The sequence below is a fragment of the Castor canadensis genome, chromosome 9 (assembly GCF_047511655.1).
Source record: "Castor canadensis chromosome 9, mCasCan1.hap1v2, whole genome shotgun sequence".
NCBI classification, from domain to species: Eukaryota; Metazoa; Chordata; class Mammalia; order Rodentia; family Castoridae; genus Castor; species Castor canadensis.
Genome location: NC_133394.1, coordinates 7284122 through 7572479, shown reverse-complemented (window position 1 = coordinate 7572479; position 288358 = coordinate 7284122). Strand labels below are relative to the sequence as shown.

The 288358-nt window shown below is 34.4% G+C and overlaps 1 long non-coding RNA gene and 1 pseudogene across 1 annotated transcript; both read right to left on the bottom strand.

The window, feature by feature from the left end:
• Positions 1-145174: 145174 nt before the first annotated feature.
• LOC141410710 (uncharacterized) lies at positions 145175-260396 on the bottom strand. The gene is made up of 3 exons (XR_012435498.1): positions 260231-260396; positions 205776-205811; positions 145175-146866 (listed from the first exon to the last, which is right to left on the bottom strand). It is a non-coding gene; the product is annotated as an uncharacterized lncRNA (long non-coding RNA).
• LOC141411083 (U2 spliceosomal RNA) lies at positions 178771-178945 on the bottom strand (annotated as a pseudogene).
• Positions 260397-288358: the final 27962 nt, after the last annotated feature.

The window sequence follows — 288358 nt, the reverse complement described above, 5'->3', positions numbered from 1 at the left end:
GGTTTTAGATTTATGATTTGGCATATATAAATTTGTTATTTGATATGTGAGCCAGAGCAAAAGAACTGTCAAGATAGGAAGATAACAGAGTGAACAGAGCTCAGTCAACCCCAACCTGAAGCTCATTGTTGCCTGGCTGAAAGGTGAGCTGTACAACAACTTGGCATTTCATTTTGTAATGACATTCTAACCTTTTTTTCACTATCCTAGTTCTACTATAAAGACTCTTTTTATACATCAAAATCAGTATTTCTTCGTTTTAAGAAACATACACGCTACCCCACGTCACATCTACCTTCTTTTTATGTGGAATCCATTTTTGATCAGTGCCCTGGTATCTTGTTTCTTCTCTCATCATTTTGGCTGTCCCGGTTTTGCTCTTCAATCAATTTAGCTACACATTCTCTACTTTTAATCCCAAATTGCACATGGAGATATAGTTATAGAAATCACAGTTTAATTTGTGATATTGCACCTGTACGGTATTCACATTAAGCTGAAACTTCAGCATTTTCAGCATTAATCCTCCTTGTGTATGTGGCTATGTTTAATCTCTCAGTTATTAATGATTTACTTCTTTCCTTAAGCCCTCTGTTTCTCTCCCCTCCCTTTCTCCCTCTGTTTCAGTCTATCTGTACTTGTCTTCAACAAATTTGCTGAGAAAGAAAGAAATTATGAAAATAATCACCCTCACAATAGCTACAAAAATGTTAGGATGAACTAAGGAAGTGAAAAATCTCATGGACTGGAAAAAATAGTATTGTTAAAATGTTGATGCTGACCAAAGCAATCTACAAATTCAATATAATTCTTATCCTAATGCAAATGACTTTCTTCATAGACCTAGAAAAAGCAAGCCTAAAATTCACATGAAAGCACAAAAGAGCTAAAGAAGCCAACATAATCTTGAGCAAAGAAGAACAAGCTGAAGTCATCATCACAATACCTGATTTGAAGACATACTGCAATAACCAAGACAGTATGGTATTCATATAAAAACAGACACATAGAGTAGTAAAACTCAATAGAGATCCTATAATGAAAACCACACATTTATAGCCAACTGAATTTTGAAAAAGTGCCAACAATATACCTTGGAGAAAGGAAAGCCCTTTTAAAAAATGGTGGTGGAGAGAAGACTGAACATATTCACATGCAGAGACACACTCAAGTCTTATGTGTTTCAATAATTTGTTCCATTTTATTACTGAGTAGAATTTTGTTGTTTGGTACATTGTTGTTTGTTTAACTACTCATCTTTTGAAGGATATCTGTGTTATTTTCAGGTTTGGGGTTACTACAAACAAAGCTACTATAAACATTCATTTCTCTGGGTATGCAATTGCTAGTTTATATGGTTTGACATGTTTAGTTTTATAAGAAACCAGCAAAATGTTTTTCAGAGTGACTATCATTTTATCTTTCATTCCCACCAGCAATGTGTTAGCAGTTAGGTTTCTCTGAATCTCTGTCAGAATTGGTACCACTGCTGCTGCTGCTGCTACTATTTTAATACACTTTGATCAATGTGTGCTGATAGTTTGCTGAGGTTTTACAATAATATTTTATTGTCAAAGAATGGAAAGTAAGGAGTAAGAATGGAAAAGAGAGGAAGGAAGGCATGGAAAAAAGAGAGCTATAAGGAACAAGGAAGGAATGAGGGAAAGAGGGAGGGCAGGGGAGAGGGAGAAAAGAAAGAAAATTGCTTCATTGATTGTAAATTACATCCTAAATTCAAAATGTTAAAATGTGACTGAAAAAGATATTCCATAGAATCAGTGATATTCCTTACTCTGTGTTCCTTTTTTGTAGTTCAGATAATAGGCTGCTTTCTCACAAAACTTTGCCTGATCCCACAAGCTTGATGACATCACTTACTTATTACCCCCACCCCTATTGGTTCTCCCCACAGTGCTAATGCACTGAAATCATATCACTGTGTATTTAATTGATAAGCTTTTCTCTCTCTCATTAGTCTCTAAGCCCCATGAAGACAGAGACTTCATCTACTTTGTTTAGCATGCTATTCAACACCTATTCCAGGTTCAGACATACAGATGATCAATAAATATTGTTCAATTAATGTAATAGTGCATTCTTCATAAAGTAATGTGTTTCATAAATTCCACTTCTTTGTAAGTAAGAAATTGATTCAGATCAGTTCTAAAATTCAACTTCAAGTTATAGATGCAGAGAAAAGTGACAAAAACATAGAGGATTTTTAATTTCAGACTCAATAATGCTAAAGAACTGAAATATCATTTAAAGTTGTCAAATATATCATCTAAACATAGCCCTCAAAACAAGGTTAAATATATTTTCCTTTTACAAAAATAATCCTTATTTCATCTTCAACACAGACAAACATGCAAAGTCATCTTCATTAAGTTGGTCTGTCTTTCCAGGAAACATCAGTCTGTATCTTGTGGAGGGAGACCATTATTCTGGCTATTTTTATATCCATTTAGAAGTTAAGATAACACTATAGCTATAAAGTAATACTCCATTACCTAATAAATATTTAGCTGGGTGGGATAATATAATAAGGGAAAACATCAAAGCAGATTCTGAATTTTATTAGCTTATTAGTTTCTTTTCTCTAGTTTTATTTCAGAATCACTCAAATACTGAGGTCAATACAAATTAATTCAGTGTTTTTATTGAAAACAGTTTCATGACACAAATTTATCACCAAATTTATGGCTAGTAGAATAAAAATTAAATTATGACCCATGGTCCAGGATAGCCAATGCATTAAAATCTGAAGTGCTTGAATGTCCCCAGTTTCAGAGAATGTAATAAATTGTACCCAACATTAAATATTCATAAATAACACATATGTACTCTTTAATAGAAAAGTAAAGTGATATCATTGTCAAAGGGTATGGGTCATGATGAAGATATTTTATATTTCAGATTCTTCAAATGAATTGCAATATGTTTAAATAATTTTTATCATTGTTTCTTCTTAAAGAGCAATAGAACACAATTTAATTTCTATAGAGAGAAAAACATAAGGAAAATAGAATTGTTTCTAGTTTATACAAGCAATGTAAAGAGTCTAGCTAGAAAATTCAGGATAAATTGTTTCAATTTATGTGCTTTTTACTTCTCATTTTTTGTTTGTTTTTTTGAGACAGGGTCTTGCTATGTATCCCATGCTGGCCTTGAACTCATGATCTTCCTGCTTGAGTCTCCTGAGCTCTGGGATTACAGTGAGCACAATTATGCCTGGTTCCCATTGTCCTCAATTTTGTCCTGGAAAGTGCTGATGAAGTTTGCTACCCTTGCAGGCAATTTCTTCTCCTTAATTTTTTTTCCTTCATTGTTGTTCTGGGCAGTGTAGCATTTACAAAGGTTCATATGATGTATCAAATATATCATATTTGAATTCACCCCACACACACTGCTCTCCTTTATCTCCCTTCCCTGATTCTTAGAACAGTTTCAACAGGTGTCACTTTTGCATTTACATACATGTGTATACATTGTTTGCATAATTCATTCTCCTAACCCTTTCCTTGCCACCTCCCCCCCGCACTGGTGCAAACCCCCTCTCCCCCACAGAACCTAATACATATATGCATGGGAACAACATAAAGAATCTCCCTGTGTAGCTATCTTTATCTCAAACCAGCAAAACTGTCATTTTTTATTACATTTTATGATTTTTCTTTTACAAAATCAGAGAACAGCAGGGCTGAACAGGTTCTCCCTGCTTTTTGTCACACACATAGAATGCTTCTCATGCCAGTCTACACCATTAACTTATTTTTATAGGGCTATGCTAGTACCCACTGGATACACACAGCTTCAAAACTGTAATTTTAAGGAAGGTTGTCTTTGAGTCTATTTATTTTCATTGTCAAGATGATATTTCATACTTTGTGAGAATGAATTGAATTAGATAACTCTCATAAAACAGAATAATATGGAATGTTATTAGTTATTTCATTGTTATCTATGTCTTATTGCTTTATTTATTTTTGTTCTTCTAAAATAATGTTATATTAAAATGTTAAACTGTCACATCAAGGAAAATGTAAGTAGAATGAGGCCAGAATTTCCTATGCACTGTGAAATGTATTTCAGATAGTCAAAACAAAATAAGAAAATGTGTTTAGTTCCACAATTTGCTGTATCTATGAGGAAGGAGCATTGTGTGTTAAGGAGGAAGATAAATTTTAAAGACTGATACTTTAATTTGTTTTGCGAATTTTTAATAAATGAATAATATACTCTGTACTTACTCTGTCCCTCTGTCAGTATGACTTGAGGTTAAACTTCCAAGTTCAGTGAGGTGAAATCAATTCTGCAGTGCCAAGGACAATGTGCAGGCAGCCTAAGCAGGTGCGAAAGGACAGAAACAGACTTCTGAACTGGCTTTGGCCTCACTGAAGTTCATTAGGCACTCACTTACCTCAAACTCATGTAGAGCCTTGGACTTTCTGGGAGGCTGGAAATTCAAATTCATTCAGAGGGAAAGAAAACATTAAAATGGGCTGAAGTTGTTTGTATCAGCTACTTGCATCATGCTAGCAGCCAAGAATTTCAGGAGTGTTGCAGAAACAAATTCCTCTTCAGAATAGCAAGCAAGTTTCTTGAGCCTGGAAACATCTTCAGAAATTATAGGTCTTTATAAGGAACTTTTGAAAGTTCCTTTTTAAATTTAAGAACATTCAGATTATTTCCCCAAACTTGCCATTGAATGATGCATGTGGATGCATTGTACCTGAACAGTTAGGGAGCTTCTGGTGAATATGTCAGACATGTCAACATGGTTTCACTCTAAACCGAATTGTCAATGATACCACAATACAACTAAAGGGTTAATTAAGTTTTTTCCCTTCAGGCCTAGTAGTATGGATTTTGCTGTAGTGGAGCCAAAAGAGATAAGTGGCTGAAGCTGGAAATGCGCCCAGCTTTTCCAATCCTAAGATCCTTGGGAAAATAACTTTTCTTTGTTCTCATTCCCCAAGGGTGTTTTTCTAGCCATGATACTTGCTTAGCTGTCTTAGGAAGGGAAAGTGTCTGTAACAAGGTGACATCTCTCCCCAGGCCTGGTCTTTACTTCTAGTGCTATTTCATTTCTTTAGTAAAATTTGTAGAGGAGGTGAAGTTATGTTGACTAAACAATGTTGAACAGGATGAAAATGATTGTATTGGTGAGAAATTACTCAAGAGAGTTATGCAAATGCCAAATCATTAAGAGCGCCTGACATTAGAACTGTCATCCATTAGCAGAACGAAGAACAAAGCATGGCCCAGAGTGCAGTATAGGAAACAGCTCTATCAACTGTTAAACTGTGTCAGACAAAATAAAAATCAAAACAGCATCATACTGATTCATAAATAGGAAAAAACATAAAAAGACTGAGCAAAAGTTTGCCTATAGACCCAGACATAGGGATTTGACATATAAATTGTGGTGGCTTAAGTTAGAGTGAAGGAATGCTATTTAAAAATTGCTTTGGGACATCTAGGTGGGTGTGAAGTGTGGTTATCATCTTACATGAGCCTCATGACAGTATATAAATGAAGATTTCAATATAAAAACAAAAGCATTACTTTTCTAGAAGAAATAATGATTCAATGCAAAAATGAGATAATTATACTACAAAGAAATATGTATATATTCATTAAAAACTTCAAGTTTAGAAGGTTTTTCCAATTATGCTTCAGTATTCAAGATCTTTAAGGAAAATATTGATGTCTGTCTATGCAAAAATCAAGTACTTCTGGCTGAAAAAATAAAAGGAAAAAAACACTATCAGTGAAATGAAGACAAACTGTAAAAAATATTTTCAACTCATGTCCCACAGGAAGACAGGCCAATTTTCTTAACTATGTAATGCTAAGGTTTAAACGTGTTCCCCCTAAATTCACGTGCTGAAATCTGAATTCCCAACGCCACAGTGTGGTAGCTGGTGATTTTTGGATGGTGTTTAGGTAATGAGGGCTCTGTCATCATGAGCGGACTAATACTCTTTCAAAGGGCCTGGTTGAGGGAGTTTCCCTTTCTTTTGTTCCCTTCCACCTTCTGCCATGTGTTTTTCTCATGTGGAGTGCTTCTTGTCCAAGGCACCATGTTGGAGGTGGAAAGCAATCATCACCAAACAGGAAACTTGATAACACCTGTTGTTAGAAAATCCATTTCTATTCTTTGTAATTTACCCAATGGCATTTTATTACAGCATTGTAAATGGACTAAGACAGAAATTGATACCAAAGAGGGGAATGTAAATATAATAAATATATAAAAAATGTGGAAGAAGTATTAGAACTGGGTAATCATTGGAACATATTTTTAATTTTTTTTGAAATTTTTAACTGACAAATATTTGCATATGTGCATGTGCCTGTGTGTGCCTGCATTTGTGTGTGTGTATGTGTGTATGGGTGTGGTGTAATGTTATATTTCACTACAGTATACATTGTGGAACGATCAAATCACGCTAATTAACATATCTATCACCTCAAATATTTATCTTTCTCTGTGATGAGAGCACATAAATTCTCTCTTTAAGTGTTTGAAATTTAAGTTATTATTAGGTGTAGTCACCATGCTGTTCAATAGAGTATCAGAACTTGTTCCACCTATCTAATTAAAACTTTGCCATTTGTAATCTACTTCTTCACTTCCCCTGCAACACCACACCATCTACTAACCACTATTTTACTGTCTACCTCCATGAGTTTGGGTTTTTAGAGTCCATAAAAGTGAGATCATGACACTTGTCAGACCATGCCTTGCTTACTTCACTTAGCATATCATCCAGTAGGTTCATCCATACTGTCAAAAATGACAGAATTTTCAGATTTTTGATGCTGAATATTATTCCATTTTACACGCAGAGCACATTTGTTTAATGTACTCATTCCTTCATAGGTGCTTTGGTTGTTTCCATATGTTGCCTACTGTGAATAATCCTATAAAGAACATGAGAATTCAGATGTCCCTTTGACATACTGATTTCAATTCTTTTGGGTATAAACCCAGAAGTGGTATTGCTGGATCATATAATAATCCAACTTTAGTCTTTTGAGGAAACTCCACTCTGTTTTCCAAAATGGCTGTTCTAATTAAAAAAAAAAAAAAGCAGGGCACAAGAGCTCCCTTTTCTCTGCATCATTGTCAACACTTGTTACCTTACTCTGATAACAGCCAATATAACAGGTGAGAGAGGTGATAAGTTATTATAGTTTAAATTTGCATTTCCCTGATGAATGCTTGGAGATGTGAGCATTTCCTTTGTATCTTTTTCTGCATTTGTATGTCTCCTTTTGAGAAATGAGAAATGTTTGTGTAGGTCTGTTGCCCATGTTTGAACAGATTTGTTTGGAGTAGATTTAGTTCCATATAAATTTTGGATATTAACTCCTTGTCAGATATATGATTTGAAATATATTCCCCCAGTCTGTGGGATGTCCTTTTACTGTATAAATTATTTCTTTTTCTGTATGGAAAATTTTTAGGTTAATGAAATTTCACTTGTTTATTTCTGTTTTATTGTCAGTGCTTTTGGGGACATATCCAAGAAATCATTGCTTAGATCAATCTCACAGAACTCCCCACCAACCTCCTCCTACTACACCCTCTTGTTTTCTTTTAGTCATTTCACAGTTTCAGGTCCTACATTTAAGTGTTGATACACTTCAAGTTGATTCTTAATTCCTATGTAATGTATTAGATACAGCCCCATTTTCATTCTTCTACATGTGGAAATACAATTTTCCCAATAGCATTCTTTGAAAACTGTTCTCTCTCCATTGTGAATCCTTGGCATGCTTTTGCTTTTCAAACCAAGTGACCAGAAATATATGGGCTTATTTCTGCACTTTCTCTCCTTTTCCATTGGTCTATATGTCTTGTTATGCCACTTTGACTACTGCGGTTTTGTGACATATTTTGAAGCATGTTAGCATGATGCTTCCAATGTTCTTCAGATTTCTTTGCGTATTTGACTTCTTTCCTGAGTATATGCAAATTTTGGTTATTTTCTATTGTGTGAAAATGGCATTAGAATTTTGACAATGATTGCATTAAACCTGCAGATTGGTTCCAGTAGTGTAGACACTCAGCTGTTTATTCTTCCAATCCAGGAGTATAGGATATCGTTCCATTTATTTGTGCCATCTTCAATTCCTTTCATCAATGTTTTATATCTTTTGACATACAGATCTTTCATTTCATTGGTTCATCTTACATTTTATTGTATTTTCTGGTGGTATTGTAAATGGATTGCTTTAGAGGCTGTGCAGGTGTTGAGGATAATGATGCAAGGTTCTGGAAGCCACCAGCACTGAGCCTTGACAGTGTCCATGTGGTGTTAATTTGCAGGTGTGCTGCGTGCAAGAGCTGCAGAACAACAGCTTCTTTTCCTTAGCTTTTAAAAGATGCCTGGATTAGATGAGTTAAGACATTTTGGGCTATTGAGATGAAATGAATGAATTTTGTATGGGAGGAGGAGATGAGTTGAGCAGGGGACTGACAGAATGAGATCATCCGAATTTGTCCTCCAAACACGTGTGAATGGAAACTTAACTCAAGTGTTGGAATGTGGGGAGCCTCCTGAGAGCGTTAGCTCATGAGTGCTCTGCCATCATATATGGATTAACGTATAGAGGGCTTGGCAGAGGAAGTACACCATTTCTTGTACTACTTTTACCACATGAGTACAATTTTCCTTTTCTCCAGTGAACACAGCATAAAACAGACCATCTTAGAAAGAGACAGCAGCCCTCACCAGGCACCCAATCTTCCAGCACCTTGGTGGTGAATATTTTAGCCTCCAGAATTGTGTGAAAATTACTTACTGTTCTTTATAAATTACCCAATTTCCTGTATTTTGTTCTAGTAGCATAAATGGACTGACATGTAAATCCCTCATCAACACATAAAAGACAAAGTAATGAATAGACAGATCACAGGAAAATAAACCTAAATGTGACTTAAAATAATCTTTTAAAATCAGGACTGGTTGTGCATGTCTATAATCCCAGCACTATGAGGTGACGAAGAGGGTTGTGTGTGCGAGGCCAACCTGGGTTACACAGTGAGTTCCAGGCAGTGTGGGCTGCATAGAAAGACACTGTCTCAAAAAACAATGAAACAAAAATCTCCACTCTTACTCATAAGAGAAATTAAAATTAAAATGGACCAAGACATTGCTTTTAATTCATAAGATTAATAAGAATTTAAGAGATGAGAATATGTTCTCTTGGGCAACCTAAGGAGTAAGAGGTATTTTCATCTGTTGCTGGTACAAGGACAGAATGTCACACTACCAATAACAAAAGATGTAGCAACATATCAAAAAATGCCTTTACCTTATGACCAAAAAAAATCTCTCTTTTGAGAATTTATCCTGCATGGTTTCTGCACAGATGGAACATCACAGCTAGATAAAAACTCACTGAAATATTGTCTATAACACTAAAAGTGTGGAAATCAAATGTTCATAATAGGGAACTTGTAAAATGAAGTATAACAGTATTATCATAAAGCAGGGGAAAAAGAATAAGGAAATTTTCTGCACAGTAAGCCTGCCTTATTCATGAATTTATAACATGTGGTTTTGACCATGACAGCAAAAAAAAAAGAAAAAAGAAAAAGATAAATTTGAAAAATAAAAAAATTTCAAGAATGAAAACATTAAACACCTTCATGAATTCAAGACCTTGTGTAATATGCTGAGCATTTTCCTGCCTTTCATTTTGTGAAAATGTGCCTCACCAAAAGCAAATTGTGCCCAAAGATCAAGGCAAAAGTGAATGTGCTTACCTGAAGGGGTAACGTGGAAACCTGAGATTTGTGGAAAAGAAGCATGGATGACAACGTGGGAAAATGGATCAAGCATCACAGTACAGAACAGAACTCTGTACCTACTCATGCATGACTTTCCCTCAATGGCGGCCTCCTTGGAACCACATCCATGCAGATACCAAGGCTCTACTGTGTATTGACGTTTAACAGCTCAAGATATAACACCAGATGCAAAAGCCAGGCGGCCAGGTTATCATGACAATCTGCCAAAATATATTTTCGAAAGAAAAAAGGAAAAATAAAGTGTATATATTTGTATTTGCATAGGGCAATTCTTACACTGACAATGTCTAACTCTTGTGATTCTTACTAAGACGTCTTGACAAGATCAGCCCTCATAAAGGAATTACAATGTCAGTGAAGTATGGCTTGGCAGGTGTAGAGTCACAATGAAAATGTGCTGGTCTTCTCTCTCTCAAAGCGTCCTTTGTAATGAATGCGACAGGTCAAAACAAAATCCTTAATGTTGCTCTACAAAACAAGATAAAAATAAAAACTAAAGGGGCATGTTACTTATGGAGATGTGTCTCCTGAATAACTGTGTGGACCTGTGAGTATGGAACTGTGAGTATGGACCTGTGAATATGGACCTGTGAGTGTGGACCTGTGAATGTGGACCTGTGAGTGTGGAGCTGTGAGTGTGGACCTGTGAGTGTGGACCTGTGAATGTGGACCTGTGAGTGTGGATCTGTGAATGTGGACCTGTGAATGTGGACCTGTGAATGTGGATCTGTGAATGTCGACCTGTGAATGTGGACCTGTGAGTATGGATCTGTGAATATGAACCTGTGAATGTGGACCTGTGAATGTGGATCTGTGAATGTGAACCTGTAAATGTGGACCTGTGCGTATGGATCTGTGAATATGGACCTGTGAATGTGGACCTGTGAATGTGGACCTGTGAATGTGGATCTGTGAGTATGGACCTATGAATATGGATCTGTGAGTGGAAACTAAACTCTACACTCCTAGGTGCACTTATGGAGATAGAAAATTGACAGCTGCAAGCCATTTGCGTGTGAAATGAGTGTGCTACTTTCTTAAGCACAGCAGAAAACTTGCAAGAAAATTGAACATCAGAAATCCAGTGAATGAATGTTTTCCTCACAAATCTATTAGAATCTAGAATTGCTGAGTCTTTAAAATTTTCATACCACATTTTAATATAAAACATTACTCACTTTTAAGAAGTTTTAAAGCCATCAGCTTAAAATCACTCTAGAATTTTATTGCAATTTTCAAATCAGGTATTTTTGTGTCATGAGCACCATAATGAGTTATGAATGTCTGCTACGTTTCTAGTTTATGAGTTTCATTGTTCTCACAACATTCTTAATCTTAATTAAACTAACCCTTTGTCCATTATACTGAGTGAACCAAGATTGAAAAAAAACTAATAAAAGCCAAATATCCTTTTTTTGTTTTACTTTAATTTATAAAATGTTATGTCTATGGAACAGCAGAATTTACAGGAATGTAGGTTGATATGTAAATCTTGAGACTGAATCTGTGTATAGCATTGCAGGAGTTTTAGGATCAATCAAGGAGTTTTGGTTTTTCTCTTTTACTCTCTATAATGTCATTTTTGTTTTATTTTGTTGTTGGAAAAGTTACTAAAAAACTAGAAACTAGAGCCTAAAAATAAAGCCATGGTTATCTAAAATGAAAGGTTAGGGAAATCACTTTATTCTGCCATTTCTTTGCATTGTGTTCCAGGATGTTTGATCACTTTTCTGTTCACCCCACTGGTGAAGGAATCCTCTACTTTTCTTAGTAAAAGGCCATAGACATGATAGCTCATACTGGACCAATGAGTTCAAACAGATTTTTTTTGGATGTTCATAGAATTTATTTTATTTTGTTGCTTTAGTTTTAATTATTGCTGTGCTAGGAGTACATTATAACATTTACAAAAGTTCTTACAATACATCACAGTGGAATTCACCCCTCCCATCATTCTCCTTTACCCCCCTTCCCCATTCCTGGAACAGTTTCAATGGGTCTCATTTTTCCATTTAAATGAATGCATAAGATTCCCCCACATCTACCTCCCACACCCTCTCCCTACGATGAGCTTTCAGCTTCCTCCTATATTGTGTCTAAGTTTGTACTTCTGAAAAATAGTTGCCCAGTTTATATGCATGTTTAATTTTAGTCCTGTTAAAAATGGCCCAAGGATAGTGAAATAGACTACTATCAGAATATAATGGCATGTGTGCTGATAACAAATGGGATAAAATACAAGGGCAGATGGCCTTACGATCACCTTGGTCATTATGTACTGCCTTATTCATGTTCATTATAGAATCATTGCAAGATCACACTAATTAATATGAAGTGTTTACAGACAGTTCAACCTAATAAATCTGTTTCCTATGCTCATTTTAGTAAAGGTCCAGATAAAGCATAATCATTGCTATTTCAGAGAATTTGGGCTATTATTAGGACACATTTTGAAGGGAAGTGTCCTTCCTTTTGTATGATATCCTTATTCTTCCCAAATTTATGGAATACTAGATTAAATAAAAATGGGTTAAGCACAAGAAAAAAATGAAAGAGAGACAACTGGTTTATTTTCTTTTCCTTTAATTCTTCTGGGAGTTGAAAACACATACATAAAAACTACCTTTGGGAGCAAAGCAAAGCAAAATAAAATAAAACTCAAAACTACGACAGCAAAAAAAAAAAAAAAAGTCAAGCCTGTGCATGTTCTTTTCCCTGTGTAGGTTTGGAATTTTTAAATTTAATTTAATTTTAATTTTTTTATTTTAGAATTTGGGTTCAGTGATTCAGTCAGATTGCTGTTGGTAGGCTCTTGAGGTTTCATGTAAGTCCCTCATATCTCCATTCTTTTCACTCACCTGTGTAAAATGGTTGTTTGGAAGTTAATTTTTGCTTTGAAATGTTGGAAGAAGCTGAGTGGGGTGTGGGTAGAATAGAAAAAGCTTAGTCTTGGCCTGAAGTTGTGTTGTGAGAAGTGATAAGGACTTTTCTTCTTTTTCTTTTTCTAAGCCATTCAACTACTTCTGTTGGAATGGAATGAATGGAAAGAAAGAGCAAGACTTTTCTGTCCATAAGTAACCGTCATGGGTTTGTCAGAAGCCTCCCTTTGTCATCTTCCTAGATATCAGTCATTGTGAACAGCAGTGAGTGGGTTTGGATGTAAAATTACATCAATTGTATGTAGAAATTCAATAATCCAAATAAGTAATGTTCATAAAATAGTCACACTGAGTATCTATCTGAGCATCAACTAAGGTTCTACCTAGACCATTTCATTCCCTCAAAAGTCTCATCAAATATTCCATACAAGTGATGTATATATACAGAGTTTTGCATACAACTGATGTTTTGACCTTTGTTCTGTTGCAAGTTTCTTGAGGTGTCTTATAAATGTTACTTGCTGTAGCATTTTATTTTAATGTTGATTACTAAAATCATAGTGTGCACATGTCACTAGCAATGAACAATTTGAAATCAGTGATCACTTTATTCACTTTTGTTTTTGTAATGTTGAAGAATGACAAAAGAGAAAAACCAGCAATATTAAGTTTCCTTCTGATGTCTCTCGGGGAAGAGAAGGAAGGAGGACATGGTCTCACTGTGCGTCACAGGCTGGCAATCTTCCTGCTTCTGCATCATCTTCCTGAGTGCTGGGCTTACAGGCATATGGCCCCATGCCTGGCTTTAATAAATTCCATTTTAATCCTTCTTTAGATTAGTTCTCATAGTGTCACACCTTTCTTTTGCACTTGTTAAGTTTTACCAACCCTTAAATTCTTACTTCTTATGCAATTTTCTATAAAACAGTTTTTACTTCCATCTTTACTTTTGAAGTTAATAGAAATTTATATGTTTCTTGTTCTGCTTATCTCACTCTTCCTAGAATTTAATTTCTGTGTGCCTGTATGTATGTGGGAATTCTTCATCACTGTTAACAAATCCAAATAATTCATTCTTTAAACCTAGTTGTTCACCTACTTGGGATCGATTTTAGACTATTGAAATATATCCTTGAACACAATGGACAAAATCCTTTGCTTTGGGGAGTTTTGTTGTACTTGATATAGAGAAATGTAATATGAATAAATGAATAGAATTTTAGAAAACAGTGTCATTGACATGAGTGAAAGTAAAATAGTATGAGAACAATAAATATGACAGAAGAGTGTGCTGCAGATTATACAAGATGATCAAGGTGGGACAAAACGAGGAAACATTTTCAGAAAGACTTGAGGTTGATCAGGGAGTTAGTGTACAGATTTTCTTGGATGAGGCTTTACGAGGATTGCCTAGGCAAAGGCAACAGGCAGTGAAAAGGCCCTAATCTGGACTGAGGCGGGCAAATTACAGTCTAGAAAGCAATAAACCCGGAGGTGGTCCTGTCTGAGTTACTGAGAGTGGTAGGAGATGATGTCAGGATGATAATGAGGGGTAGGTGATTGGGACCTTTCCAATTCCTTTGAAGGATCTCACATTTTCTCTGAGTGAAATATGGAAATATTGCTGGGTTTTCAGCAGAGGAATGGGATGATTTAGCTTGTTTTATTGAGAATAGTTATCAGCAGTGGGGGAGGAGAAGCAGGGAGTCAAGGTGAAAGGGTGTCGCAGAGAATAATAATACTGTCCTCATTCAGAGAGTAGCTGTGGCAGTAGTGAGAGGTGGGCAGAGGAGCATCGCAATGGCAGATTTAGAGGAGAAGATAAGATGCCTGCTTTAAGAGGGTTGATGTAATGTCTATCTGTGAGATGTTTTATGAATACACTGACCAGGCACACATATGTGCTAGATGTGGTTTATACACAGACATTTGTGATGCAGGACCTAGCTATGTAACATATACAAACATAACTCTTTTTTCATATAAAGGATATTAGATAATAAGAAAATATTGCATTCTATCCTAAAGTAATCACTTTAATACTTTGATGCTGAGAGTTAATATTTTTCCTTAATTCTAACTCTTTGATAAGGGTTTTACCAAAATCTATAATATATTAAATAATATGAATGAGAATATATTAATCAGTTGTTAATATATTAGTAAAACCATTACAACTACATGACTAGCATTTATGAAAATATGTAATAGTTTTCATAGTTTTAAGATATACCTACCATTTACTTCCTGGTAAAATGTTAGATGTCTTGAAAATTAGCACAACAAATGAATCAGACACACAGAGATAATGCTTTTGCCAGCCCAGAAAATATATACAACACTCATGTGCCTAAATTCCTTTTTATTCTTTTCATGATTTATCATGGAAATGTTGGCTGACAGTTTTATGTATGGAATGCAAATCTGGCTCACTTTATCAATCTCATGAATATTAATATGTATGCATGGTAATTTTTGTTGCTTGTGGAATGGCCTTTAGACACTATTGCAATTCTCTGCAATTTAGTAGGTGGAATGCTAGAATATATGCATTTCATGGTCTTGTTTTTATTAAGCCAGTAAAGTGTGGAAATCTGCTAAGCAATTGTCATTCTTTTATGATATTCTGATACATGATCAAAAACAACAGGTAAAATGAATTATCATATATATACAGATATAATATATTCACAACTGTAAATGTTATTTCTATTTGTGGAAACTCAGTAACTTTGTTGAAGCAAGAGACTCATTGGAGAAGAGTAACTGTTACAAAAGGAAGGCAGGCATTTTCATAAAGTTGCAGAAATTCTCTGAATTATGGTAATTATGATCCACCCAGTGATTCTTAACTTTCTAATGTAATTATGAGAGAAAATAAAACTTCACAATCTCTAATTATTCTTCCCACATGCCAAATATAATTATCAGCTAGACTTGGTAAGGAAGAAGGAAACAACTTACGTGCATCTTTTCCTTGTAGCTTTCCTCACTAGTGTCCTTCAAGCATCTGAGTGTGTGCTTTGCAGTCAAAGGAAACTTGTATTTGAATCCATGATCTGAGCACTTACTAGATGGATAGTCTTGGAGAAATGTTTCAAACTGTGTAAATTTCAGTTTCTTCAACTATGAATTGCAATTATAATTGCTTCATAGATTTTAATTCTATGACTAATTGAGAAAAGAGAACTATACCATTCTTTCTAACCTAGCATTAATGCAACATGATTTCTATACTATTTACTCCATTTCTCCTGGTCATAGACAGTAGTTCTGCCTAAACAGTGCATAGATTTTGTGTCTATTCGGAAGTATCATTTCTCCTTCACATACTTTCTGAAATTACACTAACCTATTTCCATATGAGTACAAACATGCTTAAATTTATTCTGTTAAAAACAATGATAAAAGTCTCTTTGGTGTCCTTCTCTTAACTTTTCAATATCATTCCCAGCTGTCATCTTCTTCTCCTTGTTGAAATTTCTTGAATCTGATGATGTCTGTATTTCCACTATCACCCTTATGCTTGGTTTATTTATTCTCCACCTCCCATTCATTTCTCAACCCTTTTTAATCTCTATTTTCCCTAAGCCCTCTCTTCAAATCCATCTGACAGAGTATTCTGTAATCTTAGTTTTATACATGCAATAAATACTTTGCTGGATTTTCCTTGCCCTGTTTTAGAAGTATTTGGTAGAATGGACTACTTCCATATCTTCAATGCTTCTTAAAATGACATCAGTGTCACAACTCTCAAGGTGTCCTTATAGAATTTGGGTTCTCCTTCATAGTCTCCCTGTTTGTACCTTCAAACCTTTACATTGGGTGTTCTGGGTTTTTAGGAACTCTTGGTAACTTCAACAAAGTTCATGTTGTTTTAGTTCTTCCAGCTGCTCAGTAAATTGTAGAGCACCACCATCAACAAACTCAAAGAAACATCAGCAACAAAACCACCCTATTGTTCTGGCTCATAATGCAGAAAACCTATTTGATTTTTTCCCTTACCGCTCACCTCCAATACATCCAAGAGTCTTTTCTCTTTGAGTTTGAAGCATATGTTGAAACTGGTGATGTCTGCATTTTCACTATCATCTTTCTCTGTACAGGACCCTGAAAAGTATCCAGTATTATCTCCTAAAATACCTGTGGGCTATATGACAATAGGGGAAACATGCAATATTAAGCTAAAATACTATTTTCAAATGAATCAAGTCTATATCCAAGTCTAAAAAGTCAACATACAGGAAGCCAGAGGTAGGTTTCCTAGGCAGTGTAATGTCAAATTGCCTTCTGAGAGAGAGAGCTGTACATTTACTGGCTGCCAGGCAGAGGCATTGATTTCTATATGCTGGAGGGGATACCAACAAAGCTTAGAGAGGCCTACAGGCAGTTTTCTCGAAAGAACCCTTTCCAAGAGGAGTGCCATTTAGGAAAAAGGCAACCAGCACTGGAAAGATTAGGAGTCTAGCACAGCCTGCAGCATCTGGGGCATTAATGATGATGGCATACACAGCCAGATGAGAAAAGAAACACTGCAAACCATTTTAGGAGCTCCAGAAAGCTACTTGACTCTGAAGGAAGCAGCACAAAATGGGCAAGAGGCATGACTCAAGTGGTAGAGTGCTGCCTAGCAAGTGCAAAGACCTGAGTTCAAACTCCATTAAAATCAAAAAAAAGAAAAAGAAAGAAAGAAAAAGAAAACATCACAAAAGAAGATAGCTTTTGGTATGACACTCAATCTGAATTGCTAGTTCCAACTGAAACTCTTTTGACTCTATTCCTACCCTCCCCCCTTCTCTTGTCCCAAACTTAGAAAGTCCCCAGCAGAGTCATAACATACGCAAAAAACCAAGAAAGACAGATCATGCCTTCCTGAAGAGGGAAAGCTTAAATTAGATAGGAATTTATATCATCTGAAAGGAACCAGAAATCTATAAGATTTTCCTGAGATTTCATTCAGAGGTAGGTAAGAAAATCTATACACTGAAAATGGAAATCATGAAGAATAAGATTTTTCTCTGATTGTATCTTACCACATCTGCTATTTCAACAGATTGACTATATGCAATTTTACAAATTTCATTAAATTCTTCATTGGGTTATAATTGATTCTTTTGGGAATATAGTTGATTAAATTCATTTGTTGTTTATCTAAAATTAGAGCTCAGTTCATTTAATAGGAACAATTTGGCAACTTATTCTCAATGATATTGTCAAAAATAATTGTGAAGGACTTTAAAATAGACAAAAAGATTATTGGGCATTCTGTCTAGTTTTCTAAACTGTAGATCACTTATAGTAATGGTAATTATTGTTCATCACAGGCAATGTAAAAAGAATTTCCTCTAGTCAAGGTACTATCAATTATTTTATCTTCTCTCTCCCCCAAAATACTTTTTTATATTTATTTAAATCAAGTTTTTCTCAACATTCCTGACTGCTTAATGTGTCTCGCTTTCAATTTTCTTTTGAATTGATTCATAATACATTTTTCTCATTAATTAATGAATTGAATAAAAGTTTTGACATGCCATTTTATGAATGTACACATTAACTTTTGAAAAAAATACTTGAGGTCTAGCAGGCCCCCTTGAGATGCTCAGGTGAGTGACATGGCAGAGTAAATGTCACGGAAATATAATTCGTGCTGCTGGTCTGCTCTTGGCTTTCAAAGAGAAATTCATGTGGCAAAAGAACTTCCATTATGTTGACTTTGTGCTTCTCTTATTTTCTACTTTCCATTGATTTTGTGTTTTGTTTTAGTTTCTCTTTCTCATTGTCTACGAGTTGTTCCCTATTGGTAGCAGCCATGATTGGGAATTTGGTTTTGTAATCTATTAGGTGATCACTGAAGATGAATTACAGAATCTCTTCTGTGTGTTGGGCGAGGTATGATAGGGAATAAAACTTGTTTTTCTTTTTTATTATATTTTGAAAATTTTGAACTTAGTTTGAGAAAGAGAAAAGAGCTCCTTAATGTATATCTCTATATTTACTCTTGAGCTGTGCCTGCTGTTAGAAATTGAAGCTGAAAGCATTCTCTGTATCACTGTCACTGTGTCTATAATTCACACTGGCCCTTATGTCTTATTGTGTGGATTTGAAGTGTTCAACCATTTCTAGGGGGTATTAATAACTGAATTACAAAGTATCTTAAATTATAGGAGCTGTGCTTTGATTGGTGTAGAGAGATTTTTAAAAAGCACTTATGTTATTGAATATTCCTAAAATTCTAAAAATTTAAAGAAATTAAATACTAATAGTTTTGAGGTCTCAAATGCAAAGAAATTTCTTATAGTAAATAACTCAGAAGAATTTGAAGATACAAGATTCACATAATTAGTTTAACCTTTGATGATATGGCTAATTAAGTAATATGTTTTGAAAATGCTAGTGATGTCTTTTCTATGATTTATCAGTGTTAAGTGTAATAAAGTACATACTTCATTATAATTGGATCTATTTCCCCAAATTTATGCAGGTTTACAGACAAAATAATCTAATGATTATTCCTGTTTATTATTTAAGATGAAGAATTTAAATCTGTTCAACTAAATTGAATCACTGTATTGTTAAGCTTTTCATTTCTATTGCAATTAAACTGGATGGTATGTCAGCTTGAAGATAATTTCTAATATCTTTAAATAATTTTAAACTTTAGTCTTAAATTACGTTAAGTTCCTTAAGGGACACTCTGAAGTACCTAATTTTCAGGTAAGATAGAACACCAAATCATGATTATTAAGCCTCATCTGACATGTCTTTTAATTTTGCATCTTAAAGAGAGGTTAAAGCATTGTGAATGAGATGTACACAACTTTGGAAAGTTTTGTTGCCTTGGAAATTGAAATTTTAAAAAATTGCTCATGGATTAATTCAAAGATGACAACAATGAAAGTCTTGCATTTTAACATGAATAACATCTTAGTATTATTATGAAAACTGTCTGACCTCATAGACCGCTGAGAGAACTACTGCTGGCTTCAGAAAATGAACAAGCTACATGAAAGATAACATTTGGAAAGGGAAGTTTAATTGCCCCGCTTATAATACATGTTTTCTGAAAAAAGCCTATGAACTTACAATAAAGTTTTAGCAATATTCACTCAACTGGTAGAGACTTGCTGCTTTGACTTCTAATTAGTGCTTTTAGCAACAAGGGAAAGGATCTGTAGTTCAGTGTCTGCATTGCAGGGATTTTTGTGTTTCATCAGATTAATTTCTGTGCTAATGCTGAATTTACAGTACTCTTCATTACTTAGACAGAACAAAAGACCAAAGTTTTCTAATTTATATGAGATGCAGTTCTTTGCAATTATGCTGTTTTCTATGGCTCTTTAAAATGTGTTGCTGTCAGTATGATTAAATATATAACCAATTATTGCTTCTCAGGCACCCATATGAGCTACCCTAACCAAGTACCCAAATTTTCTGATGACACTTTTGATTTTGCTTTTGTGAAACTGACATTAAGGTTGTTAAAAATTCACTCAGAATTTTCTTTAAGATTTTTCAGATGGATTTTAGAAAATCACACTTACTTTCTTTCTCTCTTTGTAGAAGGGGAGATGTTAGAAATAATCAGGTTTATTTGATGAATTACTATTCTTGATATAGAAATTTTTCAGATCAGAAGATATGGTTAGCCTTCTTAGTTAAGTTTGTGTAGGTAAAATGTTACTAAAATAAATATTTCAGAAATTGTATGTTTTGTGGGAAAACTCTGGAGACATGCCAGCTAGCTTACTTGCTATAATCCGAATTTATCCTCAGGGAAAGCACTGACCAAAACCTTATGGGATAATAATGTACTATCCATCCTGCAGTAGAGAATTTTACTGTCTTCTTTCCTGATATTATTGGTCACAGTAATAAACTAACCATAGCCAGAAATTAATCCTCTATCGTGTTGTTTTTAGTTTAATTTAAAACTTGCTTGAAGGCCTTAGTACAAGCTAGCATTTGTGTTTTCAATAAAGAGCAATGGTCTGAGGGTTTGTAGAAGAGTTTTTGTAACAGGCATTCAAACAATTTACCTTTCAAAGAGGAGACTCATGGGTACAGGTTTCTATACAGGTGTCACATAGGTAACTTCAGACCTACTATGGACTAAGTCAGGATTTCCAGGACTTGTTTTAATCTAGAAGCATACAGCTGGTTGGTAACTCAGGATCCAGCAGCACAGAACTAATTATATAGGACTGGGTGAAATGATAAGCAAAGGTACTCTATGATGATTTATTTGGAGTAGTGTTGATAATGCATTTTTTCAGATTCAAAACAAAGTTTTAAGCTATTTGCAATCCACAATGTGATGAATTCTGCTTTTGTACATTAAAATAAATCATTTTAAAATGGTATCTGGTTCTCCCAGACCTTCAAGAATGCATAAAATCCTACTGAAGTCTCCTTCTTTTTGCAGTGCATAATTGACAAATTGTGAAACCATGGGTACACCAAGAGTTTACAAGATCCTTTCAGTTCAAAGAACTCCATACTGCAGGTGTTATTACAATTGTATTATATCTAAGGAAATCAACTTTCATGATAGTAAGTGGGATATCATGATTTAAACTTGAATCTGTATCCAATGCTTATACCTTAGCACAAGGTGCTAACTTTTCAAAATGGTTAACGAAGCTTCAAAATGCAAATTATTGATATTGCCACTTATTAGCTACTTCAATACAATAGAATTTTTGCATACTTCTTTTGATTATCCAATTAGGGTCTAATCTATAAGAAAACATTGTTTCAGGAAAGTTCTTAGTGAGACAGAGGAAGAAGGCATCTAATGTGAACATTCTGTTGACAATGAAAATATAAATCACCTTGGAGAATTTGCTGGTGTATCATTCACAGTATACCTCTAAAAAATTGGCTGGCTTCCTCACTTCCAACCTCCCAGCAAGCTTATTAACCTTAGCTGGTATTGTTTTGAACATTTTTTAGAATCATCTATTTTATCACCAAAAGCCAGGAATTGCCTGTCCATTTTTATGTTGTTTCAGTTTTTTTTTATAAAAATAGAATCCCTGAGAGAGCTGGCATTCTTACATACCTCAGCAATAAGACTTGCCCAAACTTAGATATGAGGTAGCATTTTGAATGTCTTTCTATAAAAGTTTTTTCTCCACCTAAATTGCAGTGCCTTTGCACTTTGCTTTCTTTTTTTTTCTTTTTCCTGTTTTATTATAAAAGATATTACAAAAGATACGATGAAGAGTTGCATAGAATTTTTTTGATTCTCTAACCACAGGTTTTCAAGAACTATTTTAGTAAGAATAATGAAACATTACTCCTCCTTGTCCCAGAATTCTATTACCAAATACTTACTTGCCTTCAGACACACACCAATTTAGGATTTCCCTTAAATTAAAAATTCTAGAGCAAAAACTTCTTTGAGGCTCATGAGAGTTTTAAGTGGCTTAAATTTTTGGATTATTGTCTTATCTTTCACAATAAAGTTTTGGTAAGCCACATGTAACGTGTCTATTCCTGTCTCCTCTCCATTCTTACCTGTCCAACAATATAAGAGGATTTAGCTGTATTGGAAATTGTGGGGCCTTCAGTCAGTTGCGTAGCTGATGTTTACTTTATAAAATTGTTAGGATTAAATAAGGGTGCATAGTGGCTAAATCCCTTTTGAGAATGGAGTAAATGTCACTTTCCTTTCTTCCCTAATTTCATTTCATGTTTAGCATTGTCCTTACTATCCTACCACTCATTATCAATCACACCCCTATATTAAATTCTTATCAGTATTAATTCCTCTGCAAACTTGAAGAGTTGTGTGGCTCCTCTATTTGGATATTTCCTTGAAAATGCACTTATTCTTTCCTGATTCTTGGGGATTCTTCTTTCTCTCGTGTGTTTTTTGTTTATTTAATTGTTTTTCTGTTTGTTACCCTATGTTTATAATTCTTTTTTTCCATTTTTCAATTTTTAATTATAATTAGCATATAATAGTTATATGGAGGATACACTTCTCTCCCTTCTTAGTACAATTTCAACAGGTTTTATTTTTCTATTTTTATATATAAATACAATGTACATTCGCCACAGTCACTCTTTCCTTATGCCTGGACCTCACCCCAGAAAAGACCTGTGTTACCCTCTTGTCCTTCATTTTTCTAAAGTTTGTACTGATAGTCCAAGGGAATTTTACTTTTATATCTCAGACATGTATTAACTCCTTCATTACTTACTGCTTCTCTATTGCCGTGCTTACCTATTACTCGGTAGCTTACAATGCATTCATTAAATTACATCCAAATACAGATGGGATATTTCAATATTTTACATTCTCTAACATTTTCTTTCCCTCTCCAAACTCCCATAGTCCCCTCAGGAAGACCCATTAATACAATCTCTGTCTTATGCTCTCTCTGTGCTCTGTGTGTGTGTGTGTATGTAATTATGTATGTATTTGTATTTTTGTTTACATTTAACTCATATGTCTAGCTTCCACATAGGAAAAACATGTGATCTATGATTATTTGAGCCTGGCTTACTTTGCAATAACATGATGTTTTCTTGTCCCATCTGTTTACCTTCAAACAACACAATTTCATTCTTCTTTATGACTGAATAAAACTCCATTGTGCATATATATTACACTTTCTTAATCCATTGATCAGTTTTGGGGCATTTGGGCTGTTTTCAAAGCTTGGCTATTGTGAATAACGATCAATAAATATGGATGTGCAAGTGGTTGTATCATATCCTGGAACATGGTCCTTATGATATATGCCCAGGAATGGTATTAACCTTCAAACAATCAACAATGTAGGCTGTGGAATAAATAGGCAAATAAACTGAACAAATAATTCTCAGAAGAAGTACAAATGGCTAGTAAATATATAAAGAAATGATATATTCTTGGCAGTAAAGGAAACGCAAATCAAAAAACATTGACATTCCACCTCACTCCAGTGAAAATGGCTGTTATCAATAACAAAAACAACAACAAATGCTGGTGAGGGTGTGGAGAAAAAGGAATACTGCTACACTGCTGGTGGGAATGTAAATTAGTGCAGCAGTTATGAAAAGCCATTTGGAGGTCTCTTAATAAAATAAACATAGAACTCCCATGTTTAGTTATGGAATTGATGTTTGCTTTCCTCTCTAAACTGTTGTTTATAGCAATCAAACAACCAAATACTTTCAATATTTCAAATTTTGGAGCATTCAATTGCGCTCAGGATTTCTCCAACTTTATATATTAATTCTTCCTAAAAATTAATAAGTCAATATTGATTTTATTAGCTTCTCCGAGAAATATATCACTTGAATTTTTTTTAATTGTTGGGTTGGAGACACATCATAGCATTTACAAAAACTCTTACAATATATCAAATATACCACACTTGAATTTCCCCCTTCATCATTCTCCTTTCATCTAGCTGATTCCTGGAAGCATTTTAATGGATCTTGTTTTTCCATTTGCGTGCATGTGTACACAGTATTTGCACCATATCCACCCTCCTACACCCTTTCTCCACATCTTCACCCCTCCCATTGGTTGCCCCCACCAAGACAGAACTTATTCTGCCCTCCTTGTTTTGAATTTGTAAAAAAAAAGTATGATGTTGGCTATAAGTTTGTCATATATAGCCTTTATAATGTTGAGGTACTTTCCTTCTGTTCCTAGTTTTCTCAGAACTTCTATCATGAAGTGGTGTTAAACCTTATCAAAGGCTTTTTCTGCATCTATTAGATGATCAAGTGGTTTTGTCTTTGCTTTTATTAATGTGGTGTATTTCATTTATTGATTTTTGTATGTTGAACCACCCCTGCATTCCTGGGATGAAGCCAACTTGGTCATGGTGAATGATCTTTTTGATGTGTTGTTGAATTCGGTTTGCCATTATTTTTTGAGGATTTTTGCATCAATGTTCATTAAGGTGTTTGGCCTATAGTTCTCCTTTTTGGATGTGTCTTTGTCTGGTTTTGGAATGAGTGTGATACTGGCTTCATAGAGTGAATTTGGCAGTTTTTATTCCCATTGTATTTTGTGGAAAAGTTTAAGGAGAGTTGGTATTAGTTCTTCTTTCTAGGTCTGGTGGAATTCAGCAGAGACTCTGTCAGGTCCTGGACTTTTCTATTTTGGGAGACTTTATTGCTGCTTCAATTTCATTTCATGTTATAGATCTATTCAGGTGATTAATATCCTCTTGATTCAATTTTGGATGGTCATAAGTACCTAGAAATATGTCCATTTCAAGATATTCAAATTTATTTAAATTAAATTTCTCAAAGTAGTCTCTGGTGATTCCTTGGATTTCCTGGATGTTTGTTGTTATCTCCCCTTTTTTTGTTTCTGATTTGACTAATTTGGATCTTTTCCCTCCTTATTTTAGTCAGGTGTGCCAGGGGCTTGTCAATGTTATTTATTTTTTCAAAGAACCATTGTTTTGTTAATTCTTTGTATGGTTTTTTGATCTCTATTTCATTCATTTTAACCTTTGTTTTTACTATTTCTCCCCTTCTGCTTGTTTTGGGTTTTGTTTGTTCTTGTTTTTCTAGGAGTTTGAGATGTAACATAAGGTCATTTATTTGAGATCTTTCTGTCCTGTTATTATATGCACTCATGGCTATACACTTTGCTCTTAGGACTGCCTTTGCTGTGTCCCATAGGTTCTGGTAGATGGTTTTTTCATTTCCATTAACTTCCAGAAAACTTTTGATATCCTCTTATTTCTTCTCTGACCCACTGATCATTGAGCAATGTATTATTCAATCTTCAATTATTTGCATATTTTCTGCTGTTGGTTTTTTTGTTGAGTTCTAGTTTTAAGGCATTGTGATCAGATAGAATGCAGGGGGTTATTTCCATTTTCTTATATTTGCTGACACTTGCTTTGTGCCCTAAGATATGATCTATTTTGAAGAAAGTTCCATGGGCTGCTTAGAAGAATGTATATTGTACTGTTGTCAGATGAAATATTCTATAGACATGTTAGGTACATTTGATCTATGGTGTCATTTTGTTCAAGATTTCTTTGTTGATTTTTTTGTTTGGTGATACCCCTCTATTGGTGATAGAGGGGTATTAATGAGTAAAAATTTAAACCATTCCCCTTAAAGTCAGGAACAAGACTGGGATGCCCACTATCCCCACTTCTATTCAACATAGTCCTGGAATTCCTAGCCAGAACAATAAGTTAAGAAGAAAAAGTAAAAGGAAAACAAATAGGTAAAGAAATAGTCAAAATATCCTTATTTATATACATGATCCTATACCTCAAAGACCAAAGAACTTCACCCAAAAACTTCTAGACACCATAAACAGCTTCAGCAATGTAGCAGGATACAAAATCAACAGCCTTTCTATACACCAACAATGAACAAATTGAAAAGAATATAGGAAAACAATTCCACTTACAATAGCTTCAAAAAAAGTTCAAATACATAGGAATAAACTTAACAAAGGATGTGAATGACCTCTACAAGGAGATCCACAAACCACAAAGAGATTGAGGAAGAGTACAGAAGGTGAAAAGGTCTCCCATGCTCATGGATTGGCAGAATCAACATAGCAAAAATGGCTATACTACCCAAAGCAATCCACATGTTCAATGCAATTCCCATCAAAATCCCAAGGACATTCATCACAGAGATTAAAAACTCTACTCTAAAGTTCATTTGGAAACACAAAAGATCCTGAATAGCCAATGCAATAGTGAGCAAAAAGAACAATGCTGGAGGTATCACAATACCCAACCTGACTTCAAACTATCTACAGAGTCGCAGCAATAAAAACAGCATGTAGTGGCACAAAAACAGATATGAAGACCGCAGGAACAGAACAGAGGACACAGATATGGATCCACACATCTATGCCCACCTTGTTCTTGACAAAGGCACCAAAAATATACAATGGAGAAAAGACAGCCTCTTCAGCAAATGTTTCTGGGAAAAGTGATTATCTGCCTGCACACAACTAAAACTAGATCCATGCCTTTCACCCTGTACTAATATCAAATCAAAGTGGATTAAGGACCTTAATATCAGACCTGAAACCTTGCAGTTAGTACAGGAAAGTGCAGGTAATACAAGGACTTCCTTAGTAGAACTCAAGTGGCCCAACAGCTAAAAGAAAGGATGGACAAATGGGAAAACATGAAATTGAAAAGCTTCTGCACAACAAAAAAAATGGTTTATAAATTAAAGAGACAACCCACAGAGTGTGAGACAATATTTGATAACTATACATCAGACAAGGGACTGATAACCAGAATATACAGGGAACTCAAAAAACTAAACATCCCCCAAATCAGTGAACCAATAAAGAAATGGGCAACTGAACTAATCAGAACTTTCTCAAAGGGAGAATTACAAATGGCCAAAAATCCACATAAAAAATGCTCACCATCTCTGGCCATAAAGGAAGTGCAAATCAAAACCATGCTAAGATTCCACCTCATCCCTGTTAGAATTGCTACCATCAAGAACACCACCAACAACAAATGTTGGCGAGGACGCAGGAAAAAGGAACCTTCATACACTGCTGATGGAAATGTAAGCTAGTACAACCAGTATGGAAAACAATATGGAGTCTTCTTAAAAATCTAAACATAGATCTGCCTTAAGATCCAGAAATACCATGTCTAGGGATATAACTGAAGGAATTGTGACCCAGGTTATTACAAAGTCACCTGCACACACATGTTTACTGAAGCACTATTCACAATAGCCAAGCTACGTAAACAGCCAAGATGCCCCAGCTCCAACGAATGGATTAAGAAAATATGGTATTTATATATAATGGACTTTTATTCAGCCACAACAAAGAATGAAATTTGTTATTTGCAAGTAAATGGATGGAACTGGAGAACATCATCTTAAGCTAAGTTAGCCAGGCTCAGAAGGCCAAAAATCTCATGTTCTCCCTCATATGCTGATTATAGACCTAAAACAAATGCAGTAATATTATTGGACACAGGTCACACACTAAAGGGAGAATGCATATGAGAGCAATAGGGAAAGGGAAGGAAACTTAAAACTTGAATGTGGTTGATGTGCTCCCTATAGAGGAGCAAATATAAGAATCTTAAACTGGCAGCGGCCATTATGGGAAGGGAACTAGGAAATGGTAAAGAGGTCTGGTAGAGATGAACCAATGTGTGTTGCAATAAACAAGTGCATGGAGGCAATGCTAGGATCTTTGTATAGCTATCTTTATCACAAAATAGCAAAAATACTATGTCTTTCTTATTATTTCTTGTGTTCTCTTCAACAAAATTGGAGAACAAGAGGGCAGAACAGGTTTTATCCAGAAGAGTGTGTGTGTGTGGTGGGGGGGAGGTTGTTCAAATAATGTATGCACATATGGGTAAATGTAAAGATGATAAAATTTTAAAAAAGGTCATTGAGATTCTGAGAACTGTAAAATTTTTAAATACAAATATGTTATCTAGAAAAAGATATTTTTGTTTTTTTTTTTTTTTTTTTTTTTTTTTCATTTTTCTTTTATTATTCATATGTGCATACAAGGCTTGGTTCATTTCTCCCCCCTGCCCCCACCCCCTCCCTTACCACCCACTCCACCCCCTCCCGCTCCCCCCCTCAATACCCAGCAGAAACTATTTTGCCCTTATCTCTAATTTTGTTGTAGAGAGAGTATAAGCAATAATAGGAAGGAACAAGGGGTTTTGCTGGTTGAGATAAGGATAGCTATACAGGGCATTGACTCACATTGATTTCCTGTGTGTGGGTGTTACCTTCTAGGTTAATTCTTTTTGATCTAACCTTTTCTCTAGTTCCTGGTCCCCTTTTCCTATTGGCCTCAGTTGCTTTAAGGTATTTTTGTTTTTTTTAAGATAGCTATGCAGGCTGTTTCCCTGTGACACTTCCACGTATATGTGCATTATAAACTGAATTGGTTCATCTGCCCCATTTTTCTTCCCTCTGCCTTAGTTCCTCTCTTAAGGTGATTTAAACAGGCTTAAAAATTCCATATTTATTCCTGTGGAGAAATTACACCACATTTTCATCTTCTTAACTGCCTTCATTTGCTCTCCCTCACTTGTATGCAACTATCTTGATTTAGCATCATTCAGCTTTAGTACCAAGCTCTATTTAAAAGTGGAAGAGGCAGAAAACAATAATAAAACTATTGTAATTCACTTTCTCATTCACTTTCCATGTGTTCATATTACTATAAATATCTGCTTATTCTTTCTTAAATAAAGATGGTAATTTCATCTTTCCTTTCTGCTTAAACTGATACTGTGTTCATCAAAGCCTGCATGATGTATATTGGGTAAATTTAACAAAACTAATCTTGACATTTACTATTCTTACCTAAATGGAATCCAGCTACATTTTGAAATTTCATAAACTATTTCCCACATATCCTGTCCCATTTCTACTGTAGTACTTCTAAATTCTTAACTATTTAATGTAAAAGTCCTCTACATTTCAATATTAATTTATAGATTCAGCTTTTGAATTCTTTCCATTTTTCACCAATGCCCTCTTTGGTTGACTTATTAATTGTATTTTATATATTGTGTAAATAGTATATTAGATTACTCAGAGAAATCCAGCATCTTTTCTGTTTGGAGGGAGATAAGAGTTCTATTTTTCAAAATCAAATGGTGACCAGTTTATGCTTTATTTTTAACACAGATATGGCCAATTCTGACCAACCTGGTAATGAATGCAGTATTTATGTTCTTTGTAATATTATAAAGAGGTGCTTTGTCATACTTTTCTTTATTCATTTATTATTTATATTGTTCACTAAACTAAACATTTTTGGTCATAAAATCTGTAATAAATCTTTTAGAATGTGTCACACATATATAAATATATATATATTTATTTATATGTATGTATTGTATGCAACTGGGCAAGAGAATTAGTATATAATTAAAACTCACTGTCATTTATCTTTATATATCATGTATGACATATAGCTTATATAAATGGTATATACATATGCATGATATATTGTCTAAGAATATATGAGCATACATATCACAATGAAGGTATGTGAAGATGCTATGAGATAAAGAGCTTGTGAATTTTTGGAAGATTGCAAGGGGGAAAGAGAAGGTTGGATATTTTCTGGAGGGAAAGAAGGCCCTATCTAGGCAGAGGGAACATTGGTAAAATAGCAGGTAATTGGGGAAGCCGGGGTCAGACACAAGGGGGCCTTTGCTGAGACTCTGTATGAAATAATTGCCCTCAGTTTCTTTCTCAGTTCCTACCAGGCATTCACAGGAACTTTCCCCAGTCACTCTTATTGTTTGCAAAACTCTTTTGAAAGGGTTTAGTGCCAATGCTAATTTAAAGCTTTGCTTTCATGTAATGAGGGCAACTTTTAAAACTGAATTTACAGGCACCACTGTAACCTTGTAGAAGTATACATTTTCTTATTCTCTAAGACACAGCATTTGAGCTAGTATGTCACGGTAGCCACTGTTTATTAACTGGAATAGTCATGAAGGAAATTAGTGAGCATTTCAGTGTGTGCATTTCTGCACCTTTATCTAGACTTTCACATGGACAGCTCTAACTAGTTTGGCTCAGATTTGCTTCAGTTCATACACTCAAGAACACATTTATCAGGCCCTAGACAGCAAGGCTCCTTTCAACAGTCAATATACTGCAGGAGAAAAGCTGAAGAGTGAAATTCTAATTATTCTTGACATAGGGCATTCTAAGGGTGTCTTGTGCCAAAATAATGAAAGTTATTTTTCTTCAGGAAATTGAAAGGTGATACACGAGGTTTCTTCAGGTTTCCACGGAAATGGAGTTAAATGAGAAACACGTGGCACCTTCTGGTGGATACAGATCACTGAAATCACTTCACATCGCTGGCTAAATAGAGGAATAACTATAAATCTTTGCAAAAGCAAAAGAGAGAAAAATGTAGCAAATATATCAAGTAATACCTTTATGGATTTATTAGCATGACTTTATAAAGAAGGTAATTTATAATAGTAAAATTCTTTATCACACACCTTTTTTAAAAGGAAAATTAAAATTGTAGATGAACTACAATGTTTGAAACATGATCTTGTAAACATTAGATATTTAACCTTATTATACCAGTAGCATATAGAATCTTCACCAACATTTCAAAAAATTAAGAATCTATAAATTTTCAGCTCAGTATAAACTCAGATCATTTTGATATTTTATGCTTTGTGATTTTTTTAGAACAATCCTCAAGGAAACTTAATTCTTTATTTCTTCCTCACATGTACATATGTGTGAAAAGAATTATTTCCAAGGAGGGTAATGGTGGGTAATTTTTCATTGTGGAATTAATTCTTTGTAACTATGTGTTTATTTCATGAGAAATGCCATAATGTCCAAATTATGAATGTAGACTTCTTTCTCTCTCCAAAACCGGATCGGAATCACATCCATCTTCATCAATGCTCCACTCTCTATAACATCCATTTAAGAAGCCACATACAATTATATACGAACGCTCCGTTTTAAGCTGATTCATGAGGGTTCAAATGATGCACCTTCCCTAATAACTGGCCTCATGTTTATCAGTACATAACTTGTCTCTCATGTTTCACTCATTCTAAGGGTAAAATATTTCACCATTGTATAAATTTTCCTATGTGACAAATACATAATAATTCTTATATACATACACACGTGTGTGTAACGCACAAGAAGAGCATAACTGCAAAAATTCCTGTGTTGACGTTTTTCATCACAATCTGCATCCCTCTTTATCTTAACTCCTAGAAAAGAAGTATTGAATTTTCACAAGAATTAGGGAAGATAAAAGGGAGTAAAAGTGCTCCTCTCATTCCATTTGAGCCCTCCACAGAGCTCATCTGAGTTGCTGGTGTAGGAGGCAGGGTGCTCTGGGGTGCTTTCACCTAGCATCTTAGTCTCATAAATCAATAAATGCCCAATTTGCTTCATTGTGCTCTCCTTTGCTTCTCGATGGTACTGCCATAAAAAGGGAAGGCTTCAAATCAGACTGGGAGCTGAGAAAGGATGACCTACTGAGTTAAGCATCTGTCAAAAAAATTGATTCCTGTGTTGCATTAGAGAATAGATAGATATCTATATAAAGCTTTATTTTATTGTTTGATTCGACCAGTAAAATCTTTTTCCATATACCACGCTTTTTCCCCACACTAGAGACTGACCTGTATTGAGTATCAGCATCTGTGATAAAATTCTACTTTGGATGAATTTTCAAACAAAGAAAGGAAACTATTTCAGGAGACTGCTATACAAGGTACTGAAATTTAATGATATAATTTAAGTGTTATAACATTTTGAAAGAACATTGGGGGGTCAGAGTTAAACTCCCTCACTTCCAGAAGCAGAGACAGTAGAACAATAAGTTTTAATAACTTGTTCAAGGTCATTTTTAGCTTTTATTGGATATAAATTGCAAATTTTATTTCATTTCAAACTCGTATGTGAATAGTGGTGTTTCTCAAAAGTTTTCCACTCCAGTAAAATTATTCATAAATTGGGTAGGGAGTATGAAACATAGAGGTAGTCTTATCCCTCAGAGAAATAACGGAATGGTAATTAAGAAACGCAGCTGAGAGAGAGAGCTATTTAGAAGTCTCCCTTTCTCCTCTTCACGATTCAGATTAAAGGAATACTCTGTGAGAACCATTGTCGCAGAATAGGGTTTTAGTCGTGACATATTACACTGCAGTGGTAAGATTATCGGACCTAAAACACCCTTCATTCCTTTAAGGTGCTGAAGAGAAAGAAAAGGAGGGAGAAGGAGAGAGGAGAGCAAGAGAGACAGAGAGAGAGAGGGAGAAAGGGAGAGAGAGAGAAAAGACTGGAATATAAGGACTGATAAAGAGGCCAAGCAGTTGCACTCTGAGTGGTCGTGATTGTACGTGTAGGAGACTGGCACTCGGTATCAACTCCCTCCTGCACATCTCTGTCAGCACTGCACAGAATCAACCTCCCCACTTCATAGTGCAGAGAGGTGGAGTCCAGACGACCTTTTAGATAAACATTTTTATAACTTTGGTGGCCAAAGTAAGAGATTTGGAAAGAAATACCAAAAACCCACGGAAAGATGGGTCAAAGCAGCCTGTAAAGAAGCCTTTCCTTTCTACCAGTTTACAATGTTTAAAGCTGGTATTTTGTTACATAGTTGTGAAAAGTTTGGCTGAGTATGGTGGCTTGCCTGTGTTCCCAGCTACTTGGGAGGCAAAAGTAGGAGAAATAGCCCAGGCAAAAACCTGAGAACCTATGTGAAAAGTAAACTAAAAAAGCGAAAGGATTGGGGAATGACTCAATAGTGGAATGCTTAGCAAGTGTGAAGTCCTGAGCTCCCTGAGTTCAGTCTGAAGCAGTGCCTATGTCTTCATGCAAAGTTTAATCAGTGAAATAGAGGTTCATTGTATCAGGCTTAAGCAGGAAGGACATTCAGCTTTACTATCCACACCTCACAAGCAAGTGATCTGTTTACATTTGAGTAGAAACGGATAAATGGGGCAGAGCAGAGAAAGCAAACTGCTATTGTAATATGAATTCACTGGATATCAATATTTGTTGCCATCTCATAAAAACTGAAAGCCTTATCATTCGCTTTTCTATTTATTGTCTCATTACATTCTATGATTAAAAGAAAGGTGTCAAAGCTACTCTGACCTGAGGTCAAATTGGTATTTTCTTTTTCTTGTCAAACCATCTGAGTGTGGCTAATAACACATAATGGGACAGTCACATGAATGAGACTTGGGAAAATATGTTTGAGCCTCACAGATTTTAATTTGCTATTTCATTTCCTTTCAGTAGGGACTTAGTTTCTAGCTCAAAAGGAAAAGATCATGAAATATTTTACTACAGGATTTCTACACATGAAAAAGGCTACTGTGGCACAGCTATTCCTTATTTGAATACAGCTGCCAAAAGAAGAAAAAAATATAAACTTTGTGTATGGTTGTAGCAAAAAACCTACGTACTAAATATTAGCATTGCAAATTAGACTTAGATATTTCTAAGATAAAATGAAAGTAGGTGGCTGTTTGGATCTCTATGTAATATCATTAATAAAATATTTAGGAAATGCCAACATATATTTTGTTGTTGCTACCTTAAGATATAGCTCACTTTCTGACTCTATGCTAACAAAGTGTGATAGTGAAGGAAGGGAATCACTATTTATTCAGAATCTTCTCTCTGCCAGGTGCCATGGTCCATGTTTTCCTTTTATCTTTTATTTTCATTTAATACTTGCAGTATCTTGTGAGGTATGTGTTCATTTTTGAGACAAAATAAAAGTCCAGAAGTTGAAGAAATTGAACGTGTATCACTTCGTGGACAGGAAATATTTTTTAAGTCGTTAAGGCTCTTTATTTTTCTATTTATTATCTGTGACCAGTAGATCCTGTCTGGTATGTAGCTGTAATGGTAGACAGGAGTTTCTGATTAGTCTTTAGAATACCTGTAGTTCACGGAAACGAGAGGCAGAAGAAGAGGAGATGGATGCATTGGTCTCCAGTCCTCTGATGCTGAAGGCTGCAGCCTGAGAGGCTGGTCTCTGATTTCAAGTACACTGAAATAGAGATCACTGTTTATGGTGTAAGTGACAAGTACAGCTCTACATAATCAGAGAGCACAGGAGAGGAGTGAAGAAGAGACATAGCTGAATTGCTCTTCTTTCTCGCCAACTCTCTCACTCTGCAACAGCCACCTTTTCTTTCCTGGGCTATTGTGACCACCTTTACCTGGGTCTCCGATAACTTTACCCATGCTCCTTGAGTCAGTCTCCTTAGAATCAAAAAGATATTTCCCAAACTCAAATCCAGAAAGGTGACACACCTTCATTTCAACCTTTTGGTGACTTCTATTGTCATTAATATGAAATTCACCATTCCTATGTTGTCCTATAAGCCCTTGTATAACCTGCTCACTGTGAGCTAGACATAACAAAGAGTTTTTAGAAGAAAAGAGAATGAGCAGTGGGTATCATCAGATGCAAAAGTGAATTTTTATAGAAATATATCAAAATCCACAATAGCAATATTGTCATAAGGATGATAATCATGAAGATGATTACCAGCTCTTTAGAGGTTCTAGAGTTTTTTCTTTCCCTCTTCTTCAAATAGATACTCAAGTCCAAAGTTCAGAAAATAGTTTGTGTTAGCAAGTCTCAGGCTGTTCCTTTGAAACCACTTTTATATGATTCTGTCTGGCTAAAAAATTCAACCATCAAATATAATGGAGAAGTATGACGCATAAAACGCATCCTTTCTTGTTAGAAAATTAGGTGTCTGAGTGGAGACAATTGCCAAAACCAACGAACTGTCAAAGCAGACTTGGTTTTCAAAATCTAACAGAATTCTGGAATCACAATTCCAACTCATTGCTTTTCCAACCACTCTGTAACCACCTGCTTTCTATTTAAAAACCAATTTTAGAAAACATTCAGAAATAAGAATCATTTTTTCTCATCTTTGTTCTGCCAGCCAAACACATTGCATTTGAGAATATTTAAACAGTGTTTATTCAAATAAGCAGTGCCCCTCTGCCAGGTACTTTGGACAAATGATTAACAGAATCCAACTTTAAAACATGTATGAAGTCCTACATTGTGAAGCTAATATATATATATATATATATATATATATATATATATGTAATGAATGAAAAAACTAAAGCTCAAAATAGATATATCTATGTGAAACCATTATTGCCAAAAATGCTGACAAAATTTGAAATATCTATTATTTAGTGAACTAATACAAATACAAATTATCAAATCAATAGTGACACTATTCTTTCTGTATGCTCCAAAGTGGATCTTCCTAGTTTCTCATCACAGGAAAATCGGTATCTATTTTCAGAACAGAAACAGGATATATGATAACAAGCACACAAATTTTGTGTTCTTATTACATGTAAAAAGGGAAAAGTAAAGAAAAAATGTAGGGGGATTTACAAAATCACTCTATGGCCCTAATGGCTTTGCTCTATTTTTCAATCACTTTTCAGTTCAGGTTCTGCCTGTATTTCTCTGCTAATCTACATCAAAGTGACAGAATTAGACTCTGTGATTGGTGTGACTTTGATCCAGCACAGCAAGTACAAGCTAGTTTTGGGTTGGATAGGTGGATATTCAATTTTTCTTTTTTTCTGGAGATCATAGAATTATACTTCTCATGTGTAGTTTCTGTCTGTCTTAGTTAAATTAACACAATCAAAATATTCTTTGTTGTTTTTAAATAACAGCTTGGTCAGGCTATGTACCTGACAAACACTTATTTCACAAAATTTTATATGCCATAGAATTATGAAAATGAGGAATTTATATCTTCAGCTGCTACATAAAGGTAAGTCAGTCTTTTGTAAGAAGGCAAGTGGTTAGGCCACTGATTTCATGTGAGCACTAGCAAGAACAGTTCTCTGCAGTCAGAAACATAAGACTGAGATGTTGTACTGTTTAGTAACTGAATAACACATGCTATGTTGATAAAGTTTCAGCCTCAATTTCTCTAGCCATATAAAGAGGAATAAGAATTAGCTTCTAAAAATCTTAAAAGGATTATACAGATGCTTTATTTGAAAATACATTATACACAGAAAAGAGCTATTTTCATATTTGTAAAAATTGAAGTGTTCTAGTTAAATGATGATGAGCTGTAGACACAAGTGCACAGCAGCTGTGAGATAATGCAATTTTACTGTCATGAAAGAAAATTCATGTTGTCAGGCACCAGGGGCTCACGCCTATAATTCTAGCTACTCAAGAAGCAGAGATCAAGATTGCAGTTCAAAGCCAGCCTGGGCAAATTGTTTGCAAGACCCTATCTCAAAAAACACCATCACCAAAAAAGGGCTGGCGGAGTGGCTCAAGGTGTAGGCCCTGAGGGGGGAAAAATCATGCTGTGTGAGATTACTTAAAGACAATATGTGTTACAAAATTAAAAGCACAAATGATTCAAACCATAAATGTATGTGCAACGTACAAACCAAAAGGAAAAATTTATAAAAAGTAGTGGAAGAACTGTGAAAATACACAAATAGGCAATCCAGAAAGAAGAAATTATGGTAGTCAATATATTTTTGCAAATGTGAATACCATGTAAATTGCAGATTAAAAAGATAAATCAGATTTATAATAGACTGAAAATTAAATAATGTTCTTAAAATATTAAATATTATGAAGGACATGGAACAAAGAACACTTAGATTCTGGACTGGTAAACAATAAACTAAATAATTTTGAAAATTAATTACAAAAACTTAGTGAATATGAAGGTGTGCATAATCCAAATCACTAAATTTGCTCAAGTTTATTGAAAATGCTTTTGCATGCATAAAAACAGTTTTGAGTACAATGGTTGTAAGAATTAAATATTTTAAATAATCTAAAATGTCCAAATTTTAATTGCTATATGATTTTAACAAATTGTGTTTATTATGTTTTTAAAGTAGTTGAAGAAGCCTTCACATACCAATAAAGGCAAATTTTGCACACAAAAATAATACTATTGAAAAAAGCAAATTGCAAAATGGAACTTTTAATATTGTGAAATATTTTAAAATAAGTAAATATTCCAGATAATCAGATAGGTTTGAACTCATATGTTGGAATAAAATTATGAAATGTATAGAATAAAAAAATCACTATAATTCTTGGTAGTAGTTCTATACTATCTGAACAGAAGAAGAAAGTAATCCACAAAGGAGAACATGGGTATTTTAATTATATCTGTAATGTTTTTACTCAAAATTTTTGATGAGACTTTAATTTTAGTATTGGTACACTTGTAAATTTGAATTAACAACATGTTGAAAACTGATACTAGGCAAAGGATAAAGAAGTCTATTTTAAGTAATTGGCAAGTTTTCAGTGTAGTAAATATACTGGAAATGTAATTTAGAGGCTATGTGTCTGTTATTTAGTGTCTGCTTTAGCCTGTGGGGTATTAGCAAATTCAAAAAGGGGCAACTGAGAGATTGAAACCCATAGAAATACTTTGATTCTCTTCTAGGACTATGCAAACAAAAATTGGAGCCCAGAAATTTCCATGAGAAAGAGGTCCCTAGATAAACCTTTCTCTCTTGGTTAGAATCGTGAAGTATTGGAATTCAAGATCATATTTTACCTAGATTGAGACTGACTTTCTGAGGGACCGATACCCAACATCAATTAAGTTTGACCACATGTACTTGTTTTAGTTGATCTGTGATGGTTAATTCTGCCAGGTCCCCGTTAGAAATCATGGTGACTGTGGTTACTGTTGGAAGTAAGACAGCAGTCATAATTGAAGCAAATCAGAGAGGAACTTTGGGTTTGGCAAAGGTTTTACTTTTAGCTTAGGTACTGGTTACAAAGATAACAATTTTGCAATAAATTTGAGCTTCACTTTTTTTTTGTTTTCTATATTTATAGAACTGTTGAAATACTTCATATTAAGTGAGGCTAAATATATTTTCAAAAAATCAAATTAAACAACTATTAAAATTTGATAGAGTTTATAAGCTCATGAATGTTTGTTATTGATCACATTTTTGTGGGTATCATATGCTTCACAAGTTAAAAATAATGAAAGTTAAAAAATGTTAATCTGGGAAGGTCTCAGAAAATTATTGCTGTTCATTACAACTAGTTTTGTACCTGGTAGGTGATATGTATAACATGTGTGAATCTGTCCTGACATTGTTTGCCAGCTCCAGATTTCTCACTCTATCCAGTAAGATAGTCATTTCGCAGTGAAAATAAAATATAATATCACTGAGTCATTTCAAAAAGTTTGAGAATGGACACAAACAATGGCCATGGAAGCTCACTCAGTCAATTCCACTGCTGTTTAAAAAGTCAGCCAGAATCATACAGTGTTTGCTCTTTGAATTATCTAGAATATTGACAGTGGTTTAAATTTGGGAAAAGCTATTTGAATGGCAAATCACAATTTTGAAGCTTATAGTTTGATATGATTTTCTTTGTATTGCCAGAACATCTGATTTTCATATGTTGAACACTTTTCCTTTCGTAAGAGGTCAGTGAGGTTGAAATTTCTTTCTGTTACTGATTTTGGCAAGTCTAGGGTATTTCACAAGGGAATGTCTTTTTGTTAATTATAAGCAAGCACGAGTTTTTATTCTTATGCCACTTTGTATTAAAACATTTCCCGATAGAAAACATTTGCATCCTCTAGAACTTGGCTTCCATGTCAGTTGATATCTTCTACTATTTTTGTTTGTTTATCTCCCTGCCTCTAGGGATTAACATGAAGACACAAATCTTGACTTAAAAAGTGTTGTTTGCATCTTCTTTCAGTAGTAAGAATTCAGTAAGTACCAATCAGTGAACAAAAATGAATTCTTAGATAGACTTTGGGAAGATATCATTTCAATGTAAAAGAGAAAACAATGGTGAACTTGTTTGAAAAATTTTAAAAAGATCACTAGGGCACAGGTGGCTCATGCCTTTACTCCTAACTACTTGAGAGTCTGAGATCTGGAGGATCTCAGTTCAAGGCCAGCTCAGACTGAAAGACTCCCTCTCAATAGGAAAAAACCTTCTCATACCTGTCATTCAAGTTACAACTGGAAAAATAAAACAGGAGGATTGCGATTGACACTGGCCTGAGCAAACAGCGAGATCATACCTCCAAAATAACCAGAGCAAAAAAGGCAAGAGTTGTGGTTCAGACCATAGAGCATCTACCTAGCAAGTACAAAGCCATGAGTTCAAACACCAGAACCACCAAAACAACAAAAAAGTTATGTTTCTAACACACGAGGATCTATTTAAAGAGCAGCAATTATTGGACTACAAATTTTAGATATGGTACTTTTGTTTCAGTTTATGTTATACAGGAGAACATTCCCAATTTTGAATTCATCATGAAAGACGACACAAAAATTTCACCTCACAATCTCAGATTTTGTAGATCATTTTTTTTCAGGAAACTAGACTATATATATTTGACAATGTTCTTTGTGTTATTCTGTTTCTAAACAGATTACAGTGAAGAATTTTTCATGTTAGCGTCATCAGGTAGCAGGATCTTTGAACAATCTCTGTCAATTTTCCAGTGAAATACATTTGAAGTAAGGATGAAAACTGGAAAGTAAGACTCCTACACTGGATAAATTTTACACAATTATCAATGGTAGCTTCAGTTACTTAAGATTCCAGTTTTGGTTTATGAAAAACAGCCCTATGGAATAGAAAAAAAAACAAAGAAATGAAATGTGTGCATTTGCTTCTGTTTTAGACAGAGCAATGGCTTCTGAAGATGTCTGCCTGATTCACAAGGACATATAAATACGTCACCATCCCTGACAAAATGGACTTTGCAGCTGTGGTTGTATTACAGACCTTGAAATGGGGAGATTATTCTGGATTGTCTGCGTGTACTCAATCTAATTCCTTGGAGCCTTACAAGTGGAGAACCTTTCAGGTCAGGTCATGGTCAGGACCATTTAACCTGAGAGCTTGATCCATTGTTTATGGCTTTGAAGTTAAAGGAAGGAAGCCAAAAATCAATGAAAGGAAAGATGCTAAGAGAGTATATTCTTTCTTCAACCCTCTGGGAAAAAAAATGTCGACAAAAAACCCCACAATCTTGTCAAACCCTTAAGTTGATCCCAGTAATACCAGAAGTTTAGTCCTCAAATTTGTGATTATATGTTATAGTAACAAGAGAAAGCTAGTACAATTTCCCTCTGACTTTGGATTTGAAGACATAGTATCTATACCAACCAGAAAACTGAGGCATCTTTCCTTTATCCCCAAGGAGACTGTTTTAATTTATTTCCCTGTCCTCCCAAACTGCTAGAATAACTATCAGTCAAAGCAGCTCCCAGAAAAGTACGTGTGTGTGTGTGTGGTTGAGTTGGAGAATCAAAAGACAGTCTGCCAATTTACAAGGTCCCTGTCTCAGGTTGGCAGGTTTTTTTTTTGTGTGTGTGAAAACAATATACATATGTGTATGTATGTTTATAAAATGCTTCAAACAAGTCCATTAGGTAGCTGTTAAAAACTGTTTAGCTGATGAGGGAATTGGGCATGGAGATTAAGAGACAGAACACAGGATTTGAATTCTTGTCTCTCCAATACAAAGACTTACTAAATATTTATTTGCTGGTCAGACCCTGGAGCCATGATGAACTCCTCAAACCACTCGTATGCACACTTATTTCCTGTATCCCAGTTCCTGTGCTCTTGATTTTGTTAAAAATCTACTTCCTTATCACCAAAATTCTTCATCTGGTAGTGATAACTGTCCATTAGGAACAGGAAATATTTTATATACATTTAGTTAAACGAATTATTATTCTAATTCAAATAATTTTAAAAAGGAAATGTATCAGGGTAGGTAACTTAGAATTCTTGAGGTTGAGTAGAAATTAATTAAATCAGATTAGACAACTTGTGTTATCTACACATCTTACCAAACAGGCTTTCTTTTCTTTAATTTTTCTGCCCTGCTTGTTAAGCAGATAATTCCTTTCTTATATCTCCATAATGATTGCTCAGCAGTTTTGCAGATTGTATTACTCCTTGTCCGTGTTCTCAAGGGTTTCTTTGTCTCCAAATTACCATAAAATTCTGAGAATTATCTTGATAAAACCAACTTAATTGATTTGCTACCATAAAGTAATGATTACTTGGTGGAATATTGAGTTATTAGACTGGGTCTTCTATTATTAGTCTTGGAAATGGAGTGAGCTTTTCAGAATACAATAGATCTCCAGAGGGCTGTCAGTGAGGAGAGTGATACTGGCGAGATGAGCCAAGTAAGGCAAATATGTGTGGAATTAATATGAAGAAAAATATTGTGAATTTAATGTGCATGGGGAAGGGGCTTTGTCTATTTGTTATTTCCTATCACTGCTGATCATTGTGGAATTCATGGAATGATTTCAGTATCTTCTCAAAGATCTAAGTAAACCAAATAGTTATCAACAAAAATATAATGGTAATTATGGAAAACTTATGAGGATCTATGGTCAAATAATGATAATTAGTACATGAATATTGAACAAGTAATTTTGATGCGAAATTAATATTTAAAAAATAATATTTCTTGAATATCAACAACAAAAAATAGAAAATTTCAAAAATGTTAAATTTATAATTATTGGGAAATATAAATTTTGTTTGAAATGTGTACTAGGCTAAAGAGTTATAAAAATAAAATTTAGTCCTTACTTTATACAGCATTCAAATAATCTTTAGACAGATTAAAATCTTAAAGTAATAAACTTTATCAATAAATTTGAGCTTTTTTATTAGTGAGTGTAATGAAGGATTTCTTAAAGCATTAAAAGTGTATTCAACAAAGGAAATTATTAATAAATGTAACTATGGTAAAATTTAATATTTCTGTTTAATAAAGGATCTCTTAAAAAAAGACAAGCCACAGAAAGAAACATTTGCTATAAGTTATCTATCCATGATTAATATTATGGAGAATTTTGTTAAATCCATACAGGAAGATGGACAACACAGTTAGAAAATGGAAACTATACAGAACAGGACATTCACATAAGAGAGACTGTAAATTGACCTTCTAGTGATTAGGAAAATGCAACCTAAAATCAGGAGATAATTTTCCCCACCTGTTAGATTGGAAACCTGTTAAAGCCAGACAATACTAAATATTTTAGATGTGGAACGCCATGACAATCATTTTTTCATGAGAGTGTAAACAGATTTAATTATATTGGAAAACAGTTTGTAACATATTATAAAATTGAAGATGAGCAAATTGTAAGGTCTAAAATTTCCATCTCCTTGCCTTCATTCCAGAGAAATTTTTTAAAAATTTGTACACAAAGTAACAAATGAAGGACACTGATACTATTGTTTTAAAACAGGAAACTTAGAAACAACGTGATATCTGATAACGTGAAATTCAAAAAGCAGTGGCAAATTAGCCAGCTGCCATCACAGAGGGCCAGAGACTGGACAGTTTAAAAACAAGAAGGCTTTCTCCTAGTTCTTCAGTCTAAGATCAAGGTGTCAGGAGATTTGGTTTCTACTGATTCTCTCTCCTTGGCTTGCAGACAGGTACCTCCTGTCTCTGTCTCAATCTGAACTTGTCTCTTATGTACCCCTCTTTAAGAAGGACACCAGTCACACGGGATTAGAGACCCACCCTTTTATCCTCATTTGATTTTGATTACCTTATTTATTTATTTATTTATTTGGCAATACTGGGTCTTGAACCCAGGGCCTCACACTTGCTAAGCAAGTGCTCTACCACCACTTGAGCCACTCTAGCAGCTGATTACTTCTTTAGAGACCATTTTATGCCTTGCCATGTTGGCTCATTCCTGTAATCCTAGCAGCTCAGGAGGCAGAGACCGGGAGAATGCAGTTCAAAGCCAGCCAGGGCAAAAAATTTGGCAGACCCCATCTTGAAAAAAAAAAATCACAAAAAAGGGCTGGTAGAGAGGCTCAAGGTGTAGGCTCTGAGTTGAAACCAAAGACTTTTTCACAGTACAGTCATGCATGGTGTTAGGACTTCACCATCTGAACTTGACCAGCTACATGGCACATCAGTCCCTAACAGTGACATAGGGTTGATACCCCAGTGCCACACACACAAAAAAAACTCAACAAAGAATAGTAAACCTAACAGTGACATACTGTTAATCTATCACTGAAAGGCAGTGAAAATAGATAATCAAAAACCATGAATTTAACAAATAGAATGTTAAGTACAAAAAGCAAATATCATACAAAATTTTAAATGCAAATAATATATTTAATTGATTTGGAAGAAGATAATAATTTGTATTCAACTTGTGAGAAATGTATAAGAATAATTAACAAATTCAAGATCTCCTCTGCAGGAGAAGGAAGGAGATTCAATAGTACAGGCTGACACTGCAGGTCAACTGTGATGAATTTTTTTGTTGCTTTGTTTATTTTTTAGAATAGGTACTGCATCTGTTCTTGCTCATTTTCCCATTTTTTTAAATGTGTGGTAACGTTTGCCTGAAATTATCCGTTGTGCCTCCATTTGTGAGAAGCACTTTTGTATGACCCTGGAGCAATCTGGAGATCGCTGCCCTCGTGGAGTCACCTTCTGTTGCAGTAGAGAGAAAACAGCAGGCATGCCTGAACAGCAAAATGCACAGCCTTTTAGAAAAAAAAAAAAAAAAAACAACAACCTAGAGCATGTATTGTTCAAAAGACTTCTTTCCAGTATTTGTTTATGTCCAGAGAAACTTTTTTTCTCATTTTTTTGTTTGCAAATTTCCAATTTATTTTTTAATTTATTTTGTGGTGCTGTGAGTTGAACCCAGGGCCTTGCATGTGGCAGGTTAAGGGCTCTTTCACTGAGCTACAGCTTCAGCCCATAACCTCCTTCCAGAAGTTATGCTTTCATTTTCATAATCTGTCTTAGTACGGTCTGTAAAAGTCTTTAGATTATAAATAAATAAATAAAATAACGAAAAAAAAAATCAGGTAATTCTCACATTGTGATCAGATCGAATACAAAAAATGTATCTGTTATTTATTTCTTTGGAACATAACACATATTTTCTTTCTCAATAAAGTTGAAAATGCTGGTCAAGAACCAGTGGTCCAATTTAAAAGAAAAATAGAGAACTTGAGCAGCTAATAAAAAAAGAATGAAAATGCTGATAAATGATAAAAAATTTTGATTGCATTAGCTATTCAACAATTACAAGTTAAACTAATAATTTAATTTAAAATATTCACAAAGTTTTTTTATATCATTATACATATACACACTAAAATTAGAGAAATTTGTACTATATGTTAAATAAGATATGATATATATACATTTCATCAAAATTGAAAATGTTAAAGTACATTGAAACAACATATGAAAAGATCTCCTGAAAAGAGCTCTTTTCTGTGACAAATTCTTTGTGCCCTGTTATGTAATACACACATACACCCATGAAGTTATAAACAGTGGTTGACGTTTAATGAGTGCTTACTCCACGTCAGACACTGAGCTATGATTTTTATCAGGAGTATTTCACTAAATCCCCATAAAAACCCTATGATGCAGATACCAACAACATCTGCATTTGACATACCAGTGAGTTTCAGAGAGATTAAGTTCACAAGGCTAGTTATTGTGAAATTCAGGATATGAACCAAAGCAGTCAGACTCTCGAACCTATGCTTTTAATTACTACACCAACTAGAGGTCAACTGCAGTTACACATTATGGTAAAATATAACTAGCCAGAGATTAACGTCGTAATCCTGCTTCTAATGGTCAGGACAGTGCTGTCCCTGATACTGTGTGACTTCTCTGAGGCAAATATTGTTGTCTTCTTCTGATTGATGCAGGTGATACTTACTACAGCAACACCAGCTATGAATATGAGAAACCTCTGTTCTTACGAATCTGAGGTGATCCCGACACTGGAAACTTGTTATTTGTCACCTTTTGCTTGTTAACCTTGTTTTTCTAGTGCTTTCTTCCCATTTTCCCCTCTTCTGCTCTTTTGTCAATCTTTGTCCTCATCTGTGGCTCATCTTTTGGAATCATAATTTAGCCATCACTTGTTGCTTCCTTCTCAGCCAGGCTGCTGGAGGAATCTTCCCAAACATTTTGCTAAATGAAAACTGTATCCAAAAACAGTCAATGTCATTAATGCTTGTTTTTCTGCTACATTAAGTGGTCATGAAAATCTAATGGAATATGTATATACGTAATGGAATATATATAGTAGAGCATACACATTATGAGGGATAAACCTACACATATGTACAAGATACATAAGTATAAATATATAATATATATGAATCTATATTATATGCTATTGCAATATATAAATATGTATTGTATTATATAAATATATGCTATATATAAATATGTGAATATATAATTTATGTTAAAGATACATATAAACTCTCAGAAAGACAAATGAAAGACAAAGGACAAATATTCATTTGGGAAATTTTTCTTTTTCATCAGGAATTAATGAACTTCAAGTATAAACAGTCACAATTCCACGTTCATCTCAGAATGGGGGAAACATCTTTTAAAAATACAGCACAGTAGTCAAGGCTCTCTCTTTTGGCAGTAGTACTCACAGGTGTGAACTTTGTATCACTACTTCTGTCTGGTAATTGACTATTAAAAGAATATTAGTATTTACTAAATTCCTACAGTCAGACCCAAGAATTAGAAAGTCCAGAAAGTGATGGATGGTGTACATCCTTTAATTTTCATACATCACACCTAGTTTTAATTTGAGAACTTGAATCACCTATGGAGTGTTACACTGTCAGGAAGCATTTCACCATAACATCTAGAGACCACGTATTAGCACAGTGGATGATGAATTCCTTTAAATTCACGGTCACTGGCACAAACACATATTTCCCTTAATTCTCTACCTCCACCACCCACCATCATCACCACCAAGATGGTGACTCAGTGATAAGATGACCTTTCCTTCTAGCTGTGGACACACCCCTTGTTCTTGAGGTTGATAGTATTTCAGTTATCAGAGACTTGATCAGTAGTTGGCTTAACTGATCTCAGTCCAGATTCATCTCTCATATTTCTTTTAAAATATGATGGAACATCAATATGGATTGAAACAAAGTTTCTTCTATCCCTCAAGGGCATTTCAACTGATGATGTAAATTATCAGAAATAAATCCACACATCAGAAAAGGGAAATGTCTTTTTGCTATTATTTTTAAGCCTCAATCTTGAATACATACTGGACAAAGGATATGACCACTTCCAATATGAATACTGTTACATTTCAGACCTACTCAAAATGTCTTGTTTGTAATTTGTATACCTGTATATATTCCAAACCTTTGAATGTTTACTATCAAAAGTAGAGAAAACTACCGGCTAGCCAACTTCCATCACCATCTGATGGTAATTATTTTGAATTGCATCTAAAAAGCCTAGAGGACTTATCCTGTCTCTTCTGAGCTTATATTCCTTTAGGAATTCCTTATTAGGAATTTTAGAAAGGGAAAGGTCAATATCACAAAACTTGCTCAGTAATATTCTTGGAAAATGGAGACATTATTTGCAAATAAATAAATAAATAAGGAAGATTGTACAAGAAAGTGGCACATAAACCCTTGTGGTGTAGTTCTTATGAATCTTGTGAGTTTCTTCTATACTTGAAAAATTAATGATGAAATATTAGTTACTAATGGATGCTTTTCAATCACTGAATATTTATCTACAAGTACATTAAATGCAAGGAGGCATCTGTAAGTAGCTTATGGTTTATTTTTAAGATTCCAGGTGTTCAGTTCATCTGCATATAAATACGACATCCACACAAGCATGCAGGTTTATTTGCCAGAGTAAATGAGACCCCTCTAGCTATGTATCTTGTATTTGCTTCAGAGATCAATTCAGCACAAACCACATTATTTATTCAGGATGACATTAAGACGTTCACTCTTCACAAGAATAAACACATTGATGATGTTAATTCAGCACTTCATTTTCTGTGGAACACTTACACTTAAATACAGCAGAAGAGTACATGACATTTCCTTTACATTTTTCATTTCAATGTTTGATTATAGCTTTCTATTTGTGATAAGTTACTTCTGTAAGATTTCATTTAAAATTTTAAGTATTATGCATCTGGGTTTCCAAATAAGTAATCTCAGCATGATTTTTTCATTGCCACTCTTTGATGGAAGCAGATAGTAAGCATTTAAAATATATATGGCCACCAAATTCTATTTCTCTACAGGTAGTTGAAAGGGAAAATAAAAATGGAGAGCAATGAAAAACAGCAGAAAAGTCACTCTAGTTATGTAAAGCTCTGGGTAAACACAAGTTCTACAGAAGCAGATGGGTCTTTTTACTGAGCATTTTTATGGTCCATTGGAGCACATAAAGTACCAATGAGGAAAGGTAGATAAGTCTGTATGCCAAGAGTCTGTCTTCATAACAGGAAGGAAACAACTCAAAAGTGTAACCAAAAAAAAATGTTTTGCTATACAAGCAGCACATATAGAAAACATGTGGCTTAGCCAACTCCATCCTTTCTACTTTATACAAGCTGGAAGCTTGCTGTTGTCTATTGGGGTTAACATCATTGAATATTTAACTCCAGTGATCCTGAGCCCTGAATCTTTAGCCAATCATTAGATACTTTCTGAAAGAAAAGAATTTATTGTCTAATCCAAGAGTGGAGATTTCTTATAAGATATATTGGGACACCAGGAAAACTATCAGACAATTATTCCAGTGGAAAATTGTAAGGGAACTTTTGGACTAGAGAAAAAATATGAAGGATTCCTCACAGATCTGAGGAAAGGTCAGTAAAAGTCAAGAAGATGTAAAATGTGTCTCAGATCATTTAGAGGAAGAGCGATGTCATTTGCCAAGGTTGAATCCAACACTTAAGGACACTTCCAAAATACAGTCATAAAGGAATGGTTCAACACTAAATATTTTGTTTATCAAAATAGTAGTCAAATTAAACAATATAGTCCCACTTTCAGTAACTAAGCATAAAATTCAATTTCACACACTAAAATTATGGTTATGGAAAGAATATACAAAACACACTGTAAATTTATCTAAACTTTACAAAAGGGTGAAGAAGTAAAAGTAGTGATCATGTTCACAAAGATTAAGAAATATAAGTTCTACTTCTTTTCTCAGCATGTAAGAATAATTCATCTCAAACCTGGAAAATACTATTCCAATGAAAGTTGTTAAAGTGTACTTAAAATTGTCTGAAATACATATTTAATTATAAGAAGGTTAAAACTTGCAGTTAGAATAAATACCATAGTTGCAAAGAGTGTACCATGAAAACATGAATTTCCTTCACTAGTAAGCAAATCTCTCCCTTCCTAGACACAACAATGACAGGCCAAGTGTAAATCATGATTTTTAATCCATGTTCTTTGACATGTTTTCTTCATATTATAAGTGCTTCATTATATGTGTATAGTACAAGTTAGTTTCCAAAATTTGGTTTTTTATTTATCTTTACTGTTTATTCATTTGTTGTTTTTGTGGTACTGAGGATTAAACTCAGGGCCTCCCACTTGCCATTTGATCTATGCTTCCAGCCCTTTTGTTTTATTTTTTTTTTTAGGTAGGGTGTTGCTAATTGTACCCAGGTTGTCCTAAACTAGTGGTCCTCTTGCCTCCCCTTCCTGAGTAGCTGGGATTATAGGTGTGTGCTACCACAGTGACCTCAAAATTTTGATCTTATACTAATGCTGATAGTAATTTGTATTTGTGTGTATACAGACATACCTTGGGAATGCTGCAGGTTCAATTAATAAAGAGCAACATTGCAGTCAAGTAAATTACATTTTAAAAATTTCTATCACTATTAAAAGATAAGTTTACACTATATTATAATCTGCTTACTATACAGTAATATTATTTCTAAAAACCAACATGTATGACAGTTAAAACAAATCTCACTGCTGAAGAAAATCCTCTGAGCCTTCAGTATCTCTTTCCTTGCCTGTGGACACCCTGACTTCATCCTATAACTGCTGATTGACCAGGAGTGTGATTTCTGAAGGTTAGGATGGCTGTGGCAGTTTGTTAAAATAAGGTAACAATGAAGTCTACTGTATAGATTGATTCTTCCTTTCACACAAAACATTTCGCTGTACCATTCAGAGGTGTTTGATAGCAATTTCCCATAACAGAACTTCCAACAGTGGAGTCAGTTGTCTCAAACTCTACTACTGGTTTACTGACTAAGTTAATGTACTATTCTGCATCCTTTGTGGTCATTTCAGCCATGCTCATAGCATCTTCACCCAGAGTGGATTCCATCTCGAGAGACCATTTTCTTGCTTACCCACAAGAAGCAACTCTATAATCATTAAACTGTTATCATGAAGTTGCAGCCATCCAGTCCCATCTTCAAATTCCATGTGTAATTTTCTAGTTTACCTTGCTCTTCAACACCTGCAGTTGCTTCGTTTGCTGCTGTCTTAACTCACTCAAGGTCATCCATGAAGATTGGAATCAATTTCCAAACTCCTGCTAATGTTGTTGATATTTTGGCCTCCTCTTACAACTCATAGATATTTTTAACGACAGCAACAATGGTGAATCTTTTCCAGAAGGTTTTTCCATTTTCTTTGCCTAGATCCTTCAGAAGGATCACTATGTATAGAAGGTATGTCCTATGAAATAACCTTAATAGCAAGAACACTTGAAAGTTAAAATTATTCCTTCACCCTTGGGCTTCAGAAACCCATGCCAGGTTTTCATAACAAGTATGAAAACAATGTAAGTCTCATTGCACAACTCCAACAGAGCTCTTGGGTGGCCAGGTACGCTTCAATGAGCGTTTTTGTTTTGTTTCCTAAGTAGTAGTTCTCAACAGAAAATATTCAGTAACCCACATTGTAGCAAATGTGCTGTCATCCAGGCTTTGTTTTTCCATTTACAAATGGAAAGTAGAGTATGGGCAGAATAAATAGAATATAATTCAAAAGGGTCTTCCCCACATGAACCACAAAGCTGTTTCTCTTTCTTATCATCTGTGTTTTCATTGGGGTAGCAATATTAATTTCCTTCAAGAATTTCTCCCTTGCATCAGCAATATCTCTAACTTGTACAGGTTGTCTAACTTTCAGTGTGCAGCTTTCTCATTGAATCATTTTTAGCTTTTGCTTTAAAGTGAGAAAAGTGAGACTTCTCCTTTTGTTTGTATGCTTAGAGACTGTTGTGGGATATTAATTGGCCTAATCACATTACTTTTGTGTTTTAGGGAGCAGGAAGACCCAAGGAGAGGAGAGAGGTGTAGGAATGGAGGGTTGGTGAAGAAGTTGGACACTCACATTTATTTAGTTCACAATCTCATAGGAACACAATTTTGTAGCACTTTAAGATAATTGCAATTGAACATCAAACATCACTGAGCGCATATCACCTTCATAGATATAATAATAGTGAAAATTTGAAAATATTACAAGAACTAGCAAAGAGTGGCACAGAAACATGAAATGAGCACATAATGTTGGAAAAATGTTACCAACAGACTTGGCTGACACAGGTGTCACAAACCTTCAATTTGTAAAAACAAAAAAAATCTATTATCTCTCTGAAGTGTGATAAACTGAGGCATGCCTGTATGGATAAATATGTACAGATATAAATCACATTTCATGAAGTCTGTACACCAGCAGTGTACAAGAGTGTCTCTCCACATCCTTCCAACAGTTATAATTGTCTTTTGGACTATGGCCATTGCAATGGTATGAGCTCCAATATCATTATGTTGATTTTTTCCAGATGGGTAATGATGATCATTTTTTCATATACCTATACACTATTTATATGTCTTCTTTCTAGCTGTGTTGAGTTAGGTCATTTGTCCACATTTGTTTGTGTAACTTATTTTCTTGCTATTGAGTCATTTGAATGCTGTGTGTGTGTGTGTGTGTATTAGATATTAGTCCCTTATTAGCATATGGCTTAAAAATACTTTTCCCAATCTGAGGGTTGTCTGTTCACTCTGTTGTTTACCTTGCTATGCACAGCCTTTTAGTGTGATGAATCTTATTCATTTATTTTTTCCTTGTATTTTAGGGGTTATATCCAGAAAGTATTTGCTAGACATAATGTTGTTTAGCATTTCCTTTTGTTTTCTTCGGTACTTTTATTATTTCAGGTCTTACATTTAAGTCTTTCACACATTTTGAGTTGACTTTTGTATGCTGTATGAGATGAGTGTCCAATTTAATTCTTCTGCTTGTGGATATCCAGTTTCCCAACACTACTGAAGTCTGTGCTTTCTCCATTAGGTGTTCTTGGCACTGCGGAAAATCTATTGACCACACGTCCATGGTCACTTGGGCTTTCTAGTCTGTTTTGTTGATCAACATGTTCATTTTTGCTCCAGTATCATCATATTTTGTTTACTTTAGATATTTAATATAATTTGAAAATAGCTACCCTGATGTCTTTACCTTTGTTCTTTTTGTTCAGACTATTCAGGGTCTTTTTTAACATTTTGTAATATGTTAATATATTTTATTTTTTTACTTGATGGTAATTTTTAATCATTTTATTTTTATTTGCGTTTTTATAGTTGTGTTGGATGGGGATACTTTGTGGCATTTACCAAAGTTCTTACAATATATCAAATATATCATACTTGAATTCACCCCCTCCACCATTCTCCTTTATTCTCCTCCATTCCTAGAATGGTTTCAACAGGTACCATTTTTGCATTTACTTACATATGTGCACATTTTTGCACTATATTCATCCTCCTTCCATTTCAGTTCCATAGGAATTCTGTGAAAATTCTCATTTAAATTTTGACAGAGATTGCACTGAATTTGTGGATATGTTTAATGCTCCATGAATACTTAATTATTAATTATTCCATAAAAACTAGATATCTTCATTCATTGTATCTTTTTCAGTTTCTTTCATTTCTAGTTTTCTGGTGGAGATTTACTGGTTAAATTCATTCCTAGATATTTTATTTTTGTTTAAGTTTTTAATGGAGTTGATTTGTTAACTTCTGTTTCTGGTGGTTTGTTTTCGTATAAAAATGCACTATTGATATTTGTGCACTGAATTTGTAGCTTACAACTTTACTGAACTTATCAGTTCTACTGTTTTATTGGTAGAGTTTTTAGGGTTTTCCTATATGGAAAATAGCATCATTAATAGAGACAGATTTATTCTCCCTCTCCTCTTAGGGTACATTTCATTTTTATTTACTATTTAATTTCTCTAACTAGAATTTGTAGTATTATTTTAAATAGAAGTATTGAGGATGTATATCCTTGTCTTATTCTTGATCTTAAAGAAAATGCTTTCAACTTTTCACAATTAAGTATGACATTACCTGTGAGTTTTTCATACATGGAATGTATTTTGTTGAGTTATATTACTCCTATGACCAATTTGTTGAAAGTTTTATCATGAAGGGTATTGAATTTTGTAAAATGCTTTTCCCACATCTGTTGTCTTTAGGTGGTTGTTGTTCTTTCTGTTAATATAGATCATCACATTTTTTCATTTGCATATTTTGTACCATCTTGGCGTCCAAGGAACAAATCTGAATTGATGATGATATATGATTTTTTAATGTGCTGTTGAATTTTGTTTGCTATTATTGTGTTGAGGATTTTTTGGCAAGCACTAGGATTGATTAAAGGCCTTGTCCTTCCTACTCGTGGACATGTTTCTAGCTGTTGGTGCTTCAGGTTACTTTGTTGATAAGGTCTCACAGCTTTTGCCCAGAACTGGCTTCTAACTGAGATGCTCTTACTTTTTCACATCTGGGATAACAGCCATTTGTCACCATGCTCGTCATGTTTTTTGAGAAAAGTTATCAAAAGTTTTTAATAACTTATGTCCAGGTTGGACTGCAACTGTGATATTCTTCATACTTCTACAACAATTATCATTCCCCCAACTTTTAAAAATGTTTTCCCTTATGAAAAATTTATGTTGCATTGCTCATAACCACAAAATAAAACTAGGTGGCAAAATATGGGTACCCTTTCAGTGTTACTATGGCCTGCCCTTTTGATTTAGTCCATCCTTCCATATCCCCAATCCTATCCCTATATAATATGCCTACGTCAGAAAATAGTTAAATTTAACATGTAAGTAGATAAAATTTATTAATGGAACATTTTTTTCTTTTGACAAGGCAAAATAAATAATAAACCAATAGTCATAGAACAATTCGACTATTATTCTACTAATATAGAGAGTAGGATTAGATGATTATTTGATGAATTTAATATTGATGACAAGAAGAATGAAAGACAAACATGGGTCATGTTTGAGTCAGGGAGATTAGGGAGACAGCAAGGTCAGTATCTGAATTCAGGGAATATGCAAGGAGGAAGGTTAAGGCAAAGCTAATGTGTTTAGTTTGAAAATATGTTGGAGTGCTTGAAGGTCACCTTGGTGGATGCAACACAGCATAGTTGGAAGTGAGACTGTAAACATTCAGGAAAGGCATAGGCTTAGATATGTAGGTTGGAAGAAATTTATATTAGGATTAATCTCACAAAACCAAGTCACTGTGTCTTGTGTTCATTTACAAATTTACATTGTCTGTGTCTTGTACAAAATGTCTATCCATTGCTGTGACATATTTATGTAAATCACAAATTTCAGAAAAATCATGGAATTCCCCATTGTGATCCACCTTTTAGCCATGTACATACTTTTTCTTATACCAAACTCCTGTGCTAGAATTATAACAAATGCTCTTGTGTAAAAACAAAGTAAAGAGTAGATTTTTCTTATGTGAATCCAGACAAAGAATATCCCATAATGTAATAGATCCTTTTTGATATTCAAATACCCTTTGAATAGGATGTGCAGTATTGTGCCTCTTGGTTGTCATGGCAACTGTATCTGAAATTTACAGCATCAAATCTTTATTTTCGTTGAATTCCAAAAAGACAAGAATGTATAAAATACCAAGCTATACAATGGCTTCTATTTTTATTGGATACAGCAAATGTAAACACATGTTGTGTAGCATAAAATATAGATTAAAGAGATGACAAATCTGAATGGTGAGGCTTTGTAAAAGCAGAATTGTTTTTTTAACAACATAGTTGAAAAAACTGCATATTAGCTACTAAGAAATTTGTATCCTCTACTTAAGATCAGATATTTGTTCAATATTCAGCTGAGGTTTCTGTCGATGTAGCAATTATGATTATTTCTGGTTATAGTTTAGCTATAACCATAGCTTAAATTATGAGGCAATTTAATATCCACTTATTTTCGAGATTCCTCTTTGAACACTCAGATGCTTGATGTACCAAATAATTATTTGTTTCATATATTCTCCTCTGTGTAGCAATTAACTTCTGTACTGGAACAATTAATATGACTTATGGCCGTATTTTATTTATTACAAAAAACATAGACATATGTTTAAAATTTTCATTTGTAGCTGCAAGTGCATATGGAATTATCTTATTTTATCTTATTTTTTTTTATTTTGTTACTGGGGATTGACCCCAGGGCCTCATGCTTGCTAGGCAAGTGCTCTACCATTAAGCTATATCCTCAGGCCTTTCTAATTTTTTTGAGACAAGATTTTGTTAGGTTACACAGGATGAACTTTAACTTATGATCTTCCTGCCTCAGTCTCCAGAGTACCTAGTGATTATAGTCAGGCAGTTCCTCATCTGGGTATTGATTTCTTTTAGTGGTAATTTATAAGACTAATGAGAAGATGTTTGCTAAAAAAGGAAAGAATGGTTTCATTTCCATTGAAGGCTCTGCTTGCTACATAGGTAGAAACACATTAACTTACCTGGAGCCACCAAAGCTGAATTAAACTGAAATGATTTCCCAGAGAACTCATTGTTTAATATGTCGATGTTGAATCTTTACCCCAGTGAGCTATAATCCCTTGTTTTCCTTGGAAGCTTTGACAATTCCATAAAATTACTTGTTGTGTTACAGATTTATGATATGGAACTTGAGATATTTTGAGAACCAATACTGGTTAAAGTAATGTTTTATTATTAATGCTAATTTCATCCAGAAATAGTGCAATAATTTATATACAAGCAATTAGAATATACGATTTATACATTGAAATTGGCCTGCTCTAGAATAAATTTCTATGAATATTTAAGCAATGCTGGGGAAAACTTGGCAGCATTGCTTTCTTTGTCAGTAAGGAAGTAGGTACTGTACATAGGGAGTGACAACATGCAGCCTTGTGCTGACGGAGATACCCTTCTCTTCTATTTGCGATGGCATTCAGCTAGGGAATGAAGCATTTGGGATGAAATGATTGGTTTTGTTGCCTTTCTGATTTTGCTGAACTTGCTTTTTTTTAAGAAAAAATTCTGAATCAATAAGCTATTCAGGCAATTGTGCAGATATGACTTTTTATTCTTAAGTCAATTTGACATGTGGTGAATTTTAGCATGAATCTAATCAGAGGAGAGGCCCATTTCCAAGCAGTAAGCTTCAGGCTAAGATTTTTTTTACAACTAAGTCTAGAAATCCTTCTATGACAATATGACCCTTCTGTAACACAGGGGTAAATTATGTTGTTGAAAAGTACTCCCAAATTCGAGACTTCTGTAAGGAACTACTTATGATATCCAAGTACTGACCATCTAATACTAAAAACTTTGCAATTTATGATTTAAAAGTATTTTACCTTGAAGTCACTCTTATTTTAATAACAATTTTAAATATTCAGATGAATGTCTTATACATTCTGAAGAGCAAAAAGCTTGGATTAGCAGACCACTCAAAAATGCTTCCTGTAATATGTACTTGTATGATCATAGGTAATAGGTAAGTACATAAAGATAATTTTAAGATTAAAAATTACTATTAGCTGGGCACCAGTGGTTCACACCCATAATTCTAGCTACTCAAGAGACAGAGATCAGGAGGATCACAGTTCAAAGCCAGCCCAGGCAAATAGTTCCACAAGACCCTGTCTTGATAAAAAAAAAACAAACAAACTGGTGGAGTGGCTCAAGGTGTAGGCCCTGAGTTCAAACTCCAGTAGTAAAAATAAAAAGAAAAAACATCACAGTATTATAACTCAGGAAGCTGTTGTGAGGGGGGGGAGGGAAAGGAACATAATAAAACCCTTATCAGAGTACCTGGAAGAAAACAGTCATTTGTGATAAATACTAACTCCTTCATTTCTTCTTACTTCCACTCTGTCCTCAAAAGTGTATTTACTTTGAATTTTGCCTGGCATTAATGTGTTGAGCCTGCTATATTAGAAGGATCAAGCTAAAAAATGTGTTGGAAAAAGAAGCAAAATTTCTTAAAGCAAGCATTTCAAGTAGGTTATAAATATCATAAAGAAACATATGTAATGATAGTTTTTTGGAACATCTGCACAAACAACATCACTAAGTAAACACAAGAGTACAGAATGTGATTGTTTTTTTCTGCAGATATTTGGCTAGAGCAGCTACCCTTTGATTTATGTAATTTTATCATTATGATGCAACTGCTTTCATCTGAATTTTTCATTCAACATGAGCTAGCAATAACAGCAATGCCTTTCTTCAACTAAAACTTCTGACATTAAGGAAGTGATTTAAATGAACCACAGCATTTTTTCCCCTCCACTTTATGGGCTGAATATAAGTTTTTCTTAGACAAGCCACATTTTGGGGCAATGCATCACAGTTTCAAGATAAGCTACATACACACTAATAGAATAGAATTGTCTCTGAGTCATGATCCTTGAATGGCCACTAGTTTCTTTTCTTGGGTCCCTGTTTGGGGAGATTTTCACTGAAAGATCTGCAATGGAAATACCAGAACAATTATTGGCTTCTGTTGCTAATGCTGCTCCAGATGGCTACATTTTTCTGGAAAATGCAAGTGCACATATGATTAGTTTATTCACGCTATGCTTCCATAAGTGAAATTAAGGAGTAATGAATCATTAATGCAATGATTTGGGTTTTATCAATAAAGTTCCTATTATTCTATATAGAAATCTTACCAATTTCTTTTTTTTCATATTTTAAATATTTTAAACATTTGTAGGTATGGCATATATGTGATATAAACACAAGACATCATGCAAATCATGCATATTTGTATAGGATAGACAATGGTTGATACTGCATTGAAATTATGTGAACTCTGTTATTTAGTAATTTTTACTCTTGAATGTTCTTAGAAACACAGTTATCTATAAGTTCACATTCCTTCCCTGTACAAAGATATATATAGCAATTTTCTATTTTCTTTTAGTATTCGATCTTTCAATCTGTCATTTAAATATTAAAGATTATCTCAACTTTGATTTTGTTTAAGCACAGCTGACATGGTATTTGGAGCAGGTTCATGGTTCTCTATTGAATGACTTAATTATATGAGCCTCTTGTACACTGAAGCATATTAGATATTGCTGAAAAGTATAGAAGATGACATAAATAAATGGGAATCAAATTTTTCTAGATTGGAAGACTTTATGCTGTCAAAATATTCCTACTGTCTGAAGTGTTTTACAGATTCATCATCAAAACACCAATGTCATTTTGTATAGACTGAAAAAGACCCCAGATAACCAAAGCAATATTGAGAGAGAAAAATTAAGCTGGAGATTTCACACTGACTGCAAACTATATTACAAAGCTATGAAATTAAAGCATTATGTTTCTATGGATTTAAAGACATGGCTCAATTGGGAGAGTGACCATCAAGCAAGCTCAAGGCCCTGAATTCAAGCTCCAATACCAACAAAAAGAGAAAAAATAAAATAGTATGTTTCTGGTATAAAAACTGGTATATAAATTGATGGAAAACAGTAGAAAGTCCTGAAATAAACCTACACATAAACAATCAACCATTATTTTTTGTAATGGAGCCAAGAATACACATATTGTATTCTTAGGTATTCTAGTGGCATATACCTATAATCCCAGCTACTGAAGAGGCAAGGTCAGCCTAAGCAAAGTTAGTGTGAGACCTTGTCTGAAGTACAAACAAAAGGCAGAAAGGACTGATGGTGTGGCCAAGTCTACCACTTAAGTGGTAGAACCTTTGCTTAGAAAGCACGAAGCCACAAGTTCAATACCCATTACTGCAAAATGATAATAATAATAATAATGATGTTTGAAAAAAATCCACTTTAATAAAAGATGATCTTACCCATAAATGGAAATGGGCAAACCAGATATCCATAGTCAGAAGAATAAGATTGGATCCTTATGACATGTCATACGGGAAAATCAACTCGAAGTGCAGAGAACACTTAAACAGAAGACCCGAAACTGTTTAGAGGAAAACTCATAGAAAACGCTTCGTGACACTGGTGCAGACAATGACTTGGACATGACCTCCAACATCCAGGAAGAAGCAAAAGTAGACAAGTGAGACTGCATCAAAAGAAAGCGTTAAAGGAAACAACATTGAAAACTGAATGGAGTGGGAGAGAAATATTTGCAAATTAATAACAGATTAATTTCTAAAATATGTAAAGAATTCCTATAACACCATAGTAAGAAAAATCAAATAACCTGATTAAATTAGGCAAAGGACTTGAATGTACATTTCAATGAAGACATACAAATGTTCAACATCGGAAAATATACTTAGCAATAATGATCATTAGAGAAACAGTAATGTAGGGAATAATTAAAGTTTCCTAATTACATAGATTTCAGTTAAATGGCCTCATTACAATATTACCTAACACCTTGATGAATGGCTAATGTAAAAATACAAACAAAAATAAAACATAAAAAGTGTTGCTAAGGTGGTGGAGAAAGTTGCATAGTCTTGATAGAAGTATAAAATGATACAGCCTCAATGGACAACACTAATGGAAGTTCCTCAAAATACTAAAAGAGGGCGCTATTGTATTATGTAGCAATTTGCTTCTGGACATGTATACAGAAGGACTAAAATCAAGATCTTGTAGAGATATTTGCAGTCACATGTTCATAATAGTATTAGGAGTCACAATAGCTGAGAGATGAAAGCATAAATGCCCATTGACGTATGAAAGGACTAAAAATGTGCATGTATATTTAAAGGCATATTATTCCAACTTAAAAAAAAAGAAGAAAATACTACTATATGCACCAGAATGAACAAACCTGGAGGACATTATGCCAAGTGAAATAAGGCAGTCAGAGACCAACAGATACAGCATCAGGGGTCTGAAACTATCAAGCTTATAGAAGCAGAGAGAGAATAATGGCTTGCTCAATGGGTACAAACTGTTACTTTTGCAAAACAAATGAGAATGTTAACAAACAGTTAACGAGCATGTATTGCATACTTAAAATGTATTAATTTGGTAGCTCTCAAGTTAAATGCTCTCACCACAAAAAAGGGAGGAGGGTAAGGCAGAAGGAAATCTTTGAAGGTGAATGATATGTTTGTTACTTTAATTGTGGTGATAGTTGCATTGGTGTATGAATATGTTAAATATATGCAATTTTTATAAAAAGTATGAGCCTCAGAGATATAAATCATATTTGTAAAGCATGATGTGATGAATTATATAAATTAAGTACTACTCAAGACCACATGGCAAGTATTAAATGCATACCTGGCATATAGCAAGCACTCAAGTAAATGCTCATAAATGCTCTTCTTGGTCTTATAAAGTTCCTGTTCATCCAAAATGTGATAGCTATAAATATGTCATTTATTACTCATTTGTTACGTGGTAAACACTGGGGTACAGATTTTACATTTAAACATAATCTAATCACAACTTTATGTTTATTCTTTAAAGTAAGGAAACTCTATTTCAGAAGGTGAAGTAGCTTGACCAACAATCACAGAATCAGATCAGATTCAACTCCCCTTCAGCCACTCTTAGGTTAAGGTTCTTTTTTAAGATTTGAGGAAGCACATTATATTCATTCTCAGATTCCCAATATTTAGTAGTATAAATCACGCATTTGTTCTGTTCACAGAATTTGAGGATAATGGTTATAGTTAGGGAACCACCCAGAGTTATGACTCCAAGATGTCTGGGGCTTCACCCAGACACCTGAGGAGAAAGCTGAGAAAACTGAGGACTGGAGCCAGCTGACATTTTACTCGTTCACTTTTCTGTTGTCTGACACTGGCTGCTGACTAAAACTTAAATGTGGCGACTCTATGTACCTAAGTGTCCATCCCCACAGTAAGTAAATAGTTGAGTTCCAGGGCCAGTATATTAAGCAAAAGAGAGGGTCAAGCTGAAACCTGCCCTTCTGAGGATCTGGTCTCAAAAGTCACAGAGCTTCACTTGCTTTTTAGTCTATTTATCTGAGCCGTCTCAAGCACACAGGCTTAAGAGAAAAAATAAACTGTACCTCTTGAAGGGAGCCTGAAAAAGCATTTAGGTTCAGAAATAATCTTATGGAATTTTTAGAAAATATCATTTGCCATCGTTCTCTATAGTCATTATTTTAATCAAAAATAAGATTATGTGTAACTAAAGTGGAAACCCAGTGATTTCAGTGTGCTAACATATATGATTGTCCAAGGAAAATAAATGCCTGAAAGGTCTTGTACAATATATTAGATCAGTATTACCAACAGTATTCCCATGGTGATGGACTTATTCTATATGTGCTCTGTCCAAGGATACCCACTAGGCATCATTTGCCACTAATGAGAAACTAAGTTTTTAACTTTATCTAATTTTCACTCATGTACGTTTTAAATGTTCACAGCATTATGTAGTATTTGCCTTTTTTCTCATGTGAGGATATGATAGCATTAAAATGCTGTCACATACACAGGCAACTCATAAAGCATAGACTCCCAAATACAATGAAAGTTGTACATAAAGATTAACTAACTGTATTCTGTACATGCATGATTGATAGAGTTTTTCCAGTGTTATGTTAAATATGTATAATGTGGACCTAATTCTTTTTAAAATTGTGGTACTGGAGTTTGAACTCAGGGCTTCACATTGGTAAGAAGGTGCTCCATGGCATAAGCTATGCTCATGTTTGTTCTGGTTTTTTGATGATAAGGTCTCATTTTTTGTCCAGGTTAGTCTGGACCACAATCCTCCCATTTTATATATCTGGAGCAGCTGGGATGACAAGAGTTTTGTCACCACAACAGATTTTTCTTATTAAGAAGGGGTCTTGCAAAACTTTTTTGCCTGGATTGCCCTGGAACCATGATCCTCCAGTGTCACCCTCCTAAGTAGTTAGGATTACCTGTGTGAGACACTGGCATGTGGAGCTAATTTCTGCTATGAACTAGAAATGGCCCACTTAAATTCTAGGACTTGAAATTAAAAATACCTTAAATGGTAATAGAATACTAATATTGGGGAGATTGGTATCTTGATTGTTTTAATCTCCAATGTTGATGCTCTTATTGCTGCTTTAGACAATCTTTGAAAATCTTTATATTTTATAAAACAAAAGCACAGAATGTGCCCACAAAATGATAGAAACACTGATTTACTGGGTCCAGAGAGAAGCAAGTAACTGTGTAATAAAGATCATTTCATGGCAGTCTCTTGTTCTGTGATCCTAAAATGGCTGTCATTCAAATGCCATTGAGACTTTTGAAAAATATCAATGCCTTGGTCTCTTCCTCATAGATTCTATGTAATTTTCTTGGGAGGAGCATTGTATTTTGTAAAGTAGCTCAAAAAATGTGAGTACATAGCCTAGATAGATAATCATGGCTACAGATAAGACTCTTATCAAGAGTATATGTACATATACAAACACACGTATACATATATAATATATATATAAATACACACACACTATTGTTGTGCTGGGTGTGGGTACACTGTAGCATTTACAAGGATTCTTACAATGTATCAACTATATCATACTTGAATTCACCCCCCCACTTGAACACATGTGTTGGCAATAATGGCACCGATGGGTTTCGGTTCTTATTGTACCCTTAAGCTTCTGTTTCCCAGGGTCACAGTCCTGCCTCAAGTCTAGCTTGAATCCTCCTTCTGCCCCAACCTCCAATCAGCACGAACCATAAGATCCTAACCAATCAGATCATGCTGAGTCTCACTGAGGGGTATTTAAGCCCCTGCCCCTCTTGCTTCTCTCTCTCTCTCTCTCTCTCTCTCTCTCTCTCTCTCTCTGTCTCTGTCTTTCTCTCTCGGCTCTCTCCCTCTCCCACCCGGCAATAAAGAATCTCTTGGCCAGATCACTCCTCTCCGCATGGTCAATTTGGGGCTTATAACATGTGTGATTATAGCAATACAAATTTATAATGAATATATAATTTTACTTAAAACAGATAACTCACTGATACTAACAATGATACTATCCTATTTTAGAAAGTACCTGTCATACTCTTATTAAAAAATAATTACTTTAACAAAAGAATTAAGACATGAATGTAAACCTAAATTTCAATTTTAGTTTTATATATCAAATGATCCTATGTCCGCTGAGAACATATGTATAATAAAACATTCAATCATCCTTTTTATCTGTGGGTTGTGAATTGATAATTCAACCAATTGTAGATCAAAATATTAATAAAAATTCAGCTATTCTAATTGCACATGTAAAGACTCCTATTTTCCTTTCATTATTCCCTAAGGAATAGGTTATAGCAACTACTTACATAGCAGTTACATTGTAACAGCTCTTATAAGTAACCTAAAGATGATTTAAAGTATACTAGAGGATGTGTGGGTTATTTGTAAATCCCGCCATTTTACATAAAGGACTTGATCATTCTTATAATCAAGAGGGATTACATAAGGGATCTTTATAATCTTGATACCATTGAGGGCCTTTGGACCCAACACATTGTGGATACCATGGATGACTGAACATTTAATTAAAACGTGTTCCTAGTGAGGTATGATGTTCAGCAGTGTAAGGCCCTATCTTTGTCTTAAATTGAGCTTCTCTCAAATGATTATCAGAAGATGTCAAATGTGACAATAATTAAGCTATGAACTATTGAAACAAGTCATTAAAAAGTAAGCATTTACTCAATCAAAGCTAATATCCAAATTTGGCTACTGTGTTGCTCTCTTATCCAAGTGAACAGAATAGAGACTAGAAAACAAAGATAACCTTAAATAGCAGCAAAATCCACTTTGGGAAATTCAATTATATTCTTATTTCAATTATAATCCAGCAAGAAAATCTGGCATGAAGAATACCCTTCTTTTGGGAACATCTCAACAGCCATCTGTAATTCACTAGTACAAATCCACACAAATTATCCCATTTGTAGTTCGAGAACATGATGATTTAAGACAAATCATGTGAGTAGCCTCGCTATTGATGTGAACAATTGTTATGTTTATGTATCTGTTAGGATAAGTCATAGAGAACCCCATTGTAGAGGGTCAATAAGAGAGGGCTCATTACCTCATTAACAAGAATGCTGGGAACTGAAGTGTTCCTGGGCCAGATAAAGAACTCCAGCTCTCGCTTACAGACTCTCAGCCTCCCTGCTTCTCCTTTGTCCTCCCACAGCCCGGAGAGGCTCTTGTTGTCTCAAATATTGGTTGCAGAAAGAAAATATCCTGAGCAAAGAGGAGTCAAGCCTTCGTTTTGTGTTGCCTTTTTAAGAGTAGCAATATTTTTTCCATAAGCACCCAAAGTGTATCCTGTGGCACTTTGTTTAGGGTTCCATCACATGCTTCTGCTTAAATAGTTAGAGGCAAGAGAAATTAAATTACCATGCTTGGCTTAGTCTAATCAACTTTTGTCCCCGGGGCTGGGAAGGGATCATAATTAACACGACCACCCAAAATGTGAACAGAATACTGGTTTTGTTAGCAAAGAGGAAGACTGAAGAAAATAACCGCATAGTCTAGACCAGGGCCTCTCAAATTTCAGTGGTCATACACGCACCTCAGGAACTTGCTAAAATGAAGATTCTGATTTGAATATGCTCCCAGGTGAGGCTGGTGCTATATATTCGTGAGGCACGTATTAAAAAGAATGGAAACAAAATACCAGGTGAATTGCCTCAGATATTAATCTTATGATGATATTTCTCCTTTTATTAGTGACGGACGATGTTGACATAAGAAAATAAAAACTGCCATATAATTTTTGAAGGCTTAGTTAAAATTCATGCATAAACAAAACAAGTGGGTATTTTTCAATATGTATTATTATTTTATAACTAAATGGGATGTGTTTTTATTATACACAAAGGTACATAAACTTAGTTTTCCTTTGAGCAACAGAATGTAATGAATGAAGAAGAGAAGAATACATGAACAAAAAGACTTAACAACTTTGGCTCAAAAGTTTCTACTGCATGCAATAATTATATACCAAGACCCAGTTTAACTCATGTTTATCATGAGTTAAATAGAAATTATATCTTTAAATCAACCAGTCTTCCAATTATTAAGTATTTACTGGGGTCCCTATGTTACTGACTTTAAAAAACAACTCTCTCACATTTTTATTAAAAAATAACTCATTTTCAAATTCACAAGTAATTGTAAACTATGACCAAAATATTTGTACTGCATGCTTCAAACAGCTAATTTTACTCTATAGAGACATGATAGTCTCTATAGTGACTATCTCTATATAGAGAGACTATCTCTATAGAGTCTCTATAGAGACTTTCTTATGTCTCTATGGAGGGGGAGCATGGCCCAAACAATGTATGCACATATAAATAAATGAATAAATTTTAAAAACTAAATAAAAAAATAAAATTGGTACATGTAGTGAAAAAAAAAATGGAGAACAAAGTTGGAGAACAGGCTCTGTCTGGAAGAGGGGAGGGGGAGGAGAGGTGGCCCAAACCATGTATACAGGTGAGTAAATGAAAAAACGATAAAATAAAAAAAGTAAATTTCTTCAAAGAAAACATAATTTTAAACTATATGTTTCACAGTTGGTAAATTCTCAGAAATGAAAGCCTTGTGCTGGCCTCCAATCTTTTAAAAGTGCACGATTAGTATTTCTCAAAGCTACAATCCTACAGAAGCATAGCTCCTTGCATTCAAGGACTTTCTCTGAGTCTGTCCCACAAATCTTCATCATCGCCCTCTGCTGGCTCTGCTCTGTACTGACAGGGACGGCCCCACCACTCTTGGATCATCACTGTGTTATGTTCATTTCTAATGAGTGTTGTGTACCTGCATGTTTATTCCACAGCTGTCCAAAGTTCTGATGCTCAAACTGAGCAAGCCATACAAATGTACTCCTCAATGGTAATTCCTTATTGTGTGGGATATTGTTTGTGGTAACTGCTGCTTAAATAGAGTTCCAGGCTTCTAAAGCAGGCAAGCAAGGAACTCATGTATTTTATTTCCTGCTGGCTCTCTAGTGTGCCTGTTACATTGGTGGTTGAATGAAAACACATTCTGTCTACATAATGCAATATACCTTCTTCATTTATTAAAGCAGGATTTAATAACTTGTTTAGGGTATGATAGATACAATAATGAGATACCAATAATTGAATCATTTGCATAAGTATTTTTCTACCATAGTATATTCTTTAAATATCTTCCCATGTTTTGGAAGAGCTGAGTGATATTTTTATACCATAAAGCTTTATTTTACAACATCTCCAGTAATACAGTGTAGATGCAAAGACCTTCAAATATATACTTAAGAAAATTCTGGAGCAAGTTTTGCAAAGGCAGCTTTCAAAACTTTTAGTGCCCTCCATTTAGACTGTGCTCTGCAGTTACACTGTAGCTCCAGTAGCACAGGCAGCTCCCATTTTCCCACTCTTTATTCTGCAGGTGGTGTAAGCAGAATAATGCTTTTCATTATCATGATCTATGCAACCTGATGCTAAATTCCTAAATGGAGTCCCAGCACTAAAATCATAGATCTTCTTACTAATGTCATATTTTATGATAATTCTTTAATACTAAATAATCACTTGAAATAGGAAAATGAAATTCTTAGACTATAATTAAGTATAAATATATTCCCAGCATTACTACTTCACTGCTACAATCATCTACCATGTTCTCCTTTCATACTGTTCACAATTTCAATAAAATTCCAGCCATTATGCTACAAAGTAGCATTAGATCAAGAAAAGACCACGGGAAAGCAATATATATCTCTGTTGGAACAGCAACCTGTAGGTCTTCAGTCTTTCTATTTTGTGAAAGATGAGTGTGTTGGGCTAATGTAGCAAAAACAAGCAGTGATAAACCAAAATTTTTCCACCAACTGGAGATCAGTTTCTATTGAAACACAGCTACTTTGTCAGAGCTATTTCTCTGTCCCTTTCACTTCCATTTGTGGACATGTGGGATGGAGCAGAAACGATTGTCATTTTCTCAATAGTGCATTTGAAGAACAGATAAGGCATCTCCACAGTTTCTATTTCTGCTGTCTGGAGGCAGAGAACTCCAAAGTCTTTGAGTCTGGCAATCACAAGATTCACAAGATGTTAAATTTCTTGATCACCATGTCGGGGGAAAGCCACTCATGAACCCGCAACATCTTCATTAAGATCTTTCACAAGTGAAAATAAAGTGCACTCATGCATCCTGCTATAATATGTACATCAATGACAAACCAAATATCTGACCTTGGTCCCATAAGATCATAATGGAGCTGAAAAATCCTATTGTCTAATGACATCATATTTGCCCTAATGTCAGATAACAAAGTATTACCCATGTGTTGTGGTGATGGTGGTGAAAACAGATCTGCCACTCTTCTAAAAGTATAACACAATTATGTACAAACTCTTGTAAGCATGTAAAATTATTCAGGATTAGTAATACTTGATAATGAAAATAAACAACTGTGTTACTGATTTATGTGCTTATTGTACTACACTTTTCATCATTATTTTAGTGTATTCCTTCTATTTAAAAACACAGATTACTCTAAAACAGTGTGCCATGTTACACTGGCAGAAGCCTTATACATCTCATGTTTCTCACGTATTTCTTGTGTCAAATTTCACTTTAGTAGATTCTTTTTTTATTTTTGTACCTGGTAGAGTACATTGTGGAATGTACAAAATATCTTAAAGTGTGTCAAATATATCATACTTGAATTCACCCTCTCCACCACTCTCCTTTATCCCCCATTCCTGGAATGGTTTCAAAAGGTATCATTTTTGCATTTACATACATGTGTACACAGTTTTTGTACCCTATTAACTCTCCTACCTGCTTGTCCCTACCAATGCCTCCCGGAACTGGTACCAATAACCCCCTCAACAGGACCTGTTCTGCCCTCCTGTTCTCTGATATTGTAGAAGAAAAAAGAAACAAAATGATATTTTTGGAAAGTGATAACATGGAATGAAGAAAAATAGAGGATACATGGTAATACCACAAAGAAACTCCCTGTGTAGCTACCTTTATTTTAAGCAAGCTAAAGGACCATATTGAGTGATTGACCTGTAGGATCTAGGTTTGTGTATGGGCATTCTTTGATGTTTGCTCAATTACAAAATGACCCAGCACCACATCTCAGAACTCATATGCCCTGTCTTTAAGTGACACATGGCTGCATTATGGGATGCATTATGGGATATTTGAGGGTTTGCTTGTTTTAGCAGCTAGGTAATGAAATCAACATTGTGAGTCTACAACATAGAACTCAAAATATTAAATTATGTAAAACAATAGTAAAATTAAGCCCAATTATGACACATGTAAATTTAGAGAATTAATAGCCTAAGCAGATCATAGGCTATTGTTTTGAAATCATGATTAATTATTAAATAATTATAAATGTCATAAATTGTATATTATAGACCAGACCAAGAACTAAACACTGAAACATTACAAATATCCTGTGATTTACTCTCCATTTTTCAAATGTGGCAGCTGAAGCTCAAAGAACTTACTGTCCTCAAAGATACAGAATTAGTTAAGTGGGATACTCTAGAATCCAAAAGAAGTCAACATAATAAGTTGTTGAAATTAGTCAATTCAAGTTTTGTTTTAGAGCAAGATGAATGTAAGTGGAAACAAACAATCACAGTGATAGTTACAAATCTCTTTAAAATCAAAACACAGGATAATATGTTTTATGCAACATATTATCTATATACCTATTTACTTTTGGGTAAAAGTTAAAATAGGTATAACAATACCTATGTAAACACACATAGGACGTATATGGAAAACTATGTATATCAGAACCTGGTGACTGGTTCTCTGACTTGAGATATAAGGGAGAGTTGCATTTCATGATGTCTTTTGTAACTTTTAACTTTTAAAAATTTAACTTAAAAATAAGATAAAATGCACAATTTTCTCAAACTCATCATTCAAGTTGCTGCTGTCTTAGACACTCATGACTAAGTTTCTTTCTGCACAATTTCCTTTGTTCGTGCTCATACTGATTCTTTCCATATAATGTCTGTTTTCTGCCAAAATCCTACTTATCTTTCAAGGTCATTTAACATTTATGTAAAGTTTTCCTGATTACCTCCACATGAAAAGAAAAGAAAATCATACTCAAATGTGTTGGTTTTGATCTGTTTATCTTTTAGAGTAGTTTACTATTTATTTTGTTATAATCTGTACATATGTATTATAATGCACATAAACTATTAGAAATTGTGTATTATCTTGTGTTCATCTAGCCTTTTCTTGGATAAACACAATAAATTATTGAGCCTGATTGGGTCAGTTCTGGTAACATATGAAGTAATGTCTTTTAATTTACCCAGTGACAATTTTGATCTAAAAGACATTCATATGTTTGTCTTCCCCTTTAAAGCATGTATCATATGTCTTTTTCCAAGACACAAACTATATAACTTTTCTAAGTGTGATCTTTACTTCATAATTGTTGGAGAGAATTAGTAGTTTGCACCTTTCTAGTATTCTCACAGCAAAGAAAGAATAAAATCCAAGATATTTTGGGAGAAGATACATTTGTCTCTGAAGATAGTCTTGTTTTTAATAAAATTTTTAAAAATCTTCAAACCTATTTGAAGTTATTTCAGTGTTATTTCTTCATAGTGATTACTAGAGACTTTTGAGAATAGTAAATTTAAATTGCAAAAAGATGACAAAGTAAAAAAAATTTGATGCAAATGCACCACAGTAAAATTCTGAATATATTTCTTTTTCAATGAAATTAATAATTGTCCTGTACAACACTAAATACCTATGCTTAGATCTACCTTAAGTCAATCTGTCAGTATTTAGATTCTATTCTAAGTAATGTAATAAAAGCAATTTGTGAATGAAAGGTACATTGTAAATGCTTCTATTTTCTGGTGGGCATATGTATATATATATATATACATATATATATTCCTTGGAAAATGAGGAAAAGTCATAAAGTATAGTAATCAATAGTAATAGTTTATAGAATTTCATAGAATTTATGGTAAAAATGTACAGAATTCATAAAATTTTATAGACTATTAACAATTTATAGAAGGCAAAATCATAAGACAACATAATTTTATCAAGAACATTTATTCAATTGCATAATTTTTATAAATTGATTTGGCAATTCTGAATCATGAAAACAAGCATAAAATAAAAAATTAAGACTATTGAAAATTCCTAAAGTCACAGCTTAATGTCATTGCATAGATTTTTGTTACGACAGATTTCAAAGCGATAGGCAAGTTGAGTGACTGATATAAGTGTCTAATGCAGATGACTTAGGTCATAGCTTAGAAATCTGTTAGTGATAATGGAGGAGAAACTATGGTTAAAACAACTTTCCAGAGTAAACTTGTGAGGTGTAGAAAAGATTGAGAGCCACATACAACAGCAGTACTTGAGCAATAAATCTTCCACCTCCTTCCAGATGGTCGTGTTGCCCAGTGTAAAATTTGTATGATGGATTCATGAACCCGCCTCATTGCCGTGTTTACAGAACCTGTTTACCTGGGTACACAGGGCACACCATTAATCTTCAGCGATTTCTTTCTCTTAATCATTCTTCACAACATTTAAGGAGGAAAGTCTGTATTACTGTTCAACTTACACTAAAAATAAAGAGACTAACGTAGGCCCAGGTGCGGATGTGATAGGTCACGTAAATAAGAACTGTTTTGTACTCCAGCTCACCTTTTCAACATATTTAATAAAATTGGCATTTTCTACTTTTTCATTCTAAACATCTATGAAAATAAGTTATAGATCACGGATATTCTCTATACCATATTTTGCAATATTTTGTTCTCTTCTGTAGTTCTTGAGATTAAGGTAGGAAAAATGAAGTACAATGAACATGACAGAATCCTGGTATTTTACACTGTGGATAGAGAACCATGTAAAAACTGCTTCCTGAGATTCAGATGCATTTTCTGAAACTGATCTCATCTTGCATTCTTTTTTCTTTTTGTAAATATATCTATATTTGAAACACTTAGCATATGTAATACTTCCTTTAAATAAGAACTTAGTGCATTATTTTTCTCTGTCATTTAATCACAATACTTGGCCTGATCTTTTGGAGGAAATTAGCTTTGGCACTTGTAGTATACATCTAATAAATACAAAATGTTATCTGCTTCACTTAGGGTTTATTGCACACAGCAGAAATCACAGTCCGTATTTTAAGCTTAAAAGTGTTTAGTGTCAACTATTTGCTTTTTCATAAAATTCCTGGAAAGCCAGAATAGTGACCACCCATGCCTCCACCAATAGCTTTCAAACTCTCAAATCTTTCTTTCGCTGAAGAAGGTGAAAGCTTTCTTTATGCTGCAGAAGTGTAAGAGATCTTCTAACAAGCTGACAGAAGAACACCACCTGTACAGGTATCCATTCTAGCAAATGGATGTTTTGTAACGTTTCTTAACACTTACCTGTATTCCACAACCAAGAGTCTCTATGAAATGATCTGTGGAATCTGAATTCCCCCATTCAGAAACCTGGGTACATGGAGATCTTAGAAGTTTCACATGTTGTTTAAGTGAGTCATTCCAAGGTATATGACCCACTACCAAGTTGTCAAACAACAGAAATGACAGCAGTGACATGTTTGTAAATAATGCAACTATCTTTTCCTATCAGGATTAAGAAGATTCACATTCTGCTCACAAAAGAGTTCATTCATACTTTTGGGGATGATCGTTCTTTCTGTAGCCCTGGTGCAATCCCAGATTGACATTTTTTAGCTGATAAATTTAATTTTCATTACCAACATGAAGGTATATTCAGGATATAGAATAAGGAATGATGTGTGTCACTTTTTCAAAGTCTTTCTTATTTAAGAAATCATAGTTCACGGTACTACAATACAAAAATTTAGGGTTATATTTATAGCATATATTATATCTTACATACACAATACATTATGCATTATATATAGATATAGCCACTGTTGTACCCTTGGGTGAGAACATTATTCCCTTGAGAACTAGGTCTTTAAATGAATTGAAAGTATAAAAAAAAAACAGACAGAGAAAATACAAATGTGAGATGCCCTTAAAAAAATACAGGTACAAGGAACTGAATTCTATCCCATCCACGGGTTCCCAGACCTGTATATTCTAACTATAGGGGACATAGTATCAAATGTTATTGGAAGGTTCAGAGTAATATGTGCTGTGTCTTGTAGGGCAGGTCCCCACCTCTCTGAGGTACTATTACTTAATTGGTGCCATGATTAATGGAGTGCTGAAATTGAGTCTTCACTAAAAATTATAGTTTTAAGCAGTAAACAGCCAGATGGAAAAGAGAAAATTCTGTGTATTCTTCACCAAAATCTGTCAAGGTAAATTTCAAATGGGTCAGAGTTTAAAATGTAAATGTACATTTGATAAAACTAGTAATAGTGAACTTAACCTAAAATCACAAAGACAGTTCTTGCCAAATTTGACAATATAGAAAGGATTCACATACATAATTAAATAAAAACAAAAGTTATTTGGCAAACTGGGAATATATTTTCAAATTATCAATAAAAGATTAGTATTCCTAATGGATAGATAGAGACTATAAATTAAGAATAACCCAATTCAAAAATGAACAAAGGAAAATCCAGCTACAAATGAAAGAAAGAAATGTCAAGTGTTATGGTGTCTCTGGTAGCTGAAACTGGGACATTTATGGCAAAATAAAAATGATTACGGAAATTGATTTCAGAAGATTGTATTAAAATGCCCATTTTATATTTGCATAAAACAACAAAACTACATTGGTCACAATGGGTCTTTCTAGTGAACATTATTTATTAAAGGAACATGACTAATTATTTTGTCTTACTATATGAAATGGACTACCTTGTGTACCACTCACCACAAATTCAAATGTTGAAAAGGTAAACCCCATATGGCACAACTGTTTTCTTTGGTGGGGACAGTACTGGGGTTTGAACTCAGGGTCTTGTGTTTGCAAGGTGGACACTCTACCCCTTGAACCATGTTCTCAGCCCTTTTTTGTTTAGTTAAGTTTTAGACAGAATCTTGTGGGGGTTTTCTGCCAGGAACCTGCCAGGTACCTCTATGTTGGTTGAAATGAGGTCTTGGTAACATTTGCCTAAGCTGGTTTGGAAGGATGATCCCCTGAATCTCCACCTCCTGAGTAGCTGTGATCACAGGTGTGCAGTACCACACCTGTACTGTTGTTTGGAGATAAGACTTTGAAAGAGGTAATGATGGTTAAATGAGATCAAAGGCATTGAAAGCTCATCATATATGACTGATGTCCTGATAAGAGAGAAACCACACAGATATCTGGAAACAGAAAAAGATAGATCCGTGTAAGGACACAGTGAGAAGGACCTCCATCTCCAAGCCAAAGAGAGATGCCTCAGAATAAACCAACCACGCTGATCCTTGTCTTGGACTTCCCGCCTCCATTTTAAATAAACATGTCTGTTGTATAAACTACCTAGTCTGTGGTAATTTGTTATGACAGACCTAGGAAAAGTAACACATACAAATTACATTTTACCAAAACAAAACTCTTCATGTGGAACAATGTTTCCTTATTTGAAACTTATATCTAGTTTCAACTTGTAAAGATATCTCATTTTATAACTCTGGATTCAAAGAGTGATGGAAATATTTGTAAAGAATATTTGAGTTTGATAGCTCCTGATCTCATTGGTTGTGAGGAGTGCCCCTAAAAATTAAATGTGTAGATTACATACTCTATTATGCAATAAAATAGAAAGTACTCATAAAATGTCCTTGCTTACATTAGGGTGAACATGGGGCACCACATTAGGACCTCCCCCTCACAGATTGCTTACAAGAAACTCTCTACCCAGCCCTAAAAAATAACAAACATCCACCTTTTAGCCTTTCACTAGAAATTCCCCACCTGGCCTCTAAAACTGACCTGCTCTTAAGCCATTATCAGAGAGGCAACTGAGGATTATCCCACTCAGAGACCTTCTTAGTACTTTTCCACCAAACTCCTATGCCTACTTTGTCTATAGGTGGCAATGGGCTCTAACTCTCTTTCTGGGGCCTGGTCTGCAGGTTTCTTCTCCCCAATAAAGTCAGTACTGATGTATTGAGCCATCTTCTACCTATCTTCCATGCCATTTTTCAGTCTGACATCTGCTGCTGAAACTCAGGAGAGGGCTTCATCTCCTCACCCATCTCTCCATCATTTCAGTTTAAAATGACTTTTTACAGTTCTAACAGCTTACACAAATTAAATATGCATCTGATCAAATACCACTTTACAAGAAATACAAGTGTTATATGAACAGGTACTCACCACCATGAAAAATCCGACTAATACCAGAATATAGGACATATCTCAGAATAAAAAAAATTATAACAATAATAAACAATGGCACAGGGAGAGAAAAAGGAAAAAGAGAAAAGAAGCAGTAAAAAAACAAATGTATTTAGACATCTAATGTGTGGCTCTTTCTTGGATATCTTTTTGGAAAAAAAGTAGACTATGTAAAACATATTTTAGCTAGAATTGGGGAAATTTTATTCTTGAGGAGAAATTACTGTTGTATCATACACATGGTAGTAACATGGTGATTGTGTTAAACATAAGTCATTATCTGGATATCAGTGCTTCCTAATATTTAGAAGTGGTATAATATGTTTTTTAGTATTTGCTTTGAAATAACATATGCAAAAATAAAAACAGGAATGGCAATTGAATTAAATAATGTTATATGTTTGACTAAATATTAGTAAAATTTGAAGCTGGGCAATAAGTAAATATAATTATTTATACTCATGACTAGTTTTCTTGTTTGTTTGTTTTTGGTTATATTTGAAATTTTCCATTTAGGATCATTCAAAAAGGATTTCCAGAAAGTGGACATTTATAATTTCTAGTTTTGTCTCATGTTAAAAAGTCTTTTAATTTTAGTATTTCAGAGATGAAAAGGGAATTGAATGATAATTTTCACATCTAGAGTGTGGTTACTTCTGAGAAGGATACCTTCTCAGAAGGTACCTAAACTAGGAATCCTGTGCCATACCTAGTGATGAAGGAAGCTGACAGAGCACAATTTTAAAAAGTACCTACTTCCTAGGATATCCTGACTAGAGCAAAGGCCTCAAAAATGTAATTGACAATTTAATTCATTCTCTGAACATGTAAGTGCATTATATTCTTAAGATCCACCTTTTGACTTGTTTAGCCTAGTCCTGCAGGTGTACATCAGAAGATACCACATTTGTCCTTAGCCACCTCTCACAAAACCATTGTATTTCAGGTTTTTTTTCCCTGGGTTCAATGCAACTAAAGGTAAACTCAAATTGTTAGATGCAGTTATCATAGGGCTCAATGACTTTATCTTCCAGTAAGGCTAAAATTATTCTTCGCTCAGTTCTCAAAGAGAAAACTTATTTTTGATACATAGAATAAAATGTATCCAATTTTTTATGTGAGGTATGGTTAGGATGGAATACCATGTTTTTGTCTTTAAAATGAGACAAATAACTTAATGTGTTTTTTCCCCCTCTTTCTTATTTTGCTTGTTGAAATGATCTCTAAGAATCCTTTAAGAAATCCCCTATGGAACAAAGAACTCAGGGGTAGAACTTGGTTTGGAGAAAACAGTTAAGAACAAAGGGCTCTTGAGAATGCCAGGTGTAGACACACCAAAACACAACAGGAAACATGAGGCTGAGTTTCCCAGTTATAAAAAGAATTTCCATTTTAAAAGTAACTACATGAAACATTTAAAATTTAGTGCTAAGAAAAGCTTTTTATTTCTTCTGGGAAACTGGTATTTTTAATTTTCAAGTAATATAAAGAATTACTGTAATTCTTTATAAAGTTTACATCTAGTGGGAAGGAACAATAAGTAAATAATATTTACAAGTTAATATTTACAAGTTTGCTAAAAGTGTATCCTTATTTATGCTCATGTTAAAACAGAAGAAGAATGAGACTGTGAGTATTAAGTAACACAGTGATCAAGTGTCATAGCCATCATTTCAACTCATTGACTAGAGTCTGTGCCTTTAATCACGATGGTTTAGAGCCACAACTAATGTTCATTTTCATATTGGTTTCTATGAATTTCAAAGACCAATTTGCAACTTAAACTTAGCAACTCATCTCTCCTTGTCTTCAATTTATTACTTCATTTTATAAGTTTTTGTAATTTATAACACATACCCACATATTGCCATCTATGCCTTTTCCTTTATGGAAGAAGATCACACCTAATAAAATAATTTTCTCATTACATATGAAATATATACTCAGTAATATAAGAATAATAATGAGAAGTTGGATAGACAGCATTTCCAAAGAAAAAAGGTCCTTCCTATATTTAGCTTGTCGTGGTGGTACAGATTAATAGATAGAAGTGAAGAGTAAGGAAAGACAAATGACAGGTCTGTTTCAGAAGCTGCAAACTTTATTTTGTATTAGTACCCAATGGTGATTTGGTATAATGAAAGTGGCTTGTATGAGACACTCTTTCATGAAGCGTAGAATTGGAGAAGGAATGAGTGAATGTTACTAGATATAAAAAGGAGGTAAGAAGAAATAAATAACTTAGTATCACACTTAGTAGAGAGGTAACATTGTATTATTCTCTCAAAATTTTGAGATTTAATCAACATTTTCTCTCATACACACACATACAAACACACACGCACACACACTCTTTCAGTGCTGTAGGAATTACCTACAATTTTTAAAACTTTTCATAATGGCAGATAAATCAGAAAAGGGTAATAAGAACAGCTATTGTTTTCAGAGAAGCACTATACAAACTATTGGGAAGTATCAAAGGAGTTAATGTCTGTAGATGTAGATAAACATATGTTGTGAGAAAATAAAACCTATAAAAATTATAGAAGATAAAGGTTAATCTGTAAGGAAATGAGGTCTGTGGCTTTCATAAAGAGCATTTCTTTACAATACAAGTCTAGGAAAGGAGGTGTAACAAATACAGAAGGTTAAAATAGTTCTGGAACTTTAGAGAAAAGCAAAGAAATAAACAGTGATTTCAATGCACAAAGCCCAACTGTGCTTTCTCAAAATTATTGTAGAAGTGGAGATGTAAAGAGGGCTCTAAAATTGTTTATAGGAGATGCAGATGCACAAGAGGGAAGAGATGGATAAAGTGAATGCCTCTTATCGTGTACTCAATCATCTGTTTAATCTCAATCCCATATGCCCCATTTGATTATGCTGATGAGGGAAGAGCACATTCATCTAAATTTTAAAGCATGTGAACATTAACCGATATAATAGGAATTATCTGAATTTTGCATTGCAAATAAAAATTAGTTCAACCATTAAAGTTGAGGCAATAAGAGATGACATTAAATTATTCAATGACAACTCTATCCAGTTAAATGTCATACACATTCTAAAGGAATTTACTTGTCAGAAAGATAGCAACTGCTGAAATGATAAATAATATGGTAAAGCAGAAAAAAGGTCAATTAGTAATCTGCTATTTTTGAAAGCAATGTCTTTTGGCATTTATTCTATTATAGTTGTATCATTCTTTTTTATTTATAGAATGTAGATGGGTAACTTTCCTGACATATGTACCTCTCTATCAGAGTAAATAGAAATTATGTTTAAAGCTTACATTTAAAGACATCATAACATAGCACTAATCGAATGCTTTCCTTTTCAATGTTTGCCTGGACAGAAGTGCTCACAGGGATACATTTGGAAGGAAAGCATAGCCTAGCAACTGTCATATTTGTGAACCAGAATTTAAATTAGCAAAAATGAACTTGCTCAAGTAATGTGTGGTCAAGCCTGACTTGAACGTATTTTACAAGTGTCAAACTCTTTTTAAATTCACTCAAATGAGTTGAAGTTGGAACTAGGACAACTAATACAAAAGTTAGTTAAAAGATACAAGAATAACTATGATAAGATGTAGAGTGAACTGGAGTTGCTATGAGTGATGATGATTTTGTTTGTTTGTTGCTGTGAGAAGAACCTCCAGGCTCCTATTCTGTGGTTCTTAGGTTCTTAGGCTCCTCCTCAAAAGAGGTTCACCCCATAATCTCTGGAACCTGTTAAGGTGTGAATACAAGTCAAAGAGACTTTGCAAATGTGATATAAATTTTGAAATCTGGGATGGGCTGATAACCATGAGTTGTCTGGGTGCACCCACTCTAATCACAGGAGTCCTTAGAAGTCAGAGCTTTACTGAAGTTAGAGAGAAACGTGGCAGACAGATAAGAGGCAGAAGACACACAGCTATATAAGAGATATTCCACTTTCTGTTCCTAGGTCTGACACGTAAGGAGCCATGAACAGCAGAGTCCTCTTTCTGTGGTTGCAGTTGTCTGCAGACATCTACAGTCTGAGAATATTCATGCTTGTCTTCACTCTTTCAGCAGAAATACCACAGTCATTGAACTTTTATTACAGTTTATTTTATAATTGTTTAAGTGCTTAATTTACAAATAAACTTGAGCATAGGTATGCTAGCATATAGTACAAATTTGATACTGTCTAAGGTTTCATAGAAGGTTCTCCTGTTGATTAGGGAAGGAGGGGACTTCCATACAAATACCAGAAGTGAGGCTACTGGGAGATCAGGGTGGGACATGCCAGGCAGCCAGCAAGGAAATATGAAGTAAGTTTCATGGCACTGCATGAGTCAGTTTGGAGACAGATTTTCTTTTAAAGTCTCCAGAGAGGAACATAGCTCTGCTGAATGTTGGATCTTCACTTATGAGTCAAGAGCAGAGAAAGGAACCTGGAACAATGGATCTTACCCACAGAACTGTGAGAAATAAATTGTGTTGTTTTAAACCGTGATATGTGTAGCAATTTGTTGCGGTACTACCAGAAAATGGAAACGGTTTCTTTAGCTTTTCTTCCATAAATTCATAGTTTTCTTCTGACTAGAGTTTCAGAGGGTGTTGGTGCACAGATTGATCCGGAATTATTTGGTGTAAAATGACTTGTTTTACTGTCCCTATAACATGGTTTCATGGGACTGAAAGATAGCATGCTAGAATAAAAATACAAATTTGAAATTATGGAAGACCAGATATGAATGAATGTTCTATGAGTCATTAGCTTTAATTCAATTCTGTCACACAAATTTCACTCTTTAATTTATGCATGAATTAATTGGTGAAAATAACTGAAGAAAATTAAGAGTATCTACACTAAAGTATTTAAAATCCTACTTGAAACATACATGCTATTAAGTATTAAAAATCAATTTCCTTATCATCTGTCTTCTTTGGCCAAAACCCCACAACCCAAACATAATTTCTTGTGGTTTTTTTTTTTTAGTAAAGAGAGCTTACTTTTATTTGTTAACTTATTTAATGCTTATGACTTGTTTTCTTCTCACAATAGAGATGGCCCTTTAACAAAAGAAGTGTACAAACAGGAATCATATTGACGTTGTGTGCATTGTTGTGAATCCTTATGAGAAGCTGGGAATTTTCCCCCTTGTGTTTTGATTTGTAAATATAGGAAGTCAACAATGGCTGGCTGCAGGGAAGTAATGCCTAACACAGCTGCACTATATCCTCTTGGACAACGAGTTATGATTCTGGAGAATTTAGGATGCTGAGGGACGAAGGGAGGTATGTGTTCATTAGGGGGAAAACAAAAAATGATGATGTCAGGATAAACTTTGTTTAGTTAGTGAAGTTTTTTTCCAAGATTAAGCCTTCCTGAAATGATAGATTAATTGTATACTTTTTGTACTTACTTTACCTTCTTAATAAAGTCAGAACTATAAAATTTAAGATTTTTTTAAACTTCAACAATATTATGTTTCTTTCATATTTGTTCACTTATTAAATGAAAACTTTAATACTTTATATTTCCTTTGTGTATACAGTACTCTTACAACATGGTAGGATAATTTATTAATAGGAAATTCATAAATAAATGTACTACTTAGTCTAAACAGCAAAGAAATAGAAGCAGAAATGTCTGGATTTGGTTAAATGTAGTAATTATTTTTATCTAGTACTATATGAGCTACGAAGTATATACATTTCTTATTTGGGGGCTTCAATATTTTTTCTCTTTGTAAATTTTTTAAAAATTTTATTATCATATTATTGTTGTATTAGGAGTACACTGTGACACAAAAGTTCTTATAATATATCACTGTTGAATTCACACCCTCCATCATTCTTCTTTACATTATCCTCTCCACATTCCTGGAATAGTTTCGACATGACTTGTTTTTCCATTTTCATACAGGAGTACATAGTATTTTCACCACATTCATCCTCCTACATCCCTTCCTATATCTTCACCCTCTTACTGGTACCAAGTCCCAGACAGGCTATTTTACCTTCCTATTCTCCATGTTTGAAAGAAGGCATTTTTATTTGTTTAAGATAGTTATACAGGGAGTTTCACTGTGACCTTTCCTTGTATATATGTACTATAACTGAATTGGTTCATCCCCTCTATTTTCTTTTCTTTCTTCTTTAGTCCCCTTCTTATGATGATTTCAACAAGTTTAAAAATTCTATATTCAGATGGGTGCCAGTGACTCACGCCTATAATCCAACCTGCTCAGGAGGCAGAAATCAGGAGGCTTGAGGTGCAAAGCCAGCCCAGAAAACAGTTCCTAAGACCCTATCTTGAAAACACTCATCACAAAAAGGGCTGATAGAGTGGCTTAAAGTTTAGGTCCTGAGTTCAAGCCCCAGTAGCACAAAAAAAAAGTTGACTTTTGATATTTTTTTACTTTTATTTATTTTTTTAATTTTTTTATTATTGTTGTGCTGAGTGGGGGTACATTGTAGCATTTACAAAGGTTCTTACAATGTATCAAATATATCGTACTTGAATTCACCCCTTCTACTGCTCTTCTTTAACCTCCTTCCCTCAATTCCTGGAACAGTTTCAAGAGGTACCATTTTTGCACACAGTACACAGTATTGGTACTATAATCGTCTTCTTACCCCTTCTCTGTCACCTACCCCCTGAGCCAACCCCCCTCCCCTGAAGAACCTGTTCTAACCTCCTGATTTCCAATTTTGTAGAAAATACATAAAAGATAGTAAGAAGAACATGGCATTTTTGCTAGTTTGAGATAAAGATAGTTATAAGGGAGATTCCTTGTGTTGTTTCTATGTACATGTGTATTACAACTCAAACTGGTTCATCTCTACCAGACCTCTTCACTCTTCCCTAGTCCCCTTCCCATAGTGGCCTCAGCCAATTTAAGATTACAATATTTGCTCATCTCCAGTGAGTACATCAACCACATTCAAGTTTTTGCTTTCCTTCCCTTGCCCTGTCCTTCCCGGGCTAGGTCTCCCTTTAGTGTGACCAGTGTCCAATAATATTGCTGCATTTGTTTTTGGTTTATAATCCACACATGAGGGACAGCATGTGATTTTTGGCCTTCTGACCCTGGCTAACTTCACTTACGATGTTGTTCTCCAGTTCCACCCAACTACCTGTGAAAAATAAAATTTCATTCTCCTTTGTGACTGAGTAAAAGTCCATTGTGAATAAATACTACATTTTCTTTTCTTAAAATTTTTTAAATTTATTTTTATTTTTACTTTTTTTTATTCATATGTGCATACAGTGTTAGGGTCATTTCTCCCCCCTTCCCCCATTCCCTCCCTATTCCCCCCCACCCCCTTGATACTCAGCAGAAATTATTTTGCCCTTATCTCTAATTTTGTTGTAGAGAGAGTATAAGCAATAATAGGAAGGAACAAGGGTTTTTGCTGGTTGAGATAAGGATAGCTACACAGGCAGTTGACTTGCATTGATTTCCTGTGCATGTGTGTTACCTTCTAGTTCTAACCTTTTCTCTAGTACCTGTTCCCCTTCTCCTATTGGCCTCAATTGCTTTAAAGTATCTGCCTTAGTTTCTCTGCTTTGAGGGCAACAAATGCTAGCTAATTTTTTAGGTGTCTTACCTATCCTCACCCCTCCCTTGTGTGCTCTCGCTTTTATCTTGTGATCAAAGTCCAGTCCCCTTGTTGTGTTTGCCCTTGATCTAATGTCCATACAGGAGGGAGAACATACAATGTTTGGTCTTTTGGGCCAGGCTAACCTCACTCAGAATGATGTTCTCCAGTTCCATCCATTTACCAGCAAATGATAACATTTCATTCTTCTTCATGGCTGAGTAAACTTCCATTGTGTATAGATACCACATTTTCTTGATCCATTCGTCAGTAGTGGGGCGTCTTGGCTGTTTCCATAACTTGGCTATTGTGAATAGTGCCACAATAAACATGGACATGCAGGTGCTTTTGTAATAACTTGAGTCATATTCCTTTAGGTATATCCCTAGTAGTGGTATTGCTGGATCATATGGCAGATCTATTTTTAGTTTTTTAAGGAGCCTCCATATTGTTTCCTATAGTGGTTGTGCTATAACCACTATATAGCACAACAGTGTATGAGGGTTCCTTTTTCCCCTGCATCCTCGCCAATGTTTGTTGTTCGTGGTGTTCTTTTTTTTTTTTAAATTTTTTATTATACATTTATTCACATGTGCATACATTGTTTGGGTCATTTCTCCTCCCTGCCCCCCTCCCCCACCTTCTTCTCCCTTCCTCCCTCACTTTCAGGCAGAACCTGCTCTGCCCTTATCTCTAGTTTTGTTGAAGAGAAGACATAAGCATAATAAGGAAGACAAAGTGTTTTTGCTAGTTAAGGATAGCTATACAGAGAGATTCCTACCATTGCTTTTATATGCAAGTGTGTTACAACCCAAGTTGATTCATCTCTAACTGATCTTCACACTGGTTCCTGATCCCCTGCTCATGTTAACCTCTAACCTCGGTTGCTTTAAGGTTTCTGTATTAGTTCCTCTGGTGTAGGGACATCAAAGGCTTTCATGTTTTGGGTTTACTACCTATACCCATACCTCCCGTATGTGCTCTCCCTTTGTCATGTGACCCAAGTCCAAACACATTGCTGTGTTTGCCCTAGATCTAAAGTCTGCATATGAGGGAGAACATATGACTTTTGGTCTTCTGAGCCTGGCTAACCTCACTCAGAATGACGTTCTCCAGTTCCATCCATTTGGTAAATGGAATGATAAGGTAAAAGAATGATAAGGATTTCATTCTTCTTCATGGCTGAGTAAAATTCCATTGTGTATAGATACCACATTTTCCTGATCCATTCATTAGCAGTGGGGCATCTTGGCTGTTTCCATAAGTTGGCTATTATGAATAATGCTGCAATAAACATGGGTGTGCAGATGCCTTCAGTGTAACCTGTGTTGCATTCCTTTGGGTATATCCCAGGAGTGGGATTTCTGAATCATATGGCAGGTCTATGTTTAGATTTTTAAGAAGTCTCCAAATTTTTTTTTTCAGAGTGGTTGCACCAGCTTGCATTCCCACTATCAGTTTACGAGGGTTCCTTTTTCCCCACATCCTTGCCAACACCTGTTGTTAGTGGTGTTTTTTAATGGTGGCTGTTCTAATAGGGGTGAGGTGGAATCTTAGTGTGGTTTTGATTTTGACCAGGGATGATGAACATTTTTTCATGTGTTTTTTAGCCTTTTGGACTTCTTCCTTTGAAAATGTCCTGTTTAGTTCAGTTGCCCATTTCTTTTTTCAGTCACTGATTTGGGAGAGTTTAGTTTTTTGAGCTCCCTGTATGTTCTGGTTGTCAGTACTTTGTCTGATGTATAGCTAGCAAAGATTTTTCTCCCATTTTGTGGATGGCCTCTTCAATTTAGAGGCTGTTTACTTTTTTGTGAAGAAGCTTTTTAATTTCATGTAGTTCCATTCATCAATCCTTTGTCTTAGTTGCTGAATTACTTGAGTTCTACTGAGGAAGTCCTTGCCTATACCTATTGCTTCCAGTGTATTCTCTGTGCTTTCCTGTACTAACTGGAAGGTTTTGGGTCTGATATTAAGGTCCTTTATCCACTTTGAGTTGATACTAGTACAGGATGAGAGGCATGGATCTAATTTCAGTTTTTTTGCAGGCAGATAGGCAGTTTCCCAGCAACATTTGTTGAAGAAAGAGGCTGTCTTTTCTCCATTGCATATTTTTGGTGCCTTTGTCAAAAGCAAGGTGGCATAGCTGTGTGGACTCATAACTGTGTGTTCTATTCTGGTCCTCTGGTCTTCATATCTGATTTTGTGCCACTACCATGCTGTTTTTGCTGCAGCTCTGTAGTACAGTTTGAAGTCGGGTATTCTGATACCTCCTGCATTGCTCTTTTCTTTCACTATTGCCTTGGCTATTCACAGTTTTTTTCCCCAAATGAACTTTAGGGTAGATTTTTCAATCTCTGTGATGAATGTCATTGGGATTTTGATGGGAATTGCACTGAACATGTAGATTGCTCTTGGTAGTATAACCATTTTTACTGTGTTGATTCTACCAATCCATGAGCACGGGAGATCTTGCCATCTTCTGTGGTCTTCCTCAATGTCTTTATTCAGGGATTTGTAGTTCTCCTTGTAGAGGTCATTCACATCCTTTGTTTACTCCTAGGTATTTGAGTTTCTTTGAGGCTATTGTAAATGGAATTGTTTCCTATATTCTTTCTTAATCTGCTCATTGTTGGTGTACAGAATGGCTACTGATTTTTGTAAGTTGATTTTGTATCCTGGTACTTTTCTGAAGCTCTTTATTGTGTCTAGATATTTTTTATTAGAGTTTCTTGGGTCTTTAAGGTATATGATCATGTTATCTGCAAATAGGAATAGTTTGACTTTTTTCTTACCTATTTGTATTCCTTTTATTTCTTCTTCCTGCTTATTTCTCTGGCTAGGAATTCCAGTACTATGTTGAATAGGAGTGGGGAGAGCAGGCATCCTTGTTTCATTCTGACTTTAGGTGAAATGGTTTCAGTTTTTCCCCACTAAGTATGATGTTGACTATAGGTTTGTCATATATAACCTTTATAATGTTGAGATACATTCCTTTGATTTCCAGTTTCCTTAGAACTTTTATCATGAAATGGTGTTGGATCTTGTCGAGGGCTTTTTCTGCATCTATTGAGATGATCAAGTGGTTTTTGTCTTTGCTTCTGTGAATGTGCTGTATTACATTTAATGATTTGTGTATGTTGAACCATCCTTGCATCCCTGGGATGAAGCCAACTTGGTCATGGTATATGATCTTTCCTATATGTTATTGGGTTCAGTTTGCCATTATTTTATTGAGGATTTTTGTACCAATTTTCATTAAAGAGATTGGCCTATATTTCTCCTTTTTGGATGTGTCCTTGTCCAGTTTTGGGATAAGTGTAATACTGGCTTTATAAAATGAGTTAGGCAGTGTTCCTTCCCTTTCTATTTCATGGAAAAGTTTAAGGAGTGTTGGTATTTATTCTTCTTTAAATGTATAGTAGAATTCAGTGGAGAATCCATCAGGTCCTGGACTTTTCTATTTAGGGAAACTATTGCTGCTTCAATTTTATTGCATGTTATATATCTGTTTAAGTGATTAATATTCTCTTGGTTCAGGTTTGGATGGTCATATTTATCTAGAAATTTGTCTATTTCTTCTGTATTGTCCAGTTTATTTGAATACAGTTTCTCAAAGTAGTTCCTGATGATTCCCTGGATTTCCTTGGTGTTTGTTCTTATCTCCCCCTTTTCATTTCTGAACTGAGGTTTAAGAAATTGAAAAGAAGTGGAAAATATAATTTAATTCTGCAATAAGATAAAACACACACTTCAAGAACCAAAGCCAGATGCTTTGGCTGGAGAGTGGCAGAGCAGCCATCAGCCTTAGTCCATGGGGGTTTTGGGAAGAGAGCCTTACCTCACTCTTATTTGTCATGTGGTTTGCACAGGAAATAGATGATTTCTTTGCTATTGCTAAGTCACTGAAATTTATGACTTTTAAAAATCATACCATGTGGTAGTTTATCTTGACTGATATGACATTAAGTAGAAAATTATGGTCCTTCCCTGACCACCATTGGAAACATGTGGCATCACTTTAGTGGTTGAGAAGTGGTGACTAGAAAAGTAGGGACAAGGTTGCATAGTAGCAAAATGTTTCATAAAACTGTGTGATAACAATCTAGGAAGCATGCTATGTATTCAATGAACATTGGGAATGCTGGATGCTGCTGGCTGCTTTTATTGAGATTTTATACAAAAAAGATAATTGCAAAGAATTGACTAGAGACAAAGAGAATAGAGAGAGTGAGAAAGGAAGCTCTGCAAATTTGAAAAGGACAATTGCTTCATAACTTCAGGTAATGGGACATACACTTGAGAAGGTAGTTGAGAGATGAAAGCCAATTAATCTTAGCCTGGCAGCAAGGATAAAATCAAGTTTATGGCTATCATACATTGTTAATATCTCCTTGGGGATTATTGTGGTATACAGTAAATCCTTTCAGTTTATGAATTGTCATTTAGTTTCCCAGTATGTTGTACAGTCCTATTATACTTGGTTGGGCCTACTGGACCTGCTATGGGTTGAGTTGTCTTCCCACAATTTATGTGTTGATGGTTTCACCCAAATGTTGACAAAATTTGGAGGTAATATCTTTGGGAGATAACTAGGTTTAGAAGGGGTCATGAGTGTAGGGCCTTCATGATAGGATAAACGTCATAAGAAGAAATAAGAAATTCTCTCTCTCTCTCTCCCTCTCTTTTTCTCTCTCTATTAGATGAACCAGCAATACAGCCAACTGAATTAGTGTAAGCAAGGAAGAAAGAAGTCTCTTACCAGGACCTGATCAGGTTGATAATCTGACCCTGACCTTCAATTTCAAATTTTTGGAAAAATAAATCTTTGTGGTCTCAGTCACAAAGGCTCTGTTATGACAGCTTGAGAAACTCAAAGAGACTTTTACACATTCTCTGTGTCAATATTACCAAAAAAATAAAACTTTGGTCTTTGGCTGTGGTACAATATATACTTTGAAAATTTGTCTCAAACAATCTGTATTAGTTTGCTTGGATCACAAATTTAATGACTTAATCAAATCCAATTTGTCATTGCATGGGTCTGGAGCTTTGATACCAAGGTGTCAGCTAAACTGGTTTGTTCTAAGTGAGTCTCTGTCCCAACTCAAAGCATGGTATGATGAGTTCATGTATGTGTGTGTTTTGAAATCTTTTTGTTTTATTTTGAAAAGCTCTAAAAAATAATCAGGAAAGGGAGGTGTAATTTTCACCCAACTTTCTTTGCCAAAGATAGAAATTTTAGATAACCTTAGTCCAATGACCAAACCATAGAAATTATTTTTTAGTAAATACTATAAACTAAAAATTGGACTTGAAATTTCACTTACATTCATTCTTTTGGTAAGTGCATTCAATAGATCTGTGAAACTTTACCACAGATGTATACATTTTGTACGAATGACATCACAGAACTGTTTCAATGCATTAAAGATATTCTTCTGTATTTCTTCTTTATAATCATACCCCAGCAATCACAGATATTTTTATAATATCATCATTTGTGCTATAAGACCTTATAGTATGTCTTATATCAACATTGGTTTTTTTTTGTTCAGTGAAAAGCCATCCAAGTTGCTCCATTAATAGCTTTTTTCTATTATTATTGATTAATGTTTTATTATATGTGTGAACCACAATTTATCTGTCACGAATTCTGCATAGTTTAGTAACATTTGCTATTATTTTTCTGTTTTTAATTTTACTTCTTTCTTCTTTCTTTTCTTTGTTTGATTTCCCTTCTTTCTCTTATAATTCCTTGAGGTAGAAGCTCAGAGTACTGACTTTGATGGCATTTTTATTTTATAACACAACTTTTTCCCACATTCTCTTTCCCCCAGTGTGTGGATTCAAAAAATAGAGACAAGGCATGCCAGCAATTATAAGAGACTTCATGGAAAATGGTAGAAAATCACAAGAACAAGTGGGTGACACAGAATGATAGAAATTCTTAGGAATCAAAGGGAATTCTTAAAATTAAAAACACTTTTATGGATACCAATAGCAGCTTTGATGAATCTGTCAACCTGACAACCTGAAGATATGTCCATAGAAACTTTGCCACTGAAGTAGACAGGGAAAAAAAAAAGTAAAAAAGCATAAAAGAATAGACACAATATTGCATGATTAATTGAAAGATTGTAACACAACCATAGTTGGAGCATCAGAAGAAGAAGACAATGGATCAAAAGGAATATTTGTTTTAATAATGGCTGAGAATTTTTCCAAAATCAGCCTCATGTGTCGGAAGATCAGCAAACACCAAGAACAATAAATATCAAAAACTCAAATATCATCTTTGGGCTGCTGAAAAACAAAAGGCAATGGAACAAATCTTGAAAATGACCAAAGAGCAAAAATTGCATTAATCACCTCAGAGCAATGATGAGAATCACAGTGGGTTTCTGGTTAGAAACCAGGCAAACAAGAGAACATAGAATGAAACAATTAAGATCTTGAGAAAATGTGTTGAAAAGTATCAGAAAAAAAGAAGGTAGAAGGAAGAATCCATAAAGATCAAGTGAAATTGTTTACTGTTCTTATTCTTTTTTTGTTGTTGTTTATTCATATTTGCATACAATGTTTGGGTCATTTCTCCCCCCATTCCCCACCCTCTCTCTTCCCCCTGCCATCTCCCTCTCCCCCCCACCCCCTCACTGCCAGGCAGAAACTGTTTTTCTTTTATCTCTAATTTTGTTGATGAGAGAGTATAAACAATAATAAGAAGGACCAAGCATTTTTTCTAGTTGAGATAAGGATTCTTAACTGATGGAAAAGACAACTGCTGTGGACGGTGAGAATAGGGAACTGGAAGTGGTGGCACATGCTTGTAATACCAGGAATTCAGGAGGCACAGGTAGGAGGATTTTGGTCTGAGGCTGACCCCAGGCAAAAGCAAAAGACTCTACCTAAAGCATAAAGTAAAAAGGGCTGAGTTTTGGCTCAACTGCTCAGCTAGTACAAAGTCTTAAGTTCAAATCCCAGTACTGCCAAAACCCCAAAAGTAATAATAGTAACAATGAGATGAGTGATTGTAGCATATGGATAAAGGAAATGAAAGACAGCATGGCCCCAAGCGACAGCAGGAGGTGTTGGGAAGATTCTCCCACGAGGAACCCATACTCCACCTGAAGCTGTGTGGTGCTATTTGAAGACAAACTTAGATTACATGTAAGTGCATACTGCAAACTCTAGGGTTACCACTTAATTTTTTTAAAGAATGTAATTGGTAGGTTAACAGATGAGGTGAGATACCTAACTTATTGGGTGCTTGTCCCCAATATAAAATGACCACCTAAACTCACAGAAGAGAGGATAAAGAAATTAAAACAATGACCAAGTGTCATGAATAGTAAACAGTTGTAAATGTAGGAGACAGGAATCTAGTTACATCGATAATCACTTCACATGTGAGTGTTTTAAGTGTGCCAATTCAAACACATGTACTGCCAGAGTGCATTAAAACTAAGACTTAATTGTGTACGTTATACAGTTAGAGACATACTTTACACAAAAAGAAAAGTCTCAATTCCATGACTTCAGGATCCATTTTAAGAAAGAATGAACATTTAGCTGAAATGAGTAGAAGAAAGAAAAATAAAAACCAGAGGAGAAAAACAATGAAATGGAAAGCTCTTTCCTTTAAGAAGATGAGTTAACTTGATAAACTTTCAGGTTAGCTGGTTAGAAAAAGCACAAAGAACTCACAAATTATCAATGTCAAAATGAGATAGATGATGTTATCACAACAAGCACATATTTTAAAAAGATATTTAAGCAATATTGTGAATCACTCTTTGCCAAAACATTCATGAAATTGACAAAGTTCTTAAAATTGACAAATTACAAGCTCACTAAAGAAAGAAATTATCTTAAGAATCTTATGTGCACCAAGAAATTGAATTAATAAGCAAAGTTATTTCCACAAAGAAAATTATAGCTCTACAGAAGCCACTAGTGAGATGTATCAAACATTCAAGAAAGAAATAATAACAACTCTACACAAACTTTCAGGTATTTAAATTTTTTCCCTTCATCCAGACATAGGTAATAATGTCATATTTTGGCTTTTTCACAGGGAGAATGGATATCCAGGATTTTTCTTTTTTCTTTTTGGAGTTGAAATCAAATGCAGGGCCTTGTGTACACTAGGCAAGAAATCTGCCACTTAGCTACACCCACCCAGCCCAACCAAGAATTTTTTTTAAATTGGCTGTATGCCTTCTCTGCTTCCTGTTTTAGCCAATGTTGCTTTACATTGGGTTTTATAATTTTTTTCCTTTAGGGGGGTCTCTGTATGGGTTGGACGTTTCTTGCTATTCCAAGGGTCCCATTTGTCAATGCATCTCATAGATTTTAGGTGGCAGAAGTATTAAGTGAAACATCCATTAGTTTGGATCTAATCTGGGCCCCTTTAGAATAAGCAATTGTCCTGCTTGGGAGGAGGCACCCTGTCCCAATTCAATTCTCTGTCCTAAGTGGGACCATGAAACTTGGACAGCTGTTTCAGCCCTATATATACTTTTGACCTTAACTCACCCTCATACCTATGAACTTACTTTACATTCTCTTTACTCCTATTTACTGATCCAAATTTGCCTTGTTTCCTTTCTTATATTTACAAAACTATCCTTACAAAATTTCTGAGTTTAGGCAAAACTGTTTTTCCTAAATTAATTATAATTTGTGCTTTTCTTCTAGCTTTTTCATCAAAATACTTCTTAATTTTTTTATTCTTTGCATGTAAAATTACATGTGTAAACTTTTTTCCATAAGCCAAAAATGACTCAGGGATATACACTGTCTTTCCAAGATTACTTTATATTCAACAGTAGATATTTCAGTATTCCAACTTACTTAGAAATAACTCAGATATCTCATCTCTATAATACACTTATGCAATATTCACCCCATTTATGTTTGCCTGTCTAAAAATCGATATAGCAAAAAAGCATAGTTATTATTTCAAGGTACTTCCTTGCTTCAGAAAACTTCTAAAAGTTGCTCTATTTGCTACATAGAAAATATGGACATTGCATTGTAATGCATTTACATATTTGTTCTTAGGGCTTAAACATCTAGAAATATATATAGTTCTATCTGGTCAGAAATGCAGGCAGACATGTATGCTAACAATTCTGAAGACATCCTCATTTTTTATTTTACCAACAAGTTTAAATCAATTCATTTGTGACTACATTTATCTGTAAGCCACTTTGAATAGACTCTGTTAGGGGATTTTATCATGTAGACATACCTGTTTGTAAAAAATACAGTTGACTCCAAATGATGTTTGAGTCTGTGAACCAAAATTCAGGTAAATCCATTCACATAGAAGCTAGATTTTTAAAAAGCCTTCTTTGCATTTTATTTCTTTTTCCTTTCCTGAGTCTCAAATGAGTTTAGGCAAAAAGGAAAGCAGAAGGAAAAATAGATAAAGAGTAGAAAGGCGTTATTTGTTTTCAAATAAGTCATGCAGGCCAGGCGCTGATGGCTCATGGTTATAATCCTAGCTACTTGGAGCAGAGATCAGGAGGATTGAGGTTAGAATTCAGCCGGGGGAAATAGTTCGTGAGACTCTAACTCTAAAAAACCCATCACAAAAAGGGCTGTAGGACTGGCTCAAGGGGTAGGCTCCGAGTTCAAACTCCAGCACCATAAAAATAAATAAATAAATAAATAAGGTATGCTGATCAAACAAATACATTAAACCAGACATGCAAAAGCATAAAAAGTCAAAGATGCTACCATGAGCTCAATAATATTAGAAATCCCTGTTTTAAAAAATGGAGCCCTAGGCACACTAGCCAGATCTCTTCCTAGGAGTCCTGGGGTGGGTTACCTTGGCGAATTTGAGTGAAATTTTGCCCAGTGATGTCTACCAGACTCATTTTTTTTTCCAGATGCTAATACACATTGTGACCAGTTAACACTTCTAGAAAAACCATCTTTCTAAGCTCTGACCACTTTTCCAAAAGCTACCCAAGTGGGCTGCTGATTGGGAGAGACAAGGGAAGTTTCTTGTCTCTTCTTTATGCACACATACCCAAGAGCACCACAAACACAGACAGAAAACTGGAATAGTCTAACAACTACATCTGCCTAATGGCTCCAAGTTTCAAACAGCATAAACCTCAGATGAGGGAGAAAAGGAGCGTCTGACCTGCACATGGGAATGGTTAAGATTGGCTCACCCAAACATCAACTCTTTAAATCAATTAAAACAGCAGTGCCTCCACCCTGGAAGACAAGGGAGAGTCCTCAGACTGAAGAGTCCCAGCAGATGCTAGAGATGGTCTCCAGTTTCCTCATTCAGGGCTGGCTCTGCACAAGCAGAGTCTTCCTGGCTGGCTTGCCAAAAGATGTCCTTGGACTTCCAGTTACTCCCTCATGACAGGCCAATTTGATTCAGAGAATTGCTGTTGAGGCAAGGAAGGTGACTTTGAAAATCTGGCTAAGGGCAATATAGGGACTTTTGTCCAAAGTCCATCTTGTCAGGAGACCAATTTAGGAAAGTTTATATAGGAGCTGGGTGATCAAGAGGGTGGGCGCCTTCTCACCCATGCAATTTGTGAGATTTGCAGCTAAGTGATGCACATCTGATCCTAAATGCACAGATTCTGCCAATAGCAAGAACAATGATCATTATTTCCTTGAATTATTCTTGTCTTCGTTCAGTTTGCTCACATGCTGTTCCTGACTTATTACAGAAAAGACAGACTAGAGGTGGTATCTGCCCCAAGGTCCTGTTGCTGTTAGTCAAACAGGAATGAAAGAATACATACTTCACCTGGTTATTGTGGAAGACAAAGATTAGCTGAGGTTAAATAGTTAGACAAGAGACCTGGTCTCAATAGTCATTTTGAGAAATTTCATGAACTTGTGTGTGAGCAGGTATCGGTACTTTCTATGAACCCCAATGAGTGAACCCCAATGTCGGCCATGGACTGTGAACCACACTTAATGCAAGATATTATTAATAGGAGAAACTGGGATGGGGCTGAAGGAGAGGCAGATGTGAACTCTACTTATTGCTCATTTTTTTCTGTAAATCTTATAAAGTATTCTAAAAGTCTAACATAAAAATACTTTAACTCAGGTTTAGGTGGACTCTGATCAGTGGGAACTGACTTGAAATGTTTTAGGAGAGGGAGATACAGAGAAGACAGTATTGCAGCAAAATTGGGAGAGGGAGGCAGTCATCGGAAGGTCGGACTTTGAACCGGCATGCCTGTTGTTTCTGAGGTATTGTAAAGCTCTCTTTCTCTAAGCTTCCCACCTGGAGATTTATGATTTATGGGGAAATGGTGATTTTGCACTGTCATCCTATTTAGCCAGAAGACTTTTGAAGTCATCCTCAGACTTGTGTTTTTAACTTCCCTATTTAAGTCAAAAATTATTCGCTAAGTATTTTTAGGACCCCGGCAGTCAACGGGTTTTAGTAACTAGCTATTGACGCTCATAAAAAAAAAAAATACTAAGTGTCTCCAAAGAAGGGAGGGAAATAGCTTTTCTTAATTCTAAGATTATTCCACTCTTTTGAAGCCCTTGGAAATAACTTTAGCATTTTTGTTGTTTTTGGTGATACTGGGGTTGGAACTCAGGGCATTGTTCTTGCTAGACAACCACTTGAGCCATACCCCAAACACCTTTTTGTTTTCAGATAAGGTTTTGCCTCAGCAGGCAAGATCCTCCCCCCTTTACCTATCCAGGTAGTTGGGATTATAGATGTGTACAACCACACCAAACTTGTTTTTTGAGATAGAGTCTGTCAAAATTTGCCTGCATTGGCCTCAAACTGTGATCCCCATGTCCACTTCCCACTTAGCTAGGACCACAGGCCCGTGCCACCAAACATGGCTGCTTTTTTTTCTAAGTACCCACAAGTGAGAAGAGTAATAGGATGACACACAGCTGAAAGAATATTTTCACATCACGGGCCTCGCTTTGGCTACATATTGAGTTCACCTGGGAGTTGTAGAAATGCTGATGCCTGGTTCCCATCCCTAGAGATTCGGGGCACGGACTGAGCTTCAGGACACATTAATGTACAGGAAAACATGAGAAGTGCTGAGCTTGAAGGTCTTTCATCATGAGATCTTCATTAGTCCCAGGTACTTCCTTAATTTAGAGTGAGTCAGGCTTCTTCCTCTCTCTCTTTCTATGTTTCTCTGTCTGTAAGTGTCCTTCTATCTCTTGCAAACACACACTCAAACACTTCTATCCATCTATGTTTGTTTTCCTTTTTTCTTCTCTGCATTTTCATACCGCACTTTAAGAGGGAAAGGTTTGAAGTTCCAAAGATGTGGCTTAGAGACCTAACTGCCTTTCCGAATGCATAGGTTGCACAACACTGGGAATGAACCCTAAGGTCAACTGTGGACCTTTGGTGTTAAAGATTTTGTTAGTGTGGTTGCATCGTTGACAGCAAATGTATCACTCTGCTAGAGGACATTGACAATGGGGGTGACATTGATAATGTATCTGTGGTAAAGCTTATATGGGAAATCTCTGCATCTTCCTCCAAATTTTGTCTGAACCTAAAACTGCTCTAAAATTTTACATTTTTTAAAAGAGACTAAAGAAAAACATTCAGTTGCCTTGAGGACATGCTACAAGACTGCTTTAAATCTCAGTTCCTCATTTATGAAATCAGGGAGACGCATCTACCTTCCTAGTGGAAGATAAGCAAGATGATCTAGAGGGCCTTCGGTCAAACAGGTGAAAAGTGAGCGATATCTAGAAATCATGCACTTATTCCTGTGAGATTTTCTGATAGTAACATCTTTTCTTCAGTCAAGCCCTCAACAGCATAATTAAGTGTAGGTTTGTGGTAAGATGATTCAGTGAAATGATGTGGTCACACGCTCAGGATCCTAGGTAGCCCATACTCTGAGACTCTCTCATTTCCTTATTTCACCTCATGGAGACCCACATCTTAGAAGTCAGCTGGATTTCACTCAATAGAATTTGCTCTCTTGGAGAGATGTTTTCAAAATCTTGAATCTCCCAGATATTTATTCTATTTAAATTTATGAGAATTTTTATTTGTAGGCAGCTTTTTCATTTTCCTTTCTCCAAGAATGTGTGTTATTTTTCTGCATATCAGAAGCACATGAGAAGAAATCCAAATATATTACCAAGTGTAAATTACCAATTACACGTGTGCACTTAAAATAGAATTAATGCCTGAGAGAGAATTTTGAGAAAAATTTGCATCTGGAGAAAAACATCATCTGCAGAATGTACTAATGTATAAATTAATTCATCAAACATTAAACACACATTTCATGCATCAAAAGTTGTCTTTAATTTCTCTTTCCCTGCCCATATAGCTTCATCATGGCAAGGAACTTTGGTTTATTTCGGCCACCCTTTCAAAATTGTGTTGTTTTATAGAAGGGTCATTGAAAGTTTAGATATTCATATTGAAAGAATTTTCATTTTGTTTTTAAATTGATGCTACATTTTATTTTTAGCTGTGGCAAAAAATCTCACAACTCATCATACCCCAATCACAATAGCCATATAGTATGATGTCTATTTTCCACAGCTTTTAGAGAATTTCAGTTCTTCTTCAACAGGCTTTCAGCTACAAGTCAGAAACCTATTCAATATTAAGTAGAAAGGAATGAATTGGCTTATTTCACTAGAGTGGTAGTGGTGTACCTGCTCAGGGTCCAAATCATTGTTGACAAGTTTACTTTGCTCTTGGAGAGCAATTCCAGAAGAGAAAAAATAACTTTTGTTGTGGTTTGGATTTTAAATGTCTCCCAAAACCTTATGAGTAGGAGGCTTGTTCCCAAGGTGAGGGTGCTACTAGAAGGTAGTGGTAACTTTAGAAATGGGTTCTGGTAGGAGGAAGTAGGGCCCTTGCCGTTGAAGGGTATAGGTGGGACCATGCCCTTTCCTCTCTCTGCTCAGCCACCATGAGACCATCAGTCCCCCCATTGCAATGTTCTGTCTGCAACAGACCCAGAGACAACTGGATGAAATAACCATGAACTAAAACCTCTGAAACTGTGAACAAAAATAAATCTTTCATCCTTTTAAGTTGTCTTTCTCATGGTATTTTGTCACAGGAAATGGAAGCTGACTAGCACACCTATCTGTATCATTTCATTCACCAAAATGAGTGAGTGAATGAACCCAAAGGAGAACTTCATATGAGCAGCTTAGCTCACATTCAGTCTTTAATGGTAGCAGAGTAAGCTGCATTTGTTAATCTGAGCAGAACATTGGTTTTGGCTCCTTAGGAAATGCCATGTTCTGTAAGGGGGGAACAGAGTGGTAAAGAAGTTGTGCAGATGAAAACAGCACATATTCATCAGAATATATAGCTCTTGTGCTTAATTTTTATTTAGACAGCCCTGTACACTGTACCCTTACCTAGATTTTAAAGAAATCATAAAAAAGGGCTAAACTGGTATTTATGTAATGAAGCTTACATTAATCTTTATAGTACTTTTAGTTGTTTGTTTATTTCCATGTATTTCTAGGGGCTTCATAGTCTAAGAGTGGGTCCAGGAATTGCTTTCCTTTTCTGGTTGTCTTGGGGTTCTTACTATTATCCCCTGAAAGCCAAGAAAAGGTAATATAGAACCAGGGTCTTAGGGAGATAAGCAAGCATCATATTTGTTTGAAGACCCTTATGTTCTATCTAAAAATAATCTATATTTTATAATATATTCTATAATTTCCCATTTAAGTCTAAATACATGATAAGTTTAAAATAATACTAAATGACATTATTATGGTAGGAAGATATGCCATGTTCCCTTGACTTTTAAAAAATGTGGCTTGAGAAAAGTGAGCTTTCAGAATACATTTTGCTCAAATCAGTATTTTTGACGCCTTGGGCATCAGGTACTATTTTGCATATTAGAGGTCTCAGATCATAGAGCTATTACTTCAGCTGATGTAACGATCTGAGTTACTGCACTGAGCCTCAGTTTCTTAGCCACACAACAGAATTAATGATAATGGCTACCTCATACTACTGGTGTGAGGTTTAAATGAAATAATTCATGTAAAATTTTTGGTGTGTAGAAACTTGCTCAGTAATGTCAAACTGTTCTCATTAACTTGGTCATTTGCCTGTGTTTTCCTATCATTACTTTTCATGTTACCATCCCAAGATTTTTTTTGTTGTCTCTCAATGGATGCAATTTAGACTCTCTGAAAAATTCCTATTACTTTTGCTGATGTAAATAGAGCAAATATGTAAATTAAAACATGATGTGTTGATTACTTCTGCATGAGAATGAAAGACAAGGATGGGATGGGGTCTGGGGTAATGTATATTCATAATCAATAGGTTTTCTCTTTCTCTCAAGGAATTACAGCTCACCTCTTTTGGTCCATTATGAAGCAGTGGATAAAATGTCAACAGGTCCGAGGCTTTCTGGAGAGGATCATCAGATAACTGAATTTGGAACCGGGCAACTTTTTCTTTACTGGATGAAGGAAGACGGAAATAACCCACTCAAATTTCACCTCTGTACTATTGTTCAAGCATTTTCAAAATGGGACTGGAAAGTCAAGAACTAGAAAATTGATAAGGAAGTAGGTAACATAATGCCAAAAATTAAGAGTACTGTGCTTTGGTTGTGCAGTTTCAGTTTCAGTTTAAAGAAGACATGAAGGTTTTGTTTCATATTTTGGCTGTAGATGTACTAATTATTGAGATGCCAAATTAAGAGTCATTGGTCACTATGATTTAAAGATTTCCTGTCTTGCCCTCTTTGCTATAGTCTAGCATTGTCTAGCTTGTCTGAGCAACTTACACTTGGAGATAGGTGTCAGATCCCTCGAATGTCATTCACTATGTGCAGTGTTTGAAATGCTGCAGTAATAGACACAATATACTAATTCTACTGATAATTTAGTGTTTAGTGTGTATGTCTACACACAGATATGTATGTATGTATATATCTATCTATCTTTCTATCTATCTATCTAATTTTAAAATTCTGGTGTTGGAGAAGACCTTGAATATGTAGCAAGTGTTGTACCACAGAGCTATGAAACCAGATCTGATTTCTCTTTTTCTTGAAATCTGCATAATATGCCATAAAACCTCCTATTTTAAAAGAATAACTTAAAATAAGATAAAAGCAAATATTCTGGCCTCCATTTCCTTTTCCATCTGCTTCTTTAGTTCTCTCATTCCTTTTTAACAGAATTCTCGGAAACTGGTATCTGAGTTCACTTCTTCTCTTTTCTCAGATCCCTTGTTTCTTGAAACACATGAGTTAAGTTTTCAATACTCCCATCTTTCCTAAAAATGCTGTTATGAAAGTTTTCTTACTTACACATTGTCAATATTGTTGTAAATGCAGAGCTTACCTTATCTGATCTGTCTTCTGTATTTGGCATAGTAGGTCATTCTTTTCTTCTGTGAAGCCCTTTCTTTTCTTGGCTTCTGGGTTGTAATCCCATCATGCTTTTGCTTTGATCTCACTTCTTTACTGAAAAACTTGCCTCCTAGCCTGTTAGTGTTGGAATGGTCCAGCCTCAGGTCTCTTCTCCAATTGACATTCAGTTCCTTTGCAGTATCACCCTCTCCCTAGATGCTAATGACTCACAAAACTCTAGACCTGTGCAACCATCTATTTACTCTACATCTTCACTTGGATATCCAATCAATATATCAAATGTAACATTCAAAAATTAGCTACTGATTATTCTTATTTCAAAAACCACTTCTCTTTCAAACTTTCCCATATCACCTAAAGTCAACTCACTCTTTTGTGTTGATCAATCAAAATTTTAGCGTCAACTTTAACTCCTCTCTTTGTCTTTCTCTCATTCAACAAATATTTGTACTCTGAGACTCTAAGTGCTACTCTTTCTTCTATGTGTTGATGCTACAGCAGGGAAAAAATAGACAACAAATATGGAATCATAACTTATACACAAATGAGTGAAGTTGTACAGTAAACATAATTAAAATATAAGCCACAATATTATGTTAAAATGGTTTGGGGAAAAACGAAGTAGAGGTGGGGAATTAAGGTGTACTTTGAACTATTAGGTGATATACTATGGAAGGCTTCCTAGGAAAGCCTTGAAAGACATGAGAGAGTGAGGCATATTAGTATCTAGGACAAAGATGTGAGCATTCCAGGCAGAGGTTGTAATAAGTGGAAGCACTCTTAAGTGAAAGTGTGGCCAGATACGTTTTGCCACAGCAAAGAGACCAGTGTAGCTAGAGAGGTGAGGTCACCGGGACAGGAAGGTAGGGGAGTAGATGAGATGCAGATCCTGTGGAGATCTGCAGGTCATAGACTTCAGGTTTTACTGAATGAGACAGGAAGTCACTGGAGAGTTTTGAGCAGAAAAGGAACATATATTGGCTTCTCTTGTACCAGAAGTCCTCTGTAACTTTGAGAATATTCTATATGAAGGCAAAGGTGAAATCAGAATAACGTGTTTGAAAGCTATTGCAATAAACTAAATTCTCTATAGTTTTCTTCATTTCCTTCTAGCAACTTTGGAAAGAGTACTGTTTTTCAAGATTCATTGTGAAGGAGCACATAGAATGTGTGGCCTCTTAAAATAGATCAGAGCTTTCATTTTGTAAAATTTCTAAAACTTTTTCCTTATAGGGCCTTATAACATAATGTACCTAAGGCTACTGCATAAAATAGAACTTTCAAATGTTCTATATAATGAACTCTATAATGTTTAGACCTTTGAGTGTATTAATATATTCTTGTTACCACATGTACTAAAAATAGTAACACTGAGGTAAGACACCTAGCAAATTATTCACTTTTAAAATTTATTAGTCACTTAACAGAATTGAAGTCTTATATAAAATGACTATTAAATATTTTATTTTCATTAATTTATTATGCTATGATATGTTGTACATATCATTTGTTCAAGAATATATATCAGAGTTATATCATGATACATCAGATTTGTGAGGACTTTGACAAATACTATGCACCATGATTTTAGGAGGAAGAAATAATTCTTTATATGCTGTAATTTTCAGGATCTAAATACCTTCTTTATTGTTATTTAAAGAAACCAACTTAGTTATGACAGAAACTAGATAAATACTACCTATACTTTACTTGTTGTTATTTGCAATGTTAACTATATTGGTTTTGCAACAAAATATTAACAACATATTGGTGAACTGCTTGCCTCACCAGAAAGTTTGCAGCAACTCCATATTCTTGGATGCAGATAATCTATAAGTTATCTTTGGTCAACCAAGTATAACTTGGTTAACTTGGTCAAGTATGAGTTCAGAGCCCAATGAGTACTGCTTGATTTTTAGCTTCACTAATACATTGTGCATTTAAAAATTATGTTACATAGCATTTTCTTTGCATACATATACTAACGTTTTCCTCATGCTTGTAACAAAATACAAATATCATTATTCTAGTAAGTGTTTACAGCAATGAGATTGCATTATTTATGCTACTCTAAAAAGCTTTTCTCATTACACCATTTATCATAGCTATTTTTTATTATTTAAATATTAGTAGTTATAAATCTACATTAGCATTTAAGTAGAAACAATATTTTCTATGGATATCCAGATTCTTTTTTATTCTTTAATTTTTTTTAAAAAAAATTATAGGGCCATTTTGAAATTCCCAAAATGTTTTCTTGTCCTCACCTGAAACAATATTAGGCTGTTCTTAATCTTTATTTAGCCTACTTAGTTTAAATATTCATACATTTTAGCACAGGAATATTACATATTTATGAGGTGCTGCCCCACACCTCTTAATCATATTTTTGATGTATAGAATATACTTACATTATTAACACAAAATCCCCAAACCAAAGAATTCTTCAATACATCTGACACTCAGAGATTCAGTTAATGGTCCATTGAACTGAATACAGGAAGCCACAGTAAAAAATCTCTGTATTTATATAATTAAAAACTTCATTCTATAAATTAGATTTTGTTATAGTTTGAATATAAATTGTCCCCCATATGCTTGTTTATTGATGGCCTTGTCATAGCTGGTGGTGCTACTGAGAAGCAAAGGGATTGTGAAGCATCAACCTCATTCATTGATTAATCCATTAATGTGCTCATTGCTGAACGATGGGTCCTAGGTAGAAGAAGCAGGTTACTAGGGACATATCTTTGAAGTGTTTATTGTCCTCAGAACCTCTCTCTCTCTCTCTCTCTCTCTTTCTCTCTCTTTTATCTTCTCTCTCCTCAGATCTCTCACCATCTCTCTCTCTGCGTTCATCTACTATGCCCTTCCACCATGATCGATTTGCCTTCCCACTTTCCTAAAACAAAATGGAGCCAGATGAAAATAAACCCTACATCATTTAAGTTGTTGTTCTCATGTAATTTGTCACAGTGATGAAAAACTGACTAAAACATATTTCAAGTGAAATTGTGCTCATGGAATTTATACTTTCTCATTTACTTAAGTACTGTAAATTACTTTTCAGAAATGCTGTAATTTTTACTTCTATCAAAAATGAGTTAACATGTTTCTACTTCTTATGATTTAACTAGCAAAGTATTTTGACAAACTTTTAATACAATAATTACATAGACTGCATTTATGTTTCAACATTGATGTTTCCCAGGGTAAATACACTGCTTAAGAATTACCAGGCACACATTTCATAAATAATCCTGGACCCCTGCAGACAACCTGAAGGAGTGTACATAGGTTGTGTAAAATATAAAAAATTACTTTTCTTAATAGTTGTGTTTCAAAGAACTCTCTTCTTATCATTTCTAATATTTACTTGTTACCTCAGTTAATTTACCTGTAAACCATATTAGTCATGATTTTATTTCTGTTGTCAATTAATTGTAAAATTTAACAACAAATGGTATTAGTGAACTCTTGGTTCTGTTTCCCTCCTACTCCTTTCCCTCTTTCACTTTTTTCATTAGGAAATTACTCTCCTTCCAAGTGCATCTGGACTTTTGGCTTTCCCTGTAGCTTCCTTGTCATTTCCCCTACATAAGCATTTTCACCTGCTGTGGTGGTTGAGTTCATAATGCATTCATTTCTCTAGACTCTTCTCCTGTCTTACAGACACATTGTCATGAAATAGGCAGTACAGTATATACATTACACATTCTATGGAATTCCCATAGGTATCTCATACCCCACCTGTCCCTCCACCATTACCTTCTTAAAATGTGCATTTTGCATCTTATATACCCCAGGCTCAAGCAGTGGTTAGCACTGAATGTACTCAAAAGTGTTTGATAAGTGCATCAATATAAAACAATGGTGCTTTAAAATTCTATAAAACATCTTCAAAATCATTACTCAATACTAAAACAAAATCACAGTAACTCTTTGGTAACAACCGGAGAGTTTCAAAGAAGTTAAACAGCCTGGAAAAGAACTTACAATTGAAATGTGGCAGAATATAGAATAAATTCTAGTTTTTTGGTTTCCAACTGCTATTATTATTTCATCACACAGAGTTTAACAGATAACCCTTTCATTTATTCATTCATAAGGTACCTCTTTTTTTTAAATATACACTGTAAGAAAAATATAACCATACTGAAACACTAAAATAACTAGTTACAAAAGGCAAAGAATGTGAAATATTCAGTTATTACCTATAATAGATACATGCATAAATGCACACACATTATAAACATACTCTAGATTCCATTTTTCTTACAACTGTTTACATAGAAAAACAACAGCAATGCCAAAGCCCTCTGAGCCAGAAGATTCCTTTGGCTTTAGTTTTCCCACCTTGTATCTAATGATATTAAGTGTATGGATTTGACTTTACAAAGAATATAAATTTAGTTATACACAGCATGAGATTGCAAAGAAATGCTACTTTCTTTTTATGCCTCTGAATTCTTTTAGCAAGGTTGAACTCCATCTGAAGACGCAAACTTTTCGTATTTCACAATATTCCCGAGACATGTGTGACCAGCATGTTTCCTGTGCTTACTTGTACACGTGGCACTGTGCAGCTCATCCGTTAGCCGTCATCCTTCTCTATATTACCAGAGCAACATTGTCTATAGATGACAGTGAGGAGGATCTCTTCCCTCGGCTGATCTGTAAAGTTCTTTCCACACTGCCCGTATCCCAGGGTGTGCAGAATGCATACCTGTGGTGTGCACATGTCAGGACTGATCACAAAGCTGAGTGCATCTCTGTGCCTGGTTTGTATGTTGTAGTCACAAAAGAGGTTAAGCAAAAACATCCTTCTGTAAACCATTTTGCTTAGAGCATGGTGTCACTTCTGAGATCATCAGGGTTCAAGAGATCTCGCTGGCCTTTTAAAATGGCTTCTTCTCTGCTTTATCCTAACCAGAATTCTTCTGTACACTTTTTAGACAGTTATTAACAACCTTTTAAAAAGTTAGGAAATTATAAATTCCCATAATCTCCTCTGTAAGTCTGCCAGGAGTTACTTGGACATAAAACCTAACCTACCCAGACATAAAAATGTCCACAAGCTTTATTTATTCTATTTAGTATGATTGTGTGTTCAAGTCTCTGCAGAAATATTAGTGCATTTGATTAGTGTTCATCACCCAACATATAGCTGGGAATGGTATAATACTGTACACTACGGACATCATACTATCTCTCCAGAAAATTCTGAGTGACTTTCAAAACACAGCTAGTTTTGAAAGGGCTTCTGCTAAGAGTGTGGAACTATTTTTGGGGGAGGAGGTGGTACTTGCTAATCAGGCACTCTACTGCTTGGCCTCACTTCTTGCCACAGATTGTGGGAGTATATCTATATATATATATCTTTGTGTTAACCTGGAAAAAATACCATGGCATATTAAATTTAAAAGACTTTTTAAAAAATTGTGTGGCAGAATTCTACTCAAAACACAACCGTGTGTGTTCAGAGACAATGAGATTGCTTACAGGTGTGAAGACAGAAAAAACTAGGAATATATGCTATTCCATTGTATGCTGTAATTCATATTTTACCTCCTTTTCATCTTTTTCTATTTTTACTTTCTTTCTCCCTCCCTCCCTCCTTCTTATTCTCTTTTCTTTCTATATCTGCATGCAGACATTTATCAACACATAACAATATGCCAATATAATAGATTGTACAGTCCTTGATCTATTATATATGCATCTCAAAGTTTGCATACTGCTTGCTAGTTTCCTGTCTAATGGACTTACTAGCTTCTTTTTGTTGTTGACAGTGCCAGGGTTCAAACTCAGGGCCCCATGCTTTCGAGGCAGGCGCTCTATCACTTGAACCACTTCTCAGACCTGTCTTGTGTTGGATATTTTGGAGATAGGGTTTAGTGAACTCTTTTCCAGGGCTGGCCTCGAACTGTGATCCTCCTGATATCTGCCTCCCACGTAGCTAGGATTATAGGCATGAGTCACTGGCCCCCAGTTGTCTCAACCACAGGTATGGGTATCTGTTTCCACTCAGTCCCATCAGTCCTTTGCTTACCTATTCAGAAACCTTATCAGATGCATCCACATTTAGGATCATCATGTTATCTTGTTCAGTAGATGCTTTTATCATGTAATTTCCACTTTAGTCCCTTGTTTTGTAGGATTTTTTGCTTTTAAGTAGACTTTCCTGATATTAATGTACCAGTTCCAGCTTTCTTATGATTGGCACTTATTTTTAGCTTGCTCACCTCATATTTGAAGGGAATTTCTTGTAGTGAATGTGCAATGGGGTTATAACTTTTTATCTATTTTGGCAATCTTTCTTTTTTCTTCTTTTTTGGTGGTACTGATATCTCACAAACTTTTTTTTCTTTTTTTGGCCTGGGCAGTCCTGAAACTGTGATCCTCCCCATCTCAGACTTCCAAATACCTTGGATGACAAGTATGAGCCACTGGTGCCCAATCCATGCAAGCTTGGTCTTTAAATTACTGTGTTAGGATTATTTTCATTCATTGTAGTTATCAATATGTTTGAACAAATCATTTTGTCACACTTTTACATTCATTTCTCCTATGTTCTGTTCTTTCGTCACCCTCTTGTGCCTTCTTAAAGGTAAAAATAACATTTTAATACTCAATTTTAATATACCCATATAACTCCTTATATCATTTTATTTTTACAGAATTGATATAAAGATTTTTATTTATGTGTTTTGCCAAATAACTTAATGAAGTAAAGTTGATAGGTTGATGGAGAGTATCTGGGGATAAGGGTGAGTTTTGTGCATGGCATAGACTTGAGTTTTGGAGTTCAGAGTGAGGATGGTAATGGGTTGAATGGTGCTCCTTCATGAGATTTGTTCTAATTCCTGGAACTTGTGAAAACTACATCTTGTGTAAGAGTTTTTGGGGTTACAATTAAATTCAGGATATTTAGATTTTTAAAAAATAATTTTGAGTGGTACTAGGGTTTGAACTCAGGGTGTCATATTTGCTAGTCAGGTGCTTTACCAATTGAGCCACTCCACAAATCCAAAAATTGAGGATCTTAAAAATGAAGATCACTTTCAATTATCCAGGTGAATTTACCTGCTTATTTATATTTATTAAAATATATGTATTATAATATCCTATGTTTACATGGAATTGTCTACTCTTTTTTTAAATCTAAAATTACTTTCTATATTTTGAACCTATTATAATTAATTCATGTTTTGACATTTATTTACATTTTATTCTTATTAGCATGTGTTAATTGTACAGGGTTTCACTGTGGTATTTCCATCCAAGCGTATCTTGTACTTTCATCAAATTGATCTCCCATATTGTAGTTTCTTCCCCCATGCACTTCCTTTTAAACAACTTTAACAGGGCTCACATTATTCCACCTTTATATATGTGTATAGAGCACTTTCATCATATTTACCATCTCCTTTGCCCTTTCCTTTCACCTTCCCTAGTCCTGCTGGGTCCCAACCCCCAAAAGAGTTCCAGATTTATATTTCTACATTCATTTTTAAGATCTAGATTCTGCATATGAGAGAAAACTTGATATTTGAGTATGTTTTTTTAGCGTGGCTTATTTCTTTTAACATGAGAGTTTCCAGTTCCATCTGTTTTCCTATAAACAACATAATTTCATTCTTCCTTATTGCTCATAGTATTGCAATGTTTTTATATACCAGATTTTCTTTATTGATTCATCAGTTGATGGTTGAGTCCATGGTTGGTTATTGTGACTAGTGCTCTATGAACATGGGTGTGCAGGTATCTCAATTGTGTGTTAAATTACATTCCTTAGGAAACACTCCCATCAGCGTTGCAGTTGTATCATATGATTGTTGTAGTTTGCGTTTCTTGATGGAAATCCATATTGATTTCCATTGCAGCTATGCTAATTTACTTTTGGAGTATATAAAGTTTCCTTTCCCCTCACCCGTGTTCATTCCTTTTTTCATTTGTTATGTCAACAGTCCCTCATTGTGTATAAAATACACTTCATTTTCATTATTCAAAGTAGTTTTGTTTTAGATCATCAGTACAATCTCTGAATAAACCATTCCTCCTAAGGGAAAATAGAGATGGGTTCCTGTGACCTTTTGTTCATACCATTTGCATCACCCAATCAATACATAAACTTGCCATATAAAATCACATTATTTAATGCATTGTGATTCACTAATTTGAACTTACAGTCAGTAGCACAATAAGTCATGCCTAAACAAAGTTTGTCTACATTGTGTATTTTCTCCATAAGCTCCTTCATAGCTTGTTTGCACTTAGGAACACTATACAACACTCAAGCACTTAGAAGACATCTGAAACAGCAAAATCACAAGAAAAAGCACCTACATCTGAAAAACATAGCATGAAATAGACAATGAAAATTACCTATTTATAGTAAGAAAGTTAAAACAAGAAGGCGGAATATCACCTTATTTGACCTCAGCTGGGATCATGCACATCAGGTAAGTCAGTTTGGGGACACTAAATAGCCACTGATAACCACAGAATACCACAAGTGTTGATTTGGGATTAATAATAAATGTTAGTGATAAGTGAATTTGCAATTACAGAATTCATGGATAATGCAGACTAGTTATATATTGCTGAAGACTAGGCTAAGTGCTAAGTGTTGTCAAACTATGATACTTAAGGCACCAGCTTAGGACTTGTTCAATTCTTAGTTTTGTTTTGTGGATTTTGCATGTATTTGCATTTCCAATTCCAGAATGGAAATTTAATTTTTCTGAAACACTACATAATCTTCAATTTTGATATTTCAGTATTTCAAAGTTTAGTAATTCATGAGGAAATACAGTCTATTTGTCAAACAGATTATTGGCAATGAGAGTTAGTCAATAATTCATATTCATTTAAAAAAGAAAAGCAATAAATCAGTTAGTCTTGTGACCACTGCTTACATTTATAATATCATCATACAGGTCATATTTTTCTTCTTTTGTCAAACATGAACTCAAGGCTCAAAATGGTTAGTTAACTTTCTCATGATTTCATAAATAAGTATGATGGAAATGAGTAATCCAACAAGATATGTCAGCCTACAGAGTTCATTACTTTCCTTGCATTGTCTTCTACCCTTTACCACTGACTTGTATTAATTTCTTTCATTCAATGACAGAATTGTTTTTGCTGTCTCTTATTACACAGTATAGCTAGGTCTTGATATTTTACAATTTACCCTGCAGCTTTTAAAGTATCAGACAAAGAAGCTGCTTATCCTCAAAAACTTGTTTTATGAATGATTTTCTACTGGAGACAACTTAAGGAACTGTGCTTTCTTAGATATGTGAAATATTGCATTCTATGTATACAAATAAGATAATAAATACATTTTGGAATAATTAAGCAAACCTTTACAGTGAGATCTTCTTTGGTGCCGTTTCAATTGTTACCTATTAGTGTGTTCACACATATACATACACAGATGGAAAAAAGAGGGAAGCTGAAGATATGTTTAAAATAATTCCTTATCTCTTTTCTTTCTGCTTTAGGATAAATGTTCACACTTATGTGAACACACACATGCATACATAGTAGGCTAATTGCTAACAGCAGTCACACAATGCATATAACAAGGTTTATAACACTAGTTAGCATGAAATTAGCAAGCAATGTCTTATTTAAATTAGATAGAAATTACAAACATTAACTTTGTGTTCTTTAACTCTAGAAATTATTGCTCTTCATATTCAGTCTATATACTGTTTAAAATTACATGAAATAATTTCAAACTTACACAAAATTTTTACTTTTGCATTAAGAGCAGAAGATAATTTCCTATCCCATTTGGCAATAAGTTGTCAATCAAATGCTGGACAAGCATTCTTACATATAATTACAGTACAACCCTCAAAATCAGTCATTACCATTAATACTTTCCTTTCATTTTATCCCCAAATCATTTTCAAATTTCATCAGTTGTCCCAAATAATGTCTTTTACATCCAAAGATTCATTTGACAATTACTTGCTGAATTTGAGTCTTTTTAGTTTAAAGCAGTTCATCTTGCTCTCTTTGACTTTCACGACCTTAATGCTTTTGCAGACTATAGGCTGGTAACTTTGTAAAATGTTCTTTGATTTAACTATGCCTAATTTTTTTTTCTTGATTAAATTCCTAAGGAATACAATAGAATTGATAAATGTGAAGTTTATTCTTTGTGTTAGTTAATTTTAAGTGTGAGTTTAACTGGGTTAAGGAAATCTGAGCAGGCTGGTAGAACATTGTTTCTGAGTGTGTTTGTGCAAGCCTCTCCAGCACAGAAGGAATGCAAGTCAGTGGACTGGGTGAAGAAGTTCCAGCTCAGTGAGTGCAGGTATCATCCAATTTTTGGAGGACCAAACAGAAAAGAGAGGTGGAAGCAATGTGGATTCTTTCTCTTCTGGACCTTGCTTTTCCTTCTCCTGCCCTTGGAATCCAGATATCTAGGTTGTCTAGCCTTTGAACTTAAGGTCTTATACCACCAATCTCCACAGTTCTGAAACATTTGAGCTTAGATGGAGAACCTTACCATTTTCTTCCCTTGTTCTGAGACCTATGTATCTGAATTGAGACACACAACCCACACACCAGCATCACCAGATTACAGAGGGCTTCTCAGCCTCCATAGCCATGTGAGACAATTCTCATAATACCCTTGTCAGTCTGTCTATCTGTCTATCTATCATCTAATATTTTGATTGTCTCCCTAGAGAACACTCAAATTATCTTAGTATACTAAAATGGCATTATATAATGTCAGTTTCTATCATTATCATGACATTAGTTTTGGCCAACCAATGACAGTGGTACCAGCAAGTTTTCTCCACCATAAAATTAATCTTTCCTTTCTACTCAATAATTTTTTGGGGGGTAAACTAAATACTCTGCTTCATGTTGAACTTTCAAATAAATATTTTAGCAACTGATATCCCATATGGATTAAAGCTTTCCTGTTTTTTTTCAGTGGATTGTAATCCACAACTAACATTAGAGATTTAGATGAGCAAATTATCTTCAATTGAAGCAGTGGGGCCCCTTCAATTTGGCTCATGTGTGCTGTGTTTTGTCCCAATCATTCCTTTTACACTTTCTTCTTGTCTGGACAAGTCATTCTGCATTCATATGGAAAATTTTTCCTTACCAGCCTTGTATTAAAGCCATTTGTGCAATAAACACTAGTTCCTATTAATGGAAAATAGTATTTAGAAGTCAAACTTTGACTCTGGATGCTATCATTGCCCTTTGGTTGTCACTGATTCCATGCCTTTTCAGTAGAAAGAGCAAAGGATCATTCTTTACACTGACAATGAAAATATAACATATATCTGTCTTTCCCAGAGTCCGGCACATTCTTTTGATCTTAGTTCCACCTATTCTCTCTTGAAATACTAGCACATGCCCTCTGGTGATTGGATTCCAGGCTCGGTTTCTTCATTATTTTCGCCTGTTTTGTTGTCAGTTTCTTTTTGTCTCTGCTTAACTGACTAGCATAGTTGGTGGATCTGTGTATTTAAACCTGATTCCAAATTCAAGTCCTGAAATCTCACTTTTTAATTGACATTAAAATCAAGTATATAGATACACAGTCACAACTAAATGCTTACACAGGCCCAGCTAAAACATAAAGATGTAAGTAAATAGGCCATTTGAAATTCAGACAAACTGGAAGAACCCAGCAGCCATCTTCCACAAATTTTGCTTGTCAGACAATGCTTGGTCCATATGGCTTGATCCTCTTCTTAATTTTCAAAAGATCTTGGAAATTATATGAAGTCTGCCAATCTTAAATGATAGCAGCTAATTGCTTTGTTTGACTTGTTCAACATTGCACACTCCAAAGATACATAACTATATGTCACTGCTTTAAAATATGTTGCTTAAACAAAATCCAGCCAGGAAGCATTTGCAGTTGAGTGAGTTAAATTTATCAGAAAGATAGGTACTACTTTGTATGATTTTTTGCTTATATACTGTATGTAGCAATCTTGGTCAAACATTTCTATTTATCAGTTTGTAAGACATTAATGCAACCTTTCTATGTGTGAGGTTTAAAGCTAGACAGATAAAATGCTGCATTTCCTCTCCTGAGGACATTGTAACATTCCAAGAGAAGGATGGATATTGTTATGGTTTGAATATGACCTGTGTGTTCTAAAACTCAGGTTAAAATCTGGTTCTCAATACAAGAATTTGATACAACATTTTTATTAGTATATATAGTAGTGCAGAGTGTTGTATTGTGACATTTCCATACATCTGTGCAATGTACCATACCATGGTTTAGGTCATCCCCTTCATTATTCTCCATTTTACCCTTCCCCTACTTTAAAAATGACTTCAACACGTTTTAGTATCCCTTATTGATACATGAACAGAAAGTACATCCACCAACGATGCTGACAGGTGATGGGACCTTTAAGAGGTGATGAGGATAAGAGGAATTGATTTAATTCTTGTGGGACTGGATTACTTACCTTGAGAGTGGGTTATTATAATGTGACACTGACCCTTGTGTTTTTTTTGCAGATGTGTCCTTGCCCTTCCCCTCGTGATGTAGCGTGAGGCTTTTCTTAGAAGGAGCTGCTAATATTGTATTTCTACAATATTAATGAAATAAATAAGTTTTTTTCCTTTATAAATTACCCAGTCTCAGTTATTCTGTTATACCAACAGAAAGCCAATGAAGATGATATCTGATAACTGTCTTAGCTTATATATGTATGTAAAAATAAAAAAAGAAAAATATATGTGACCAAATAAGAAAAATAGTTCTTTTTTATTGGGATGTATTTGTTGTAAAAAGGGTTTCATTGTGATATATCTCACATGTATACAATATAACTTGTTCAGATTCACCCCCTGTATGGCTCCCCCCACTTCCCCTCCCCACTTCTTAAAACAATTTCAACAGGTTTCATAGTTTTATTTTCATGTGGGCATAATGTACTTCAAATGTGTGCACTGGCTGCCCTTCTTCTCCTTTGACCCTCAGATCTTAATTAGAGTATGAAGCAATGATGATGAAACAGAGAAATAAGACATTTCAGATGAGAGAATGAAATGAATGAACTGAAAATAGAAAGTAGCATTTCATAAGCATAGTAATCAAGCCTGAGTTCTTAAATTTTAGTAAAATGGAGATTAAGGAAAAGAGGTCAATTGTTATTTGCAAAAGTACTGAAACAGGATGGCTCAGGAACTTCCAGAGGTAAAGGTATTTGTGATGGGTTTGAAAATATTTAAATCAGCATGAAGACCATTAATAGTCAAAACTATTTTAACATGACAAAATGGAACAACCCTGGTGAAATGATAAAAAAATAAGAAAATAGAATAATTAAATAAAATATTTGTATGTAAATTTGATCAACATTTTCCATCAGCCAGGTCTGGGTGAACTAAACAGGACATGTATCTGTTTAGAATGACACCAAAATTTTGACTTTAAGTAATATAGAGAATGTTCTGAGCATAACCAGGGCAATTTAAAGAAGTTAACTTGCAAGGGGCGAGATGGGTCATTCACATTTTAAAGACATTTGGAAAGTAGGCGTAAATAATTCATTCATCTGTTTGAGAATAAATGCTAGATTTTGGCTATGGGTGTGCAAGAGCCAAACAAGAACAGGTCACAGTTGGAGACTTGGGAATGGACAGGTAGATTGGAGGAAGAGTGGAGGTCCTGGAGAGCTCTTTCAGGAGGCAACTTTGGAAGTTCCAGCATCTGGATTTGTCTTAGAGGTGTAGGCTAATCCTAAAATTTTCAACCTGACAATGTAAGTATCAGTTCTTATTTTTATAAGATATTTCTGGCTATGCTATATATAATTAATTATGGGTACAAGAAATAATTTGTTAACCCCAGGTGTAAAAGCTCATAAAATGAGACATTTCTCCCTCTTACTATATTTGTACATATATAATTATTGTTATGACACATTCATTCAATAGCAAACAAATATATAAATTCGTAGTTAGTAATTATATAACTACAATTAAGTGTACATGCTACAAAATAATAGGGAAGTTGAAGTAACAGGAAAAGACCCTCAACATCAAGCTACTGAGAAGGTAAGATATATATTTAGATCTGAAAGGTACAAAGAATCTAGTCAGGTAAAGGGAGGAGTATATCCTAGAAAGCAGAAATAGCATATTGAAGGAAAGATCCAGTGGTTCATGGTGATTTTGTTGTATCTTGAAGCATTGTTATTCTCTAGATAAGGCTACTCTTGAAGCACAGCTACTTCTGAAAGAGCAACCACCCTTACCTTCCTTTGTTTTTTTCACATATAGCCCCAAGTTTAACTGCAATAGGTATTTTTCAGCCTCCAACCAAGAATATTTACATCTATATTTATATATCTGTCTTAGCTTATACATATGTATATGTGAATAACATGTAAAAAGAAAAATAGAAACATAAAACCTATTAAAAGAAAATGAAAATAAGCTTTTTTCACATTTAGGTAGGAACAGTGAATCACTTATCTCCAGTCTATATTCTACTTCAATAAACTCTAGAAACCAAAAAGAAAAAAGTTAGGAAGCACACAAAGACACTAATTTTGCACCATGTAGAGCCTGATTAAAATCTGTATATGTTAAAATCCTGACATTAAGAGTTGTACTGCTAATTACAGTGAGCAAATAGTATCACACCTGTAATTCCAATACTTGGGAGGGGAGGTAGGAGGATGGAGAATTGGAGGCAGCCTAGGTTACATAGAAAAATCCTATTTTAGAAAAACAAAGAAAAAAATGAGACATATTTGCATACTTTAAAACCTGGGTTATTTTCATACCTCATATATTTTCTTTTAGTGAGTTTTTAATTTTAAATCAAGGTGTTAGAATCTAGGAGGGAAAGTAGATATAATTACACACAAATGTTTCATATAACAAGCATTCTATATCAAGATTCTTCTAGCTAATGCAGGGAATTCTAGACATATAAAGTTATATTGCATTTCTAGTAGGGAATAATTGTGAAATAAAATGCCTTTCATTCTTGCTATTTAGCTCACTCATATAAGAACTAAACCTTATTAAAATATAGTTCACATATAAACCACTTTTGAAATGCCATTAACATTTTTGTTTAGGTTATGTGATCAAAAACTAGTTTAAACTGAGAAAATTATAACCAAATAAGTCCACATGTAAGATCTGCCAATCTAAAATTAATAACAAGTGTTTTCCTTAAGATTTAATTATTTTTGAAGCAAAGGAAAGATGTTAAAATAAAAGATCATGTAGATAAACACTAAGCATATGTAATGTGCTCTCATTACCCCAAATTCCTGTGATCAAGCCTGTTACCCAGAATGTAACTTTATTTGGAAAATAGGGTCTTTAAAGAGTTTAATTTAAAATGATTAGACTAGGGTAGACATCTGACTGATGTCCTTATAAGAAGATTAGGACATACAGATACCAGAAAGGCACTTATGGAGAAAAGACCATGTTTACATAGCCAGAATACAACTGTGTATAGGTCAAGGCGACCACAGAATTAAGAAAATCTGATGACCTTGATGTTAGATTACTTTTAGCTTTGGAACTAGAAAACATAAATTTCAGTTGTGTAAATCACCCAGTCTGTGGGGTTTTGTTAGAACAGTCCTTCTGTTTCTAAAAGGTTTTTTCTCTTCAAATGATGTGTAAACAAAAAAAAGCACATTTCCTGTAAAAAGCATGGAGTTTCATTAGATAACTAAAAATACTTTGAGATGTCATATCCGGTTGTTAAGATTTCATCTGTAAACTTGTTTCTAGAAAATAACTCCATTTACCTTTACTCTATATTACATGAAGTTCAAAAAGTTACCTATTAAGAAAAATGATTTAAAGCCAAGGATAGTTAAGTAAAACTGTGAAATAAAAGGCACAAAAGTAAGATTACTATTCTATAAGTCAATAAACTTTATAAATAATGTATATTTTGTAAGATATACTATTTTGCAATTGTCAGATTTAGATTAAATATATAGCCCATTTAGAAAATCACACAAATGAGCAAAACCCAGTAGATAACTTGACTCCCATAATTGGTAATGTATAAAACATTGTCAACAATCTAGACTGTGCATGAGATATGTCTGTGAAATATGTAATGTGAGCAACAAACTATGCAAAATCAAGAGCTAAAGTATATCGCTTAGTCAGGAGAACTTGGAAGCATAACGATTAAAGAGTTTACTGAAACAGCAAAATATGCAAGAAGGAGCAGGCAATCTTCCTTATGAAACTGTGATACTGTGTCGTCAATAGACAGGTTAGATGCTTTGATTGGAAACACAAGCTGTTCAAATGATCTATGCTGCCCTGTCAGCAAATTACCCACCTCAGACATTGAGCTTTATGAAAAATTAATTGACTAACTACAGGATTTTATGATGACAACAGAGGAAATTCATTGAGATACTAAAGAGTTTATGAGCATAATTTTAGAATCTGAAATGGCATTTTAAAGTTTTTGCAGTTTGCTTCTATTAAATCCCCTCCAGACCTTCTCCCTCCCTTTATTTTCACAGATGTTGAATGACAAATGAAAATGGGATGTAAAATTAAATCTCAAATAAAAATGATTAATAATAAGGAGTTGCTTTGAGTGTTTCCTGTATGATGTAACCTAGTAGTTGAAACCAGGGTATCCATTCCCACTACAGAATGGACAGAAAACATGAAGCACTTGTTTGCAGAAACTCAATGACAGGGATTGGAAAACTGAAATGCCTGAGAAAACGATTCATTAGTGATCCCCAAGAGTTCCTGAGATCTAGAAGACAGGATAGTTTTCCAGCCACGAAAGTATCAGTAACCAAGAAGAGAAGAGTGGTGACACAGGGCTGAGGAGGTAGAGAACAAAGTACAGGTCAGCTGGAGTGGAGCACAGGAGAAAAAAGAGGGGAAGGTAGCTGTATTGAGAGCCACCTTCTATATATGTTTCTCCATGTGAAAATGAGTAAGGGATGTATTCTAGGGTCCTGGAGGCATTAAGTGTCTGATAAATAAGAGTGGAGATGTTGTATTGGCACTCTTCAAAGACTAGTTCCCAGAACTAAGCACTGTGCTCTGGAGTAAGATGTGTTGCACTACCCAAAAGAAAACCTGAAACTAACCTGAGCAATGCATGTCAATATCTGAACTGGGTACTGAAAATATGTAGGACTTTGAGAAATGCCTGTGCTTCCACAAATCTATCATTAAAGAATAATACCAAGTTCACATAAGTTTTTTTTAACTTTCAAGAGGAGTAAACAAAATACAGATTCATTAAAATGACAAAAGACACAATTAACCATTATCAAACATGAAAAGAAACAGGAAAATTAGTGTCTTTTAAAAAAGTAAAATAGTTAATAGAAAATAATTACAGGAATGCCCTGGTTTGGGATTTAACATAAAGACACAGTTAATCAGCTATTATAAATATGTGCATATGAGTAAAGGAAAATAGAGCAATCAATAGCAAAAGAAAAATGAAATTTAGAAAGTTGAAAGTATAAAAAAGAAAATAAAATGATGATTAACCAGGCTTAATAGTTATTTGGGTGTGGCAGAAGAAAAGTTCAGTCAGTTTGAATTGATGACCAATTCTCTGTGAGAAATTTAATGTGTGTTTGAACTGCTAATGGAGAGGGTACCTGATAATAAGTCTCAGATAATATGTCTCAGACACTCTGAGCTCAAAGGCATTAAGTAGAATCCTGAATTACAGACTGGCCTGCATTACACAGTATATTCAAGATGAGCCTGGGATACATAGCAAAGCCCTTCTTTAAAAAAAAAATAAAAGAAAGAAAGTTTGGGAAGGGGCTATTCTAAAAGTACTGACCCAAATTTCTTAACTTCATTAGCAGAATGTGTGGAAAAATTAATTTAATCAAAAAGGGTGTTTTAAACACATGACACACTGGGAACTGTTTATGCTGTTGGAGATCCAGTAGGAAGCCACATAGTCAAAAATTCCTGCTTTTGTGAAGATTTTATATGGTGAGAAAGGCCATCAATGAACATCAACACGAAATCCTATGAATCACCATGACAAGCTCATGGTTTGCTGTGTGAACTAAAAGTCCACTATCAGACTGAGAAAAAGCTAAAATACAATCTTACAATACCAGTAAAAAAATGTCTGAAATATTACTCAGGGGTAATTACCATATATTTACTGTCATTTTTGCTCTGAATTTACATGAAGAAGAAAGAGATGAGACAGAAACGAATGAGTGTTAAGCAACACCTAGAAGTCGTAGGGGTACTTCTACTTGGACAAACTAACCCTCGAAACCAGCCAATTGGAGGTTAAAAAAAAAAAAGAAACTGCTACAATTTTGATAAAGCGTAGAGAATTAATACCTGAAAATAAATGAGTGATTTAAAAATACATCAATATGCATAGGATCTACAAAACTCTGATAAAAGAAATCAAATAAAGAGAACTTGCATGTTTTTAAATTTTTAATACTTTATTTTTATTATTGTTGTATTGGGGGTACATTGTGACATTTACAAAATTTCTTACAATTTGACGTAGTTGCATTCACCCTCTCATTCTCCTTTATCCACCTCTGTGGAGGTGGAACTTCTGTTCCCAGAATAGTTTCAACATGTCTCATATTTCGTACACAAATACACCAGAAATCCCACGTTCATGGACAGGAAGACAAGGTTATCAACATGTTAGTTCTTCCCACCTTGATCCATAGATTCAGTGACATCCCAGTCAAAATCCCAGCATTAATTTACAGATGTTGCTTTTTTAAATAAGAAGCAAAGGACCCCGAATAACAGACCCAATATTGAAGGAGAATAACAACATTGAAGGGGAACTATAACCACCAGAGCTCAAGATTTAACAGAAAGCTGCAGTGAACATGACAGTGAGGTATTAGAGGAAGAACAGACAAAACCAATAAATAGACCTAGATAAATGTAGTCTACTGATCTTTGACAAAAGGAACAAAGACAATATAATTGAACAAAGATAAACTTTTTCATAAATGGTGTGAGAACATGAAAAACTGCTGTTGAGGATGTACAACAGCAGCCGCAGATGGTACAGATATTTTGGTGGATAGTTTGTCAGTTCTTAATAAAGCTAAGCACATATTTATAATGCAATATAATAAGCATGCTCCTTGACATTTCTCCAAAGGATTTAAAAACATAAGCCCACACAAAAACTTAGAAAGGATGTTAGTAGCAGCTTTATTCAGAATCACCAAAATTTAGAAACAACCAAGATGTCCTTCAGTAGGTGAACTGATATTCTGTGGCATACCAAGTGATGGAATGTTTTTCAGTGCTCAGAAAAAAAAAAAAAAAGAGTGAAAAATCAAAAATGTGTAATACTAGGTAGAAAAAGCCAGTCTGAAAAAGCAATATAATGTATGATCCTATGCCATGAAATTTTAGAAGAGTAAAAACTGTGTAGACAACAAAAACACCAGTAGTTGTCAGGGTTTGGAGGGATAGAAGAAAGGATGTCTAGAGGGAGCACAGATTTTTAGTGCAGAGAAAATACTCTGTATAAAATAATGACAAGTCCACATCATAATTGGTTCATCTAAACCCATTTAATATATAATTCCAAGTGTAACTTAAGGACTTTGAGTGACAATTATGTTTAAATGTAGGTTCATTAATTATAACAAATATCGCACTCTGGTGAGGTGTGTTGGTAATGGCGAAAATCGTGCATTTGCAAGTTTGGGAGGAACATGGGAAATCCCTCCACTCTTCTCTTACTTTTTCTGTGAATCTAAAACTGTTCTAATACAGTTATCTAAAAACAGTATAATTTTGCTAATATTCCCCAAGACTTTGCTCCTGAAATCAGTTGAAGAGCTTGATAAAACTATTTCACTTGGCCCAAACCAAATAAGTGACATATTTGACGGTAAATTCTAGGAAACCATATTTTGAAAAAAATAGAAAATGTGGTATTTATATACAATGGAATTTCACTTATCTGAAGAAGAATGAAATCTTATCATTTGCAAGTAAATGGATGGAACCCGAGAACATCATCTTAAGCGAAGTTAGCCAGGCTCGGAAAGCCAAAAATTGTATATTCTCCCTCATATGCGTGCAGCTTTTACATCTAAAACAAATGCAGTACTATTATTTGACATGGATCACACACTAAGGGGAGAACACATACAGGAGGGACAGGGAAAGGTAGGAAACCCAAAACTTGAAAGTGTTTTATGTCCCTACTGTAGAGGAGCTAATACAGCAACTTTAAAATGACAGAAGTCAATATGGGAATTTGACTGGGAAGTAGTGAAGAGGTCTGGTAGAGATGAATCAATTGGAGTTGTAATAACTTGTGCATGGAAGCAATGTTAGGAATTTCTCTGTATAGCTATCCTTATCTCAGCTAGCAAAAACACTATGTCTTTCTTATGATTGCTTATGTCTTCTCTTCAACAAAATTGGAGAAGAGGGCACAACAGGTTCTGCCTGGAAGCGAGGGCAGGGGGGTGAGTGAGGGGGCAGGGGACAGGGGGGAGAAATGACCCAAACGATGTATGCACATATGAATAAATGAATAAAATAAAAAAAGGAAAACAACATAGACTAAATTAAACAGAGGTAAAATATAAGAAAATCCCTCAAAAGATTTTCATGCAAGAGCAGTCACCAAGTCTTATGATGGAATGCTGTATGAACACCAAAAATGTGGTAGCAGGATGGTTGATGATACCTAAAATACCTTCAAAAGTTTGACCACGATGCTATGGCATCAATTTTTTTTGAACTACATAAACTCTGGTCACAAAAAATGTATGACAAATATTATTTTATCAACATAGTTTGACCTCCAGAAAAGGTGGAATATAATTTCAGACAGTTAACATACTGTACTTGCATTTGAGGTGGATAAAAAGTATTTCTGGTTGCTTTGAGGCTTCTCCATTCTCCTTGGGAAAATACTGTACACATAGAGGGAAAATACTATGGTTAAGAACCAATTCTGTGATTCACTCCAGAAAGCAATTACCAGTTGTATTATAGATTTCTTTTTAGATATATATTTATTGGGGTATATCAAAATGAAATAGCTCACTAAAAGGAATATGTATTATTGTCTACTTGTGGATATCAGTTATTGATCATCTCACATTATTGACATCTCCTTGACAATTTAGTGTATGAGACAGAAAAACAAAACACTTTGGCCATCACTTTGCTCTGGAGAATTGTTAGGACTGTGAGACTATTTCTTAGTCCAGATTTCTCTGTGTCCTATTGATTCCACAAGGCAGACACTAATGTGAGCTTTTCGGGACTTTAACATTTTCAGACAGATATTTTAGTTACAGTATCTTTGGAAGTATTACCAAGACACATTCAGTAGTGACTGCTGAATAAATGAAACCAACATTATTTCTGAAGCACCCATAAAGCACATGGAAGCAGACAGAACAGAGGTTGGAACCATGTCTGAAGTTTTAGCTGTTTGGCTGTAGGTAAAGTTTTTTAACTTTTTAAGACATTAGTAAATATCTTTGAATAGACAAAAAAAAAAGAAATAAGATGCAACGTAGAAAACAGACTTCAGAACTCTTGGCAAGTATGAATAATAAGAAAACAAAAGGATTGTTTGAACTCAGAATTGGTTTCCAATAATAAATGTTGTGTCTTATTTCTTGGAAGCAGAGTAGTGGTAGAGGAGGGCTTCTGATTTCAATCTAAGACCTATGTGGGCTTGAGTAAATGATACATGGTTTCTCTGAGTCTTTATTCTCCATATTAAAATAGACAAATGATACTTACACAAGATTTTTGACCTTAGAAGTTTAAAATGAAATTAGTCTGGCTAAATTCAGTATATGTTTGTGGGAACAAAATTATTGATACATATACTTATAATCTAAATTGTATGTTAGTATTTCATATTGTATTTGAGTATATTATGATATATTATAATATATATTGTGTATGTATATTATGGACTTACATATACAATATTTAGCTAAATATTAAAACTATACAACTGGTTAACAAATTTCATCCTGTTCATTATGATTTTCATCACTGGCACCAGGATGTTTTGGTGAAAGAAGCTAGGGAATGTATATTCTTTCATGTTAGGTTTCAGAAATGAAAGTGACATTGAATTTTAAGAAATGTCCTAGTCTCCTTGGATTTTAATAATAAAATATCATGAACAGTATCAAATTTTCCAGCAGTCATTTTTATTCCTGAAAACATGGATTTAGGTAACATGCACATAGATGGATTTCGATGTTTAAAGACAGGCAGAAGAGAAATAAAGTTGGTTTAAAGTAATTTTTTATGTTTTGATTGACATTTCAGCTGCCACTGGTTACGATACTTTCACTTAGAACTTTGTTTTTTATAGGAATGTCAAAGTAAAAGTGAGATATTTTTCTTCAAATCCTTCTTAGTAGCTACATAAGGAATCATTTTAGAAAAAAAAACTGAAACCCTCAAACTTGAAATCTTTTCAAACCTGGAAAATAATTCACATCAACTTTCACAATAAATGTAACCAACCATCACTCTGGTGAAGAAGTCTCCACTGCTCTTAAATTTCTTCTTCCTTCCTTCCTTCCTTCCTTCTTTTCTCTCTCTCTCTCTCTCTTTTGGTACTGGGATTTGAACTCAGGACCTACATCTTGAGCCACTCCACCAGACCTTTTTTTGTGATGGGTTTTTTTCAAGATAGGGTCTTGCAAAGTATTTGCCCAAGCTGGCTTCGAACCACGATCCTCCTGATTTCTGCCTCCTGAGTAGCTGGGATTATAGACATGAGCCACCAGTGTCCAGCAATTTTCTTATTCCACACTTTCAATAATGTCACATTTTTACCTTATAATAAAATGATCAGAAGCTGAATCTTATGAGGTAAATAAAACTGAGTTACTTGTTTATAATATGCCATAATAGGACTGGACAAATCTAGCCTTGTTACTGAATTTTATAATATAACACTGTAAATAAAGTTTTAAATGTTCATTGTAGATAATAATTGTTCCTGTTTATGCTATTATTATTATTTATGGCTGGTTAAAACATTTCCTAAAAATCTTCAATAGAGAAGCAAAAGGTAAAAAGTAAAAATGTTTTAAAAAGTAGTCTGCTTTAAGAAGCTGAAAGAAGTCGGTGGTCTGAAGTCACAAATCTGATTACTGATGGTGATAAAAGCATCATTAAGACTGTAGATAGACTATCTAAATGCACAATATCGTCTTCTGTGGAGACAGGAGAAAAAAACTGAATATACGCCTCACTTTGACTTTTTATGTTTGACTTCTCTGTTCTTGGCTGACTTGACAATGTTACAACATGCAATATCTGGTTCTCTTTAGCTCCGTTGACATTAACACCCAGTGTATTTATGCTTATACAACAGACACAGTTACTAGAAGGTGTGTGTGCCAGCTACTCTTCTGTTATCCCTAATATATTCAGAGACTATATAGGCACCTCTTAACCCTGAACTATTTGTTTTTTATTTCTTTAAAATAATGAAAACCTTTGGAAAGAAAAGTGGGATTGATGTCATCATTGCTACCGTGTCTGAATGTAGTAGCAATATGACTTCAGTGTTACAGATTGCTGAGGATGCAGTTAAGACTACAAAAAAGTATAGCTTTTCCATTGATTGATGTAAAATGATATAGTCTGTAGAAAAAGAACCTCAAAAAAACACTCGAGATGAATTAAAAAGAATTAATCTATTAGATCTTAGATAATAAAAATATTTTATAATTTTCTATTACATTATGGCAATAACTAAGTTCCTGAGCATATTTTTTTCAACTAACTTCAGTGAAATTTATTTTATTTGTACTTATAGTAATATGTTACTTAAATGAAAATTTTCCAATTATCAGTATATATGCTTTGAAGTGGTGTGAACAATCACCTAGCCGATGGAGCACGACACTTATTCCTTTAATTAGATATATTATTCCAATGATTCACCATCTTTTCTGTCCAGGACTTTCACACTCTTGTTTAAAACTACTTCCTTGCTGGGTGCTGGTGGCACTCATGCCTGTAATCCTAGCTACTCAGCAGACAGAGTTCAGGATGATCGTGTTCAAAGCCAGCCCTGGGCAAATAGTTCCCAGGTGCCCTATTTCAAGAATACCCAACACAAAATAGGGCTGGTGAAGTTGCTCCAGGGGTAGAGCACCTGCCTAGCAGGTGTGAGGCCCTGAGTTCAAACTCCCATACTGTCAAAAAAAAATCCACTTCCTTTCTAAAAGGGAGAAATAACCTCAGATTCTTATTGCAATGACTGCAAAGCTCATAAAAAAAAAAGGTGTAGTGTTCACGAGTAGTATGTAAAATGTCAATTTACAGTAACAAGTAGAAAGACCAGAATGATCTACATGATAGCTATACAAGTGCTATCATGTCCTCCAAATTCAAACACTATATATCACAGAGCAGTTGGCATCCCCATTAACTCCTGAAAGATTCTGTTTTCAAGAAGGTAGAAATTAAAATAATTACAAAGGGGAGAATATACTTCTGAAGTGATTAGTTCTGCTTCTTTTTTCCATCTGGGATGGTTTTTCTTATTATTGGCTTCAATAAACTCAAGAAATGTTCTGGAGAATGAGCAAACCCAAGACTCTATATGCATCAACTTGACACCATAATATAGAACTCTATATTACCTTGCCAAAACAAGGTGAAGACATTTCTCCATCTTAGCCATAGGGACATGTTTTAGAACCTCAGATTGTAGCACTTTGAGTAGGGTGTAAGGTCACCACGGATGTTGAAAAGTAGACATGTGGTTTTAAAATTAGTTGTTAGATTCTTGTCTGAAAATGTACCTTTCACCCTACTCTGATATTTTTATTTCATTTCTTCTCTTTTTGTAAGACAGCTGCTTATCCAAAACTCCTTCAGGGAAAAACACAGTATGTTCTTTCCCATTACAACCAATGTAAAAAGGAGAATTTTAGGATACTTGTTTTATTCTCCCAAGTATGACTGAAATTGGCTGTAATATGTATCACCAACTCTTTCAGAAGCTCACATTCACCAAAGCCATTGTTTGAGGCTACTCATCTTGGAGCTGTCCAGACAGGTAGCCCATAGAAAAAGCAGGCAAAGCTTGTACCATGATGACTCCAAGGTCAAGGCATCACTGAAAAAGAAAAGGCATAAAAACAAAATCTGAGGGCAAGAAGCCACCAACTCAGCAATTCATGGTAATATTTATTGTCTTTCCTTTGTAAGTAACTTGTAACCAAGTGTAACCTAACTGTTCTGTATAGATGAGTTTGTTGTGGAGCTACACTCCTGCAACTTACTTAATATTCGTGCAATTTGCACATTAAAAATTTTTTTTTCATTTTTTGTTGTTGGAACACAAAATTCTTGTTGACTTGATAAGAACTCATGCAACAATCTTTCTTAAAACTGATCCCAACCTAATGAAGCAAGGTTTTCAGATTATAAAGCCTGAGGTCATCTAAAACAAATTTATCTTATAATTCTTATAGCCATCAGAGAGGTTATCCTATTTTATTTTTTCTAAAGAAATCTTAGGTTCAGTTTTTATAATCCTCCACTTTACAACCTTGATCTGCTCACGTCCTCATTAGTTGTCTGTCTCCCAATCCTTCCTATGAATAGTTTTTATCTAAACTGTGAAAATAAAAAAGCAATTTCAATGTACACTGTTAACCATGTTGATAAAACAGAATTAAGGTGTCTAATATACTTTTACTATTTAACTCATAGAACATAATCAACAAGTGTGTGAAAACTTATTTACCTGTTTATTAGATATTGCATTTTTAAGGAAAATGGCACTGGTATTTTAGTCTTTTCACAAATCTACTAAATTGAAGAGTGATGCTCTTAGCCAAAAACATCTACATAATTTAGCATAGCCAAAGAACCTTAACCATCCAGTCTATGGCAATTTTTTTCTAGCAGACTGCACAGATGAAATATAAGAAGTTGTTCTGAGGCTTGGGTCTTGGTGTGTGAAATACCTAGAAATGTGGAAGCAGTTCAGAAATTGGTTAGTAAGGTAGCTTGTAAAATTTTGAAGTGCATTCTAGAAAAAGCCTACTTTTCTTTGAGCAAACCTTTAATGACAATTATTATGAGGACTCAGAGAGAAGAAAGACATAGACAAAGTCTCCATCTTCTTAAAGAATACTTTAGTCATCCTAAACAGAGCATTGCTATACATATGGATGACAAAGGTCATTCTCATTAGATCTCAGGCAGAAATGAGGAATTTGTCATTGGAAACTGGGGGGAGACGTACCAGTTCATTTTCTATTTCTATTAACACTATTCCAGATGGAATGAGCTGTAACGAAACATGTTCGCTTAGTTCTGGGAGGTCCAAGATCTAGGAGTGACATCTGCTCATGTCCTTCTTGCTAGTACATCCCCAAGAGGGTGCAGAGCAACACCTGACCAGAGAAGGGGAGCACATGTGCATGGCTCTTCTGGTATTTCCCTCTTTTTATAAAGTCAGTAGGGCTTGGCTGGTGGTGTTGATCAGGTGGTAGAGCACCTGACTGACAAGTGCAAAGCCCTGAGTTCAAACCCCAGTACTGCCATAAATAAATAAATAATAAAAAGTCAACTAAAGACAATATGCTGGGCGCTGGTAACTCACACCTATAATTCTAGGTACTCAGAAGGCAGAGATCAGGAGAACTGAGATTTGAAGGGTTGATGGAGTGGCTCAAGGTGAGGGTCCAGAGTTCAAACCCCATTACTGCAAAAAAAAAAATCTGTTCTTCTTATCTGATCTTTCAAAGTTATTACAATGAAGAATGAATTGCAATACATTAACCCTTGGGAGGAACATGCAAACCACATTTAAATGTTAACAAAAGAAACTCTTTGTGATAAAGTGACAAAAGCTGTGCTCAATTTTGTGTGTGTGTGTGTGTGTGTGTGTGTGTGTGTGGTGGAGGGTAGGATCTGCATGTCATAAAACTGGATGTTTTCCTGATAAAAAAATATAAGGAAAGAACTAACGTATCTTAGTTTCTCCTAAGGCCTAGATGCTGTCACTCAAAAATTGATGTTGAAAACAAGTAGTAATTATGGTGGTAAGAGGCGAGGGTTTTACGGGGTGACTAGATGATAAGAACTTGACCCATTCTCTTATAAAAGATGCTTGGAAGAGTCTTCCTACCCTTCCACTGTGTGTTGCTGTAGCAGGTAAGTCATCTTTAAGAAAAGAACAGCCATGAAGAAGAACGAAATGTTATCATTCGCTGGTAAATGGATGGAATTGGAGAACACCATTCTGAGTGAGGTTAGCCTGGCCCAAAAGACCAAAAATCTTATGTTCTCCCTCATATGTGGACATTAGATCAAGGGCAAACACAACAAGGGGATTGGACTATGAGCACATGATAAAAGCGAGAGCACACAAGGGAGGGGTGAGGATAGGTAAGACACCTAAAAAACTAGCTAGCATTTGTTGCCCTCAACGCAGAGAAACTAAAGCAGATACCTTAAAGCAACTGAAGCCAATAGGAAAAGGGGAACAGGAACTAGAGAAAAGGTTAGATCAAAAAGAATTAACCTAGAAGGTAACACCCACACACAGGAAATCAATGTGAGTCAATGCCCTGTATAGCTATCCTTATCTCAACCAGCAAAACCCCTTGTTCCTTCCTATTATTGCTTATACTCTCTCTACAACAAAATTAGAAATAAGGGCAAAATAGTTTCTGCTGGGTATTGAGGGGGGGGGAGCGGGAGGGGGTGGAGTGGGTGGTAAGGGAGGGGGTGGGGGCAGGGGGGAGAAATGAACCAAGCCTTGTATGCACATATGAATAATCAAAGAAAAATGAAAAAAAAAAAAAAGAAAAGAACAAACTCTCACCAGACACCAAATCTATTTGTGCTTTAATCTTAGACTTCTCAGGCTCCAGAACTATAAAAACATGTATTGTTTATGAACTAGTCAGCCTAAGTATTTGTTATGATAGCATGAATGGACTAAGACACTTTCTCCTTGCTGCTTATTGAAAAGAGAGAAATGACTTACAGATGGAATTGCTACTTAAGGGCTGAGCAGAACTTCAAGATTCAGGAAATTCTTAGCTTATCCATATGGAAAGCCCCTTTGAGAGAAACCACTGAGGGTACAGATAATAGCTGACAAGGAAATGCATCAGTCATCTCCTCAGAAGTTAAGACGAACATTCATGGCAGTGGAAGAACGCAAAGGAGAGCGCAGTGCCTGTGGGAGGTCAGTGTGAGCTGCTGGGTACCTCTCACATCACATCTAGGTTTTTGCATCCCATGCTTGGGGTGCCCCAGGTCTAGCTGCAGCAGTGGTTGCTATTCTAGACAACACAGTCTGCAGACTTTGACATTTTCTGATTATACCATCTATCCATAGACACCCAGGGGGTGCCAGGGGCCTGGCTGCCTTCTTCTGGATTCAAAATACTGAACAGCTCCAACGAAGCCATGTGTATGAGGCCCCAACAGAGAGTTGCTATGGGAGGAGAGAACACAGGAGACCTCTGGGACCCAAAAGCCTTGGGAATCCAGGAGCCTGGAGAGTTGGAGGAACCCATCTCTGTCCCACAAATCTGAAGGTGGGAAGACTGCCCCTCCAGCAATTTCTGGAGGCAGGATCTCTGCTCCAGTATGTCCTGAAGTTTGGACACCCACCTCAGGGGGTTGGAAGGAAGAGTATAGAGCCAATGAAGATTATACTCTAGCATATAATTCTGATGGGATTTTCCCCATTGGGTTTTAGAGTTACAGAAAGAAAGTAACTCTTTCTTTTTTTTCTATTTCTCCATTTGGAATGGGAATATCTATCCAATGCCAGGTCTTACCATTGTGTTTTGGAAGCATGTAACATGTTCTATTTCACAGATTCTTTGCTGGAGAGCAATTTGCCTCAGAAAGAAGCCTGCCTTGAATCTCCCTCAGATCTGACTTAGATAATATTCAGATGTGAGATTGAACTTTAGACTTTTAAGTTGATGATGGAATGGAGTAAGATTTGAGGAACTCTTACTATGTAATGGATTTATTTTTGTTTTACATGTGAAAAGGACATGAATTTTGGAGGTAGAATGTTTGTGTTCCTGAAAATGCACGTATCGAAACTTAATCCCCAAGGTAATAGTAACTGGAGGAGGGCATTTGACAGGTTATTATTTCCTTGTATCATAAGGATGGAGCCCTGAGGAATGGAATTATAAGAGACCCCATGGAGGTCCATCACTGCTGTCAAGAGAGGACACAGCAAGTAGATGACCGTCTACAAACCAGTAATCAGGCATTCATCAGATACAGAATCTGCTGGCACCTTGATTTTGACTTCCTAGCCATCAGAAATGTGAGAAATTAATTTACGTTGTTTATGTTATTCATAAATTGGACCCAATCTGTAGTATGTTTGTTACAGAAGTCCAAAGAGGTTAAGAGAAATAGCTATTGATATTTTAGTGCATTTTTAACTTAAGACATTGGAGTTAGACGGTGTTAGGAGTGCTCCATATTCTCACAGGGAAAGTTTCTCAATTTCATTATTGCATGTTCTTCTTCTGCATGGCCATTGGTCTTTCGGTGTCCGTTCAGAAGAAAATAAAATTCTAATCTGATTTCCTCAACGACTTAAAATTCATTTACATTTTATTATGCTCATTGAAAAATATAAGAAATCCAAAACATATGACTTGTTCTTTAGGTGGGTGGTTCATATTACTTATGGATCACAGTCCCTTACCATGCCTGTCACTATACTGTGTAAGTCTATGCTATAGCCACTTTTTAAAATTTGCTGCTGAAATCTCCCTCTCTTTCTCTGTCTCAGACACACACACACACAGAACTATCTTTGCTTGGCTATTCCTAGTAGTGTTTCAGGTCTCAGCTTCACATAAATTTCTGAAAGAGTTTTTCTCTTCATGACTATACTTTGTGCTTCCTCTAGGCAATGTTAGGGCCTTTCAGTTATTTGTTTTTTATGAGGACAGTATTTTATCTCTTTATTACAAAAGTTGAGGCATCCAGTGTCAAGACTCTGTTTTCACAACTGTATTAAGTGTTCATAATTTGTATGAACTGAAGTGAAAAGGGAGCAATTCTCCCAGCACCACAATCCATGGGCTCTGATCATCTGCCATAACATTAACAGGTGCCCCTCCACTCGAAATTGATAAAAGTGACCTTTCTTTTTCCCATTTTCCCAATATCCAAGCTGTGTATAAAAATAATTTTAGGCATTTGTCATCTTTCACGTCTACATGTTTCCAACATGTTCCTTCAAGAAACTGTTTTCTTTTTTGTAGTTCAGATTTCTTAGAGAAAACTGACAGCAGAGGACATTTCTTACTTTTTTCAACAATAGTAATAAAATATATGCTAAGTTTTCCATTCTTGAGGATGTATTATATGTTCAGGAAATAAATTATCTATTTAAAACAGATAATTTAAACAAAACACTAAGCTTACCTAAAATCCAAAATTGGCACTTTACATTTTATATTTAGATTGAGTCAAGAGGAATGTGAACAAACCTACTTATCTGACTCCCACACTACATCTAATCATAACTCTAATTTTGAGAAACCTGCAAAGCAAGGAGTTTTCGTTCACTTTTTTGTTTATTTTTGATATATTGCACAGGCTGAAATGAATGTTGAATTGCTTCATTATTTTCTTCTTTGATGTTTTATTGGAAGAAATAATAAATTATAAACATTCTGCAAAATTTATAAGTCTCATTTTCTTAAATATTATCAGCTCCAATACATCACCAAAGCAACTACACTTCTGAGTTTATTGACTTCTTTTTGTGTTGGCTGTTCAAAGGATAAATACCATGCTAAGGAGATAACTATATTTCACACATGCAAAATCAAATTTTCTTACAGGGAAAACTGCACAAAACCTTTATGTGTTTGTTATAGGATATATTACATATGCTAAAATATTCCTCCAAAACAACTTTGGAATTTTTATTTTCATTAAGGTTCTAATTTGTTTCTATAAGTTATACAAGCATATTGTTATACAACAAAAGTTAAGTAGGCCTATAGAAAAATATAAGTACCTTATAAAGCTTGCTTTAGCTGTGATTGAACAACTTCAAAGTTATAATCCAGTTTAAAAATAAGTTTCAGCTTGCCCTGCCCGTTATACCTGCACTCTATCGCTCAGAGCGGTTGTAGGCATTAGTGTGGCTAAAAATCAGCTCATCGACTCAATGCATTCCTTCCACTTTGGTAATCACGAGCTCAAAAGATGTTGATTTGAAAAAGAGTATGGCAGTGACAAAATAAGTCAATAGATTTTTTTCACCAAATATCAAAATACAACTCTTTCTAATAAATCACAAAATCATATGAAATATGAAACATGTAGGCTGAAGAAGCTGTTGCAGGAGGTATAGTCTTAGTTGATTGTGCAAGTCTGCATTGGAAAGTATACTTAGATGTTTGTATTCATGAAGTTTGGTCATCATTAAAAATGCCTCAGAGGCAAAAACAAAGTTATATTCACACAAAGACCCTCAAGGGTGATAAAGTGATAAAATCTCTTCTAAACGATAACTTGTTACTTGTGTATAATTTTTTTATAATCTTGTTTTAAAGATCCATTGGAATGTCTCCTTATGAACAGTGAAAGATTTTAAGATAAACTATGCTATATAATCAACCACATGTTTAAAAGAGATTTGGTGTTTTTTAAAAAATACTGAAGTATTCAAGCTCATCTTTATTGTAACATAAAAATTTAATTTCAAAAATTATAATTCCAGGGACATTTTTTCCAATGCTTTTCACCTAACCTAGCTATCAGGTTTGCAACTAAATATAAATCATGAAGGAAACTTAACAAAAACGATGTAGCTCAGGTTTTGCAATGGGAAGAGCTAGAGGGTAGATGGGCACAGAAACAAAGTGGGGGAGCAGGGTGAAAGAAGAAAGCTGAGGGGATAACATTTAAAGTATGCAACTTGAGTTAGGCTTAAAAATAATTAAAAGACTTGGGTTGTGAGGGCACAACGGAGTGGGCATTTCAGCAGGGCTGCAGTGGAGTGGGCAATTCAGCAGGTCGGAATATGGGCTCAGATTTAAACACTGGGAGAGCAGGGGTAGTAAATACAGCAATTCATGAGACCAAATGATCTGACAGAGAGGGTGGTTATAACAATGAAGTCGAAGTGTATATTTAGTAATGTAGAACCTCTGTTTAAAATCATCATAAGCCCACTTCTGCAGGATTCCTGCAGGTCAACGTTTGAAAGCCTAATGTAGCATAAAAGATTCTTCAACACCTCATTGCCAACCTCATTTCCTTTCAAATTGATTTTCCATAAATTCTTCATTGGTACTCTACTTTCCAGCCATAGAAGCAAGAGAAGTTCCTTGAATCTCCCATTCTTAATATGAATTCCTTGTGCCAACCACAGTCCCAAAAACCATCCCCACCCAAAACTCAGTTTTTCTGAAAGTTAGCACTTTTCTGAATCCATTCTGGGCAGACAGACCCTCCCCATATTGTTTCCTATACAATTTTCATATATTAATTGCCAATCTTTACCTCATACATACATGTCCATTTGCAATTTTCACTATGTGTCTTTTCTCTGTCCTCCTGAGTTCTGTGTTTGTGTTCGGAGCCTGCAACATAGCGAATGGAGCAGAGTATTAGCACAGTGACTACAACTGGAGACTAGAAAGCTGTAAGTCCATCAGTGACATTGACAGCAAACCAGCTGTGGAGAATTCCTCCAGTTCAAGCTACTCTACCTTTCACTCCATGGCCAGAAATAAGGACATGGACCAAACTCAACTACCTGTAAATTAACAGGATGCATGTTCTGAGAACAGCGTCAAAAAATACGCCGTAAATTTGAATACACCTAGGAACCTAATCCCATCCTCTTTCTGGCAGTTTGTATTGGGAGTATGTGCAAGTAATATTTAGTAAAGTGGACAGAGAAAAAAAAATACAAGAGATATTCATGTTTAAAGTAAAAGTTACCCTTGTATCCTTAACAATGTTTGAATTTCTCATGAGATTTGTTGACGTGTTTCTTTATTTTTTTTCATTTGACAGCAAACAATATTTCACATGGAATATTTCATTATTCCTGTTAGTTATAATTGCTTGATTGCTTTCACCTTTATTTAAAAAGAACCAATATAATCTAAATACAGTAATGTAGAAGAAAAAAAAACCTATTTCATGAGAACAGAAACAAGATCTAACGTTTGCACAAGATTTAATAATGAAAATGAGCCTGCTTTTTAATATTGTCTCTCCTTGTTACAGAAGTTTCAACAAGGATTGTTTGGCTATATCATTAGTTTTGAAAACTATAAAATAATTACATAAAGTGTTACCATTTGATTTCCTCTTCTTTCTTAACAAGAAACTGGATATTATATATTAGGTTAAAACATTTACACATGTCCTCTTCAAGGGTTTCATCATTTAGGATTAAACCAAAAAAAGTTGAAAACTTTGAATGGAATGTAATTAGGCTTTTTATAGGTTGCTATTTCATCCTGAAACAAAAAAATAGTTTAGTAAAATATATTTTTATGGCAGAGCTTTAATTGTGATTGAAGGATTGTCAGTAAGCCCAACTTACTTATGGTTACCAGATAAATTCTTCCTTCTTTTGGATTATGCAATGATTTTCCTTGGTTTTAGTAATTTTTACATTATAATTTTTGCTTGGTTGCCTTAATGAAAGTTGTTATAAAGGTGAAATAATTCTATGAATACCAGTTCAAAAATACTTTGGTTAAATAATAGAATTTTAGCAAATGATGAAAACCTACATTCAGTTGGTCACCTCCATGATATGGTGTTTTCACTTACATGGTTTTCATTGTAAAGTTTAGGATTGCTCTGCAGGTACAGAGGTAAATCAAGTTCAGTTCTGGATATCCTTTATTTTACTCTGTTGTAGTCTCTTTTTTGACCTCATCTTATGTAAATTCATAATAATTTTTGTTTTAGTCCCTTTTTGTTGGTTACATGGATATCTTATTTCATCTTTACTATTTCTTATTAACAAACAGAGAAACAAACAACAAGAACCCCTCCCCACCACAAAAAATGTTTCTGCTCTGGTTTCTGTGGGGCTCTTTCTCTTTCTCCCTTTCAGTATCTTTCACTGATGTTTTGTCAATATCATTGGAAGTCAAATTGAAAAGCAGTTGAAATCTCTCACTTTATGGGACTTTATAACTCTGATTCAAAGTTGGAAGAGGATTTTTATGGAACTCTGAAATTTTATTAAGGAAAAGAGAGCTTTTAGGAGCTCTCTTTTTTTTTTCTCAGCAAGATGGTTCCTTCATGTTCCACCTTTATTTGTCTGAGGCATTTATTTTCAATCTTTCACTTGGTCTGGAAATGTTTGCAAAGTAAACAGCTAAAAGAAGAAATGAAGGGTGAGAGACTGGAGTGGCACTTGAAACCTAAAATTTAGTCCTGGAGAAAATGTGAATGTCCTCTTCAAAACAACTATGGCTGCACAACACTATTAAGAGTGAATTCTGCTTTCTATTGCTGGATCCTGCTCAGAATGCAGAGCTATAATAGTTGATATGTAAACCCAAGATCTCCTAACCATTGCATACAGGCAGACTGTTGGCATACAGAGTTGTGTTATGTACAAAATTTCGAGTGAATGTTCTTGTTTGTTTTCTTGAGCATTACTTCATTATTGAGGAAGTGAATTTTGATGACTTCTTGTTCTTGTGTGTGTGCATGTGCACATGCATGTACACAAGCACTCAAGGGGTGCTGGGGCTGAAATCCAGGACCTCACACATGCTAGTCAAGTGTCCTATCACTGAACCACAGCTCTAGTTCCTATTTTCCTCTCTCTAGTTGGTTTTCTATGATACCATATCATGCTTTTCTTAGGAGACATTCTTTGATGGACACTGGCCTAAACTGTGCTTATGACACAACTTTTCATACTGAAGATCTCCTTGAGCACCAATGAGAAGTTCTAGATTTGTAGCAGCCAGGATTATCCACAAGTAACATGATGTTAGATATGTTCTTTCCCATCTCAAGTTGACTTGTACAATGGCAGATATCAAAGTGAACATGAAGCAGACATCTTCATGTATATTTAAAAGAAAATGATTTAAAACCTGTAACCAGCTCAGATATAAAAATAAAAGAGAGGTGGATGGAATGTGGAGAGTGTTTCATTGCAGGGAGGATTGCCTTACTCCAAGTCTCAGAGTGCCAGAACAGGTTGTGCTCCTGTCTCACTGCAGGCTGATAAGGGGATAGCCAGTAGAACTAGGGAAACTTTGGCCTGTTCATATCAATTGAAAGAAAAGAAAAGATGTGCGATTGACAAAAGCAAAAAGGCTGAGGCAGATGGTGGGCCTGAAATTAACTCAAGTTGGGGAATTTATATGGCTGGGAGCCATAAGCCAGGGAGTATGGCTGCATCTGTTGGGTTCCTTCGGGAGGAGTTGAGTGCTGTGCACGGAGCAGAGTCGAACCCAAAAGAATAGAGGTAGTGAAGGATTTGGGTTTGTACTGGCCTTTATTTTCTAGAACCCCAGAAGAGCAGAGTCCTAAGCTGAAAGAGCCCACATATAAATTTCTGAACACACAGGGGGAGGAAGAGATGTGAGTGATAACCTGGATGAGGGTGCAAATTTCCTGCCCAAGCCAATTTGGGAGAGAGATATCAGGTAGATAACACTTAGGTGAAAGCTTAACCTTAACTTCTGCTAGTCCCAGAGCTGTCTTAACACTATTGTGTCTCCTGCTTTCCACAAATGGAGCTGAGAGTCAACCAAATACAGCAAAAATCAATTCAGGGAAGAGGGAAAAGGACAGTACAAAGAATAAGTATCTGTACAACAGTGGCTCACACTGTAGTCCTAGCTACTCAGGAGGCAGAGATCAGGAAGATTACGGTTCAAAACCAGCCCAGGCAAATCGTTTGTGAGACTGTATCTGCAAAAAAAAAGTTTTGCTGGTGGAGTGGCTTGAGGTGTAGGCCCTGAGTTCAAACCCCATAATGCAAAAAAAAAAGAAAAAAAAGGGTAAGTAGTAGAATGTTTCTTCATGACAGAACTACCATGAAATAGGACCAAGTTAGGAGAGGGGAAATGATTTACCTCAAAGTCAAGTTCTGAGTTTTAACCTGTATCTGGCATTATTCATTCCAATTGCAAAATTCAAATCATAGGTTATCATAGGACTTGTCAATCCTAAGAATGAGGGAAAAACCAGATATGCTTGAAATCTCATCTAACAGCAGCTGGTACACGTTCTCTCCACTGAGTAAATATTAAGGATTTTGAATGAGACACAAAAGTACAGTCGTGTTTAGTTTACCTTGCCAGTTGTGCCTTTTCTGCTTAATTTGTCGATGTATACTCTGTCTTATTGAATATCATGTTGAAACTCACTATTATTATTAGCGTTAATGTACTATTTCAGTATCAAGGTAGATCCATTGGGAAAAGATTTTAGAATACATTCTCAAAAGATATTTTTAGTTCTTAAAATTTTCTCTTCAGTTATTATTTTTGGTGTCTTACAAATTCTATATTGCTACAATGGCCCTCCATTTTGCTCTTCACATTATATCTTGTAGGATTTTAGAGTTTGCCTGCGTTGTCACAATCCTTACCTCATTTGACATGCAAAATAATCCTGTAAGGTAGCAGGACAAACATGGTTTTGTCTATTTTAGAGAAAAGGAAACCAGTATTAATGACAGTAGAATGATTGCTTAGTTTCTACTGCTAACAGCTTCCAAGGGCAAGTTTCCAACTCAGTGTTGTGATTGCAACTTCACAAACCAAACCTTAAATTTCACTGATCTTCAGTCTTCTACTTCTACAGCTTAAAAATAGCTAACAGTGCTGGAGCGTTTTTATGTGAGAGACACCTTACTAACTGCTGTTTGTTATATTCCCTGATTTTAGTAGCAGTCCTATGAGGCAGGAATAACTGTTGCCATTTTGCTGATGAGAAAACAGAGTCTTTGATATATGTAGGGATTTAACAAAATCACCCACCAGACAGAAATTGTCACAGAGAGGATTTAAACACTGACTATCTAACATCACAAGTTGAATAGTTACCTACAGTAGTCCATGTTTTTGAAATGAGTATTATTTCAAGTTTATTATTCACAAGTTTATGTGTCTTTGTCACTTTTCACTGACTTTTATATTACAGAAATCTAAGGTGTGCATAATCTAAGAAAACTGCTCTTTCCAAATGAACTGCTTTTCTTAGAAAGGCAAAAAGCATACTGGGCCTGAACTCAATAGATTTCCTTTACATGTGTGCCTTGTTTTGAATAATTTTGATACCAGCTAAGTCAGAGAAATCCTCAGGGCTCGTTTTCCTCTGTGTCTATCATACAGATTTTATATTTAAATTCATTATACAACTGAAATAGTATTGGGCATAGACTCACACAGTAATGGTGGATTAATTCTTGAAGCAGAGAAACAAAGTCTCTCTCTCTCTCTCTCCCCTTCTCTGTCATTAAGACCATTAGTTCTAGAATTAATAATGAAGCCTAGGTTTATTTCTCAGGGGTCACCATGCCTAACAGTCAAGTGGTATGGAAAGTATATGGCCTATTTGGTGCTTGTGCGTCACCCATTTGTTAAATATTTCATATACAGCCTTGCAAAAAATAGACTCGAATCAAAGATTTCAATACATTTAAAAAATTATTATATTAGCTAATGGCTCTTGAAAAGAAAAGCTTGTTGGACAACAAATATCCCAATTTTACCACCATAAACTTTTCACTTTAGAAATGTGTATTCAGCATTTAACAGAAAAAAACCTCAAACCAGTGGGTTAAACGCTAAACAGGAATGTCTTATGCACTGTCATTCATTTCAATATGGTGACACTTTCATAGGTTAATCATTGACATTCTAAGTCCACTATTTTACAGCAAACTGTGGATGTTGTACTCCACCTGATGAATGTGTCATTGAATGGTGGGTGCTGGTGCCTGCTAGCAATCATTGTATGACAGCATTTGTGCAATTATTTGAATATTTTACTGCATCTTATCTTATTACTTCTAAAATGAATGGAAAATGGGAAAATGATAAGAAGCTGATATCTCATAAACTTAATTCCTTGGAGACTAAGTTAGAAATTATTATTGTGTGGCAAGAAATGAATCTGAAGATTCATTGTAGTCATTATTTTGAAAGCAATTTGGTGTTTTGTTGTGAAAATAACAAAAAAATGCATGTGTGAAATGATATAAAAAATTGAAGACTATCTTGTTACACAGCAATTGGAGGTGGCAATAGTAGGGTCCTTATCAAAGACCAGCTCCAGGCAAAAAGTGGGAAACCCTACTTGAAAAATGAACCAAAACAAAACGTGCTGGAGGGCATGACTCAAGTCATAGGGTGGTTGCACACCAGGCACAGGGCCCTGAGTTCAACTCCCAGTACTGCTAGGAAAAACATAAGAATCCTTAGAAACAAATGCATTTAATATTTATAATAAATATTTATAATATGAAAAATGTTGTGCCCTGTCTTCTTATACTTGATGCTGATTTTTTTTGTTGTTGTTTATTTTTCTGCTTTTTTGAAACAGGGCCTCACTATGTAGCTTAGTCTGGCCTCAAGCTAAAAATCCTCCTGCCTTAGCCTAATAAGTGTTGGGATTACGGTTGTACACCTGATGTGCTTTTGTAATATTGTATCTATAAATGTTATAATAGAAATTAAGTGTATTTTCTCCACATGTGAAGGATCATTTAATTATGAGTAATACTTGGCAAAAACAAAAAGTGGCATTTGATATATATTTTTAAAATATATATCTTTTCTTGTTTGTTTACAGATAATAATAGCAAAGACATACATTTTTTGTAATATTTCTGGACTTAGCTTCCGTAAGGGTAAATATTGACAGAAAAGTGTTATTATTTTAAGCATGCTTTGGAACTTACACAGGACTTGCCAAATAAGTCTGTGTCTTTATAATGCTCACATTTTTTGCAAATAAAAATATGTCATCTTTTTAAAACAAAACCCTAAAGTTTAGACATTCAGTGAGTGAAAAGCAGAACATTTAATTTGTAATTTCTTGTCTTTTATAATAACAATTATTCCTTTGAGTTTTGTCTTTTGTTCATTAACAGATTATAATTTCTTAATGGCTAGGAAGTCTAACAGCATATTTTTCAGTAAATCTTAGTTTATATTTCAACAGGTATAGCATACTGGTCCAGACCACTGACAAAGGATCACAATTGCTTTCCTTATTTATATTTGGCTAAGATTTTACTCAAAGATGATTTGTGACTTTTATTCTCTATGAATCATCCCTAGGTCTTAACAACAAAGATTACTTTTAAAGGTCTGAAGATGAAAGAGCAGTTATTTATGATATTTATGTTTGCATTTCAGTAGATGATTATAGAGAAGTGGATTTCGTTTTAGTGTGAAAAATAGAAATGGAAGTAATAAGGGAGAATAGCATTTGGTGAAAAACATGACTTTTAAATGTTGTGTATCTAGAATGGTACTTTAGGTAGAGCAACCCAATAGACAGTTGGTATAGATTTGAAAGGTGAGATTTGAGCACATATGCAATTTTGAGAGTTATCAGTATTCATGTGAAAACATAAGTTAGTGCAAAAATCAAATTGCATATAGAAAGAAAAAAGATTGAAGGAATGTAATTAGAGAAATGTCATGTTTTCTCCTCCTTTTCAGACCCAAGTGCTTCAGTTTTGATCTTCACTGTCTCCTGAATTAACTACCTACATTCTACTCTGTCTTTCTGCACCTTGTCTCTCTCTTCCTTAATTTATTTTGCACAAGGCCTCTATATTTACATATTTTAAGCAGATAATCTTTCATATCATACCCTTGAATAAATCTTTATTGTTTCCTGTGTGTTAACAAAAGGAAACTCAATCATCATAGCATAATTAGTATCAAAATCTTTTGCTTTTTGTTTGAAATTTAGATTGTTTTTGATTCCAAGTAAAACCTTTCTATAGATCTAGTTAAAATAAATTTCTCCCTTATCCAGTCATAATCATCAGTCTGCTTTCATCTTAAATCTCTTTTTAATCTGAATTGCATAACTACGCAAATGTCCAATCACTGAGAGTATAAATCATCAAAGACAGGAATTGATTTTAAGTCATTAGCTAATATAGGCTTTGCATGTAATAGATACTCTATAATTTTGTTTGCTGGTTTGATTTAAAGAAAATTACACAACCTTGGATATATGTTACTTAATGATTCTTATTCGATTAAATTTCCAATTCAGAAAGATAGTGTAAGTGTCCAAAAATACATTATCTATTTCCCTACATGCCACATGGCTCTGGGCCTTCATCTTGTTCATAATTTTACATTAATTTGAAAGTTGGTCTTTAGCTTTGTGCTTAGGTACTGCCTTCTCTCCCTTTGGTATACAGAAAGGAAACCAGAATGTTAATTTTCTTTGTTTGTGATGATGCATTTCTGTAAGCAACTTAATATTTATTTTTGTGTCATAGACTGTTTATTGCTTTTGACTTGCTGAGCAAGCACTGCAAATGAGGAGATCAAGCCTGAAGTAGCAATTCCTTCTCTGAGGGAACTGAGCCCGTGAGTCCCCTCTGTGTACTCCTTTGGTGCAATAAATGTGTGCGATGTGCTGAGATTGGGTATATGAGACCTACAGACACTTAGAATTTGTGTTCATTTTCACTTTGGAGTTTAATTATGAGATTGGACTGATAGTCAGTATTTTCTCCAGGATAAATTTTACACCATGTATTTGCTCAAATGAAATACCCCTTTGTCTTTATTTATTTATTTCTAAGAAAAGCAAGTCAGAGAATGCATTGAGAAAATATGCATTATTATTGTTTTTTTAAACCACAAGCACTGAGGAGCTGCAAGCCATTCCTTTTCTTATTTCTGATATCAATTTTCTTACACTTGGCTATACCTGAAAAAGTAAATACTGATGACTGAAATTAGGAAAATGTAGCTAAAGATAAAGAAAAATTATGAGGAGAATAAGATTGGAAAAGGCTACTGACAGTTTATGTATTTCTTTTTCTACTATGCGTATATATTTACTTATTGAAGACCAAAACACATTTTTACTGGAATAAGCAAAGTGTAGGAGAGAGAGTAAAACATAGCATATGCTATCTCGTTCTTCTCTCTATTCTTAAAAATCTAGGATTTTATAAATTTCTTATGCGGTTACATTTCCAGACTTTCATATGCATGCAAAATATATTTGTTTTAATATAGTATCTTTATTATGGATAATTAAAAGTTCTATGCACAAAACTCCAGGTTATTTAATCACAAGCCAGTTTGTATTTTGATTGTGTGATGCCAGAAGCATGCCATATTAAGGATATTGGAGATTTTCTTACCCTTCTGTTAATGTCTGCTTGCAAACAGTAAGCACCCCCACCCCCACCTGCAATAAGCAACATGGGGCTAGTGAATCAGATATAATTATGTCCTGTTTTCTTATGAAATTCTACCCATTTGGTTAATTTATATGGAGATCTGCTAAGCTCACCATGCAATCTGTATTTCTTAATCCTTCTTTTATTAGCTATACTTATGAGAAAATTATACCATTACTTTCCTGCAAACCTCAAATCTCAACCAATTTGTGGAGTCAAAAATATTTTGAAGTGGTCTTTCTCTCTGACTAAAGTATTATTCACACTGTGTGTCTCAGTTGGACTGTAGTTATCTCCTTATTTGTACGTGTGCACTTATTCTGTTGGTAAGAACAGACTCAGGTGAGGAAAGTCTTAACAGGATTCGAATTTGTTGTACTCTTCACTGGTTCTTGGACTTTATTTATTCATTCATCAGTGCTAATGTCTGCCACCCAATGACAGGAGTGATTTTTTTTAATTGATAGAAATTTATTATTATTTTTAAAAGATAAGGTTGAGCTCTTCATAGATTCTGGATCTTAATCCTTTATCTAGTGTATAATCAGCAGAGATTTTTCTACCATTCTACAGATTTTGTTTTGATTCTGGTAGTCATTTCCTTTGTGAGGCAGAAGCTTTTTAGTTTGATGCAATCTCAGCTTTTAATTCTTATTTTTAGTTTCTGAGCAATTTAAATTATATTCAGAAAAATCATTACCTATGCTTATATCTTCAAGCTTTTCTCTATTTTCTCTATTTTTTTCTCTAGCAGTTTGAACGGTTTTGATCCATTTGGAATTAATTTTGTACAGGGTGAGAAATAGGGTGTTATGCAGATAGCATTACTGTGTGGATCCCAGGAGGCTGGCAGCAACTTGATGGTCAAAGCTCTCTAACAAATGGAGAGGGAGATTGTTAATGAGGGCACAGCTGAAAAATATGCTTCCTTTAAAGAAATTTTCAGGTAACCAGATAAACCCACAGAAATGTAAACCTTGAGTTGTGTAATGATGTCACCAACAGAAAAGACAAATCAGAAAACCATTCAACATCTTTCGCTGAACATTTCTAACAGTAAGAGGTTATTGGATGAAATTTATTTTGGGTATTGGGCTAGTGACAGAGACACTGACCCAGGAAACTCTTGCCAGAGTTCGGAGTTAGCAAAGTAACAGGAGAGGAGATACTTTCTAATTATGTTAGTGCTTCAAAGACTGCGAATGGAAGTTATAGTGATTATTCGCTTCTATGTGTTCAGAAAGAAAGGGGTAAAACCACATCAAACTGAAAACATTATTATGTCTAATTACAAAACAACATAGAGCCATTGTTTAAAAAAAAGACAAGATTGATTTATGGGTGAGAGGAGAAAAAGGTTAATTTTGTAACTCTGGAATTCTAGCAAATGTGATTATACTTGTGGAAGATTTCCAGTCACATATTGTGATAGAAAACGAATTTGGAAGACAAACTTGTTCACATCAAATGTTTACTTATATGCCTCCTCCTACCTACACTGAATCTCTAGCTAAAATTTCATTTCTTTCATCATTGAGAAAACTTAAATTTATAGAGTTTAGTTGTTACAATCCTTCCCATGAAGTTCTAATATTATAAAGATTCCAAAGCTCAAATAAGCAATTACAACTCCATTTTACTGTTTCATGGAATACATTATGATACAAATTTGAAAAAAATGAATTAAGCAATGAAAGCATACATTAGAAAGTTGGAATATAAAATGTGGATATTCAGTAAGTGAGTAGTTCACGTGGGTGCTGCTGATCTCCAGAGAAGCATCCCAGGCCAGGGCATGGTATAGAGCTCAAGCAGGGGTCCCCATGTGTGGAGAAACAGTCAAACAGAGAGCAGAAGATGAGGTCAAAAAGTGGTAACTGAGTTCCAGATTTTGTAAGCTTATAGAGCATTGTAAGGTCATTTGGCACTGAGAAGTGACACAGAAAGGCTAAAAAATTTTGAGCAGGTATCTGACACATACTAATTAATTAATTAATAGGGTATCAGTCATAAGTTGTGGATACTATGCTGAGGCTACACTGTAGGTTGCTTTAAGATATGGCAATGATGTAGGTGAGAGAGATAGTAGATGTTGGTAGGAGAAGTGAGGAGAAGTGATTTGATTCTGGTTACTTTTAAGGGATTTCCTGACATATTTGATGTTGAATCAAAGTTATATCAAAGTTGAAAATAAGAAAGAAAGAGAGTTATCAAAGTTGAAAATAAGAATTTTGGATTAGTAAATTAAAAGAAAGAAATTTCCATTTGAGTAATGGGACCAGGTTGCCTTGAAAACAAGTTGCTTCTAGTAAGGTAAGATTCTAGTAAGGTAAGACATTCAGATTTAAAAATGTTTAAAGTTTAATGTGTAACACACACTCACACATGCTCACACACACACCACATGTACACACACATGTCTGGGCCAGAGTTCAGGGGAGGAGTCTGTTTTGGAATTATAAATTTGAAAGTTTTTTGCATAGGTATGGTATACAAATTCTGAATTAGAGAAGACTACACAATGTGTCAGAGAGAGAGAGAGAGAGATGGAAATCTTGAACATTTCAATAACAATTGTTAGGAAAAATAGAAATGATGAGAAACCAGATAGGAGAGAGGGACTGCTGATACCAAAGGAAATTAAGGATAATCATCCATGGATGTATTTAAAGAAAGATGGAGTAATTCAGTGGGTAAAATAATGGTTAAACATCAAGTAAGTTATAGGCAAAAAGATATTACTAGAAATAGCAATACTTGTCCCTGGAGATTTGTAAATTAGTCATAACTGCACATTTACAAAGGGATTTCGTGGTAAGAATGACTGAGGTATTTAGAATGGTCTCAGAGGAGAGCAGGAGAAGTGACAGTGGATATAACACTTATTAAGTAGTAACCATAAGTGGAAAGGAGAAATGAGGTCAAAATGCTTTTTTTCAATCTATAGGAAAAATCATGACATGTATTCTTGGGAATCACTGAGAAGAAAGGGAATTGTTGAAACAAGATATAGAAGTGTGCATGTGGGGACAACTCTTAAGTAGGCAAGTTAGGGTGGAATCCACAGAAAGGAGAAACAAGTTTTCATACCACAGAGTTTATCAATACCAACAGGAAGATGACTGAACAATGTGGAGACTACTTCTAGCAGCTGAGTTTGTAGGATGCTTATGATTCGTGGGAGTTTTTCACCAGCTTGATTTTTTTTATCTGTATATGAAGAAAGTTTACATTTATGTGTTCTTGTACATTAAAAGTGCTTAGTTGCTTAAAATACTGAGACTGCTTATGTAATGGGTAACTGGAAAGAGTTGAAACTCACTTAAAAACAAAGATAATTAAGAAATAAAAATGTCATAGATTTCATTATAATGAAATAACTATTGAGATTTAAATGACCATATTTTCTCATAATTTTATAAAATTATCTAATTACTAACCAGTAAACTTTACTTGGAACTCCTCAAAACACAAAATGTTGTGTGTCATTTTCTTTATATGTATGATTTATTGTGGCAATCTAGGAGAGGGTGCTGTCAAAAGCCAAGAAAATTGGTGTATGTTATTAATGTGACAGTCACCAGCTGTCTGTGCCACAGTAGGAGAAAAGGTAAAAAACAATTTGGAAAAATATTTGACATCTCAAACACAAGAGAAAATGGATAGAGATACACATGTGTGTCTATGGTATATTTGTGTAATAGTGTATCGATATGATTCATTTTAATTCTATCTCTCTAGCTGTCCATGTAAGTTATCTATCATCTATCTATCAATCAGATATCATCTTACCCAACTATCTTCCAAACTTATTCTAGTCCCTTTTCCTTAGAAAATTAAAAATCCTTGGGAAAAGTCAACCAGGATAATTTGAGCATGTGTATGGGTGAGGCTGGATTGTAGATAGCCAATGTTTTCAAAACGTACAATCCCTTTTCATAGTAAACTTAACAAGTTGTGCTTAAATTCTTTCTGGGTGTGCATATGTAAAGACGGCAAGGTTATCATTAATTGCTGCTCACATTTGCTTTGTAATGTTAATGATTTATAGTAGAAGCTATCTATTTTAGTATGTCAAGGACACAGAAAAAAATGCAAGTGTTTATAAATTAAAGAAAGAAATCAGAGCCAGAACACTGGGAAACTGTAGAAAGATTAATAATATCATTGGAAATTCAATTTGCCTGAAAAGAAAATTATATTTCCTGGGAGAAGTATTAATATTAGAGATGTATAAATGGGTTATTTAAAGATTAAATTTCAAAGAATGGGAGAGTAAGAACAAAAACAAAATCAAATAAACAAGGATGGATATTACAGAAATGAGATCTTTCTGATGAGTGATAGCTTTCTATTTAAATACCCTTTGATGATGGTAATATACAAAAAGATTATCCAGAGCTCTGCAGTTTGAGAGTAATTATGGAAATTCTTAAGTACATTCCAATTAAATTAGGGCAGAGGTGTTTAAGGTACGAGGTGACACGGGATCATGGCAGGTAGCAGGATATACAAGGATTTAAACTTCATGCACAGAAGTTCTTACAGAAAGGATAATGGAGGAGTTTATCCCCACAGATAAAATTAAGGAATATAATCAGCTATCTTTTCATGTCCTTTTCTTTCTTTTAAAATGTAGCATATTTTCAGGAACTTTTAAGCAGATAATTGGGAGAAATCTGTCTCAGTATTTCAAATATTGGAAATATACAAATATGACAACTACATTCATGTTACGACAGGTCTGAAGCATTTTAGACACTGGACGGATTACAGTTTTCCTCTCATAAGCTCTAAATTGCTAAGTATATTCCATCTTTCCCCCAAATATATTTTTGAGACAATTCAATGGCAGTGTTTTTTTTTTAAATGTGCGGTGGGAATTCTATTTCACATAAACTAGACACTGATCTTTTGTTTTTCTCATCCATTTAATCCCACAATAACAAAACAAATTTCTGAGACCATATTTTTATATTTGGATATTTAAAAATTGTCAAGTAGCTCCTCAGTTTTCAAACCTGCTCCAAAATAAAACAGTGCACATTTTTCCATAGCTAAGCAGCATGTAGCCAAGATTTTTCTACCGAGTTTTGGGTTCCAGGATATTCCTCCCCAGGAAGGACTAAGATCTTCAGTTATAACCATCTATTTTCTATCTGAAATTTAAGACCAAAATCAAAACTCTGGTTCACTATCTGTGATTTGTGGTGAAGTCTCTATTCAGTATTTATGGTAAAGATTTTTCCACCTTAGTCTACTTATTTTTTTTTTAGGAATTCTATGTTCGTAGTTTATCATATTTGTAAAATGTGTCTCTGTACCTGGATTATTTTCTTCATTTTATAGTCTGCATACTCAGAAACAATTAACGGCTAATTATTAGGACTTTGACTAATAATAGTTAACCAATAAAGACATGGCTTAAATTCTTACTTTGGAGGCTGTAATGAACTTCATGTGAATAGTTTCTGTTATTGTGAGAAAATGAGAACATAAGACATTTCAATTAAACAATAACACAATTTTATGATGAATTAGATGTAGTGCTTAAGAGGAGTCAATGGTGATTTTCAAGGTTGTCTCGAAGCCTAGAAGAATAATGACATTGCTAAGTTAAGTGAAATTATTTTGTGGACGATAATTATTTCCTGTATTTTTCTGTTCCGTTTCTGATGCAGTAGAAGGAGCAGAATTAACATAAGGTTAATAGTCCTCAGCAAGAATGGTGTATAAAAACTCTTATTACCTTAAACCAGAACGTATAAAGAAATAAAAGAAAAAAAGCGGTGACAAATCTTTTTGTGAACCATGCCCAGACTCTGAGAACATATTAAAAACTTCTTGTTTGAGAGTGTGATATTTTCATTAGAATATATTACAAAGTCATCCACTAAGAACCAGAAAGAATACCTTGGGAACAGAAATGGGTAGAAGATTTGGCAAGTGTTCATGTTATAAATAACAAACTTAAATACCGACACTATGTATAAAAGGTAAAAGATTATGGTCAGCCACACATCATTGAAAGTCATTTTTATTACTTATGGCATTTATTTTCAGTGCTGGGGATATAACCCTCCCACTGAATATGTATTCAGCCCTTGAAGTTTTGGAGACAGAGTCTCAGTAGGTAGCCCAGGCTGGCCTTGAACTTGTGATTCTCTTCCCTCTACCTTTCAGTACTCTCTCAGTACTGGGATTACAGGCATATGTCATGCTGTGCACACTTTATTTTAATTACTTTTCACTCTCCTGCCAGGTAGTTACCATCAATTTCCCCATTTTTATACAAGAATTAAAATAACTCTACTATTCTAATACTTATTGGAACTTTGTTTAAACTCTTGCTCTTACTTTTAAGTTACATAAAATATTGACAGATCATAGCTCATAAACATTAATAGTTTTTCTTCATTTTTACTGCTTTGCTAAAAATGTTAAATATTTTCTATTACAAAGTAATAGACCATTAAACGAGTATAGCTGTCCTCTCTCTCTTTCTGTCCCTCTCTCTCTCAGTCTCTTTCTCTCTATTCACTTTTCATAGAAGGAAAGGAAATTATGTAAACATCTTGCAACATTAAAACTCAGTGCAAATACCTCTTTGGGACAATCTACACAATATGAAGGTGTAATTGATTACTTAACTAAACATCCCATTGAATAAAGAATATACTATACATATTTGATGTGTGCCTGGACTGAGGCATAAAAATGTAAGTAGAAATGCTACCTTAATCTTTACCTCCAAACTGAAAAAAGTCTGTGTTTAGCAGTGCAATGCAATGGAGCCGTTTTGTCAGAGATGCCTATGCTGTAGAAAACTTCTCAAGCTTTTCACCGTTTTATTTTGTATTTGACTCTGGTCTGAACATATGAGGTTAGAAAAATGCTTCCTTTAGCTTATACAGCTCATTGACCTCATGTCTTCTCTCTCATTATTTGCGGAAGGATTACAGGCACTCCAGAGGTAGTAGAAAATGTGTTAAGAGTCCACGTTCTGAAGAGACTGTGTGAGTGTGAATTGCAGATCCTTCACTTATTCATCCCTACAGAACTTCCTTAACCTTCTTCTGCCTCGATCTCCCCACCTTTAAAAAATGGAGTTGTTAATACTACCTACAACCTGATTATTTTTAGAACTCATGAGTTGATATGTTCACTTTTCTTAGTGTCTAGTTATAAGTATTGGGAGTTACCAAAATTAAGAAAATAAATACACTGAAGATCCAACATAGCATTTCTCAACAACACAAAATCTTATTCTGAACTTTGCCCCAGTCTTGCCAGGTCATCCTTGGACTAAGGTTTCTGTGATTACTTTGTCAAAGGGCACCGCTTGCCTCCTGCTGCTGCTTCATGGGTCACAGTGGTAGAGATAACCTGCTTTGTAAACCACACAATGTGGAGTAACTTGACCCATAAACCAGACTCCCAGGGAGGGTCATCCATCGTGATGGGTGTTGAAGAGCCTGGAGAAAATGAACGTTAGACATTGAAGACAAGCTTGCCCTCACGTTGCTGACCTCTGGATTTGAGCTACAGTAAGCCACGGTCATTTATACACAAGTCGTATTCGCTGAAGGTGTGTATGCCAATCTTGTCTCAGAGAAGCTTGAGAATGCTGGTGAAAGACTTCCTCACCCCCAAGTGTCAGAATCAGCATTCCTGTTGAGTTCCAGACGGTTTCATTCCGAATGATAGCATTCGTTTGTCTTTCTCATCCTGCAGCCCTTAATAAAATAAAAAAAATAATTGTTGAATTGAACAAAACATTGTGTGCTACATGTAATTCTATTCAGTATCATAAATGCTATGAACACCTTAAGAAACACTTAGTGTAGCAGAACTGGTTTCAGAATAGGGACACGTGGATAATCACAGGAAAGAAAGCTCTTTCTTGTATAGGTTTTCAAACACAAAGCTTTTCTTCCTGTATCTTTTCGGATCCAACTAAACACTTACAGTCTATCTTATAATATAAAATGCAAGGCTGAGATGACGGTGTGGAGTGAAGAATCACTACAGGGGCCTTCATCCCACATTTGCCCGGTGCCTGTGCTTGGGAGATTTTGTAGCAAGCTGGCATTTTGTGAAAAAGTGATGTGCAGAGACCTCTAGAGACTGGACAGCCTAATTACACTGCGTGCGGTGCAGACAGGCTTCAGTGCAGTGCTGTAATTTAATTACTCTGGGAGCTGGAACACAGCAATAAAGAGAACAAGGTGCAATTCTATTCCCAGTGATGTGGTTAAAGTCAGTGCTCTCAAAGGCCTTATGCTTTTGGCTACTTTCCTTTTAATGAGTTAATTAAGGTAAAATATATTTTTACATTTGCTCTACTGCAGAAATAATGATTAAATAACAGATGTTCATACCGAAAAATATAAATTATCAATTTGTGAAGAATATTTACTATAAGCATTTACCTGCTGTCATGACACAAGGAAATTCTATTTTCCTTATCTTTGGTTTAAAAAAAAAAGCCTTGTTATTCACATTTATTCTCCTTTTTTTGATATATTGAGATCCTCATTTTGGAATCTTTGACTATGGCTGGCAGACTTATTTAAATGCCTGTTAATAATCCTATAACAAAATATTAGAATGAAAATAGCCCAGTTCATAATATTGTAGACATATTTTATAATCTGTTGTGTCTTCTTTAATTGTTTTTATGCCCTACATACTAAATTTGTATATGTTGAATATTTTTTGCTGCAAAGAAATACATCTGTTTTTAAAGTATAGCTTCTCTTTCTCTCTCTCTCTCTGACACACTTGTATGTATGAGTGAACGATCCATTCCTTTATTAGTCAGCGTTCTCCCCAAAAAACAGAACCAATGTGTTTATGTGCATGTGTGAGAGAGAGTAGAGAGAGAGAAAGTTCACCATCTGCAGGTTGGTTGAGAGGCTGGAGACCCCAAGAGAGAGCTGGTGTTTCAGTGTCCAGTCCAAAGGCAGTCTGGGCAGTCTGCATTCTTTTCTAAGCCCTTCAACCAATTGCAAGGAACCTACCTTCACTCAGGAAGACATATTGTCTTCCTCAAAGTCTATACATTAAATGATACTTTCATAGCAATATCTAGACTGGTGTTTGCCCATAAAGTGTATACTGTTGCATAGCCAAGTTGACACATCAAATTGCTGAAGTAATTTTATAGTAACTTTAACAATTGTACTGCTCTAAGCAAACCAAAACAAATGAAAACAAACATAGCATGTATACAAGAATGCATACAAAAAGTAAAATTATGTGACAACTGGTGATTTTTTTATTTTGTACTATTAATTCTATCTAGTCACAGTATAATATTGATCACAATGACAACCATTGTCAAATACCTACCCTGCTACTTGGTGTTCACTCTACCATGGGAAGATATTATCTTATTATTGATTTATGTTCAGAATTTTGAATTCCACTACTCTCATAATTTATTTTGTTGGTTTTTGGATCAAGATGGATATTTTGTCATTGAATCAGTGTTTTTAATTGGAAACATTAATTATGATATTATATTTCCTTGATATTTTAGGGAAAAAATGAAAAATACTGAGTGCTAAATGAGTAAGTACAAGAAGAAAAATGTTTTAATATGCTGTCAGTTTTTTACTCTAGCAATGCAATTAGTATTTGCTACTGTATTGACACTAAGCAAGGTGTTCTTTTAATTTGAAATTAGGTTTTGATGCATAGCAACTACAAAAAATACTAGAAATATATATCAATAGATATCTCCAGCTACCAGTACATAGAATATTTCAGTACAGGTTTGGTATGGAATATTCACTGAGTTTCCCTCTTCAAATCTGCTAATAGTATTTGTAAATAATAAGATAGCATATCCCGAGAGAGAACGTTCATTAGCATCTCTTGAAAGAGGCAGTTGCATCATCTTAACATGAAATGAATGGAGTATGACTGTGGCTTAGTTGACTAATTAGAAAAAATTGCTCATATACATGAAATAGCTTGTAGAAGGTCATCTTGCAACCCTCTTTTACCAATTTGCAATATTATCTAAAATAATCACCTGGGATCTACTAGGTAAGAGTCAAATTTCTATAAAAATTTCCATTTGCTTCTTGTGTGAATTAAGCCAAGTTCAGAAAGACAAAGGCCACATTTCTCTCATATGTGGAAGATAGATCCAAAGATAAATGTAGACAAAAACCAAAAGATCACATACACATTTCTATACAGAACATGTCTGTAATAGTGGAACTGCTCTATGGCACTCAGGGGATGAGAGAAAGGAAATGAGAATGATAGAGAGTCAACAATATCGAAATACATCACATCTGTGCAGGTAGGAGACAGAAGGATACATACTGAAAGCAGTTAAGTGATAGGGGCTAGGAGGGATATGGTAATAGAAGGGGTCGAATGATCAAAGTACAGGACATTCACAGCAAGGTCACAAGAGAAACCCCTTTGAGCACTGACTTTGGAATTTAAAATGAAGGTCAGGACTGTAAAACAGTTGCCATGGGCGGGTGCTTGTGCAATGGAGGAGGTGAAGAGAGGAGATGTAATGAGGGAATGTGATTGTGACCTTCATATGCATACATGAAATAAAACAATGAAACCTTTTGCAATTGTTTTAAGGGGGTTGGGGGAGATGGTGGGAATAATCTAACCAATGTAGAATGTAAGGTTATCCAGAATTGTCACAATGCATCCCTCTGTACAATGAATATATGTTAATAAAAATGAACAAAATTGAAAATATTTTAGATAATTTTATTTACTTTGTAGCTTTATTGAGATTTCACTGACAAATACAAATAATATTTATTTTAGAAGTGTAATGTGATGATGTAATACACATATACATTGTGCAATGATTGTGAAAATCAAGTTGATTAACACATTGGTTAATCACCTTGGTAACACATCGTTGCGTGGAGGGGATGAGGACACTGTATCTGTCATTAGCAAAGCTCAGTATTAACTATAGTGGTGTTGGTGTGCATTATCCTCAAAACACATTATAATTGAAAGTTTGTTCTTTCACCAAAAGCTTTTCTCCCCCCGCCCACCTCACAGAAATTACCATTCCATGCTACAGTTCAACTCTATTAGATTGCACATATAAGTGATATCATAAAAATATTTGTTGTTCTCTGTCTGGTTTATTTCATTCACCATGATGTCTTCCAGATTCTCCCACACTGTTATAAATGTCAAGATTTCCTTCTTTTGCATATTGTGTGTATGTTACCCATTCATTTATCTATGTAGTTCTTAATTACTTAAAAAGACATAATGGCAGCAACTCTTTCCCATGTATTATAGATAGTAATAATTTAGAATCTATAAAAATATATGATACATCTAATTTAATATACACAGTAATACACATTAAGTTACACTTTAAAGTGGGCTAGTAAATTTAGTTTTAAGGTAAATTGTATTCATGATATACAGTTAATGGACTGAGTCTCTTTTCTTTCTGACTTTAAATGTAGTATAAAATTGAATGAGAATTATTTAAATGAAAACTAAGCAGAAAGTCAGTGACCAGATGAAATCTAAATATACAAAATATACATCAAGAAACCATAACAATAACAAAACAGGAACAGACGTGAGCACAATGATGTGAAAACTTGTGATCAATAGTGACAGGACAGAGAAGTTTGCCAGAGTAGAAAGACAGATCCCAAAACAGATTGGTGTGACAGACTGGGGTAAAAACTCATGATGTGTTAATTTCTTTCTTGGCATTCTCCCCTGTGAAAGGAAGAAACCTGTATTATTAAATTAACCTATGGAGTAATATGCCTAGGATAGTGGCTATTAGAACAAATTGTAACCAGTGATGACTGAACAATATTTAGCCCTGCCTGTGCAAGGCATAGTGAACTTGGAAGAGATCGTCATGTAATAAATTGAACTAAAGTGTAACTGACTGATACAGGGATTCATTTGTGAAATCAGAAATGAAAGAATTCAAGGTACCTTCTGAAGAATGAGGGAAACACAGGTATTGTGTTGAGTTGCAAGTTGGTACAATTAAGATATAAACTCTGCCTATTTCACTATTTCTTTTTAGGGAAGATTCTAACTATCTTATATGTATTAATAACGTATTTAATTTTGCTAGGTCTGGTTGAGACAATAAAGCAAGAAGAAAATTGGTATGTTAGCTCAATTATTTTTATATGCCTATCCACCCATTGGAGAAATCTGCAATTCAGGTTCTCAAAAACTCACATTTCCCCCTCAAAGTATTATTGTTCCCACATGTCACCATTCATTAGTTTTGCCTGTTCTTGTATTTCATATAAATGAAATCTCAAAATATGTACATTTTTATGTCTGGTCTTCCACTCAACCTATTTTTGAGCTCCTTCAAAGTACTTGTTTATCATAAATGTGTTATTTGTATTGCTATGAAGAATTCTCCCGTGTGTGAAAAAAGCAGTCTTTCGTGCAGTCTGTGGATAGAACTTGGGGTCGTTTCCAAATAGAGCTATGGAAAAGCTGTTAGGAACATTATCATGTTATTGCATTTAATTTTCCTTAGCTTTACACTAACAAGTGAAATCATTGCATGATGAGGCAGGTACTTATTTAACTTTATTAAAAATTGAAAAAAATATTTTCCAAAGGCATTGCAGAAATTTATGTTCCTTTAAGCAATGAATGGGAGTTCAGTTTGCCCCACAACCTCTGTGAGCACTTGAAATTGCCATCCTTAAATGTCTGTAAGTCATGGGTGTGTAATGTTAATGTTTAATTAACATTTCACTGGTGACTGATGGTTTTGAGCGTCTTTTAATATGCCTGTTGGCCATTTGGGCAAAATATAAACTCGAGTGCTTAACCAATTTTTTTGTTCGTTTGTGTACTTGCTGCTTAATTTATTATAGTCCTTTCTATATTCTGGATCTAAATCATTAGTCTCATCCTGACTGTGCTTGCTTTTTGCATTTCCTTAACAATGTCTTTTGCTGAGCCCTAATTTTTATTATTGATGAAGACTAATTGATGAAATTTTCACATATATTTTGTGCTTTCTGAATCTTGTGTAAAACTACTTATGATGGCAATATTCAATGTTTTCTTCTAGAAGCCCTGTGATTTTAGTTTTCCCAGGTAAGCTTAAGATCCATCTTGAAGTAATCTCAGTGTATAGTATGTGGGAAAACTAAAAACTCACTTTTTCTAAATGCATATCCAGGTTCTCCAGGATTCACTTTCTATGTGAATTGCATAGACTTCTTGGTGTCCCTGTTTCTGAAGAGCTGTTTCTGATGTGGTCCTGTTACATTTTTATTTTGCCTAGCCTCATACATTCCTTCACATTTCTATATGAATTTCTCTGTAACCTTGTTGATTTTAACTTAAAAACCAGTTGGGACTTCGGCTTGAGTTATTCTAAGAATATAGATCAACTTGGGATAATTGATATTTTAAGACAGTGTGTTTTGTAATTCCTGGACATAATACTTGCTCTCCATGTTTTTCGATTTTATTTAATTTCTCTCAGAATTGCTTTGAAGTTTTCAGTGTAGTGAACATCCAGCAAATATTAAAGAATTAATGTAGTTATTTCAGGATTCACTATGACAGTTCAAATAAGCAATAAATTTTCATTTATTGAGAAATTTGTTATTATCACTCCCCTTATTTTCCCTTCCTTCCTTCTTGTTTAAACTCTTTATTATTAAAGTGCCTAACTGTGCTTCAGTTATCCAAGGATGGGGTGAAAAATGAATTAGCTTCTTATTTCTGTTTTACCTTCTTGTTACTTCAACTAAGAGTGAAAATTTGTTATCTTTTTATGGCAAAAGAAAAATTATTTGAAATACTGTTCAGAGGTCAACAACTCTACCACAAAATGTGTGCCATCATTCCAGGCTGCAGGCAATTGTGACTGCTTACACCCATGCATGGTTTCTGCAGTTTTCTGCCAGATCTAATCCTTCTGGGTGATATCTTCTGACAGATTCAAAAGTTACTGACTCCTTCCAGGACTTTCAGGGTCCTACAGACCCCTCCTTGAAGAGGGATAGATCAATATCTCAGAAGTACTTCATCCTGAAGGCTAAAGGTTGTTCTTGGTGTTAAGGAAAGAGCTCTGCTGCCAGTACACCACATGGGGCCAGATGAGCTCATCAGAAGCAGGGTTCCTGTGCACTACAGATGTGAGAATCCAAGCTTGTTGAAGAGGCAATTTTCAGAAATAAATATACTCTTAAAACTTACTTAGAAAAGTAAGCATAAACTTCCAAGATTTTTCTCCTTTGAGAGATTTTGCAAAGGTGTTTGATTCTCATATTAATTTTAATTTTACAAGTCTCTCTCTTTATTGACTGGGAAAAATGATGCTGAATTTCAGAATACTTTTCCATAATTTAAGACTACTTTAACAGTGAACTATTCAAATGAACACTGATTCATTTACTTTATATTCTATTACTCAGTAAATGTTACCCCTGTGATCAATTGATTGAACACTTTAATAAATACATATTTGTGTGGATCGACTGGAGGAATTATCTATGTATACACTATTTTGGTGGACATTGACTTGCTTCTCTATGTTTAGGAATCTTTGCACTGGACATCTACGGAATCAAAATTCAAATTTCTCTTAAGTGTGTGCAAACCTATTTCAATTATTTAGATAGAAGTACTTAAATACATCATAACTGATCATTATTCTATTCTGGGAAAAATAGTTGAAGAAAGCACAAAATTATGCAGATAAAATACAATTGAAAACGAAATGGTTTCCTGAAGGAACCCTGGTCTAGTGTCAGGAGTCATTGATGAGGAAGGACTCTGACTCTACCCAATGTCTACAACCTCAAACGCAGGGAGTGCTATCAGCAAAATCCTTCAGCTATAGTTGCTTAGGAATTGCCTCTGGATAGAGAGCCATGTTGCCCAAAGTCATTACTATCTAAGTAAGATGGAGCCCACATCCAGTGACTGGCCCAGGTGCAATAATGCCTGGTCCAACACGAACATCTCTGAAACCATTTCAGCTCTCTAGAGCCTGAACCTAACTTGACCTCTCTGCTCCTCCTGTTTTTTCTCTTCCCATATGAGAACCTAACTTGAAAGGCTTCTGAAAAATAAATTCCTTCAGACTTTGCTTCCCAAAGACTACAACAAGCCATGTTACTTCACTCATAAAACTTTGGCTTCATATATTTTAAAATTATTTTATTTGACATTAAAAAGTTTTATGAATAGCACACACTCATTGGATGTTATGAATTTTACAATTACTGACCATCTGTCATTAACCTTTGGAGTGATTTTATTTTAAGTTTTACTTTGTCTAAGATTAATTTTGCTGCCTGTTAAATATTAGATTTAATGAAGTCTTTTTAACAGAAAAGCTGAAAATATGCCAGCATACTGGGTAGTGTTGATGTCATTCTTGCATATCTCTTGTTTGCATTTGCTTTTTATTTATGGCATGGTTTACAGTCATTTTTATTCATATTGCCAGTGATTTGAGAAGACTATGTCATTCTTACATCTGACAGTGGTTTATATAAAGTAGACATTGTTGTTTCTCAAAGCCCAGCACACAGTGTGTAGGGAGACTAATTTCATAACTGAAAGCATAAGCAATATATCTCTTATGCTTTTTAATTTATACTTGACCCTAAGAAACTCATTATAGCAAATGAGTTTTTCAATAGTTCTTTAGTAACATAAGGCAATGAGCAATTTAGACACAAAAACACTTTACAGTTTGGATTCCAAATTTAGTAATTTTAGAATTATTTTATTTACAATTTTTATATGACTAACATTAAACCAACTGAAACGTAGTTTGATGTTGAAACGAACTGAGCTCAGATCATTAGTTCTATGCAGAATCCCTCCTGTAAACCAAAACAATTTCCCTGAAATCAGCCGTAGTTCACTCACCAAGACATTTAGAAAATATTGTGCATGTTTTCCCAGCAAACAAACCATTCAGAACTCACAAATTTGATGTTTCTACTAACCTTGTCATCAAATGAGGTTTCAAAGATGTGAGAAGATTAGTAAATGATTAGTTTCAGCTTTCTATTTTAGTGTAATGAAATAGTTCACATCTCTAGATTGCATTTTTTAATCGAGTAGCATTATTTTCTTACTCAGACCAGCTGTTTTTGACAGACAAAATAGTGCAATTTGGAAAGTAGCGAGGGAAGTTTATAATCTAACTACAGGGATAGAAAATTACGTCCGGTGCCAAAAACCAAGGGAATGTAAAAGACAGGAGTAAAATGAAATGCTACCATTGAAAACAGTGGCATAAGACTCTTAGATGGGGGGTGAGACCCTTAAATATTGGCTTTTGCTCCATTGAATAGTCCATTCCTTCTCATTTTTTGCATTGAGAAATTTGTAGTACTTTATAGAATTTAACTGTGCTTCCGTCATAATTAGCAGACAACCTGAATTTACTTGTTACAAAATTCCAGTTGATATTATTTCAGATTTTATTCCTTATTCTGAACACTGTGGTAATTATTTGATATGTTATAGTCTAAGTCGCTCACTCTTAAAGGATTAAATATAAATATAAATGATGCAAAACTGTTAATCAACTTTTGTTTTTATAATGATTTGTTAACAGGTAGTTTGTTATATAGTTCTTTACTTAAATGTAATTATTTTGATATGAATATAAGTTTAGGGTTTTCTCAAAGGACCAAATTAACCATCATTCTAATCACGTGCACACACTGACACCCACACATACATGTCCTTTTATCCTTGTATATACACATAGGTAGTTCTGGCTACAAAGAATGATTTAGGGAATACTTCATCTCCTTCAACTTTGGGAAAAGTGTGAGAAGAGTTGGGGTTAATTCTTTAGCTGTTCTCTGGAACTTAACAGACTGACATTTTTCTTTTTCAGAGTTTTTTTTATACTAGTTCAATCACATTACTAGTTTTCAGTCACCTCACATTTTCTTTTTCTCTGTTATTTAGTCTTACAGGTCTTGAGCTTATTGGAATTTGTACATTTTATATAGGCTGCCCAATTTGTTGGCAAATAAACATTCAGACTATTTTCAACAATCCTTTTTTTTTTGTTTGTTTTTGTTGAATTAGTAGGAAAGTCCTCACTTTCCTTTCTGATTACATTAATTTGTGGTTTTTCTCTTGCATAGCTAGATGTTTGAAATTTTGTTGACTTTTTCTACCAAACTTCAGTATCATTGATTCTTTGATTGTTTCCTGTTCTGTATTTTAAAATTTATGCTTTAATTTGAATTACCATTTTCTTATAGCTTTTTATTGGGTGTGTTCTTTTTTCTAGTTCCTTCAGTCATAAAGCTAACTTGCTAACCTGAGAACTTTATTTCTTTCTTCATCTGTTCATAGCTATCAATTGGTGCTGCTTTTCCTATGTTCAATACATTTCGTTATGTTGCATTTTCATCTTTATTTGTCAAAAATCATCTTCTAAATTTCCTGTGACATTTCCTTTGCTGTATTGGTTGTTTAAGAGGGTCTTATTTAATTTGCATGAATTGTGAATTTTCCAGTTTTTCTTTAGTTACTGTTTTCTAACTTCATCCAGTTGTGTAGTAACTGTAGTTTTACTTGAGACAATTTGTGTTCCACCATATTATCTATCCTGAAAAGTGTCTCATGTGTACTTATCATATAGTTTGGCTACAGTGTTCTTTATTATTTCCTTTTCCACTGCTTCTTAGGGTTTCAATGTGATATTTCTGTACACAAAATAAAGTGTTATCAAATTCATCCCTTCTGTTAATCTTTCTTATCCCATATCACCTGCTTTGATAAGCAGTTTTAATGGGTTTCATTATTTTCACACCTACATATAAAGTACTTTGATCATATCACCCCATCACCCTTTTCTTTCACCCCCCACTAGTCTCTGCCCCCAGAGACCCTATTTTACACTAATGTCATTGTTTTTCTTTTTTTTTAGCTCTATGTTCTGCATATTAGAGAGAACATGAGATATTTGTCTTTCTCATCTGAATTACTTTTCTTAACATTATGATCTTCATTTCCATCCATTTTCCTGCAAATGAAACAATTACATTTTTCTTATGGCTGAATAATAGCCCATTAGGTACACCCAGCACATTTTATAATTTCATCAGTTGAGAGGGACCTTGGCCAATGTCTTAGATTGCTTTTTGTGAACAGTGTTGCTATAAACATGGATGTGCATGTCTCTTGTTTCTATGCTGATATGTATTCCTTTGTTATTCCTTGGTATAACAGGATCACATGGCAGTTCTACATTTTGTTTCTTGAGGAACCTCTACACTGATATCCATAGTGGCTTAGCTAATTTATACTCCCAACAACAGTGTTTAATGGTGAGTTTTTCCCTGCATCTGCATTTTTGGTTACATATTTTCTTAAAGGTTGACATTCTGACTGGAGTAAGATGGAATTTCAATGTTATTTTGATTTGCATTTCTTTTTTGGCTAAGAATTTTCCCCATTTGTTCTTGTATTTAGTGGCAATTTATACTTTTGTTTTCGAGAATTATCTGTTTGATTAGTTTGTTCACTTGTTTATTTGATTATTTTTTCTTTCAGTGTTGAAGTTTTGGAGCTCTTCATATGTTCTGTATATTAAGTCTTGATGTGATGAATAGTTGGCAAAGATTTTCTCCCATTCTGTGTGTTGTTTCTTAATTCTGGGAGTTGTGTTCTTTGCTGTACAGAAATTTTTTAATTTGGTGCAATTTTATTTATCAGTTCTTGCTCTTATTTCTTGACCAATTGATGCTTATTCAGAAAGTCTTTGCCTATTCCTGCATCCTCAACTGTTTTCACTACAATTTTTTGCAGCAGTCTCAAAAGTTTTAGGTATTACATTAAGATTTTTGATCTATTTTTAATTGAGTTTTATACAAGGTAAGAGATAGGGGTTCAGTCTTGGTCTTCTACATGTGGATATCCAGCTTCCCAACACCTATTTGTTGAAAAGGCCATCTTTTTGAACGTATATTGTTGGCACCCCTATCAAAAATCAGTTGACTGTAACTGTGTGGGTATATTCATGGATATTCTGCTCTACTATATTGGTGTATTCAATGTTTTTGAGCCAGTAGCACACTAGTTTTTTTGTTTTTTTTTTTAAACTGTGGCTCTATAGTCTAATTAAAAGTCAGGTATTGTAATATTTCCCAAATTCCTTTTTTTCTCCTGAAGATTTGCTTCCAAGTGAATTTTAGAATTGATTTTTCTTTTTCTGTGAAAAATGACATTGGAATTTTGATAGGGATTATAAAAGATCTACAGATTGCTTTTAGTTATGTGGCCATTTTCTTGACAACTTCTAGTGTCTTCATCAATTTCTTTCTTCAAAATTTTATAGTTTTCATTGTAAAGGTCTTTAACTCCTTAGTTAGGTAAATTGCTAGGTATTGAATTTTTTGAGGCTGTTGAGAATGTAATTATTTTCCTGATTTCTTTCTTTCTCAGTGTGCTTGGAATTATTACACAGGGACACTGTTGATTTTTCTATGTTGATTTTGTAGTTTTCTGTTTGCCAAAGTGTTTTTTGTGGTGGACTCTTTAGAGTTATTAAGTATAGGATCATATCATCTGCAAATAAGTATAATTTGACTTCTTACTTTCTTATTGGTAACCCACTTTTATTTCTTTCTCGTGCCTTATTTCTCTGGTTAAGATTTCAAGTACTATAGTGAATAAAACGGGAAGAAGGAACACTGCTTCCCTCACTCCTGGCTCTGGAGGAAATGGTTTCAGTTCTCCGCTGTTTACTATGGTTTAGCAATAAGTTGTTCTGGTCCTGTGCTTTTTTTTGTTGTCGGATGCTATTGATTAATGGATTAATGCTTCAATTTCATTGCTTGTTATAGATGTGTTTAAGAGGCTTCTATAGGTTTAGTTCAACTTTGTTAGGTCATATGCATCACAAACATTGTCTGTGTCTTGTGGGTTTTACAATATATTTGATTTCAATTTTCTCATGTTTGTTGAGACTTGCTTTACTTAAAATAGACTTGCTCTACTTAAAATAGATCTCCAAATGAGATCTATTTTAGAGAAAGTTCTATGTGTTTCTGAAAAGAATGTGTATTGGGTAGCTGCTGGAGGAAATGCTCTGTAGATGTCTGTTAAGTACATTTTGTCTGTAGTGTCATTTAATTTTGAAGTTTCTTTGTTGATTTTGTTTTTCTTTCTTTTCTTTTATTCATATCTTTGTTGATTTTGTTATCTGAATGACCTAAATACTGGTGGGATACTGAATACTGTATTGTCTCTATCTGTATTTGTAAGTCCAGTAGTGTTTATGAAATGGAACTGTGTGTGTCAATCTTCAGTGTGTATATGTTTACAATTTTCATATCCTCTTGAGGGATTGTCCCCTTTATCATTATAAAGTGACCTTCCTTGTCTCTTGATTAATTTTGATTTGAAGTTTGCTTTGTTAAATATGAATACAGCTACTCTTGTTTGCTTTTGACCAACACTTGTTTAAGGTAAGGATAGTGACATGTCTTTCCCACAGAACCTAGTGTCCCAAACCAGAGCAGTCATCCTCTTCAAATCTCATGCTGGGTTTAAGACTTGAAGGAAGTGTGGGATTATCCTGCAGCTAGTATTTCTAGTCTGTCACCAGTGCCTTCTGACTTGACTTATAGTTGGATCACCTTCTTAGCCTGGAGAGCCTTAGATCTAGTTTGGGACTGTTTGCTGCTTTTTCTGTCACCTTTCTGTTTCTGTGGTTTTTTTGGTTTTTTGTTTCTTCTTTTTTTACTGTTCTGATACCTTTTTCATGATTTCTGATATTTTTCATCTCTTTCTTTCTTCTCAGTCACAGAGTCAAGACAGGACATTTCTAATCTATGGTAGAGTTTTTTTTTATTTTTCAATGATGGTTGCATCTTGGTGGTTTATTGCATTGTTCGAGTCTTTTACTTCCTTACTTATTTTCTATCTGGTTATTCTAGCCATTATTGAATGCTGAGTTTTAATGTGTTATCCCTTATCTTTGCATGGACATAATTTAAATACATTTCTCATTTTATTTTGTATATATTTGGGCATTATTGTGGTTGAAATGGGAGACACTTTCAATACCATAAAGTCAGTAGACTTCGACTTATATTTTTTAACTGTTTTCATATGTCTTCGCCCCTTGTCTCTTTGTTGTAATTAGAAGATTAGAGCTTTATGTACTGTATGTCCTGAAACCTAAACTAACAATTTTGAATAAGGTTATCTTTTAAATTATATAGAAAACTTTCATAATTACCCAAATCCTTACCTTTACCAAACCTTTATCTCTGTGTCAATTTTCAAGTTACTCTCTAGTGTCCTTTCATTTTTGCCTAGTGGACTCCCATAACATTTATTACAGGGAAGATCTGTTAGTAATAACACCTTCAAATATTATTTATGTAGTAGTATCTTAATTTGTCCTTCACTTTTAAAGATCAGGTTGCCATATATAAGATTCTTAAATTTGCCTTGAATCTTTCTAGCAAATTTTTCATTCTAGTTATTGTATATTTTAGCTCCAGGACTTCTTTCTTGTTTTGTTTCTAGGTTTTTTTCTATTGCTATTTCTATTCTGTGCAATCATCATTTTCCTAACTTTCTTAATATATTCCCTTAATTCCTTGAGAATCTTAAACAGAGTTGTTACAAAAAGTAGATGTCCATTAGGTGATTTCCATTAATGTGATGTTTTTCTTTTTTTCTATTTGTATGTTCAGTGTCTTTTGTACTGAATATTTGAATGCAAAGAAGTGTTATATGGGGAAATCAGATTGTCTTCTCTTCACGGGGTTTTGTGACTTGATTTTATTATTTTAAGATTTGTGCTGATGTTTCATGTGAGATATACATTTAAAATCTTCTCAGGTCTTGTCTGAGCCTGCTCCTTTATATAAGTATGCACTGTGGAATTCCACTTTCCCTGTGTATATAGTTGCTTTCTAAGGTCCAGGGTATAATGCTTGCCTCTTACTGAGGATAAAAGGAAGATTTAAAAAAAAGGATACTGAATTTGCAAATCACCTAGAAATGGCTTCTGTTGTAGGGGAATGGGCTTCCAATCATGACAGGAGAAGCAACAATACAGTCCTTCTTGTTTTTGCATTTTTTGATCAGAAGCATCAATCAGAGATGGAACATGGATCCCTGATATTTAAAAGACAGAATACTTTTTATCAACTAAGACTCCCACAAGCTGTGTGTATGCTTCTTCAGTGTATATAATTGCCTGCCTAGTGGCTAGCAGTGAGAAAGGATGAATATCTCCTACTGTACCAAGAGTACTTCACAGTTTACCAAATCCAAATTTCCCCTGACATTGCAAACTTTTAGTAATTCCAGAACTGCAAAGTAGAATTCTGTATAAGCCTGTACTTATTGTCTAGTCTTCCTCCTCTGCCGTCTTCCAATAATCTTATTTCTAAAATTTATGTAGTAAATATAAAGTTATAATTAACATAATTCATAATATTCATAAATACATTACTTCAGGCATACGTTCAGACTGTTATTAGGTTCAGTACAATAATCAATCAGCAAAAATAACTTACATTAGATTACTTCATAGAGGTAGAGTAAATAGGGAAAACGTGTGGAGTAAATGAAGTTAAAAATAATTATTCATTCTTGAGGGAAAAGAGGAAAGGTTTTTTGGAGAGTATTATTTTCTGTAAGTTTGACCCATTTGGTTGGGGTAAACAATGAGGCTACCTTTAAGATAACAGAAACAATGTCTAAAGAAAATTACATATCAAATCTAAATCTATTTATGTTGGCTTTTTAAAGGAGGAAGGATTTATTTTATTCACAGCTTTAGAAATTTTGATTTTTCTTAGGAAGAAAGGAATGCTGGAACATCATGGTGGCCAGGAAGTGGAAGAGAAAATGGCAGAAGTTGTGGATTTCTGAATTTTCCTCTTTTATTCTGTCCATGCCCTCAGCCTATTGGATAGCGCCACTCACATTCAATGTGGCTCTCTCCCTTTTAGTTAATCTTCTCTTTCAACTGTCTCATAGACACACCCAGAGGTGTGCTGTACTAATCTCCCAGGTACTCTCAATCTAATGAAGTTGACAATTGGATTAACCATCACAAATGTATGCCATGTCTACTTGACACTCAAGCACATTTTCTTAAAAGGTACTATTCCTCTTCTGATCACCAAAAGTCTCATGTCCATTTCATAATTCAAAATGTATTCAGTAGAAATCCATGTGTGTCCATCATCTTTAGAGCTCCAACATTGTTCAAATGTCAATATTCAGGGTCTGTTCTGAAAGTCAAGGCAAAGTCTTAGCCATGCACCCCCTATAAAATTAAAAAGAAAATTGGATGCTTTTGTTATTCAATGCCATACACATATGAGACATGGGGAAATGGAAAGGAGGAATGGGACAAAAGCAAGAGTGAAAACAGGTAGAATATGAAATCAAGTAGCTCCATGTCTGGTGTTTGGAGTACAAGGTGACATTTCATAAGCTCTGAAAGTCTTGGGCAGCCCTATAGCTCTGGTCTCATTTGCAGCTCACATGACCTCATTCTTGGGCTGTCTCTGCTCATTGCATGTAGCTTTCCTTGACAGACATCCATGACAGACATGGAATGACTTGCATCTTTAATTTCCTTCAATTGCTACTCCTTCTTTGGTTTCACTCTGACAACTTCATTCACTATCCTAGTGCATATTGCATGGCCTCCTATGCTTTTCTGTGAAATTTGGGTTGAGAACACTTGATTCCATAACTCTTCCATTCTGCATGCTTGAAAAACCAGCATCACACAAGTAATTCTAGAATCTGCCATCAGCTCCAGAAGTATCCAGGACTCACTGGACCATAGCGGCAGTAGTGTCTGAATGCCCGCCAGAACGTATACAAATGGTATTTATTTCCATTTCTAGTAGAGAAGATGTTGGAATCTAAACCTTCAGGAGCACAGTCTTTTCTGTCCACCTTTCTGTCTGCATTCTAGTCTTCTGAGTCCCTACCAGAATTTCTCATTAAACTATGCTTATTGTGTTCTAGGGTTTCAGTAGCTCCTATCTCCAACTTTGCAAAGTTATTTCTGCTAACCAATTCCAAAGGTTTCTGATCCACATTGTCAGGAATAGCCACAACAATAATCCCATTTCTGGAACCAATATTCTATGTTAGTCAGACTCTTCATTGCAGTGACAAAACACCAGACAGAACCAACTTACAGGTGGAAGGATTTATTTTTCTGGTGAAGCACATAGGCTCACATCTTTGTGGACAAGAAGCAGAGAAGGAAGATCATTTTTCTCTTTGTTTGCTTGTGTTTGGCAAGTTATCACCATTTTAATGAGTTTATTAGTTTCATGGATGTGTCACAATACTTACACATAAAATCACATTTAACCATGATGGAATAAGAGGACAGTGACAAAAATCAACCAAAACCTTTTAACTTTTCTTCACTTAGTCTCTGGGACGACACACACTTATCATACCTTAACTGACTTTTAATTCATTGCCACTTTTGAGTCTCTCTCATTACAACTTCTATCTATTAGACTTTTCCAGGATCTAGTTCTCAGGTCACTACTTTTATTCAACAATGTCATTTTCTAAACAATCACATCTAGTCCACTGGTACTGATCATTCAGTATAACTTATTAATGAGACTTGAAAGTTATACATTCAGAGTGACTGTATACTTTCTCTCATTTAAGCAGGCACAATATTTTAGAGTAAAAAAAATTCTGATGGAAATGTTATTGATCTAGGTGATTTCATTAATTTTCATGATTTTAAAATCCAGCTAAACCAGGAGTCAGCAAACTTTAGTGTCAAATGGTAAGTAATTTAGGCTGCATGGATCATAAATCTACATCACAAACATCCAACTTTGCAGTGCAGTGTGAAAACAGCCATACATAATACTTAAATTAATAATCACATTTATGCTTTGAATAAATTTATTTATAAAAACAGATGGAGACTCAAAGTTGTCCCAGAGGCCACACATTATCCATCCAAAACTATACTTTCCAATTATGTATTATTGTCAAGTACACATATTTATCTGTGACATTATCTCATAGAAACAGATATGTATACCTATCTACCCAATATCTCTCCAAAGATGACCCATAAGTAGTTCAAATTTAAACACCCCCCAACAGAACACCTCGTATGTCCTTCACACACCAGTTAATTATTCAAGGGTTCTCATCTTTGTAAGTAGCAGCTTCAGGCACCAAGCCAAACACCTTGGAGTATCTCTGTTTGATCTTCCTCTTTCAATCACTATCCTCATTACATGCATCAAAAAGTTTTGTTGTCTATAATATACAAATATCTCCTGAGTCTGACAACTGTTTGCTGTGCTAATCCTCCTTCACCAACAACCACAACCAAGTACAGAGTACCATAGCTTCTTTTTTATACATCAATGCAACAGCCTTAAACGGGTTTACTACCAACCTTTCTTCTCAATAGTGAGTTTTTCCTAAACTTCTATGTTAAAGGATAAATTAGGTCAAATTTTCCTGATCAAAAACCTCAAGTGGGTTGGCTCCACATTTATAACAATATTCAGATGTCTTATTATGTTCCTATATTAGTCTCTTGATGACACAAACTTTTACAACTCTCCACCCTAACCCTATTGTATTGGAGTCATATTTTTCATATTTCTTTCTGGAATTGCCCAGTTAATTCTTACCTTAGATCTTTTCTGCACACCATTTCTGCCCAAATTAACTTTGTCTGGGTTTTTGCTTGACTTGTATAAAGTTCAGAAGATCCTCAAGACCTTTCTGAAGTTCAATGGTTGGTTAGAATAATTCACAGAACTCTGAATAGCCACTGGACTCCTGGGTGCAGTATATTTCAGTGAAAGGATTTTTATTTAATTCAGCAGCAGAAAAGGCAGTGCAGAGTCTAGGAAAATCACAAACAGAGTTCTGATTTGTCCTCTTACAGTGCAATCTGTAAGAGTGTTTATTTCTACCAGAAACAATGCATGACAATATACATGAAGTCTTATTAGTAAAAGGATGTGTGCCCAAGACAAAGTGTTTACTGGGGATGCATTACGTAGAAGAGACTGAATACTTGCATGGCTGACCTTAATGTAGGGCCTGTTTAGAAGTTGAGTTGGTGTTATGTGGCCCATGACGCTCATTATACAAATCACTTTGTAGTATTAACTATGTAACATGGGCCAATGTCACCTGTCAAACAAAGATACAACATAGGACATTCTAAGAGCTTAGAGTTACCTTCCACAAGTAGGAGCAAAGAGCCAAACATTTCTTTGGGCAATGTCATCATTCATTGCCCAGCTTGCTTTCTCATTTCATCCAAATCTCTTATGAACATTTATTGGAAAGGCTTCCCTAATCATATAATCTAAATATCCTCTGGCTGTATTGTTTGGTTCTCATTCTACCTTATTCTTTTACTCCATCCAGCTTATGCAGAAAAAAACATGTTCATTTATTACTTGTTTATTTTATAGTGCATATCTATCCAAATAGAACAAGAGTTCAATAAAGGAAGGATTTTTCTGTCATTCACTATTAAATAACCACAGATTAGATCCTGAAAGATATGCAGATTGCTCAATTCAATGTGTGTGTACTCTTTTTATATGTCTGATAATTGATCTATTTACTATCTATATATTAGCTACCTATTATCTATCAACTATATATCATCTGTAAATCATCTATCATCTCTGTATTGATAGCTGTATCTACAGTAATCTCTTAAATGAGACCTAATATAGAATTAATAATTTGGGGTGGGAAGAAGACAGAGCACCAAAATTCAATTTTTTTTCTATTCTAGTTTAGTTCTTATCATATAATACTAAAACAATAAAGTCTATTTGTCATTCTGTTTGCAATTATCAGTTTGAAAAAAGTTGTATGCACAGAAATTTGAATGAAGATTTGTGATAGGTTTAAGCATAAATTTTTGATTTAACTGTATTTAAGATTATAACAATTTAGTATTTTGTTGAATTTATAACAGTTATGTACAGATTATTTTTATATCTCTCAAATTCTGAAAAAAAAGTAACATTTATTTCTTCATTAAGTATCAACCTGTATCATTTGTTATTTTTTGTTCTTTTTTTTTTTGATTTTGGAAATAGTCTTGCTATGTAGCCAAGGTTGGCCTCAAAAAATTTGATCCTCTTGGGTCAGCATCCCAAATGTGGGAAGTATAGTTGTGTTTCACCATGTTGGGCTCATTTATTCTTAAGATAAAAGAAAAACAATTTATTACAGTCAAATGTGATGTCATTTTAGCAAAAATATTTTCCCAGCATAGTGGAAAAAATATTGGGATTGACTGAGTTTTGGTGAAGTTCATTCAAATACATACAGGACAAATATACATTCATACACGCACACACACACATACACACACACACACACACACACACACATATATGTATATATGTAACCTAAAACTTTGAATGCACTGCAAATGTCCTTTGAAAAGAAATATGAAATATATGCTTCTTATATTGGCTTTTCAGCTAACTGGAAAAGAATCACACGGTACTCCATTCCACTCTTTTCTGTGGAAAATGTATTCAGTAACTTTTAATTCAGAGAACTACATAAGACTGGAAGATTAAAGAGACAGGGTACTTTGGAATGACCATTTTTACATTACTTTTTGCTGAATAACATTATATTTGAACAATTTTTTCTCTTTGTTTGTGAGAAAATTAGCTTATATTTATATTAATGACAGTGAAGGAAGATGTAATAATGTGAGAGCAAATAATCCAGTGTGAGCCTTACAAAAGACAGTTCACGTAATGAGGACCAAAAGGTCACTTGAAAGTTTGATTTAGAGTGGAAATGATAATTTATAGTTGTAGCATTTGTAATACTTATTTGATCATTATAACTCATCAGAAACGCCATCCTGTTGTCTTTTAAATACAAATCTACAACCACTGCCAGTCAGACTTTAGCAAAATCTGACTAAATCTTGAAAATTATTTATATGTTAGCAAAACTTTAAAAACACTCCACACAATTTGACCTTTGGAACTTCATAGAGATATAGACTTGAGAGAAACCTTAAAGATTAACAAACTCAAAATTCTCATTTTTCAAATGAGAATCAGGAAAGCTTCTCTTATTACTGTAATGCATTCTTCCAGACGGATGGCTCATATTAATAGCTGTTAAATACAAGAATTTTTTTGATTAATGGCTTTTATAGCTTTTGAACTGTGCTGTACCGCGGGTGTTTTCTGGGTTGCATGGAATTTTTAATTTTAACAACGGTGTCATTTTGTTCTCAGATTTAAACCTTATGTTAGCAGCTGTGTGCAGGTTTCCATCTTTAATAATTGCGTAACTTTCATTTAGTTGGAGGGCAATTCCTGCATGTCGTCCAATCCCCTAACATGCCAGCAATTGCCATCTAGTGGCCTCAACACCCTGGCATACCACACGCTCTTTTTCATTTCTTACAGTCCAGTCATATAGCATGACCTCCACAGTGTCTCCAAAGTGATCTTTAAGAGCACATTCAATCCCACTTTTAAGGACCAAGTTCTACAAAAGCACAGAACTCTTTTTTCTTTTTTTTCTGGGTCAGTAGAAAAACCTGAAAACTGAACTTGTTTAAAAATCCTTCTAGTGCCCAATAGCCTACAGCCCCCCTCTAAATCTCTGCATAGCATCAAAATTCCAACATTCACTTCTAGTGGAGTCTTTGATTCTTCTTGTGTAAAAACTCTGTCTTCCCATACATGTGTGCATCCAGGCCTTGGTGCCTGTGGCATGCTTTCATGTGAATTCCTCTTTCTGCTGCCCACACTCCTCTATCCAGACCATGACCCATCCAGCCCAGCTGTGGTGTGGCTTCCTTAGTGAGTTAACTCACTCATTTGGATATAGTCACTGTTCCATTTTTAATAATACTAAGAACATTAGCTGTTTCTCCTTACATTTTAAGTAAAAGTTAAAATCCTTACAGTGATGGCGGGGTTTTACATTGATTTCTACATACCCCTGCCTCCCTCTGCAGTCCCTTGTCCTCATGCTCTGTGGTTCCATCTTGATGCCTGTCATCCTCATGTCCTCCCAGCCTTTGCTCCAGGGCTGCCTTCCCAATGAGTTCTCGCTGACATCATAATTAAGATGTCAACTGCACCTTTACCAATGGTAAAGTAGATTTTGCCATTCTCATTTTTCAATAATACTTAATAGTTTTTTATATTTTATAGAAAACTGTATAATTGTTTTTTAACTTATTTTTAGTTCCATGCTCACCATTACAAAGTATCTTCCAAGAGAGCAAAGATTGTCTGTTTTCCCCCTTCCTATGATTTCACCAATTACATAGAATGGTGCCTATTTAATAAATATTTATTGTTGAATTAAAGAATAAATCCAGAGCAAGACACCTTGCTTCTTTAACCTCTACTTCCTTGCATGTAAAACAGAGATCATAAGAATTAGCTAAGTGAGGCAGCTATTGTGATTAATAAATTAGGTGATGAATGTAAAGCAGTTAGAATGGTGCCTGACTCATCAAATCCAATTAATAAGCTCCTGTTATTAATAGTGTTTTAATATTCCAAATTTTTTAGGATTCAAAAACCTGTTCTCTCTAACATTGTACTTACAAAGGCATAACAAGAAAATGAAAGAAACTTAGAACATTGTAAATGGAATTCCTTATATAGTTATATATTTATTAACTTTAGGAAAAATAATGAAATATTATAAGAATAATTTCAGAAATGTTAAATATTAAAAATATCTTAGCTCCTGGAAATTTCAATGAATAGCAATGTAAAGAATGCAAGGTTGGTGGAGTGGCTCAAGTGGTAGAGTGTCTACCTAGCAAGTATGAGACACTGTGTTCAAACCCTAGTACTACTAAAAAAGTTCAATTTATCATTTTTACTTTATCAGAACTATTAGTTTAATATGTTTGCCAAGATTCACCTGGCAATAAATGAAGTACCATTAAAACGTAGGACATTTTTAATGTATAAAAGCTGTAGAAAGTGATTGTGTGTATTTTGAAAGGATAAAACACATGGTATTCATGGAGTTAAAAGAAACTCAGCAGTTCCTTGCCTAACGCTCTGTGTGGGGGCTGTGCTCACCGAGGCTATAATTATCTCTGCTCAGGCTGCTCTGGAGAACACCTGTGCTTGTTCAGTGTCTGCTTAGATTGCTAATTTTTCATTAATCGGCTATAAATGCTTTTCTGTTATTTTGAGGTTATGATGGATGAGCTTTTAACTTATTCCTTCAGCCTCAACTGTCCTTTGCTTCTTTCCTGCTTGTGCTCATTTTAACACTCTAATAATTTTAATTGATTATCAATGTTAGCTTTTTAAATGGAAGTGAATTTTAATATGTTATTGATGTATATAAATTGGAACTAGTATGATATTCTGTACTATTCCTATTCCTGCATTAATGTACTTTGATCAAATGCATCCGTATATTACTCTTTCTTATCTACCACTCTGTTTTAAAATTTTAAGTTTATATTATTCTATTTGCACACATGTATGTAAAATACTTGGATCACCTTCATCTCCATTTCTCCCTCTCCTTTTGCAACCCCCTTCCTACTGATCCTTAAACCCCAAGTAGTCCTTGCTTGACCGTCCTGTCATTCATTTGCATGTATGGATTTCACATCTGAGAGAGAACACTCAATATTTGTTTCTCTCAGTCTGGCTTACTTCACTTAACATGATGATATCTAGTTCCATCCATTTTCCTGCAAATGACATAATTTCATTCTTCTTTATGGCTGAATAATACTACATCATGTATATATATATATATAACGTTTTCTTTATCCATTCATTGGTCCATGTGCATCTGTGCTACTTCCATGCTTTGCACCTCACTCTGATTGGGGTGAGATGGAATTCTAGAGTTGTTTTGATTTGCATTTCTTGTATGGGTAAGGTTGTTAACAGTTATTCCTGTATTTGTTAGCCATTTCTACTTCTTTCCAGAACTGATCATTTGCCCATTTGTTACTGGGATTGTTTGTTCTTTTTGTGCTTAATTTTTGAAGCTCTTTATATATTCTGGATGTCAATCCTTTATTAGATAAATATCTGGCAAAGATTTTCACTTAAAAATACCAACTTGCCAATTTACATTTTTATGAAATGAGCATGTAGAGTCTCTTTTCTTTACCTTAGTTTTCACCTCAATACTGACAATACTTATACTGCACTGCATTAAGAATGAATGTGTTTTTCATTCTCTGTAGTTGAATCTAACAGCAGAAAATTTAAAGCATTGGCTCATTATTATAATTCTGTAACTGCTACTCAACTCAGAGCTAATTGTTGTACGTAGTTGAATTTACTCTTCTGTATTTTAATGTTACAACAGCTGTTTCATGTAATATTTACTTGTTATGTAATACTAACCCTTAAAATCATGGTGACTTTATACTTAAATGGTTTTGGACTATGATTATGTTTTGTAATGCTACAATTAGCCAACATTTTCTGATTGCATTTGTTGTTGATAAAATTACATGTGCGATTATCTTTTGCAAAGAAGTAAAATATTTCCAAAAAAGTCAATTTGTCATGCAGTCTTAATTTGTCAGTTTTCAGTTTGACCCAAGAACAGCATTTAAAACAAAGCATTAGCTACCTCTGCTCCAGATGCCTGCTGTTGTTTTAGAAGATTAAGTAATGGAAAACTAAGATTGTAGGTAAATATTTTTTGGTCTACTGGGATTTAAACCCAGGGCCTCATGCTTCCTAGGCAGGTGCTCTATGACTTAAACCACTCTGACAGCCCCAGAAAATTTATACTTCATTTTTGGTGTTTAGTCACATTTTATCAAATCAACATACAAATGATTTCCCTCCATGCAAGCAAATCTTCAATATTTTTCATTATGAACACTTTTCTCATTTAAAATCGATTAATAGTTTGCTCTGATATAAATTTAAAAATTCATCCCATTCTCCCTCTGTGTGATGACAATCTTCTAGCAGCTCATTGACAAAAAGTGTAATGCTATTATAAGACTTGTTTCTTGGAACTCGATTTATCTTTTCTTTATTATTTTCCTTCATAAAAGGATTAGAAAATTGCTTTTGTCATTAGTGTTTGACATGACATAAAAACCGATATGTGAATTTTTTTAAGAGTCACATTGCCAGGTATGTGGTGTTGAGTGAGTGAGTGAGTCTGTTGTCTCCTAAAATATTCTTTTATTTTTGTGCAAACATTTTCACATCAAAGGTGCTATTTGAGGATTTCTCACTCACTTACTTACGCTCTGTCCCCTGTTCCTAATCTCTATCCTTGTGTGAGGAAGCTAGAGCTTCAGGATTTTCTTGAACATCTTGAAATCTTCTGTAGATGAAGTTATGATTTGCTTAATGATGGAAATACATTCTGAGAAATGTGTCCTTAGGAGATTTTGTTGTTTGTGAACAGCATAAGGGATGCTTGCCCACACACAGATGAGTAGGCAATGTAGCTTTGGACACACCTAGAATATATGATGTGCATATATTGGCATATATGCCAGTAAATCACTTCTAGAGCTATGATTAACAAAAGAGAGACCGACTATGAGAAGTACAAGGGGAAGTAAAGCCATCAAGAGATGTGGGGAACAAAATGTGTGATACTGCTACCATTGTAAATGTGGCATACTATTTCACAGTTAACTTTTTATAAGTAGAAATAGACACTCTAAAACAATGAAGAAAGGTATAGCATAGTGAATTCATAAGCCTATATCGTGGATGTTTACCACCATTAGCAAGTGTGTATCGTGCATAATTGTATGTGTATCCTTTTATTAGGCTAAAAGTGAAGTGCATTTGTTCATACCAGTGTCACCACAAACACAAGACCAGTGATTTGAGCTATCACATCCTAGTGGTTATGACATCACAAGGTGATAGAAATTTTTTGAACCCATTATGTTATGGAATGACCACTTTTGGTTCATTCTTTGCCTTTAAACTCTCTCTTTGTTTAATATGATTGTTTTAAGTTCTCATACTTTTTAACCACAGTTTTTAAGAATGAAGAAATAATTTTGACTGGAAGTTCTATATTAATAGGTTGATGTGGCAATTCGCAGATTTTGCATTGGATTCAGGTGTTATGGGTTCACAATGAAGGTTCTATTATGTAGTGGTTATACAGATATGAACAGTTCTTATTGTATCCTTACAATATATTTAATTTAAAGGAAATATATTAATATCTAGAGTTTTATTTCCATTCTCTTAGTTGTTCTTAAAGAAATCTAAATACTATAGTACATTTTGTTCTTGCCTTTCTTTATAGATTTATAAAAAAGTTCTCTGCTCTCACCTCTAGGTCTACAGATCTTTAGAAGAAAGAGAAATTCATTGGCCTGAGTGTGTATGTGTGTGAAAGGGGTGCATTGAAGAGGGTACCTGGGTATCTGTGTTATTTATGCTTACCTATAACAATATCGTTAGTCTTCTTTTGCCATAGCTATTAAATTGGATTTTGAATATTTTATAATAAATTAAACATAGTCATCTCCCACTAGACAGAACAAACAAGCTTCAGTGACATGAGGAAGATTTAAAAAAAATCTTTTGAAAATATTTTATTTTCCAAACAGCTCATGTAATTATATTTATTGCAAAGAAGAAATTATCTGTCATTTTCCCCTTACAATTGTGTTGAATTGCCAAGAGTGTCTAATTAAACAAAGATCATGGAAATAGCAAAACCTCAATCCATTATTTATGCAAACATTAGTTGAGCAGAAAATTGTAAATTAACATTATATCAAGTTTTACAAATATTGCCTAACTCTTGTTTACAGATCAGCATCAGATTTTGTGAGAATATTGTTAGCACATGTAATTAAAGATGAGAAGATTTCAATGTGTCATAAAAAGAAAAAATGAAAGGAAAACATATTCTTATAGTTTTTTTCAATTTTTCATCAGAAGTAACAGTTCAGGTGCAATTCGTGTTCTAAACTGGGTTAATCAGTTTAAATTGATTCTGGTGATAAGTTATTTAGATCTAATTATCTTGAATTAACCCTATTTCTATTAAAGTGCACAATTCAGATTTATTAAATTATGGAATATGCTCCCACATTCATTTGCAGTTTATGAGAAATGACATAGAGATCAAGTCCTGAAAATCATAATTATAGAACAAGTAAGTAGTTTTGATATCTAAGCTACTATTTTGTTGTTAATTGGAAGTAGTATCATAATGAGATAACTCACAGCATCCTAAATACAACTGAATGTCTTTGACCTTACAATTACAGCATCTTTTTCTTTTTGTATTCTGATCACATTTGGACAAGTATTGTTGACACTATCCTAAAAGCAATAGCTGTAGTCTATAGTGGGCAACACACTCATTCTCACAACAGTATTTGTGTCGCTGAGCCCATGAAAATCTTTCTCTTCGATGGTCCACACTCATCACTGGCACTTTATTTATTTATTTATTTTTGTGGCTGGTGATTGAACTCAGGGCCTCCTACCTGCTATGCAAGTACTTTACCACCTGAGCCATAACCCCAGTCCTTTTTTATTTATTTTTTTTCAGATAAAGTCTCCCACTTTTGCCCAGGATGGCCTTCAATTTCAATCTTTCTACCTCTGTCTTCCAATTATCTGGGATTACAGGCATATACCACCATGCCTGTTCCTCATCAGAAGCATTTTATTTTTTATTGTTATGCTGAGTGTGAGTACATTGTAGCATTTATAAAGGTTCTTACAATGTGTCAAATATTTCATACTCGAATTCACTCCTTCACTGCTCTCCTCCATCCTCTTTCCCCTGATTCCTAGAGCAGTTTCAACAGGTATTAGTTTTGGGTGAAGAAACATTTTAAATTCAGCTTCCTTTCACAGACATTGATTCAAGACAGTCCTCTTTCAGATTCTTCTTACTTTCTTCCAGGATAAATATATTGGACCTCAAGACCCTCAACTTTAAATTTTCCCAACCATCATTTGTGGATCTTGCTTTCCTTATTTTCAGTGGAGCATTTTCCCCCTTACCTGCCCATCTTCGGACTTATCTTTCTCTTCATCTTCAGACTTGAGCTCTATTAAAGATATATAGAACCTCTTACATCTCTGAAGCATTCAGGGACTCCTTTCTCTTTCTCTTCAGTGACTTGAGCTCCATTAAAGATGTATAGAACCCCTTACATCTCTGAAACATTCAGTGACTCCTTCTGTAGATTTGTCTTTATACACCATCAAGTTCAGATTCTTGACATTCTGAGCCCCCTCTCATTGCAGACCAGAAGATGAACCCTGAATAGTACTATTCACAGATTAATTAATCCCTTCAGAAATTTTGGAGTTTTCCTTAACTTCCCCCTCATCAGAGATCATCATTTGCCTCTTAAGTTCAGCAAAATGTTTCTTAGAGATTCTTTGATCTTCTGTCGCATACTGATAACTATTCAAAAACTAATTCATTTTCTTCTCTGATATAGTCAATCTTCTCATAAAATTGCTATAAATTAGTATGATGTCTTAGCAATTCTGTAGGAAGAAGAGTCCTCCAGATGAGACTGGCCAAGGCAGAAATTGCTAACAGGGTAGCAATGATGACAGCTTTCCAAAGAGTTCCAGAAAAATCAGGCTCAGCTTGAAAATGGTTATGGAAAATATGTACCTGATTGGGTGGAAAGCCTAGGTCTTCATTTGAATATTTATGACACATGCTTAAAATCCTTTGGAAAATGTTCAGAAGTCTGCCCAAATATTATGGAAAGGGTTTCAGAAGTGTCAGTTCACAGTCACATTTGACTTGGACTTTTGGACAATATTGGAGCTGTAAGGCCTTGGGGACCAAATAGACCAAATGGATCAGACTGATTCTTCACTGTGAAATGTCAATGAACCTTTGGGAACCACATGTGGAATACTGTGACTAGAATATGAAATGTCCTTCACACAGTAATGTAGTAGACATGTGGTCCCAGATGGTGACACTATTTTAGGAGGTGAGGCCTCGCTGAAGGAAGTAGGTCACCGGGGCATGCCTTTGAAGGTACTACGTGATCTCTGGTCCTTTCCTCTGTCTGCGTCTTGTCCACCATGAGTTATGTAGGTTTTGCCGCATATTCCCAGCTACACCATGATGTACCTACCACTGGCCCAGTCAACAGAACAGAGGAATATAGCCTGAAACCTCCAGCCAAAATAAGTCCTCTCTCATTTAAGTTGTTTATGTCAAATATTTTGTTATAGTAACAAAAAGTCAGACTAACACACTATTCCTGTCAAAGATGTTTGAAGAAAAATCCAATAGTACAAGAAAACACTGGCATCTATTGCCTGGAGTAAAATGGCTGCACTGTAAGATGGTTATGTCTACCACAAAATGGAACTTATTTGTCATGTTTTTTACTTTCCAGTATATTATACACCAAGCGTCAGATGCAGAAACTTTTAGTAGCAAATACAGCTTAGCAGATTCAGAAATCTGAAAGAGGCATAGATTCTGACCATACTGCTTGAATAGAGTCCCGATCTCACCATTTTCTAACCATGTGGTCTAAAAACTTGTTTAGTCTCTTTGATCCTTGCTCTTCTAATATATAAGATAAAGATCTTAGAATGGATTTTTCAACAAATACATTAGTTGCATATAAAATGCAAAGAATAATGCTTGCTCATTGTAAGTGCTTTCTAACTATTATTGTATAGAGGTATGGCCTTAAGCTGAAACGTTAATGAGAGACTTTCACTTAGTGTGAAAGTCCATTGCATCCTGACATAAGCCTCTGATGACTGGTACCAAGACAGGAAATAATTAGGGAACCAATTAAATAATTCAACATTCACTGTCTGAAAGTAAAAGGAATGGTTGTTTTGGAATCCAGAAGATGGTGATATTTTGTTTTCTTTGAATGAAAATAAATTGTTCTTAGTAGAAAGAACATAGAGAGATATCTATATATAGATATCTATAAAATAGAGATATCTATATTTGTAATGAGAGAGATATTTCTTTTCTAATGTTGTATAGAAGACGAGTTGGAGCTCAGAAAGGAATCTCTTGACCATTGCTTATTGATATCCATTGTCTAAAAACTTACAGTCATCAAAGAAAGAGTAGACCTAGACCTTGGGAACAAAGTTCATCCCACTTCTTTCTGCACAAAAACCACAGAACAAGCCTGGAAAAAATATATGTGATATATGTGGCTAAGTTGATAAGTGAGACTTTTGGGAATGTCCTTAAGTCAAGGACAAACAACTATTCTTTTCACTGACCTCTGTCCTCTGCCTGCACATGGGCATATGATTATGATGCAACTGTATATGTTTTCTTGAGATTATGAATTTAATGGAGAAAGAAGATAGAAGTCTTGTTGAACTATGGTGGTGCAGTTCCACTGTGATATTCCTTTGTACAGAAATAACTCTGAATTGCCTGTCCTTAGAATAGTGTTATGTGAGAGAGAATAATTTGATTATGCTACTTTTATTTGTTTTTTCTGTTTCTTATGTGATAGAGAATTTAGAAACTAAAACTATATTTCTTAAAATGATGAATTCACTGAATGAGAAGAATAGAAAGTGAGTAAAAAGAACTCAGAAATACCACCTGGAAGCCTCAGCAGACTGAATCATCAGGATATACTGTGCCTCCTAACTGCAAGATTACATATCATTTATTTTGGAAATATATCAGTCATGAAAAGAGATGCATATGGGTATATGAGTAATTGTGCTATATATTATACATATATATAGCACAATTATATAGAATATTATTATATATAGAATATTATATATTATGCAATATAGACATATTTTATTACCATATATCCATATTTATAATGATACAAATATGCATTAATGTGTAATATCATATATATTTACTTTTTATCATGTAGACATATAATATATATGTGTGTTTTATGACAACATAAAAGTGATCATCCATCACTTTGCCTAAGATATCAACACTTCAAGCAAGCACAACTGAAGTCCTCATTCACATTCAGCATCAGATTGTTCCCTCCTCCAGGAGATAACTACATTCCTGAACCCAGCAGTTATTACTCCTATGTATACTGTACCTCCCCTACTTATCATCCTATGACAAGTATGTCTTCCAATAGTAATTTGCTGATTTTTCCATATAAATGGCAACCTACTCCATGTGCACTTTTGAAAAAAAAATCCTTTGGTTCAACTGTATGTTAGTACACTATGTTTGCTAATAGAGAGTAGTACTTGGCAGAGAATCCGTATCTAGTGTTTGAAATACTCTTCTAGAAACCAAAAGTAAAATGTAAGAGTACTTAATTTATAAAAAAGGGGGGGATATCTGATCTTTGTAACTCAAGAATAAATGAAAATAATTAATTCCCTTAGAAGTGATGGAAATATAGAATTATAATTGCAATTAAATATTATCTGTAATGCTCCTAATCTGACAATAACTAAAGGTCTCCCAGCAGCAAGCTTGCCAAGGATGTCAAGAAATAATACCACTGGTGGAAACATAAATATTTGTAGTCGATATGCAGAGCAATTTCACATACTTGTTCCATTTCTCCAGTCTTACACTGTTTCTTTTCTTTGTCTTCCTGAATTGGTTATGACCTAGATATAATGTTCAATAAAAATGGTAGGAAACTGAAACCTAGCTAACCAGGAAGCAGAGATTAAGAGGTCCTGATTCTAATTCAACCCAGACAAATAGTTTGTGAAACTCTGTCTTGAAAAAACCCTTCACAAAAAAGGGCTGGTGGAGTGGCTCAAGGTGTAGGCTCTGAATTCTGGCCCCAGTACCACAAAAAAATATTGGTAGGAAAATACATTTTTGTATTCTTTGCTGTTAAAGAAAATTCTTCCAGCATTTCACCATTAAATACAAGGTTTGTTTTATTTGCTTATTTTTTGCTGTTATGAAATGTTCTGTTATTCTTAGTTTACTAAAAGTGCTTATGATAAATAACTATAGACTTCCAACAAAGAATTTTTTCACATCTATGCACCTAATAAATTTTTTTGGTAAGACTGTGGTTTGAACTCAGGGCTTTATGCTTTTAAAACAGGCTTTCACAAGGCAGGTGCTGTACAGCTTGAGGCCACATCTCCAGTCCATATTGTTTCAATCATTTTTGGAGTTGGAGGTCTTGTGAGCTATTTGCATGGGTTGGCCTCTAACCATGACCCTCCTGAACTCAGAAGGAATACAGGCATGAGCTACTGGAGCCTGGTTTTTCCTTTTAATTTTAAATAAGCAAAATTATGTAAGTATAGTTTTCTAAATGCTCTCATTCATCCTTGAATGCTTGTAATTAACCCTACTTAGTCATAATGTGTATGTTGCTAAGTTTAATTTGTGATTATTTATGGAATATTTGACTTTATTTACACTGACATTTCCCCTATAATAAACTCATGGTGTCTGCAATAAAAAAAAATCATGGAACACATACTATATAAAATTTTCAAAAGTTGTGAATGCAGTTCAGTGTTAGAACATTTGCCTAGCAAATATCACAAAAAGTAAACAAAAATTTAAAAAAAGTTTGGAAGTGAACTACATGCTTACACTTAAGTACAATGTCTTTCCAAAAGCAAGTGGTCTTATTATATGCTTTCCTTTTTTTTTTTGGTTCACCATTCCGTTCCTGGAGGTTCTGCAATACCAGGTCGATGCGTGGAGTGGACAGAGCAAGCTCCTATTCCATCTCCTGATCCCCAAAATCCATTTAAGATCTTGTCCTCAGATAGAGGACATATCAGACATTACACTTGATCTTAGCCAAAAGGCCGAGAAGCGATATATGCATTTTTTTTAGCAGGCTGAGGTTTAAGAAGGTAGAATAGCTTTCTCAAGGACTAACATCTTTTGATGGCAGAAGTAGGGTTCTGGAAATCTCAACTGTGTTATCTGTTAGATTCTAACAAAATCTTTGTCTGTTTTAGGCTTTTTATATGGCAGATCATCTAATTAGCCATTATAAATGCTTTAAACTTTTTGTTGTTCTTTTTCTCTCTTTCAACTGTTTCTCTTTTCTCTTCTCTGCACATCATGTCTTTGTGCCTTTCTTATTCGTTTCATTTTACTTTATGATAAAATTAAATGTTTGCTTATTTTTATTCATTGAATTTTATTGCAAGCCCTGGAAAGTGAATGACTATCTCTTATCCTATTTTTGTAGCTGTATTTATGTTGCTTTGTAAATATCTAATCATTATCATCAGATATTTTCTCAAAGAATTTAATTATCTTTCCATTAAGCTGCAGTTTATATTTCAGAGAAGTTGTTGGTTTTTCTTTCACAGTATGAGAAGGTAAATTCCCTTGAGTAGTGAAGGAGAAAATTAACTCAGGAAAGAAACAAAGTAATTAACATAAAATATAAAACAAGCAATAAACATAGTCAAAATGTAAGCAACATAATGAAATTAAAATGGCATTAAAGGGAAATGTTGAAGTCATAAGAAACAAAAATGGCAAATTAAAATTCTAATTTATTAAATTCTGTGCAATCAACATCCTAAAATTAATATTTTACAGTACATTCCTACATGCTCCATTGAATAAGTTTCTAGAAACTAAGGTTATCTCAAAATCCCAAGAAAAAGGAATGAGGAAACTGAGGGGTAATCGTAGCCTTGGGAAATGACTTGGTTTACAGACTCCAGAGAACACAGATAGAGTGAACAGAGACGGAAGCACCCAAATCCCTTTCATTCTTGTTGACTATTTCCATTTTGGTTTATGAAATCTATCTTTAATTCTGTATCTCACCAAACAATTGCAACCATGAAATCACAGTTTAAGAAACAAAGCATTTTCCCTTGTATATAACAGATCTTATATTTCATATATTGTTTTATTTTATTGACTTGAAACTTTGTATATCTGTGCTTCAAAAGGTCCCTATTGTGTTTTTATGAGAGATAAACATTTATTCAGAGCATATGGTGGAGGCATAAAGCATACATGTAAATTAGTTCAGTTCTCTATTGTAACCATTAAAAGAACAACAAAATTAGGATGTACACAGATATTAAAGAAGACAGATAATGCACAAATTCATTATACATTGTAAAGTGCAAATTAAACCATAATATATCACTATGTACCCATCAGAATAGCTTAAAAAATGTGAGAATAATAAATGCTGATGAGAATCTGCAGAACATGCTCAAACATGTGTGAGCACACACACACATGCACAAACACACAGTGGATGTATAATTATAGAAATCTGAAGAAGCTCTGTGGATTGTACCAACATCCTGGGTTTCATACCACATTCTACTTAGGCAAGATGTTAGAAAAAGGAAAGGCTGGGTAAAGGGTGGGTACTGTGAACCTCTTTGGAACTTCCTGTGGCTTTATATTCCTTTTTAATAAAATCTTAAAGCATTAACATTAAGCATTGTGAGGCAGAGATCTGTTCAGTTTTAGATTATTAAGACTATAGTAAGAACTTGTTGAAACCTCATTGACTTTAAAGAGAAACTTGTTCACTGACTGAAAACTAAGAGTCCAAATCAATGTGTTAGCAAGATGGATTCTTTGTGGAGGTTCTGAGAACAAATCCATTCCATGTACAAACCTGATATTTACTAGGAACTTTTGTAGCCCCATGACTATTGCATCACTATAATTTCTGCCCCCATTGTCACATAAACATTGTATGTCTGCACTTCTTTTTCCCAAATTTCTTTCTTCTTATTGGAAAACAGTCCATTGGAGTAGATCTGATATGAACTCATCTTGACTTGATTACCATCAATGAATTATACCATTCCTTTGGTCTGAACCTTAATGATTTAATTAACTCTAGAAATGTCCTCTCTGATGCAGTCAGAGTTGTGTCTCACTAATCCCCTATAAATCCAATCAGGTTAACAATGGAGATTAATCAACAGAGGACCACCCTTTAACTTGAAACACAAACACATCTCTTTAATTCATAACATTCACCCTGTGCTGCCTCCTATGGGTTTATATTCATCTCTTAAAGCAAACTTCATTTCGTTCATCTCCACAAGTCCCTACAGTCTTGACAGTTCCAACATTGCTCAAAAGCCAAAATTCAAAGTCTCTGAAACTCAAAGCAACTCCTAGCTGTGAGTCCATGTAAAAATAAAAATGCAAATTACATACTTCCTGCATTCAGTGGCATCATGTAAGCATCCCATTCCTAAAGGGAAGGGTAGAGGTAGTAAGGAAGAATTAGAACTAAGCAAGACAAAAATTCTGTTAACGCCCTCTCTGGCATCTGGGATACATGTTGTGAAGTCAGCCCCAGAAGTCTTAGGCAGGTTTTTCTACATGGTCTTGCCAACATTGTCTCTTTCTTGGGCTGGCTCTGCTCATTGCCTGCAGATTTTCTTGGTACATTTTCCATGTTGGTGGCATCTGCAGCCTCTTGGAATATCCACTGAAGCTTAGGCTTTACCTTCATAGTTTACTGTCTCACTCTCTTAGGGCTTGACTTCAGGGATTCTGGCCCTGTGACCAATTGTCTGGCCTCCCAGGCAAGCTTTTAAATCAGGGTGAAAGGCTCCATGAACCTGTAATTTTTGTTTAATGCTTACTTGCAAAACCAGCATCATGTGGACAATATCTTCCATTGTCTTGTGCAGTGGTTGGCCTCTTTGGATCTCACCTGCAGCAGCTTCTGTACACCTGAGAGGTTGAGGTTGCACTGCTTGGGGTTTGGACAGTTCCCGTGACACACAGTGGGCATCTTTGCTATTCTGTTGCAAAGCACTTCTTTTTAATGGTACTAATCTCTAGAAACCATGACTCTCTTAGCCTAAATTTACACTGGCATTTCTCATCAAACCTCAAGTTTTTTGTGTCTTTCTGCACTGTATTTTGGTTTCTTATTTTCACTATAACTCTGGTTAAAAAAAATAGCAAGAAATAATCTTGCCACAACCTGAGTGCTAGACTGTCCTGAAATTTCCTCTGCTAGATTAATTGTTCCATCTCTTTTAAAGGCAGCCTCCCACAAAGTCTCAGGACATTGGTGCAATGTATACAAATTGTTTACCAGAATGTATCACACACGGCCTCTAGTCCAATGCACAATGGAGTCCTTATTCCCATCTGAAACCTTGGTGGCACAATCTTTACCATCTGCATTTTTATCAACATTCTAGTCTTCTGAGGTCTCACTAGCATCACCCATTGAACTGAGTTTACAGCCTTCTAGCTGTTGTCTCCAAACTTTTCCAAATTTATCCTGCAAACCAGTTCTAAAAGCACAGAAACCATATGGTCAATTTAGTCGTAGCAATGATCTCACTCATCTGAAAGCCATTTTATGTGTGAAATGGGCTTTTTGTTGATGTAACAAAATGGCAAACACAAACACTTAAGGAAGGCAGTGTTTATTTGGCTTCTAGTTTCAGAGGTTTTACTCCATAGTTCTGTCTCTGTTGATTCTGGGTCAGTGGTGAGAAAGGACATCATAATTGTAGGTACCTTTGGCAATGGCTACTCTGCTCATGGTTGACAGGAAGCCTAGAGAGAGAGAGGTACTGGGGACCTGACTGAACTTTCAAAGACTTACCCGCAGTGACCTACTCCACATCAATGCTCCTCTGAAAGTTCTATTCTGTCCCAAATAGCAACACCAGCTTGGGACAAGTTTCTCAACAAATGAGCCTGTAGGAGACATTTCATATTCAAACTATAAAAAACATACAAACTTAAATATGTTTAAAGAATTTGCCTCTTTTATAAATGTTACAGTGATTGGTGATCTGAAAGCAGATTCTGGGAATAGACTGAGCACAGTGTGAGTTGTGAATGCATATGGGACAAAGAGAATAAATAATTTAATGAGAAAGGAAAGAACAGAAAAAAATGGACAGATCTGTAATTAGAGAGGCAAGTATCTTTGAAACATACAACAGAATCTGGGTACTGAATTAGGGAAATGAGTGAAACTAAGACAGATCAGTGAGCTGTAGACCATAGGGTTTGTCAGTAACAGAGGCAAACTTCAAAGAGAGCTAGTACTGGTGTCCAGAAGTACAGCAAAATATCATGTCTACTAATTTGTAACTCAATATAATTGGTAGTTGTAAGATCAAAGACTTTTCTTAATGATAACGTAGGAGATCACTTAAGAAAATAATCTTGGGGTGTGTAGTGGAAGTTCAAAAGTATCAGGACATGGAAAGCAGTGAGTACTGAGTTATTTATTATTTGAAAGGCATAATAGATAATTCAAATGAGAGACAATTTGTGAGTATGGTGTGGGAGACTAGAAATTGCAAAGGCTCTGAAATCAATAGAATTTAGACCTCTGATGGAAAACAGAAAGGCAGATATGGAATGTGGCAGAGCTACAAAGATGAATTTCACTTTACATGAAATTTTTATCATTTTCAGTCCACTTAAGAAAATTTATTACAAATTTAGTGTTCTACAGACAATTGGAGACAAATAGACATCAGATTTAAAGTACTATAGATAATGTGAAAGGATGTGATTTTTCACTGCTATTCAGACCACTCGGTAACTGGTGTACTGGAGTCTATTCTCTCCACATGGAAGAGTCACCATGAGAATTTATCTTCTTGACCACTCCATATCATAAATTTAGCTTTCTTGCCTGCGCTTACTTTTTGGAATGATAATTTCTCACAGTAATATATCTTATCTGTCAACCAGAATTACACTCTTGAATTCTTAAATAAGAAAAAGCCTATGAAAAATAACTTTAAAGAGTGTTTTAAGGAAGAAATGACTTCTTGGGATGAAATGGCTTGAGTTTTCTGTAATTTTTGAAAAACTCTTTTTTAAAAAAAGAGATAAAGGCCATGAGTAGACATTTTTCAAATAAAATAAAAATAGTCCAAAACTGACCAACAGGTATATGAAAAGATGCTTGACTTCACTAATCACCAGGGAAGTAGAAGTCAAAACCACAATGAGATCTTATTTTATATTTGTTAGGATGGCCATCTATATATATATATATATGTATACCTATATAGATAAAAATATGTAGGTATATATATATATATGTATATATATATATGAATGAAATGAATGCAGATATATGAAATATGAACACAAAATGTTAATTCATGTATATATAAAATTAGTACCTCCCATAGATGTTGTTTATCATGATATTATTCATAATTCCCAAGAAATAGAAGTGATCTAAAGAAATTTTGGTAAGTGTATATGATGTACATATGTAGGACATTACATATAATGAAATATTCCTTGAAGTTAGAAAAGAGATGAACCTGTAGGGCATCATGCTGAATGAAATAATCCAGATGCAGGAAGAAAAACAGAGCATGATCTTGCTTATATGTGAATCTAAAAATGTCAGATACACAGAGAGTAGAACAGTTGTTAACACGGGTGTGGTTGGGGTAGGATGGAGAGATATAAGTCACAATTTACCAAGTTGCAGTTATGTAGACTAGATAAGTCTAGAGAGCTAACATATAGTGTAAGGACTATAGTTAGTAACACATTGTACACCAGAAATTTGTAAGTTAATAGATTTTAGGTGTTTTTCTCCTCACAAAATGTAAGCATGTGATGTTTAGAACATACATGAGGTGATGGATGGATGTGTTCATTTGTTTGGATGCAGTAGTGATTTCATTATGTATACCAAAATGTCACCAAGTTGTATACCTTAAATATGTAAAATAAAAACAAAAGTGGGAGAAATATTTCCAAAGCATATTTTAATAAACTAAGTAAAATAATTAAAAAAAACAGTTTTCCTAACCTTTGGGACATGTAACAGTACTCCTAATTTTTAATTGTTCAATGCCATGGAAAAATTCCCCAGGTCCTGGATCAATGACCTTGTGGCTACACTGTATTGTATACAAACATCATGACTGTTACTGTATTATTCTTTGTCTCCAGGGGTTTCAGATTTCCAAATAGCCCTTGGAACTAACCTAGTGTGAAATGTTAATAAATTTTAGACTGAAATGTTCTTCAATCACCAATCTGATCATTGGCTTCTATAGATGTAACTGCTCAGCCATACCTACGTTCTATTCTGTGAAACATGTTCTTTACATATTTTTTCTTTCTCTTTTTTTGACAACTGTCGCCAAAGGGTATAATTCTAACACAAAAAAGTGAAGGATACTATTGCTTTAGTGATCACGGCCCAATTTTATCCAATAAAGAATCACTGTTGTCAGATTAACACTAGCCATACTAAAGCTGCCTTCATCAATTAGGACTGCTATAACAAAGTACTTTAAATGGAGTATCTTACAAGTAATGCAAATGTATTTCTCACAGTATGGAGGCTGACTATTTCAAAAACAGGCTGCGAAGATGATTTGATCATGGTGAGGACCTCTACCATGTTTCCATTGTATCCTCTCAGGTGAGAAAAGCTTCCAGAGCATTCTGGGGTTCTTATCATGAGGAAACAAATTCCATTCATTAAATCTCTGCCCTAATGATTTAATTACTTCTCAAAGGCCTTAGTTCCTATTACCATTACATTGGAGTTAGGATTTTAACATAAGCATTTTGGGGAGACTCAGATACTATGTTTCTTTTAGAACACTAATATTTAAACAAATTTATAGAGAATGAGGCTAAAGTCTTGCCCAAATGATGCTAAAAATGTAACATCTTCTCATGACATCAATAGGCACCAAGGTCTTAACAAACAAATTCTTCTAAGAGTAAGTGAATCAGATTAGTATTACTGTTTTGGTGACCTTCTAAGACCCTAAGGGCCACAGATGTCAACGGGAAGAAAATTGGGACCAGCAATAGAGAACCACAGCATTTTACATTCCAGGTGTTGTTGAATTTTTCTTATTTCATACTATAGGTCAAAGAAGTCAGTATCATTATTACCAATAATATCTTATTTGATAAAGTCCTACGCATCTTATAAACTACATGAAGGTCAGCCACTGCTGACCATCATTGTATATGATATTATCATTTATTCATAGAAGTATTTAAGAGACAAAATAAATTCCACTTTATTTCTACTTTCTAAAATTATTTGTTTTAAAAATCATGAATAACTATTGAATTTCACAAAAAGTCTTTTTCAGCTTTGAAGAAAATTGTGCAATTATTGCTTTTCTCAACTAATATAAAAAAACATACTGGCTGAGATTTGAATGATAAAATAAACTTGCAGTTCTGAAATAGCCTATTTTTGCCACTTTCTGAAATTTATTTAAATTCCTCATAATACCTCCTTACTTTCTTTTGGTGTTCTTGTTTTTTTTTTTTTTTTTTTTGATTTGTATTATTCTTTCTCTTCTTATTTCTGAAGGTGGTAAATTGCTCTCTCTCTCTCTCTCTCTCTCTCTCTCTCTCCCTCTCTCCCTCTCTCTCTCATTAGGCTTTCTAGAAGTTCTTTATTTTGCTGCTCTGCTTATTGTGCATTTATGTTATTTTCATTGTGGTCTGCTCTTATTTTTATTGTTTCTTGTTGCTCTTGGTGCTAAGGATCAAACCCAGGTCCTCGTGCATACTAGATAAATGCTCTTCCACTGAGCTACACCCCAGGCTCTATTCTTTGTTTCTTTAACTTAATGTGCTTGCTAATTTTTCTTAGAGACTTATTTTCATGTGTTATATGCTTCAATTTTTTCTTTCATTTCTCTGCTTTAATTTAGATGTGTTTACTGACCTCTCTCCATTTCACCTTTATTTGGTACTGCTACATCTGCTATGTCAATCACACATGTAGTTACTTCAAAACTTCAACTATTGCTATTTTCAGTTCTAGAATGTTTGATTCTTTTCCATACATTCTATATATTGATTGATATTGTCTATTCCTCCATTGTTTCTCCTGTTATCTTTCACATAATTGTTTTAAAATCCTTGTTTAAATAACTCTAAATCCTAGATCCCCTGGATGATTTCAAGGTTGGTTTCTGTGATAGGATTTTATCTTGAACAATAACTCAAATGTTGCTCACATTTTATCATCTCTTAAAATGTCTAAAATGTCATACATTTTGTACAAATGATGGTACCATTCCTAAAAACACATTCTTTATTTTCTATTTGAGAATGATTGATGGGTCCTCTCAGTCTTGCTGGGACAGATCTGGGCTGGAGTTGAACTGTTATTTTATTAATATGGACTGACCTCTGGCTCATCCTTTTTAGTTGCACATGGCCCTCTAGTTTCATTTGACACCTGTTCTTTCTTTCCATAACCCTGAAAGACAGTGGGCAATTCATTTAAGTTGTTTAGAGCTTTCAGCAAAATTCTTTAACTTTCTGTCCCATGCAGGTGATTCAAATTCTCCTGCAAATTTTGATTAGCTGTGTTTTTGAGACCACTCCATTTTCTATTTCTGTTACTTCTACCCTGAATGGGTTCTGAAGTCTGTACAGGTCTCTGCAACCTAACGTGAGCATCTTGCCAGGAATAGTCTGGCTTCGCAGACTCTAGTTGGTTCTATAATCAGTAAACGAGTCTGATTGCTTCACTATTTCCACTTGACACATTTTATCTCTTGCATATTTGACTTTCAGGCCCACTATTCTCAATGTTTTTCCCCCTTGAGTGTTGAGAGTCAGAAGAAAATGTATCTTCTTCCATTCATAAGCTTTTGATTTAGCTCTTTTTAGCTTCTCTTAGAGACGTAAATCTCCAGAAATATCTTCTGGGAAAAATCAGCCATCTGTTTGCAGCTTTTCAAGTCTTCAGTTTTATCACTTCAGCCCTATGTGAACATTCTTCTGATACATCTTTCCATTTTTTTCCCAAACAGTATCTTGCAAATTGATTCTCTGATTCTCACACCACTCTGAATTAGTAAATGCTGTCTTTGGGAGAGGAATCTCAATTTTTTGGTTGACCTCTAAATTGTTCTTTCTGTATTTTAGTTCACCTCTCCCTGTTTGTTTCCACAACTTTCTGATTCTTTAAAAATATTGTCATAAAATAACTTGAGTATTCCAGATGTTAAGGGAATATTTTCTGTCATCGAATTAATGAATCTCACCATTAATTTTGATGAATGAATCCTGAAAAGCTATATATTGTCACTGAAGAGGGAAATAGGGAGATAATTTAGTGAGCAAGTAGAAGTGTTATCAATGTAGAAGTAAAAATATTTGTCAAGTGTCAAGAAGAAAGCAGGTAAAAGACAGATCAAGTAAGGTGGGTATTCAAGGAGCAGAGAGCTTATGGAAATTTTCCTGTAATTTAATTTTGCTAGGGAAATAAGCAAAATCATCAACTGAGTGAGAGGTAGATGAATTAGTTGAGAAAAGAGAAGAAAATATGAATTACTCATTTGAATCGTGCAATAGTTCTCTGCAAATATGTAGAATGAGTGATGGATAAAAATAGAGGTCTTTTTTATATTAATTGTCATAATTTTAAAGTAAGATTGTCAGTAAGGTTGTGCACTTTTATATTAGCATGTATTAATTATTAAAAAAACATATTTCTCATTGTAGTATTTCCATACATGTATGCAATGTACTTTGGTAAAATTCACTCCATTATCTCTTCTTATTTCTTATTTGCTTATCCTTCCCCACCAATTTTCAAACTCTTAGTTAGTTTTATAATGTTATTTTCATATATATAATATAAAATATGAAATATACATTGATTATATTCACCCCTCTATCTCCATCTCCCTTCCCCTTTCCACTAGGATTGGTTCTACCCAAACAGTCCCCCTTTTACAATCATGTCATATTATTATCAATCTTTTAAAATTATTAATTTTATTATTTTAATAATATTACAGAAAACAAGCAATATTTTTCTCTCTAAGATTGGCTTATCTCATTCAGCACTATGATTATTTTGCTCAGTCATTAGCTAATGAATAGGAACCAGCAAGAAGTGGATGGGATGCTGGATACAGTGTCTTACCTCACTTACACAAGTAAAATGAACCAAGATAAAGAAGTAAAGACTGTTTCTATGTGTGTAATTATAACTCTTCTAAAAATCTAGAATTTGTAAGGGATGAAATGAGGCTGTGTGATTGGCAAAAAAGAGGTAAAGAAGATAGAATCAATGAAGACTAACTCAAAAAGCCATTGAAAGTTTTTATGGTTAGTCAGAGTTGAAGGTTTGAAGACAGGATCATTGAGGAGATTCCATTTGTTACTGATCAAGAGTGTACATGAATAATCACACAGACGGGTACATTTTTTAGTCACTAGATGCATTGAATGTATAATAGTTAAAGATATTAGTCTAAAGTCAGTGCTGTTGGTTTAGGGTAGGTCAATGGCTGATTTGGTCAATGATAAATATCATTTGAGGACAGGTGTAAGAGATTTGTGACAAACTTTGAGAAGATTAGGCATGTTATAACCAACGACTAAAATGGAAATATACCATAAAGTTAGACAATGATCCTATTGTAATCTTCAAAGAAAGTTTGAGAAAGATATGACTGTCACAAGGACAAAGAGTGAGCTGTGCAAAATGAAGACCTTTAAGTGTTAGGGAAAGCTTGTTTGTTTGTTTGTATCAGCTATGTATTCAGTATTTGTCTTCATGACTATATCTTAATTCAGTGAGGAAAATTCATTTTGTTATTCATTCTTGCATATTTTGTGAATAAATGAATCAGTTAAATAAAACATCATGAATAAATGTGTATCTGCTAAAAAATGCTATAAAAGCTTGGATTAAGACTTTCTGCTGATTTCGTGGCAATATTTACAAGAAGGGAATATTATTAACAGATAATGTTTCTTCTATTGTAATGTATGCAAATGTCTATTTGTTTTGATCTTGTAACTGTTAAAATCATAAATTAAGATTATTAATTGAAATAAATAAGCCATTCATTACTACAATTGCTATAATGGCTTTTAAATTTAATTTGTCTCAATAGATTTTAGGGGAAGAATGAATATGATACAGCATTTTTTTTTAATTTTATTTTATTCATATGTGCATACATTGTTTAGGTCATTTCTCCCCGCTTCCCCCTGCCCCCTCTCTTACCCCCCTCTCCCTCTCCCTCCCTTACCCCCCCTTACCCCTCGCTACCAGGCAGAAACTATTTTGCCCTTATCTCTAATTTTGTTGTAGAGAGAGTATAAGCAATAATAGGAAGGAACAAGGGTTTTTGCTGGTTGAGATAAGGGTAGCTATAAAGGGAGTTGACTCACATTAACTTCCTGTGTGTGTGTATTACCTTCTAGGTTAATTCTTCTTGATCTAACCTTTTCTCTAGTTCCTGGTCCCCTTTTCCTATTGGCCTCAGTTGCTTTTAAGGTATCTGCTTTAGTTTCTCTGCATTGAGGGCAAGAAATGCTATCTAGTTTTTTGGGTGTCTTACCTATCCTCACCCCTTCCTTATGTGCTCTCGCTTTATCATGTGCTCAAAGTCCAATCCCCTTGTGTTTGCCCTTGATCTAATGTCCACATATGAGGAGAACATACGATGTTTGGTCTTTTGGGCCAGGCTAACATCACTCAGAATGATGTTCTCCAATTCCATCCATTTACCTGAGAATGACAACATTTTTATAAAGGGCAAGGCTACAGAATTTTGCATACCAGGGCATAGTAATCTTCAGTTTTGTCACTGTTAAATATTACTGTTCTACCAGTGGAATCAGTGCAAGCAGTCTTACCACATTAACAAGAGAAAATCACCTTCTATTTCTGAAATGTAGATAATCACTCAGAACATAAGCAGGAATGTTATCTTAATACTGTCCAGAAAAACCTCTTCACTGGTTACATTTTCTGATTTTAAAAAACTGGGCATATTTTATCTTCTAAACAATTGTGGATTTATAGTATATGGTTATCTGATACCTACTTAGATAGATAAAGGTGTAGCTTTTCTGTCTTTTGATGATAAAATCCATTCCAATACAAAAAAATTCTTTTGCCAAGAAAACAACCACTTTATCCATCAAAAACTTCATCAAAACAATGTGAAAAAATATCTTTCATCAAACTTAATATTGTTTTTAATGTTTGCAAACTACATTCTTTAGAGATCAAGGTCTCTTCTCAAGTGATCCTGGTTTCCACAGTGTAAGGTACCGCCGAATTAAGACCATGCCACGTGGAAAGGAAAGATTTATTAAGATCCAGACCGCATGGCTGTCACTTCCCCCTTCCCCCAGGTCAGGGAGCAGTGACTTGGGTGAATTGGGTAGTGGGCTTTATAGGAGGGGTCAAGCAATGGGGGAGGGAGAGAGCCTCTGGTTTCTGATTATCTGGGATCACCAGATGGAACAGGTCAACATGCCTGGCTGTTGAGTAACTGGAAGTTCCTGAGTTGTTTTGCAAGCCGAGAAACTATCAGGCAGGGAGAAACAAGCTGTCATAAATCAGGGGGTCTGGTTTTAAGGTATAGCTCGGGTCCTTCAGCCCGCCCCAAGAATGCCAGGGACCTAACACACAGGCGGTAAAAGAAGACAATTAAACTTCTCATATGCCATTAACTTGGATCTATTTTGTATTGAAGTTTTTTGCATCAGTATTAAAACGTTATACTGGCTAATGTCCTGTCAGGGCATTTGTTTCCATTTCCTTTTCTTTTGGCACTGTGTGTTTAGTGATATGTATGATTGTCAAATTTTTTAATTTGTCGTAATTGAAAGACCTGTATTGACTGTTCGTACTGATATTGCAAGTTCATTCCCTCTGAGTTCTAGGAACTTGGTATGTTTGCTTTGAAATAGTTCATCAGATAATTTTTCTTCTTTGTATGCCTGAAAGAGTACTTTGTTGAAATTGAGATAGTTCTGACTCTATCAAGAGATTAGAATTAAAATTAGCAACTAGAAGTTTGATGACACTGATTTAAGCTATGTCTGTGCATATGTGTGTGTTTGTGTGTGAGTGTGTATGTGTTTAACACATATTTCACAAAAAACAGAAATGGTGGCTTCTTTCGATAGTTGGATCCTTATCATTGTGTTTATTCTGCAGGAATGTATGAGAACATTAATGAACTGATATTTCTAGTAGAGAATTCGAAAGATTTCCACTGAGTTTAAGACTGTAAATTGTCTTCATTGTGGAAACAGATTATGTGTTTGGGTCATTTGATATATCTACATTGATTTTACAGATTATAGACAGATGGATAAGGCTATGTTACTTTTATAATAAAAAATCTAAACCCTTATGTCATTACTAAAATTGTTAATCCAAATGATGTATACCTTAACTCTTTCATATATTTTATTGGAGGAATTGGAGTACTTTTTTTTTTTTAATTATCATTTTTCATTATAGATTAATGTTCACTCAATCTTCAGGAAGAAAACTGTGTAAATGAGGTTATGTTAAAAAATTGTATATTGCTTTAAATGGTTAATTTTAAATAAAGAATATTTTTTAAAAGTGGCTTATTCACCAATACAGATGAAAATGCAAAATAAGTGCAGAGTGAGGAAAACATTTTTGCTCCTACTGTGCTTCTCCTTTGATATTTAAATGAATTTTTTGTAAGGGAGTTTGACTCCCAGTTTGCTCACTGGGAGGCTGTGATGCTTTGAACCAAACATCTATTAGTGCTTCCAAGATGGTGATGCATAAGAGGTAGTCATCGTGTTTAAGTTGGCAGGCCTCCCAATAGTCAGGCATTCTGAATCAGTGTGTGGCCTGATCCATATGCCTTAAATTACGATGTTTAAGTAACAGACATGTTCTTTCTAAGAGCCAAGGCTTGACAGAAAACGTGGGTATAAGATCCTCTGCCTCCAGCAGACTGCTTAAGTAAACAATCAGGGAATCTTTGACATAGACAACATTCCAAATAGTCTACAAAATGGTGACAACTGAAGATCTCCCCAATTCTCTGTCCCTGCTGCATTTTTCATGCCATTGTGGTTTGGGGTACCTTACAGAAGACAAAGCTTCTATAACATATCAATTAGGATTCAAATCACTCCTTTTAGTCACAACCTGGATTATTTCCTTTTAAAGCATTTCATTTGAATTTTCAGTTTTCAGTAAACCCAAGAATAGTATAGCTGCCAAAACATTCAGAAAGATAAATTCTGAGATACCAGAAAGGTATGTAATTTGCAGATTTTATCAGAGGCAACAGTCAGGCAGACTGAGAAAGAAAGGCAATCTCCAATTATTTAAATATGTCTTAGAGGCAAAAATAGTAAATTGATCTGAGAAGCTACATTTTGGAATGATAGCAGCACAATTTATTCTTTCATGAATGCTAAGGTGTCTCTCTCTAAAAGAACAGACTCTCTTCTGATTATTTTCATGTAAAAAACATATCACTTTAACTTTTAAACTGTATTAAAATTTGTTTTAGGCCAGACATTATTATAGTGGAATGTCAAAATATTATAATACATTTAACCATTGTTGAGTTGCTTTAATATATATGAATAATTCTTACAGACATTTGTATATTTATTTATGTATTCTCTGTGATTTATTCATTCACATATTAATAATTTCAAAAGTATATTTTAATTAATTGGCTTACATATTTATCATTCATTCAATATATGTCTTTTCATGGTACACTATATATCAGGCAGAGCTTAGACCATAAGTTAGATGAGGTTGGAGGTTTGGTCAAAGGAAAAAGCTCCATTGTCCTATAAACTAGAAAAATTGTAAGATAATTTTAACTTTTTTTCAGTTAGATGAAATAATTTATATTACTTCTAGAAAGCTGTAATTGAAAGAAATATATTTCAAATGAGTTATTTTATGTAAATATCCAACTTGTGAGAAGTCAACAATATAAGGCAAAAATTAAATATTTTTCATAATTTATTCAGATTGTATTTTGTTAGCTTGGCTATATCAGAAGAAGGCATGTAGATCATATAACTATGGAATATGTAAATTTTGAAAAATAACTTGTTATCTTTATAAATTTGTAATTCCAGATGTTTCATACTTTTTATATTTTTAAATTTCAATTTCTAATCTCACCTCTACGAAGAACATTTTAATGATCTATTTAAAGTCAGGTTCGCCAATAGATGATTGGTAGATAGATAGACAGATAGACTGGTAGATAGATAGAAACATATGATAGATGAGACTCACTCTGGTCAAAATTAAAATTATTGCAAAGTCAATAGACAAACAAAGTGGAGAACAAGGAAGGAATAAAAAAGAGTAGGGAACAGTAATGCTACCCACAAAATGCCCATAATATCCCGTTAATAATTCTTTCACAGTTCAGAGTTAAGTATTTCCAAGTACAGTGCACATGTTTTATTGACTATTCACTTCATAGCACAGTAAGTACTTGGACAAAATCTCCTTTAAGATTTTAGGTGAGCATGATTCTTTCCAAGTGACTCCACTGCATATTGGAAAAGTCCCAGGTATGTTGGACAATGAAAACGTTACTAATGCCCTTAGAGTCAGGTTACTGCATCCAGCAACGATAAAACATGATTTGCACTCATAGTTGCAATTCCCAGGAAACAGACTACTTCACTTTACTACAAGAAACTAGATTTCAGTAAGTATTTCAGTAGTAGAAATAAGACGAGTAACGCCGTTTTTTAAATGAGCATCAAAATATGCTAGCTCCTTTGCATACATTTTAGCAATTTATCAGAACTGTTGCATACTATTACTATTATTATTATTGTCATTCTTATTCATTTTACACATAATAAAAATAGAGGTACAGGTGTGACAAATTACATGCCTAAATCAAAATTCTCCTGAGGTACTGATAAGAAAGTCTAGATAGCAAGATACACTTTTAGCTATAGAAATAAAACCTCAAGTCTAGCAGTAAAAATGAAAAAAAATACTAAGACAGTTTAATTACTCTTTAGAAATAAAATATTAGTAAGATAGAATAAAGAGTTCATAAAGGGAATATCATATATATTATTTATGTGCATATTACATAGGGAGAGACAGAGAGAGAGAGAGAAAGAAGGAGAGAATATTTGATATTATGATCTTTATGGAGGAAAAATATATTCCTTAATCAATTATGTGGGACAACTTGTTAGACAATGTAGAAAGTAGAAAGATAAACACAGGGATACACAGAGAGATAATCATAAATAATAAAACTAGAACCCTACTTCTCTCCTTCAACCCAAATATGTTTTAGGATGATCAAGACTATTAATCATGAAGAGAAGCCATTAAATAGACAAAGAGATGATTTCAAATACAGGTCAAAGAGACCACAAAACCATAAGCCACAGTGTCAAAGATGGTTAAATTTGATTATATAAATCTATAATTTCCAAAATAGATAAACATAAAACTAATTAGAAAATAGGGCAATATGACTTGTCATTTGAATACTGATTAAAATGGATGAGAAAAAATCACCAGAACAATAGATAATAATGAAAAGATATGACTAATTCACCACCAAAATGTATTGTAAACAAAAATGATGATAAACATCGTTCATAAAATTAAAATATGAAGCTTATGTTTCCTATATCAGAAGTGAAATGTGTATAATAGAAGTCCGTGAGGGGATGATCACCATTTTATTGACTACCTGGTATCGTTTACTGCATTGAACAAGCAGCAGTTCTTTCACACTGCAGTTCATTTGGTAGAATTTTAATTCACATACTTTCTGTCACTTGCATTTAGGGTGCTCATATACTGAGATTTGTAAATATTGTTGCTTGTAATGATTCATGAAAACATGTAAAAACACAAGTATACCTTAGTAGAGAACAAATTAAACGATTAACAGCTATGCACTGTTTCTGTAGGATGAGGTCCTTGAATCCTATGTTAACTAAATTAACAGTCAGGGTTATTCTGCTCATGATATGCTCAAACTTGTATAAAAGTGAAACACTTACGTAGGGGAATTTCTGTACTGATACAAATGACCTTCAGGGTGATGGTGTCTTGAGAATAGAATTATAGGTCAAGTATGAGAAGATGGATCCACTTTTTACATACTTTAAAAAAATTTTAGTGTATAATGTGAAAAGCTATTTCATAACAAGAAAAATAGGATATAGAACTAATGTTAATAAAGACTGTTTCAATGTGCCTCTATACTCACTTACTAATCCCTTCATATTCGTGTTTATATTCATGCTGACCTTAAAATAGTTCTGAGTAAGTTACCATTATTACTCTACCCTTTAGAAAGGGGATGAAATAGAAGATTGAGACGTTAAATACCCAATTTCATCTTGTACAACCAGAAAAAGACTGGGTGGAGGAGTCCATGTCTATTCACTCCAAAAGTCTGCTCTTCATTACAGCACTCAAAGTTCAGAGTCAGCATGAAAGGTGCAAGGAGAGAGTAGCTCCAGCTCCTGACCTAATTTTCATTTGATCTTACACACATTATATTTTCATATGAAAAGAACAAATAATTTCCTATAAATCAGAGATAAACTAGCATCAGGGGAAATAAAATTTTCTGTTGTAGTATAATCTGAGGGTTATTTGTTTTTCAGAGTGACAGAGACCTGCCAGGTTTTGTTGTCTCTGTCATGACCTTCTAGCATGTTTCATGAGTTGTATGCTTGTAGTTTGTCCAATCTTTCTGCAAAGAGCTCGTATGATTGGTCCTAAAAAGAGTAATCATTTTTAAAATAAGTTATTTTTATTCTCTGTATAAAAGGCAAACATTCTGACACATTCATTTATTCTTAAGAGCCTGTCTTAGTAGTTGAAGTGTCTCAAAAAAAAAAAAAAAAACAGCTGTGAATCTAAAAATAGTATCTCATTTAGTCTTTGCAACACAAAGGTTGGAATTTGCTATTGCTCAACATGTGAAAGTATAAATGACAGGAATTGCAGTTTTGGAAATAGAAGTTGATGCTAATTTATCTCACAGGGAGATGCTTATTATGCAGAGTCACATATATGGTGTGCTGTATTTTTATATTGTGAATATGTTCCCATGTGACTCAAAAGTTGATCAAGGACATACTTTGGTTTTGTTTGGTTGTTTTTTAAATCAATTGTATTATATCTCAAGATATAAAAATACTTCTACTTAAATGGTGAAATAAAGAGCAAAGTTTAAAGAAATCTCAGCTAAAACAATCCAGTTAAGGAAAGCCTTAATTAAACTTTTCAAACTGGGTTTTTTGTATGAAAAATAGGAAACCCCTTGTAAAACTATCACTTACTAATAAAAACTTTATAAAAGAAATTAAAGATAATAAAATAATATACTAAAGAAAATACTTTTCTGTTTTTTTCTGACCATAGGTCATATCCATTCTCAAATTTTTTCACATTTAACACAATCCCATGTGAATTAACTCAGTTATGATTATATGAATCAATAATTTACCCATAAAAATAGAAATATATTGAATATGTTATATTTGCTAATATACAAAAATGTACCAGTGTGCATTTTCAGCAGTAGGGACTGAAATTACTTAAAACTTTTTTAGTCAACTACAAGAGTCATTAATCAAACACTGTATTCCTAATCATTCATCTTGTCATTTCTCTGCAGAAGTGATAATGACATCTGGTTTTATATGGTTAATGAATGTGAAATGATGTTGAATTTCCTTTTCCCTAGGGCTCATGTGTCCTTTCTCTACTCCCACTATAGAAATAAATGCATAATATCAGTAACTATTCGTGATACATACATTAGTGTGAGATAGTCATAATACAGCCCTTTAATGTTTCCTTTAATGGAATGTTTTCTGACTCTGAAATAATAATGATTGATTTAATCCATAGGACCACCAAAAGGAAGTTAAAATGAAATGTAAGAACATAAAACAGTGCAGGGCTGGTATATTTTCCCATTTTCTGTGTAGGGATGGTGCTAGAGGAAATAGTTTTAAAATATTCATTTATCCTGTATCTTAGCAAAATATTTTTCATTTCCTTTGTAGAAAAAACAGAAACCATCCAAATTAAATTCTCTTCTTCCTAACTGCAATTTGATAATCAATAAATTGATGAATAAAAATTCTCTCTACTTACTCTCTTTTGTTGCAGTGGAGAAAACCTATCACCGCTCAGTTCTTCCAGATGAGCTTCACTTAACACTCTTCCACCATCTGAAGAATTTTATTACACCATTGATCCTTTGTCTTTTAACAATCTTATCCTGTCATTTATGAGCATGCCAGTATACACTAGCCACCTCACTACAAAACACCAGAATAAGTCATCAACCCTAAACTCAGGTACCTTCATTGGTTTCCTTTCAATTCAAAATGAAGGTATTTTACTTGCATCACACCATTTAATTTTCCACAAAACAATACCTGGCATTTCCCCCTCCTTATAACCTATTTATTGGTGCCAGGCTATCATTTTTGATGTTGACAAATTCAATAGATGAATCTTTTATTTCATATATCTCATCAATTTCAATTTTATTCCCAGTTTATGGTTCCTTTATTTCTACTTTTTATTGCTGGATCCTTTACTTTATTCTTAATTTTGAAATTTCTTAGAACTTGCTTCTTAGTCTATTTTCTCTTCTGCCTCCTTCCTTAGGAGATATCAGTGAATCATGGAAATTTGCCTTCCATTTTTTTTTAAAAATCATTTCCTAATATAAATTCTATGCCTATGTTCTTCATGAGAGGGAACCAATTTCTAATAATCATCAGATTATATCGTACCATTAGTACGATATTTCTACCTGAATGCATTAATCACAGTAAATACAAAATGGAACTCTTGAATTCTTCCATTTTCAAGAGTGTTTTTATCCCTTATTTTACCTCCTTATAAATGGACCACTCTAAGCAGTTCAGTCACTGAGTTCTTTTCTCTTCACTACTTACTATATCCAATCTATTCCTAAAGAGAGGTTGTACTGATTTAATCACTAACTCTCTCTCTTTTTTTCTCCTTTTATTTTATCATTTTTACACTGTATACATTGTTTGTACCACCTCCCCCCCAACAACACTCTCTCCCCGCTTCGAGGAACCTGGTTTGCCCTCTTCTCAGATTTTTGTTGAGAAAACTGAAGAGATGATAAGAAAGACATAGTGTTTTTCCTAGTCTGAGATAAGGATAGCTACACAGGGAGATTCTTAGCATTGCTTTCATAGACTTTTGTATTGCAATCCACCTCGGTTCATTTCTCCCAGACCTCTTCAGTAACTCCTGGTCCCCTTCCCATAGTGGTCTCAGCTAACAAAATCTCTCTTAAATACAACAGTCTCCCTTATTTCCTCTGTCATAATGACACCTGGGTTATACCTCCGTTTTTACTGGACTTCTATGCCAGTGTCCTTATTGTTTCTATATAGTCACTCCTGTTTTTCTCTATCTTAAACTGGATCTAGAAGTTAGAAAATTCTTCTGTAAGTATAATGCTTTCCATAGCATTTGGAATAGACTCCAGTCAACCTACTCTACTCTGAATCACCTAACCCTTCTCTGTATCCTCTATCTTATCTACTAACCCTTTCTTCACAATAAGCAAGAGCCCTATTTGTGGTCCATGAGCATCTCACAAAGCCAAGTTCTTCCCAGATATGGACTGTACTTACTATTTCCTCCTTGGTGAATGTTCCATCCTCCGTTTTGTTACAGATGCATACCATGGCATAAAAGATGACCTAAAATTTAGGAGCTTACAATAATCATCATTTTTAAATCTCATAATTGTGGACATCAGCAATTCACACAGTAAGTACTCAGCTGGCCAGTTCTTCTCCACATTGCATAGAATATGGTTACCTGATGAAATGTAGTCAGTGGCTGGCAGGCAGAGGCAGAAAGGTCCCCCGTTTGAGGCCATGTCATGCAAAGTTAGGGAGACCTTATCTCAAAAACAAAACACTAAAAAAAGTATTTGGGGCATGATTCAAATGGTAGAGATCTTGCCTAGTTTGCATGAGACCCAGGATTTATACTCCATTATTGCAGAAAAGAAAAAAAAGACAAAAAAGTGACAATTTGTTTTCTCTTCCCTGCCAGTACCTAAGCTAGTACTGGTATTATGATACAATATCAGTAGATATTGATTTTATAAGTATATTACTTAGGAACACATACAAATTATTAGTTTTTTATAATATTTTGCATAATATCAAAGTATTGAGTACACATTTTAGAAAAAGTACTGTGAAAAATGTGCAGAATTCAGTTGGTAACAAATTCACTGTAAGTCCACATGGTACTAAGCAGTGATGGAGGCAAAAATGAACAGGATGCCTGGCAAAAAACCTGTGACATAGAGGAGTGAGTTTCCTTCCACACATGCCCATCAGATCATGTTTGAAATGTGAATCTGGCTCTGAGAGTCATATTTTTAGAGGGACAGAGAATAACATGAGAATATGAAACTGTGACATCTGAAGCACTGGAGGGAACTTGGAGTGTTTGACTTCTGAAAGCCTGAGGGACAAATATAATTGATATCTTCAAATGCTGAGCAGCTGTCACACTTAAGACTTTTCCTCTAGTTTGCTGAAGAACTCATATTAATGACATGTCAAAGATGAGCTTTACCATTAAAATGATACTTAAGCACCCCAGAATGATTACTCAAAGGAAAAAGAAAATGATTTAAGATGTTTCTGCCAGTATTTCTATAGGTTTCTATAAGTGTTTCTTCCTCTGACATCTGGGATTAGATTTGGAGATTTCTTGTCACTTTTGGTATAGTAATTATATTTACTTTCAATCAAAAAAAGTGGGTCAATTCAATACTGTTCCTTTTGTCATCTTAATTATTTCCTCACCAAGTTAGCTGAGCTTGATGCATCTATATTGTGTAAAGTCTCAGAAATGCAATAGCAAGAAAAATCTTAGCCAATGCAGTCTCAGTGACTTCTTGTCAGAGTGTACTCATGTGAATGAGAATCTATTTCCTCAAATTAATCAATAAAACAGTAAAATGATCTTTAATTTTTCTAACTAGCTTATTCCCCAATGTACTGTTTATGTACTGAAAAAAACCTATATGCATTATATTTTGAATTTATTTCAATACATAGTGGTGCTATAGAGATTTGAAAGATTTTATAGATAATTACACATTTTTGCCTGGGAAGTTTGTTGTTCTTTTTAAACATCTGATATTCAAATCATACCTAAATATGTTAAAATTTTAAGCTGTTTTCTTTACATTAATCTTTGGTTTACCATCCTTACAGTATTTGTCAACTTATGCCAATAAATTATCAGGAAGGCAATTAATACCAAATTTAATGTGTCAGATGGTTACTTTCTTGATTCCAAATTCATTTCTCAATTAATCCATTTTTTCATATTTTTTGGTTAAAGTTAAGTTTAGTGATAAAATGATTAAGTTCTCCTATTTTCGTCTGCCAAATATTTGAACTTTTTGCAAAGCTTAGTATGGGAAATCTGTTTTTGACTGAATTTACCTCCTGGGAGTATCTTAGTGTGTGTTATTATTGAGAGTGAGAAGAAAGAGTAAAGAGTTTGTTTTAGTCGCTACAAGGTATGTTCTAAGCTTGAGCAACAGGAATTAGTTGAACTTTACGAATGAAGATTGGTTCCAGGATAACTTCTAACAGTACTAGATTTTATTGAAGATAAAAACCCGAAGCTTATAAGGTTTATTTAGGAAAATTTTTAAAATATACTATTTAGAAAGAATTTGAATTCATGATTACATTATAGCAAATCTGTTGGTGGTCACTGCTATCCACATGTAAGGATGGACATACTAACATACAAATAGGTCTTCCTGTCTCTGCCTCTCCCATCATGAAGTTGTGAGCAGACACACACATATGCAGCTTTTCACAGCACTGCTGTGGTGTTTATTTCAGAAAACTTTATGAAGATGACAACATGATATTTGGAGTGACAAAATTCATTTTTGAAATAAAAATAATAAGTGCATTTGTAAATCATGTGCAATAAAATCCAAATATTATATAAAATATACATAATATGCAGAATGGAATGCAAAATGATTCAACTGTCCATGTTTTTCTCAGTAAACAGGAGTCAGGGCTACTTTAAGTAAGGCAATGTTTTTGCCTATGATTCAATTTTATTTTGTTTTATTTGAATTCATGAATTTACCAATTCCTCTCATCCTGTGGCATGTGCATTCTGTTTTTCTCTGACCTCTGGATCTCACTGCTAGCTTTAAATTTATTTCTGTCCTTGATGAAAGCCAGAGTGTATACAAAGTCAACCATCAATTGATTCTATAAAAAAACTTTTTGCTTGTCTGTAACTATTATATATTTTTTGAATATCAGAAAAATGAAGTAATGTAAAAATGAATAGTTTAAACTTTTAATGCTAAATGACTCTAGCCTTTCTGTCTTTGAGAGCTTGTATGAGTTTTCCAAAGAGCCTGGATCTTTTTTCTTTTTCTGTGCTGGACTAATCCCAGGGCCACATGTGTGCTAGGAAGCACTCAGACATCGAGCCACACCTCCAACCTTGAATCTCTCAAAGTGTTTCTGATTTGTTTTCTTGTGGATATGGCAGGTGCTAGCCTTACACTCAGCTTTCCCTTACCACAAAGCTAGAATATTTTCATATAAACCCAGAAAACATAAAATGTCACTGTTAAAAAGAATGCATCTGTAAGAAATACCTGGTATTATAAATTAATCCAATTGAATCTCATTATTATACTTAAAAATAAAAAAACCTTTAACAGAATCTAAGATCCCTTCATCTTCAAGCCATTTGTCTTACAAATGCCTTGATATTTTGTTCTTTCACATCATGAACCAAAGATAAAAAGACATGTTATTTATTTTATGCATTTCTATTTGAATTAGTAAATTCAGATAGAATTTGAATTAGTAAAACCACCTCATTTCTTGTGTTGTTCTTGTAAATAAATATTTTTTGAGACAAATAATTTCTTGTAGCTAAAGCTGGCCTTGAACTCACTGTCCTTTTGCCCCCACCTCCCAAGTGCTGGGATTGCAGAAATTACTACCATGGCAGCTACAAATAAATAACTCATGTTCCATTTACCTTCCACAGTTTTCCACAGTTTGGGCTTAATCAGTTTATACCATTTGATATTATCATCTATATTTCCATATGAATTGATTGGTTCAAAGGGTTCATTTAGGCTTAATTTATTTTTTTTATTTTTTCTCCAAAAAATATCTGATGAGGCACAGGTTGTCTGGTCATCTCTCATTTTTTTTTTAACTGTGTGTTATGAAGTCTTCCATCAGCCTTTGAAGATTATTGGCAAGATTCACTATTTCATTGAAGTATACAAAATATTGATTTTCTAACATTATAAATTTTATTATTTTTTAGCTCTCATTCCACTTGTAAAATATAAGTATCAATTGCATGTATGTACAGAGGTATAGATTTACTACTATATATATGCATATATATGAAATATATACATACACATATATATGTATATATATATATACACACATACACTTCATATACAACACTACTTGTGTGGTAGTTTAATTTAGCATGAAACTAACATCAGTACTATTCTCTAATGTCCTAGAATTAAATCTTTTAGCTAAGTTCCTTAGTTGCATGTATTTAAAGGGAAAATCAGGAGACAGCTTCTTGCATAAGTGAACATTTATGAAAGCCTACAGAACTGCAGTGTTTTTTTTAGAACATTATGTTGAGACACTACAGGTGCCACCATCACTATGAAGTGTCTGTGATATGCTTTACTCATCTATGTCATGACCTGTTTTTTTGGGAAGCAGCAGAACATCTAAGTCACTGGAGGGTTAAAGAGTGTGGGTGATAGCAGTTAGCCACCACAATGCACCTGTCAGATGTCCAGCTGGCTCACTTGTAACTGAACATAAGGCTGATTGGCTTTCTGCCCAGAGAGTCTAGTGTATCCTGAAGGGTGCCATATTGACAATTATGGATATGTAAAATTATTCACACATTTCAAGTTAAGAGCAACTTATTTTGAGCTCATATCTTTATGCAATTCATTTGATGGCATATGGGGTCATTTTGAAGCCTAGTCCCTAGAGGCAAAAATTACTGCAGCAACCAACTTGTTCTAAATTATTGTTTCTGCTCAAACAGCTTGAAAATTAGTTATCCTTCTAGGGTTTTTTTTTTTTTTTTTCAATCTCTGTGGCTTTCTTCGTTCTAGAATTCAGGTAACTTGTGTTAGATATCTATGAGGTGTACAAATCTGTATTGGCCTCTGCTAAGGCCCAGAAGAGTTGAGTGACAGTCAGGCTTAGACCTCAACATTCAAAAATAGAAATGTTCTTAAAATTCCCCAGAAGATAATGATTTAGAACAGAGTAGAACACAGACTCCTTGGATAGGTTCCATGAGTCCTACAAATCTTCTAACATTGCTGGTAATTTTTGTGTCTATATCTGTAGGTGCATTTTCTTCTGGAAAGGGGTTATAACCTCACTGGAATCTCAAAGGCTTCCATCAACCAAAAAAGGTGAAGAAACCACTCACTGCTTCAGAACAATTTGCGATTTGATCACAGCCTTAAACTTGGTGCTCTGGTCATATCACCTGCAACATTAAGTCCACAGGATGTCAAAAGCCCTGGTGTATCAAACCTACTAGTCTTTCTGCCTCCTGTCCTCTTGCACTACTGCAGCTGAAAGCATTTCCCAAAGTATCCTTCTAGGTGTTGACCAGGGCTTTAAATGATTATTCAGGAAATTAAGAAATAATGTAAATTAATATTACAGTAATAAAAAATAAAAGAATTGATCAGAGCTAGGCCTGATAGTGATTGATAATTTCAGAGGAAACAATAGTATTTATTTAAAAATGATATGTTGCAAAATAATATAACAGCATGAAACTAATGATTAAAATTGTCCTCCTGAAAATCCTGTAATGGAATCCCCAATAAGTTAACAATTTTATGGATTTTACATTGAAGATAAAGTACCATAAAGTATTATTGCCACCTGTAAATTTTCACAATCACAGTAGATAGAGTCATTATTTTGTCCAGCTGTGAAGAAGACTTACGTCTTATTCATTTGAAAGTCTCCTAATCAGTTTCACTTACTGTTTTCTTTAAACAGAACAGAATTTTCTTCTGTATTACCCTATGTCAGAAACTTCTTGGACTTTGAGTCATTTTTATATTTCTTAAGTGCATAAACTGTTTTTAAAATCAGATATTACTAAAATATGTTTATATTTTAGCTATATTCTCATGAGTAAAAGTCATATTGTTATCTGTACAGCACATGCATTTCTAATCATTGACCAGATAAAATGCTAGCTGGCAAATTGTCAGAAGTGTGCCCACCTCTTTCAGGTCAGGTGGTGCCATGGGAAATATGTGTGTAGTAATATGGTGGGATAGTGAGTTTGCAAGAGTTATAAATTGTCTTTTCTTTTTCTTTGTGAATGTCTTCTTGTTATTCAAAGAAATTTTGTTCCTTTCCTACTGACAGTAAACTCATAATATCTAAGATGACGCATATGCTTATTTTAGTTTATGTTACTTCTTATAATAAAATAGATTAAAAGATTACTTCAGACACACATGAACTTCAATTATATTAGAGCTATGTGATTCTTCATAGGCATAAGTTCTGTTAATATTTCTACTTACATGTGTATTTTCCTGAATTTTCCTTATGAATGCTATAATAGGATGTGTTTATACTCTTTATACTTTTGCTACTAATTGTGAGGAGGTTGTTTCCTGCTGATTTAAAAAAGAACCCTCATTATTACTAAATCTTACATAGAAACAACCATCTTTGGTTAAAATTTTTTGCTCAGTGGTGGAGCATGCTTACCTGGCTCATGTGAGGTCCTGGGTTCCACCCCTTGCCCTGGAAAAACAATAACAAGAACAAAAATAAAATAAAACATTACTGAAAATGTATAGAGAAACCCCAAAATGGTAATACTTTGGAATAAGGTGAAAATATAAAATAAAGTACACTATTGTAACTCTACTAATATATACCTCAACATTTATGTTTATTTTTTTCTTAAGTCTATAGAAATAAACTGAATTTTCTTTAATTTTATATTGAGCATAGGGCATTAAATTTGGATTAAATAATATGCTTGTTGCTATTTAAGTACTAGTTTATTACTATCTAAACTTCAATTCCCCCCCAAACCTTGTCATCATAAAAAAAATACTTTATAAACCATTTTTCTCCAGCCAAACTGCCTAGTGTAATATTCCATTATAATTTTCTTTTCATTCTACTTCTTGTCAACATTTAAGTGTTTTAAGTCAAGTTTACACATTTTGTATTGCTTATAATAATGTCAAATTTTTTAAATAAATATATGGTGTATCTTGAACCAAATTCCTTATTAGTTTATTTCTCTTAGCCTTTTAACTAATTATTAATGTATTTTTAAAGGGATTGACTCTAATCACTCATAACATACTGTTGATAATGAAAAAGGCTCTAACTTTGTACATATGTCAGGGAAAAGGCTAAGAAAATTGTGTGAAACAACATATCTGAGGTCATTCTTACATTGTCTTTTCTCATTTGAACTGAAGCAATATTTACGAGGCATAATGAAAAGTTGCCCAAACTACGTGTAAAGTGAAGGTGAACTCCCAGCTCCCCCGTGAGAACCCACATTTTTATCATAGCCTCAATTATAAGAGTTGATGGTTCTCCACTCTTCAGTTTGGACTTTGGCTCACAGCATGAAGCAGCAGTGACAGTATGCTGGTGTCAAGCTCAGACTTGAAAAGACCTCATGTGTTTCTGCTGTATCCAGGGTCTTCCCATCACCCTTAGAACAACATGCCCTGGCTCGTCTATGGATCCACGGTCCACCGACTATATAAGGAGTAAGTACATAGACATGATTTCTCTTGCTCCTACCATGTACCACATCACACAGAAGATTCCAGGTTTTTTGAATATTGCAATGAAACCCTGAAGAGTAGAAGTTCATGGATGAAATCCTGAAGGGTTTCAAGACTTTCTGAGCCAACACCTAACATGGTGCTGTTATGTCAGACTATCTGTATCTCAGAACAAGGGATATTTTGTTTCCTGTTTTCCCAGTTTTATTCTCTGATGGACTAGAGTAGAGATCAAGCAGACCTCTGAAGGGCCAGAGTCTTTTGTGGAAGAACAATCTTTCTAATGAGCTGAATAAACAGTCCATTAAAACAAAAGTTAAGATGTCACCTGATCATTTGCATTTTTTTTTCATTTCAGTAGATCTGTAGATAAAGATAGTAATTATAGTGCTGGAATTTATTAATCCTGATTGTCCTGAGGAGATATTTGTAGCTACCTGATGGAGTCCTAAAAGTACAACTGGCACTTTAGACAATCACTCTGGGACCATTTATTTCTTCCATAATGAAAACTATAATTGGACAATTATATCAACCAGGTCTAGAAATGACATGACAACCAGACATTCACAGTGCTTTGTCAGTATAGATTTGAAATACTTCATATAGTGATCAACACAAATTAGGAAATATTCTGGACAAGGGTGAAGAGTACCATGAATGATTGACAGTAGAGAACAACAACAAACACTGATTATCTTTTCAGGAGTAACTGGTTACAATGATTTAGAGAGTTAATAAGAGTTAAAAAAAACTAACTCTTTTTCTTCAGATAATGGATTACTTACTAACTTTATGCAGCAACAGCCAGATCGGATTTAATGTGGTACATGAGAAACTGGGTTAGAAAGCAATTAACAGAAAAAATAATCACTGCCCCATCTTGATCGTGGCATTCTTCTTTTTTTTTTTTTTTTTTCTGGGTTTTTAAACTCAGGGCCTGCACCTTGAGACACTCTACCAGTCCTTTTTTGTGATGGGTTTTGAGATAGAGTCTTATGAACAATTTGCCCAGGCTGATTCCAAACCGTGATTCTCCTGATCTCTTCCTCATGAATAGCTAGGATTATAGGTGTGAGCCATCAACACCTGACATGTTATTCCTCTTTCTGTGCATGGAGCTCTGACCTCCAGTACCAGAAACTATGTCACTATACCTAATTGCTTCTTGCCCCCAGGTTTGCTCTGCCCGTGTGTGCATCATACCAGAAGAATCAGCAATTTAAGGTCTCTTAGGCATGGAATTTTAGCCAAGGATGAGTAGTGTAGAGGTACCCCAGATCTTTTGCTGCTCAGTGGTCTCACAATGAGATATGTACACTACCCTGATTTACAGACTCCCTCATACCATGCTTTTCACAATTTATTTATTGGTAACTTTGTCTTTAATTAGCTGTCACTCATCTCTCTTACTTCCCACTTATATTGTTTCATGTGATCAACTGTCAAATTAACTATTGTATACAAAACCTTAGCTCAGTTCTCAAGCCAAGATACAAATCTAAAATCCACATTTATCATTCTTTCCTATGCAAATATATTATGCTATTTAAATCTTGTAATATGATATCAGTATTTTGTAAGTCATTTAACATGTGTGGGTATCATTTCATAATTTTGTTCCATCAAGAACTTTAAGGAAGATGCCCTATTGTTTACTATATAGATAAAGAAACTTACTTTAAACTATACACCTACCTATGTAATGCAATGTTATAATGGAAGTGCTAGATTTAGAAATGTTTCTCTTAATCTTGATTTAGATTCTGTTAATTATATTTCTTTTCATCAACTTATCTGCTAATAAAAATGCTTGAGACTTACACAAGTGCATTCACTTTGAACTCTAAAGAGATGTATGTTCCATATGTATTATACATATTTTTAATCATACAAAAGCTGTTCTAAAGAGAGTGGTTTTTATTCATATTTTTAAGAATGAATTTATTTGTTTATAAGAGTCATACATTATGCTTCATATTTGACCTTAGTATATGACAGAATAAGATAGTAAAGTTTTTGGTGTCTTCAAGTTAGTATTTTGAACAGCCTCCAATGGGAAGAACAATGAAGAAAAATAACAACCATGTCTCACATTTGCAAAGAACTTGGAAAACTAGACAGTATTTTCTGCTCATTGTCTCAAACCTCATACTGGCTCTCGAAGTGGGTTTTATTATGGCCGTCTTCTAAAGATCTCCACCAACAAATGAATTATCTATTACTAAATACATTTAAGAAATGCTAAATCAAAACTACTGCAATTAAGATAGAATACTTTTTAGTCTAAAAACACAATGTAAATTTAGCAAAAATTATAGGTAACCTTATAACTTCATATTAAACTCCCACCTCTAACCTCATTCTTTTCCTTAATACAAAAAGGACCTTCAAAAAAATTGGATCCAATGGCTTTGCAGAGAAAAATAAACAAATTTATTTGGTGCAATGACTTTCTATTAACACCACAATTTATATTGCAAACATTTCTTTACATTGGAGTACATATAGTACATATAGGAAGGGGAATAATTAGCTAATGCCATTATCAGTTCAAAAATGGAATGAAAGGGAAATTGCCAACCAATTGATATGAATGAAATATAGCTGGAAAAGATTAATCAGTAAATTTCAACTCAAGAATGTTTATATTTTATTATTATTTTTTTAATCAGTACTGGGGTTTGAAATCAGGGCTTCACATTTGTTAGGCAGATGCTTTGTTGCTTGAGCCAGAACTCCAGCCCTTATTGCTCTGATTATTTTTAGAGGTAAGGACTCACTTTTTTCCAAGTGGTCTGGGTCACAATTTTCCTATTTATGCTTTTGCCATCAGTGGGATGACAGATGTTTGTCACCACACCTAGCTTTTTTCCCTTAAGATGGGGGGGTCTCACAAACTTTTTGCCTAGGCTGGCCTCGAACCAGAATCTTCTCAATCGCAGCATCCCAAATAGCTACATTTCCAGAGTGAGATACTTGAACTTGGTTTATATTCTATTATTTATAAGTAAGCAGCCAATTATTTTTCTATTAACCTATGCAATCAAACATTATTAATGTTTAACTTTTATTCTGATTAAGTTCACCATGTTGAATAACATTTATCACTACTTCCTGAAAAGCCAATCCAATCTAGGCAAATAATAGAGGTAAATTACTTCATCAACAGGCAATTTGATTTTTAAAATCATAAATGATAATTAGGTCACTTAATATCTAAAGTAAATGTCAGATCTGAAGCAGAAGAATTAGTATGGGTTAATAGTTTTTAAGAAAAGTAATTGTCATGCATTTTAAACATCTAAAATAAACTAATTCCTATAAAGTATCTGGTAAAAATTATGAATCACAGTAAACATTCTTAAGCCTTAAAACATGACTCAAGTTGCAGAGTGCTTGCCTAGCATGTGTGTAGCCCTGGGCTCAAACACAAGAAAAGCTTAAAATTTTAAGTAGCTGTATTATGAAATGAAATCTGTTTTTCTCTCTTAACTCTCACTTAAGTAAAGCAATGTGGTTGACCAGCACACACAAAATTTTGGCTGCTTGCTGGGTGGCCTGGAAACTTGATTCCTCAGGTTCCTGAAAGTTGATAGGGCCTAGATTTCCCTGTGTCACATGTTATTTATGTGTTCAGACAGTGAGGTCAATTCTCAGTAAATTTTCTTGCATTTCTGAAATCCCCGTGTGTTCAGGTAAATTTTCTGTTTTCTTGCACTTACCACATTAAGTAAGCAGATTTAATTTCATGACTAAGCTAGCTAGGTTTGCCATTTGAAACAATCAATTATTCCATTTCTTACCATATTCTGACTTGAGAAATTTAAGGGCATTACAATGAATCCATCATATATATATATACATACATACGTATATGTCTGTGTTATTGTCTTTTTTCAGTTATAGATATTTAACTGAGATTACCAATGTATTACTGAGAAAGAGAAATTGAATCACACAATTACTGTCTCTTTGTATAGTTATTCAAATTTATAATAAAATGAAGATAGCTTTAGATGTATTAATAGCATTTAGCAGACAATCTTAACAAGGCCATATTATTTGTGCCTTAAAGCAAATACATAGAATTGTTTTTATTTCTTTTTACAGTCTTGTTTTTCTCCTTTATTTATTCTTAGTTTTGAAGGTGTCTGCTCCATTAATTGAAACCTATTCATTAGCTTTATCCTTTTAGAGGAAGGAAACCATCTTCCAAATGTTATACTGAGTTAATATTAATTTTCAGAGGTTAGCAAGCATCTGCCTTACTGCAACTTGCAGTCTGATGCCACCAATTACTTTACTTACTCCTGCATCTATATTATTCTCATATCAAAAATACAGACTTATTTAGCATATGCGACTTTTTCTACATTATCCCATCGTCTCATATGATACAACAATGTCTTATGTTTCCTAGTTTCTATTTTGTACTTTTGTAAACATGTGTGAAGACACATGCAATAAAGTTAAAGCAAAAAATTATATCATCCATCAAGTTTTCACCAGCTGGTCCACATGTAACAACCAGTTTCATGGCAACTATGCATGACAACCTCATGATTCTTATCATATTTACTTCAATAGTAAGTGCCTAGAATACTTCCTTCATCACTTCCAGTCATATTCTGTGACCGTCTCTGTACCCATCATCTCTGTCAATCATCCCCAAAGGACTGACAAACCTTTGGAGAGAGCTAGAGAAAACAACATGTGAGTCTTTAATAAAAGTTACTCTGTCTCCCATGTCGGAGTGGGCAAAGAGACACAGAAAACTGAGGAGCTGGGATAATTCAAATTCCATCTCACAGAATAAAACATTGCACAGGGAAGGGTCTTCTAATAAACACTTTATTAGTTTAGTTAATATTTATGATCATTGGCTAAAAGAAAGACATATGGAAGCAAGCTCATCCTGGATTTAAGAGAGATGGTTGTTAATCACATTTTACTGGAACAAAAGGTATGTTTCCAAAGCTTCAAAAATTCATCAGGGATACATACATAAAAGATAGAATTTTAGAGGAAAGAACTATTTTGATTTTCCTAAATTTGCTTCTACATTAATGTCAAATCATCACACTAGTTGAAAGATGGGGAAACTATTCTCAGTGCAGTTTTAGACAATTTGACTGACTTTTTAGGTAGTAAGTTCTGAAAACAGAAAATGTTGAAAGCTATGTGACCTGAATTTATTCCACAAAATTTTATTCCCATCTGAAAGAGTGCCTGTGATTTATTCTGTGTCACTGCTGTATCTACACTAATGCACCATTATGCATAGCTGAAGTTTCAGATGTATAACCATCACTCTTCCTGAAGCCAGAAACTTATGATTACGTCAGACATTGTCTGGCATAATCTATTTAGTGGGTGGATTATACCTCTATGCTCTCTGATGAATCTGGAATAATTGCTTATATATTTACTCTTCTTTCTTTAAAAGTTTCTAAAACAAAGAGATTATGCATGCAGAAAGTGTGCAGGGGTTTTGAAGATAACAAATGATATATCGAGCACAGCCTAATGTGGCTTTACTACAGTAGAAACAGTGGTAATAAATCACCTGCCAATGTTGATAATAAAATACTGTGCTGGCCTCCATCAGCCACAAGAGAAAGGTTAAGTGTTATTTCTCACAATAACCATGTGGTCTTCATAGCTGACACCTCCAATATTAAATCCCATCATTATTTTCTATAGAAAACATTTGATCCCATTATTCCTAATGGGACATTTTTTATAAAGAACTACTTTATAAATAGCTAATACCCTTGAAATACCTTCATTCATTTTATGGTTATTTTATCCTATGAAAGTATTTCCCCCCTTTTTAGTATAAAACTAATTTTACATGATGGGTACCTTTGGGAAAGTGAAATTCAGCCCAGTCAATTGTACGTGATCTTTTAATGAGTGCATGGCATATTATCCTTATGTTGGTGTACTGCTACTATAAGCTGTAATTTGAAATAATATGCCCCAATAAACTCAATGATTTATTTTCTAGTTTATTTATTAAATCAAATCTCGACTTTGTCCGTACTGTATTCCAAATGTCTCTTATTTTAGATGTCAACTTCACATCTGGTCCTGCCCATACAACAATTATTTCCCCCATATGCTTTTTGTAAAGAATTAATTGTATCAGAGTTACTTGAAATACATGTCAGTATACAAGGGGAAGACATGATGGTTGTGTCAGGTGATGCACACTTGAAACTTTATTTGTGGAAATGTTGATACATGTACAGTGAATTAAATGCCTGCAGATCCTCCGCAGTGTGGTCACAAAGGAAATCTTACACTAATTATTCATGTTCCTCCCAGATCTGTTCCACCTCTACTATTCATTGGAACATTGTGTGCGCTTACTTCTGAAAGATGTCAAATCAGATGCCTGGTTGTGGTCTCATAATAGCTTCCCTGCTAAAATGGCCATATGACTTCCTTTCTGTGGTTCCTGTGTTCTAAAAGAACCCATTTTAATTAAAATCTTCCAGTATTAGTGCTCTCAAGATTTTTCAAAATTAATTTGTCTCTAAGACTCATCCAACAACCAATCTTCAAGATGTGAGAGTGACTCTGGGTAAGGCGTGGAAGTAGAGAGAATGTCTTCTTGAACAATTCATTACACATTGTTACCTGGGCACCAAAAGCAGCATTGCCTGTGGCACACACACACACACACACACACACACACACACACTTATACATTGGCACCAGCACTGATTTTCTGTACAACTCCATCAAGGCTTTCCTCTTAGAAGGCACTTTTTTTTAAAATAAAGCCATCTTCTAGTCATACATGCTTTGAAATCTTCATACACATTTTTCTGAACATGGAGTTAAAGATTTACTCTGGGAACCAAACTTGAGAATACAGTCATTGCTTTCTGCTACAGGACTGTCAGCAACTTAAGAGCAAATGCTGCTATCTTTCATTCTCACAGCTGTATCCCCAGAACAATTCTTGGCATAGAGTAAGCTATATCCCCAGGGTAGTTTCTGGCAAAAGTCTTTGCTTTTGTTTGCTTCCTGGGCTAAAATGGCAAAGATAAAATCCATCTTAATCCCTGCTGTATCCTCAGCATAGCCCTGGCATTAAGTACCTTCAATGGAATATGTGAATAAATGAAGGACGGTGTGGGTGGGTCTTCAAAAGTGGATCAATTTATGCAAGAACGTAACTTAATATGCTGCTGCCTCACGCAAATCTCCAAACGCTCCACATACTCCAAGTTGTGGCTTTTCGATTTTAAGGCTTCTTCATGAAATTTTGAATATGGAGGGTCATTTATGTGCTTTTAGGATGAAAGTACATCTTTATGTCATAAGTAAGGCACAAAGAATATTTTATCCTGTAAACTAGAGCCCGTTTTGCTAAACATCATAAGGAGCTTATCATTTTTTCGCAGAATATGGGTTTGCACAAATATATAAACAGGTAAAAAAGAGAACTGTTTTGTCCTTACTGTATTACCCTGCAGTTGTCTTAGAGTTGGAGCCTATTACCAATTGCTAATTGAGAATGTTTATCCTTCTTTTAATGGTTTCATTTTATGTATTCCTGTATAATGTTCTTATTCTAGTAATCACATATTTGGATAATTTGATAAAGTGAGATGAGTGAATTTCTGGGCTGGAATTCCAAACTTTGTGCTTTAGTTTAGGCATACAAAGCTTAAAAAGTGAGCAAATATTTGTTTGTTGTTCAGACTCAAAGGTACCAAGAACCATTTCAAAATATCTTCCATGTTAAAACTACACCATTTTTCAAGTTAAAATGAGGTCATGAGGGTGGTCCTAATAAAAAAAAAACTATACCATTTTATCTTCAGAGTCATCTTAAACTTTTAAAAATAAACACTTTCAATATTTAGCTTAACTTAAAATTTATTTTTAAATTAGTGCATAATAATTATTCATATTTATGGGATTCAGTGTGACTTTTTTGAGGTACTGAGGTTTGAACTCAGGGCCTTGTGCTTGCTAGGCAGGTGCTCTACCACTTGAGCCACTCCACCAGCCCTAGTGTGGGCAGTGTATAATAATGAAGTCAACATGAATGAAATGGGTCTGTTAGCTACAGACCCCTTGGCTATGCAATATAGCATTGACTTCTTCTTCTGTCACTACTCAAATAACGAGGACATGGAGAAAGAAGGTGAATCTCTCTATCTATCAGTCTATCTATCATGTATCCATCCATCTCTATGTATGTGTGTATGTGTAATGGCATAAAACAGAGCCATAAAAAGGATGAAACCCTGTCATTGGCAGCAACAAGAATGAGCATGGAGCTCCTTGTATTAAGTGAACTAGGTCAGAGGCAATAGAAATACTGCACCTTCTCACTCATAAGTAGAATCCTAAAAAGCTCATTTCCTAGAAATAGGAAGCAGAATATTTGTTAGAGGATGGGTAATATATGGGGGAGAAAATGGGGAGAAATTAATGGCCAAAACTAATACTTTCAAAATTTTTAGATTTTACTATAAAACAATAATTTCCTTTCAAATTTCTTAGCATAAACCTAAGCTTCTCCATAACCAGGATTTTTTTTAGCCTGCCTGCCCCTAATTATCATCATTATGTTTGCTTTCATATGTTGTAATTTGCTAAACATTGCAAAACCAATTTGTGTACATATTCATAATATACAATTTTGTCCAGAGACAGTGCTCTATACTAACTCACACCTGGGCCTTTGCCTTCACTATCATTGAATTTATTCGAGATTTCAAAATACACATGGCTTTTGTTATAAGGCTTTTTGTTATAAGGAGTCCTTTAGTTGTCCTAATATTTCAATGTTAAATAAAGTCTCTCTTCCACAGTACACACCAGTTTGATGTGCATTTCTCACAATTTCACACACATGGTGCTGTGCATCTTTATGGAGAGACTAGAGGGAGTATAGGAACAAGGAAAACACAAATAGAACAATAGAAGAAAACTTTCCAGAAATGCATAAGTAAAAAGATGTTCAGAATAACTACTAAGTGTGAAAAATAGACATGATTTTAGTTATATCCTTACAAAATTTCATTAAAACTTTACCCAATATGCTTCACAAAAATTATTTTAAAATCAAAAGAAGGAAAAATTATTTCTCACAGAGAAGGTATGTTATCTACAAATTAATAGGAATTATTCTCCTGATATCTTAACATTGATGAGAAAAAACATTGTAGCAAAGTTTTCAATATTCTGAGAAAACATTATTTTGAAAATACATTATTGTATCTAACTAAATGATGCCCACGATGGCGGTAAAATAGACATTTTTAATTAAGTAAGGTCTGACAGAGTTGGTCTGGCAAGGACGTTCCCAGGTAACAGCAATAACAAAAAGATATTTTGATTTTCAGTGCTGGAGACCAAGTCCTTGGTACTGGGCATATACTTTGCCACCAGACTATACCCCAGCCCATGTTATTCAAATTTTTCAATGTTCTCATCATGAACAAATAATAAATGTTTGAGATGACAGATAAGTAAGTATCTTGAGTGATCAATACCTCATGTATGAATGAATAAAAACAACACACTGCATCCCATAAATATGCAGTTATAATGTCCCATACAAACATTTTTGGACTGTGTATCAAACCCAGAGCCTTCTACATGCTTTGCAAGTGATCTATCATTGAGCTACACCCTTGCTCCTTCAGTTTTTGAGATAGAATTTCTCTACGTAGGCCAGACTGACCTTGAATTCAGGACCATCAGATGTGAACCTCCATGCCTAGCTAATTTTTGTCAATTTAAAACAATTAATAATTTTCCTAGATGTTGTATCTCTATTGCTTTCTTCTTTGTTTCAATTACACTTCAGATTACTTCAATATTTCATTTTTAAATACTTTAGAAAATAACTTTACATTTTCTAATTTCTAGAAAAATAAAACATAGGAAATGGGAGATACTCAATACATGTTATTACATAGATCCACTAATTAAAAGCAATAATATTTACCTATTCATTAACTATGGTACTATTTCATCTATAAAATCATGAATTTGGCAATTTTTTTTGCTAAAAGTTGTATTTTCGGAAACTTTCTCCTATTAGTAAACGCAGAAATATCTTTTAGTTATTCGTGTAATTTAATTAATGGAGTAATGCCACATTTAGTCATTTACCACCAATTAACTGAGGTTGCGTCTTGACTTTTTGTTATTATGAGAATTACTTAATGAAAATATTCATTATTTTTTTTGCATTTTTGGAAAATATTTCTACTGCAGTCAAATTTTTGTATTTCACTGTGCATACATTGTATTTCGGATGGGCATTACCTAATCAGTCTTCAAACATGTCAATGTTGCCTTCCTCACAGTGGTAGTAAGTGACCTTTTATTTTATAGTATAGAGCTCCTCTTTAATTTCTTCAGTAGCATTCTGTATTATTCTAAAATACAAAATATTCACAAAATTAATCCAGTAGTTACTTGCATATTGTTCAATGTTGGGAACTTGGGATGCATTAAGATAAACAATAAAAAGAATTTGAGGCACAGTTTACTTACAAAAGTTTGGTCAGATTTCTTAAAAACTAACAGCAGTTGTTAAATCACCCTAGCAGTTCCACCAATGGAATGACCTCATTTACATATGTCGTACAACACAAGATCAGACAGGGCAATTTTTTAAACTACAGTGAGAACATGGCTATAGAGTATGGCTATCATAGTTGGTGGAAGATTACAACTATGGCCAACCTGCAACCTCGTGGGATGGGAGCTGAGTTGGGGATGGATGCTATCATCTATAGTCGTTCTACAGTATCCTGGTATTTTATCTCCTCAACCAAACCAGAAGTCCTGGGACAAGAGGTCCCAGTCATGTCTTTGTAAATATCTTCTTTCTAGGCAGAGAGCAGGGTGGAGAAAGATGAAAACTGGATTTAAAGTGACAAAAGAAGAATGCTTAGAAAATCTGAAAAACTCAGAAAACATTTTCCTGGACCTATAGTATTTATAAAATCACAGGCATAAAATGAACCATTTTTGTTCATTGAGAAGACATAGAAATAACATATAAAGGTCACAATATGACAACTGCACAGTTACCATAACGGCTAAAGTTAAAGGCTTTCCTTCCAAGTATGTCAAAGTGATGTCTGTATTCCCATGCTCATTGTAGCATTATTCCTGTTTCTCAAGATGGGGAATCCATCAATAGGTGAATAGATCAATAGGTGAATGTGATACATATACACAGTGAAATACTACTTATCCTTCAGGAAGGAAACCTTGTCATTTGTGACAACACAGATGAACCTGAAGGACATTATACAAAATAAGAGAATCAAGACACAGAATCTAAATCCCAAATGGTTTCACGAATGTGAGGAGTCTAAGAAAGTCAAGCCTGGAGGAGTGGAATGATGATTACCAGAGTCTGGCTCTAAAGGAAGCGATAAGGAGAAGATGACTAAAAGGTACAAATTCCAGCTAAACAGGAAGTAAGTTTTCAAGACCTATTAATGGACCATAATTAATAACAATGTATTGTATGCTTCAAAATTGCTAAAATGATAGATTTAAAATGTTCTCACTGCAAAAATATGTGAGGTGATGAATGAATTAAATAGCCTGAAATAATGATTCTACAGTGTGTGCATATGTCAAAATATCAAACTATCCCCCATAAATGTATGTGCTTAGTATTTATTAATTAAAACAAATTTAAATAAAAATAAAATGAATCAATAGATACATAACATAAAGACATACAGGGTTGGTGGAGTGACTCAAGTGGTAGAGAGCTTGCCTAGCAAGCAGGAGACCCTGAGTTCAAACTCCAGTGCCACCAAAAAAATAAAAAATCCATATGAATTTTTAAGAAACAAAATAATTGACAACCCCTTGTTTCAAAAACCTTACAAATATGTCCTTTTGGTTTCCATTTAAATATATGTCATTAGCAATGTGCTCACATTAATAGAACAAAAATGCAAACTTTTCATGAAATTGTTTTAATGAACAAACATTAAATTTAAACACAAATTATTTACATTGTAATCTTGGCAGATTGCTTAGTTTTGCTTCTGAAAATAATTTAGGGATTCTGTAAAGAACATTCTCAAACATATTTCATATAAGAGCCTCAAGCAAAGCTACCAGTGATTTTCTTTACTATTTCTTTGAAATACCACATTTTCTTTGTGGAAGTAACCTTATATTTTAATATCACTTCATTTCATTTAATATTTGTAGTTACCAATAAATTTTATTTAATCTTAAATCGTGAATGTCAAAGAAACATTCTTGTTATATACGTTAAACTTTCAAAATTTACCCGTACTTTATTTTTTTATTTATTTTATTTATTCTCTTTCTTTCTTATTCATTTATTCACATGTGCGTACATTGTTTGGGTCATTTCTCCCCCTGCCCCCCAACTCCCCTCACACTTTAAAGCCCTGGGATGCTGGCAAGAGAGGAATTACTTTTACAATTCTAGGCACATTTTTCTTTGAGGAGTATAGCAATATTATGTCCAGTAACATATACAGAGAGATGATAGCTAGCTAGATGATAGATAAGAGATGATAGATGATGACAGACAGACTGATAGGTAGGTGGATAGATAGATATGGACATAGAAATACATATGATGCGTATCATTTCTCAGTCGCTAGGGATTGGTTAATTTGTGTATTAACTTGACTAGACCGTGGAGTGCCCTAATACACTGCATGTTATCCTGAAGAAGTTTTAGGATATAAAAATTGAATTGGTAGATGAAATAAAGCTGATTGCTGGCCTTTAATGGGCATGAGTCTTAGACAATGAAGACCTGAATCTAACAAGTATGACCCTCCCTTGATCAAATAAGGGAGAACGTCCCTGCCTGGCTGCCTTTAAGCTAAGACATTGGTGCTCTCCTGCCTTGTGACTCAGACTTAATAGGTTAAATCTTTTTTGATCTGACCTTGTAGGTCTTCAGACTACAAATGTATCATGGACTCTCTGGTTTGAGACTTTCAGATTTGAACTGGAATCTCATCTTTGCCTCTCCAACTTACTGACTCACTCTGTAATTTTATGACACTGTGGTCAATTTTTTGTAATAAATCTCTTTTCAGATAGATAAAGGCATAAGACATATAGATATAGAAATATGCATCCTCTTGCTTTTGTTTCTCTGGAGAAACCTGATTAATAAATACTGTATTTAGTAATATGACTGTCTTATAGATTCATGATCAATAAGGAATTACTCTGAGAGTGCTAGGTATCTGCAAACTGGTTCTAACAAAAGGTCATATAAATGTCATTTTACTTTCTATCTCAGGTAATCTACATGAATTCTGGATATTCAGTATATCAGCCAATACTGAGAGTGGAGAAGCAGTGAAAAAAACAACCATACATTCTGGCTAGAATTTGAATTGCTAATATAACGTTTGTGTAACTTCAATAGAGTTACAAGGTCAATGTCAGTGTTTACTTGTAGAAAAGGCCAAGTATAAGCTTTCTGTTAATGACTTCATGGTCTGAAATCTAAGGATCCATTTATCATCAATTTTGGCCAATCTTTGGAGGGAATGGGAAAGTCAATTACAAAGAAGATAAACTTGAGTCAGTTGTTAAATTGTAGGATAAAATCTCTATTATATGAAATAGTTCAGAACCATATGGAACAGGTCTGTATGTTTATACCAGAAAATGTACATAAAAATACTTTATGAAGCCAAGTCCCAGGACTCACTTCACAGTGAATCAGGGTTCCCAAAGGGAATTCCAATGGGATCTCATATCGAATATTTAGCTCTTGGGACTAAAAGAGACTGGCTCAGTGGTATGGAGCAAGCCAGAGTTCTGGCCTTCAAGAGCAGTGCCAGAGTCACTAGGGAACCATGACTGCCTTGTTCATGTTCTGAGGGGCAGAAGAATAAGAAATAAAAATGAACCAGTGAATACAGGGAATAAGGAGCTCAGACTATGGTTTGGCAGCATTGCTTCTCTCAGACTTGAACTCTGGCATCCGAGGGAATGGGTCAATTTCTCTATCTTAGAGAGTATACTTGCTTGTGTTTTCATTCTTGGGACTTTCTGGGACCCAGTGAGTTTTCTATACATAAAAACAGCATATATATTTTGTTTTTCTTCTTTTGATGCAAAAATTAAAGAGGAAGAGTTCTTGTAACATAGAATTATAATTTAATATGAAGCCTCCAAAAATTTGCTTCAAATGATTGAACTGAAATACCAATGAGCCTGATTCTACATTTTGCTTTTATCTGTCATCTTTGCATGTGGCAAACTCAGGTGGACACTCATGGATTGTTATACTGAGGATTATTTTGTTCTCCACTTTAAGAAGATGTTGTAAATCCACTTCTTGAAGGTCTACAGGAATAGCTTTGATCTGACTGTTTTTTTCAAGTCCCAGTGGTCCCACATGCACTCTGGTTTACTTTATTTCTGACTTGCTACTTATGTCAGCATCAATGTAGTGAAATCCTGCTCTTAAATTAAGGATCATATTACTGGAAGATATAGAACCTAGGGTGTCCCACCTACTGGTTTGTGTAATTGAATCTTTATAAATTGATTTTTTAAGAAGGCCTTCTTTCTAACATGATTTTTTTTTGGATTGTAATGATATATTTATTATATTGGTGTTCTTTGTAATTCTATGAGTACAGCAGATATATTTTCTAACTTTTACTATTCTGCAGAAGTGATTGCTTTGCTTGAAGTCTTTGGTGAAATTTTTAAAGAGTTCTCCTAATACTGGAATATCATTAAATATGATTGTGATTTTACTTAGCAATGCAAAGGTAAGTAAGCTTATTTCTTTTATTTTTAGCCAGCTCACTAAATCAGAATTTGTTCTTATTTTAAACTTCTGCTTATGCATAAACCTCTCTCAAAGGCCCCGTAAACTATGACCTCACGGCACAGTTGGGATAAGAGGTAGGAAAGAGGAGAAAGAGCTCTATTATAGCAGCTGATTCTAGACTTTAAACTTTTAAGCATAAATAAAGGGGCTTTAAAGCTCATAAATAAATAAAAATGAGGAAATAATATATGATTGCTTATTTTTAATTTGGCTTGTTGCATCTTTTGCTCATAATTAAAACAGCATCTTAATATCACAGTAGTTAAGAGAACATAGCAGATTCTTATCAGTTGAAAAACTTAAATTGTACAATTCTACATTCTACTCTTACTTATCTGTCACTTAATGAAGACCTTGTCTTTGGGAGTTTTCCAACATTATGTTGAAATTCATTAGCCGAGAGAATAACATCAACATTTAGAATCTGACATGCTTATAGATGTTGAAAAAGAAAATAAACATGCTGTTCCTAGCCCATCCCAGTGTAATCTGGTAAATTTAAAGAGAAATGGCTTGGTAGATTTGTATATGGCTAACTTACTATTGAACATCCTAATATAATTTATATACACATAATATTTTTTCCCTGAATGCATTGAGAAGATAGATCTTTCAATACCATATGATCAAAGAAGAATCACAAAGATGTACATCACTGAGAAACTAGTGATGACAAATTAAATGTCTCTCCAGCAACGTCATTACTAAAACAATCTGTCTGTGATTGAAGGTTAGTGACACAGAACATAAAAACAATTTTCAAGGTTTAGGTGTCTTATTAAATTTGCCTATCAGAAAAATACATGTAAGGACTTTACTTTTATGTAACTCAGAGAATTAAATGTTTCACTTTCATCTCCGAGGAAACAGAATGGTTGTGCCTTCTAATTTTGTCAAGATTTCTTCCACACACAGAAGACTTGCAACTTTAGACCCTAAAGCAGAAAAAATGGAGTTTTTTCCATCTCTATTTGTAATTTCTAAAAGTTCAAACTTTATTTACTGTGTCACCATCGTTTGTTTATATCTAATATTGCAGCCCAGGTTTGAAAAATGCTTGAAGTTTTACTAAGTTACACTTTCTAAAATGATGATTGTTTAGGTGTTTGTCAATTGCTGCCTAATATAACCTGTGATAAAATTGGATGGTAGATGTTAAAAGTCACAATGGCTTTTATGGAAGGAACAGATCAGTGACTGAGTTGGGCCTCACATACAAGTCTCCTGTGAGTATGTTCATAAAATCCATAACATTTATTAAACATTCCCTAACATAGGCTCACATTTTTATTTTGTTATTTCATGAAGAATATGGGATGACTTACCATATCCCAAGGGTGGTTTCCATATGAAGGGAGAAGAAAACTCAACAAAAACTGAAGGGAACTGTGTTCACACTACTGAAGAATACAGACATAGATAGTTTCAAGTGGAATTGAAATCTGGAGTTTTAATTGATATCTTCAGATCTCAGCCTTCTCTACCATTTCTCTCAGTGATCTCCTATCTACTGTAAGATGGTCACCTTCTCAGCACCGCATACTGGTGGCCATAAGAACAGCATACATTATGCCAGCCTCAAATTTGAGAGGAGGAAAGAAAATTGTATGCCTTCCATGTGGTACCCATACAAGCCCAACTGCTATTATTATAGAAACCAGCTTGTGTCACAGGCTTATCCCAGAACCTGTGGGTTTATGGCCAGCTGTTGAAAATTATATTAGTTGGCTCTGTCCAGGTTCCATTTCTACTATGAGATCCAGAATTATCTTAATCACATGGAATAAGAGTGGGGAAAGTTCTTATTTGCTTTGTTTAGTTTTTGTTTCTGCCTACAGTAAATTTAGCCATCCCAAAAGAAGAGAATGGATGCTGAGGAGGCAGAAATAACAACCATACATTATAACTATGACAAAGAGCAGAAAAATTGCAAAAAATAATTTCCCTTTTTCATTTCTACTCTAACAACACAACTTCCCACTTGAAGCAGCACAGTGGCATATTTCAGACTGGCATGGATCTTACACGGCTGTACTGATTAGTTTGGGAGGAAGTTATGATCAGAGCAGATCTTGGAGTGTTTCATTTGTGTGTTTGCTGACAGGAATTCATAGGAGCTTGCTTGGCAGGTGGGAAGACAAATGTCTTATGAATTAAGAGGAACTTTGTATTCACATTTTAGAGATGACTGCAGGTTTCTTGGTTAGAAAGGTTGAAAAGGAAGAGCTGCCACTCAATGGCAACAGAAAATTGTTTGAACTTTCAGCACATTACACTGGGCTGAGAGGATGGAGTTAAAGCCCCATCAAGAAAATGGGCTGCCCTTTGGGCATCTTAACCCAAATTCAACATTTCTATTCTAAACCAATGTCTTAAATCAATAACTCTGCAAATACAGCAAAAATTGTATTTACTATTTCCTCATAGTTATCTTCCAACACCCATATGGGTAATGCTGAATTTAATGTGACCTATGACATGGATGTTTTTCTATTCTTACTTATCCTTCTTAAACAATTATAATTGCTCCCTCAGGGAATCATTCAGGGTATTCTTCAACAGTTTACCCTTATAAAAGATAGGCTGTTTTCAAGCTCAAGTCTAGTGTAATAAAATGCAATGTAATGTGTAGTCAAAAAGACTTGATAAGAATTAAAATAGATGGTTAAACAGAACATTATAACCTTACATCTCTGATGGTTTCACTGTCTTTTGGATCTCAAATCTCCATGCCACCTTCCTAAATGTTTTTTCCAATACTTTTACCCTCATCATTACAAGTTAGTAAAACCTAATTCATATAACTTAGTCCTCTAATATAGACCACTGGCTTTGTACTTTTGGCATTTTAACTGTATTGACATTATCTGTGGTAACATTTATACCCCATGATGTCCTCTGTCTACTACTGATCCAGCAAATACAATGTTAGTGATGAAATTTTAGTCCTCTTTAAAAAATCACTTTTCAGATAGTAGTGTAATTACTCTGGAAATTGCTAAAAATCCAAGTTTTCCAATATATACAACTCTCCCCTTGTCAATTTGTTGTATTTAACACTTTCAAAAGTGGATAGTGCAATGTAATGCACCAAGAGAAAGAAAATAAAATTCAAAAGAATGAAATGACCTCATTTTAAGTACAGAAATAATCCCGAAGTTATAAGCTATGCATTTGTGCATTTGTTAGAATGATGCTTACATTGTTAGGATGTCTAGCTGCTATATGGAAGTCTCATACAGTTTCTGCAACTTAGCTCAATATTACATATCTTAGAAATCAAAGAAAATTCCCTAATATTGTGAAAACAGCATGACATTGCAAAGTAGGGGTGAATATGCTGGTTGATTTTATCCATAATACATTGTTTTATATATTATATAAGGATCTTAAAATAAAACATGAACACAGAGACATGAGAACTCAGTATAGTGGAAATATATCCCTTGACAAAATGTGTACAAAATAATTTAGTGCAAAAACTGTAATAAGTGTCACATCCCAAATGTTCAAATGTAGAACTACCAATTCTCACTTTTTAAGATTAGCACGTATTTTTTGTACAGAATAGTGGGTTTCATAATGACATTTTCAAACATGCATACAATGTGCTTTGACGACATTCACCTTGCCATCACTCTCCTTTTCCCCCTTCCCCCCAATGCGCCCCCCAACACTACTACTATGTCTTTTCTTTTTTTAATCTAGATCCTGCATATGAGAGAAAACTTGTGGCGTTTGTCTTTCTGAGTCTTGCTTATTTTGATAACATGATGATCTTAACTGTCATCATTTTCCTGAAAATGGGATTTCATTTGTTCTTCTCTATGACTGAACAATACTTCAGTATTACATTTACATATACTTCAATAAACCCAGGAATGAAAGTATCTCTTTGTAGTATGACTGGATTCCTTCAGGAATACACCCAGGAGTGGTACAGCCAAATCATATAGTAGTTCTATTTTTGTTTCTTGAAGAATCTCTGCACTGATCTCTGTGACTGGACTAACAAATTTTCACCAAAGTACAAAAAGCTTCTTTTTTTCCCACAACTTTGCAGGTACTTGTTTGTTTTCCTGACGATTGCCATTCTAACTGACAGGAGAAGGAATCTCCATGTTGTTTTGATTCACATTTATTTGTGGCTGAAAATGTTGAACATACATACGCTCATGTATTTATTAGCTACTTGTTTTTCTTTCATGAACTCTTTAATTCATTTGCCCATTCATATATGTGTCTATTTTGTGACAGAATCTTGATTTTTTTACTATGACTCTAGCATAATTTGAGATCAGGTATTGTAATGCCTCCAGTGTTTTGCTTAGGATTGCTTTAGGTATTTAGAGTCTTTTGGATTCTGTAAAAATATTTGGATTAGTTGTTCTCTTTCTGTGAAAAATATTATCAGGATTTTGATGGAAATTATTGCATATGTAGATTATTTCAGTAATATAGCCATTTTCACACAATTTATTCTTCTAATACATGAACGGGGGTTCTTTTCATCTTCTAGTTCTTTAATTTCTTTATTTAATGTTTCATAATTTTCATTGTAGATATCATTTCCCTCGGTCGATAACATTCATTTCTAAGCATTTTTTCTGAAGTCATTGTAAATTGATTCTTTTCCAGATTTCATTCTTTGCATGGTTAGATTGGTATGTAAAAAGCTACTGATATTTTTTATGCTGATTTTGTATCTTGCTTCATTACCAAAAGTGTTTTTCAGATCTTAGCGCTTTCTGGTGGAGTGCTTAGTGTCTTTTAAGTATTGGATCATATTTTCTGCAAATAGGGATCATTTAATGTCTTTCTTTCCTCTTTAATTTATTCTGTAGCATTACTACTCTGGCTGAGAATTCAATCACTATATGAAATAAGAGTTGAAAGAGTGGAGCCACTTTTCTCATTCCTGGTTGTAGAAGAAGTGCCTTCAGTTTTTTCCTGATTTTGTATAATTTTTGCTGTTGGTTTGTTGTATACAGCCTTCATTATGCTGTCATGTGTTCCTTCTATTCCTAGATTTTTCTGGGCTCTTATAAGGAAGGGATGTTGAATTTTGCCAAAGTTTTTTTCTGCATCTACTGAAATGCTCATGAGATTTTCATTACTGATTGTATTTAAGTAGTTATGTTTATTGGTTTACACATATCAAACAATTTTTGCATTCCTAAAATGAATCCAACTTGATCATGGCATACTATGTTTTTAATGTGCTGTTGAATTTGGTTTGTGAGCATTTTATTGAGCTCTTTTTTGTTCATTTTTATCAAGGAAACTGATCTACAGTCTTTTAATGTATGTCCATATTTGATTTTGTTATCATTTGCAGAATGAATTTATTAACATTCCTTCCCTTTCTATTGTATGAAATAGTACAAGGAGCATTGGTGTTAGTTCTTTAAAGGTCAAGTAGAATCAGCAATGAGTCCAACCTGAACTCGGCTTTTCTTTTAGAAGACTTTTTGATATTGCCTGATCTTTATTATAAATTATTACAAGTGTCTTTTTTTTTATATTGTTTCAGTTCAACTTTGGTAGGGAATATGTGTCTAAGAATCAATCCATTTCATTGAGAGTTAAACCATTTCTCATAGATTTTCTAATTTATTGGAATATAACATTTAAAAAATTCTCTAAATATCCTCTGTCCATTTCTTTTGCTTAGTTTGGTGGAGGGTTTGCCAATGTCATTTATATTTTCAAATAACTAACTTGTTTCTTTTATTCTTTACATTGTTCTATTAGTCTCCATTTCATTATTTTTACCCTGATCTTTATTTCTTTCGATCTACTAATTTTGTGTTTGGCTTGTCCTTGCTTTGCTAAGACTTTGAAGTACATTATTAGGTTATCTATTTGACATTGGCTCTGATATTTACTTTAATATGAAGACTCATAAACTTCTCTCTGGTGACTGCCTTTGGAGAAGTTATATTTTCAGTTACATTTCATTTGGGAAATTTTGAAATTTCCTCCTTGATTTCTACAGTGACCCACTAATTATTAGTGTATTGTTCAGTCTTCATGTATCTGGTTAGTTTTTCTTGCAATTGGTTTCTTATCTTATTATATTACAATCTGCTAAAATGAAATAAATTATTTTGTTTTACTTTGCTTATGATGAGTTACGGCCTCAGATATGATCAGTTTTGGTCAACATTATATTGGCTGCTGAGAAGAATGTGTATTGTACAGTTGTTGGGTGAAGCATTCTGTAAGAACTATTGAGTCCATTGTATCTATGGTGTAGTTCAACTCTGAAGTCTTCTTGCTGACAGTTTTTGTCTTGATAATCTCTATATTGATGAGAGACGGATGTGTCTAGACCTGTCTGTTCATTTGTGTCCAGTAGTGTTTGCTTCATGAAATTTGGCATACTAAAATTGGGTAAATATTTATTAGTTATTTTATTTTATTGATGGTTCATACCCTTTGTTATTATATTGACTTTCTTTACCTTTTATGACTAATTTTTGCTTGAAGTCTACTTTGTCAGATATGACTGTATATGAATGTAGCTACTCATGCTTACTTTTGACATCCACTTGCTTGGTGGATTGTTTTCCATCTTTCCATATTTCAGTCTCTGTGTGTGTTTGCAAGTGAGTATCCTTCTGCTCTATGTGTTTACAAGTGAGGTATCCTCCTTGATGTGTGCTTACAAGTGACATATCCTTCTTGCAGATAACAATCAGCTGGATCTTGCTTTCTTAATCCAGTCAGCCAATCTGTCTTTGAACTGGAGGTTTAAGACGATTTTTTTAAGGTTACTATTGAAAACTGTGTGTAGAGAGTTGTGTTTATACTCATTTGATTTGATTACATTTTTTCCTTCTCCTCTATTCATCCTAGGAGCCTGATTGTTTACTGAGTTGAACATGTTTGATTTTCTTTTTAGACTCATCTGTTCATCTATTCTTGTGAAATTTCTTTCTTGAGCTTACATGTTTGTGACTATCTTTCTTCCTTATCTATGTTTAGTTTTCACGTAAGCATTTTTGCATTTTCTGCAATCCTGTTTCAATGGTCATGAATTGCTTTTGTTTGGTTTATCATGGAAAGCCTTTATTTCTTCATAGATTTTAAAAAATAACTTTGCTCGATATGGCAATCTTGGTTGGCAGTTACTACTCTCATTCCACACTTTTCTGCATTCTGCTAAGTTTGATTTAATTCTGGTGGCTTTGCCTTTGCAAGTAAATTGACATTTTTGTCTTGCATCATTGAAAATTAATTTTTGTAACCTTGGCATTTTAAATATAATGTTACATGGAGACAGTCTTTTCTGCTCACGTGTACCTGGACTTCTAAATGCCTTCTATATGTGTATGTGCATATCTTTCCCAAGATTTGGAAAATTTTTTTGAATAGTATCTCTGTGCCTTTAGTTTGAATTATTTAGTTCCTTCTTCTATTCCATGGATTCTTTTGTTTTGTTTCCTGATCATACCTGGAGTTCTTTAAAGTATGGTAATGCTAATTAATTTTTTGTTTGTTTTATTTTGTTTGACTTTATTGCTTTCTCAATGTAATATTTACTCTACCTGGTCCCTGATAGTCTTTCTTTTATTTATTTATTCATTTATTCACATGTGCATACATTGTTTGGGTCATTTCTCCCCCCTGCTTCCTCCTCCAACCTCTCTCCCCCTCCTCCCCTCACTTCCAGGTAGAACCTCTTCTGCCCTTACCCTTAATTTTGTCAAAGAAAAGACATAAGCATAATAAGAAAGACAAAGCATTTTTGCTGATAGTCTTTCTTATTGGTGATGCTTTACAATGTATTTTTATTTGACTTGTTGAAATTTTCCTTTCCAATGTTTTCTTGCTTTTTTCTTTTTTTAGAATTTCGATCTCCTTGCTTAGTTTTTCATCCATGTTGCTGACTTTATCATTCAGGTCTTGAATTAACTTCTTCACTTGCATTAGCTTGATTTCTCTTTGAGGTCATTGATCATTTTTAAAACTAGACTTTTGACTTCTTTGTCCAGTATTTCAACCATTTCAGTATCTTTACATTTAGCTACTGAGGATATATGAACTTTTAGAGGATTCATATTGCCTTTACATATTTCTTCTATTTCTACATTTTAATTTGCACAGTTTGGATGGATGTCAATTTCAGGGTTTCTTTTTCCCTTTCTATTTTGCATGGGGATCTTCTTAGTCTGAAACCTTCTTTTGGGTTTATGTTTACTACTTTCATTGAACAGGAGAGAAAACAGATAGCAGTAATAAAATCAACAACCTGAAAACAAACAGATATTTAATTTTAGTAAAAACAATGATAACATCAACTACACTACCAATAATGTTAGAAGAGAAGGGAGTAGGGTATTAATAGGGTAAACTAAGAGTTTAAAACTCTCAAAACTTTAATAATTACATGTACTAATAAGTAATAAAAAGAAACTGGAATGGGGAAGAAAAGATAAACAAGATGAGAAAGAAAGGAAAAGTATATGGGGTGAGGGTGTAAGAAATAATAGTGAGGGAAGACCAAGTAAAGTAAGTTCAGAAAAAGAGAAAATAATAAAGCACACACACACACACACACACACACACACACAAATTTCCCCCCCACCTCTAACCTCATCTTTTGCAGTTTACTATGACAATGAGTAAACTTGTTCACTTCTGAACAAGTTTGGCCAGAAATGGCAGTTTGCAAGCTAGGCACTGTCCTTTTTTCCCTGCATAGTTGAGTTCCTTGAGAGCTGCCCTAAAGTGATCTCACCTTCTGAGCCTGGATCTCTCATGCCTCAAAGAGTGCACAACACAGTCATACGTAAGCATTCTGCACTGGCTGCAACCACTTTTCTAGCTACACTCTGATTCTTGGGAGGTTGCTGTCTTTGTTGGTGAATGGTGGGTAGGAAGGAGATTTGAGGTTTGGAGATCTAAAAATGCAGGGCCTTCTTTGCTCCTTGACCAAGAGGCTTGATCATAAGAACTCTCCTAATATGATTCATTCAGCCTCCCCCAACCCCTGTAAACTATTATGTTATTTAAGCAAATTCAATACAACTGCAGTCTTCATTTTCTACAAAGTATTGAGAAACTTAACACATATTATTACTGCTGTCACCCATTCTCTCCTTGTGAAGTTCACACATAAAATTGCAGAGAACACATGAAAATCTCTGTGCCCCTTTGGGGCAGATTTTATAGTAAAGGCCAATGTTTTAAAGTAGATAAAGCAGCAAAACAATGTTCCTTATTAGCCAATCTAATACATGTCACAGCCTAAAGAATTGAAAGACCTATGCACTTCCTACCGTGAGGAGGAGTTAGAATATATTTTACCATACAAATGGTTATATGATAATGCCAGGGTAGACAATTTAATATGGAATCTTCTACAAATACCAATAAGAGTCTGTTTAATATCCATTTAATATACAAATCTCAGTGAACAAAATTATATAAGTATATATCCTTCCAACTACATGAAAATCTGTATCAGATGATTGAGTAGTATTGATTAATCAATATGAAGAAAAAAATTTGCAAATTAATAATGGAATGTTAATCAATGTGTTTCATTTTTATTTAGTTTTGAATACATATGATAATTATGTTTTATGTGATAATTACATACATATATCTTTCATGTATTTACTATAAATTATAGGGGATTCTTAATGTGGAATTTTTATTTTGACATTAATATTTGCACATTTAAACCTGCAAATCACTTAATGTTTCATTCATTTATGTTTTTTATTTATTTTTAATTTTTATATTTTGGTTTTGGGGGACATAGTTTCACTATATAACACAGGCAGACCTTGAATATGAGAGCCTCTTGTTTCAACCCCCCAGTTCTGGGATGACAGGCATGTGCCACCATGCCAGGAGATTTTTATTTCTTAAAGGTTAAAATCATATAATTCACTGCTATACCAGTTGTTTGGTCCTGATTCTTTATAAAAGAAAAGAAACCTGCACTGTATTGACCATGATTCACATTTTCTTTTGGTTTCTACTCAAGGTAATCTTTTCTATATTATAATTTTACCACTGTTAATATAAGAAATTGTCACTTTGATGAAAATCTATAATATTCAAAGTGTTCTCTATTTAAAATAAATATTATTTTTATTTAATATCATAGATTAATATCAGTCATTCCAAATTGAACCAAATGATGGCTAACTATGTAGTCATCTCTTCTTTCCACAGAAAGTATATTTGTTAAGGCTCAAAGCATTATGATCAAAAGAAAATTATTCCTGAGCATATCGTGGCAGCAAACTGGCGATTTAATTAAACATTAAGATATTCCAGTATCAGGTCTCATCAGAAATCTCATGTTATTATTAGAAATCTGCCTTTGTTACCATGCCTAAGAAAAAGCTCTTCTGACTAATCCTATTTTATCTGGCTCTACTCATGCCCATAAATTCCAAGGAAATATCATAGAGGTGTTGTCTTTGAAATTACAAATAAGTTTTAGTAAATAAGCAAATTCACAATATAGAGTCTCATACTGAGAATCAAATTTATTTTGCAATGCTGCTTTTCAAATATAATTAAAATGTATTTATTAGTATTTAGTCAAAATTATGATATTCTATCACCTATATTTTTCAAATTGTTTCCTTTATTGTTTCCCCCAATTCTACCCTTGTGTCTTTACTTTCTACTCTAAAGTGTCACCTAGAAAGAAGGGAAATGAAAATAGCACTACTCATTTATGGCAGGATATCATAGATGATAAGAATCATGGCAGTTATTTCAGAAGAATTAAAATTTTAAGAAAAAGTGTGCATGGGTCACACACTAAGGGAAGAACACATACAGGAGGAACAGGGAAAGAGAAAGAAACCTAAAACTTGAAAGTGTTTGATGTGCCCACTGTAGAGGAGTGAATAAAGTAATCTTAAACTGGCAGAGGTCATTATGGGAAAGTGACCAGGAAGTAGTGAAGAGATCCAGTAGAGATGAACCAATGTGGTTTGTAATACACATGTGCATGTAAACAATGCTAGGACTTTCTCTATATAGCTATCTTTATCTCAAGCTAGCAAAAATGCCATGTCTTTCATATTATCTCTTATGCTCTCTCTTCAACAAAATTTAAGAGGGCAGAACAGGTTCTGCTAGGAAGTGAGGGGGGTTTATGAGAGGGGAGGGAATGGGGGGAGAGGTGGCCCAAACAATGTATGCACATGAGTAAATGTATAAACAATTTTAAAAAAAGATTGAAGAATTGCAACACTATTCACAATAGCTAAGCTATGGAAACTGTCAAGATGCCCCAATACTGAGGAATGGATTAAGAAAATGTGCTATTTGTGTACATTGGAATTTTATTCAGCCACAAAGAAGAATGAAATTTTGTCATTCACAGGTAAATGGATGGAACTGGAGAACATTATCTTAAGTGAAGTTAGTCAGACTCAGAAGTACAAAGCCACATATTTGTCTCATATGTGAATTATAAATCTAAGACAAATATAACGATATGAAAAATGGGTCACACTAAAGGGAGGTCACATACAAGAGAGTTAGGGTAAAAGAAGAAGAATATAGTTGATATACTCCCTATACAAAAATGAATACAGAAATTTAAATTGGCTGAAACCACCATAGGAAAAAGACTTAATGTAGAGTTAAGAAAATTAGAGAAGATGAATCGATTGGGGTTACAGTACATATATTCATGGAAAAATCACAAGGAAACTCCTTGTGTAGCTACCTTTATCTCAAACAAGCAGAAATGTCAATTTTTTTCTTTTTTACTTTTTTTTTTCTACAAAATCAGAGAAAAAGAAAGGAATAGTTCCTCCCAAAAGGAGCTTGGCATCAGTGGGAGTGGGGAGGTGGCAGGGAAAAGGAGTAGGAGGGCGAATATAATGCAAATACTGTGAACATGTGTATGTAAATGTAAAAATGATACCTGTTGAAACCATTCCAGGAATGGGACAAGAATGGATAAAGGAGAGCAGTGGTGGGGGTAAATTTAAATGTGATATACTTGATACATTATAAGAACTTTTGTACATGCCACAGTGATGAAATATAACAACATATTCTGTTCTCTTTTATGCCTAAAAACAAAACCCAACAGATATATGTTAGATAAATGCTCCACTAACATCTAATCCTTTATTAAGGTATCGGTATAATTTCATTTGATTTTGTGAATAAAGTCACATACCTTCTCTCACAATAGCATTGTCACCTGGTCCCTTCATTTCCTTATAATCATACCAAATATAGAATTTAGGTATTGATTAATTGTTCCAAAGGACATACTTCTTTCCTTACAGATACTTTTTGACAAAAGATTTCATGTGGTGTATCTTGCTTTGGTTTTTTTCTGATGTAATGATTCTATGACTTTTTATATTTGTTATCCTTCATATACAAATACATATATGTATAGGTATATATATACATACATATATACAAATAGCAATATATGCTAGTTTACATGAATTAACAAAAATTGCTTTCTTCTTAAATAAATTTCAGCATTTTATATCACCAAAACAAAACTTCTATTCAATACCTTTGGCAATAGTAAACACTATTTACTCTGAGTTAAATACTCTCTAAAATTTTTGAGGAGGTATTATATGTTTTGTGTTAATAGGCTTCACTACTAAAACTATCTCAGTTAAGACAAAAACCTCAACAATTAATTCTTTTAGTGAATCTTGTTATGTTTCATCTTTAGTGTCAGTTTCAGTCAAATATTGCATCCCATAATTCTATGAAGTTTTACTATGATTACCTGTAAACTTCAGGTTTTTTTAGTGAAGGAAAATTAATCTATAGAGGTTAACATGGATGACCTCAATAAATAGCTTTAAATAGAATTCAAAGAGGCAGAGATCAAATTGTAGAAGCAATAAATCAGCTGATAAAACTACAATTCTAAGTCAATTAAAATCAAAGAGTAAACCATTTTAAATACACATGAATGTTAAAAGGCTTCTTATCTGGAGATTATTTCTTTCCCATTATATGATAGAAGTAATCACCTCCTATATTTTCTTGTTCTCTTTTTCTCATTTGCTTTTCACCTCTCTCCTTCCTTCGTTCCTTCTTCCTTCTCTCTTTTTCTCCTTTTGTGCCTCCCTCCATTCCTTCCTTCCTTCCTCTTTTCCTTCCACCCTCTCTGCTTTATACTTTTAAAACTGATTCAAACTGGTTAAAGTATACATGCTCTGGAGCCTGAGAATTTTGCTTTCACTCTGGTATATACATACATTGTTTGATCTTAAACAAACTGTTCATCTTGATGTGACTCATTTCTAATATGTTATTTAATGATGATAGTGATGTTTTATCAAGAATCTGTGGAGATTTCAGCATTATTACAAAATGCAAAGCACAATGCTTGGCATATAGGAACTATATGATTATTTACCTATCCATCTCTCAATCTGGCAATTTCAGGAGTAAAGGTGTTAGATTCAGTGTATATTTCCTACCAAAATGCATTCTCACACACAAACACACACTCACATACCTTCAAGTTTGCAAAATAAATAACTTTTATCACAAGATAGCTGACTAGAAGTGCCTATTGCATTCTCTCACACAGATACAGGACAGAACAGAGAATAAACAATGCCTATTCAACTAGTGTCATTGAGGGAGATCACTGTAGTGCAGAGTGATGTAACAGAGATACTGAGGAACACTGAAACTTAAAATAGCCATATGAAGAAACAGCACAATATGGGCATCTATCACCCTGCCAGGGTCAATTTGGAACACACAGATCCTTCCCACCACAGGGAAAATGGAGGAGAGAGGCCTCAAGCATCTCCCATGAATGCCAAAAGCAACGAATATATTTGCTGCTAAAGAATCCTGTTTTAAAGACAATCAGCAACATGCAAGAAAGCACTGTCAAATCAATGAAGTTAGGAAAACAATTTATATGTGAATGAAAATTTCAGCAGATGTATACTGCTAAAATCAAACAGAAATCTTGCATATAAAGGATTCAATAAATGAAACAAAAATACATTTGAGAACTTCAACAACAGAGTAGAATTTCTGAAACTGAAGGAGTTCTGTTAAAATAACCCATTCAGAAAACAGAAATAAAAAAGTGGAAAGAATAAGAAAGAATTAAGAAAATCTATGAGTCTTATAGGGCATCATAAAGTTAAGAAATGTCTGCATTATGAAAGTAGGAGAGAACTGAAAGGGTATATGAACTTTATTTAATGAAATAATTATTGAAGTCTTCTCATGTTTGGAGAAATATATGAACCTCTTGACCAAGAAGGTCCAAAATCAATAAATAGACTTAACCCAGAAAGGTCATCTCTGAGAAATATCATAGTAAAACTTTCAAAATTCAAAAACAGTGAATTGAAAAAATAAACGCAAAAGAAAGAATAGAGTCACATGTAAGAAAATCCCAATTAGATGAACAGCATTTTTCTCAGCTGAAATCTTACAGACCATGAATGGATGGAATGACATACTGAAAGTTTTGCAAGAAAAGTACTCAAACCAAGAAAAGTCTGCTATCACAAAGCTATTCTTCACTAATGAAAGAAAAATAAATTTTCCAAGATTAGCAAAAACTGAAGGAATTAATCACCACTACACTGGTCCTATAAGAAATGCTTAAGAGAATCCTGTATTTGAAAGTGAAAGGACAATAATTACCATAATTAAATTTGTGGGAATATAAAGGCTATTCTACAACAAATATATAGAGAAAGAGTAAGGAATCAAAACTTACAATCCAGAAAACAAACAACAAAAGTAAATAATAGAAAGGACCAGGGAACAAAGACTATGAAGAACAACAAGAAAATAATTAACAAAGAAAGACAGGCATATGTTCTTGCTTATGAACAGTAACACTGAATGTAAAGAGATTAACTTCTGTAATTTAAAGAAAGAGACTGAATGAAAATAATTGTATAACAATGCCCAACCATGTGCTGCCTACAAGAAACTCATTTGGCCAGTAGGACATGCAGAGACTGAAAGTAAAGGATGGAAAAGGATATTACACACAAACAGGGCCAAAAGCAAGCAGGGATAATTTTACTTATATTAAATAAAGTATATTTCTATTGAAAACTATAAAAATGGACAAAGAAGGCTATTATATAATGCTTAATTGATCAATTAATCAGGAAGTTATAGCAATTATAAATATATTTCCCTGACATTAGAGCATACAAGTATATAAAACAAATACTATTGTATCCAAAGGGTGAGGCAGACTCCAAAACAATATCAGTAAGGGACTTCAGCATCCCTCTTTCAATAACGGACAGATCACCCAGATAAAAAAATCAACTAATATCACAGATAAACCATATTGAAGATCAAATGGACCTAACATATACACAAGTAACACTTCACCTAAATCAGCTGCAAATATTAGTTCTCACCAATACATGGAACACTCTGCTGGAAAGATCACATAGTAAGCCACAAAAAAATCTCAAGATGTTAAAAATTGTTGGAATTATACTATGTATCTTCTCTGACTTATGGGATAAATTGTTAATCTACAATGAAAGAAATTTTAGAAATTTTATGAAGCATAGAAATTGAAAAAAACATGCTCATGGTTAGCCTGGCCCAAAAGACTAAAAATCGTATGTTCTCCCTCATATGTGGACATTAGATCAAGGGCAAACGCAGCAAGGGGATTGGACTTTGATCACATGATAAAAGCGAGAGCACACAGGAAGGGGTGAGGATAGGTAAGACACCTAAAAACTAGCTAGCATTTGTTGCCCTTAACACAGAGAAACTAAAGCAGATACCTTAAAGCAACTGAGGCCAATAGGAAAGGGGACCAGGTACTAGAGAAAAGGTTAGATCAAAAAGAATTAACCTAGAAGGTAACACCCACGCACAGGAAATCAATGTGAGTCAACTCCCTGTATAGCTATCCTTATCTCAACCAGCAAAAACTCTTGTCCCTTCCTGTTATTGCTTATACTCTCTCTATAACAAAATTAGAAATAAGGGCAAAATAGTTTCTGCTGGGTATTGGGGGGGAGAGGGAGGGGGCAGAGTGGGTGGTAAGGGAGGGGGTGGGTGCAGGGGGGAGAAATAAACCAAGCCTTGTATGCACATATGAATAATAAAAGGAAAAAAAAAAACACATGTTGGCCCAATGGAGAACTAAAATGGGAAATTAAAACAAAATTCTTGAAGCAAATGAAAATGCAAATGGAACATACCAAAACCTATTGGAAACAACAATAACAGTGTTATCAGGGATAGTAATAATAGGTTCCTGCATAAAAATTTTAAAGATATTTTAAATAAAAACCCTAATGATGCAACTCAAGGAAACAGAAAAGCAAGAACAAACATAATCTCAAATAAACAGAAGAAAAGAAAAAATGAAAATGGCAGCAGAAATACTTAAAAGTGAGAGGAAAAATACTTTAGAAATGACCAAATTTTGGCTTTTTGAAAAGATGAACAAAATCAAGGAACCTTTAGCTAGAATAAGAAAAAGTGAGAGAAGACCAGAAAAAATCAAATCAGAGATTAAACTGGAGACATAAACATTACTAAAGAAATTCAAAGGATATTAGAGACTAGTGTGAATGACCATATGTTAACATATTAGAAAATCTGAAGAAAACAGATAAACTTCTGGGCATATATAATCTTCAAAAGAAGAAATAGGAAATTTCAGAAAAATCAATAATGAATAAAGAAATTAAATAAATAGGAAAAAGTCTTCCAGAAAGAAAAGCCCAGGACAGGATGGTTTCACTGCTGAATTTCACAAAACTTTTAAAGACCAGCTAACACCAATCCTTCTCAAATTATTCCAAAAAGTTGAAGGTATGGAGTTTGTTCATACTTATCCTATGAGGCCAGCATAACACTGATACCAAACACAGACAAAGACACAACAGAATTAACAGCAAACATTACAGACCAATATCCCTGATGAACATAGACACAGAAATTCTGAACAAAATTCTGAACTGAATCCAACAACACGTCAGAAAGATTATGCATGATGATCAAATGTGTCTTATCTCAGGAATGCAAGGATGGACCACCACTAACAAATTAATAAATGATATGGTATAAATTATTATACCACATCAACCAAATATGAACAAAAGCATACAATCATTTTAACAGATGGCGAAAAAACATTTGACAAAATTTAAAACCCTATCATGATAAAACTCTCAGCAAATTAGTTGTAGAAGGAACATAACCAACATAATGGTGGCTTCATACAAGAAACCAATATGAACACTGCATGGAATAAAGCTGTGTCCTCTTATATCTTGAACCAGATAATGATGTCCACTGTTCACCACTCGTATTCAGCACAGTACGGTAACTCCTAACCAGGGCCGCTGGGGAAGAGAGAAAAAGGGCGTCCAAGTTGAAAACAGAGGAAGATCAATTATACTCACTGGCAGGTGACCCGGCCATGGTTATTTAGAATAATCCAAAGACTCAACCAGAAAATCCTTTGGAACTGGTAAACAAATTCAGAAGAGTTGCAGGATAAAATGTCAATGTACAAAATCACTAGCATTTCTATAGTCAGTTAAATTGTTAAATAAGAAAACAATTCCATTAACCAATAACTCCAAGAAACACCTAGGAACCTAGGAATACAATTAACTAATGAGACAAAATAACTTTACAATGTAAATTATAATACACTGATTAAAGAAAGTGAGGAGAAAAGAAAAGGCATCCTTTGGACTAGAAGAATTTATACTGTCAAGATGTCTATACTACCCAAAGTGATATACAGATTCAATGCACCCTCATAAATATCACAAAAAAATTCTTAATAGATAAAAAAACCAATCAATACTAAAATTCATATGGAACCATAGAAGATCTGACATAGCTAAAATAGTCCTGATAAAAAAAGAATAAAGCTGGAATTGTTAGAAAGTATGACTTGAAAACATACTACTACACAGTACTAGTATAAAAAAATGACACATGGGACATAATAGAGAACTAAGAAATAAGTCCACATACATATAGACAACTTACTATCAACAAACTGTGTTAGATTGGATCTGGATCTGGAGTATCCCCCAAGGCCCATGTGTTAGAAGGTTGGTCCCAACTTGTTTCTGTTAGGAGGTGGTGGAAACTCTAAGAGGTCTACTGGGATATGTTTAGGTCATTATGGGATGCTTTTGAAAGGAATTATAGGACCCCAGTCCATTTGTGTTTCTCTCAGTAACTTCCTGGTCATGAAATGAGTGGTTTTACTCTGCCAGACACTCCCTCAGTAATGTGTTGTGTGCCCAAAGCAAAGGAACTGACTAAACATGAAATGAGCCTCTAAACTTGTGAGCCAAAATAAACCTTCCTTTTATCTCAGTTGATTATCTCAGATATTTGTTACAATGTCAGAAGTCTGAGCATGTGCTATACGTTGGAGACAGTCTCATTAATAAATGGTGCTGGAATTATTTGATATCTATATAAAGAAGAATGGTAGTAGAATCTTGTATATTATTATATAGAAAAAGCAACATATATGGACCTGAAACTGTGAAAATACTAGAAGAAAACATTTTAAGACATTATTATGCACAGAGATTTATTGAGTAAGATGCCAAAAGCATAGCTAACAAAAGCAAAAAATAGAAAAATTGGATTATGTCAAGCTGAAATGCTCTGGACAACCAAGTGAATAATCAACCATAAATATACAGCCTACAGAATAAGAGAAAATATTTATAAAGTTCTATTTCGTAAAGGATTAGTATCCATTATTTCTAAGAAACCAAAACAATTCAAAAGGGAACAAAAGCAAAGTATCTGATTAAACTATGAGCTAGTGATCCAAAAGATATTTCTCAAAATAAGATATAAAAATCATCAACAAGTTTGCAAGTGTCCTCAATATCGCTAATCATCAGGGAACTGCAAACCAAAAGCGACAGTCAGGTATCTCCTCACTCCAGTGCCAACTGACGGCAGTACTGACTGCTATCAATAGTTTCAGGTTTTGCAAACATTAACTGATCAATTATTTGAAATTTTAATAACTAAAATTCAAGGAGTTAGAGATAAAATTCAGAATCAGTCTTAGTCATCCACCATTTTCAACACTTTGTGATACCAACACCTGCATGTGGATTATAGTAGCTTATTTCATTTCTGACAGAAATAAGATGATATTGCTTTTTTATCTTTACACTCCATTTAAATTAAAGAAAGCAAATATTTATTTTAGTGTTATTTTATAATTTAGTCTTCCATATCAAAGAGAAGTCATAATCCCATGAGTCAGACACTGAAGGAATATATTAAATAGTGTTGCTGACGTCAAATTCACGTATAGCTGCATCTGCATGGAGATATGCATAACAGGCATACAAGCTCACACAGGGCGTCAACAGTGATGGCCCATGTCTGTCAGCATCCAACTCAATTCCAGAAAGAGTTTATGACACTCATTTTAAAGCCTGCTCTTGCCTATAGTACAAATCAAATATCTATTGCTTTCACATCTTTTTATATTTTGTCATGTCGATTTTTCCTTTGGAACAAACCATAGTGTAAATTAATCAATGAAACATTGTGCATAAATATTAGGATTTCTCATTCAATTTCTTTAACTCAGGGTTCGATGATTTTAGTTTCAATCGTCGTCTGTGATATAACTTAACAGTGGCTCCAATGAAAAGCCATGGATATATTGGTAATTTCTGCTTTTGAAAAATTACATTCTTTGGGAAGAGTAAAAACCCATACTTTTAATTCAAAACCTGTGAACTATGACTACCTAATTATCATAATAATTTTTAATTCTTCAATACTGAATGCTTGATAAATGTCACATTCCTTTTATTGAGTCCAGAAAGCAGGTTTTTGGAAAATACTTCATTTTGATATGGAAGGAATACAATCTGGTAACCGATTCGAAATTTCTAATGACTGCCTACATCATTTAATTAAAAACATTTACTAGATTAAGAAAGTTGAAATTTATACTATCACGAGTGACATAATATATAAGATATAAAATTTAAATATAATTGTGCTGGTTTATGACTGTGTCCTTGGTATAGTTACTTGTAGAATTCCTCTCCCTTGCACTCTGCAACAGTTCCTGGTTCATGAGATAAACAAGCAGTCACTTTACACATATCCAGTGCATATGTTAGCTGTGCATGAGACTTGCCCACGCCAGGTGTGGTGGTGCATGCCTGCAGTCCTGGTACTTAGGAAGCAGAGGCAGGAGAATTGCCAGTTCAAGGTCAGCCTGGGCTCCATAACAAAACCTTGTCTTAAAATAAAACCAGAAAGGATAGTAACAACAGTAATTACCAAAATTCCAGATGTAGTGTCAATGGCAGTAGAAAAGGGAACACTTTGTAGATGCATTTAGCAGTGAAGAGTTTTTTGACAGGTGACAGGCCTTTACCATTTAGGAAGGTAGAAGGACTTTGAAGACAAGGAAAGAAGTTGGTGGTGTTGAGTGGTTTGTCCTGTGAGCAACCATATTTAATCTTATTCATCAAAACAAGGTTCTTGCTGTGATGGGGAGTTTAAGGAAACACCACTCACAGGTTTGAATGTCTGATCTAGTGAGTCAAGTTTCCTGGAACTGGATCGGTTACTGTGACACAGAAGTTTATTAAGTGAGCCTGGCACCTCTGTGGAATGCCTTTTTTCTTTTTTTTTTTGGCAGAATGGGGTTTGAATTCAGGGCATCATTCATTCAGTAAGTGCATTGCCGCTTGATCCACACTCCTAGTCTTTTTGGTTTTAGTTATTTCTCAAAAAGGGTCCAGCGTTTTTTGCTCAGTCAGGACTGGACTACAATTCTCCTATTTATGCCTACTGCATAGCAGAATTGCAACATATTCTGACACACCAGCCTTGTTCTCTGACATGGAGTCTTGCTAACATTTTGCCTTAGCTGGTCTCAAACCACAATTCTCCCAACCTGACTCTTTTGTATCTGGGATTACAGACCCCAGAGCCACTGCACTGGCTTAAGTCCCTCTTCAGCAAAGCACACTAGCCATGCTTGCACAATCTCCTAAAATATGTGATGTCATCTGCCATCTGCTGTGTTGTAATGTAGTCAGAGACCCTTGCCAGGGCTCAAACAAATGGTGCTGTGCAATTGTGGACTTTCAGTCTACAAAACTGTGAGTTTAATATGTATTTTCTTTATATAGTGCCTTGCCTTGTTATTATGTTAGAACGGCACAAAACAGATGAAGATATAAGTTTAAAAGGCCCTATGTGAGGAACAGCACTGTGTTCAATGACAACTTGGCAGTTTATAGGAGCACACAGAGGGAACAGGGCAAAGCAGCTTGAAATTTCATGAGGCCAAAGAATGTAGCAAAATATTTCATGGTGAAAGTGCAAAGGAGCCACTGCAAGACCCTAGTCAGGGATGCAACGGACAGTAGGTCCCACTGCTTATACCCTGAGACCTTCCCTCACTCTGATAAAATGGAACCTCAGCTACTGAGGGGGACAACTGAAGAAGTCTCCACTCTGTAAAATCTGAACAAGACCACCACTGTCATTGCCTCCAACACTGCACCTGGCCTCCTTTCCTTCTCTTCCCACACATAGCAGCCAGAGGCTTGACTAATCAATAAACCAGCCACTCCTCTGCTAAAACCATCTGATGGGTTATTATTACAGGAAAAAGAAAATAATCATTGACTGTCCATCTATTATTCTACCCTCGTCAGCTTTTCCATAGCCACCTCCCTCTATTCTTCCGACAGCCTCTTTTAGTTTTATCATAAAAACATTATTACATGAACTATCTCACTTATAAAGTGGCTTGTTTTAGTGCACATTAAAGACTGGCATTGTTTGCCTTTATAAGGTTTGCTAAATAAAGGTGAATAACACGTATTTGTCAATAAATTAAGTATATAATTCTTACCTGCACCAATTTTATTTATTACATTGAGTATTGTCATAGAATTATGTCACTGTGCATGTGTCAGAGAGAAAAAGGGACACTGAATTAGATACTCCATGTAAAGAGAATTATTGATATATTGGTTTTCATAATTTTTCAAGCTTGTGAGTTAAAAGGAAACACCAGTATTGTTGTATTTTTCATATCTGGAATTATTCCATATTTCATTATTCTGTATTTTCACTGATGTAATGACGAGATTCCTAATCTTACATTAATATTCTTGTAATGAATATACAGATAGAGAGCTCTTATGAAATCTGTTGACATCTGAAAATGGACATATCTACTTATAGCTTTTCAAGAAAAAAATAGAAATTTGTTTCAAAACCCTGAAACTATTTTTGTCCTAAAATTTTATTCTTAAATTATTGAAAGTATTTGGTTCAAAGAAACATATTTGAGTGTAATTTTAATAGGGATGGAATAAATTTTCAAAGTTTTTAAAATAAAAGCAATTTTAAAAAAGAATTATGATAACCCAAATGAGGATACAACACACAAATACAATATAAATATTTAGAAAAATTTTAATGAAATAAGAAATGTTTGTGGACTATCTGTATATATTTATGTCTTAATATGTATCTATGTGTGTATATATATATATTTATAGATATATATATATCTACATTTATCTAGAGAGGAAGGCATGGGATGTTATAACTAAATCTACCTGTCTAAAACATGTGTCTTTTCCACCTCTCACCTTCCTGAGATCTGCATGCAGTTTTCAAACAGTTTTATGACCACTCCCAACTATTTTGAGTCATGATATACGTGTGTGGAAATCTTTCTTAGAACATTCTGGTGAAAGAAGAGAAATTAACAAAGATGCTTAAGTATCAAAAGTCTTGGTGAGTGACTAGATCAAGAATGTTTTTTCATACTTTTTCCAGATTTTCACTGCATGTCCTTTTAATAAATAAATAATAAGTATGTTATTAGACATTAAACTAGAACATACAAAGAAATGAAATAAAGGAAGAACACTTTTTGGCAGTATTGGGGTTTGAACTCAGTGCTCTACCACCTGAGTCACATTCCCAGCCTTTTCCGTATTTGTTGTCTGTCGGATGGGGTCTTGTGCTTTTCTAGCCCAGCCTAGCCTTGGAGTGGGGTCATCCTGCCTTTGCCTCTCACATAGCTGGGATCACAGGTGTCACCACTATTCCCTGACAGAACATATTTTCTTAATGCAGAAATATGAATTTTCTCAAAAAAGATCAGACACAGTGCCATTTTAAGTGCATCAAAGAGAAAGTGTGCCACATAAATATAGCACCACACTAAATTTGGAAAATTGAAAAGGCAGATGTCTTAGTTCCTTTTGTGATGCTAAAACAAATCATCTAAAGCTGGACACAGTATAAGGTAGAGATTTGTCCATAAGTGACAGAGAACGCCTGTAACTTCAGCACCAAAGAGGTGGAAATGGGAAAACTGGGAGTTAGAGGCCAGCGTGGGATGTTTCTTTAGCTCACAGTCCTAAACATCCTGCAACATCCCATCTTCCTTACTCCATTGAGGGTCACATGGTGGAGGTCATTGCAGTGGTTGGAATGCACTGGAAATATGGAAGAGCCCACATGGGAGATAGGAAACAATAGATCAGGCAAAGACAGACTACCTTGCTTCCTAACAGCCATTCAGGGTAATTAGACCAGCTCCATGAGATTCACATTAATCCTTTCACAAAGATAGAGTCCTATGGTCAATTAAGGTGATCTAATTACCATCCACCTATCCCTTCCTCTTAAAGGTCCTACCACCTCAGCATCACTACACTGGGGACCAGGCCTCGCATGTGAAACTTTGGGGGTCCCACTCAAATGATAATCAAACCCTAGCAGAGTTTATAATACACTAAAATAAAAACAGAGTGGTTCTGCAGCAGGAAACTGTACTAAAATATTACTTTCAGTTTTGCTTTTCAAAAAGTTATGCAGAATAAATTTTAAGTAGATGTGAAATTCAACTTGCTGTCTAATTCATGTCCTTAATAACTCTTACTAGCTATGACCTTAACCAAATCAAACTACTTCTGCCTTTCAAATTCAACTATTTTCATTTGTAAAATAGGAAACTATCTTAAGAAAAATTGCAAAGATTTTAAAAAATCCTCATGTTTATAGATATGCTGATTGTTATACTTATTTTGCCTTACTTTAGTGTAGCATGTGAAATTATTAAATGAAAAAATTGCTGTGGACAAATTACCTAAATAAATGTTATAAAATACCTATTCAAAAAGACTCCCAGGTCATTTAGCCTGTAAAGGTTTAGGGACATGAGGTTTTCACTGCAAGAGATCCCAGTTTTGGCAAGGTCAATATAAGAATGCAATACTTACAAGTTGAAAGAAGGGATTCAGTCTCCAGGATAAATAAATAAATGCCAGTTTATGGATTTTTGTGGGATCACTTATGCAACATAAGTAAATGAGCAATTATATGAGTTTGTTAAATTTGTCAAGTTGTGCAACCATAGCAAGAACCCAGTGGTAAAAAATTTCTATTGCTCCAAAAGTTTTCAATCTGTCCTTTTGCAGTCAGTTTCTATTCTTACCCTAAGATTTGGACAATTACTGTTCCTTCCATTTTCTGTCTGTCCTAGACATTTGTGGATTTGAACTGCTGTGTTGTGTAGCTTGCTTTCAGCATGAAGAATTTCTTTTCATAATTCTTACAAGAAAAGTTGTCTAGCAACTTATTCTCAGTTTTTGCTTATATATGATTACCTTTATTCATTTTCATTATTACATTTTATAAATATAGTTTTACAAAATACTGGATGGTTGACAATATATTTTTATCACTACTGTTACTGTTTATTTTTACTTATAGTATTTTAGTATGTTTCCTACTTTTTTGGCCTCCATGGGTTATAACAAGAAGTCAAATGTTCATTTGATTTAGGTTTCATTTTTCTCTAACTGGTTTCAAGATATATGTGTGGATAGATAATAGATAGATATACAGATAGATAATGATAGATAGATAGATAGATAGATAGATAAATAGTTAATATAGTGATTTCAATATTTTGACATGGTGTGTCTCAGAGTACATTTCTGAGCCATTATCCTATCTGGAGTTTGTTGAATTTCTAGGTTATATAAGTTAACTGTTAGTCACTATTTGTTGAACTTTTTTCTCACCTCTTGGAAAGTTGTTAACCACAATTTCATCAAATATGTTCCTGATCCTCTCTTCTCTCCTTCTGAGACACCATCCTTCGTACCGTAATGCATAGTGTGGTGCTCCACACTTCTCTGAGGCTTGTCTTTCCTTGTAGACTTTTCTCCTTCCTGCCTTTCATTTTGCATATCTATTGATTTTTACCCAAATATTCATTTTTTCTGCCAGTGATAATTATTTCCCTTTGTTTTTTGTCTCTTAGTCTACCTAATTCAGAGTCACTATTTAGTCTGATTCTTCACTCTTAGTATCTACCAGTGTACTTTTATATAGAGAGTATTATTTTCTTGACAGAGATGCTTTAGTCTTGGATTTAATTCATTCTGAAAATATCTTCTAAATGATTAGATAATTTGCACATTCAATGTTATAATTTATATTATTTGATACACTATCATGATACTTGTTTGAGTACATTTTGTGTTTCCTCTTTTCCCTACCTTTTTTAATAAACTGAATTCTTTGTGAGATTCCATTTTGTTTTCATACCATTTTGTGCATACAACTTTTTAATTTATTGAACTACAATATGCATTTTTAATATATCATTGGCTACTTAAAAATAATACTTTGCCACTTGTTTCATTATACACACAAATAAATATATACACACACATATACACAACTCTTGATGACTCACTTTCATTACTGATTCATATTTGTAACTAATTGAATAATGACCCTTAACAAATCCTCTCTATCTAGAGCTTGTTTTGGAAATCAGATCTTTACAGATGTTATCAAGTCATACTAGATTAGTATTCCTTCTAAGGGTAAAAAAATGGATATTTTTATAAGAAGGGAAAATTTTGGACAGAAAGGCATGCACACAGATAGAAGGAAGCTAAAGGTCCATCTCGCTGGGCTATGCTCCCCAGCCCTGCATGATCTCTGCTTTGCTGGCCATGCCCCAAAAGCCTGCACAGCACTGTACAATATTCACTCTGCAAGGCTGTGCAACTAAGGTCTGCCAATACAAAACAAAATGGAAGGCCATTCCAACAGAATAGAACAAATAGAAGACAGAATCTCAAAACTTGAAGATAAAATGGCAATTACAGGAAAAACTGAAGAACTATTTAGTGAAAAGAAAATGCAAGAACTCAATGGCTCCATCAAAAGACCAAAAATGAGAATCATGGGCATTGAAGAAGGAGAAGAGGTGCAAGTAAAAAGAATGCATAATATATTCAACAAAATAATAACAGAAAACTTCCCAAATCTAGAGAAAACTATGCCCATTCAGGTACAGGAAGCCTCCAGAACACTGAACAGACCTGACCAAAATAGAACTACCCCACAGCATATCATCATTAAAACAAGTACAGAAACTAGAGAAAGAATATTGAAGGCTGTAAGAGAGAAAAAACCAAATAACATACAAAGGCAAATCCATCAAAATCACAGCAGACTTCTCAACAGGAACATTAAAAGCAAGAAGAGCATGGAGCACTGAATGAAAATAACTTCTACCCTAGGAAACTCTACCCAGCAAAACTATCATTCAAAATAGATGAAACAATAAAAGTCTTCCATGATAAGCAAAAACTAAAACAAAATATGACCACCAAGCCACCACTACAAAAGATTCTCCAAGGAATTCTGCACACAGAAAATGAAAGCAAACAAAATCATGACAGGGCAGGCAAAACCAAACCAAGGGCAGGCAAGAAAGCAAAGAATAACACTGATTCAGCTGCACACGATCAAACCTTTAAACAACAAAGACAACTAAATGACAGGAATTACTACGTACCTATCAATACTAACACTGAGTGTTAATGGACTAAATTCCCCCATCAAAAGACATCATTTGGCAAACTGGATTAAAAAGGAAGATCCAACAATCTGCTGCCTACAGGAAACCCACCTCATCAATGGAAATAAGCACTGGCTGAGAGTGAAAGGCTGGAAGAAGATTTACCAAGCCATTGATCCCTGAAAACAGGAGGGGTAGCAATACTTATCTCGGACAAAGTAGACTTCAAGCCTACTTTGATCAAACAAGATAAAGAAGGACACTCCATACTAATAAAAGGGGAAATACACCAAAAGGAAATAACAATTATCAACCTGTATGCACCTAACATCAATGCACCCAATTTTACCAATCACACTCTGAAGGGAATATGGTCCTAACAAATTGTAGATTGTAGCCTCCAGAGTTGTGAGGAAATAAATTTTTGTTGTTCTATGCTACAAGATTTGAGACAATGTGTTGCAACAACCCTAGAATTGGTAGGCAATATTTTTTATGCAAAGGTATAATCCTTTCTCTTTATACTTGTTTTAAACATCACAAATGTAGTGTTATTATTCCTGCCTAAAATAGACTAGACTGTTGTCTTCCAGTACAAAGACTAAGAAAAATATTTTGCATTTATATCAGCAATTCCTATTTCCTAGTTTTTTTGGTTCTGTTATACATGCCCAACTTTTCAGTGTGTTTGGTTTCATTTTATATCTGCCTAAAGCTTCCTTTATACTATCTAAAGGTGCAGATTTGGGGGCTAAAAAATTAGCTCTTTTTTTTTTTTGCCAAAAAATTCTTTATTTTTGCTAAAAATTGAGAATTATATTTAATGATTAAAAGGTAACAGATTATAAATAGATTATGAGTCTGTCTGTACCTTAAAACTCTTTTCTCTTTCCTTTCACACTTTGTTGAGAAGCTCTTTGTATGCACATTTTTTATTTTTTGAAAATACTTGAAGAAGGTCACATTCGTGTTTCTGGAACTCTTTTCCTGCTGCAGGAAAGAGTGCTTTCTCTCTGGAGAAAGTCCTAGCATTAGGTCTTTGCACCACTGTGACTAGGGTTTCTTTTGCGCAGTCCCTTCTTTGACCCACATCCTGAAGTCTGTTACCTGGAAGAAAGCTGGGAAGTGAGAGGTCAACTTCTTTTATTCTACTCTGTCAGTTTTCAGAGCCTTATGATACCTCTTTTGTAATCTCAGGAATTAAGTTTTACATAGATTATGTCTCATTTGTAATTTTTTTTCAATTTTACAGAAATAAACTTCATAAAATCTCTAGTAATCTGTAATCCACTGTAAACAGTAGCTGGAGTTTTCTGATAAATCACGTTAGTTGAATCATTCTCAATAATTGAATGCTTTTTAATTACTGAGTAATATTTCACTTATTTCAAAAATTATTGATACTTTATAACTAGCTTGAGAAAAGTGACTTAATGACCAAGAATTATTCCTAATATTTTAGCTGCTCTCATTTTTAAGAAATGTATTGCTAAGCACATGTCCTAAAAAGATTTATAATGGATAAATGTTATTTATGTTTATCTAAAGGGTTAGCTTATATTCCTTTTTATCCAATATTGTAAATAAATTCTGATCAATTTAGAATAGGCTATCAACATCACACTCATGGGCATTAGTTAAGCAATAGCAAAACATACAATGATAAATATATGGAAATAATTTATTTTTTGTTAAATTTTCTGACTGCACACAATACAGTCAGCTTAAATAATTTTGCATAATATTTAATATGAGCATTAGAATGGTGAAGTAAAACACATCTATTCAAATTGTGGACAATCTAGTTCTAGCTTTTATAAAGAATTTAAAAGTAAATGAGATGTATTATGCAGTCATAATAATTGTTTATAGATTTTAAAGGTAACTTAAATTCTGCTGAGTCCTAATGATTTTGTGGTCAAAATATGAAATCTTCTTTGCATTTGGTATTCTGTAAATTTTTGTTTACCAAACAAGTATACAAAAATTAAAGTGTTATAGTCAGCAAGAAGTTAGAGCCAACTTCAACAATCAAAACCCCAACAGTGGATTAGAGCTGCCATTCTTGACAACTGGGCAATGGACTATTGTGGGTGTGAAAGTCTCAAAACTCCCTTCCTAGGAGGACTAACATGAGGATTTCCTGTTTCAGTGTTGATGGTTCTCTGGCAGTATAAATCTCTACTAGTAAAACTTGCAATTACATCAGCATAAGTAAAAGCAATGGCACCAAACTGTGTGTTTACTCAGTGTGTTCTTTTTGACTTATGCTTTCAATAAAGTTTCAGAGTTCTAGTTCAGGTTAGACTACACTGAGTGATGCATTGAGCAAGTTTACATTTCAGTTAGCTACCATTGATTTGTGTATTTTTAATTTTCTATATGATGAAATAGGAAGCATGTACTTATGCTGAGTACAGATTGTGGGTGAGTTCAAAGAAGAGCATTTGTTGAATATTTTAAGAGTTATGTTTCAATGGAATGTTAAGTATATTCACAGTTACTTGAAAAGGTCATTACTAACTTTTTAAACTAGGTTATCAATATTTAAATAGATTTTTACAGCAAGAAAAACAACTACTGAATGTAGAAATAGGAAGAAGCTACCTGACTTCACAGATATTTCAAGAACATAGAACAAATGTTTCTTATTAAATAATTTGTTTTGTCAATTGCAATTGTTTTTCCTAAAATTGTGCTTTTTATATTAGGATAATAACTCATAATAGTTAGAAGTTTATGTTGTTATTCTTAAGTGAATTCATGAATTAATTTTTAAAAATTTCTGTCTTAATATTATTATAGCTTGTTAGATTTTTGTCACTCTGGCAAAATACCTGAGAACATCAACTTCAAGACAGAAAGATTTTATTTCTGCTCACAGTTTCAGATGCTTCAGTCCATGACCATTTGTCATCATGGCAGTGGGGCTAGGGTAAGGTAGACTATCAATGGTGGAAGGGCTGGCAGAGGACAGCTGCCTGTCCCACAGCAGACAGGAAACAGAAAGAGAAGAGCACTGGAAAGATGTGCCTATCACAGGCACACCCCAATGATCTACTTACTCCAACTAAGCCCCACCTCCTAAGAACCCACTCAACTATGAACTCATCAACTTATTAACTCATTGCATCATCTACTCTCCTCTCAATAGCACCACCATCTGGGCACCAAATCTTTGACACACGAGACTTTTGGAGAATGTGAACCATAACACGATAAGTATCGCCAGACAAATCCCACATGAACAAAAGCTGTTATGAGTCCTCAGTAAGTTTTAAGAGTATTATGATATAAGGAGTAACAAAATGAAGCCATTGGATTATATGGATGGTAGAAAGTCCATTTTCTGTCTTGTAGTTCATCCTGCTCCTCATTAAACATGCAGGTATCACATGTAAGTAAAATCCCATAAGCCATAACAGATTTTTGTTCCTTTTAGGTAGCATCAATTTTCTGCCACTGTACTCTAAGTTATTTAACAGCAAGTGTTTTACATTGAAATTTAGTTAATGATGGATCTGTTTTATTATGATGATTGCTATTTTATTCAGAACTAGTAGTTTATGGAATCTATGAAAGAAAATACTTTAAATAGTGAGTTAGGCTTCTTGAATTTAAGCAGGGCTATAGCTCTATATTGTTTGTTCTGCTTACCATGATAAAGAGAATAGTGAGAGAAACAAACACCTACATCCCCTAGGTGTTTGCTTACAGCAAGGAGGTAATGATAGAGAACAACAGAGAGTATAAAATATTTATGTAGTGTCACGTGCTTTGCCCATTTGGGAAATCAATATTTTAACAACTGTATTTTACAATACCCAGGATCATGAGTCTGCAGTGCTAAGAAAAGAGTTTATAGAAGAGGCTGAAAACACCAAGTATATAAAACTTCTTAAAAGTACGTATCACAGAGCTGTAAAGAGAGAAAAATCATAGCATTGGTAGAAGATAAACCAGCAATGATCTTGCTTTTTACCTCATATACATTAAAACTCTTTCCCAAGTTACTTCATTTACATTATAATATTTGATTTCTGTCCAGTAATAGTCTATAAAGAAATAACATCATGTTGTTATTTGTTTTTACTTATGTTAAATGATAGATACCTAGCTGTACAAAGAATATTAATTTTTTTCAAAATCAGACAGAAATCCTTTTTTGTCAAAGTATTTTATATTTAATATAATTATTCCTTATTCTTGACAGGATTGGGGGTTGAAGTCACCACGTTGAACTTGCTAGGCAGGCATGCAACCACGTGAGCCACTGTGCTGGACTCTTTAGTATTGGTCATTTTTGAGTTATGGCTCAGGTTACTGGCCTGGCATGGCCTTTCTCTTGTGCTTTCCTGCATAGCAAGGATGATGACTCCTCACTGTGCCCAGCCATCAAACCATGATCCTCCCAAGCAGCCAGGATTAAAGGCGTGAACCACCTTCCCAAGCTTAATTATTCTTAATTTTATTTTGTATAGTTTTGTGTAGATAAAATATTATAAAATCTGTAGAAGTGTACCTGGATGTTATACTAACTTGCATAAATAAATATATAACTGAAATATTTTGATTTAAATAACTTATATGGGCAGTTTTTAATATTGAAAATAAAAATTCATCATTTGTACTTCAAAGGTCATTTTCAGATGTGAAACTTATTAAACTACCTAATAGTAAAATAACAGTGAAGGTTGTAAGAAAGGAAACTATGTATCAATTTAGAATAAGTTAAATTTAAGGATAATTATGTTATCATCTAATTATTTAAAGCTAAACAATTAACATAAATATGAAAGCCAAAGTGCAAACCAACCTACTTTTTATACACGACCTTAGATGTAGTAAGTAAATTTCATTTTATATAAATATATAATAAATATATAAATATATCCAATATATCACCATATATTTATACAACTTTTTGTCCTGAAGATGCCAAGCATGCAGTGGAGTTTTCTCGTTTTGCTGTACACCTGGGTGCTGGCTAATGCACAGTCAGAATCACTGATACTAACACCAAGATATGAAGCAGTTTCCTCAACCCACGTATGCCCACCCAAATTATCCCTTAATGCCTTGTTTGCAAACTTTCCCACACCCCAGCTTGTGTCAAGGAGTGAACTGTTTAAAGTTTTCACAGGTTTATTTTGTCCAGAATGTCATGGAAATAATACCATCTGATAGAATTTGGTAATAAGGTCTAAACTATAATCTTTTGAGTTTGTTGTCTACAATTTCTCGTAATTTATTTGAGATTGTGGAAGTCTGGTTTGTATATCAAAATTGGTTTCTTTTTATTATGACTAGCATTTACTTTGAGGTTGGGTCCAAGCTGAAGGCAGTTTCCCAAAATGGCACTATAAACATTTCTCTGAAAGATTTTTCCATACACTAAACTCTTCACTTGGTTAGAGACTGGTGTTTTTCTCTGTTTGGTTATCATGCATTTAATTTTATAAGACCACGAACCTATTTTCCAACACAGATGTGGCATTTTTCTATTCCTCTATGCAATTTTCCCAGGTAGTCTACATATTTGCTAACTTGGGATTTTCTAACCACTTATATACATGTAGATGTACTTTGTTAATATTTCCATTTGTAGCTTCCTTTGGTGCTATAAGCACTTCTGTGCTTTTCTCTATCCTTATGTCTTCTTGATTAATTATTTGTTTAATTCTTTTGCTAATTGACAATTAGGTTTTGTATTTTTATTCTTGAGTCTTGAAAGTTCTTTATGTATATCCTCTCTGTCTGTATCTTGGCTTTTAATTGCTTTATCTAAGTATTTTACTCTGGTGAAATCCAAATTTATTACCTTTTCATAAACAAGAATGCAATTTCCCTCTGTATTTTTTTCTAAAATATTTATACTTTTGATTTTATAATTAGGTCAATGATCCATTTTTAGTTGTTTTGTGTACAATTTTAAAAGAAGCCATCAGGAGAAGTATTCTGTGGCACTAAGTAATCTTTATTTTTGACATTGTATAAGACAAAGACTTTGTATATTTAATACCAAAACCATGATACATAAAAGAGAAATTATAAAATTATAAAAAAGCCTGCTTTTGGAAAAAAATGTAAAAGCTAAAAACAAAACACAGACTGTGAGAAAGTATATTTATGTAACATTTGTTGACCTAATTAGACCACAATGGTAAGGTCCTTAACACGTGGACTGCCTCAGGAATGCCACTGAGAGTACTGGCTGAAATTTAATGAATTGTGCAGAATATCCAGTGGTTTGGCTCTTAGCATTTTGTTATTATCATGGTGGAGAGTCCCCAGGCTCAGGTTTTTCTACTTAGAATATACTGTTTAATGAACAGTTTTAAAGACTGTGGGCTGTTTAATTACTGACATAGTTTTCTAACTAATGGAAAGCCTTGTGGGTGAAGTACTCATTGAGATAGTTGCACACATAAGTGTAGGCAGTGTTTTCTTTGTGTGTCCCATATTCTGAAAATTGGGATAGATTTAAGAGCCAGCTCTTGCCTCTGATTAGATGTGGAAGTTTTATTTCACAATGGAAGTTTCTGGAGTTTGTTCCAATTTAAGAACTTTGACACCTAGTGCAGAAAAGTCATGATGTGTTAGGAAGCTGTATCTTTTCTCACCAAAAGAAAGTTTTATCTTTTCTGTTTTGGGGAGAAAGGATACAATTTAGCACAGGTATTTTATTTTTTATGTTAGGAGAAGTTCCTAGCATCGAAAAGCCAAAAGGTTTGAATATAAAACAAAACAAGCTGACAAAAGTGCTAGTGTTGCCAAAGGCTTTTGTCAATGATAGAATTAGTAATGTATCATTCCATGAGATCTAAATTGGCATAAAGGACCCAAGTCTGGGGAATTTTTTACTAGTAGAACATTATCTCTGGGCTTTTATATGCATGGGATCCCCACATAATCTTGGATTCCTGTTGGTTACCTGACATAAGGGATATAGTTAAATTTCCTGATATGAAATATGCATCTGCTACATTCAAAGAAAACAAGTTTTACAGTTGGTACCTTCAAATCCTTTGGTTTCTTTCTTAATATAGATTAAAATGTTATAGTCAAGATGCACAACTTTGGATTCCGTTTCATTTTTCAATAGAAAGTACTTAGCAAGCATGTAATACAACACAAAATGGCTTTTTTCTTTTCATATGTCAAATGTAAAAAATATATAAATGTAATTAAATATTTGAACAACACCTAATAGTTCAGTGTGTAAAGATTCATCAAACCCATTGACGATGTTCTTTAAGAAAATAAAAACATCTCTGAGAAAGGATGTCAAGTGTGCAGTGTAGGTACTTCTTGAGGAAGACATATCAATACTTTTGTATTTGGGATTAGAATAAAAAGGAAGTTATTAGCAAAGGCTGTACGGATATGCCAGTGTCATTCCATGCAGGTTCAACAAGGATCCCATACTTTTTAAATCTGAGGTTGTTTACAGTGCTGTGCCAAATAGCAACAGTTTCCAGAAAATGTTGAGTAGTGCCCAACTTCTATAAGTCTTGTAAAAGAAGGTATCTTTTTCCTCTGGACACTACTTTCCTTGGTTTCCGTATTCACAAGTGAATACACTCAATTTCATTATACACATATCTGCACTGGTGGAAATTATATAAATTCCTCAAAAAAGAGAAACTAGAGTCCAAAACAAATGGTGACAGTGATTCTAATTACAATGAGTACTATTCTAACTTTGATTACAGACTTAGAACTTTCAGTACTTACTAAGCTCACAAAGGTAGTTAGCCTCCCTCTGAAAAAGGAAATGGAAAATTGAACTTCAGAGTTGGTCTGTGCGCATATCTCACCTCTGACTGTAAAAGAAAAATTATTTCTGTGTTTTCACATTAGCTTATTGCCATATACGCTTACATCCAAATCTATTCCTGACTGGGCCTGGAATTATCTGCATTTTTGCTTTTCATTTCAACCGTTATAGCTTCTATTTCTGTTTACAAAAGTAATACACATTAGGAGCCAAAATATTTTGTACAGGGATAAATAAACACAAAGTATAATTTAACCACATGCTATTAATACACAGTACCATTTGTTCAAAAAACCTAAACACATGTTATCTTGAAATGCTAAGCAACGTAAGTTCGGGTTGAACATAACTGGAAAATCATGAAGCAATGTCAGAAAAGAGATTTCATGTTATGATAATCTACATGTTTATAGGAGGATTTAAAAATGAGCTGGAAACACATTTTCTACCACATAACTACTGGAGTTTCCTAATGGAGGATCCCCTTTTGTATCTCCCAAAAGTTCATTGTTGTTCTGCTCAGAAAATTTAAAATACAAACTAATTTGCTATTAATCTTCTAATGATAACCACAGAACCATCAAAATATGCCCCTTTTTCTCTGAAATTGCATTAATAAATTCATTAATATTTCCCATACTGATTCTTACAGAATACCAATAGGAAGGAAGTAAACCAAAGGTACATTACAGAACTTCGTTTTAAAAATGAGGATATATCTTTGCAATGCACTATTTCTATATCTATCTCTTCCCATCTATGTACCTAATGAGCTTTTTGTATGAACCTGTATAAAAAGAAACAAGGCTCAGTGAAGTGTGTTTTCTATCCTTCCATTGGAGTAAATAGAAAGAATAGATAGGTAAATGATTAGGCAGTTAGAACATACTTATCTATGTGCATCTGAATTGTAATCACATCTGCAAAAAGAAAAGGAAGAATGGGAATGTCTGAGAGAGTTTTACTTTTGCAGTAATACAGACTTTTAAACAAGTTTAATGTATTGTTTAAGATAAGAATTCAACAGTGCCAGGACTTAATTTATACCATTTTCCAATAAAAACAGCCAAAGTTTCACAGAGAAATACTTGATTCCAGATATGAGACATGAGAAATCTAAGCACATCACTGAGCATTCTTCCCTGGAGGGAGGATAGATACAATGGCGGGTATTTTAAAGGGATGCAGTAGCCACCTTAAGGATCTCTCAATGAACAAAGCTGGAAAAGTAAGGCCAATAAAATAACTAATTTAGCTGGGTGCTGGTGGCTCACACCTGTAATCATAGCTATTCAGGAGGCAGAGATCAGGAGGACTGCACTTTGAGGCCAGAGTAGGCAAATAGTTCATGAAACCCATCACAAAAAATTGGGCTTGTACAGTGACTCAAGGTGTAGGACCTGAGTTCAAGCCCTAGGACCACAAAAAAAGTAATTTAGCATGGATTATAACTTGAAGTATACATAAATATCTATGACTCCATATAAATAATACAAATAAATGACTGAATATATGAACAAAATGGGAGAAAATTGGTAAATTTGTATAAAACAATTCCAGATGACTTAAGTGGATTCTCTATTCTCAAGAAGATGAAACATTACTCTCTTCTTTAACTGTGGTCTGCACAAATGGACTCTTTTGAAAAAAATTCTGTATGCAAATGGAGAGGAAATAGTAAGCTTTCAGTGAAGAAACATGACACGCACTATGTCACCCCAATGACAGCATCAAGAGTGACAATGATGTTGATACTGTGTACCTTTGAAATGATGTGGTGAGAATGACCCTTTACCTGTGGGATTTTCCCTCCCTCAAGTCCATCTCTTGATGTCTAACATCAAGAGAAATAAAACTTATGCAAATCCAATTTGTAGGACATTCTACAAAATACTTTATCAACATTCCTTAAATTTGCTATCAGAAAGTCTTGAGAAAATGTCATAGTCTAGAACACCTTAAAGAACTGTGACTTCTATAGCCAGGCTCAGAAGACCAAAAATCGTATGTTTTCCCTCATATGCGGACTTTAGATCTAGGGCAAATACAGCAATGTGGTTAGACTTGGGTCACATTATAAAGGGAGAGCACACATGGGAGGTATGAGGATAGGTAAGAAACACAAAAAACATAATAATATTTGATGTCCTCAGAGCAGAGGAACTAATGCAGAAACTTTAAAGCGACAGAGGCCAATATGAGAAGGGGATCAGGAACTAGAGAAAAGGTCAGCTAGAGATGAATCAACTTAGAATGTAACACACATGTACAGGAAAGCAATGCGAGGAATCTCCCTGTATAGCTGTCCTTATCTCAACTAACAAAACCGCTTTGTCTTTCTTATTATGCTTATGTCTTCTCATCAACAAAATCAGAGATAAAGGCAGAACAGTTTCTGCCTGGAAGCTAGGGAGTAGTAGGGGAGAGGGAGAGGGTGGGGGGGTGGGAGGGGCAAGAAATGGTCCAAACATTGTATGCACATATGAATAAACGAAAAAAAAAAAAGAATTGTGACTTCTAAATGTCGCATTGTATCCTGGGAGAAGAAAGGATAGTAGCCAAAAATTAAGGCAATCATATGAAATCTGAGCTATAATTAATAGTAATGTGTTAACATTGTTTTTCTTGGTTGAGACAAATTAGCTTATGAATGTGAAAAGTTAATAATTGGAAAAACTGGCTGGGGGCATATTAGAACTCTCTTCTTACTTTGTAAATATAAGCTGTAAAAAAAAAATCAAAAGACATCACAATGATATTAACACCCTTCTTTAATATCAATATGGATAAAAATAATTATTACCCCCTGTAAATTAATCTTTATTTTGCATTTATAAAAATATTTTATTACTAAATATTTTCAGTAAAAGAATTAATGCATTTTAAGGATAAATATTATCAGCAATAAAATAAATTATCTGTACATGTGAACTCATTCTCTAATTGTGTTCTTATTTAAACATGCAGAAAGATTTACAAAAGAAAGAGAACAGAAAACACTGAGAAAGTTTTGAAGTTGTTAAAATGGATTTGCTTATTTTTCCTCAAGGCTTGATCAAAATATGTCATTTCATTTTTAGCAGAACATATTGTATTTAATTCAAAATTCTCTTATTTATTTATTTGCCATAATAACTTACACAGCTGGCATTTGATACTGATTTCTTGTTCAATAGCCATATTGTAGGAAAAATGTTATTTCTTATGCAATACAAACAGTTTACAGATCAGAAATTTATAAGAAAATAATAAAAGTTTCCAACATACCAACATAAAAATAATATAGAAATTTGGGGCACCATTTTATTCTGTGCATAACATGAAAGCCTTTTTATATTTATTCACAGAAAAGTTACTGAAAAAAATCAAACATTGATATATTTCTGTTTTTAGCAAAGTGATAAAGGAAACTAGTGTGCAGATAGTTTGGAAAGTAGGTTCAATAATGCATATGCATGATAATTTTGTGCTTTTCTATGAGACAGTTGATTGAAACTTGTCTCATAGGCATGTATACACACCCACACTCACTCATAAACAAAACTGTGGACACTCAACATGTATTAATCTGATAATCTAATACTGACTACATGATTTATTTAAGTTTATTTACTTTTAAAAGATATTCATGAATCTTGGGTTTTTGTAACATTATAATCTTGGGGACCTAGAGGATGTCACTTGCATTCTACCTTAATTCTATTGTTGAGAGTACATACAACAAAATCAGCTTCCTTGATTTGCATATAAAGAAAAACAAATAACAGTACTTCTGTAGCTAAGAACTTATTTTTAAATCTTGAAAAAAACAGATGTAAGTAGTGTAGGACTGATGTAGTAACTCAATAAAGTCGATTAAATTACAGCTTTTCTGTTTTTCTGGTTCGCCATTCTTACTGTTGGTTTTCACATCCATGTGTGCAAGATATTTTCACTTATCATGACCAGCATTCCAGGGAAACTGAAAGTTTGAAAAATTAAAAAGACAGTCAATTCTGCTTTAAAAAGAATTTCAAAGCACCAGCTCCATTCACTTGCCACTTATGTGACTGTCATTTCTGGCAATAGCTAAGTCAATGTCACATGGACACTTCTAACTATAGGAGAAGTCAAGTGCCCAAATACTTTTACTGAGCACATAAATTTATTCTCACTACTCACAAAATAAGGAAAAGCAATATTGGATAGTAAACAGCAGTATCCGGCACAAAAATTATCTATAAAAATTATCTTGAACAGAGTTCAAGGCTTGCTTTTGTATTTATTTGTTGTTTTTGTTTTGTTTGTTTGAGACAAGATCTCCCCATGGAGCCTGGGCTGACTTCCAGCTCAGGATCCTATTCTCTCAGCCTTTCAAATACTGGGCTATGTCCAACTAGGGGTTTTGTGAGCACTTAGTTTTTATCAATATACAGACCAACGCTGTCTAAATTGCTGTCATATTTGGTGATATATTAATACTTTCATCTTATGATTCTTAAAAAGATTGCATGTTCTCCGTCATATGTGGAATATAGACCTAAAACAAATGCAGTAATATTAGTGGACATGGACCACACACTAAGGGGAGAAAGCACATGGGAGGAATAAGGAAAGTGAAGGAAACCAAAAACTTGAATGTGGTTGATGTGCTCACTGTAAAGGAGTGAATGTAATAATCTTAAACTGGCAAAAGCCACAATGGGAAGGGGACCAGGAAGTAGTGAAGAGGTCAGGTAGAGATGAACCAGTGTGGGTTGCAATACACAAGTGCATGGAAGCAACGCTAGGAATCTTTCTGTACAGCTGTCTTTATCTCAAACTAGCAGCAATGCTATTATTATCGTCTATGTTTTCTCTTCAACAAAATCAGAGAACAAGAGTGTGGAACATGTTCTGCCTGAAAGCAGTGGGGTTGGGGAGAAGGTGGCCCAAATAGTATGTAAGCATGTAAATAAATGTAAAATTGATAAAATAGAATTTAAAAACACTAAACTCAAAAAAATAGGACACTCAGGGAAAAGTAAAAGCAATTCTAGTTTTACCACTCACAGTTGATCACTTAGAATATTTTAAAGTTCATGCAGTACTTTTATGGAAAATGCATGGTTATGCAGATGTTCATGTTGAGATGGGTTACTCATCACAAGGATGCTGTCACAAAATACTGCTTTTATTTTTCTCTTGACATATATTCCTGCTATATCCCTATGTTACTGCTTATTTTTCAGCATGATTTTACATAGTGTCCTATCAAATATATCCTGGAAAGTTTGCTTATACTGTCTGAAAGTGACCCACACATTATAAAATAAACAGAAAATGACAATATGTAAAAATTTATTGTTGGGTATGAAAAATGGCATATTACTCTTATTGGTACACAACAGTTATTTTGATTATCAAATGATTGTTACTTATTTTGTTGATTGTTATAAAGTTGTAATTAATTGTAGGACAATCTCTTTTGCCAAAGATGTTTTTAAATACTATTGAAAAATATAGGGACCATCTAAGAAAATAGTACATAAATCCAAAACAGTGAGCATTCCTGTAAAACTTTAAGAATGGGTAAACCCTACTGAGACTTTGAGTTCTTTCTACCAGCTGGTAAATTATTTTTTAATCTGCTTAAATAGATTACTAGCTATACCTCCAAAGCTACTGTCCTACAGGCAATTAAGACAAAGGAGAATTCTTAATATAAAATTATTTTGTTACAACTTCATTCATAAATCCAAAATATGGCAATTAGCTCAACTTGGTAAAGTTTGTCTTAGTATCTTAACTAGAAGATATTTCATGGTTTCAATAACAACTTTAACTTTTAGATCATGCCTTCTGTGAGTTTGTTTTACTCAATTCAGCTTTCCAGATTTCATATCAGATGAAGTTTTAAGAACAACCCTGCTGTGACCTGAATATTTACATCCTTTCTGCCTGAATTCTTATGTTTAATCTGGACTAATGGTACTTAGAGTTAGAGCTTTTAGGATATGATTATATCACAAGAATGGAATTCTCAATGATGTGATAGTGTCCTTATAAAGAAACACTTTTTAAAGATGATCTTCTACAAAGCAGGGAGAGAGTGCACCAGGATACACATTGGCTGCACCTAGACCTTGGACTTTGCAGCCTCTAGAACTAAGAAATATATTTCTGCTATATAAAATGCCCAATGTAGTTGTAGCCCTCCAAGGTGACTAAGACAAACTCTGACTGGTATTGGAAAATGGAGCATAAAGTCAAAATCATATTCCTTTTCCATTTGGAGTCTGTAGTCTAATGGACTCTAGGGAGTTACGTTTCAAACAACTAGGATAAGATAGTCCTCAACAATTTTCAACACATTGTAAATATTTACGCAAAAGTATAAGGCATGAAAATTTAAAATATTTAGTTAACTTACTAGACTTTGTATTATTTTCTTGTTTTATACAATTTTTAAATAACTTTTTATTAGGAAATATTTGTTATACAAGGGAATTCTTAGTGGCAATTCTGATTTGATTTATATTGTACATTATTTACATTGCCTCCATCATCTCTCTCTCTCAGCCCCCTCCCCACCCCAATTAAAGGAATTGCAAGAGGTTATTTAGTTCCATTTCATATAGGTATTTGAAGTCCAAGAACCATATACCATCACTTTAAACTCCTTCCTCACCTCCCCCTTCCCACTAGTACCCCCCCACATACTGTACCTATTTCAGTCCTGATTTTCATTATTAATATTTAAGTTGACGTTCAAAGCTGTCTCAATGTACACCCTCTGTGGGTGTGCTTTACTTTGGTCTGTTCAAGCCCTTCGAATACTCTCCCTTACCCCTTTACCTCCCTTCCCCCGTTTTTCAACAGTTTTTGGTACACATCTGTATATCCTCTACCTTCACCTCTTATGGTCTGCGATATTACTGATGCTCTATTGTTCTCTTTTCCTTTCCCTCTTTCCCCGCATGTATGGCTACACACAAATGTACTCACACAAGATGAAATATGAGAGTGCTAGGGGAAATGCTTCCAAGCCTCTTCTAGATTCTGGTGGCTCCAGGGGTTGCATAAGTCAAATATCTGTCTCTGTTGCATATCTGGAATAAATCTCTGTTGAATATTGTGTATACTTTGTGTACACAATGTTGGATTCTATTTGCAAACATTTTATTAAGGATTTTGCATTTATCTTCATGAGAGATATTGGTCTCTAATTTTCCTTTTTTGTAATGTTTTTGTGTTGTGCTGATGAGAGAGCAATGCTGACCTCATAGAACAATTTAGAAAGTACTACCTTACTTTTTTACATTCAAAAACAGACCATAGGGAATTATTATCCTTTCTTCCTTAAATTGTGGCAGAATTCACTAGTTAAAATATGGTGGTTTCTATTTTGTGAAGTAATTAAATGTTGATTCTGTTTTTTTACTAAAGTACAGTTCAGATTCTTGGTTTCTCCTTAAGTCTGCTTTGGTAGTTTTTCTTTTTCAAGATATTGGTCCATTTAATCCAAATTACCTAATTTGTAGGAAGCAAAGTGTTCATAATATTCACCTATAATTGTTTTAGCATACATTGAAGCAAGAGGAATAGTTCTTCTTTCATTCCTGATATCTTCATCTATTTGTTAGTCTGAGTAAAGGTTTATCAATTTTATTGACCTTTTTTTTAAAAAAAATTTTTCTGTCTTAAATTGCATTGACTTCCCAGCTAGACACCTGTGGCTTATGCCAATAAACCTAACTACTTGGACAGCTGAGATCAGGAGGATTACGGTTAGAGGCCAGCCCTATCAAATAGTTCATGAGACCCCATCACCAGAATGAACTGGAGGTGGCTCAAGTGGACAAGTGCCTGCTTTGTAAGCATGAAGCCCTGAGTTCAAACCCCTATCCTAGCAAATTTAAAGTTAAAAAAAGAAATTAAATTGGCTTCTAGTCTAATTTTGGTTATCTGTTTTTCCTGCTTTCCTTAAATTCATATTAGATTATTGATTTTATGTCTTTCTCCACTAAGGCATATATTCAATGGCATAAATTTCCTTTTTAAACAATGTTTTCTCTGCGTGAAATTTTTGGAAAGTTATTGAAAATTATGGTCTATTTTCTTTAGCACACTATTTTTTAATTTCTCTTGATTTTGTTTGAAATCTATGTTGTATAGAAGTATGTATTTCATCCTCAAATACTTGGGGATTTATCAGCTATCATTTTCTTCTTGATTTCTAGTTAATTTCTTTGTGGTTTGAGCCATGCTTTTTATGACTTCCATTCTCTTAAAATTGTTGAAGATGTTTTATTACCAAGAGTGTGCTCTATCATGGTGAATGGTCTATGTCAGCTTGAGGAAAGTATGTCGTGTTTGTCTTTGGATAAAGGATTTGATAAGGTCCTTTAGTCTAGTTGATTGATGGTCCAGTTCAATTCAACTTTTCCTTACTTGATTTTCTACCTACTGCTCCTATCAAGTATTAATAGAGATACTGAAGTCTATCAATTGTGGGCTTGCCTACATGTTTTGCAGTTCTATCATTTTTTGCCTCACATATTTTAACATTCTGATGTTTGGTGTACGATTGTTATACTTGCTATGTATCTAGAAAATTCACCCTTTCATGCTGTATATCTATATATATAACTGATAAAACTTTTTCTGAAATTGCATAGTTTTCTCAGCTTTCTTTTTATCAATATTAGTACGACATACCTTTCCTTTCTCCCTTCCTCTCTATTAATCTGTATGTGACTTCATATTAAAATTTTTTCTTGTGGTCACCATATAGTTGTGTTTGGTTTTGCTTTTAATTCATTTTCTAATAATTTAAGTGGTATATTCGACTCAAATATAAAGTTATTACTATATTTAGATTAATATCACTGTATTTGCTCCTTTGCACTTCTTTTTTTTAATCCTCTCTGCTTTTCTGCCTTCTTTGCTCTTGATGGAACATTTTAAGTGTTCCAGTATTCTCTCCTTTGAAAGGAATTTATTTATACTTCATTTTAAAATCACGTTTAGTTGTTGCTGTAGAATTTGCAATGTAGAATTACAATGAATATAAGCTCAGGGCCTTGTGCATGCCAGACAACCACCCTACCATGGGATGCATCCCCAGCTCTCCAAAGTAAATATTACAGAACACTATATTGATTTGTAGGTAGTACTGGTAACTTATTATGAGTTTCCCAAATTTCTCCTTCCTGTCCTTTATAACATTACTATTATTCATTTATCCTTATGCTTTAATTACCTAGTATATTAGTGCTATTATTACTTTGAGCAAGCAGTAGTCTGTTAGTATTAGGAATAAGAAAAACAAAATATTTTTATTTAAGATTTATTTTCCATTTACTAATGATTAGGTTTTTTGTGTAGATCCAAGTTTCTGATTGGTAGCATTTTCTTGTCTCTGAAGAACTTGTATTTTAACGTTTCTTAGAAGATCCATCTCCTGGCTGTATTTGCTTAAAGAGATTTGTTTCTCTTGGAACTTTGAAAGGTATTTTTTTTTCTGGTTCTAAATTGTAGTCTTTCTTTCTTCTAAAATTTGAATATTTCACTATACTCTGACGTTGCTCACAAAGATTATGGTGAGAGGTCTGATGTAATTCATATCTTTGATCCTTTACATGTACAGGAGTTTTTTAAACTCTAGTTTCTTTCAAGATATTCACTTTGTCTTTTTTTGTATAGTTTTCAGATGTGCTTGTACCTGGTAGTAGATTTGGGGTCTTATTTGGCTTGCTGTTTCTGAGCTACCTGGTTCTATGGTTTGATATCTGTCATTAATTTTAAAAAACATTAATTTATTTTGCTTCAAGTAAATCAACCTCACTCTTCTCACTCTTCTTTTTCTGACAGTCCTATGACACATGTGATAAACCTTTTAAAATTATCCCACAAATTTTGGATATATATTTAATTCTTTTTCCTCTCTTTTCATTGCAATTTAGGAAGTTCCTATTGACATATATTCAAGGGGATTAATCCTTTAGCCATGTCTAGTCCCCTATGTTCCCCCCAAAAATCATTCTTCATTTTTGTTAGTCCTTTTGATTGCTAGCATTTTTTCTTTCCATCTGCCTACTTAGATTACTCTCCTGATCTAGTATCTTCTGTCTTATTTGCATTAGAGTCCTTATCAAATTAATTATCATTTAATGTGATTAATATTAAATATGGATACATTAGTTTAATATTGCTGTTTTAATTCTGGTAATTTCAAACTCTATATCATGTATTTGCTACATGCTACATTTCTTCAAACTATCTTTTTGTTCTTTACTATACCATGCAAGTTTTTTCTCAAAAATATCACATGATATATTGGAATATAGAAATACCATAATTTAGCATTTAATGCATGGTTTTATGTTAATCAGGTTAGGTGCTAGATGATTTTAAAGCTTACTATAGTTTAAAGCATGAGAACTTCAGTTTCTTATAAATTATTTTTTGTTCTGTTTTTCCCTTGTTGTCTTTGGGTTTCCTTAAAAATATCTTAAACAAAAGGACATTTTTATTGAATTTTAACTCAGAGAATCTGGTGTGACTTCTAGGCATAAGACACACAGAAGTGCTCTCCCTCCCCAATTCTAAGCCCTCTGGGGTATTCAACTCTTAAGCCATTACCTACTCAACTCTCAGAGCTCATTCAAATTTCTATTTCAAGGTTATTGCCACTTACTGGTTCTGGCATCTTCTGACCCCAGTTCTCTCATGGACCTAAGAAAAGTCATGGATTTTTGGCTTCCTCGGCATTTTGATCATCATTGCTGTCTTTGTGAGAATGAGAACACCCATGTTTTGTACACATTGGAACTAAACACAAAGTACAAGGAGCCACGTTTTCAGAAGTAACCAAAGGAAACAGATTCTGAGTTTTTCACATATAAAATTGAAATACTTTCCAGAAGGGGTATGTATCACTTCCACAAACAATTTATTGCCACACCCAGTTGCGTGGCTGCCCCTAAACATCAGAAGACCAGAACTGCAATCTGTCTTATGTGAAGAAATCATAACTAGGAAGATGTATCTCTTTAACAAATGAAAAAAATGAGTGCTAGAGAGACCAAGGATACATGGCCAAAATTTTTATTTCCATCTCCACAATCTTGGATTTGATAATCCCAGTAACAATGTTAAAAAATTCATTCTGCTCTCAGTGATCAAACATTGGAAGGTGATTCTGCTACAGGAAACTTTAAGTATTTACTTCAACAGGTCATTCAGGGAAAAAAGATATATACCTAAAATCAAGTTGGTGTCTTTATTTTTGTTTTGAAAAGTGTGTAGGAAGAAACCAGACATATTTCCATATAAAAGAAGGCCTTCAAAATTAGTTCAGGGGTTTGCGATCTTTTCCTACAGAGGTCCAAAGACTAAAGACTTTTTAGACTTTGTGAGGTATATGTCACTGTAGAAATTACTCATGTCTGCCATTCTGTTCCTAAATGAACCATTGATAGAAAATGAACATAACTATATTCCAACAAAACTTTATTTACACTAAGAGGAAGAAATTTGCATGTTGACACCTATTATCATAGATCCTTGAGGAATAAATGTTTAAAAATATGTTTTGTTTGGTAAGTTTTGAAATTGTGTTCTTGAAATAAGATGCAAACTATAGTAGTTACTAGTTTTTCTGTTTTGTACTTACACCTCTGCCTTTCTTTTTCTTTCTTCTCTTCCCTATGATTGGTTCTATTAAGCATCGTCCTTGAAGACATTAGCTGCATTTGTGAAGACATCTGTGGCTGAGATTGCCTCTTCTTAAGCTACTCTAGAACTTGCATTCCATGTGGGCTAGTAACTAGTCACCCTTCTAGGCCATTTCCTTTTCACCCATGATACTTAATTTTGTATTAAATATGGAACACAGTCTGCTATTTTAAATTAACTCAAGCATCATTGAATCAGTAACTTTGATAGCTAAAATCCTTCTAATAGCAGAGCCACATATCACCTTTTATGAACTAAACAAAACAGAAGATATATTGTGTTGGAGTTATATACTTATTCAATAGTGAGTGTGTATATGAGATTCTGGTTTCCTTAATGCATGCCTGATTTTATCAAGAACTATGGTCCCCACTGGCATACGTCAATATTCTTGGTTGCAGGTAGTGTGAGAATCATAGGGACGGTGGATTCACTACCATAATTTAAAGATATGGTAACACTTTCCATTTTAATCACTCCATTGGTATTTTGTGCCTATACAGGTTTTAAGGCTCTCTCCCGCCCTCCTTCTTTCCAATGTTAAGAAGAAAACTTACAAGCCTTACTCTGCTAGGAGAAGCTGTCCTTGCATAGTACGTCTTTTCTTTACCTCTGCTCTGGGGCCTTGTTCACAATATATCACATTAAATACAAGGTTCCCTGCCAGCTCTTGCTGGGACTGCAGGTTTTCTGTGATTCAGTCACAGCTTCTATTGTATTTATGACTTAAGTCATTCCACTCCATGGTTTCCACGCTAAGGTCACCTTAGCCCTGACCACAATGCAGAACCTTCACAGACAGCTATTGGAACTTTCTGTTCTCTCATGGGAGGACACATGAAAAACACTTCTTCCTAAATTTTAGGAGCGTCTAGAAATTGTGGACATAATCTTCATAGCACATGTTTTTGCTTGTTTTACTCCTTCAGATTGACATAGAAATACACACAAAGGCAGTCTTCATATAGAACTCAAAATTCACAAGAACAAAATATCTATTGTGTTAGTTTCTAAGGGCTACCATAACAAATACCCCAAACAAAATAATTTTACTTTTTCATGATTCAGGAGGCTGAAAGTTCAAAGTCCAGGTGTCAGCAATGTTACTTTCTCCTGTGGTCTGTCTACCTGACTTGCAGATGGCTGCCTTCTCAGTGTCTTTCACATACTTATTTCCTCTGTGAGTACACACACTCATTGCCTCCTTACATGTCTGAATTTCTTTGTCTTACAAGGACATCTGAAAGATGGGTTTAGGGACTACTCTAAAGACCTCATTTTAAATTAAGTACCCCTTTAAAGAGCCTATCTCTATGTATAGTCACATTTGAAAGAACTTGGAGTCCTCACTTAACCTACAAGATTGGGAATGAACTATTTAGTTCATACCATCTATCTGTATGTCTAATCACTTCTGTTCCTTCTATCTCAACAGCAGACATTTTGATCTGAAAAGAGCCTTATATTTTTATTTTCCCTCTTTCCATTAGTCCAAGTTCTCTTACTGTAAGAACTCCAAATTTTTAAGAATTCTCCTCTTCTTCCTTTTGACTTCCTATGTTATTCTGTTCTCTTCCCAGTCACCCAGAAATATAGATTTGAAAGAATTTTACATGTATACTGACAATATTAATGCGAGTACTTATTTCTTCTTGAGGATTAACACCAGATACAAAAAATATAAGCTAGTCTTATATTTTTAAAATATTTCTGATAAACTTGTGAAATAATGAATAAATTTTGGAAATCCTAAATATTACCAACCTATAAAGCATAGTAAATACAGTCATAATTGTAAATAAGTAAAAATATTATTTTATGTGAAATATTTTTAAAACCCCAGTAATTATTTGCTTTATAACATTAAAATAAATACATGTTCTATCAATTTATGCTGTAAATCTCAATATGGGTTACATATATTTCCTTTTAGCAGAAAAATGTTCATCTTAGTCTCCAGGTGTAGATTTGTATAGTAGTATACATTTTCCTCTCACATCTCATTGATAGTTTTTTTAAGGTATAAGTTTTCTTTTAATTTTATTTGTTTTACATTTACTTACATGTTTATACATTATTTGGGCCACATACACATCCCCACCCCTCCTGGGTAGAAATTGTTTTGCCCTCTTGTTCTCTGATTTTGCTGAAGATAAAACATAAGAGATAATAAGAAAAAAATAGCATTTTTGCTACTTTGAGATAAAGACAGGTATACAGAGAGATTCCTAGTGTTATGCATTGGTTCATCACTACCAGACCTCTTCACTACTTCCTAGTCCCTTTCCCATAGTGGTCTCTGTCAGTTTAAGATTACTATATTCACTCCTATACTGTGAGCACATCAACCCTATTCAAGGTTTCGGTTTCTTTCCCTTTCCCTATGCCTCCTGTGTACATTCTCCCCTTAGTGTTTGACCCCATGTCCAATAATATTACTGCATTTGTTTCAGGTCTATAATCTGCATAGGAGGGAGAACATGTAATTTTTGGCCTCTGAGACTGGTGATGTTCTCCTATTCCATCCACTTACTTACAAATGACAAAATTTCATTCTTCTTTATGTTTGAGTAAAATTCCACTGTGTATGAACACCACATTTTCTTAATCCATTCATTGGTAGTGGGGCATCTTGGCCATTTCCATAGCTTGGCTATTGTGAATAATGGTGTCTCTGAATGCAGCTTAAAGTTGCTCATACTCTGAGAATTTCAGTAGTTAAGCTTACCACAAGCAGTAAATTGTATTCTGTGGGAATATGCAAATGGAGGATTAAAAACGATAAAGAGGATTTTAAAGACATAAAGCTATCAGACATAACTCTATCTCAGAATTTTTCATTTTTGCTGTTGGGTATTGTGCAAGTGCCTTAAGCTTAGGTTAACATAGTAAAAAGTATTCTCATCCTATTAAGAATGAGATTAATTTAGCTAAAATGATAGCTAAATTAAAAAGTTAAAGTTTCTTAAACAAGAATCATTTTGACTACAAAGTTAGAGGAAATACACTTTCAAGTAAAGGTAAACTTTGCATGTAGATTAACATGAAAACAAACCCACGACTTTGCCTAAGAGGGCAAATGAAGATGTTCAATGACAGTTTTATATTTCAGTGAAAATTCTTCTCTAAAATAATTTTAACATTATTTTACCAAACAACCCTTGGTTTTATATAACATTGATGTTTTTCTTTAAAAAAATATAGAAAATCATGAAGGAGATTATAGATTTCTATCTATTCCTGAATTAGAGAGTTATATATTGAACCATGGAAAGGAAGTTAGCCAATGTTTAGCAGAATATCACAGAGGTTTTAGAGCCTTACAGAAAACCAATGAGTAATTTAAAGATAGGCGGTAGATAGCTAGAGCATAGGCAGGTCTGCAGGTAGTTAAGAAGGTGGGTGGATTAGATAGACAGACTGTTGGATATGTCCATGTGTGTGTTATTCATTTTTCATCACTGTGACAAAATGTCTGAGATAAACAACATAGGGACAGAACTGTTTTGATTTTGTTTGTTGGGTTTTGGTTCACTGTTTCATAGTTTTCAGTACATTGTTGTCTGATTTTATTGCTTTTAGGCCTTTTGTAAGGTAAAAACATCATGGTGGGAGTAGAAACATGGCAGCCAGGGAGCAGAAAAAGAAATCATATTCACACCACAGAATTCTGCCTCTCCAAAGATTCATATCTATCTCATGATGCAAAATGCATCCAGTCTGTTCCTGAAAGTCCCCATACTCATAACACTTTCATAACGTCTCAAAATTCTAAGTCCAAAGTCTCCTTTGAGGCTCAAAGGAACTTTTTTTTGTTGTTGTACTGGGGCTTGAACTCAGGGCCTACACCTTGAGCCCCTCCACTAGCCCTTTTTGGTGAAGGGTTTTTTTTGAGATAGGGTTTCACAGAACTATTTGCCCTGAGACTGGCTTTGAACCACAATAATCCTGATTTCTGTCTACTGAGTAGCTAAGTTTACAGGTGTGAGCCCCCAGTCCCCAGCTGCAAATTCTTAGCTAAAAGCCCCTATTTAAAATTAATAAGAATAAGTTACATACCTCCAACCTACAAGGGTGGAATAGACACAGGATGACCAATCCCATTACAAGAGAAGGAATAGGGTCATAGAAAAGAGGAATGGGACCAGAGCAAGAAAACAAAGAGATCAAGACAAACATCAAATCAAACCTGAAGCATCTGCAGCACAGGGGAGGCTGACATGAGCCCCAAAGGACTTGGAAAACACCGCCTCCAAGGCCTGGTAGGTTGAAGCTCACATGGCCTCCATCTGTCTGGCTTTGCCCCTTGCCTGTGGATTTCCTTCACAGATGTCAGCTGTTCCACGTTCTAACTTGTTAAGTTCCCATTTGCAGTTTCAGCATCACTCTCACAGTTTCCTGTGTTGTTTCTCAGGGGCAATCCATAGGAATTATGATCCTGTTACACATTACCTGCCTCCCCAGGTCTTCATATGAAGTCTGAGTGTAAGCCATGGTGAACCTATAACTATTGCATTCTGTGTGCCCACCAAGCCACCATCAATGGGTGACACTGAGTTCTGTAGCCAGTTCTAGTGGTAGCCCATTCTCATTGACCTATGGCTACAGTGGCCACTGAGTGCCTGAATGGCTGACCATGGACAAAATCTTCCATAGGCAGTTCCATGGGAACAAGGCACATCATGGAGCTTCCTTCTGGAAGTAAAGTCTTTCAAATGAGTTACACCTTTAACCTTGACCTGCAAGATTGGGAGTTGGTCAATTCTTGAGATGTCCTCAAGGATTCTTTCAAATTATACCTGATTTGAAGTATTTGGTTGCTTTTTTATGGTTCAAACCTCTTGGGCAACTATGTCTTCCTTGGCCCTACTTCAGCACCTATTTTGTCTTGACTACAAGATTTTGAAATCCTTCCTTTCTACTTTTTTGTTTCTTATTCTCACTATAAATCTGGCTAAAATTATTCAGTTACCACTGAATCCCCACTGCCTGTCCCTCCAAATTAATTAGTCCCTCACTTTTAAATTCAGCTTTCCACAAAGTCTCAGGGCATGAACAAAATGTAGACCAGTTCTTTGCCAAATGTAACATGAACACCCTCTAGTCCATGTCCCAGTAAAGCCTTCATTTCCATCTGAAACATCATGCACACAGTTTTTACAAAGTTTTTAGCATTCCTACCAGCATTTTGTTTTCCTGAGCTATCATCAGAATCACCCACTGAGCTTCATTTACAGCATTCTAAGTGTTTTCTAGCCTGCTTCTCCAAACTTTTCCAAGTTCTTCCCACAACCCAGGTCTTTTGGAATTGACTTCTGAACCAGATGGTCAGGTATAGTCAAAGCAATGATCCCAAATTCCGTAACACTTTCCTAACACCTGAAAATATAGTTTAAAGTTCTTGACTTTCATTTTGGCTTCTGGTTTTATACATTTCAGTCTATGGACACTTAGCTCCATTGATTCCAGGCTCAAGCAGGACATCATGGCTGGGAAGGCATGGTGGAGCAGAGTAGCTTACTTTATGGTAGATATTATGTAAAGAGAGTGCCAGAAAAGGGCAAAGGACAAGATGTACTCTTCAAAGATGTGTCTCTTGGGACCAACTTCCTCCAACTAGGTCCCAACACAGAATTGCCCATTGAGCAGGGAACTCATCAATAGATTAACCCATGGGTGAAGTTAGTGCCTTATGATCCAAACACCTCTCAATAGCATCACTAGTTAGGGACCACATCTTCACAACATGAAGCCATTAGGGGAAATCTTTATATTCACTTCGTAACAATATGTAACAGGGAAAAAAATCTGTTACAAAAGTCATCACAATATCTAAGAGAGAAAAAAAAAGCTGGCACAATATGTTTTTTAGAATGTTTTTAAGATGGTATACTCCTAAATACTTAAATATATGTGAAAGGTACAGGAAGAAACAGGTGGGTGATAGTCATGTTTTTTTTTCCTGTGTGGAAATTAAAAATATTTAGAGTGAATGCCAATGACTAGAATTAGTCACAATAGCAATTACAAAGACCTTGTTTCTGAAGACCTTAGTTTTACTAAGGGTATATTTTCCTCAGTAATTATCCCATAACAGTATCCATGATATTCATGTACAAATGAACATTTTCTCTTAGACATACCATTCTCCATTGTCCTCTCAATAGATTCCTCCATCAGATGCCACTATTTATGGCTGAATACAGTAGATTAAGCATTTTCAAATGGAATGTCTTAACATCTATAAAACAGGAAGTAATGCCCACCTTTATGTTGGGACGGTTACACAGACTTCACTTTCAATCATGTGCTTTCCCAGGTTCTTGGAATATTTACTAGAGTAAAGGGTTTTTACTTTTATTTGTGGGAAAATGCCTCATTTTCCCACAAATAAGAGGTCTCAAGAACCAGAATAAAATAAGAGGTCTCAAGAACCAGACTCAAATGTGTGCTGTGAAAAATATTGATGGAAAGGGTCTTATCAATTAGATGATAGACTCCAGAGTGGTATAGGAGTCTCCCAAATAATCTTATCAAAACACCAATTTTGACAATTAGTTGGTAACTGCACAATCACACTGTTGAATCATCTACTTTCAAGCTAAATCCAACACTTCACATTCCTGCTTTTCTCATCTTTTATTTATAGTTCTATATGCCCACCTTGACATCCAACACATCTCCTTTATAAGTCAACTAGTCTTCTTTTTTTTTTTTCAGTATGGGGGTTTGAACTCAGGACCTCATGTTTGCAAGGCAGGTGCTCAATCAACTGAGCTACCACACCAGCCCCTGGCCTTCTGTCTTCAATATGCAAATTTAACATATAATTGTTTGACACAATGCCTGTCTAACTAGACAATATCCCTGGACATATTGTGTTCCTACAGTAGTATTTTCTAAACTAGGAATTTGAAAACATTTGGGCACTTGGTCTTCGTATTTTCTATACTGCAAGGGAACAGAAAACACTAAAATAAGTTGTTATTTAGAAAATTCTTTCTCTGCACCCACCTGTGAAATGAATGCATTTACACTTTTCTGTGTTTATTGTCTATGCAAAAACATAGAGATATAACTTGATGGCTTACAAATATCAAAATACTGTGCATGTATGTGCATATGTTTGTGCTGTGGAGAGAGTTCTGAAGAAGATGTATTAAATTATTCTTGTATCTGTAAATATTAAAGCTATGTCCCCAGCTCTCTGGCCCTAGCTACCTCTAAAATTTCATGTCAGCTTGGTAATATTCTTTTTTCATCTCTTTCTTCTTAATTTCTCTTAATAACCTAGAAATAGACTTGCTCAAATAGAGCTTACATATTAAGGAGAAGACAAAAAGAAAGGTGAGAAATTCCAAGTATAATTATGAAGTCAGTTAATGATTATATGATTTCACAAAGGTTAAAACCAACACGCTATGTAATGATGCTTCGTAGTACTGTCTCCATTCCTTATTAATCTTGTCCCACTACTCTTGCCTCTCCAAATGTACTAACAATAGTTATTATCAGGTATTGTTTAATTGGTTAAAAAATAGAGAATGTGGGTTTATCAATTTATGAAAGTATCATATAGTGGTGAGCCAGTATAATGTCACTATACATTATTAGAACAATCATACATTTAATGTTGGTGTCATAGAATACATTGCTTGCTTGCTTTGTAAAAGTTTAATTTTTAATTTGATTCACATAAATTTTTGTCTTTTTCTTCTTAAATAAGCATTGGTGTTTCTGTCTTACTGCTTTGCTAAAAGTAGTGCTAGCCCACAGCTCTGCACAATTGCTATTGTCCTAAGACCAGTATTTTCCTGGACTTGAGGGACCATTTTATGCATTTATCATCCTGTGCTGCTAGTTTTAAAATGCCATAACAACATTTGTATAGCAGACTGAGACCTAAAGGACCCTGTGTGGTGTTTTTCGCTCTGATTGATTTGGGTATGTAACAGTTCTCTAAAGGATAAAAAGCAAGAATGTAATTTTGCCTTACCAAATCGCTCTCAATGGAAGTGATCATTGTATTTCCTTATAGGAAAAGAAAGGGATATTTTTCACCAATGTTTATTCACTTAATCCCTTTTCAAGTAAGCTTCTAAAAAGCTGGGAACTGATTCTGTCCATCCCAAGTACATACATGTTACTTAAACACTTCAATAAGACACTCAACCAGGAAAACCTGTATGAAATTAAATGGAAAAACTTGGATTGGCTATAAGATCTTTGCCCATATGCATATGATCTTACCAACCTTTAACCACTAAAATGGTGCACCTGCATGAGATTTCCGCAGTCTCAAATGGACTGTTCATTGTTTTTATGAAACATTGAAGTTGTTTTTGCATAGTCTACTATATATGTGGTAAATAGGGGCCCTCATTTTTTTTTGCTTTTTAGGCTCAGGTTAAATGTTGCTTGTTCACATTGAGAATGATCTTGTTTTTCAGTAAAATTTTTATAAATATTAGAGTTTCACAGGTTTTTTTGTTTTTTAGTTATCCATATTTTAAGTCCTATATCAAATATAAAACTTCCATTTCTTTTTTATTGTTCATATTTAAACTGTATAGCATAAGCATTTGCTAACATATAAACTGAAACAATTACTATGAAGAAATTAACATATTCAGTTCATATTTTACCTTTTTTATAATAATTCTTAATCTCTACTCTCAGTCAATTTTCTTTATAAAGTAAAATAGTGTTAGCGTTACTCCTTATGCTGATCATTACAGCAGTAAACTTTTCTTTGCCACGTAACTGCAATTTTATACTACTTGATTTATATTTCTCCTCTCCCCTGCTCCTGATAAGTTATAGTTTTAATATATTTCCTTCTCTGTTCCTCTATTTTAAATTTTGTTTCAGATTACAAATATAAGTGAGACCACTCACTGCTTTTCCATTTCTACCTTATGTAAATTAACACAATGTCCTCCAGGTTTGTGTTGTTGCAATAGCAGGGTCCTTCTTTTTTAAGGCAGAACAACCTTCCACTGTGTGTGTGTACATATATAACACAAATCATTTATCTATCCATCAATAAACACTTAGGCCTTGTTCCTAACGTAGCTATTGAGAATGCTGCTCCAAAGTCATGGAAGCTAAGGTACCTCTGTGTGATTATTATTTTGGTTTCCTTTGTGTATATTTATACAACACAGAGACTTCTGGGTTATATGGCAGTTCTGTTTATAAATTTTTCCATTCTGATAGAAATACCATTTTTCTTCATTTATAATTGCTGCTATTAATTATGGAGAGACATTTTAAGATTGCCACCCATTCATATTTTCTTGTAATAAACTTAATCACATTGTAAGAAGACACTATAATTTAGTAATTCCTTAATAGTCCTGCTTCTATAGTTATAAGTAGCATAAAATATTGATTCCATGTTGTTAATTTTACAGATTTGATAACAATTATGACCATGTTCTGGGAAACTATATTGTCTCAGTTTTCTTTCGTAACAAAAGTCAAGTGTTTCTTTCATACTTGAAGTAGTGAGCTTTTAAATTCACTGATACTCTCACTTTTAATTATGATAATAATGTTTCTGAAAACTTCCTCTATTTTCATTCACTCTTATTGTCCTCTTTATTTTCAGATTTCTTCTTGAGAATGTGTCATGAATGCATATTTAAAGTAAAACAATCTGCTGTTTTCAGCATTTATATTTATAGAATTACACAAAGAGTGCATGGTTCTCTGCACAGTGCCTGGCAGACCTCTGTGGGATCTAAGCACAACACACCCACACAATCTATTTCTGCCCCACTGGAGCAGGTGAGAACAAAAGCAACCCTTTTCATGGGGCCAAGAACAGGCAAGGATCATTCCCTTTATTATGTGAGGTAGAGATTTTTTGTATTTTATTGATCATTTCTCACACATGTCTGGGTTTTTTAAATGAATTCCATAGTCCATATCTTTTATATTTTATTAGTGTTGTTTTCCTTTGTCCTACTAATTAGTTTTTCCAGTTTATTGGATTTAATACTCAGGTTTTCCATTCTTTTTATTTAGTAACATAAAATTTGATGTTGCTAATGTTCCTCTGTGTAGGCAAAGTATTCTATATGCCATGTATTTTGAAACATGGTGTTAATGTTAATACTTTCAAAACAGTCATTTTCTTCTTTGGCTTGATATTTTAAAGAAAGTTGTTCTGTTTGGTTGATTTAAATGTCCAAAGAAATTCTCCCTACATTGGCCTATAGATTTAATGTGATCTCAAATAAAATAAGAACTGATTTTATTTTAACATAAATGAGCCAATTTTACAGTGTTCAGTCTTCCTATGGCAAATTTTTGTGGGATGCTGTGTTAGTTCAGGTCCTTTGAGAAGAAGTACAACAAAGACTGAAGAGTACAAGAGACTTATTGGGGGAGACTTATTTTAAGGTTAAGGGGCAACAACTTAGTGGGGCTGAAAAGCCTTTAGCTTCTGGACAGTCAGGCTTTGGTGCAAGAGAGTGAGATGAGGATTATTGGGTAGAAGAGACTTTAGTTACAGACCTGCTCTATGAACTTTTGGCCAGAATAATTCAAAACCACCCATTGGAAGAATCCCACCTGTTGCAGGATCCCATTGTCACTGAGCAAGCCTTTTGCTAGGAGCAGTCCATAGGAAGTACAAACTTACAGAAAACATTATTATAACTTCCAGCTGGAACCCTCCCATGGCCTCCATACTCCATACATTTATACACAGATCTGCTTCTCTGTATAGGTTTATGCAGAATCTCCATGTTGTTCATGTGTCCATGTCCTCTGCATTCTCTTCCTCAAGGTAAACTTTGATTTCACCCCTATCACTGCATTTGATTTAACTTCTTGCTCTTGTGCTATCGATTCAAAAGTCCTATCATCTTCGGATATCAACTTTGTAGATGTTGGTAACTTTCCTGTGGCTACAACCCAAGCATTCATTGTGATTTGTTTGAACTCAATTTAATCATGCACTTCTCAAATCAAGGCTACTGCACCTGTCCATCTACAATTACAGTAAGTGAAGTGAATCTTGGAATAACCTAAGGGGATCACCTGGACTTCTCACATACTCTGTCCTATTGATACAACAGTGATGGTAATTTCTCTTTTCATCTGTTTGTCCATAATCACAAAGAGGCCAAGGAAATTCTTGTAATAATCCATTGCAAAAATGTGTTCTGTATGGGGAGCATGACCTCTAATCCTTCAAAAGTCCACAATTAACGTAACAGGAAATGCAATATCCTCTGTAGAGCAATTGAAATTATGATAAGTTTGGTCTTTCCTGGTAAGGCACAATACTTCATAGATATCTTTGATTTAATGCATTCCATCCTTGGAATTGGTTGAGAATGGATGTCAACTGAGTTTTTCGAAGACGCTTCAAATATTAAATGAGGCTGTTTCTGAATGATGCAAAATGTGATACGACCATTGATAATTTGGACATAGGTGTACTCCCACAGATTCTTTGTTATGAACTTGGTCATTTGGTCAAATTGTATATTATTTATAATTCTATTATTGAGATGAGGCATTCCATAAGCCGTGGAATAATACTGCTGACTGAGCACTTCTAAAGAATGCTCAGAAGAGGTCTTCAACTTCTGAAGATAAACCACAAGCCCTTCCAGGATTAAAGAAATCAACTTGGACAGTCTCCTTCCTGATCAGAAGATTCCTGAGTTCTTTGTGCCCCACATAGAAGAATCCAGGAAGAATACATCGGTGTAGGTAGTAGAGCAATAGAGGAGGTAATTGAGTTTATTATAGACCGGGGGAAGGGATAACAGGGTGGTGTGGTCTCTACCACGTGGAGAAGTAGGGCACAGGGGAAAAAGAACAGGATTTCTGTTCCTAGGCATTTTAAACAGCCAGTAACCTGTGTGACAAGAGAGGTTTGGGGAGTCTCTGGACTAGAGTGATGGACCATACTGTGCATACACTATAATTCGCCAGTAGGTAGCAGATCATTTACAATTGAAAATGAGCCCTGGCAACAGCTAAAATATTTGCAGTTGAAAGAGAGATTCAGAGAGAGTGAGAGTGGGTGTCTAATCTGAAATGCCCTAGTTTAAATTATACAGATTTAAGAGTCCCAATCTTTTCTTATTTTCTATCCTGCTTCAAAATGCCCATTGCTTCGTTTAAGAAATATGTTGTCTTAGGGATTCAGCTTTAAACCTTACAAGTTACAGACAAGTTGGATATATAAGGGCCTCAGTAACTAACCTACACCTTGATAAGTGGGTGTTCTTGCTGCAGGATCCACATATAACCTTTATCTGTGTCACTATGGCAATCCCTTCCTCTCTCTACTGTACCTATTCTTCAAGAGAGTCGAACAACAAAGACTGGCTACTGGCAACTATCTTTAATAAAGTCTAGTTGTTCAGGGACTCTTTTTTGGTGATATTCTCTATCAACTCTTTAATCTATAAAAGCCTTCACTCTTTATGCCTACTCCTCTGTGTTCACCTATGCATTCTTATCCAGATTTCCATATGGGTGTGTGTATAATTTTTGCACTTCAACCCACCTATCTCTTTGCACAAAACAGCTGAGCAGATCCATTTCTTGCAACTCTGAAGTTGTGAGGACTTTACATCTTTACTGTCTGCCCTCTCTACTGTAAACTAAAATGGAGTTGAAGTACAAATACCACCAATTCCTTCTTGAACTCACAGACCAAGATGAGCAGCCAGCAACCTATAAACCAAGTTCAATCTTTTGCATTAATTCCTTTAGCCTATCAAAGGGGACTTACTGTTCTGCAATACAGCCATAATTACAAACTGAGAGAGTGGAATGGAAGCAACTGTGGTGGGTGACAGGAGGGTCTGAAAATCTGCTCACACAGCTTATTCAGTCTCTTTTATCTTATTGAGGTTTATTTCAGAATTGTATTTCACAGCTAATCATAGTAAGATGCTGAGCCTTACAAAATTTATAATTTTTTAGACCTTACAAAAATTAACTCATAATGGGTACATTTGTATACATTGTCACTTAAAGCACCATGATCAAACATTCTGTCTCTGCCAGGACTGTTTCTTAAACTCATTGGTTTTTCTGGTGTTGATGGATGGCTTTGTTCCCAAATCCCAAGAGCTTATGTTGTGATGTGCTAATTTGGATTTGCTATTAGCTCTGTACTGCATATTTTCCCACTACAGACAAATCAGACCTCGAGGATCTATTGAATTGTGTGACTTTACCAGCAAATCTAGGATCCTTCAAAATTTTCTTTCCTAGCCTGGACACCCTCATATTTAGCTACTTTTCTTATTACCTGTAATATGGGTCATAACAGGATCCTCATAGTAAGAAATACAAAGCATGGTAGTGTATCCTTTAGTTCAAAGTGGACATAACATGTATCTGAGCCTCTGATTCTCTAAAACATATGAGGTTCTAAAATTTTCATAGGGTTTATCTCATATTTTCTGAGACACATTTGTCTTAAAAAGACTACTTTTTCTGCATTTATGATTATTCTTTAGGTATCTGAATGATTTCATTGTCATACTACATCACTAATTATCTTGTGTGGGATGTTCACATTGTCTAGATCTTGTTTGATTCTATTATGGCAAAAGGTGAGAGAAATGATAGAGTTTTGATATAAAGTGTAAACAAATATTACTGCCTGCTCTAAATGAATGTGAACCATTTCTGATGTTATTTTTAATTTAAAAATAAGTGAAATCAATGGCCAAATGCCATGTACTTATCAATGCACATACCCTTATCAATATACTCTAGCAATGATACTGTGCCTAGTACAGCATTTGCTATCAGGCTGCTGTTTTGTTGCACATCCAGGATGATCATTCTGCACAATCACTCTCCAGGTGCCACTCACTGACTACAGAGGCCAGACACAAGGTTAAATAGGGATCTAATAGGAATGACCTACCACTCCTGGGGTTTTTATGCTTAAATGGTATTATGGTCTGAATTGTGTCACCCAAAACTCACATATTGGAGCCCAAACCCTCAGGACCTCATAATGTGAATTTATTTGGATGAAAAAAATTTAACAGATAAAATAAGAAATTGCAATGTGTCTTTAACCCAATAGGAATGCCATCCTTACAGGAAGAGATTAACTGACATGTGAGCACACAGGAAAAAATAATGTGAGGACAAAGTGAGAAGGTGGCCATGTGTAGGCCAAGGAGAAAGGCCTCCAAAGAAATTTCATCTACAAAACTTGACTTTAGACTTCCAGCCTCAAGAACTGTGAGAAAATAGATAGGTGTTGTTTAATCAACCCAATCTGTGATATTTTACTATGAAAGTCCTAGCAAACACACATAAGTGGTGATACTGGTTTCTATCATTACTTTTGTCCAGAAAATGTGATATATGATTTATCTTCTTTTGAGTGGAGAAAGGACATTTTCAGAAATTTCAGTGTGGTACTATTCAGGGAGATAAATCTTAGCCTACAACCCAATAAACCAGGGTTTAAGAAAAAAATTAAATATGTCCATTAATATATCCCAGTGGGAAACAAAAAAACACAAGGAGGAGTGCTGGAACAATTGGGTCCACCATGAACCAGGGATCCGTTTATTACTTTGTGCCAAGCTCTGACTCTTTTGAGCAAGCAAATTATGACGTTTGAGGATCTAGCTATCAATGTCAATTCAGCATCTATATATAGTTATCTGAAATATCTATATAGCATGATTGCTTTGGTGGATAGTCACCTGAGTGAATGAGCATAGTTCCGTTAACAGAAGTTTTATTTCCCACTTTACAATTGGCATCTTTCACCCACTATCTCTTCCTCCATAGGTTTTGGGTCTGGAAATCAGCTCAATGCTGAGAGTTGAATGAAGGGGAATGGCTTTTTATTGGGGTGGGTGCAGTTAGACTCTTGCTTCTTGGTACTTGCCTCTTTCTGGCTGTGCATAATTAGTAGACTCTTGTCAACTGTATGCAAATTTTGTTCTTGGAGACTTCAACTGTGCTCTAGGAACTACTTTGACAACTATTAGTAAAATCTGTCTGTTCCTTGTGATTGTGTCTTCTTGTTTTCTGGAGGAACAAGCTGTCATTACCAGGTTTTGGTTGCATTGGTGGTCTCACTATTTTCATAAATATTACTAATTCCTCTCTGTGAATTCCTCTTCTTGTTGGCTCTGATCTTCAGGGGATTGCTACCATTGAACGTGGTGTGGTGGTGTATTCTCGATGACTTTAATGAAATGTGTACTTGCCGGCCCCTCCTTCAGATCAAAATCCTCTGTGAGTTTTTCTGAGTTTATGTAATATTTCTATACTAGCATCCCCATTTTCCTATTCATTTTTTGACTTTGTTTACTTTGTACATATTCTTCTCTATATTTCTAAAACCACTATGGTGGTGAGTTTGCTCCATCCACTAGGGTACTTGTCAGGTGTCCACAAAAATCTACTCAAGTTAGTAGATTCCTGCTTAACCTATTTTTGTATTATGTCCCTATTAACATGACATTCTCAACCTATTTCTGTTCCATCAACTCTTAATATACTGTGCTAGCTAATTCATTTTATTCTCTTAGCATACATTCATTTTATTCACAGCAACTCTATCATCAGACCTGGTGTACACTCAGTAGTGTTATATTGGAAGTTAACCGTAATTATTGACTTCGTGATCAGGAAAAAGGTAGAGAAATCTTCATGGGACCTCTGTTGACTTAGTAGGAAGAGCTCTCTGTATTACCTACCAGCACTATCAGTGTCACCTTCACAAGTTTTGAGGGGAAAGCATCCCAAGAACATCCCTGTGAGCATTTTCCCATGTCATATTTCAGAATCCCAGGAATTGTTAATTGTATTCCTATCTTTAATATAACAGAGATGCTTTGGGGAGTATTTATATTTCAAATGTAAATGTCTCTGGAACTCCAGTTCTAATTATTAGCTCTTAAGCTTTTTGGGACACTATGTCTATTTTTCTGTTGGAGACAAGGAATCTCGTGTTTAGCTTATAACTGTTAATATCCCAAAACAGGCACCAATCCAAGCAAGAGTAATGTGCAATAAGCAACTTCATTGTCCTTGAAGCTAGCTCTATCTATCCGCCCACCCCACCAACATCTTTCCAATGCCTTCGATATTTCCCTTCAGGGGAAGTTCCCTAAGCCACAGTGTTTGCTTAGCTCATTCAGGCACATGAAAATTCTTTAGCAACTAGATAACAATTTTGTTTAGAGACTATTAATGACCACTCACTATTCAGAATGGCACCTTCTTGCCTGTCAGCTAGAGAATGTGTCAATCCCAAACCCTACCTCATTTGTCTATTTTCTTAAATAATTCTCAGGTTTTCTGAGAAGGAAGAAATAAAGGTGAGATACATGTGAGACATTTATTCATGAAAACAAATGTGAAGATTCACTAACAAAAAAAAAACAAAGAAATGGGGAAGAGCAATCCGACACTGTGGAAGTCCTTCTTATTGAAGGAGATGGGAAAGGAAGGAAGACATGAGACAAAGAGACACACGTAAAACGGAATTCCAAAGCAGCTTCAGAGAATGAAGGAACCCTTGAGACAAAACCTCCAGTAAGAAGAGTATCATGACTCAAAAGAATGGGACTATGTTTTGGTAAACATGGTGCCTAGTTGGTGGCCAAGAAAAGCTTTTGAAGGTATGATCACTTGATGGAAGTGGTGATGGCTCCAGAAAGCTGCAGTCAGGGCCATCAATCAGGAGATATGAGATGCATATTTAAAAGAAATCTGTATTCAAATTGAATAGTGAGTTCGTTTTTTCTAATTTTACATTTTATTTTGTTTTATTTTTCTCTTTCTCACTTCACATAATGAAATAAAAATCTGAAAATCACTGATACCACATTGGATTAGAAAGTTCAGGAGAATACCTATCAAGATGTTCACTTAAACATAAAAATTCTTAGGGCTAGTAGAGTAGCTCAAGTGGTAGAGTGCCTGCCCAGCAAGCATGAAGCCCTGAGTTCAAACCACAGTACCACCAAAAATGAATCAATCAATAAATAAAAATTCTTGGTTTTATTTAAAAATATTTTCTGAGTTCTGTTTGTTTAACATGTTTTAAGTCAGTATAATTAGGAATTATACCTTTAAGTAGGTATTTCAATCTCAGTGGCATCTCTCCTGTATTCTTATGAGTCTGTGCAATTCACTTCTAAAAAGATGAATTAATACTCCAAGAATTTAACTTGATCTCATCAACTTATGTGGCTTCCCATGATGCCAACTAATGTTCAATTGAAAATTGTTTAAACTGGAGTATCCACATTCTCTCTGCTCTCTGAACTGTTGCTTATCTTTTCTTCAATTAAAGACATTTTAGAGAGGTTTTTCTCCACAAACTTCCAGCTTCTTCTAGAAGTAAAGCTGGGGGATTTGCTTCATGGCACTTCTCAGTATAGACATAATGGGGCAAAATTCTTCAGAGCTTGCCATAGGAAGCAGCAGCCTTTTCACATTTTCATTTATGCAGCTTTAGATTTCTCCCTTTCTATATTTTTTTTTAGCATTTAATTCTGGTTTCTAGAGGACTTGCTCATAGTCATGGTTTCCAGATGTCCTCTGCTCCGTGTTGAATCTTATTCAGCTTATTCAATCACTGTTTCTAGATACTGTTCTTATTAAAACCCTCTTATATTCAAAAGAATGAGGTCTGTGGGATGAAGTAACTTTAGGTAAAGTATCTTCATGGCAATAAATCAAACAGTTGAGTAGGTAAATGCAGTTGAAATTAACACTATTTTGCAGAAAAAAAAGTATGAATTTGACTTAAATTGGCAGAGGTATTTTCCATGTTTTTCCTAATTAGGTGTTGCTAAAAGACCACTTTTACATGTGTCAATTAATTGATTCACTGGGGAAGGCTGTCTTATGTTCCTAGAAAGTTAATTTGATCAAATAAAATCTTGGAGTATTAACTCATTTTTCAACAAGTGCAGTGTATATCCTTACATTGTACATACTGACTTACATTAAACACTTTGGAAGAAGAACATGGGGAAGAAGCCATTGGAATTGAAATAGCTACTCAGACTTTGGATTTATGACTTTTCGTATATTTTGTAATGATATGTAAAACATTGTTAATATACAGTAATGACAAGTAAGTTTGAAATAGACCCAAAGCTTTACTACTTTTTAATTGAAGATTGATCTATTTGGTACGCTCCATCTCTAATCCAATGTATTTTTCATGTTTTTTTTAAATTTAAGTAGAATTAGAATTAAAAGAGAAAACATAACCAAAAATAAATAACCTCATAACCAAAATAACCAAAATATAACCAAAAAATAACCAAAAATAAAAAACCTCATAGCTAAATTGAAGCATAGATTTTCAATTTTCATTGTTTCCTCTAGTATTTTTGAGTGGTTTTAACCACAGCTGATTTAACAACATTTTAAAATTAATTTCCTTTTAGAGTCTTTCATAACATTAAATGGAGTTTTCTTGTAAATCACACACACACACACACACACACACACACACACACACACGACCCATACATATACCTTTTTATACACCCAGACTCATATACATAAATACATTAACACAATCATACACACAATTTCTTCAGTGTAGATGTCAGCAAATTATCTAATAATTAAGCCACCTTGTACTTTTCACAGTTTGTCTGGCATACATGAGTTGAGAATAACCTCAATGGACTGTTGGGAGGCACTCAATTCAACTCATGTTCAGTACTCCAGCCAGGATGTCCTCATATGTAACCTTGTAGCTGTCAGGTTTCCAAAGCCACACTCGTTAGTAGTTATTTATAGAGGAAATGAGATAAATTGGTTGAAATCCAGCAAGTTGTTTAATAAGAAGTTGACTAAAGAAACTTCTAGTATACATTTCCAAGGTATTATTTTTTTTGCAAATGCTAAGACAATAGACTACGTTGATATCATACTTAAGGACAAATTCATAACAGTGCCCAGAAATACAAAAATAGATAAGCTATTCATTCATTCATTCATACATTTCTAAACTCTCATATGAAGACGTGCTGTCATTGTAAGTTGTAGAATTGTATTCAAAGGTTACATAATTCTTAATGAACAGACGAGATGAAAAACAGCAATAGAAGTAAGCAGCAGAGAAACCATTCCAAATAACTCATGCACTTAGTTACTGATTTAGAAATTTAGAGCTCCCCATTAATTAATGAAAATAATTATGTAACTAGAAGAAAATAATTAAAAATCAGCAAAAAACATCATGAGTAATTGAAAGTTACATATGCAATTTTAACAGAGGTTTTGTATTTTTAGTAAAGACTACTGTGCCATCAGCAATGGGATTGGACTTTGAGCACGATAAAAGCGAGAGCACACAAGGGAGGGGTGAGGATAGGTAAGACACCTAAAAAATTAGCTAGCATTTGTTGCCCTTAATGCAGAGAAACTAAAGCAGATACCTTAGAAGCAACTGAGCCCGATAGGAGAAGGGGACCAGGAACTAGAGAAAAGGTTAGATCAAAAAGAATTAACCTAGAAGGCAACACTCACGCGCAGGAAATCAATGTGAGTCAACTCCCTGTATAGCTATCCTTATCTCAACCAGCAAAAACCCTTGTTCCTTCCTATTATTGCTTATACTCTCTCTACAACAAAATTAGAAATAAGGGCAAAATAGTTTCTGCTGGGTATTGAGGGGGTGGGGGGGAGAGAGAGGGGGTGGAGTGGTAAAGGAGGGGGTAGGGGCAGGGGGGAGAAATGACCCAAGTCTTGTATGCAAATGTGAATAATAAAACAATGAAAAAAAAAAGACTACTGTGCCATGTGTCACTTCTATTTCCCTAGGTTTAGTTTCAGACACCTCTGTGATTAAACAAGTCCAGTATCTTAGCTCCAGAGAGGCTGACCAATAGTATTTTTAAAATCTGAGTAGCTACCAAATATAATACCTTATAATACCCAATGAGTGGGATCTCATTTTGGTGCTGGATATTATGAGTCACCTGGACTAAATTCTTGATTACAAGTTTTCACAAGCTCCCCTCACTCCAAAGACTTCCTAAAATAACCAGGGTAAATGAATAGTTATTTTCTTTCTTTACTGTTTTGGCAGTATGAGGAGTTGAACTCAGAGACTTGTGTTTGCTGGCAAGTGCTCTACCACTTGGGCCACAGCCCCAGCCATTTTTGCTGATTATCTTTTTTTTTTTTTTGATAAGGTCTGACCTAAAACACTTATCCTCCTACTAGGAATAAAAGTGTGTGTCACCATGCCAAACTCATTGGTTGAGATGGACTATCACTTACTTTTTGTCT